Source organism: Acomys russatus, chromosome 1, assembly GCF_903995435.1.
Source record: "Acomys russatus chromosome 1, mAcoRus1.1, whole genome shotgun sequence".
Lineage (NCBI taxonomy): Eukaryota > Metazoa > Chordata > Mammalia > Rodentia > Muridae > Acomys > Acomys russatus.
The window spans coordinates 38334412-38622769 of NC_067137.1; the positions used below are offsets into that span (position 1 = coordinate 38334412).

Here is a 288358-nt window from a genome sequence, read left to right on the forward strand (position 1 = left end):
CATGTGGCACCAGTAATAAACATGGCATCGACTGCATCACCATCCATAACTCCTACAGTGATGACCATGAGTGATAGCAGCATTTTGCCCAGAATTGAAAATGTGACAACCCTTAAGTGAATTAAGTTATTTGAGTCAGACAACAAATCAGATCCCCATTTTAGTGATGAGATCATTGAAAGCAAAGGAATCAGTTTACACAAAATCAAACGTGTAAGCGGCTTCAGACCCAGGCAATCTGGTTCCAGTACTGAACCTTGTCACCTGGTGGGGCTTATATCATCATGTCCTCCAACATCTCAACACATTAGGGACGATATTTCATATGAAAACGTTTCTCTTTTGACATCTGTATTTACTTCTTATTTATTTCATAGCAACATGGGTTTACATGTCCTCAGGAACATTTGGCATTTCTTTCGTTTCTTAGGGGTGGTGTTTTGTGGTTTTAATACTGCCTTGTGATATAAGGGTTTAAGGCCTAGATTAGGATTCACACACAAAATACCAAACGGGAAGAAATATTTGCTTTCAGATGGAAAATAAATTAAAAGATAATTTGATGAAACTGAAACCCAGCCTTATCTGATTGTAAGGCATTCCTTAGCAGGCACCTCATGTACTGAAGGGCCACCTATCCTGGGGAGTAAGTCCTTGGCAAGGAAACTGGGTTAGATGTGTAACCATAGCCTTTACCAGTAGACATGGTTCTAGTTCCTAATTCTTCACTGGTGTTGGTGTAGTAAGCTATAGACCCAAACCCAGTGACAGTAATGAAAGCGTTGGAAATACCTATAGGAAGATGCACTGTCCAACAGATTCCCCTACAGAAAGGCTGATCTGCTCAGAGCAACAGCTTCTGTAGCTATTCTAGACATGACAAGTCTGGCACCAAAGAGAAGGTCAGTTAGTGGATCCCTCTCTTAGTGGACAGGCAGACTGTTTAGCACAGCAGTGATATGTCAATATATGTCGGCGGGGGTGGGGGGACTTCTTAAAATCCCAAATAAACAGAAATAACCAGGTGTATTAGGCAGAACTGAAAGAAGTGAGGCTTTCTTACCTCAGCGAATGCAGTAACTGTTGCAGTTGGTAATGGATGGTGATTATGATTCTGGTGCTTCGAGGTTGAGACATTTTATAATTTGGACGCAGATATCATTATGCAAACACATGGAAGCAGAGGGGAGCTGTTTCAGTACCTTAAGGTGAGGGACTACAGACTGCATCTTTATGTCAATAATCGCAAACAGGGTTTGATTGATTGATTTCATCTTTTTTTGAGACAGTGCTGGCTGTTGACTCTGTAGCTCAGGCTGCCCGCTAACTCCTAATAATCCCACTGCAGCCTCCCAAGTGCTGGGCTTAAGGTGTGAGGCACTGTGCCTAGATGGAGGTGGGGGAGGCATTAAAAGAGATTTAACAGCCCAGGAGCTAGACAGACGGGCCACTAGTGACTCTTCTAGCACCTGGGTTTAATTCCCAGTGCTCCTGCGGTGGCTCACCACTGTCTGCAAGTTCAGTTCAGAGGGATCCAACGCCCTCTTCTGGCCTCCACCGGCACTAGGCAAACAGCTGGTGAACAGATAGACAAGCAGGCAAAACTCCCATACACATCAAAAAAAAAAAAAAAAAAAAAAAAAAAAAAAGGCCAAACAAAAGGAAAAGAGATATTTTCACAGGTCACTGAAGGATACATATTTCAGAGAAAAAAGGTAGACTAGAGAAACAATACCTTAGAGAAACAATACCTTAGAAGTAGCTCTGAAACCCACAGAACTGCAACGCTTTGTCATTTCTTCGAGAAAAATAGTTTTGATTGTGTCTTTCAGCCAAATAAATCTAGGTTAAATATTAAATTCATGGAGACAGAGAAAGCCCAGAAATACTTGGGAATCATACAATTGCAGAGGGGGAAGGGACCTTCGGTGTGGAGGCCATGAAACTGAAGGTGAGTGTTGTGCCCGTTGTCAGCGGCCTCCTAAGCGGCAGTCTGGAGAGCCAGGACCTTTACTGCACTGGCGTCTCTTGTTCAGTCTCCCTTGTTATTTCATAATTGCAGCATACTAGGCCTTAGAGGTTAACCTTCCCAGGTTCAGCTTACGCTGTGAGTACTAGAAGGCGCCCTGCCTGCCAGTTCGCCGACCTTACTACGTATGTAGTTCAATGGCCTTCATCTCGGAAGTGACTCCAAGATAGAAAGGGTAGAAAATAGGCAAAATAATTGCCCAAGAGCTCTAATTTCATGACACATACCATTTTTACACAACAAAAGCAGCTTGGCAGATTATTCATTTCTTCTGAATGGTTTATTCAAAGTTAAAAATAAGTTGAGAAGGGAACGTTTTTATTGTAGCAATCTTTAATTATCATAGCCACTTTCTGAGGTGAGGGCGAGGGAGCCAGACAAGAGCACTGCTCCGCTGTCACTTGTCATCCATAAGCACTGCTCAGTACTTAGGCTTTGGCTGAAGTTAGTACGCTAGTTAACGATGTGATTTCTATTTTAAGACTTCTTGAGCAGGGCATGGTGGCGTATGACTTTAGTCCCAGCATCTGGGAGGCAGAGGCAGGTGGATCGCTGTGAGTTCCAGGCCAGCCAGGTCTGCAGAGAGAGTGCCAGGGCTGTTATACAGAGAAACTCTGACTTGAACAACAACAACCACAACCACAACCACCACAACAACCACAACAATACTTCTTTACCACGTGAAATTATTATTAGTGTTATAATAGTACTAATATATCTAAAATCCAATTTATTATTAATTCCAAGCTCACAGTCACTCTTTACTCCTGTAAAGTAGGACAGTAATCATTATTTACAGTTAACACTGGGAAACTTAGGGCATAAAAAGTTAAGTGGACTTCTAAAATTCACAGCTCTTTTGACTATCAGCCACACTTCCGTGTTTTCTAGAAAGAGTATTGTCTTTTTTAACATTAAAAACTGACCTTACCTGGTAGCTTGGGTAGCTTTACTGTCTTGTGTACACGGTGATTTTGTCTTTTGTTTATAAGAACCCTTTATTTATTATTTTATTATTTTATTTTATTTTACAGCATCCACACAGTTCCTTGAACCCAGTAACTATTCAATAAATGTTCTTTACGAGTTAGGGACATGGGGACTGTTGTCATAGGTTGGTTATCTAAGGCAGGACAATGAAGAATTACATATAATCCATTCAGTTCTTTCTCATTTAAAGGCTCCTAGTCATATGTGCAGATATTGGTGAGGAGGCCTGTGTCCAGTTTATACTCTCATTACTGAGTTGTTGACTCAAAATGTTAAGTCAAAAGTCTCAGTTTCCTTATAAGTAACATAAAGATGGAGTATTTGAAAATTTAAGGTGTAGTTAGTTGTCAGTCTATATTTACACTATGCCACGTGATGTCTTAATGCATGTATATACTGGAAATCAGTTAAATCCAGGTACAGTATTTTCACAAGACAGAAACATTTTCCATTTTTAGAATTACACTGCATTTCTCCAGCCTGGGTTACTGGAGGACTGGATAGACAGCAAAATAGTATTTCGGAATGTGTCTGTAGAACAATGTTTATAGAAGAGATTCGCTTTTGAATTGGTAGACTGTGTAAGGAAAACTGCCTTGTACTGGGTCTTTCTATGTATCCTGTTTGGTCTATTTTTCTGGAGAATTCTGACTAATGTAGTAGTTCCCAAACTTTACCATGTATCAAACAGTTTTAGGCTTTTCATACACATTTGGTGTTATTGCTTCTTTTCTCATATAAGGAAACAGGTTTAACAAGGTTCAGAAAATTAGCTAATAAATTGTGGAGACAGTAAAACCAAAATAAAACACCCCTAGATCTGTGGACTCCAAAATCTAAGCTATTATTAATTAGACCATGATATTTGGTCTATATACTAACACAACTAAAGTTTCTCAGATGACCCAAATCTTTCCCATTCTAGATATTAAAATAAATAATTTCATGAAGTAATAGCAGGTACCTAAAAAATAGTTCCTGTGGAGTCCTCACATGGGCTGACACAAGGAAACCAAAGGCAGAACAAAGCCTAGCGTCCCCACTTTCATTTTGTATCTGGGTCCTTGACTTTGGGTCAGAATCCTGCTTACGCTACAGATACTGGTCACTCAGAGAGTCTGTCAGAGCTGGCAACACCCACTCCATCTCCATTCAAGGCTGAAGGCACAGCGAACAGTCAGCTTTCACAACGTCTTCTTCCAGCCGTCCCCCAAAGTGCCCGGTTGTCTCCAGTCATTGTCCTCATCCTCCTGCAGGCATTGACTCCAGGATCACAGGGCCTACCAGACTGTCCACCCCATGACATCACCCTAAAGCCACCTGATTGTCCCACCAAGCACTATGGACTTACCTAGGGCCATTTTGTAAAACCGGACCACAGGAATGCTTCCTTATGGATGCCCCTTGTCCTTGCTCTACGTTTTCCTCCATCTAAAGTGAACATCACTACCCAAAGATGGGCTGAAATGCTTAACTTCCATCTTTCCAAAATGGCATTTTGAATAGAATCCTTTTCTGACTTGTCACCATTACTTTTGTCTGCTTTCCTTAGGGCCAGGAGCTGACAAGTTGGAACCCCGAGTCAGATTTCTATTAAAAAAGTCAAAACTCCCCGATAGAAACTGTGTTCTGTCTTGTTCTAAAAAAAAAAAAAAAAAAAAAAAAAAAATTCAGCCTCACATAATTCCTTTGGTAGACAGTATTTGTTCTAGGATTGTATCTTTATGCTGCCTACTTTAGGTTGCAATATGTTTCTAACACCCACTTTTTAAGGTTTTAAAATGTTATTTTAATTTTCCCTTCAGTTTGTATGTTCAGCCACCTGTACACTTCCTATGCTTCCCCAAAATGGGAAAGGGGGGGGGGGAGAAATCAGTCCTCCCTCCAAGGTTATATTAATAGAGAGGTCCAGATTTGGGGCTATTTTAGCAAGAAGATTATTGGATAGGTTTGCCTTGGACCTCATTTAGATTTCTTTTTTTGCTTTCTGTCCTCTGTCTACTGTGGACTAAAAATTTGCCTTACTTGGATTCAGTTGCCCACCCAGAGAACAGTGGGCAGGAAGGGGCTGTCCTGACTAATTCCATGAGCCCTTTTTCAGAGACAGCTGAGCCACAGCCTGGTTCACTGAAGCACTATTTGTGCTCTTACTACGAAGACTCTGTAGAGTGGTGCTTGAGGAAGCCATGTACCTAGGCTATTCTGGAGTGGATGTTAAGCCTGAGAGACTGAAGAGGGCCTTGTGTTTAAGAGGTCAGAACTGGGGGCTAAATTAGTTGGATTTGATTCACCACCACCCCCGATATTTAGCTCTTGGTTAAGTTATGTAATTTTTCTGAAATTCAATTTCCTCGCTAGATTGAGGGTGGCTATAATAATGGCTGTTGTGGGGACTCAAATAAGTCTGCCTTTAAAAGCATTGTTTACAGCACGTTTAAACCCTCCATTTAATATTAGTTATTTCTACCCTGCAATTCCAAATCACTAGATTTTGAGAGGACGATGCTGGCATTTTCCAGGTGTTCCCATGGCTTGCTTAAAGGGTAAGAATCACATTTGTAGGGACGGCACATAAACCGCCCTCCCGGAATCGAAGGTGTGGACACAGCAGAATCCACATCTGGGCAGAGATGCTCACCAGGCATGAAGGGATGCTTACCACCAGCAGCCTTTCCTTTGAGGAGGCGGGGCCTTTAAAGCTGGCCTGGACTACCCAGGCTTTCCCTCGGGCGGGTGCTGCCTAGGTCCGACCTGTTTCCCACTGGATGCGCGGTGCGGGCGTCGTCCCAGCGCGGCCGGTCAGGCCCAGGTGGGCGGCGGGTGAGGCAGGACCACCCTGGATTTCCGCAAGTTTGGGCAGCACGGGAGACAAAGGCACTTTTTGTTTATGGGTTCTTGTGGTGCGTCGCCCTGCAGCTCCCAGCCCCCCTAGCTTTGTTCAACTTCCCCCCGGCGTTGCATCCCTCCAAGTCCCCCCTCTTTGTCTGGCCGCCACTAGGAGCCCCTTTGTTGTCCACCGTCTCTGCCAGTGAGGGGTGGGGACGGCGCCCACCATTCCTGAGAAAGGAAGTGAGCAGAGGCGGAGGCAAAAACACCCTCACACGCCCCACTAGCGAGCACGACTCCTGGTCGCCCTCGGGCGACAGCCGCGATCGCGCCGCAGCCCCTCGCCGGGGCCCTCAGTCCGGAGGAGGGGCGCGGCGAGGCTAGCGTCCTCTGATTGGCTGCAGGAGTCGGGGCGCCGCGCCGCCATTGGGCCGCGGGGCTGTCTGGCGCGGGAGTGCGCGAGGTGGGGAGGGGGCGCTGGAAGCTGCTGGAAGTCGGGCGGCCGGGCGGCGTGAGGAGGCCTCACGGGTGGGTGGGCGGGGCGCCACGCCGTGGGCGTGGTCACGAGGCTCCGCCCACGGCCCCTCCCCGCGCGGCTGCTCCGACCGCGGGCGGCCGAGGGGCGGGCGCGCCTCTGCATCCCCATCCTCGGCGCAGCTCGGCACAGAGCGAGCGGCGACTGGCCGGAGCGGGAGGGCGCAGCGCCGAGGCCCGGCCATGGCCACCACCAGCACCACGGGCTCCACCCTGTTGCAGCCCCTCAGCAACGCCGTGCAGCTGCCCATTGATCAGGTACCGGCGTCCAGGGCTTCGCGCCCTGGCCGCCCCTGCCGGCCGCGGTGCCACCCAGGCGGGAGCAGGGTGGGGGCTGGGGCCGGGGCCGCTGTGCCCGGCGCCCGGCGGGGCGGGGGCACGCGGCTGGCCTTGTCCCTTCGCCTGTCTCTCTGGCTGGTGCCTCGGTGCCCACTCAGCCTATCATCGCCGCCCCGGGCGGGGGTGGGCGCGGGCGGAGGCTCGACAACAGCCCGCTGGGGAGGGCTACACAGACGTGCGCGTGTGCATGCTGTCGCTGCCGGGTCACCGGACGCCGGACCCGGGAGTCCCTGGGCCAGTGGACCCCGGACGGTTGCGGGTTATCGGCTCTGGGACGCTGAGGATGGTCTGGGTGCTGAATGCCCAGGACACGTCGTGGATGGATGAGGTTTAAGCGGTCCTGCACTTAAGGACAGTTTACATTGAAGTGTGGCTCGACAGACTGAGAGGCAACAGTTTGGGGGAAGACAGGTTACGAAGAGAAGTCAAAGTGAGTTCATGATGCCAGCAAGGTTTCTGGTGAAAAAGTTGCAGCTGTGGATAGGAGCAGCCTTCCTGTCCCCTCACCCTTCCCTCAGAGAAGCATTTGACATTAGGGAAGACTGGCATTTAAATGAGGCCAGTTGAATTTGATTGTTTAAAGGCCTCAGGATTACTGAGAAATAAACAGTATTGGGATGGAGAAAGCAGCGCCATTTTTATTGAGCAAAGGAACTTTGGAAGTATGTCCTGAGAGAGGTCTGGGAAAGTTGTTGGCGGAGTATGGTTAGCTAGTTGGTCTAGCCTGGGGGCTGAAGGTAATTGACTTTGGAAATCGTGCTTAACATTATTTCTGATCTGGAGGTGTTTGCACTTTCCAAGTGATATGGGCTCAGTGTCCTCAGCCTGACTGACTGCTATTAATGTCTTAAGGATTTCATTTAGAACAGAGAATTCCTGCTCCTCTGGACTTAGGTTGGAGGTGACATCTGAGCTCAACACCGTGCTCACCGCTCTATGCTTTACTGTTTAAAATACACTGAATTATGTCGAAGAAGAGTTACACAGTTCTGCCCAGTTTTGGGTCGGAATTCTTTCCTTCTTTTCACTCATAACTTTCGATTAGTAGTGAAATACCTGTTCTCCCCAGAGCTTAAACAGGGTGTGGTGTGTATCCTGCTAATAGATGATCAGAGTGCCCCAAGTGAAATGATTCTGTTAATTCACAGAATTAGCCTTTGTTTATTAAGCTGATGAGAACCAAATGCTTTGGATAGTCTCAGTCCTGTGGAGGAGTCTCATCGTATTCTAAATGGAATTGTGGCACATGACCTTTAGGTGTGTGCACCTCTGACTTAAGTAGGGGGCTGCCAGCCTACTAATAAATGCAGGGCGGGATTTGTTGAAAAGATTTTCTTGCTAATAAGAAACGAGAGAGAGAGAGAGAGAGAGAGAGAGAGAGAGAGAGAGAGAGAGGGAGGGAGGGAGAGGTACCTTTTCATTCTTTTGGGGAGACAGATCATCCTGTGCCCTCACTGCCACAGCTCTATCATGCTAATATTTTTAAGTTTATATAAAGGACCATACCTTTTAAACATAATCAAATATCAACAAGTTCCTTTAACAGTCTCAGCAAGCCAGAGAAAGTTCTATGTGGAACTGAAGTAAGCAGGAGGATCGAGGGAAGGTGACCTGAGTTAAGATCTTCATCTTCTGGGATACTCTTTTAAGTTTATAGAATCCCAAATTTATATGAGCATAATGCAATTGTTTGCTCTGTGGTAAGCAAGTCTGAAGAATATTGGGTTACTATCACAATCTGTACTTTTCATAGCAATAATTATTTCTGTGAAATACCAAATAATGGACTCTTCATAATGATGCTCTTGTGGTAATTAGCATTGTAAAGTTAGACAGACATTTAAAAAATGACCCAGTCAGAAATGTTTTTATTATGTGTGAACAGTTGAATCCATGTTGAAAGAAAGCCTAAGGCTCGGCTTTGGGGGAAAAAAATGTAACTCAGATCCCATGTGATGGTGCATGCCTTTAATCCCAGCATTCTGGGAGGCAGAGGCAGATGGATCTCTGTAAATTCAAGGCCAGCCTGGTCTACAAAGTGAGTCCAGGCCAGCCAAGGCTCCACAGAGAAACCCTGTCTTAACAACAACAACAACAACAATGTAATTCAATAGAAAAAAGGACAAGTCAGGCAGTGAAGAACTTGCTAGTGCCTTCATTTGTTGGGTGCCAATTAACAGTGTTAAAAAAAATCAGGAAATTATAAAAGTGGTTGTTTTAGGAAGTAATAAAATGTGAACTTTTTACTGTTATGCTGACTCGGCACTCTTAGAACCCAAGAATTCTGCTGCTGAGGTGGCGGCAAGTAGAATTGTGTTGTCAGGCAAAGGCAGAGGGACAGCAGATCTTGCTGTAGGCTCCAGAGTGACCCTGAGGTAGCCAAAGTGGCCTTAAAGCTAAATTAAAGCGTGAAACAATGCTACTTGGGAGGTCACAAGGTTCTTTAAACTGGAAGTACTGGCCCCCAGCATCTTGTTCCCTAGGCCCCAGTTTCCAGGTGACTTTATTTTTAGTGTAATTCTGGAGGTCTGGTTAAAGGAATGTGTGCAGGATGGGATTTGAGAACGGTACCATCTTGAGGAGTTGTGCCAAAGACAAGGAGCAACTGTGTGGGCCCCAGTGAGATCAGGTGTCTGCATATTATGGGCTTCTGGTCCTTGTACGGTGCTGATGTGGGCTTTTAGACTCCACAGCAAGTAATGTCCCGGATGATCACCTATGTATTTTTTCCCCAGCATCTTACGCTATCAATTACAATTGCTTTGCCTTGCTCTGAGTTATCATGAGATTGCTTTCCAGTTGTGGCCCTCTTTGCCCTCCCTTTCTTTCTCCCTCCTTACTTCCCATGTTGCAGTGGTTACTACTCTCAAATGGGGTTAAAAAAAAAAAAAAAAAGAAAGAAACAAAAAACAAAAAAAACCCCAGGGAAGTACTCCAGGCAGAAGACTGGGTAGAGATGAGCCCTGGAGCAGCCCTCTTGACGTGGGGTCATTGTTTTATAGATGACCTGTCAAACTCTTGGAACAGGGAGAAGACAAGAGGTGGGGGCTCATGGTATTTTGAAAGGCCTGAAGGAAGGAGAAAAAGATGAGTGAGGAAGAATGGTCAGGAGTTACCAGGATTGCAAGGTCCAGCAGAAGCTAAAATGCCCAACACTTGAGAGTGTGAGACTATCCCACATAGCCTACTTCATTCAACAGGGTCCTCACACCTCTGCAAGTCAGAATTCAAACCGAATTACTTAGTTCACATACATGCTTATTTGCCCATGTGTGTGCATGCCTTTGAGTCTTTGCATAAACCATCAGTGTATTTTGTAGTTTTAATGTGGGAGAAATACTTAGACTGTTTCAGTTTTAGAACTAAACCTTTTGGCAATGAAGGTGAGAATAGAAAAGAACTGTCCAGAGTTCCAAACACTGGGATGCTGGTGATCATTGGCTGGGATAGGGAACTCAGCGTGGTGTGTGTGTGTGTGTGTGTGTGTGTGTGTGTGTGTGTGTGTGTGTGTGTGTGTGTAACAGAGAAAGAAGTGGGAAGGCGTAAGAAATCTTTGCTCTTTTTTAGTCAGTATATTGATGGACTTTTTTTTTTTTCCTGATTGTCCTTTGCCCTCACGTGGACAACTGAGTGCTGACATTGTAGGGAAGAGTTAGGTGAAGACTGTCTTTTTTTTTTTTTTTTTTTTAAATATAGTGTGTGTGTTCCTGAATACCAGGGCCTGTGTGTACAGAACAGAAGCAGCTTTTTTTTTTTTTTTTAAGATTATTTATTTATTGTTTTGTATACAGTGTTCTGCTTGCATGTACAGCTGCAGGCCAGAAGAGGGCATCAGACCACATTACAGGTGGTTGCGAGCCACCATGTGGTTGCTGGGAATTGAACTCAGCACCTCCAGAAGTGCAGTCTATGTGCTTAACCTCTGAGCCATCTCTCCAGCCCCAAAGACTGTCTAAGTCCCCCATCTGGTGTGAACTCTGATGAATCATTTCAAAGATGAAGGAAATGAAAGGAAAGCCTTCTAGGGAAACACAGTAAGAGGAGGAGAACAAGGTTTGCATGTTCTAGGCTAGGCTCAGCAGATGCAGCTCATCTGTTTACGGGTGAGCTGATCACTTTTACACTTTACACAGAGTCTTGTGTGGAAGATCCCTTCCAGTCGGGAAGGCACACGGGTTTGGAACCACCTGTCCATCAATAGTTTTAGAAATGTCGCTTTATATAAATGTTACTTCCTGTGTAAAATGTGTGTCCACCTTAGTTTAAAATCCCATGACTTTGTATTTAGGAACTGAAAAAACAAACAAACAAACAAAAAACCAGCCAGCCAAACAAAAAAACCCAATCCTAAACTTGAAGGTTAGGGGAGGGGATTTGGATTAATAATTTTAGTGATAAGGAGTTGAAGCTGCCTAAAGCTTAACCTAAAGCTAAGGAGAAGGACCATGTCTGGGAGCTTGGTTAACTGTAGTGTCCCTGTGTCCTGCCCAACCTGTGGCAGTGGCTTGGAGTTCCCTGAGTCGGGTGGGGGCCTTGCTCTGCCCACTGCTTGCTTTTGTGCCTGCTTGTTCCTTTATTGTTCTGCCTTCCTGTGTGTCTGTCTGTCTCTTTTTTGAGACAGGGTCTCTCTGTAGTCCTGGCTGCCCTGAACTCAAAATCACAGAGGTGTACCTGCCTCTGCCTCCTGATGAAAGGTGTGTGCCACCACTCTGCGTTCTCCTGTGGCTTCTTAAGTCTGAGTTCCCTCCTCTGTAAAATCAGAGTTAATAAGCACTGTGTACTCATAGATTATTGTAAAACACAGAATTGGTGTAGCAGCCTGGCTCCTATAGATGTTTGAGGCACAGTTTCTCCTTGATTATGAGACACTTACATTTTATATTAACTAACTAACTAACTAACTAATTAACTAACTAACTAAAGACAGGGTTTCTCCATGTAGCCTTGGCTGTTCTAGACTTGCTTTGTAGACTAGGCTGGCCTTAAACTCAGAGATCCACCTGCCTCTCCCTCCCGAGTTCTGGGATTAAAGGCATGCATCACCACACCCAGTGCACTTTATATTTTTATTTTAAGTACTGTATTCTCCCCTCCCCCTGGCCCCCACCCAGGACTGTATTCTTAATCTTCAGTACTTCCTTAGGTAAGGGGGCTAGGAAGCTCTGGTCAAGTTTTGTATCCACACAGTGGTTAAAATAGGGTTAAAAATCTAGTTGTAAATTTCGAGTTAAAAGTGCTTTTGCTACCTCGGTACTGCTTCAGAGTTCTTTGTGGCTGGATGATGTTCCTTCCAACAGCCCTGCCTCTCTAGGTGCACACAACCCTAGTCTCTGTTTATTAGGTCGGGTGCGGCTGACTTGAAGTACTCAAAATAGCTCACACACAGCTTTCACTTGCAGTCCGGTTTAACAGGTGGAACTCTGCCAGGATCAAATTTTATAGTATTTCTTTCAAAACAAGACACATATATGAGCCTCAGAAGAGAGATGGCTTAATGCTGTTGCGAGTGAGATAGGGGTGGAGCGCAGCCCTCCTCCAGTCACTGTCTCGAATATGGAAAAGCTGATGTGTGAGGAGAGTTAGACTTGGGATTCAGGAGGTGCTAAATCGTAGGCATCAATGACATGTCCTTCTCACTTCTCAATGTCACCAACGACGACATGTCCTTCTCACTGCTTCCCAGCGCGTCCCAGCGCGCCTACACACAGGCCGCTTGCTGATCTCATCTAATGTGACCGTTGCCGTAGTTCAAGCCTGGAGCATTGGCAGACTTCTGACACGTGCTTTCTCCCTGCTGTCGCATGTAGCCCTTGGGCTCTGGTAGGAGACAGACTGAACTAGGTAACTAGGAAGACCCACGGGCTCAGAAAGATGTGGTGGGCGTGTGGAAAGCAACAGGGAACGACATGGTTCCCAAATCTTTTGCGCTGTGTGTGCAGGGGCAAGAGGAAGGAAGGGGCAGAGCCCCAGGAGGAGAGTGGTTGAGGAGCGGGGGTGCTTGGTAAGAGGGAAGGGTTTGAGCCCTGGCTGAAGGGCGCAACCTAGAGTGTGTCTGAGGGGTGGTGGCGTTTCTCCTTTTCCTTCCATTCTTGGATCTGCTGCTAGGGTCTCCTTCAGCGGAGGGGTGATACTCTGGGGGCACAAGACAAAGCCGAGAGTAGATCTAGGGGGACACTGGGTATTACCTCAGACTGTGATGGCTAGAGCTACTTCTCAGCCCTGAAGGACACAGGAGGAGGAGCTCCTGCCAGGCGCCTTCCACACACCTCCTTGTAGTCTCTTTCTCCCCAGACATTTGGAGAGAGTAATTGATTCTTCCCTTCTCATCTTCCTGCTTCCTACTCACTCTTAAGAGCCATTGTCCTCGGGCCCTGTCTCTGGCACTAATAGACAAATCCCCTGGCAAACTTGGAAAAGTGTAGTACTCATCTGCCGCTTCCCTGTTTAACTTGTCGCAGCGTCCATGTTGCCACTGCAGCGTGTTCCACAGTGTCTCTGAGACCGTTTGTGTCAAAAACCACTTGGGATTGCTAGAAAAAAAATAGGTGTTCCCTGTCGCTTCCCAGTCCTAGAAATGAGGGCCAGGGAACATGTATTTTGACAGCTCCCTTCCAGGGTTCCCCACCCCCATCAGAGGTAGAGATCTGGGTCAAATATTTCAGGTACTTTATATTAGTAAAAGGTTATAAAAATACTGGAGAGATGACTTAGTGGCTAAGAGCACATACTGTTCCAGAGGACCCGAGGTGCGTTTCCTGCACATACATCTGGTAACTTAAAGCCTCCGGTAACTCCAGCTCCAGGGGCTCCGACATCCTCTTCTGGACTCCGTAGGTACTGGTATACATGTGCATCTATACACATGACACATACATGTACACAGACACATATGATTAAAATTTAAGGAAAAAAAAGAAAAGAAAAGAAACAGAGTTTAGGGTATAGCTTAATGGTGAACTGCTTTCCTGGTGTGCAAAAGGCTGTGGGTTTGATCCCCAGCGCTGGAGTGGCGGGGTGGGAGGAAGGTGGAGGTATTTTTAAAGTATTTAACAAAGTACATAATTCCCAATATACAGTGCAGTTTAGTAGTTTGGTAATCACAGGAATATGAAAACAAAACAAAACAAAACGAGATTTATAGTAGACTCTAGGCCATATGACCCTGTCATGGGACAGTGTGTGTATCCTCTTTCGGTCAGCCCTGTCACATTATCTCGGGCATGTATGCACTACCTCATATGTAGAAAATGCTGGAAGTCTAGAGATCTGGTGTTCTTCCTGAATGTATGGCTTGGGCCTACTGGCCTTGCAGTGGCCGTGGGAGAGGACCTACTCCATCCATCCTCACTGTGTGTTCTGAGAAGCACTGGCCTAAGGTCAGGCCTATAGCCTGGGAAGGATGGCTATTGGACGCTTTGCCCTCCACAGCACCCATGTGCCCTCCAGCTGGCCCAGGAACATTCTCTGGATCCATGTGTGTGCAAGTGGTGAGCAAATTCAATCCCCACCCGATGTTGCACAATGTACTAGTGCAATCCTGTCAGTTTTCCTTAATGTGGTTTTATTTTTCTTTTAACTCTGCTTTAATGAAGCCCCAAATCCCCTGTACCCTCCTATGTCTGGCAAACCTTTTTAGTATTTGTTTAAGCCCTGTGTCTCCCTGAGGATACCTTTGTGTCCTCTGCTATCCTTTTAGACTTCTTGTGTGTGTACTATGTCTGTGTTGGTGACACATATATACTTTAAGTATGCATGATACTTCGTCAGCAGGCTCTGAACATTTCTGGTGGACTGCTAACGTGGACCCCTTTTAGACAACTGTCTCTCATGGTCCATGTAGTCCCTCCATAATGAGGCCCATGCTGCAGAAAGTGCCCAGAGAAGAAAGACAGCTGTCACCCTGTCTACCTCTCAGCTCTGGACCTCTAACCAGTCCTCTGTGTCCTCCAGGTCTGGGTGTGCCTTGCCAGGCTCCTGGTCCTTTGGCTCAGTTTCTTGTCAAAGATGGGCTTCCTTCTAGGGGTCTTCAGTGCCCTAGTTATCCAGGGCCTCTGTAACTGACCTTATGTCTGTCCCTTTAGAATCTGCTTTGGTGGCACCTGCATCATTTAACTTGGCTTATTCTGTATGGCACTATATGTTCCTGAAGGATAGGGCTTGCTGTCTCCTGCTCTGGACCCTCCTGTGTGCAGGGAGTATGGACCAAGTGGTACCAGTGTGATGGAGACCTTAGACTAGCTGACAGTCTGATTGTGCACTGGACAAGCTGCCTATCTTTGCAAGCTTCGGTGCCTCCCTTCCCTTCCCTTCCTTTCTTTCTAAGACAGAGTCTCACTATGTAGCCCTGACTGTCCTGGAGTATGTAAACCAGGTTGTCCTCAGATTCTTATAGATCTGACTCCTTCGACCTGAATGCTGGGATTGAAGATGTTCGCTACCATGCCTGGCTCAGTTTCATTGTCTGTAATATAGGGCCCTACCTAGCAAGAGTGGGTGGGCATTGAAGATAGAAGCAAGTAAAGGCCAGAGCATGGGTATGTGCATATTATTAACTTCCCAGACTCTCTTCCAAGGGGCTTGGGAGGCCAGCTCTTATATATGACTTCAGCATAGCCCTTAGATTCTTCAGAACCCTTTCGGCCAGCCTTTAGATAAGTGTATGCCAGGTGGCATGCTAGACACGGGGGAAGCCATCCCATGCAGTGCCTGTTACACTCAGAACACCGCAGCCCTGGGGAGTTGCTGTCCTACAGGTCCCCAACTGGGCATCAGATGGGCTGGGGACTCAGTGACTGTGTTCAGGGCATTCCTAGGAATCCCAGCAACCTTCTCTGCCCTCCCCAAGGGTAGCCACACTTCCTGGCTGGAAGCTCCCCTCTGTCTCTTTGAGCTGGTGTCTGGCCTGGCTAGTGAAGTCTCAGTGGTCAGGCTTCCTGAGGGGCAGTTCAGAAAATCTGTTAGCGGGCACGGGCCTTTGTGACTGACTTTTAAATTTCCTTCCAGTACTAATTGAGGCTGAAGACAGGCAAAACACTGAAGATGAGCGATTGCAAAGTGAGCTGAAAATAACTGTAACTCTGTCGGCATTGTCAGTTAAGGGATCGGAGAAGCATTATCAACATGTTAATCCAGGGAACGGGGCAAAAGAGGCCTTCAGATCTCACAGTTGCCTTCGTGAAGAACAGAAGGCTGCGGCCAATAGCAGTGTCCTGCGCCTGTATAGACAACCCTCTAAAAGTCCTCCCTCGGGGTAATGTCGAGGTCCCCTGCAACACTTGTTCTCACCACGCCATCTAGTCCAGAGCAAGCCTAGTGTGGTCAGCAGCCGGTTGGCAGATGCTTGCAGGTCAGCCCAAAGGAACAGACTAACTGGTGCCCTTGGGGTGTGAGAAAAGTTCTGTTCAGCCTTTAGAGAGCTGCCCACCGGATTTAACGCACCTTGACCGACCCTCCTTGTCCCTGACTTTAATTTCAGAGCTACGTGTCTGCTGGGGCTCAGTAGTGACAAAGTAGAACACACCTAACTTAATACTAAATTTCAGGTTAAATGTTTCCCTACGGTGAAGTTCTAGGAGCTAACCAGTGACCGAAGATTGCCCGAGGCCAGAACCACAGCAAACTCTCGGGGCCCTGGTTGGTGGTTGGTGTCCCTGTAAGCTGACCAGGTCAAGGGATTTAATGCAATTGCTCATCCCAGTACCCACTCCCGGTTCAAAGCAAAAGCGTATGGAAAGCTTCGCATGTAGCTGGGATGAGATGCCCATCTCCACTTTTATTAATGCTTGCCTCAAAGGAATGCTGGCTTAGTGCCAAGGCCAGCTTTTCAAAGGGAATCTGGGAGTTTGAATTTTCAGTGGAAGTATGATTTAAAAAAATTTTTTTTTTGGATAAAATTTCATGTTTTCTCATTTTAAGTCCCAACATCGTATCTAGATCAGATTTAGCTAAACGACTCGTTGGAATTATGAGTTTCTATTACAGTTTATGGTGTGCGTCCACTCTGACGTGCACCGCTGTGTTCTAAGGCTTAGGAATTTTGACAAAGTGGATTAAAACTAGAGCAGGGCAAGCAGGACCTCTGGTGACTCGCAGCAACATTCGGGACTCAGCCCTCATAGTTCACTGCTGAACCCTGAGCTGACCCCAGAAGGCTTTCAGTTAAATTGTATTTGGCTGAAATGGTCACATTTCGAAAGTTATTATCCTACTGAAATGGAGGGCTGAAATTTTATGCTATTGCTATTTTTATTCATTCTACAGATCTAGGATTATAATTATTAATTATTGTCAAGACTGTCTAATGGGATAAGGCATCTGAAAGAGTCTAACTAGAAAGGAGTCAAGTAATATTTGGAAAGGCCTTGCTTGTCTTACAAGCCCTTGTCAGTAGTTCCAGTTTTTCTTGAGTGTATATTGATTTAGGGCCAGAGTGTTTTTATCACGTGGTAACTATTCAGGCTTTGGAGTTTTAAGTTTAATCTGCAGACTGCTTCACTGTTGAGAGCTGGCGTGCCTTTTAAAATACTAAGTCTGACACAGCTGTTCACATTAGCTGCATCCCCAGAATAGAAGTGACAGAGATTTTTGGTGTGTGAGTAGAGGACAGGGTAGGGAGGGACCCTTAGCTAGCATTTGGTATCTCTGGAGATAGCCAAGGGCTCCTTAGTAGAAAATGGCAGTGCTGGGGGCTGCACTGTCCATGTCCATTCTGTAATGCCGGCTAGTTTCAGCTTCTCCTTTTGTTCGTGGGAAATACACCCGAGCGGCATAATAACTTGGTACCACAGCCCTGGGCTTCAGCGAGGGGCAATGGTGATGCAGAGAATGGGGTCCTGAGTATTGCTGAGCTGTGTGTCTGCTAAGATCCTTTTCATTAATTTATTTAATCGCTTTACAGCCTGATCACAGCCCTCTCCCTCCTCTCCTCCGAGCCCCACCTCCCCTCCCCCCATTTAGATTTTTGATGTACATTGTGGGGAGGAGTCATCTTTCAAGACTCAGTTTCCTTATAAGGTACAAGAAACATAGATTAGTGGAGAAATAGGAAATTCCACATAGGTATTTGACATAGATTCTGAGTTTTACCATGCAGATCTGTAAAATGGCGTATAATTTTTGTTATTATTAATTATTTTATTTACTTATTTTTAAGAGTATGACACTGGGTGGGAGACATTTGAGTCCAATCTTTAAAAAGCCCGACTTGGGCTATCAGAACTAAAAGGTGTCAGAGAGCATTTCAACAAAGAAGAAATAGCCTGGGACGGTTCCAGAAGGCCGCTCTTGGATTTTCTCTCCCCCCTTTTTTGTATTTTGTCGAGAGCGTGAACCTCTAGAAAATGATGAGCACATTAGAGGACTGTTTCTTGTTTTATCCCCGACTCCACATTTGATAAATGCTTGACAGAGTGGTGTTAGCATGTGAAATGAAGGAGAAGGGCAGTGCCAGGTCACTTTGCTCTGGATAGATGAGTGGCACGGGCCAGCACTAAACAACGGCACAAATTTCATAGTACAAGCAGTGTGTGGCAGGGCCAGGCGTGGAAAAAGAAAAGGGCCTTTTTTCGTGTGTCTTGCTGTTAATATATCAGGAAAGATAGACTGTGATATAAATCCAAGAGCCTTGGAACTTGAGCTCAAGTAGGCTGCCTGGGCCAGAGGCCAGAGGCCAGAGGCCAGACCTCTGACCAGAGCCACCGTCCTGGCCCGTGTACATTTGGCGAGTGTTGTCTGTGCCAATGGTGGTGATTGTAGCCTGATGGGTTTGGTATTGCTTTCGATGGTGAGAATCACCGTTGGTTAGTAACGACGGCGGCAGAGGATACATTTCTTGTTTATTGAGTACTGTAGGTCAGCTCTATAAACCTGGGGTTGTAGTAAGTCCTGGACAGATACAGAGAGCAGAGGCGTGCTTAGTGTGTGAGAAAGACCAACAGATATTCACGGCGTGTGAATCGGAGTCAGAAGACAGCTGTGTTAGCGTTTGGATAAGGCTGTCTCATCAGAGACCCTGAGGGGGTGTGAGTGTGTGTGTGAGTGTGAGTGTGTATGTGTGTGTGCGCGCGCGCGCGCGCACGTGCACAGAGCACTTGTGGCATAAACAGTGTACATTGATGGCATTTCTGCTCCACCTGCTTATATAAAGCCCCCTATGTCATCTCACAGGTGTTACCAGCCAGGTTGAGGCTGGCTCATGTTAGGTGGCTGGGTTCCTCTGAGAGTCCCCTGCAGCCCTTGTTAAACAGTGGTTTTTCTATAATGGTTGGGCTAATTTACATTTCCGCCCACAGTGTGCTAGGATTCCCTTCCCCCACATCCTCACCCTTACTTGAATCTCTTTATGATGATAGCACTCTTCTTGTTGGAGTGAGGTGGTGTCTCCTGGTGCCTTTGATTTGCATTTCTCTGATGAGTGATGTCGAACATTTGTAGTAAAAAAAATTTTTTTTAATGGAACTGCAGTATCATCTAGCAGTTGTACAACTGTGTATAAATGCAGAGGAAACGGAATCTGTATGTTGAAGAAACATCTGCACTCCCATGATTATTGCAGCATTAGTCACAATAGCCTAGGAATGGAAAAACCCCAGGTGTGTGTCAACCAATACATGTAGAGAGAAAGTGTTACATATACACATAGGAATACTGTCCACATATACACACAGGAGTACTGTCTACATATACACATAAATACTGTGTATATATACACACAGGAATACTATCTACATATACACACAGGAATACTGTCTACATATACACGCAGGAGTACTGTTAGCCATAAAGAGAGTGAAACCATGTCATGAGCAACAGGATGGATGGAACTTGAGGATGTTATTTTCTGTGAAATAAGCTGGGAGTCGAAAGAAAAGGAGTGCTGTGTGAACTCACCCAGATGTGGAGTATGAAAAAGTCCACCTCAGCAGCTGAGAGTGGATGACGGCTCCCAGGGCCTGGGGTGGGGTGGAAGTGAGAGGGGCAGATCAGGGATGATCGTGAACATATGAGGATGCAGTGCGCTGAGGCACAGGAGGTAACTGGAGGTAGTGGTAATGGGCTGCCAGAGGGAGAGAGCTTTGATGTTTGCACACACAAACATGCTGTTTGCGGAGGTGATATAAGTGTGACCTAATCGAAACTGTATCCAGCCACATGCATGTGCTGAGCTGTCACATGGTACTCTGTAAGTGTGTACATTGTGGGTTTTCATGTGTCAGTTAAAAATGAAGTAGGTGGCTGGGCTGTACCATCAGGGCTTCTGATCAGAGAGGCAGAGTTGGATGGAGATGGTTAGTTGTGTCTTAAGTTTACAGGTGATGCTGTGACTTCCCAGACATTCACTGGTGGGAAAGATAGGGGTCCCTGATGTCTTAGATCACCGCACAGGCATTCACTTCCGCTCCTGGTGCTTCGCAAGGCCTTTGTCACATGGAGATGGAGTGTAGTGAGCTGAGGGTGGTTAGGAGCCATAGCCAGCTGCAGCTCTGTTACAGTGGAGCCAGCCACACCGCAGACTTGCCATACCCTGGACTGTCCCTCTCTCTCTCTCTCTCTCTCTCTCTCTCTCTGTCTCTCTCTCTACCATGTGCACGCGCGCGTGTGTCCGTGTGTAAATGTGTATGTGTATGTATAGAAAATAGATGTTTTGTTAAGGCTGAAGGATACAATTTTTTCAGAGCAGAAGTACAACTTGCAGGAACAGTGTTTGTACAGTGACACAGGCTCACTCCTTCAGCAAATATTGGCCCTGTGCTAGGCTTTTGAGTTGCAGAGAGCAGAGAAGGTGTAGGCAGGGTCTGACGATAGAGCTAATTAAAGACCAAACGCTGGGGCTAGAGAGAGAGCTCAGCGGCTAGGAGCACTTACTTTGCTTGACCTAGGTTTGATTCCCAGCACCCTTAGGCAGCTCACAGCTGTCCGTGACTCCAGTTCAGTGAGGGATTCAACCCTGTCTTCTGGCCTCTGCAGGTTCCAGGCGTGGACAAGGTCCACAAACGGGCGTGCAGCAGAACACACCCGCACACATAAATAAAACCAAACCAAACCCATTGCACCTGCATTTGGGAGCCAGCCTGTGTTTGCCATGTGAAAAACATGGGACTGGTGCCTCACTTTCTCTGTGTGCATAGAGCTATATTCTAGCAAGTGCTATGTGAGAGTCGCTGCTGCTGTCAAGCAGCCTTTTATGCAGACTGTTTGGAGACCTTTCCTTTTATGCAGACTGTTAGGAGACCTTTGGTGGGTGGTGGGCTGGCTTCTCCCTGAATGCTTCCCTGTGGGCGCCAAGCTTGTTCCCATTATTAGGGCAGCCAGTTCCATTTCTAGGTAGTTGTAGTTGCTTGCGAACTTTCTGGATAACGCCACAAGAGTCCCAGGTGAGCCCTCTTCATATTTCCTTCTAGAGAGCTGGAGGCCTCTGATTCTCATCTGCTGTAGCTGGTGTCATGGTGACTGCACTTTTAGTGGGCTGATCGTCCCGTGAGTGGACGTTTCTATGTGTGGTGGGGTGCGGTCAGCCATCTGAAAGCTTAGCGTTTGAGCACTATGTCCTCACTTGAGAATGAATTAATCACTTTGCCTCCGTTTACTAAAATGTACTAAAGAGACCAAAACTGCTGCTTTAGCACTCACTGAACATGTTCTTAAAACTAATTCTGAGGAGACATGGCCCAAAAATCTTTCCTGTAGGCTTGCTGGGCTCATATTGGAGCTAGCTCATGTGAGCGGGATATGAGGAGAGCCTTGTCTAAGACTGTTAAAAAAGAGGGGCTTGGCGGATCCCACCGGGATCCAGTGTCTCCACGCTGGTGTAAAAATGGTGTTAAAGCATCATCCAGGCAGATTGCAAAGGGTTCTTTGTCCTGAACACGCTTGGCAGAGGCCTCTATTCCTGCAGGCATTTGCTGTCTTCCTCAGACAATGGCGAGGATTCCCAAGTGCTAGAGCTCTCTCTCAGTGTTGACTATAGGCTTACTTCCACCCATGCGTGTTAGGGTCCCTGCTTCCTTAAGCCTTTCCCTGTCTTCACATTTCTTACATGGTTTTTGTTACTCATGAACTTGAGTTTTTTTTCCTCTGTGAAATTGTGATGACAGAGCCATGGGTTTATTTTTAACTCATGGGATAAGAAGAATTGACCAACAGGTTTTTTTGTTTGTTTGTTTTTGATTTAAACGAAGGACCATTTTTAATGACAAAAGAAACCAAAAATCAAAGGCAGTTCTTGAATTTCATTCAGTGCTAGCATATGAGATGGCTTCACAGATGGGAGGCTTAGAGACGGAGTTTTACGTGAAAATAACCTTGTCTCAAAAGTTCAAGGCCTTTCCTGAGGTTGTTTATGTGAGTCCTTTCTCAGTCACTTGCTTAGTAACCACAGAATTTCACTCTTGTGGAGACAAGTGGATTTGTGTTTTAAACTGGCAGCATTTGAATGGAGCAGTCACAAAGGTGATTTGCATGCCAAATTACATAATAATGATTACATATATTTAAAGCTAATATTTGTATGCCAACAATAAACATGAATGGTATGCATCGTTTATATTACTATTTTCTGATCAGAAACGATGGCAGCTCAGACCGTATAGATGATCTCTGATCTGTTTGGAAGTGGGAGTGCCTCAAGTGACTAGGAAGCAAGTCACAGCCAGAAGCATAGTGGACCTGGGCCAAGGAACAGAGCAAGCCAGACTTCTGTTCACCTGGAACCTAGAAAGTTTCATGGACTTAGGTAGTTAATGTTTTGACTCCTCTCTGAGTGTCACGCATGCTCGTTTCTGTTTCATCTAATTAACCATTACCGCTCTAGTAGGGAACTGAATTTACTTTGTATTTTTTATCTGATACAGAAAGTCACGTCTCTAATAGCTAAATAAGAAAATTTCAAAATCATCCATTATTCTTTGTCCAGAGACAATGTCACTAACTTATTAAAGGATTGTGTGTGTGCACACACCTGTGCACATGTACCATGGCACACACATAGACATCAGAGGGCAAATTTCAGGAGTTGCTCTGCCTTCCACTTTGTTGTTTCCTCTGGGCCTCTTACTCCAGGCTAGCTGGCCCACGAGCTTCTGGGTGATCCTCCTGTCTCCATCTCCTGTCCCTAGGCAGGAGTGCTGTGATTACAAGGGATGCCGTTGTGTCCGGCTTTTTTATGTGGGTTCCAAATATCAAACTCAGGTCATCAGGCACGTGTGGCAAGAAGCCATCTTGCCAGTAACTGTTAACTTTTTTTTTTTTTTTTTTTTTAAGAGAGTATGGGTGTGATTAAAGTCAGGCTTGGTGGAATATGCAGTTTTAGTGAACTTGATTTTTAATTTAACATTTGAGAGTCAGTGCTTTCTAAAAAATGTGTAGCATCCCACCCTTCAGCCCCGTGGTGTTTATTCTTGTCTGTAGTTTCAGCTGTCCTGGTCTTACAGTGAATCTCTTAGACCTTTACTGCATGTGCCTGTTTACTTTCTCAGGAAGAGGGTTCTTGAACTTGAAGCAACATGGAAAATCACTAATTAAAAAAAACCAAAACAACAACAACAAAAACAAAACTTATCTTACATTTAACTTTTTAGTTTTAGTTTAGCATTTTCGATGTTTTCACTTCTGGGGTGTCCATGCTCCTGCCCTGTAGACAGTGTCCTGCTTTAGGACTGGACTGGCCAACTTGTGTGGCCAGAGGTGGTGCTTTCCCCGCTGCCTGGGACTTGGTGGCCGCTTGGGAAGACTGGGGACTTGCTTTATCATGCTGTGTCACACCTCTTCTTTCTGCCTTGGCTGAGAGGGAGCCTCAGGCTACACTCTCTCTTTCTGTCCCTGTTCACTTTCCGTAGTATGTTCCCGAGGAGTGAGCCATGAGTCTGCCTCTGCAGATATTTGACAGATGTCTGGATTAAGTGTAGTTTTATGATAATGATATTTTAAATTTTGCAAAAATGAGACTGAATGAATTTTAGGCCTCCAAACTATTGACAATTGTATGAGCATAAAAGCAAACAACCCGAAGCATGCTGTTACTTAGAGGCAGTTCTTACAGTTTCGTCATTACGCTCAAACCATTCACAGTGCCTGTTCCGAAGCTCATTCTGGGATCTCACTCCAGATTAATTCAGGTTTGAAGGAACTGCACTTACCACGAAGGAACAATGTGTTGTGACTGGCTGGTGCTCTTCAGGGATGCTGGGAGCTGCCACCTGCCGCCACTGCTGTTGGTGCTGTGTGCTTGCTTGGCCTAAGTTACTGTAACTAGGTACCATTAACTGCACAGACACTGACATCTGGCCTCTGTCTTCTTTTAGTAAGTCCCACGTCCTGTTGCTGAGGAACAGGAACAATTCTGCTCTTCTTTGATTTCTGAACTGTGCATGAGGGAGTGGCCTGTCACTTTGGGAATTGTGTTGTAAAGAAGTGAGGTTAAGGCTGGGCATAGTTTAGTCCTTGCCTTGCAGGTGTGAGGACCAGAGTTTGACCCCCCCCCCCCCGCCCCTAGAACTCATACAAGAACAGCTAATCACTGCAGGGTACACTTGGGAGGTAGAGACATTCTTGGGACTCATGGGCTAACATGCACACCCATTCTTACTGGCTATTACATAAACAGATACATGCTTACTGGCTCACACACAGACATATACACACACATGCTTACTGGCTCACACACACATGCTTATTGGCTCACACACATACATATATATGCACACACATGTGTATACACACGAATATACACACACATACATGTGCACACATGCTTACTGGCTAACACACATGTACATACATACACACATATACACATATATGCACTCACACACACATACACATAGACGCACATGCACAGCTGAAGATAAACATTTAGTGCAAATAATACTATGTTGTTGTTTTTTTTTTTCTTCCCCATAATGTAGCTTCTGTCTAGAGATCCTGCATTTACATAGAATCTTGTGTCTTGGCCTTATTTACATATTTTTCTACAGATAGGTCTGGTACATGGAACAGTTGTGGATTATGACCCTGGTGAGATGACTTACTTTAGGTTTTATTTCTTACAGCTAGCCAAATAGAAGTGAACAGCAAGTGTCTTGTTTTAGCATTAGCTTCCGTGTTAAGTGAATACATTATCAACATTGAGATCACATTTTTATCTTTGAGAGACAGTGGGTTCAAGTGTTATATAAATCAGAAGCTTGCAGCAAGCTACTTAATAGTGCTCAAAAGTGTAGAAGCCTCGGTTCTCGTGGTGTGACAGACATGGAGACGCTGCAAGGTTGGGGTTAGAGTTCTAGAAATATTGTCTTTTGACAGTTTCAGAGTTAAGTCAGAGAGACAGGCATGGTTCCCCCCTCCCCCCTGACGGAACGGTGTGCAGAGATTGTTGCCACAGAATGACCCTTGGCTCACCCACCACATGGCAGGTGGGGCACCTGTGGCCTTCCTCAGAGAAGGACCACAGCTTCTGTAGAAGGCTGAAGTAAGCACCGCATGTTGTGGAATACAGAGACAGCCCAGTCGGTGAAGCCACCCCTCGTGGGCAGTGAGGAGGCAGAAGCGCCCAGAGGCTCCAGAAGCAAGACATGGAAGAGAGATTTAAGTGAAACTTGGGGCATAGGGGACAGTGTATTCTTGCAAACAAGCAGAGCTCAGAGTAAGGGTTTAGGAAGATCCCTGGACAAAGGGTGTGGAATGGAGTGGGTGCGGGCCTATCTTAGCTGGGGTAATCATGCTGGCTCCTAGTGTAGGTCCCTACCCTTAGAGCATTAGACCAGACTGTAATATTACTTTATTACTCTTTACAGTGCAAGGAAATGGGCTGTTCATTACCTTGTGAACCCACAGCACTAGACTAGCTTGTATTGGCTTGATGGAAAATAATCGATAACAATAACCATTATTAGTAATAAAGGCTTTTAACAGTGACAGGTAAAATAGTTCTTGATGAATCAAAAAAAAAAAAAAAACAAAAAAAAACAACCTCAGTCAAACAAATCACATCCTGACTATTTCCTTTGCTCTGTGTTTTATTGTTTCTTTTTTTAAAGTCTTTTTTCAAGACTTATTTATTTATTATTTATACAGTGTTCTGTATGCACACCAGAAGAGGGCACCAGATCTCATTATAGATGGTTGTGAGCCACCATGTGGTTGCTGGGAATTGAACTCAGGACCTTTGGAAGAGCAGCCAGTGCTCTTATCCTCTGAGCCATCTCTCCAGCCCTGATATTGTGTTTCTTTTTATTAGCAAGTAGGGATAAAGAAGTTGGAGTGTGGCTGAGTGATGGGCACTTTTACACATTTTAATAGTCGAGGTCACTTTCTAACTATAAAGTAACAGCAACGTAGAGACCTTATTGTAGTAGTAGGCGTAGCGGAACTCTGCTTGGAGGGCTCATCCTATGAAGAGTGCGTAAGTGTTGGTGGGCAGTGACTCTACCTGTGTCCACATAGAACTGAGAAGTCTGCAGGGTCCCCGTGAGCCACAGCCTCCCTGACACACAGACACTGGCTCTTTGCCTGCCAGTGCTCTGCTAGGAATCCATGTGTGAACCTTGTCATCCGTAGCTTCGAATCAGTTCTGTAATTTGTGTAATTTGTGTCTTTGCTTAGTGACAGGTGAAGGTGGGCCTATGCCATTATGGATGATGTTGCCGCTTAGATCTTGATAGACAGGTGACAGTCACAGATTGGGTCCCCGGCCAATACAAGGTTGCTTCAGTCTTCTGATTCCAGAATAAGCAGTCATGTGAGGCTTTAAAAGAATTGTTTCTGACCCTATTATAAATGAATCACATTTATATAGTGCTTCAGTTATTTTTATGTTGCTGTGATAAAACTCCGCTACCAAGTCAACTTACAGAAGAAAGTTTATTTGGGTGTAGCGTTAGAGTCCGTGATCGGGGAGCCAAACCGCGGCAGCAGGGGCAGGAGGCAGAGGAACACTGGAACTGGTAGCGTCTTTAAAGCTCTCAAAGCCCACCTCCAGTACCGTATTTCCTTCAGCAACACCACACTCCCTAACCCCCCCCCCCAAACAGTACTGATAGTTGGGGATCAGCTACTCAAATACCTTAGACCTTCCTGTGTGTCCAACTTCCTAATGCTGCAACCCTTTAATACAGTTCCTTGGGTTGTGGTGACCCACCAATGATAAGATTTGGTTTTGCTACCCATAACTGTAATTGTGCTACTGTTAGGAATCATTATTAAATATTTTTGAAGATACAGGCTTGAGAAAGGGGTCGTGACCCACAGGTCGAGAATCCCTGCTAGAGACTATGCGTGACATGTAGCTCATCTGAGTGCCCTCTGTGGAAATGGGAATAAAGGGCGGAGCTGGATTGTTGGGTTCGGGCTTTATAAGCTACTTATTCTGGGCCTACATGCATGCAGGCTAAACACCGATATGCATAAAGTAAAAAATACACTATTAAAAAAACTGACAGAGCCTGAGGAGGTGGCTGAGTGGATAAAATGATTGCCATGCCAGTGTGGGGTATGGAGCCAGATCCTTAGCACTGGTGTAAATGAAAAGGCAGGGATGGCGGCTCGGGGTCCCTGAAGCAAACTGGCTAGCTAGACTAGTTGAATTGGTGTGCTCTGGTTCCAAGTGAGAGATGGCTTCAATGTGTAAGGTGAATAGTGATCTAGGAAGTCATTCACCATTGACCTCTGGTCTCCATATATTGGCATAATGAATGCCTGTACAAATGTGAAAACACACACACACACAGAATGCCTGTGCAAATGTGAAAACACACACACACACACGCGCGCGCGCGCACACTCACCCTGCTAAACAAAACCCCTGATCATTAGCTGGACATGGTGTCACATACTTGTAATCTCAGCACTTAGGAGGCTGAGGCAAGAATGTGGAGAGTTCGGTGCCGACTCGTACAGCATAGTAAGAGCCTGTACCCAGCCACACAGGAGCCTAAGCAGACCAACCATAGCTTCAGTATCTGCCCGGGCAATGTCCTGAGCCCATACTGCAAAGTTAAAAGCAAAAATCCTGGGAAGCTAGCTTGGCCAGTGTAATCTGGTGTCCATGAGACCCTGGATTGAATGATTGAATCCCTAATACAACTCCCCACACTGAGTTAGAGGTGGGGAGAGGAAGAGGAGACAATTAATATTGGCGACCATTAGAAAAAATGGACTGCCTTCAGAGCCTGGGGCCCGCAGAGCCTTCTGCCTCAGCTGGTATTAGCCATGTGCACCCCTATCCATGCCCAGTTTGGCATATATGATTTTAATGGTCATTGTTTCTTTCTTGAGAGAAATTCCCAAAGACCTAGTGTAGGCAGGAAAACAGATTTTAAAACTTTTTCCTGTATGTTTGTGCTTGAAATGTGTTGTTAAATTTTTGCTTAAAAAAAAAGTTTCATTACAAAAATTCACAATTCTTGCCCCTGGTAGAAGTTTGGAAAGTATGTTGCTAGCTTAAATTGTAATGTTTTAACCCTTAGGGGTAGCATTTCTTTTTTCAGAATTTACTTTTCCCACCCTGCGAGATTTGGGTCATTATTTTGGAAACTTCTGTCTGTGGTGAGGCATGGCCGCCTCCTGTGCCTCTACTCACCATGCTAACCAAGTTTATCATCTCTCTTTTTTAAAGGTGTATTTTTATTTTAAAGTATGTGTAGCTGTGCGTTTCTGTGCACAGGAGTTCAGGTGCCCGTGGAGGACAGGAGAGGCATGTGATCCCTGGGCAGCAGTAGTGCTGGGTGGTTGTGAGTGGCCTGATGTGGGTGCTGGGAGGTGAGCTGGGGTCCTCTATCAATGCGGCCCGTACACGTGACCCTTGAGCCATCTTTCCAGCTCCAAAGGTCAGCATTTCATGACTCCGGCACCATCCTTCTTGGTTAGACTTTTTCAAAAGGATTTACTTATTATTTTATGTGCATGAGTGTTTACATGTATGCATGATGTATCACATGCATGCCTGTTGCACCACCATCACCACCCCCGCCCCCCCCCCCAAAAAAAGCTGGAAGTGAGTATCAGATCCCTGGAGCTGGAGTTATAAGTGTTTGAGAACCACCACGTGTGTGCTGTGGTCCTCTGCAGCAAGCGTTCTTAACCACTGAGCCATCTCTCTTGGTCAAGCACATATCCAAATATCTTCTTAGGAGTAGGTATGAGGAAATTAAACTCTCAATCATTTCCAGGTTATTTGGAAATACTTTCATAGAATTTTGGGTTGAGAAGAATGTTCCCTTAAGACACAAGACTTCATGCTATTAGTTTACAGCATTGTGATGAGGACCATGATGCCAGTTTAGTTCTCTGTGTAGGTGATCCCTTCTCTTTCCCGAAGATTCCTTAGGTCTTCTCGTTGTCTGGTTCTCGTTACCCCACATTATTGTATCTGTGTGGTACTTGATAAATTCAGTCCAAGACTCACATTCTTCAGTGCTGGGCACTCCCTGCAGTTATTTCTTGGAGGGTGAGGAGGGCTCCTCTCCTGACCTCATCCCTCCCCAAACTTGTTCCTCTGGAATCTTCCTTAGGTACTGGACTTTGTGCTCAGTTTCTAGCTCTATTGTTCCTAAACTCTTTTTACCCAAGCCCTTGGGAGAGTTTCCCCAAATGTAGTTTACAACCTGATGTGGTTAGTAGATTTCCCCCCAAAATAGTGTTATCAGTTTCCTACTTGTATATACTCTTCTAGAACCTTCCTACTATGTCCTGTTGAGCTGGATTTTATTGACTTCCCATTTCCCTACCCCCATCCCGGTGGACAGCTTAATAACTGCCAAAAGTAGAAGAATATTACTAGAAGTGATGGTGTGTGATCTTATCAGCCTTCCTCTGTGTCTGTGTGGTATCTCTGTTTCTCTTTTTCTTAGAATGTCTGTTCTTGGAACCCAGACACCATATTGTGAGGAAGCCCAAGTCACATAGGGAGGCTTCCTGTAGCTGATTCCCCAGCTAAGGTCTGGGATGTCAGCTACCATTAACCATTATACATGTGAGTGAATGAGCCTTTAGACAAATTCCAGTTCGTGGCTGATGCCAGTTAGAGCACTGATGAGCTATCCCTGCTGAATTCTGTCCAAATGGAAGATTTAAGAGCAAAAGAAATGCTACTGTTTACCCACTAAGTTGTAGGATGATTTTTATGCCACCATAGTGACACACTTTAACACTATTTATTCAAGTTGAATTTATAGATGGCATATTACACAGAGCTTATATGCAATTTTGATCAATAAACATGGTAGAGCAGAGAGAGCCCAGTACAGAGCAATAGATGAGTTGAAAGAGATGGTCATAGTTTGCTTATAACCTAAATATCATAGGAAGACATTGTTGTTTTTTTAAACAATATATTTACTTTAGGATAATTAAAATTTATAGAAAGCTGAATTCTCATAGACCCATAACTTTTTTTTCAACACGTTACACCAAAGTAGCCCCTTATCAACACTTATAGCTTTTCTTTCTTTCTTTCTTTCTTTCTTTCTTTCTTTCTTTCTTTCTTTCTTTTTCCTTCCTTCCTTCCTTCTTCTTTCTTTTTTCCTTCTTTCTTCTTCTTCTTTCTCTTCTTCCTTCTTCCTTCCTTCCTTCCTTCCTTCCTTCCTTCCTCCCTTCCTTCCTTCATTCCTTTTCCTTCCTTTCTTTCTTTGGTTTGGTTTTTCCAGACTTGGTTTCTCTGTGTAGCCTTGGCTGTCCTAGACTCACTCTGTAGACCAGGCTGGCCTCGAATTCACAGAGACCCACCTGCCTCTGCCTCTGCCTCTGCCTCTGCGTCTGCCTCCCTGAGTGCCGGGATTACAAGTGTGTGCCACTACTGCTTAGCCACTGATGGCTTTTTAAACTAAAATCGGCAATTTGCTTGCATGTTATGAGGTGCCATGACATAACACCATATATCACACGGTTTGAATGCATATTCTTGTATTACCTGAAGTGGACGTCTGAGACTAGGTTACCAACATGGTTTGGTTCTGGTGAAGGATTTCTTCCTGACTTGCAGATAGTGCCTCCCACTTTTTTTTTTTTTTTTTTTTTTTACCTGCCCACTTGGCCTTTCCTAAGTGTGTTCTCACTGAGAGTGCACGTTTGCTGATCGATTCCCTCATCTTTTAGATGGGTTGCAGTATAACCCAAGCTGGTCTCAAGCTTACTGTGTTGCTGGAGATGATCTTGAACTTCTGAGCCCGCTGTTAGGGATGCACCAGAGTTTATAGTGGACGTTGACGCCCGGGCTTTGTACATGCTTTGCATGTCCTCTACTCTCTAGTCACACCCCAGGTTCTCTATATAAGGACGGATTACCTTCAGATACCATTACACTGGAAGCTGGAGCTTCAACCCATGACTTTCACTTGGCATGAGTCCTTTGCAGATCTCCATATTGCAGTCATGTTGCCTTATGCACCGTTAGTCCTACGACAGTTTCTCAGGCTCCTGCTGTTTCGATGGACTTGACAACATTTTGTAGACCGCCTCTCACGTGGTGTCTGTCTAATGCTTTTCTCATGATTAGTCTGGGCTCCTAGGTGACTGGGGAGAGGACCTCAGGGATAGAGTGTCACTTTGATCTGTCATGTGGATTTATTCTGTGCCATCACTCATGGCTGATGTTGGCTTTGATCACCTGGCTGAGGAAGTCTGTCAGATTTCCCCACCGGGAACTTTCTCTTTGTTCCCAGTTCTTATGAAGTTACTCTGAGCAGCCCATGGATAGGTTAGACCACTGAATGTCCACGCCCTCTGCCTTACTATTGTATTTTGAGTTATTTCATCTTTTGTTGGTTTATTTGCTTGTTTGAGACATGTCTCGTGTCCTTGAATTCTTGATCCTCCTGCCTCCAGCTTTTAAGTGTTAGTGTCTTTTTTTTTTTTTTTAAATAAAAATTGTGTTGGTGGAGGCTAGGGAGATGAATCAGAGGTTAAAAGCACCCATTGCCGAGGGACCTGGATTCAGTTGCCAGCTATCACATGGTGGCTCACAACCATCTGTAACTGTAGTTCTTGGAGATCCAACATCTCTGCTGGCCTCTATTGGCACTGCATGCATGTGGTGCACACACATATATGCAATCCAGTAAAACACTCATGCACATAACGATAACTAAAATAATTTGTTATTGTTGTTGGGGCTGGCCACATAGGTCAGTGGTTAAGAGCATTTACTGTTCTTGGCAGAGGACCCAAGTTCTGGTCCATTGGCAGCTTACAAGTACCTGAAACACCAGTTTCAGAAGATACAGTGCCCTATTCTGGCCCTTGCAGGCATTGGTACACATGCACACTCACACAACTTTACACACATATACACGAAAGAATATATATATATATATATATATATATATATATATATATATATATATAGAGAGAGAGAGAGAGAGAGAGAGAGAGAGTGTGTGAGTGTGCGTATGGTAAGAGTGCAATTGGGGAGAGCAGCTGGGGTGTGGCTGCAGTCATCTAGGCTACATGAGAAGTGACCTTACTAGAGATACACTTGAAGATCGAGCTGGTGTGACTTACCGATGGACTGGACATGGGAAAAGGCAGAATCAAGGGTGCCACTTGAGCGTCCGTTTCTCAGCCTGAGCGGCCCAGCTGCTGGCGGAACGGAGCTGAAGGGCTGAGTGGCTCTGGAGCGTGGGAAGGAGTCGATGTGAAAGCTTTCCCCTTTGGCTGTTTTTAAGTTTCAGATGCATGTTACCCTTTGAAGTAGAAATGCTGTGCCACCATTGAAGATGTGAGCCCAAGGTCAGGGTATATGGCAGGGCTCCAGATTAAATTTAGGGGTTACACATTTTATCTGTAAATAAATCCATTGAGCTTTCAGAGAAAGAATTCGTTTTCACAGAGTAAAGAATTTGTGCTAATTTGATCAGCATCACGAGAGAGACTAAAATCTAACAATTTTTTCCCCCTTATGAGAACAGTGCAAATAAAAATAAGAAAAAAATGTGGGTAATCTTTGGGTCAGCATTGGTGGCCTCCCTGACTACAAGTCCAGCTAGTAGGCTCAGCACAGCAGAGGGACATTTAGAATCTAATGAAGATGTCTTGAAGCTGTTGGGAAAAGAGATTTCACTTTTTATTTAAGGAAGTGTGCACACACATTTTTGAGCGTCAGAGATGGCTAGTGTCACAGGTCATCACGTTTTCTCTCTCCTAGAGGAAAGCAATAGGAGCGGGAAGCTTCTCAGCAAGCGCGTCACGCTGGGTAAAAGTGGCCCTTTGCTCCTCTTTCTGCTCTTCTGTGCTCCATTTCGCTCTTTCTTCTCTGACCTCCCCCCGCCCCCCCCACCCCGGGAACTGCTAGCTGTCTTTGATTTCCTGAGGCTTTCTTTGTGTAGCCCTAGCTGTCCTGGAACTCACTCTGTAGACCAGGCTGGCCTCAAATTCAGAGATCCGCCCGCCTCTGCCTCCTGAGTGCTAGGGTTAAAGACGTGCACACCCTGCTCCCCCCCCCCCCCCCCCCCCCCCCCCCCGCGCCCAGCTGGTATCTGTCTTGATACCTCACATCTTGATAACGAAAATGGGAGACTATAAGATTAATAGTGCTTGGCTTTGTAATAGAAATTAGGAAGACGCTTGGCTACTGTGCAAAAACTATAACCACTGATAACTTTAACTTGCCATAGAGGCTGACTTTTACTGTTTGGAAAATAGAATTTTAAGTTAGCATTAGAGGAAGTCGTGTCTTTCCTGTCCCCCTGCCCCAAACTCCTTATTTTTAGTGCTCCACGAATTGGTGCAACCTCCCCTTTCCGGGGGGTTGGTTTTAGAGTTCAGTTTTGCAGTAGAATAAACGCCACCACAATGTATTTTTAGAGGGTAATGGAAGCCAGTCCCACACTTAGGTTTAAGGTAAACCTTAGGCTTCTACCTAATCCTAGGGAGGAGTGGCTTTGCAAATAGTGGGATTGTCACGTCCTTGATTTCTTTTGTAGTCTTAGTCACAAACATGCACACAGCCCATGTAGAATTGAGAATCATATTCACGATTGTGCAGCAGGTTCCCAGAACCTTTCATCTGTTCCCAGGGCCTGGGATTCCCGCAGCTTTGTCTGTCCTTTGTCCTGAAGACCATAACTAGGCAAGCAAGAAACCACTTGAAAGACTGGTTTTATTTTATTTTTTTATTTTTTGGCTTTTTGACACAGGGCCACTATGTATTTTTGCCTGTCCTGAAACTAGCTATATAGATCAGGTTGGCCTTGAACTCACAGAGATCTAACCTGCCTTTGCCTTCTTAGTGCTGAGATTAAAGGCATTTGTCACCAGGCCCAGTTTGAAATGACTTGTTGGTATCTAATGTTGCAACACAGGGCAGGGTGGAGGCCGATGGGAGGATGGAAAGTGCGCACAGAGAGAAGCCTCCCAGAGACTATATTACCTGTTAGAAAGGGGTGTGGCTTCTGGTCTTCCATCAATCACAAGTTGTGTGAAGGTAAAACTGGCAGGTTCCCAAGGCATATTATAGCTGAAGCCAACATTCCTCAGAGCTAGTGCGAGCTGCCGGAGCAGCTGTGACTGGAGCAGAGCCCCCTGTAGCAGCAGTTGTGATGCAGAGGTTGTTGCACCTGGAGCAGGTTGTCCTCAGGTCTTCTGTGAAGTGTTCAGAGCAGCTGGGCTGCCATGACGGTCTGGCTAGTCAGTCAGTCACCAAGGAGCTTGTTTGACTGACAGCTCTTCTCAAGTCAGCTGAACACAAGGGAAGAGTGAGAGCTAGCTCGAAAATGTCAAAGAACTTATCTATGTCTTTGGTCACTTAAGCGGGGAAAAACCTCACAGGGTGTGGACAGTAAAGGCCCAGCATTCTCAGTAGTACTTAACAATGCTTAACCCCTGGCCAGATACTCTGGGAGGGGTGCCCATCTGCCTCAGCAAGAGGAGCTTCGGAATGAGGAATTCAACATGTTGTTCCCGCACATGTTCAGCACTTGTTGAAATAGTACCAGTTGTTCCACCAAGGTCCCGTAAGCATCAAGCTCTAGTTCCCATTTAGGGCTTGTTTTGATTTTCTTTACAGATTTCAGACTCCACAAGCATGGATAGTAGTTCCTGCTTACATATTATGAAACCACGATGGGGAAGATAGTATGGAGGCAGAGGTTGCTCCATGGAGAGCTGGAACAAGGATTTGTGCTTATGGCCCCATAGGTGTCCCAAGCAGCCTGCATGATGTAATGGATGGCGTCTGTGTGCGCGACTGTGTACCCTGTCATGTGTGGGTCCCAGCAGTAGCTCCTTTTAGAACCTATTCTCAACCTATGGATCATGACCCCTTTGGGGGTCAAGCAGCCCTTTCACAGGGGTCACAGATCAGAGGTCCAACATATCATAAATTTACATTATAATTCATAACAGTAACAAAATTACAACCGTGAATAGCGACAAGAGACTATTAAAGGGTCGCAGCGTTAGGGAGGATGAGAACCGCTGTCTTAAAAGGACTGCTTTTTTCTTCGAAACATGAGGCTGAAGGTTGTGTGTGGAGGATGATCTTCTCAAAGTAAAATCCTTGCAAACTTAATCATCTTAGCTTTCATTAGTACAAATTTCTCACAGCGCATCTCAAAACTGAGCTAGTTTTCTACGGCTGCTGACAGCCTTTGACTACTTAGTTCCGGTGCTCCGTACAGCCGTGCAGGATGATCTCGTGCTCGCCGTCATGTCGGTGAATCCTTGATGATTCGGGTCTGTAGTCTGTGATGCAGAGGGACTTCCATCTGTGGCTCTCACCCTAGTGCTGGAGCAGACAGCGCTGTTACAAGTCTGATGGGTACAGAGGTGTGGCAGCTCGATTTCCTTTTGCCTTCTCAGCGTACCTAACTTGGGAGGGTCTGTGTTGATCACCCCGGATGTGAGGCTATGTTGATTGCTTGCCACATGTTGCTGTATAATTTGGAAGTCAAATGCTTGTGATTTATAATAGCTGTTGAGCTTCTGCTTAATTTAGTTTCAAGCAATAGCAAGAAGAAAATTCATTTACATTCGCAGACACCCCCCCCCAACTTTGAAACAATGTGTTGCTCTGCATAAGAGAAATGAAAATGTGAGCTTGCAAGTGTTTACTAACACCTGTCTGCTCAGCTGATGCTGCGCCAAGAATAGGTGCTAGGGGATACAGTAAACAAAGGATTAAACATTTCCCCTCTAAGCCGGTGGATCTCTGTGAGTTCAAGGCCAGCCTGGTCTACATAATGAGTGCCAGGCCAGTCAAAGCTACACAGTGAGACCCTGTCTCAACAAAACAAAACAAACAAAACTCACCCTCATGAACTTGTATTAGCAAGAATTTTAATGGATTACTATAAAGGTATTAAAGGCAAACTAACCAGTTTTGACTTTAGGGGGCCAGTGTGTGCAGACTCTAAAATTAAAAAAGAAAAATAAATTAAAAATACTTACACAGGTCAATATGAATTGTTAAGATATATTATGTTTAGTGGCCAAGGATCCCAAAGGCAAAACTGTCTTGGGTTTGTGATCACCAATAAAAGCTAATAGGCCGGAGAGATGGCTCATTGGGTAAGAGAGTACACTACACTTGGAGAGGACCCAAGTCGGCTTCCCAGAATCCTCTTGGCACATCTCACAGCTACTTGCAACTCTAGCTCTAGCCAGGGAGGTTCTCAGCCTGTGGGATGTGACCCCATCGGGGGTCAAATGACCCTTTCACAAGGAGTTGAATATCCAATAGCCTGCATATCAGATATTTACATTATGATGTATAACAGTAGCAAATTACAGCTGTGAAGTAGCAATGAAAGTAATTTTATGGTTGGGGTAACCACGTGAGGATCTGTGTTAAAGGTCACAGCATGAAGGTGGTTAAGAGCCACTGTTCTAGGGCGTCCAACACCTTTGGCCTCTGCAGGCACCTGCACTCATGCCAACCTTCCCACACATAGACACAGACAATCACAAATAATACCAATAAATCTTTATTTAAAAGGCCAATAGGTTTTGTACTGGCATGATCTATTTTGAAGTATGTGTTATTTTGGTGAAAGTGTGATTTCAAATCAAAGAAGCAATGTTGATATTGTGAGTACAGTTCTTTTTGAATAAAAAAAAAAGCCTTACTTCTAAATTGTGTGTGTGAGAGAGATGGCGGGGGTTGGGGGGGAGGGACAGAGAGAAGGGGGAGGGAGAGAGAGGTAGTGTGTGTGATATGCATGCCACAGCATACATGTGAGAGTCAGAGCACAAATGAAGGGAGTTGATTTTTCTCCTTCTACCATGTGGAGCCTGAGGGGCCAACCTCAGATTACAGGGCTTGGCAGTTTGTGCCTTTACTCCTCAGACCATCTGACAGGCCCAAGGCTGGCTCTTTTATGGCAGAGTTAAGGGCTATGACAGACTATCTGGTTCCCAGACTATGGTAAATCTCAGGCCGATGGGCTCATTGACTCAGTTCCAGAGAGAGCAGTCTCCAAGAAACTGGAAGTGAGGGGATTTTTCACTGAAATGCTTCTAGCCTTTAGACCATGAAAACGATGAGTGGGGAGGAATGTAGACATTTAGGTGCACCCCCTCTCTGTTCATTCAGAAATTGCTTATCCGGAAAGAATGGAATGTAACTGACATGAAATGACTTTACCAAGCTAAACATGACTTTCAGTTGCACTCTGTGGTTTTTAGCTTAACACAAAGGATGATTAATTTGGATTTATTTAGTTTAAAAATATTTAAATAGTCTTACTGATATAGATGACACAAAATAGTCTATAAAGTAACAGTGTAAAAGCTGATCTTTGTCATAGATACCCACCCATCAAACTTATCACCACATTAAAAGTAATAAACATATCTTGGCGCATATGGGATTTGGATGGGCAATTGACATATAATAGGGAGATAGCAAATAGTCCTGAAAGGGATGCCGACAGACTCCTGTTCATTGTGTTCTAAAAATACCCATCCATCTACTAAAAGACTGACCAATTGTCATGGCCGATTTTGTTGTCTGTTTCCTTTCTGGCCATACAGTTTTGTGACGCAGGAACAACCTGCTGAGGCACTCATGTGTCTGCTGTGTCTGTATGGAGGAACTTGCTGCATGCTGACCAACCTGCTGATTCCCATGTTTCCCGGGTTTCTGATTCTGAAGCTTGTAATGGCAGCAGATAGAGTTTTTATCACACGAGAGAGCTGTGTACTGTTGTGTTAGTAGCGCGGTAAACCCTGCTGGATTGTGAGTCTCTTTCTGCGGCCTGACCCCTCCCACTTCTCTCAGTGAATTTAGTGTAGAGTGGGGAGGGAAGAGGAGAGGCTGGTGTGGTGGACTGGCGAGCTAGAGTGAGGTGCAGGTACAGCAGAGGATTCTGGGTGTGTCCAGTTTGAACTTTGTATAGGGTGGTTGTCTGTACAGTCTCTTCCGGCAGCGAATCGAGGCTTTCCTTGGGATGGTTAAGAGCACTTGTCCCTGCAGAGGACCTGGATTTGGTTCCAAAGTTGCCTTATTCTGACCTCTGCATGTACCGGGCATGCATGTGGTGCAGACATATATGCACGCATACTCTCATACACATAAAATAAAATGAGTAAATCTAAACAGAATTTTAATTTTATTGATTAGTGTTTCTATGTATATTGTGCGCATTTTGTGAGGACAGGCTGGGTGGGGGGTGGTCACGTGAAGCATGGGAGGGTGGCACATGTACGACAGTGTGCCCAGGGAAGTCAGACAGTGGCTTTGTGGAGTGAATTTGCTCCAACCCTGGGATTTTACTGCCATGCCTGGCTTTTTACGTGGGTACTGGGGCTCTTTATCATTTCAGCCTTTAAAAAAAAATGAACTTTACTGCCTGAAAGAAAAGTCCATTATATATTCCCTGGTAGCCTAATGTGACAATATTAATTTAAAATCAGTCTTTAATTTTTTTATAAGAGCATATTGACATTTATTGACTGGATTTAAATTTAATGATCAATATGGGAGAAATTACCACCTTCATGATACTAGTTCTCCCTATTTGGGAAGTGTGTGCCCTTTTACATATTCATGCATTAATGTCTTACTGGCCTGGAGAGATGGCTCAGGGCTTAAGAGCACTGGCTGTTCTCCAAAAGGACCTAGGTTCATTTCCCAGCACCTACATGGCAGCTCACAACTGTGTGTAACTCCAGTTCTAGGGGATCTGACATGTCCACACAGACATACATGTAGGAAAACACATTTAAAAATAGAAATAAGTTATATATAAAAAATTAAAAGTCTTCAAAGCATTTAAATTTTTAAGTAAGTTTGTATATTTTCAAGATTATGTTTACTTACTATTTCATGTTGCCATTATGCGTGGGATTTTGAGTTTTGATTGTATTTTCTCATTGGCTATTATTGTATGAAAGGTGTTGATTTGAGAGAGAGCGGTGACTTGTCTAAGAGCACACTGCTGATTAATAAGAGCTGCATGCCACACTACGGTGCCGCCTGTTCTGCCTTCTTCCCTGTGTTGTTCTGTAACTGATCTTCTGTATAACTCTATAAACACCCAAAGACAATTGCATGTTGACCAACAGGAGTTATTTTAATGTCATCGGGGTGATATTTAATAAAAGCTTCACTGAGTGATTAATTATTTTCTGTTACTTAGTGTTTCCTCAGCTCATTTGAAAATTGTAGGTGTTTGAAATTGATGAATGTGATACTTTGATTTTGAGTCTGTATAAACTTCCCCTGCCCCCTGTTTGTATTTAGCAATGTGGAAAGCTAGAAATGACAAAGCAAGTCTGACATTGATTTTTTTTTTACTATTATTTGCTAATTTCATAAATTTATATAATATATTTAGATCAAGACATTTGAAAGCCAGTCTGATGTGGAATTTTTTATTATTCCTTTGGAAATATTATTTTGTTTTTTCCTTTGTTATTCTACAGTTATAGGTGGTTGTGAGTCAGCTGACAGAGCTGCTAGGGTCTGATCTCAGGTCCTCTGGAAAAGCAGCAAGTACTCTTAACTGCTGAGCCATCTCTCCAAGCCCTGTTCTTTCTTCTCTTTTATATTTCCTTAGAACTTAAAAAAAAAACAACCCTTTTTAGAGACACTTAATGTTGATCTGCTGTCAAAGAAGTAATAAATTACTAAGCAACATTTTATATTTCTCAAAAACAGTAGAGAGTTCAATTATGACTTTTTAAATTTTATTTTATTATTATTAGATATTTTTTATTTTTACACACACACACACACACACACACACACACACACACACACATACACAGTAAGTTACCTACAGCAAGAAGAACCACGAAACACTTTTGGCTATTTGTATTTGGCAGCCTTGAAGAAAACATATTTTCTGTCTTGGTGCATCTAAAATTCTGAATGTAAATCAATAGCTATCATATCTCATCATTATCAGCTTAAAATATCTATCTAGACCTAAAAAAGATGTTTTTACGTCAATTGTGATGTTAAGAAAACTGTATAGTGGTATTTTACAAGTAATTGTGGGCCATGTGTGGTGACAAATGCCTTTGATTCCAGCACTTCAGAGGCAGAGGCAGGTGGATCTCTATGAGTTCAAGGCCAGCCTGGGTCTACAAGAAAGTTTCAGGACAGCTAAGACTATATAGAAAGACCTTGTCACCAACAAAACAACAAAACAAATGAAAAAATAAATAGTTATAACAAACCCCAGAAAAACCCACTCTCCTTAGTAGGCTGGTATCTACACGAACTTGACAAAGCCGAGGAGTGTGGAAATGGTGTTCTCCAAATGGCATTTGATAATTGTTCTGGCCTATGATCGTTTTCAGGCTTCTCAAAAATTCCCCTTTGAGAAGATGCTGAGGCTTAATTTGTATCCTTTTAGAAGATGACAGTGTCACAGCTTCAAAAAGAAAGTCTTAGAGTTTCATCAGCACCCGTGTGGCAATTGCTCATGCAGGAGTATGTTCCTTCTGTGCTGTGGAGCCACCAAGACGGGCCTTGCCTTGGCCAGGAGATGTCTCAGAAGTAACTCTGAAGCTGAGTATTAGGTCTCTGAAGGGAGCCTGGGAAATTCTGAGCATCTGTCACTCAGAGTGGCTGGGGCACTGACAATAAAACTCTCTGCTGTTGACAGTGCTATGGCCTCTGTAGCCTGAATGCATTCCACAGCTTGCCTTGGTGGAGTTCTTAGCTTGGTCTGTAAATATCAGCTACAAGGATCTGTGGCTCATCTTCAGTCCAGAGCTCTGTAGAAACAAATGATCATCTCCCATGCACTATGGTTCCCTTCAGATACCTGGATGCTACAGTAATGAGGTTCTGGATGGTGGGGCCAACAGAGCAGCTGGAGCCAGGCTCCATAAATCACAGCAAGGCAGAGCAGCCTCAGGCTGTTATGTGACCGTCTGTCTTGTGGCAGTGGTCACATATTTTTTATGTCTGTGTACTGTAGTGCCTACTGTAACCATGACTAATGCATAGTTAAAAATAAGACCAGTGTTCAGTGTATCTCTCCCTGTTCCCTGTTCCCTGTTCCCTGTTCCCTCCTGCCATAGATAAGCACTTAAGTGACCTCAGTGATAATCACCTTCATATTTGCTACAATATTATCACTTTATATGGTCATCCTCAGCCGGTATGCATTATTGCTTGCTTTTTGGAATCTTTAGTGGAATATGGTTATATGTATGTGTGTGTATGTATGTATGTATGTATGTATGTATGTATGTATGTATGTATTCTGAGTAGGTTCAAGAGCTGGGTGCCTGCTCTTGCACAGCAGTATGCTAAGTGCAGCGCACATTCTTGTTACATGCCTCCTGTCAGAGGCTATTCTGTTACCTCCATTACTCTGTCTAGTGTTTCATTGGATGAATACATCACAGTAAGCTTGGCCATTTTACCATTGAGGGCTTTTAAAAATGCGTTTGGCTATTATGAACATTGGGTTTGAACATCGTATTGTCTATATTCCATTCAGTGCCCATGTTGTACCCGTAAGTGTGGAGTGGTTGGCTGTAGGTAGACCGTCTTCAATTCCGTAAGAAAATGCCAAGCAGTTTTCTAAGGTTGATGTTGGCCTTGTGTGAGAATCCCATTACTCAGACACTGGCATCTACACTTGACACTACTAGACTTTAAAGTCTGGCATATGTGATGGTGTGTAATGGGGTCTTTTTTAGGACTTAACTAGTATAGACTCCTAAAGATTTAAAACATGTTTCTTCGTATCTGGGCCCTGTAATTTCTGCTTGAATTTGAGGTTGATTTGCAGCAGAATGTGTTGGCTGGAAAGAACATTGGTTTTACAGTTAGCTGCACATGAGTTTTACCTGGAGAAGTCATAAAAAAAATTCAGTCCCGTTTCAAACACAGAGGTAGCCAGAGTCTCCGTAACCTTTTAGAGGCTGATTGAGCACCAGCTGTACCAGATGGAGCTGAGCGCAGCATCCCTGACGCTGGAGGTGTTCTGTCTTGGGAGCCTGCGAGAACACCCTTGACTTTTGGCTCTTGGCTGTCTGCCTCACTCCCTTTCCGCCTCTTTCTCATCAGTGCAGCCTCACAAGTACTGTTCCTGTGGAGGGACTGAGGATGTGTGTTTTGTAAGACACCATAATGTTACAAAGTAGCCTTAGAACAGGGCATTCCATTGAAGTCAGTGGATGCTTGTGATCTCTTTAACAAGCAAGTTTGAAACATTATTTCAACATGCTCTGTATACTGTTACTACTGTTTTGTTGGGAAAGGATTTCATTATGTGGCCCAAGCTAGAGTTGAACTCCTGGGATTCAAGCAGTCCTGGAATCAAGCTGCTGGAATCTCACAAGTGCCAGAATTGTAGGCATATGGCACTATTCCTGGTTATATAATTATTATTAAGTACTTTGCTTTAAGAAATTATTCACAGTAAGCCTTTGAAGTCAGTGCATATTTGCACTTAAGACCCATCTCAGCTTAAAGAGTATCCACAGACAAGCACTCACGGCCACATGTGGCTCGTAGCTATCAAAGTGAACAGTGTAGGCATGCTAGGAAATCGCTGTGGTAAGCGCATTGTTTGCTATGAATTTTGAACACCTAGGGACCCTTCCACCTCTCTTAGTAAATAAAATTTAATTCAAAAAGAGCAAATGCAGCCTGTTGCTCAAACAGAAGGTGACTGTGTGCATCTAATGATCATTAGCTGCACACATAAGCCTGTGTGCACCCTCAGTGGATGACAGATTGGGGAAGGTCCATTTTGGGAGGCCAGAGGGAGACGCACATCCTGAATCTGTCATGTCTTGTCTTCTTTTAAAGTGGAGATGCTGCTGATTACCTGAGCATCGAGAAAAACACAGTTGTGAATGCATAAGACATCCTACTTGGAATGGGGCTGCTGGCTCCAGGAGCATTAAGATGGTTAAAACAGGAAACAGATAAACATTAATGTCCAAAGTGTTTTTTTTTTTTTTTCACTCAGAACCTTTATTTTCTGATTCATCAACTGTTTTCTGATTTTTCTTTTAAAAACAACCCAACACATGCACAGATGCACATCACATATTGAGGTCGTGCAGCGATGTGCGTGGGGTCGAAAGATCACGTGTCCCACAGAGGAAACTGCTGTTACAGAACAGCCATGGATACATATAAAAGGCCAGCCATAGACTGGGAGACGCTGTCTGCAAAACAGCGATTCAAATAGTCATGAGCAAAATTAAACCCACTAGAGAAACAGGAAAAGGATATCAAGTGGAAGCTTTATGTCCAACAGATCTATGAAAAAAATGACATTTCAAAAAAAAAAAAAACTAGTGAGATAAAATCTTCTGTTCTTTAACTCGGTGAAAATGCAAAGTCGGCAGTACCAAATGTTGCCAGGCATGTGGAGCGGTGGCACTCCTGCTGAGTGGGTGCCTGAGCAGGCCCAAGCTGCTTAGGAGAGAATTTAGCCATATGTATGTAGTTCAGTGGAAGACGCTTACCTGTGAGTCTGCACCCATGTAGTCGCACAACAGAGTACTGTGCAACAGGCCAGTGAGTGAAGTGCAGTGTGTCGTCCAGACGGCCACCACAAAGTGCTGAGAGTAACTGCGGGAGCTCAGTCTGGCTTCTACCATTTAGAAAGGTAAACATTCAGAGTGATACAATATAGAAAATGCACAGAGGTGTGAAAATGCATGGGGGAGTACCACAGCCATCCCCAGACTGGTGATGTCGTCTTGTGAGGATTGAAGGAGACGCCTGGGGATGGAATAGTTTGCATAGGAGGCTTTATTGTGCGTGTAAGCTTGCACACACTGGGGCATTTCAATTCTCTCCATTTCATCTAATGCCTTGATGTCTCGTTTTCTAGGCTGCAGCACATGGAAACAGAATAGCCTGTGGTTGGTGGCTCTAAGAGTGCCTGGTGCTTCCCCGGTGGTGGTCGTGCTACCTGCAGTTAGTGAAGTATGGTAGATGCTCACAGGTAGACTATGGTGATGAGTGTCTAGCACGGAGCACACAGCAGGTTGTGTCAGTAGAGACAGGTGCTTATTGGACACATGTCTGCACACGCGCCAGCTTGTCTTCTCACTCTGTTATTTGACTTTCTCACTTACAGTACATCTTGGTGATCATAGTCCATGCCAAAACAGACAAATCACATGAATCTTTTTACCACATTAAAAATGTTTAATTCTAGCTGGGTGGTGGTGGTGCACACCTTTCATCTCAGAACTAGGGAGGCAGAGGCAAGGGGGATCTCTGCGAGTTCAAGGACAACCAGGGCTACACAGAGAAACCCTGTCTTGAAAAAACAAAACAGCAACAAAAATTGATTAGATCTAATCTGTGATTTATTTTCATGACTTGTACACTAGGTTCTTTTGTATGACAACCCCCACCCCCACCCCGGACTATCTTTTAAGAATTCTTTGTAGACATTTGTACTATCTTTTAAGAGTTCTTTGTAGACATATCTTAGTTACTTTTGAGACAGTCTCACTATGAAGTCCAGGCTGCCCCGGCCTTGACCCTCCTCCAGGCTCACTGCCCTAGTTGCTGGCAGGAGTATATTTTAATATAGACTGATCCTTTGTCATGTGTCTCATAGAGATGCTTAGTCTTTTTTTTTCTACACTGTTACTTACACTGTGCAACTTTTGCTGCATAGAAGTCTCAAGTATTTATATAAGAAATCTGTTTTTATCTATAAATTATCATTGTTAAATTATTTGTGTTAGATAGGCTATATTCTCTTACTTTTTTATTTAGGATGTTTATTTATGGTGTTAATTTTCACATCTAGTTAGGATAAGCTAGGATTTGCTGTAGTAACAAGCCATGACTAATACGGTATAAAACATCATTTTTTTTTTTTTTTTTTAAATCCCTCCATCTCTGGTCATGGGCTGACACAGAAGCCTTTGCTCCTCATCATTCTTGAGATGTCTCAGACAAAAAGACAGAGCTGACCATGGTTGATCTGGCCCTGTTGTAGCACCGCTCTGCTACCAGTATCCCTCCATTAAAGAGTTGGAGTGCAGTACCTTGCTAATGGGTTAGTTTGTGCTCCTTACAATTAGGAGAGAAATTTTGACGGTTTTATTGGACATTGATATTTATAAATCGTCTATGCAATTTTGTCCAGTTTTCTTGTGTAGGTCATACTTTTCCCACAAGTGACTTCCTTTTCTGCAGTTTTGCAGTATTTTCCCTCACTTTTAACTTATTTTTTGCCTTCTTTCCCCTGTATATCGTCTTAAGATCTTTATATAGTTTTAGAAAAACCAACCTGTCAATCTTTTCTTTTATAACGTCTGTTGTTCTCTTCAAAAATCTTATAAAATTCCTAATTGCTTTTACAGATTTATTTGGGACGTTACTACTTTCTTTGAATGTCCTTTAGTTAGTGTTGTCTCTGTTACTTTGAAGTGGCACAAGGCACTGAGAGTTAAGTGGCATGTCCCTCACTGATGAGTAGAAAAAGCACTTTAAAGAGCAGCTTCTTTGATGCATCTCAAGCTGAGGCTTTTGTAAGTATTTTTACGTGCAGCCGATTACAAAGGCTTATGTATTAATGAGGAGCTTAGTGAGTCAGCCTTGAAGTAGTCAAAGTTCTCAGTTTTCTTTCCTCCCTTTCCCATTTCCCACTTCCAAATTACTGAGAGTGGGCAGTGATGGCGCATGCCTTTAATGTCAGCACTCGGGAGGCAGAAGCAGGTGGATCTCTGAGTTTCAGGCCAGCCTGGTCTACAAAGAGAGTTCCAGGACAGCCGAGGCTACATAGAGAAACCCTGTCTTGAAAACCCAAATTACTGAAAGCAGTTTATTCAAAGTCATCATTTTAAATATCAGGTAACCGGAACAGGATACAGCTCTTCTGTGCTGGGTGAGTTGGGCTCCAGAACCCTGCCAGAGAGGGTTTGTGGATGTTCAAGTCCTTTTCATAGAATATTCAGCACTTACCATGCAGTACACATTCTCTCGTTCATTTAAGTCATCCCTAGATGGCCCGGGACACCTGGAGCATTGTAAATGCTGTGTGAACAGCTGCTTCCCTGGACTGTAGGGGAATAACAAAGGAAAGTCTGGACATGCTCGATACAGATGCCTTATTTTCAGCCCATGGTTGGTTGACTCTAACAGTGTGCAACCTGCTGATACAACTGATTGTATTGTTAAAAGGATAGCTTTACGTGTGTGTGTGTGTGTGTGTGTGTATGTGTGTTGTGTATGTATGTGTGTGTGTGTGTGTGTGTATATATGAACTCACTCACACAGGCACAGAGGTCAGAAAAAAATTTGCATGCATCATTTTTCTCCTCCACCATGTGGGTCCAGATGTTAACTGAGGTTTTCAGGTGTGGTGGTGTGTGCCTTTACCTGTTGAGCCATCTCACTTACCCTTCTTACTTCTCTTAGAAGGACATGGGTCATATTGGATAAAAGAGAGAGACAGGGTCAAAGAGTGGCATGGAAGGCAAAAGAAAAGAGAGTAGTAGAAGAATATAGAATAAATACATTTTTAAAAACTCAAATAGCACATAAACTGAGACAGGTAATTCAATTCTATTTCACAGAGAAAAATAGATGCTAACTTTGGCTTTCCTAGTTCTAGAATATGTTTAAGGGCCATCAAGAGAGCCAGCTTCTTGTACATTGTCCTCTGGCTTCCAGTGCACGTTGTGGCACACGTATGCCACATTCATATACAACACACACACACACACACACACAGACACACACACACACGCACACACACACAGAGAGAGAGAGAGAGAGAGAGAGAGAGAGAGAGAGAGAGAGAGAGAGAGAGAATAAATATTTTAAAAGTAAAAAACCCAAATCCTTTTATTCTAAACTTTTCTTTTAGATGAAATCATGTATAAAAAGTTGACCTAGAACAAGCCAAATATACACCAACTTTCTTATTTTTTCTTTTTTTTAAGACAAGAGTTCATTGTGTGGCCGAGCTGGCCTTAGGCTCACAGCCCCGCTTACCTTAGTAGGAGTGCTGGTGTTACAGGTGTGTGTCCCCCCGTGCTAGGTGCGTGCCCCCCATACCAGGTGTGTGCCCCCCATACCAGGTGATACATCACATACCGTGAACCACGCCTGACATTTCCATAAAGCAGCCTCTCATCTGTGGAGTGAGATGGGATGACAGTGTCTGTCTCTTTTGGAATCCTGCCTGTGGCAGCTGAGTCTGGCCTTCAGAACACCCCAAAAGTAGAACCTGGCCCAGCAGAGTATCAACCAACTCTGACTGGGGTGTCACCCCATAGTTTGTGTGATCTCAACTTTAGAACATTAGCTGAGTACGACATGGGGAACAACTCCTTGTTGTGAGGACTTGGGGAGCTAACGTGATCAGAAGCGAGTGTGTGATGGGCAGTGTGTGTTCTTACTGGGTTTGGCCTTTCAATTGCACACGCTCTTTCCCACCCTCCCTTCCCAGGATGCTGCCTCTCCAACTTTCCTCATCTGTGGAAGGATAACTAAGGTGGTTTCTGTTTGGGAAAGCCTTACGTTTAGACCTTTAAAAAGAACGATGTGAGTGTTTGGATGTGTTTGTGTCATCCAGTCTTTTCTAACGGAGACACAGTATTTTGCACCCCTCCGCAGTCATATCCTGTGGTTTTCATGGGTGTTTCTGCCCTCTCTTCCAGGGTTCCCACACCCTAAGTGCCCATCTCGTGGGTCTGCCCGAAGGTCTCTCACCAGGAATGCCTGGGGTTCCTTTGTGCCCGGAAGGACCATCCCCTCCCCTGACTTTCAGTGTCCACTCAGATAGGCTCTGGGACTGTGCCTGGCCTGGCTCTTTTCTGCAGGGCTGCATCCCATGCATTTTCCTGGGCAACTAACAGAGATGAACGGTTTTACACTGTGGGTTCAGTGAAACCACCTCAATAGCAAGACAATTTCCTGATCTACAAAATGTGCCTGTGAGACTCTTTCAGCTATTCTTGCCACCTTCACCAGTAAAGCTGTGGTTACCCAATCACACGGCCAGTTTGGACTTCACTCCAGGAAGAGAGTGGGTGACTGGGAGACACTTCTCAGAGAGTAGTGGAGAGCTGCTAGGATTGGAACTACTGCCGGCCCCACCTGTACGGTGACAGTGGCCTCATGTCTTTGCACCTGTTCCAGGGTCTTTTATATATCTCAAGACTGTCACCTTCTCTGCTGCTGGGGTCCTTTAGCACTATAGGGCTCAGGGTCCTACCCAAAACCATCCCCTGTCTCTGTAGCTCTCTTCCAACTGTGTCCACAGCTCTCAGATTCACTTTTACCTCAAGCCTCTAGGACCATTCTGGAGGTCTAGACCCCTGTCTGGGAGTGCGCGTGACCCCTGAGCCCCAGTAAACCACACAAGCAGAAGGGCTAGTGTCTATTTTCCCACAGGCTGCTTGTCCATATTTCCTGGTCTTGACAAAAGTTGTCATCTTCTACCAATGGCTCTTGCCTTTTCTCGGGCTCTCGTGGCTTAGCCAGCCCTGACCCCTGTTGCTCTGATTGGCCCACATGCCCCAACTTCTACATTGTCTCTACATACACCTTGTTCTGTGCCTTCCAAGGCAGAGGAGGGGAGGCGCTGCAGTTCTCTATTCTACAGCCAGAGTGCCCATGCTGAGCTCCCCCCTCCCTCATCTCACGTACACCCATTTGCTCACCAAATGCACCCATTATATTATTGGTTCCTCGGGACGTCCTTTCCCTTATTGTCCAGCGCAGGGCTCTCATTCTTTAGGTTATAGGAATCTATATTGGATATTAAAAAATTATATATATAGTCTTGTGTGCAAAAATTGTGATTGTGCTGAGTGAGGCCTGGTCTCAGTGTCTGTGATGTGAAAGACCATGGCATTAAGGCTAGACGATTATAAGAGTCTGTAAAATCTCATCTTAGGACGTTTCTATCACAATCACAACTTCCTTTATGCTATATAAATATGTGAAGAGAGAAGAGGGTGAGCATTGGGGAGAAAGCAAGCTCCTCCAGGGGTCGGGGTGCAGTGCCAGCATTGGGAACTAGTGCTCTGGCCTACCTTTGTCGCCTGCTTTTGACATTCACCACTCAAGCGTGTTCTTAGAACATTTCTGTACAGCTTCTAAAAGGCTGGCTAATGTCTGCCGATGCTCCTGTCTATCTCCTTGCTTTTTCTGTTATATTCTGGTTGCCCTGGAATAGGGTTAAGGCTTTGTTTCCAGACTGCTTATGTTTTGTCTGTTGTAAATACTCTGCAAATTTGTTTAAATAAGAGCTATTTGGGAGAAAGGATTGAAGTACTTGAAAGTTTATAAAGTCTAAGGAGTGAATAGATATATAGCAGTAATTAGTGTCAAGAATAGTGATTTTTCTTACGTATTTACTTTTGGCAAATTTTTGGAAACTCAGTTAAAACTCTTCAGGAAAAGCAATTGCCAGAACCCACCAGAAAGATGTTTGCCTGGCATTGAACGTGTTTCAGAGAACAGTGGTCTCAGACACAGACAGTAGTGCCGGCTGCTCTTCTCACGACGCGAGGCAAGAATCTACTTGTCTATAGCTGTAGGAAGAGGCTGTTTTATATCCAGGCTTTAAGCAGTGTTTTCCTGCACACTTCATTAGACTGAGTCTCACAGGAGAGAAGGGCAGCTGTCCTTAAGCCTCTACATTCCACAAGAGACCCTTGATCTCAGGCCTGTGGGTGGGGAGAGAACACCCTCAGGCTTGCCTCTGCCTGTGAAGAGCTTGGCTCCAAGCACAGAGTGCTGTGGGGAGTTTAACAGTAGCCCTACCAGACTCAGGAAAGGTGTGGGATCCTTGCCCAACACACACCCAGGACTCTGTGTCTTACCTGTTGTCACTCACCCTCGCCATCCTCCCAGCCTCAGTAGTGATGCTTAGACCACAGCAGCTCCACTAAGCTCCCACCTCTGTGGACAGTCCTGTGTCCCCATTGCACTGACTCTGAAGGCCTGAGCTGTTTGTAGCCTCTGGGGACTCAGGGGAGCTGGGCCCTCCCCCTGAGCATTGTGGGGAACTTGGAGCTTTACTTTTCTACCAGTTGTGAAGAACTGAGTCATCTAAATGGTTTCTCTGTCCTTTTACCCATAGAATGCCCTGTGATTTTCATCCCTATGTCCCCATCGTTGTCCCTTTCTTCCAGGTATCCTGCCACACCCGTCCTCCCCTTTGCACACCTGTCTTCTACCAGGTGCAATACAGGAAATGTATATTGACTCATCTCCTAAGCTTGAAGCTCCTCCCTGGGGAATGCCGTGTTTATTGGTTTCGAGGGTTTTGGTTGTTGTTGTTGTTGTTCTTGTAAACTTCAGTTTTATATTAACTGGCATTTTTGTCCTTAGAATTTAAGTGTAAGATTGGAGGCTTCCCTTCTATTGCTAACACAAAATTTTAATTTTTCTTTACAGGTCAACTTTGTAGTGTGCCAACTCTTTGCCTTGTTAGCAGCCGTTTGGTTTCGAACGTATCTACATTCAAGCAAAACTAGTTCTTTTATCAGACACGTAGTTGCTACCCTTTTGGGCCTTTATCTTGCATTTTTTTGCTTTGGATGGTAAGTAATGATTTTGATCATGTTTAAATGGGTGCTGTTAGGTATATTTGGGAATTGAGTGTACAGAGGGTTACGTTATATAGAGTTTTGCTCTGAGATGTCCTTACAAAGTATTCTTTCAAGGCTAACTTCCAAAATCTTTACCCTTAATCTAGAAATGATGGCTTGGGCATGGGATCTCTTGATTTTTGTCTTAGAGAAGACTTATTTTTTTATAAGTTATGAAAGGCAGTCTGTTGTTAAGTAGTCCGTTTTACCCATCTTGCAAATATTTTATGCTGAGACAACCAGTAAATTATTGTTTTGTTTGTTCCTTTGGTTTTCTGTGTGCTGTTGGCTCTCATGAGTCTGGGAAAGCTCATTTGACTGACTCCTGTGCTATTGGCACAAGAGGCTTTTGTTTGTTCTTAGTAGAGAAAATTTGAGAGAGCCCAGTTTTTATTCAGGGTCCTGTGTGTGTCTGTGTCTGTGTGTGTGCTGGGGTGTGTGTGTGCGCGCACGCACACACACACCCCAGTCTTCCTCACTGGGCTAGCCTGAGAGTTTACACTTCGGGGCACTGCCTGTGCTGCTTCTTGGCACCCGTGGCGTGTCTGACCAAGGAAAGCAGGGCAGGAAGGTGCTCAGTCACTTTTGACAAGCCTCTGTGTGGAAGGCCTTCTTGATGACTTGCAACTTTCCCGCTTGGGTGAGCACTGGAAGGGGCCCACCCTTCCCAGATGGGGACCCTGGGCTTGCTCTTCTGCAGGCACCTGTCTGGGTTGAGACGCTGTGAGAGAGTGGGATGTGTCCTCGCTTGATCTGTGCTTGTGTGGTTGTCATGGTGGGCTGGATGGCTGGTGCCACTCTTAGGTAGTGCTTCCTTGTCTTCAGGTGTTTGTGTTTTCTCCTTTACAAGGGCCACGACACCTGCTATTTCTTAATCTGCCCTTTGCCTCAGCAATTACACATGTCTCCCAGGACCTCATGAACAATCAACTAAGAATAATTTATCCATGTCTATCACAAATCAATCAACTGAGCAAAATCTATTCCATCTTTACCGTATTGCCCTTGGCTGGCTGTCTAATAGGTCGCGGTGCTGCCCTGCTGTGGTAGGTGTATGCAGTGTTGTGATTTTGCCATTTTCTTAGGATTCAAGCATATGATCCTTTTCACTTCATGGTTGGTGTCAATCAAGTTTATATAATCACGGTTTTCTCTATTTTGACTGGAAGGAGGTAGTGTATGTTTTTAAACATCATAGAACTTTCCCAACATAGAATAATGTGATGGACTGTAATACACTCATTTCTCAGCTCCAACAGTTATTAACATCTGGCCCTTATTTTATCTTCCCCTACTTCCTTAAGCATCTTGGAGTGTGTCTCAGTGTGTACATCACTCCCCAATAGCTCAGTCTCTCGTATGTTTGTGTAGCATGTTTTCATGAAGGTTAGGGAACATTTCTAGCTCAGATTGGTCTGTGGTCTGTGGAAAAGCAGATGAGTATGTGGGCGGGGAGGGTTGAGTGGGGGCAGAGTGAGTGAGTCCCTCTCTTAGAAGTCCTTTGCTGAGGAGTCTCGCTGTGCTCAATCTTCATGGGTACCTTAGAACACGGCATCACACGTACCAGGCTTTAACTCAAGGTTAAGTTGTCAAGTTTCACATAATATATGGTGACAAGATATATATTTACTCAATTGGGTTCTATATTTTTAAAAGAGAGACCTTTAAAAAAATTCTTTTCTATAAATAACTTTGGAGGAATAAAGTGAAAATAAACTGAAAACACAAGGATTTGAAGAAAAAGAATTCTTTAGTTAAGAGGGGGAGAGCAAGTGAACTTTTGTTAGATGGAATTAGTTAATGGTAAATATTCTGGTTATTCTTTGGCTTTGCATTTGAGTGTGTGTGTGTGTGTGTGTGTGTGTGTGTGTGTGTGTGTGTGTGTGCTCGCGCACGCACCTGCTTTTTCCTCCTAAGAGGCAGTCCTACCACTGATTTTTACAACTTCTCCTTGGAGGAATTACTTGCTCTGTAAATGTAATCGCTCGCTTCACCTACTTCTGTTTAGCTACTCCTTCTTTTTTTTTTTTTTAGTGCCTACAAGCATCTTATAACAATTATTATTAATTTAAATACCTTTCATAAGACTATACAGTATTGATGGACCAGTGAGATGGCTCAGTGGGTAAAGGAGCTTGCCACCAAGCATGATAACCTGAGTTTGGTCCCTGGGAGCCACAGGGTGAAAGGACAGACCCTGTGTGCTGTCCTCTGTCTTCCACAGGACTGTTGGCACACACATGTGTGCACACAGTAACAGCAGACCTAGGAAAAACTTTCCAGGAGAGTGTAGGGTCATGAAAGCTTAGATTTTGAAGCCGGACAGAGCCGGATGGAATCTCAGTGCTCTGTGACTGGCAGCTGCTGACTTTGGGCACCCTAACTTCATCTCCTTAGCTTTACCTGTCTGTAAAATGGAGCCAGAGATTAATTGCCGAGGCCTGGAGCCCGAGACAGTACTGGTTAGCATGTACAGGGACTGATGTGTAACGGGGTGAGGGCCCCTTATCTGAAATTCTTGGGATTAGAAGTGTCTGACTTGGAATATTTGTATAGACTTCATTGGTTGAAGGTCTTTAATAAATAAACCTGCATTCTGGGGTGCTCCAAAATTGGAAACTTTTTGAGTGATTTGTGAATTAGGGAGGCTCCAACTTCATTTCCATTGTCCAGTTGGTCAAGATCCGGCTTTTCTCCGTTTATCCAGTCTCCTTGTTACAGTTTTTTTAGGTAGTGCTGAATTAGCTTCTTCTGTGCGGCTTTCTAGACCCAGGCAACTCTTCCATGTACTACTTTATAGTCCCCCACAGCCGAAGTGGCTAGAGTTCGCTTCCTGTGCCCATTTGCTAAGAGGAGAGCTCAGTGAGGGGCAGCGTGGGGAATGTCACTGCTTGTAGTGACTGAGTAGAGCAGAGGCCTGCTGCTAACTATGGAGTCCACAAAACAGGTGAATTCAGAACAGGTCGGTGTTGCTAAGCCTGACTTACTGCAGCAAAGATTAGCATGGTAGGTAGTTGCCTAAATGTTACTCTATACCAAAAGGCAGCTAAGCATTCTGGGAGCATGAACCTGAAGACCATCGAGCCATTAGGGCTATGTTTGAGGAGTAGAACTGTTGGCTTCAAAGTCTTTGTTTCCCATAGAAATTTACCTAGAAAGGAAAATGATTTCCGCAGGACTTGTCAGACATGCTCCTCCACCTTGTTGAAGAGATGTTTAAGTATTTAAAGTCCTTTAATGTACCCAGAAATCCCCATGAACATTCCCAAAGGTCTGTTAGTGAACGGTTGTTGTTAATAAATAGGTGGATATTTCAATTAATTGTTTTAAAGTTTCATTCTACTTTCATTTATACTTGTGTGTTTTCCTGTCTCCTCATAGCCCTCTGAGTATAGCAACACTCCAGGTCATAGCTGTTTTCTGGATGTGTGTATGTGGTGTGTGTGTATTTGTATGTGGGCAGAGTGTGTGTGTGTGTGTGTGTGTGTGTGTGTGTGTGTGTGTGTGTGTGTAGAGATGCAGACTGGCCTGGTCTATACTATCTTCTACAGGCCTGTCTTGGGGCCTACTCTTTATTTGTGTTATGTCTATAGAAAAATGTGTAAGCATTTTCCCACAGTCATATTATCGGATAGTTTATAATGAAGTTAAAAAGTAATTTTAATCATATGTTAAAATCCTTATTAATAATTTATATATAAAAATTGCAACAGTTTACTAAAAATCATGCCATCATAAAAGAAAATTGAAAGAGGGTGCGCGCGCATGTGTGTATGTGTGTGTGTGTACGTACGTACACAGGTACATGTGTGATGTGTGATCTCAGGGATGGTTTGGATTGATGTTAGTTCCAGAAGTCCATATCATATTTTGCCTGAAATTTGTGAAGTGAATGGATAAATTGGTTTTGTCATTAAATGGCGTGATTTCGATGTTGGTTTATTAGAAAGGGCTGTCATGCAGACTAGAGTGTTGTACAAACAAGTCGTAGTAAATCACTATGTATTTAAAGGAAGTTCACCTGACTTGAGCCACTGCAGTGAGAATAGATTTAGGTGGTTTTCAGTAACTTGTTTTGTGAATGACACCATTAAAAAGGTAAACACAAAGTAGAAGGCTAGACCTAGAGAAGTTTGGGGAAATAGCAGGCATTCTGTCAGGACTTTTCTGGAAGCCATATTTATTACTCCTTTTAAAAATTCTGTTCCTTGACTTATGAAGAAGGTGGCAATCCTGGATCTACATGGCCCCCACCCCGCTGCTTTCCTGCTGTTAGGTTATGCGGAGGCTGGGGACTGCTGGGTTGATAGGGGTTGGTTTTATTTATCCATCTCCTTTGGCCTGAGCTATGGAGCTCCTTGTCCAGGGTGTTTGAAGAATGTCATTTGGGTCTGGGAAGTTTCAGTCTTTTTTTGGGTGCAGGGTATGATAATTTTCTAGGTACAGTTGTACTTTTCCACCTGTAGCATTTGAACTTGATGTTTGTGGCTGCTCCTAATGCATTCTTACTTTTTCTAGGTATGCCTTACACTTTCTCGTACAAAGTGGGATTTCCTACTGCATCGTGATCGTAGCGGGAGTGGAGAACATGCACCAGTGAGTATTGACTGAGTTTGTATGGGAAAACACCTTCGCTTGAATAGTGTCTGGTCAGAGGTCACAGTAGAGTCATGCGTATGACACGACAATACGCCTGAAGCGCAGCGTTTTCTCAAGGAAGTGACAATATAAACTCCTGGTGTGCGTCCCTCTCCTGTCTGTGCAAGTCAGTTCCAGATCTCAGCACTGACATTTAAGGATGGGGGAGTTCTTTGATGTGAAGGACCTACACTGTGCGGTGTGTGGCAGCACCCCTGACTCCTACCCGTGAGACACTAGGCAAACCCTGAGCTGTGACAAATACCGGTGTTTCCAGGATACACCCCCAAGGGCAGGATTGTCACTGTTTAACAGCTCCTGGCCTAGTCTATAGGTGCTTAGCAATGGAGATCAGAACTGAAGTGAGTAGGTGCAGATGTGGAAGGTAAATTTAGGACTGAGTAACTAGTGGGAACTCTGGGAAAGAAACTGTCCCTCTTCCTGGCTTGCACACTGAAGTAGAAGCAGTTTTCCAAGGTAGGGACCCTGAAGGTAGAGACCTCACTGAGGGGTAATCAGACCCCTGGAACTGTGTTTGGTGTGCAGTAAACATGTAATGAGTATTTGCTGAGTCACTGTTGACTTAGGTGGCCGTGAGATGACAGCAGCAGTTGACTAGCTGGGTAGGCAGGGCTAGGGAGCTGGGCTAGAAACGTAAACGGCCATGATTGAAAACCCAAGGCCATAGCAGGGCGTGGTGGCACATACCTTTAATCATAGCACTCAGGAGGCAGAGGCAGCTGGATCACTGTGAGTTCAAGGCCAGCCTGGTCTACAAAGTGACTCCAGGAGAGCTAAGGCTAACACAGAGAGACCCTGCCTTGAAAAACCAACCAAACAAAAAAACAAAAAACAAACAAAACAAAAAAAACCCAAGGAGAGAGTCTGCCTGCAGACCCTGCTAGTGACATGTGACATACAGCATAGCATATGGCATATGTGCCAGATTTCTGGATTCCTAAAACACCTGGCTATAGTAGTTTTGCATAAGTAATCAGACCCTTATTGCTCGATTAGCTTGTCCCTAAACCTAATTTTATTTCATGTCTAACATGTTGGCCTCAGTTGGTCATCCCTTCTGCTGTACTATGCCGTTAGTCAGGCCTCTGTAGCACAGGAGCTGTAGTGTATAGTATCCAAGAGTATTTATTAGAGTGGCTTACACAGTCTGAGGCTGGATACTCCCTCAGTGGCCATCTGCACACCGAACAGCCAGAGCTAAGGTCAAGTAGAGGGAGGCCTCAGAGAGGCTGAAGGCCTGGAGAGCCGCTGGAGGGGACCTACACAACACTCAGGACTACAATGCCGGCAGGTGACGGCGTCAGCAACAGACCACCCACTCCGGAAGGTGTGACTCCAGTCTTCTTGGCTGGCTTCCTCTACATTTTCCTGTTGGCAAGCCTGCTGGATGGCGCCACCCTCTTTCAGCCAGGTCCCTTCTGATTTGCTGTCCCACACGCCAGGTTTTGGAAGTACTCTGACAGACATGCCTAGAAGTGTGCTCCGTGAATCTCCTTAGATGTCCCTCAGTGCAATCGTAGTGACAAGAGTAACCTTCACAGACGTGGTCTCCATTTTCTTACACAGCCCATGCTGGCTTTCCTCTCCCTTCTATGAACTAGCATGTAAAAGTAGATGTTTAGTTTTAATTTTGATAAGAGGAAAAAGAACATTTTGATAGTGTTTCTTTAGTGTATGCGCAAGTGCCTACTTGTCTGAATGTGTATCACTTGTATGCAGTGCCTACAGAGTCCAGAAGAGGGCGCCGGAACCTGTAGAACTGCAGCTATAGCCATACGGATGCTGGGAACCCAACCTAGCTCTATTTATAGGTAAAGCCTTATAGAGACAACAGCTTCCAGGGTGACACTTCATAACTGGTGAGAAAGAGTTGTATTTCTGACCTGGATGGTAGAGGGAAAGGCAGATTAAATTGCTGGAAACAGAAATCTAGGCTTCTACCACCTGAAGCAAGAATGGTAAGCTTTTGTATTGGAATGATAGCCATTTCGTATCTTTTTTTTTTTTTTAAATTATGCCTTCTCCTGAAAGGCAAGAATAGTCTGTAAAGTCAATGCATTAATACTTCAGACTCGCACTGTACAGGATGGTAGCTGCTAACCTCATGTGCCCTGTAAGTTTGTTTATTGGTTTTTTCAGACAGAATTTCCCTGTGTAGCCCTGGATGTCCTGGAACATGCTCTTTAGACCAGGCTGGCCTTGAACTCAGAGATCAGCTGCCTCTGGCTCCCGAGAGCTGGGATTAAAGGTATGTGTCACCACACCCAGCTCTCGTTCTGTTAGTTTTAATTCTTTAAGATTTAAAATGCAATTTCTTTATATTTTTAGCCCAATGTGGTATACATCTTTAATCCCAACGCTCAGCCTGTGGGTTTGGACTTGAGGTCATCTCGGACTACATAAGGATGTCATAAAAACAAAACCAATAAGCTAGAAACACTGAAGCACCCATGTAGCAACAGCAATAGTAATAACAATAAAAATAATAAATATGAGGGCTGGAGAGATAGCTCAGAGGTTAAGAGCACTGGCTGTTTTTCCAAAGTTCAGTTCCCAGCAACCACATGGTGGCTCACAACCATCTACAATGAGATCTGGTGCCCTCTTCTGACCTGCTGGCTCACATACAGACAGAATACTGTATACATAATAAATAAATAAATTTTTTTTAAAGTATGAATTCAATCTCAAGGTCAGTCCTAAATACATGTACATATGAGCAACACTAAATGAACTCAGTAAGATGTATGTATGTGTATTGTGTGCGTGTGCGTGTGTGCGCGCGTGCGCACGCGCGTGTGTGTGTGTGTGTGTGTGTGTGTGTGTGTGTATGTGTGTGTGTGTGCATAACAATAGTAATGATGGAAAAAAGAGGTCATGAATTTGAGATGGAGGAGTGGAAATGACGTAAACTCAGTATTCATATATGGGATTCTCAAAAAGTAACTGTAATAATGAAATGCAGTGCGTGGGTTGTAGTAGCTGCATTTCAGGTGCTTGGGAGCCACATGTCTGGCATGCGCAGTGGTGGTTTGGCCAGTGCAAACGGAGAGCATGTCTGTCGCCGCAGACAATTCTGGATGGCGCTGCGCGGCAATGCCCAGCTGTGTAACATGAGCAGTGCCGCCCTCTACAGTGACTTCTCAGGGAGGCTGTGCTGCCTGTCGATGTGCTCACGTGGGCACCGGCGTCAGGCGACACTGCCGATGGAGATGGGGGAGGCTGGGTCTTTTGAACTATTGGTGTTAAAAACAAATAGGTGAACAAACAATCAGAACAATGTGTGTTTTGGTCTCCTTTTTAGGTGGCTTCTAACTCAGTTCACGCGTACACAGGACTTTACCTTTTTTTCTTGCTTTCTTCTTGCTAACCTATATTTGTTCTTTTCAGTGTGCTTTTATGTGATGGGTATGTTTATTTGAAGGACTGGGGTCTAGAGCCTTAACAACGAAAGGATCTAAAAGCTCTTTACTTTTCTGAGTGCCTAGCAGGTCTGTGGTTTTTATGAGCTATTCATTATATAATTGTACCACTTTCTGTAACATTACCATGTGTTAAAATATTTTAATGTACTGTGGACTTGATTTCTATAGCTCCCCCTTTAAAACACTCATGTGCTACATCATTCAGATCCATATGTAGATAGTTTATCATTAGCGCTTAATCTAGGGGCTAGAGAGATGGATCAAAAACCATTGGTTAAGAGCGCTTGTTCCAGCTGGGTGTGCCAGCACTTGGGAGGCAGAAGCAGGTGGATCTTTGTGAGTTCGAGTCCTGCTTGGCATACACAGTGAGTTCCGGGTCAGCTCAAGAGACTGTCTCAAAAACAAAACAAGAAACCAAACCAAACCAAAACAAAAGAGCACTTGCTTTTGCAGAGGACTGGGGTTTCATCCCCAACACCCGCTTGGTGGTTTACAACCACCTGTAACTCCAGTCCCTGGAGACCCCATGTCCTTTTCTGACCTTGGGAACCAGACTTGCACAGGACACACAGACATACTTGCAAGCAAAACATTAGTACACATAAACAAGTCTAAAAAGCAAAACACAATTCAATCTATTCTGGAATTCAATGTTCTTTTTCTAGTTGGCATTTTCATGGAGGCTTTGGAATTGGGGGAGGGGCTAGGTGATAGGCATCAAGAAGAGTGTTTAGAAGCAGAGCAGCTTGCATGTCTTACCAGTAGGTCTGGGCTTCTATGACCAGTCAGAAACTGGTGACTGATAAAACAGCAGAAACTTATTTCTAAAAATTCTGGAAATTGCAGAGCCTAAGATCCATAGCCGACAGACTTGGTGATCTGACTGGAACTGCTGCCTGGTTCATACTCAGCCTTTTCCTCTGTGTGTGTCCTTGAGGTCAAAGGCGCAATGGTGTGTGCTCTTGTCCTCTCTGCGAGGTCTCCTGTGTATGACAGTCAACCCCGGAGCCCCACCTTCAGATATCCTCATGTGGGCATTAGGTATTAACATGGGCTTTGAGGGACACTAACATTTTTAAGCACTATGTATTAGAATGTTAACTCTCCTAATTAATGTACGGAGGGTTGGGCTTCTGCTCGATTCATCCAGCATTTTCCAAAGCAAGATTTGGCAAACTATCTCTATAATGGACCATATGGTGAACTTGAGGGGTTGCAAGTCATACCGCCTTTGTCACAACTAACATACACTCTGTTCTTAGGGTACAGAAGCAACAGGAATATGGCTGAGCTCCAGTAAAACTGGAGTTACAAAGGCAGCCAGCCTGTTTAATAAGGAAAACCTTGCCACGGGGTGTGGTGTAGCACATGGGAGATGGTGTGCTCTAAGTGTCCACGGAAGGAATGAATGCGTGGGTGAATGAATGAGTAGACGGTGGGCTAGTGTGTCGTCTGCCTGATAGCAGATCCTGTCCACGTGACCTCCTAGAGTTGCCATCCAGACACAGCCTCTGCCTCCTGTGGAGTCGCTGGGCTACATGGCAGTTCTGCCCCGCAGGATTCTTGCCATAGGCTCTGCTTGTCTCTGCGCCTCTCCCTCCCAGGAGCAGAGCAGCCTCCTTGATTGAACACCAGGAGCATCTGTTTCAGGGCTGCACATTTCTTTCTCTTTGCGGGGAAGAGAACAAGACTGGGGTTAAGGAAAGGGGTGCTGGGAGCCCCTTTACCTGGGTCATGAAAGAGGGAAGGACAGGATCAGGGCTTCAGCACAAACCACGTGGGTTTAGGAGGGCATTTTCCCTCCAGAAGGAAACACAGCATGGGCGGCTCCTGTGGTGTTATGATGTACTTTTCTAATATGTTAAAGAAGGCTTTGTGGATGAGTGTGGGAAATCAGGGTGCCCTTACTTAAAAAAAAAAATTTTGTGGTGAAAAATTCGTTTTGAGTTTCATAAAGACAATCTCAAAGCTTTGCAAAACAATACAAGAGGATAGCCGTCATCTTAAGATGAACTACACATATGTAGATTACAATGGGAATGTGGAAAGGGTGTTGAGAAGTTAAGCTAAAATAGTCTCCTTGTAACTTGGCAAGTGATTGTCCACAAAAAGCAATGACCCCAGAGACTAAAATGTGAGTGTTCAAAGTGATATCACAAGCATGTGGCATCTCTGTGCTGTGTGGGATACCTCCAAGAGATGTAAGAAAGGGGTTCTGGTTGCTCCTGTTGTGTTGCTGTGACCCCAGCATCTTACAGCAGCAGCTTAAGGGAGAATTTATTTTGGCTCACAGATTTGGAGGGTTTCAGATCATCATGGTGAGGCAGGTCCTGGTGGTGAGGAGCTGAGGGTTGAGCCTAGAAGCAGGGCTGTGACCTCAGAGTCCTGGCCTTCTGGCAGGTAGGCTCCACCCTCTAATGATTCCACAGCCTCACAAACAATGACAACACCTGAGGAATAAGTGTTAAAAGTGTGAGCCCATGGGAGACATTTGGATTTGAACCATAGAAGATTTTAAACCTCCTTTCATGAAGCCGGGGTGCCCACCAGTGTGGACCAGCCTTCATCATGTCCTGTGGTTTCCAGAATAATGACAGTGTCTCCTTACCTTTCCCTACTGGGTGATAAAATTAAGCAGCAGACTAAGACATGAGAGAAAAGATCAAATTCAAACTCTGACTCCCGGCAGGTGGCCTTAATGGTAGATTGTGTGGACATTGGTTTGGAGCCACACGTATGTGGCATTGAACTCAGACTCTGCTGAATTTTCAGCAGCTTTGGGATTAGACCTGTCAGGACCTTGGATGAAATCAGTGTCTCGGCTGAGGGGGTACCATGTCATGTTCTCCATACTGTGGGCATCTGGGTAGGCTTTAGTTAGGATAAAGGATGCGAACACCAGAAAGCAGCATTTAAACTTGCGGATGAGATGCTTTCAGAGGCCACCCTTAGCTACAGTCTCGCTGGGTCTTTCTCTGGTGTCCACTGGTGTCATGGCAGGACCTTCCCCAAGTTTCTTTCTGTCATCTTCACCACCACAAGCTACAGTTCACTTTGGGTTTCCCCAGAGTATGAAGTTTTTCGTAGAATAGTTTGCATTTCTCTTGTACTTGAGCATATAGATAAGAAAGCTTATTAAGGGAAAGGATCTGTTGTATTCTGTCCTACTGAGCAGACTTTTCTAGCTCTTGGTTTTGAATGTGGTTTTGTCTGGGTTGGGCTGGGTCTCCGTTTTCAGTGTTTCCCTATGAGGCATCTAGGCAGACTGTAGTCCCTCCTGCTAGTGGCCCCAAGTAACTTGCTTGGTGAGGACAGGTGCTTGCTGTGCAGTGGGGGCTTCTCTGCCCAGCTGCTTGCTTGACCTTTCTCTCTTTGGTTGCCCCTAAAGCAGGGATGGCAAGGAGGGGTGGGAGGAAGGGAGGGAGGGAGGATGGGAGGGAGGGAGGAAGAGGGGGGGCAGTTTAGCTGATAGGGCCCATATCACAACGGCAGGCAGTTCTAGGGTCCACTTTGACGTGCCATCTGCCATTACTATTGAGACTCTTAAGTGTGGGCTCCCAGATAAAGAATGTTATCTGAATTACACAAACTGTATTCGCAGTGAGTGGTGATCTCGGAGCTGCCATCTGGTAGGCAGAAGCCTCAAGCCATTTGAAAATGTGTCCTCGTGAAGCTAATTAGCAGTGGTTAGTGGCTCAGCAGTGACTCTGTGGGGAAAACATTAACTTCTCTGAGGGTAATCCTAGGATCCTGTGAGAGACAATACCATGTGGCAGGAAGGGAAGTGGACCTCACTTATGTTTTTCCTAGCGTGCCAGGGGACAGTATTCAAAAGTCTCTTCCTGTTCTACGGAAAGTGCAGGCTCTTTGGGGATCGCTGGTGCTGACTGACTGCTGTGCCTCAGTTAGGAAGTACAGGCCCCTCTCCAATTGCTGCTCATACTCCCCTCCTCGTAGGCCATGTTTCAGAGTTGCTGTGTATCAGGCATTGCGCCAAGCTCAGGAAGTCACCCACTCGTGACAGCCTTCATGTGGGGTGGCTTACCCAGTCCACTAAGAAACCTTTTTGGTCTGGGAAATAATAATCATATATTACTTTAAAATGAGATAGTTCTAGCAACTAGAATGAGACTATTGCTTGTTAGTGAAGTGTAAGGATTCATCTTTGGGTATATCCAGAAATTAATAGTTCATTTGCCCTGAGATTCTAATCCTTGTCTGTATATTGAAAAAAAAAAATAGTAAGAGCTCATGAAAGCATTGTAATGGACGATGATAATTAACCCTGTTATTTGTTTTGATGCCATGCAGTTTGCATAAAACTAGCTTTTTATGTCAGCTTCACACAAGCTGAGTCGTTGAGAGGAGAAAGGCTTAATTAAGAAAATGCCTCTAAATAAGATCCAGCTGTAGGACAGTTTCTTAATTTGTGATTGATGGGGGAGGGCCCAGCCCATTGTGGGCGGGGCCACCCTGGGTAGGTGGTCCTGAGTGCTCTAAGAAAGCAGGTTGAGTGAGCAGCACCCCTCCATGGCCTCTGCATCAGCTCCTGCCTCCAGGACCCTGCCCTGCTTGAGTTCCTGTCCTGACTGCTTTTGATAGTGAACAGAGCCGTGGAAGCGTAAATCAAACCCTTCCCTCCCCAGCTTGCTTTTGGTCATGATGTTTTATCACAGAGATCGAACTCTAAGACAACTGAGGTCTGTGTTAATAAGGTTTTCCGGGAAAGTAAGCATGGGTGCTCGGTTATTATTTTCTTTTGAATTTTAGGTAAGCAGTGCCATTGTTTGGGAGGCTGTGACTACTAGATGACTTATGGCCTCTATGGTGTGTGGTGCGTCTTGGCTGTACCAAGAGGTACAGATTAAGCAGGAAGATCCTCTGCACTGGGACTTCGTTTGTTTGTTTGTTTGTTTTTTAATTCAAATTTCAATTTATGTGCATTGGTGTGAGGGTGTCAGATCTTGGAGTTACAGACAGTTGTGAGATGCCATGTGGGTGCTGGAAATTGAACCCGGGTCCTTTGGAAGAGCAGGCAGTGCTCTTAACCACTGAGCCATCTCTCCAGCCCATGCACTGGGACTTTGAACTTGAGCGTCGTTTTATTGAGGACTTTGCTGGTTGTTTGTTGTTGTTTTGTTTTGTTTTGTTTTTGGAGACAGAGTTTCACTGTGTAGTGTTGACTGTCTTGGACTAGCTTTGTAGACCAGGCTGGCTTTGAATTCACAGTGTCTCTTCCTCCCAAGTGCTTGAATCAAAGGTGTGTGCCTCCGCGCCTAGCTTTTAAAAGATCTTTTTAAAAAATTTAAACAAAGGTTTCAACCTGGCATAAACTTCCAGATACATCTTTTGAAAGATTAGCAGATACCATTGGGATACTGTGTGCAACATTTTTGTTTCAAATTTGTGAAAATGTGGCATCTGGGGGTCTTCTGAGAAGGTTTAACTTTTAACTAAATGTTTGACTAGCAGGGATCTCCAGGTCTAGACTCCCTAGTTTATTCAAAACTTTCCAGGGTTTTTGAAATGTTTCACCCTCATTATTAAAATTGTAATAAATATAGGCTTTAAAGTAGTTCATTAAAGTTAGTGACCAAAAAGTATAATTTTAAAACAAATCTGTATAGGAGAAAAAGACAGTGACTTTCTATTATTGCCAGTTTATTCCACTATCCATCTTTAAACTCTTACGGAAGGAAGGGCAGAGGATAATAGGAAATATTTAATGACCTAAAAACTTGCCTGGCGTTTAGGTAAAAGGGTATTAGAAGGGTGAGCATCTATTTCCTACGATGAAAACCCAGCAGTTGTTTAAATGTAATAAAAGTGGGGAAGGAGCTGGGATTGCTTATCTTTTCCTGACCTTGAAATTGGCCCAAGGCATTGCTGAGCCTGAGCAGTTCCTGCTGCGGGAAGAGATAACGGAAGTCCAAACTGGAGCCGACTCTTCTGCCTTTCCAGTTCTTTGTACTCAGGTCCTCTATTCATACAGTGGGAACAGTTTCCTTTTGCAACACCAAAGATTAGAAGGTACTAGACTGGAGAGTATAAGGCTCCACCTGCCTCACGGCTCTCTGAGACACCAGAGCTTTAAAATGTGTAGAAACAGGGTTAAATTACAGCTTCTTTTTTGTAGCTACTTACATCATAAAGCACAGAATGTCAGTTCAGCAGAATTCTTGTGACCGAGGTACTCCCTTGTACGCGTAGGCGGTTTTGGCATTCTGGTTTTCCTTTGTAAATTGGAGGAGGGACCAGGATGATTGATTGAAAATACTATACAAAGACAGAAGCATGGTATATTTTTTTCTCTTCCTTTTAAAATTTCCAAGTGACCCAAGCGATTGTTTTAAAAACCAGTCTCTGGTGTCTGTGAACTTTAATTTTGACACCCTTGGTTCACATGACCATGTATACAGATGCAAACATCGACCAAAAAAAAAAAAAAAAAAAAAAAAAAAAAAAAAAAGAGATATTAAGGTTCAGTACAGATAATTACTGAGGAATAAAGATGTGAGGTAGAAAGAAGCAACAGAAGGGAAGAATAGCGGTGGGGCGTGGCCTCTGGCGGGAGTCTGCTCTTTGGAAACTTGCCTGGGTGGAGCAGGGTATCAGCACCAGGAGGCCCATGTTTGCTCTCTAACCCCTTCTGGTTAGTTCTCCTCCAAGACCCAAGTTAGGAAACAGTAATAAACTGTCCCTCCTTCGGCTTCACCGACCTGCCCTGGCCTCCTCACTTTCTGCTTGGGTTGTTTTGGGCACAGGGCGTCTCTAAAGCATTGAGTGAGTACCCAGCATGTGGTAGGGCTCCAGAAAATGGCAGTGATCATTGGCTCTTATTCTCTCCCTCCTGACACCTGGGGGGAGCCACCTGTTACTTTCCTCAGCTGGTCCCCAGCCCTGCCCTATCCTGCGCCCTGCTGCCCAGGTGATCTTTCTAAACTGCTATCTGATCACTCCCCTCTTTTGCATCAAACTCTGAACTGGCAGCTTTGCAGTTACCCCTCCTGCCCGTCCACTCTCAGGTCATAGCTTCTTAGCCGCAGCCAGACCGGCCATAATGAACCAATTGTAGCTGTGTACACACCCCTACTGTTCCACACACTCTGCTCCTTTGTGTTTGCTGGAAACCCCACCCCCACGTGAATCCTGCTGTTCTTTCCCAGCCCTGTCTGTCTCTGGTGAGCCCTCTCCCGGCTTCTCTAGTGGAGTGAGCCACTGCTACCTGCTCAGTGTCAAGCTGCACGCGTTAGCCTGCGTGAGCCTGCTTGTTCTCAGGTGGTATGGCACCACGGCTCAGTCATGTCTCTGCCAGCCTCCTTGGTTGATATGTCAAACTGTCCAGGTTACTTAGCTTCTTTAACCTTAGTTTCCTCATTGTAAAGTTAGGAGTAGTAGAGATAACATTTATAATATTGTACTGAGAACTTAATGAGACCCCTGAATTAGTCAGGGTTGCCTAGAGAAACAGAGCTGATAGAATCATTCTGTCTCTCTGTCTGTCTGTCTGTCTGTCTGTCTGTCATCTGTCTGTCTCTGGGATTTATGTGTTAGAGTGGCTTACAGGTTGTGGTCCAGCTAGCCCAACAGTGGCCGTCTAACAATGGAAAGTCTACGAATCTAGTAGGTGTTCAGTCCACAAGGCTGGATGTGTCAGCTGGCCTGCAGTATATGCCAGAATCCCGAAGAAGTATGCTCTAATGCCAGTGAAGGAATGGACTTACCACTGAGAGGGAGGGAGAGCAGGTGAAGAGCTGAACACTTCCTTTTCCCGTGTCTTTTATTTAGTCTGCCAGGAGAAAGTGTGGCCCTGATTAAAGGTGGTTCTTCCTATCTCAAAGATCCAGGTTAAAGCTTGGTCTTCCCATTTCAAAAGATTTAATTAGGAAGAATCTCTCATGGGTATATGCCTCCACTTGAGTTTTAGTTAATTCCAGTTGTGGTCAAGTTGACAACCAACAACAGCCATCACAAGTCCACCCCTTGTCAACTTGACACATAATTACGTTTCCTTATGTCATGCTTAATTTTCAAGTGAAAATAATAACCAAGTAATAATTTTGCTTAACATGATATAGCTATTTCATGTATCAACCCAAATGCATTATAAATTTTAGCATTGATGACAATATTCCTTGAGGGACATTCTTTTAGTATCTCAGAACTTAAATGTGATAACCTTTGATATTCTTTTAATTGACATGATAAAGAAATCAGAAAGAAAACACAAATATCTACCCAAACACATTCTTAACAAAATGTGACAGAAACACTCATGTCAATTATAATTCTCTTTTATGCAGCTGGTTACGTGGCCTTACCTAGTGTCTATAATTACTTTCCTCTGTTGTCCATTCTGTATTCCCTCCACCCTTAACAAACACCTTAACAGGCCTTGGCTCTTTTCCTGAAGGAATGGCCCATACCGTCATTCTTGAAGGGTCTGTGCCCTTTGTCATCTTGCCTGGATCAAGCTGTTGTAATTCCCATTGACTTTAATCACAGGACATGGTAGCACCAAGAGATGCACTAAAGGATCTCCTGCACTCCAGACATAGTCTTTCTGACTGCCATTATAAAGAAGCAATCCAGTTTTCCCTTGGTACCCTAGGTCAGTCCCCTTCTCACATTAGCCTGGTGGCTTAATGACATCAGGAGCTCAGAGTGGCCAGGAGGAAGTTTGAACTTCCAGTTCAATGAAATGTCTCCTTGCAGGATTGCTTCTGCACTCTGGAACCAAAACTTCTAGGCCAGTAGCACCTATGGTTGTGAGAACAGGAAGCCAAAGTTCTTCTAGTGGACCCCTAGGGGTGATGGTGATGGAACCATTCCCCTCTTCACCCCTGAGTCCTGGGCCCATGCATCCTGGCTAGCAAAGAATTGTACCACATATTGGATGCTGATTCGAAGCATATACCACCTTCTGGAGAACCCTGATGCAGCCCTGCAAGCTGCTGCTACCTACTTGGTGCTGTAAATGTGTCTTCAAAAGGCCATTGCATCACCCTGTCAGGCCAGCTGCTGCTTCAGGATGGTGTGAATTCCCTGAGGGTACCATTGGTCTTCAGACGTCTCATCATTTTAGGTACCACCAAAGAGGACCACATGCTGCTGTTGCGAAGGGTGTTCTTGATTTCTACAGATGTTGCAATGTCAAAGCAGCTGGCACGCACCTACAGCCCCAGTCATACAGAAGGCTGAGGCAAGAGGCTTAAAAGTCCAAGGCCTGTTTAGACCTACATAAGAAGTTAAGGCCAGCTAGAGAAATGGAGCAAGGATCCTGTCTCAAAATAAGAATGAGGGAAAGGCTGGAGGTGTAGCTTAGTGTTAGAATGCTTGCTTAGTATGTGTGAGGCCATGGGATCAGTCCCTGGTAGCACGCAGAGACACCTCAAAGGATCCACACTCCAGACAGAACCTTTCTGACCTCCATTGTGAAGAGGCAATCTGGTTTTCCCTTGGTATCCTGCATCAGTCACCCCTTCTCACACTGTGGGAGATAGTTTCTCTTGGAGCCCCAGCTATTATGTGCCTTGTACATGGCAGACTGTGTATTTGTCTCCTGCGCTCGACTCCAGTCCTCAGGTGACAAAGACCAGGGCTCCTTCCGTGTTGCACCCTCAGCGCCTCACTGGACACCTGTGAAGTGACTGCATGCCAGCTAACCATGTCCTCACACCTCAGGTCACAGCTTCTGAGAGACTCCAACCAGCTCAATCTGTGCTTAGCTGGAGGCGTCTTCTTCCACTTCCCATTTCTTGGGTCCAGTATTTACATTGTGAGCTGAAATAGAGATGCAAAGGCTGGAAGCTCATGTAGCCTTTCAAGCTGCCCTGGCCTGGCCTCTGAGCTTTATAGGACTGCTGGAGTTGCGTTTCTCCTGAGTGTCTACCTAGGATGTCCCTAAGGTGCGACCGTGTGGGTTGGCTGGAGGTGAAGGAGAAGGTGTCTCCCTTGAGGGTCAGGCAAAGTGGTTTTTGATGTTTCTGTATCTGGTCCCATACCAGGAGACGCTGAACTGGAGACTTTTAACTGGATGGTAACGGATCTTGATGTGAATTACATTGCTCTTCTTTACCATGTGAAAGATTAAAGCAGTCTGCTTAATGCCTACTGCCCACTGCATTTGCACACAGAAATTGGGAATTTTCTATAAAGAACAGAGTGACTTCGTTATGCTACTCCACCAAGGATGGCAATGGAAGTTGAATTTTGAAAGAAAAAAAAAAAGTTAAAAGCAACAACAAAACCTCTAGGCGACCTGGTTCATTTCTGCTGTCTGTAAACAGAAGGAGGAGGGAAAGCAACCACTGGCTGCGTGTCATTGTCACTGTCCTGGCACAGAAAGTCTGCTGAGCTCTATCATTTATTTCCACGGGTAGGGATCTGAAAAAGAACAAACAGAATCCCTCATGACTTTGGCTATAACTCCTTGAGATCTCTCTCTTCCCGCTGAGCCAGCACCTGGCCAGATAAGGAGGGCAGATGAGCAGCCAGCCTGACTCCCAGCAAGCGCAGAGGCCTTTAGGAGTATAAGATTATCCATTGAGCTCTAGAAGGACCAAGGCTGTCCTGTGAGTAGATCTGAGAGTGTTGGAGTCTAGCCATGTCTGCTGCTCAGGGAAGAAGGATCCTGTGTAGATTTTTCCTTTTCGTGCGCCTTGCCTTCGCTTTTTCAACTTCCTTGGCATGCTGTCTCTTCCTTCACCCTATGGATTCTGTTGACTTCCGTGGTAGGCTGTCCTTCACACTGTTGGCTTCCCTGCTGTTGTCTTCAGGCTTTGGTGTGCTGTGTCTCTGACACATGCATGTAGAAGCGTTTCTGTTTCCTGCAGTTCCATTTGTTTTTGCTTTTGTTCCCTGTGCTTTTGGAGTCTTAAAAAAAAGTGTGTGTAGAATTACCATGTGATCCATAATTCCACTACTAGGCACACACCCAAAGGAAACAAGATTCCTGTGTTCATTGAAGCATGGTTCACAAGAGCCAAAACATGAAGTCAACACGCATCCATCAACAGATGAATGGGCAAAGAAAACGCAGTGTGTATGCACAGAACAATACTTAGCTATAAGATGATAAAAATCGTGGCATTCGTACCAACACACACAAATCTGGAAGACATGTTAAGCAGCCATGCTCAGAAAGACAAACCCCTCTGCTCACAGACAGAGAAACAACAAATATTCTCAGGAACTGCAAGGGTTAAAAAAGGTTCCTGTGCAGCCAGGAAGTCAGGTAGAGATTGGCACAGTAACTGTTAGATAGCTGAAGTAGGTTATAATGTTCTGTTGTATGGGTGGGTGACTGCCCTGTATACTTCCACAAAGCTGGGGAAAAAGGTTTTCGAGTATTCTTACCACAAAGAAATGACAAAGATATGAGTTGATCCATATGTTAAATATTTTATTATTATTCAATGCATGCATGTATCAAAATACCACACTATACCATATAGTCATTATATGTTAATTTAAAACAATAAGCAAGCAGGAAAATAAAGTGGGGTCCTGCTGTGTATCATTACCCCTGGTTACTGTGATAAAACACTACAACCCAAAGTGACTTATAGAAGAGTTTATTCTGGTTCCAGAAGGGCAGTCCATAATGGCGGGAGGAGCATGGCAGAGGCAGCCAGAACAGGAAGCGGAGAGGTGATCACAGCTTCAAACACAGACATGAAGCAGAGAGACTATAAACTCTCAGTGCCTACTTCTCTGTGACGTACTTCCTCAAGCAAGGCTCCACGTGCTTAAAAAAAAAAGTTCTGTAACCTCCCGGCTCATCCAGACCCCCTGGGGGAGGGATTGCTGACTTTCCCTGCAGGGGGCGGCAGCATTTGCAAGTGCCTAGGAGGCAAAGGAAAGTGTCGCTGCCTTCACTGGGGATGCTAATGGAGTGGTTTTAGATTTTGGCCGTTAGTGCAGCTAAGACAGAGACACCTTGGCACGCCTGGAGCTGGGTTTACTCTCCAGTGAGGCCTGGCAGTGTTCTTACAGCTTGCCTTCCCTGGAGCCAGCAGCTTCCGACTTGTAGCTCTATGGTAGAAGCTTCGTTTGCTTCCCACAGAAACTGAGTTTCCATGGGCGTCTATAAAGCCACTTCAAATTAATAGATGGGCACCTATTTGAGTAGAAGTCAGTCTATTTCTTTTCCAACCCCCAAACAGCTATAAAGCAAACTGGGAATTTGTCAAAACCAATTTTTTTTTTTTTTCACTTTGGAATTTGACCAAAAGCAAACAACAATATGAGAAGCACTTATTTATAAGAAACTGCTGACTTTCACATTAGAACACTGGGAGTCTGTGGTGTTCTTGCTTAGTTTTGGCCTCGTCCCACCCCTTCAGTTCTACCAGGGCAAGCCTACCCATGCAAATAGCACCTTTGTTTCTGACTGCATCTGGAGTTGAGGGTAGAAAGCCCTTTGCAGAGGCTGGCAGGGGATGCCCACATCTGGCGTGGATCTGTATATTTCACAGGAGATTAGGGATACGAGAGTCCTCAGAGACCTGTCCCCACACATTCCTGGCTGAGGGGTGGCTGGAAGGGCAGAACTTGCCTGACTTAAGAGTACATGGAAGTTGGAGTGGTCTGCTGTGCACCATTAATGAGCAGTTGGGCAGTTCCGACACAGACTCAGTACTCACGGAAATGTCCAATCGGAGTCACTGTACTCACAAACCAGACATGTACAGATGAAGACAAGATGGACTCTGGCTTCCTAGTTCTGATGTAAAACATTAGTATAAATATGAGTCGTCTTCACTAAGACCATCACAGTAAAGCATTTTAAATGATAAGACCATCACAGTAAAGCATTTTAAATGATTTTATTTATTTTTATTTTATGTGCATTGCTGGTTCTGCCTGCATGTATGTCTGTGTGAGGGTGTTGGATCCCCTGGAATTGGAGTTACAGATGGTTCTGAGCCACCATTTGGGTGCTAGGAATTGAACCCGGATCCTCTGTAAAAGCAGCCAGTGCTCTGAACAGCTGAGCCATCTCTCCAGCTCCCAGTGGTGGAGTGTTTCAAAAGCACCAAGAGGAGTTCAAGGAATAAGGGTTCTTCAGAAAGAGTAGAAGGCTGGAGGAAGGCAATGATGTGTCTAAAACTGCACAGTTATCCATCAAAAAGAATGTCAAGAGAGAAGGAAATTCCAAAACAAAGATTTATCCTATAAGAAATCCTAAAGAAAGTCCCTAAGCTTGAAAGAGACTGTAGTGAGCCAGAGTCCACAGGAAGGGGTAAGGAGAACCAGGAGTGGCAAACAAATGCAAATGGTGAGTGTGAGAGACAGACAGTGTTTTGGTGAAGGACATAGGCTTTATTATTAGGACTGTCATGTCAATTTAGACGGCAATTATAGCACAAAGGATGGAAGTGGGGACCATGTTAGTTACAGACTTACTTTGTTTTTTCAGAATTCACTCGTTAATGTAAAAGACATTATGAAAAAAGAGCCATGCATTGTCCCTCCAGTCTCAGAAGAGGGAAGCCAAGTGCTGGAATTCTAGCACTGGGGAGACTGAGGCAAGACGATGGTTAGCTTGAGGCTAGCCTTAGCTACGTAGTAAATTTGAAGCCATCTTGGGCTATAGTGAGACCCTGTCTCACCAAATAAATACTTGTATGTATGCATGCATGCATGCATATGTACATCATACATAGAAAAGGCAACAAAGAAATTAAATTTAAAATATTGTAGTACCAAATGACAAAAGAAGGATTAAAGAGGAATGGAGACCTGGGATATAACTAAATTAGTGGCTAAATGTCAGTGATATCAGAGATTATAAGACCATATAAAAACAAATTAACCATATGCTCTATAAGAATCACAGTGTAAATTCAAAGAGACGGTGAGGTTGAAAGCGACAGTGTGGAATGGCATATGCCTTTTATGAGACACTTAGATTGCATAAATAAGATTGACAAGGCTATAGGAACTACAACCAGGCTACAAAATAATTCCTTTCTGTATACTACAAATTAAAGCCCCAAAATGAAACCATAAGAATGGTTCCATGCACATAGCATCTAAAATAATAAATAAAATTAGTTAAGAGTAAACGTAACAAAATACTCACTAGCAAACTACTAGCAAGCACCATTTAGAGCACTGGGCCTCAACCTCCCTACTGCTGTGACCCGCTAATACAGCTCCTCATGATGTGGTGACCCCCCAACCACAAAATTATTTCATTGCTGCTTCATAACTGCAATTTTGCTACTGTTATGAATTGTAATGTAAACACCTGTGTTTTTCTATGGTCTTTTGGGGATTGCAACCCACAGGTTGAGAACCACTCCTTTAGAGGATAAAGATTAAATAGTGTCCTCTGTATTCAAGGGTTGGGAGACTTTGCGCTGTTAAAACTGTGTATTGTGAAGCTGGCTGTTCTTCCCAGTTGATCCACTGATCTGTAGGTTCAGTTCAGTCCCCAGTGCAGTCACCAACAAAAACTGTGAAGAGCTTCTGGGTAGAAACTGATAAGTGGATCTGAAAATTTATGTGGTGATAGAAGAACTCAGCATCACTATTTGGAAAAGAGCACCAGGCCAGAGGGTCTGCACGTCTCAGTTTCTCAACATGCTCTACTGTAGGAGTCGGGGCACTGTGGTTCTTGTGAGAACAGACATGCACATCATTAGAACAGGTTGAAAGTATAAAGCTAAACCCTTGTATTGACGGGCCCGAGGCAATTTCAGTGGTAAAAAGATGGTCTTTGAAATCCGTGGTGTGGTGACAAGAGGCCCATATGCACAGCGGTGAGCCTGTCATTCCACGCCGTACATAAGATGATGTTTACCATGGGCCTGAGTGTAACGGCTCACACTGAAACCCCTCAGAGTGCTGGCCCTGGGCTTCTTAGATAAAGAATACTCAAAAATGTTTACTATACTTCAGTATTTAAAACAGTTTTCCAAAGAGAGCTTTAAGAATGAAGACAAACTATTGGGGAAAATCTTGGCAAAACAGACGCCTTTTAAAGAACCTTTACAGTTCGGGTGACTCAGTTTAAAGACGGACACAAGTACCAGTTAGAGATTTCATGGCCAATAGCCAAATAAAACAATACTGAGCGTCAATAATCATTGGGGAGCTGCAGCTTAATTCAAACCACAGTGAGCTATCGATGGACGTGCAGTAGGGCGGGTTATGGTGACAAGAGCTGGCGTTGGCGAGGAGACGGGGGAACCAGAGCCTTCCTACGTTGTATAGTCACATTGTAAAACATTTTCATAGTCTCTGAAAGTCACAGTGCTTCACCATATGTCCTGGGAATTCTTCTGCTGCGGTTTTCCTCAAGAGAGACAAAAGGATATATATCTACACGTGGTGATGTATTTGGAGCAGCCAGGAGCTGAAAATGACCCAAATGTTCATCACTTTATGCATGGATAAACACGGTGTGCTGTGTCCAGACAGTAGAGTACTGTCCCAGTTTAAAAAAGGAATAGATGTACATGTGGCCCCTGGAGCATAAACCAAAGAAACTAGACACAAAAGACTGAGTGCTGCACTGTTCTACTGAGCATAAATCTCTGGGGCAGACAACTCTAGAGTCGGAGAGTGATCGGTGGATGGCTGGGCTCGGCCGCTGACTGGTAGGGGCTGCGGGTAAGCACCGGGATCGGAGAGCTAGCTTCAAGGATGCTCTGAATCCTCACTACTCTACACATCTGATGGAAAGTATTGAATTGCATGCTTGGGAAGTGATTTGTATAACGTGTCGTCAGCTTTAGCTCAATAAAGCTGTTTAATAAAAAGCCTGTTGTATTTAGGCTTCTAAGAGCGTTTAGGCTTCCAGGCAGTGATCTGCATAGTTAATTATTCAGCCTCCTCACTGGCAGGATCCATAATTCAGTTTGCTCAAATGATCTTAGTTGGCGAGGGCATGTTCTGCTAAGAAGAAAAAAGAAATCCCAGCTGATTATTTGGAAAGAAGAGTAGCATTAGAAAATCAGTATTCTGTAACTGTTAATGGAATAATTTAACTCAAGCAAAGTAACCACACATGCCTTTGTTTGGATGCTTACTTAGACAAGCGACTTTGAGACAAGGAATCTGAATACAAATCAGGTGGCACCAATTGTGCTGATTGTCTTACCTGCAGTGACTACATGATGGTCCTTTCAGAACAGGAGTCTGATGACAGATGTGTTCAGCACATGTGTTATAGCAACAGTGGTACCAACATCTGGAATTTGATTTTAGATATTCCAGAAAGAGCAGATTAAAAATGGAAATAATTGTTTAGCTAGGGAGTAAGGACGTGGGAACCTGTGACCCCATTCTTAGTGCCTGGTTGTGTAGTATTACTTATATCTTGTCATTCCTGCCTCTTCACAAGAGTGTAGCGTGAGGCCATTAAAACTCCTGATGGGGAACAGGTACCGCCTAATGCTCAGTGAGACCATTGGAGCTCAGCTGCCCAAGGCCAGGGGGCGAGGCGCTGTGTAGGAAATGCTGGGTCTCTTGAGCAAGGTGCAGTCAGAGGGGAGGAGCAGGGGCTCAGTGGCCAGGCCCACAGCAGTCCATGCCTGCCTGCTCTAGCATCTACCGGCTGTAAAGCAGACTTGGCAGTTTGAATTTGAATGAAGTCTTAGGAAAAATGAAATTCTATAAACACGGGAAAGTAGAGATCATTAACTCAAAACAACAACAACAAAAAAAACCCCAGATATTATTTAATATCACAGGATCTGACTGTTGTTCCTTGTTGACGAGATGCTGCCTGGGAAACGAGTGGTTGGTCGTTCATTTTTATCGTTCTCAACTGAGGTTCCACACAAGTAGACAGTAAGGCCAGCTAGTCCTCGTGGCCTCTTGTTTTAATCAAGAAACACTGTAAAGGTAAGGTCAGTTGGGCTGCTGCCACGGCAGACTGTTGTGCACTAGCCTTTTAGAGAAGCGGACTCACGCTAACATAATAGTTAGGGAAGCAGAGGCAGGAGGCTGTCTGTGAGTTTGAAGCCAGCATGGTCTGTGTAGCAAATTCCAGGCTAGCCAGGGTTATACAGTTAGGCTCTGTCTAAAAAAAATATGAAAACAATACGCACTGGTATGATATGGCATAGACCTTTGTCTCTTTTCCTGTTGCTATGGTTGCTCTGACAAAAATAACATAGGGGCAAAAGGGTTTATTTTAGGCCACAGTTTAGAACACAGCTCATCATCGTGGGGAAGTTGAGGCAGCAGGCACTTGAAGCAGCTGGTCATGTGATGCCCACACTTAGGGACAGAGACACAGGTAGTGCTTAGAACCTTTCTCTCTTCTTTACAGTTCAGCATCCCCTAGACCAGGAAATGGTCTCTTCTGGGACTGGAGAGATGACTCAGCAGTTAACAGCCCTGGCTGCACTTCAGAGCACCCAGATTAAATTCCCAGCATCCACATGGCAGCTCACAGCCATCTATAGCTACACGTGCACGCATGCACAACAGTTCACCTCTTTCCCTGGAGAGGTAACTGGTAATCCTTAGGGTGCAGAGAAATTGTTCCCTTGGCTTCCTCTTCTGGCTTACGTGTGTTTGTCTAACTGTCCACAATGCTTCTGTGATCAAAGCTCATTGTTTCATATTTTAAGCTGTATGTTTCCTACATTTCCTTTGTCTAGTAAAACAAGGCATTTGATAAGTGTTTCTGTCCACCCCATAGGGAAAAAAAAAAAAGAAGAAGAAAAATTCCAGTAGAAATGCCTTCCTGTTGTGAGAAAAAAAGATAGAGGCCACTGAATATATATTAAATTATAAACCTATATGTTCAGTGAGTGAGGTAATATGGGTTAGGGTTCTCTAGAGGCACAGAACTTATAGAACAAATCTATATCAATCTATCTTTTCTGTCTATCCACCCCTCTGCCTATGCAGACAGGGGATTTTTTTTAGAATGGCTTACAGGCTGTCATCCAGCTAGTCCAGCAATGGCTATCTGCCAATGAAAAGTCCAAGAATCCAGGACTTGTTCTGTCCACAAGGCTGGATGTCTCAGCTGATTTTCAGGGTACACTGGAATCCTGAAGAAGTGGGCTCTGGTGCTAGTGGAGGAATGGATGTGCTGGGAATGGGGAGGAATGGAGAGCCAGAGCAAGTAGGCAAAGAGAGAGAGAGCTTCCTTCTTCCCTTCCGTGTCCTTTACACAGGCTGCCAGCAGGAAGTGAGGACCAGCTTAAAGGGGGATCTTCCCACTCAAAGACCCAGATTAGAAGTGAGTCTTCCTGCTTCGACTCAAAGGACTTAAGGAAAAAAAAAAAAAAAAAAAAAACCTCACAGGTGTGCCCAACCATTTGGATTTTAGTTAAGCCGAGGTTGAGTTCAGATGACAGCCAGGGATCGCCACCACAGGCAAGATAGTGAATGCCATTCTTTATGTTAGAGCAAGAGCTGATTAGAGTTTAGTGCAGAGGGCGAGATAGGAGTATCCCAGCTTGTTTCCTGTCACCACTGCTCTGTCGCTGAGTAGACGAAGCCGATGGAGACATTGTGTAAAGGAGCAGGCCTGGTGTGTCAAACCAAATTTGCAAGGAACCAGGAGAGCATTGGCCTCAGGGGGTGTATGCCAACTCCTGTAGTAAGGTGGTTTTGTTCGTCTTAAACACAACTCCTTTTTCTTTTTTCCTGAGCCTGGCGTATGGCTTAAGCATAGGTGTGCATTCGGTCGTCAGGCGACACAAAAGTTATTTGTTTCTCATTAGAGTTTGAGCCCTTGGCAGGCAAAAGTCTTATTGTTCTTTTGAATTTAGTTATTGGCACATAAAAATGTTCCCTGTTTCAAGCACATTACTTTCTCTGACTTGAAACAAGGAAGGTTAGCCTGTGACATTTTCCCCCCCAGCTTTCTTACATTTTTAACATAGGAATATACTTAAAGGCCTGGGTGTACTGTGTCTGCCTCTTGATTTTTGTGAGAAGAAGGAGAAGTCATTAAAACATGCATAATTAAAATAAATATTCTCCCATAGGAGTTGGGTCTCAGAAGGGTGAAAGGCTCAGCATTGGCTGTGAAAGCTGTTAGTGCAGACAGTGAGTGGAGTATGAGTAAAAGAGACTGTGGGAAAATACCCATTCAGTAAGCCGGTTAGTGGCCGCACTCCCTTGACTGGCCATCACTCAGGGTGTGTCCTTGTTTCTAGGAATTTTACCCTGAAGGCTTTGTATAGTCCAAACAGGCTATTCCATTCCAGCAGCCTCTTCCTGCTGTTTCCCCTGCCTTCTCACTGAGCTGTGGGAAGCACAGGGACCTGTGAGTACTCTCCTGCTTTTCCTGCCTCTTGACCTTCAGCCATCCCCCTAAGCCAGTGATCCTCTCCATCCCCGTCTCCTTGTTTACCAGTCTCCAGGCTCCGTCATGTTGATTAGCTTTCTTTCTCAGGATGAGCAGTTGCAAACACTCGTGAGTGTGCATCTGTGTATTCATTTAAGCCAGAAAGAACTTGCTCGGTATCCAGGCACCTCTCTTGGTGCTATAGTCAGACCTGGTTGTCGAGGGGAGTGGCATTTACTGTTGAAATGGAAAAGACAGACCCATGGGCTAGCAGATAACTAAGGAAGTCACTTCAGAGGGCAGGTTTGGTAAAGTCCCAGGAGGGGCTCTCTTTTAAATGGCTTGAGATCAGAGTGGTGAGATTGAGTCAGCTGTCCAAGGAACCATGGCAACGACACTGGTTGGGGGATGGGGTGGGGGCATGCAGAGAGTGCACTTGAGTCAGTGTTTTGTTCGGGGACCTGAGAAAGGGCAGGGGTGTGATGATCAAGGAGGGCAGTGGCATAAATTTTAAAAGGGGGCTGGGCCATGTGGTTCTCAGTTTATAGGGAACCTGCCAGGGAGTTTAAAGGAGAATAAACTTTGGCAAGCTGTTCTCACTGCTCTTTGTCCGTAGGCTTCCCAGTGTAAAGGTTACACTGGTGGCTGGGATGCCACTAGGTGAGTGCTGGGACAGTGTCAAGGAGAGGGGCTTGTTGATAGCTTTAAGGGGGAACGGGTGTGGAGTAAGGCGAGGTGGACAGGATCTGTTCTTAAAGGCAGGCTTACTATGATGGAAGAAGGGGTGTTGGGTGTGGAGAAAAGGGAGGAATCAGTGTTTGCAGTCTTAAGTACCAGGTGGATGTTGTTAACAATCCATGATATGGGAAACGGAGGGGAAACAGTGTTCCGGTGAAAAACCTGACTGGACCAGCCAAAGACTGAGAGGCTTTTAAGGCAGATAGATGCTTGAGTGCTAATGTTCAGTTGACTGACTGTTCTGCTATTCAGGATAAAGGCCTTAAAGAAAGGAAATGCTTAGAGAAGAGGGCTAGGGCTTACTATAAGAAATCAAGCCAGCAGCTAGCCAGTCTTTACTCCAGGTCCCACTAATTTGTTGGTGTCACTAGAATCCTGCTTGGGTCATCTCTTGGCTCCCTGCGTCTTGTGATTGCCATTAAAAGATGTCAGAGGAGATACCCAGAGTATAGGGTCAAAAGCAAGTGAACGTGTTACATAAACTCAAAGGTAAGAGTAGCCAGTGGCCAGAGGGACCATCGCAGAGGAAAATACTCTCAAGAAGTGAGAGTAGACACCGGAGGGACCAAGGAATATTTTTGTTTTTGCCAGAAAGCTAGATAGTCACCATGCTGTCTTTGGACGATGTCTGTCTCCACTGGGGCAAGAGTTTGCCTACTCTTCACTTTTTGACCAGAACTGAAGTCCTGCAGTCTCAGTTCCTGGGTTTTACAAGGTGCTGGCTGTGACCTTCAAGGTCCCCAGTGACCTTCAAGCCTGTTAGTTTCTGACATTAGCTTCACACTCTAGATTTGAAACCTTGCGTTGGCTTTCGTTTGGGGATTTTTTTTTTTTCAAGTTAGTCCTTGGAGACCCTTGGCAGTGGTCTTCTACTTGGCTGGATCCTCAGTTCTTCCTTGTGCTGCAGAGCTATTCTCACTTCAGTGTCTCTCACCATTCAGCGTACTGGGCAAGTATGTACGTGTTCGTTATTCTCCTAAAAACTGTTTCCCATAATACTCCTTCCACGATGACCTTTGCAAGTACTAACCTGCAAACACTTTCTCAGGAGCCCTGGATGCCATCGCACTAACTAAGCCTATTTCCTGTGTTGGTTCCAGTTTTCATGAAGTAACTGACATTATGAGAACATGATTCTTTGCCTCTTAGTTTGATGCCCTTAGCTTCCCTGGGCTACCTCTGTTCTGTCCCCTGTTGGAGCTGCCCGTGTTGTCATCCTGAAGGGAGTTTTTATCTACTTCTTGGATCTCCAGAGACTTCTTAGACTATCTGTTCTGCTTCTTACTGATCTCTTCATTCACTGTCATTTTTACATGTCTATTCAGACCGAACTTTCCAGAACACTTTCTGTGTTCCAGGTACTCAGGTTCTGAGACATCTGAGGTCTAGAAAGAGCTCAGCCAAGCAGAGGATGTGGACATAAAAGGAACACTGAGAACACAGATTGCAACATGTGATAAGGACATTTTTGATACAACACACTGTGGACATGGGGGCCAGGGTGGCCAGCTTTTAGACGTAGAGACCTATGGTGCCCACCACACTGTTTCAACAGTGGGTCTCCGGCTTGATTGCCAGCTACTGAAAAGGAAGTGGAGCCGTTTCTTCTGTGTGTCTTCCTCACCCCCATAAAAGATGAGTGTGTGTGTGTGTGTGTGTGTGTGTGTGTTGTGTTATAGTGACACTCAACAAACCAACTCTAAGGAAAAGATGAGGAATGCCAACTTATAATGTCTCTTAGAGCCAACTAACCAGGACCCAGAGGGGCCTGCTGAGACTGAAGCACTGTCCAAGGACCATGAATAGACTGGACCTAGGCCCCTACACAGGTGTAGCCGGCGGGCAGCTCAAGTCATGTGGATCCTCTAGTAAGGTGAGCAGGAACTGTCCGATATGGACTCTGTTAACATACTTTTTGATTACTTCTCCCTGGTGGGACTGCCTTACCAGGCCACGAGGGAAGAGGATACGCTCAGTTCTGATGCATCTTGATGAGCTGGGGTGGGTGGGTAGGGGGAGCGCCCCTTTTCTGAAGAAGAGGGGAGGGGGGAAGAGGGAGGAGGATATGTCTAGGAGGAGAGGAGAGAGGGGGCTGTGACCAGGATGTAAAGTGAATAAATAAATAAATAAATTAGTTAATTAATAAAAGAATGTCTGTTGTTCATCCACTTAAGTATGGATGAGGTGCAGAGAGACCACACGTCTGCATAGTTGGGTCACTATTGGTGGAATAAACAGTCCCTGAGTCCTGTAGAGGCACGGCATCTCTGAGTGCCACAGCACACTGCGTAAAACGTAAGACGTGTTCAGCCTCACACTCTTCACAGTCTCACTAGATATGTAAACGCGTTAGAATGGCATCTAAGAAATTGCCAGAAAAATTGTAAAAGTTTTATTCTATGATGGTGGTTTTAAGACCAGATTTCCAGGGAAATCTAGAAGATTAAACACAAATACCAGTGTTTTCTTCTAAAACCACTTGAAGGGTCTCAGGCTGGAGGTGTATACTCACGGGAGGGAGGCCTGGAGATGTCAGGAGAGCTGGCAGCAGCATCCCAGAGAGAGGCTGGTACTCCAGAGGAACTAGACAGTTTATTCTGGTGTACATGGTCTTGAACACTTGGTGAAATGGATTGTTGGCCTGCAAAGCAGAATTCCTGCTCAGACAATGTAGGCTAGCTGTAGGAGCAGACCTCATCTGTCACGATGGGCCAGGGCATGCGCTTTGACTTATAAACTCTGCATATATGATTTTTGTAAAAGCACGGAGGAAAATGCAGAAGAGACAGGCTCCCTTTGCAGTGTTGATTTTAGAGTCACAGCATTGTGCTCTGAGGCCACATTTTCAGATGCTACATGGAAAAATAATTCTTTACATCGCCTTGCACACCACCATTTAGTAAAATGGACAAACTTGATTAAACACAAATTCTTTAAGGAGAAAACATGGGTAATTTTAAACCAAACATCCTTCTAGATCTCTGGCTTTATTAGACTTCAGATCCTGTCTTAAAATGGATGCAGGCATGGAGTGTTCATGACTTGCTTTCTTCCTTTCGTCTTAGGTACCTGATGCATCGAATTGTCTTTTTCTAGGATAGGTTAGATTGAAACATTTTACAGAGTGCATATTTTGCATTTTGCTAAGTAGTTAGTTTAGTTGCTACTTATTCCTAATCATTGCTGTTAATGCTTATTAGCAAATCTTTTTAAAAGATTTATTTTATTTAATTTATTGTTTTGCTTGCATGTGTGTCTGTGCACCACACATGACCTTGGTGCCGGTGGAGGTCAGAAGAGGCCACTGGATCCCTGGAACTGGAGTTATGGGTCCTTGTGAACCACTGTGTAGGTGATGGGAATCAAACAGGGTCCTTTGCAAGAGCAAGTGCTCTTAACTGTGGAACCGCCCCTCCAGCCCACAAAGCCTGTCCTTTAAGATGCTGTCAATGGGCTGGAGAGATGACTCAGAAGTTAAGAGCACTGTCTGTTCTTCCAAGGTCCTGAGTTCAATTCTCAGCAACCACATGGTGGCTCACGACTATCTATCTATAATGTGATATGGGCTCTCTTCTGGCCTGCAGGCACACATTCGGGCAGAATACTGTATAAATAATAAATATATAAGTCTTTAAAGATGCTATCAATTACTGAGTACTTGATGAACCGTTTCACCATCTTTGGGGTTAAATATGGGTGTTTCCACATTACTTCTGCGCCCTTCTCTGCACCAGTGGACTGCTTTGTTCAACTGTAGCTTGGGAATAATGTTTGCTGCTATTCCAATGGCTAGGCAGTTCCAAGGCTGGGTGGGGGCATGTGTGTGTAGTTGCAGCTGCTTGGGAAACTGAGGCAGGAGAATCATTTGAGTCCAGGTGGCATTTGAGCAGCATAGCAAAACTGGTTCTCAGAAAACAAACAAATAACCTAAGTAGAAGAGCTTGCTGGGTTGAGTGAATTCTGGTTTTATTTACCTTGAAGTAGTGTGTCCTAAAAGCAGTTGTCTGTCATGTTGGAGCATGTGCTAAGAGGGGAGGGGTAGGCTCGGGAGATGCCGGGCTGAATAAACTTGACCTTTTGTCAGCCTCCAGCACATTAAGCTGAGTTTGCTTCCATCGCCTGCCCTGCTTCCACTGGGCAGCTCTCCTGAGTACAGGGACGGGGAACAGGCCAGAGTCAGCATGGCTCAGCAAGAAGCGATTCAACAAGACCACGCTGTGTTAAAGTGAAATGGAACAGATTAACACAGAAATTGCACTGACTGGCAACCGTGACCAACCGGACAGCAGCTTCCTGCTGATGCTGGGATTCAGCGTTCTGCCCGAGTGGCGATGTGTGGTAGAATATGCAGCTAGGCTTCTCTCACAGGTCTCATAAGCTTCCTGTCTGACATCTCATGATTCCTGTTTAGAATGGTGGCTCACACCTGTAAGCCCACCCAGTGCTTGGGAGCATGGCAGAAGGAACAATGTGACTTAAAGACCAGCCCGGGCTGCGTAGTGAATGTGTTCCAAGCCAACCTAAACTTTAGAGCGGGAACCCTGCCTCAAGAATAATAACAACCACGGCAGTCGTACTAACAGCGGCTCGGTATAGCCACCACAGAGACCTGACTGCCCACCATAACTGCCCCTGAGGCTGGTGCCAAGTCCCTTGTCTTCTCCAGCCTCAGCTTACTGGTTTTTTAGCTTTAGTGAATACAGAGGCAGGCAGTTCTGTGCCTGTCTTACGGCAGCCTAATGAGGAGACTTAACTGGAAAAGCATGTGGGCACATGACTTTCTTAAATTCAGGACTCCCCATATGTGTCTCCCTGGGAAAGTCTGAAGAATACCAATTCTATGTTCCTTTGTTGGAATAAAAAAATAAAAATCCACGTAAATGTTTAATATTCGTCTTTAAAAACAAGAGAAAGTGTTCAGAAAGAAAAAATAATAACTCCTGGGTCAGTCTTAAAGAAACTTCAGAGTTATAAAGTGCTAGGGAAAGCTGTTAGGTTAGGTTCCGAGCACCATCCAGAGCCATCAGCTTGTGATAGATCAGGCAGTGAGAGTGGGGGAGGAGAGACTGGCCGGGTCCTGTCACAGGTTGTGGCTGGAACGTGTACCAGGTTGGAAAGTACTCAGTTAAGTGTGTAGTTGGAAGGTAAATTTGTATCTGGATAGAAGAAGTGATGTGAGGTGCAGAGATTTTAAGCACAGACATGAAATGGTAGGTAGACACTAGTGACTTTAGGGGTTGGAGGTGGAGCTCAGTGGGAGGGTGTTTGCTTCTGTATCACCCACAAAGCCTGGGGTGTTACCCCCCACACCCTGAAACAATCTCTCTCTCCTCTCTCCTCTCTCTCTCTCTCTCTCTCTCTCTCTCTCTCTCTCTCTCTCTCTCTCCTCTCTCTCCCTCTCTCCTCTCTCTCTCCCTCTCTCTTCTCTTCTCTTCTCTTCTCTCTCTCTCTCTCTCTCTGAGAATTCTTTTTGGAAACAAGTGGACACAACTGGACCCTTGGGTCCAATGTGAAGCATTGTCTGTAGAGGAACCTAATAAAATTTGATTTTCCATGTCATTTTATTTTACTTATTTATTTTGTGTTTTTTTAATTTATTTACCCTTATTTTATGTGCATTGGTGTTTTGCCTGCATGTATATCTCTGTGAGAGTGTCAGATTTTTAGAGTCACAGACAGTTGTGAGCTGTCATGTGGCTGCTGGAATTTGAACCCAGGTCCTCTGGAAGAGCAGTCAGTGCCCTTAACTGCTGAGCCATCTCTCTAGCCCCTTCAAGTCATTTTAATTAGCTTTATTTAGGTACAATTTACCTAAAACAAGTTCCCTGTTCTAGGAGTATGGGTGTGCATGTATAGATCTGTTTAACTGCCACCTGCCGCTATATAAAGGACATTTCTCTTTTCCTGAAGAGTCCCACCATACCTCCATGTAGTCAGTCCACCTGTCCCTTGAAACCAGCAATCCGTTTTCTATAACTTAGAGCAGTTCTGCATATTCTAGAATGTCATATAAACATACACTGTGTGGTACATGAACAGGTGTCTACTTGTCCCAGACAGGCAGTCAATGGCAGATCTGCCCAAGTCTATTGTGATGAACCAATGAGTTTTATTGTGGTTACTTACAGGAATGTGAGTGAGGCATTACTTACAGGAGCAGAAGTGGCTCAAAGACAGCTCTGTCATCAAAACCCACCCAGCATTCTCTGAGCGTATCTCTAAGCAGTCCTCATTGCTTCTTTAGGGAATCTGATCAGTTTCAGGGACTTCCTGAGGTTATCGAGTTGTTTACTTTTAGAGCTTAATGAGCTTTCCCTGAAGGATGGAATGTTTCACCCCACTTAGACTATATGATAGAAAGAGAAAATCACTTCCGTAGTTGTCCTCTGAGCTGCATATATATGCTCTCACACATGCACACATAAATAAATTTAATAACTAAGAAAGAAGACGACGCCTTTCTGTTCTAGCTAGTGGTGTGTGGTGTGAACATGCCACACTTAGGCGTCATTTCACCTCCTAATGGACTCATAGCCTGTTTCAAAATTTGAGCTATTGGGATTCAAACTTCTTAAACATTCTTACACAAGTTTTTGTGGATGTATTTTTGTATTTTTTGTTTGTTTGAAACAAGGTTTCTCTCTGTGTAGCTCTGGATCTCACTCTGAGGACCAGGCTGGCCTCAAACTCATAGAAATCTGCCTCTGTCTCCCACGTACTGGGATTAAAGATGTGCACAACCATCACCCAGTGGGTTTTTGTGTTTTTATGTAAACACCCAGGAGAAGAGCTGCTAAGGCACAGGATTAAAATATTTTAATGGTGTAAGAAGTTACCAACGGTTTAAAAAGAGAGAGAGAGAGAAATTGCCACACTTCCCCAAAGTGGTTTTTCTATGTGTACCCCCATCACAGAGTTTGAGAGAACAACTTCCTTTATGTTTGCACTAATACCTTATTTGAGTTTTTTTGTTTTTTTTTTGGGTTTTTTTGTTTTTTTTTTAATTCTGATTACCATCAGTATTGCCCTGGCCAGTTTTATGTCAACCAGGCACAGGCTAGGTCATCTCAGTGGAGGGAACCTCAGCTGAGAAAATGCCTGGGTTCTATAAGAAAGCAGGCTGAGCCAGCCACGAGGAGCAAGCCAGTAAGAAGCAGCACCCCTTCATGGCCTCTGCATCAGCTCCTGCCTCCAGGTCGCTTCAGTTTGAGTTTCTGTCCTGTCTTCCTTCAATGATGGACTGCAATATAAAGGTGTAAGCCAAATAACCCCTTTCCTCCCCAGCCTGCTTTTGGTTATGGTGTTTCATCACAGCAATAGTCACCCTAGCAAAGACAAGGACATACTTATCGTACAAAATAATGAGTTTCATTATGACCTTTTTATACATGCCAATAATATGCTCTGGTGACAGATCCTCTCACCCTTCTCTGTCACATGGGTACTGCCGTTCCTTGTCCCCTTCTCTGGAAACGTTTCTCTTTCCAGAGAGTCCCTTTTCCACTTTCATAGAATAAAAGCCAAAGAGGCTTCGGAATGCTTTACTTCCCGTGCTGGGGATAGGCTCACAGGTGTTGAAAATGCTGTGTTCCCCCCACCCACCCATAAACTGTATGTACCCCATAGGTGATTATCCCCTCTTTTATGCTGGTGGTTATGCTGTGATACTTCACTGTAGCTTCAACTTAGATTTCTCTGATAAGTTCTGGTGCCAGCAGTGTTTTCTCCCGCTAATTGTCTAGTTATATAATTTTAGAATGGGATTCTCCCCAAATCTTTCCACTGTTGGTTGTTTTTGTTACCATTAGTTCCTTCTGTATTTTGTTTTCGAGCCCTTTTAGATACATTGTGAATATTTTTCTACACTCTCTGACTCACCTTTCAATTTCTTAGTGGTGACTCACAGGAAAGAACTTTAAATTTTTGATAAAGTCAGTTTTGTAAATCTTAAAATTTCATACCATGACCTGCCCTGTGTCTCTTTAAATGCTTCTGTAGGGAAAAAAGACAGAATTTACAATTTACCATATAGCCTATCAGCTTCTGTTACTATAGCAAATGCTTGAGAAAAGTCAACTCTGCACATTATGGGAGGTTTTAACCCATGATAATCCAGCCCCATGGCTTTGGAGCTTGTGGCAAGGCAAGAAGTGGAAGGAGGTGGGTACTGGAGAGATGGCTCAGAGGTTAAGAGCACTGGCTGCTCTTCCAAAGGTCCTGAGTTCAGTTCCCAGCAACCACATAGTGGCTCACAGCCATCTATGCGATCTGGTACCCTCTTCTGGTGTGCAGGCGTTCATTCAAGAGGAATACTGTATACATTTTTTTTTTAAGTGAGAGAGAATATTGTGGGTTCCCCATTCCCCCTGCCTGTTCCTTCTGCCAGGCTCCACCTTTTCACACTTCTACCACCTCCCAGTATGGAAGCTGAAGGACTCAAGGCTGGCACAGGGGCCTTTGAAGGACACTTCAGGTGCAAATGTAGTAGCATAGATAATACGGCTTCACTTCTAGGCCCCTTTTCTGTGTATTACCCTCCTTCACTAGTACCAAAGTCAGGGCTATGGAAGCAGGTGATAAGGGTTTCTGTGACCGCTCTGTCAGAGGACACATCAGCCACCGGAGCAAGAGCGCATAAACAAGCAGACCAAAGGGGACAGTGAACAGGGTACAGTGAGGTTAGGATACACCTGTTTATCATGCAGATGTATTGCAGTAACCAGGTCAGAGTAGCCAGAATCCTCAGGCATCTACCTTCTGTAAGGATGAAAGCCAAGTCTCCAAGGGGCGGCAGCGTTTTAAAGATCACATAGGTGAAATAAAAGGGGGCCTGTTCAGATCTATGTTTGAAAAACTCAGTGAGCAAGCCCTCTACTTTGATTTCACATGGTAACACGATAGTATGTTGAGTTTCTGTTTCTATTTCACCACAATTCTCAGCCTTGTGATGAGAGTAACCTGCTTTCCTCACTTGACAATTCTGTACCAGCCTCCTCAGCTTTTCCATAGTTCCTCAGCACCTTGCCCCAGCAACAGTTTCTACTTACAATGAACAGACAACATTCTGTTCTTGTATGCTTCATAAGCTACCGACCTATGGTGTATGTGGTTGGAGAGGAAATGTGCGTGCATGTGCCTTTGGAGGCCAGAGCTTGATGTTGGGTGCTGCAATGAATGCCATGACCAAAAATCAAGTTGGGGAGGAAAGGGCTTTTGGGGCTTACACTTCCATATCACTGTTTATCATAAGAAAAAATCCAGGACAGGAACTGAAACAAGGCAGGATCCTGAAGGCAGGAGGTGATGGCAGAGGCCGTGGAGGGGTGCTGCTTACTGCCTTGCTCCCCATGGCCTTGCTTAGCCTGCTTTCTTATAGAATCCAGGACCACCAGCCCAGGGGATGGCCCCACCCACAGTGGGCTGGGCCCTCCCTCATCAACTACTAGTTAGGTCTTACAGGGAGCCTTTTCTCAATTGAGGTTCCCTCCTTTCAGATAACTCTAGCTTGTGCCAAGTTGTCATAAAACCATTCTCCCCACTTTTATCTTTTTGAGGCATGGTTTCTCACTGAACCTGGAGAAGGCCAGTTCAGTTAGGCCAGCTGACTAGCAAGCTGCAGGATACAGCTCCGTCCCCCCCCAACCCCTCTCCCACCCTACCCCTACCCTATCCCTGCCCTACCCCCACCCCCAGTGCTGAAGTTACACGTGCACACCACCATGCCTGGCTTCTGAGCGTTTGTCAAGCTCATGTCACAGCAAGCATTGTATTGCCTGAGCCAGCTCCCCAGCCCCTTAACTTATTTTTGATGGTATTAATCCTGAGCCAGGATTGGCTGCAAAGAACAGAAACCCCGACTCAAGGGCATAGTGGTGTGAACAGAAGAGAAAGTATTGTCTCTCAAAGCTAGGAGTCATGTGGCAGGCTGTTCCTTTGGCTAATTCAGCGATGCTGTCTTTCAGGTATCTATTTAATCTCATGCCTCACTACCTCAGCGCGTTGACTGTGCCCAGGCTGACTCCTCTTATACGCAAGGGTTGGCTGCTGCACTTTCAGATATCCTAGCAGTGGTATCACACCTGAGGGATGAAGTGAAGTGGTCCAAATCCTCTGTCTTGTTTCACCAACACTTCTGAGTTTCATGTCTCCTCATAAGTCAATCAGTTGTAGGGGGACAAGAGCTCTGTGATGGAGTCAGAATAGGTAGAGTCCCTTAGGGACCGGAGTGGCTCGAGAAATCCACGTTTGAGAGATCACACGTGACAAGGCTGTGATTTGAATGGTGTGATTTTATTTGTGTCTATGTTCCTCTTTGAAGATAGCGGTGCTCATGCATTGGCCACTTAAAATATGACGGTGTGCATATTGGCTTACATGTCTGCTTTCTCTGCTGATGTGTGAACTTGAAAAGGCAAAGGCTTTCCCCAGCACTATGCCTACAGTCTTATCTCAAAAGGAAAGATGACACCAGACGTTTGATGAGGTAACTCAGTTGCCTGTAACAGAAAAGAAACTTAGCACCAAGATCGGTTTCTTAAGCTGGGGCTGCCCAGAGCCTATAGAGCAGCCCAGTGACATCAGGGAAGCTGGGAGCTCTTGCTCTGTTGTGGACCTTAGCTTGTGTGTCTCCCTATGCATGCAAGGCAGTGCCTGCAGCTCATCACACTCATGTGCAGGGCCAAAGAAAAGGCACATTGCCCGCCCAGCACTACTCCCTCTTTTCTCTAGGAAGACATAACACAGTACAGTGGTAGAAAGAAACCTGTGGATGTGATTTCAAACTTTCCGATAGTCATTTAAAAATTAAACCATAACCAACCTTAGGAATGCATTGCATAGACCCCTAATATATCCCACGATAACTTGTAAAAGTAGAACCAATAAAAAGGGGTAACAAGTTATTGACATTTTGTATTTTATTGTCACAGAAGACTTAGCCATTTTCTAAGAGCCCAGTAACTACTCGTGAGTCATCAGAAAGTACAAGTCTGTGTTTCACAATTAGCTAGTGTTTAGGGAAAGGGGTATATGTAACCGGCAGTCAGCCTTCCAGCAGCTTCCACATCTGTGGGTTCAACACTGTGGGCAGAAAATGTTAGAAAGCTATGGCTTCTGTGTTGAACACAGACAGATTATTCCCTAAACATGGTCAGTTAATACAGCATTTACCTTCTGTCAGTCACTGAAAGCAACCTGCTACAGGGATGGTTGAAGGGCACAGTGGGAGGAATGTAGCTTCTCTGTACCTACTGTGCCATTTGGTGTGCAGAACCTGACCACCTGTGGATCAGGAGCTGGAATCAACCAATCCCCTTTAGATAGTGACGGACAGTGCCGTACATACTTATTTTAAAATCTATGAGTTGCATGGCTATGTAATAACTAATTTACAATGAGCTGTCCAGTACAAGTCTTTGTAAATTCCATGTGCACAGTCTCCGTGGAATGCTGTCATTGACTAGTGCCACGATTTTCATAGCTAGCCCGTGGTTACAGGCCAGCTGCAGTTTGATAGCACTGACTACAGATAGATGCTTAATTACTATCCAGTTCAGTAGCATGGCTGCTCATGTTACTGCTGAGCTAATGCCACTCTGAGGTGAGTGTTGACTGATACACACGCTAATGAAATAGTAGTGATGATGTCACGCCTCGCATTGCTGACATCTTCACATTTTTTAATTAAAATCTAACTTGATTTATTAATATCTTCACCCACAATTTAATCCTAAATTAGAGTCAGCCAGCAAATGTTTTTTCTAACAGCATGAGATAGTAATTGCTTTAGGCTTCTATACTGCTGTAAGACACAAGCAACCATTGTAATACACAAATGGACAGGGTGTAGCCAAATAAAAGTATGTCTACAAAACCAGACATTGGATGATTTTTTTTCCTAAAAGCTAGAATTGATGATTTTTGTTTTAATGAATGGATTTATCTTACTTATCAACTTCTGTCACACAAGTTAGATGACAGAAGGTCCCTAGGTTTTATAGTCTTATATAATACCCCCCCCCCCCCAGTTAGGTAGGAATTGAAATCTCTGAATGTCGAGTTGGGTAGATTTGCATAGTATTGTACCATTGTGTAGTATTTCCACCATTATGCTGCAGACCTTTGCAGTACATATTCCACGACTTTGGCCTTAATGCATTATGTGAGATAAAAAGTAGAATGTCAGTCCAAAGAATATGTATATATAGTAACGTATGCTGCAAAAATACCTGCTGAAAAGACTTTAAAAATTACGTTCTTGGGGGCTGAGGAGATGACTCAGCAGTTAAGAGCACTCTCTGCTCTTCCAGAGGTCCTGAGTTCAATTACCAAGAACCACCTGGTGACTCACAACCATTTATAATGTGATCCGATGCCCTCTTCTGGAGTGCAGGCATACATGCAGGCAGAGCATTGTATACATAATAAATAAATAAATCTTTTTTCTAAAATTCCATTCTTCAGGCTGGAGTGTGGCTCACTTGGTAAGATCTCAGCTAGCATCTGCAACAGAGGAGAAACTGGGAATAGAGGTGCGTCCTAAAATCTTAGGACTTCCACAGTGGCATGCATGACTCTCACCCCCCCACACACACACACATAATAGACAGAGTGAATCACCAATAGATAAACAAATAGACAGACAAATAAATGCAAAAAAAACCCAAAACCCTAAAAGTGTGAGAGCTGAGTCCCCCAGGTAGCCTGAGTGTTAACCTACTTTAAAACTGTCGAACACACTGTTTCCACCCTGCTGTGAGTCTCCAAGTTATCACCATCAACTGCTTGACTGAGTCTCTTTATTTTTCTAAATAATCTGGTGGTTACATTTTTTCTTATATAATTTGCCCATTAACGTTCTTACCTGTTTTCCACTTGAATTATTTTTACCACTTGAATTCTTAATCTGTTTTTTCTTACTGCTTGGAAGTTCTCTGTTAGGGGCATTAACCTAGTATAGGTACTAAGTGATTTCTGTTACATTATCACGCAGTACTTTGTTACTTATCATACGGAACTATCGTGCCTGTAGGAAAATCTCCAAGGCATTTGTGAGCTTTGTGCTTATGAGATTGCTTATGAGAGTGTTCTCTTTTATCTTATTGTATGATGCGTCATGATACTGCCTTTTACGTTTAGATCTTTTCATGTTTTGACCAGTTGGTGTTCCATGTGTGTCCTGTGCCCTGGGGAACTGTCTCTGAAGAGACCATTGTTTCAGCTCACTTAACCTTATTCACCTCACCCCTGGTTTACTATGCCAGTGTTACTGTAAACTAACTCGCCAGTTGCACAGTGAGCCTTTTTAACTGTCTTTTATTTGGATAATCTTTTGATCTATTTTTGAAACAGTGCTGCATCCTAAATCCCCGTGGCATATTCTTTCATCTGTTAGAATGGGGCAAGGCCTCAGTGTCATGGGTTTATTTAGTTAGCTAGAAAAGCCCCTAAAGATCAGCTGGTTAGCCCCACCAAAGGCTTTGTTAGGATTTTGATTGGGATTATGTTGCTAAACTTAGAAATTAATTTAACAAGAGTGGAATTTATTATGATAGAGTCTTCAAATCTACAGGGAGGTTGATGCTGTGCAGCGCACACTCCTCTCCCACCCCACACTTCTTGTTTTCTTGCTTTTTCTTCCCTTATGAATTACTGCCATCTCAGAGCTGACAAGATGTGTGTGTATGTGTGTGTGTGTCTGTGTGTGTCTGTGTGTGTGTTGTATGTCCATATATGTGTGGACGCACATGTGTGTGCATGTGGAGGCCAGAGGTCAACATCGCATGTCTTGCTTCTTCACATTATTATTGTTGTTGTTATTATTTGTGCTTCTGAGAGAGAGTTTGGGGATGGGGAGTCATGCCATACTGCACCTGTGGAAATCAGAGGACACTGTTGTGAAATTGGCTTTTTTTACACCTTTATGTGTGATCTGGGAATAGGACTTAGGCTGTCATGTTTGCCTGTCAAATGTTTTTACCTTCTAAGCCATGCAGTTGGCCCCCAAAACGTAATTTTTTAAGGCAGTTTCTCACAGACAATTCAGCTAGCCTGGTTGGCCAGTGAGCTCCAAAGGTGTTCTTGCCTTTGCCTGGTGCTGGGGTTACAGGCTAGTGCCGCTGTGCCCAGCTCTTCTCATGAGTTCTGGGGACCAACGTCAGGTCTGTCTGCTTGTGTGGCAAGCAGTCTTCCCAGCCCACATGTAGACTTTTTAATGTTAAGGAAGTATCTCTTCTCCCCAGCTTACTAAGAAGACTTTTTGCTGAGCCCAGGACCTCATGCATGCTAAAAGCAAGTGATCTACCACTGAGCTGTGTCCCTCACTCTTTTTACCTTTTTCTTTTTTCCTTTTAGAAAAGGGATTTGCCATATCCCAGGCTGGCCTTGATCTTACTCTGTAGTATAGGCAGGCCTCTGACCTTGAAACCTTCCTGCCTCAGCCTCCTAGGTACTGCCACAAGCCTGGCTTAAGTTTTAGCAAATGTGTTTGTATCTATTTGACTCATCACTATGACGATTAATACTGCTAGCCCTCCTATATGGACTCCTACTTGAATATACAAAATAAACTAATGTTGGTTGAAATATCTCATATTAAATAAATGCTGGCTTTAGCATATTCTCTTTCCGTCTTCCTTCTTTCTTTCTTTCTTTCTTTCTTTCTTTCTTTCTTTCCTTCCTTCCTTCCTTCTTTCCTGTTTAACCCTGGCTGTTCTGGATGGAACTCGCTATGTAGACCAGCCTGAATTTGAACTCACAGAGACCCACTTGTCTCTGTTCCTAAGTGCTGGGATTAAATGCGCTCATCACTACATCCAGTTTTTCTGTTATTTTTCCATAGCTTTAAAGAACTCATTCATAAAGCCACCCAAGTCACCTACATGAGAAGCTTAGGATTTAGTTTAGCCAAATAGATAATTTTCCCCTTTGATTGCCTCTGTATTGAATGATCAGAAAACTCTCAAGTTTGAGAGCTACATTTGACTATTTGGCCACAATTCCCACTGTGTTTATATTTGACTATTTAATCCATCTAGAATTGTTTTCACGTGAGATGAAGGCTTAGCTTCCGCTCTACCACTGGTCTTGTTGGCTAATAACACATCTGTTCCCTGAGAATTTGTCTTTGTCTTGTGCATTATTACATTCTCTGGGATATGTTTGGGACTTTCTTCTGTTCTTTTTCGTCGATACATAAACTCATTTTCCATACTGTGTTCAGTTGTAATTCTATCTCAGAACCTTCAGTTTGTTAAAGTTACTGGCTGTTTGTGCGTGAGCGCTGCCTGATCTGCTCTAGAGGTCATGGTTTTAGACTATTGAGGGGACATTTTAAAAATCAAGTTAAATTGCTGGAAAGCATGAGACCAGAGGTCAGATTCCCCAGAATTCGTAAATACTGTGTGGCCGTGGTGATGACTTGCCTACAGTGTTAGCCACAGAAGGCAAGGAATTACAGACTAGGCTAGCTCACAAGACTAGCCATGCTGTGAGGTCTGGAGTCTATCGAGGGACCATGCTGCAATGAACAAAGTGGGAGGGTGACCAAGGATGATTCCCAACATGGACCTCAGGTCCCCATAAGCACACAAACACACATGCAGAAGCATGCATACACATAGGAAATAAGTGGGGAAAGCTTAGTTAAGAATTGTGCAATATATGCAGAAGCAGTAATTGGTAAAGGAAAGCTGTCACTAGTAATCACATTTTTTATGTTCATGGCTTTTATATGTGTAATTTTATGAGTGTCTGTCTTTCAGAACAAGGTTGAAAAGCAGCAGTGGTCAGTTTCATCTACCATTTACCACATACTAGGAAAGAGTTCTCATAATCTGTTAAATCAAGTTATTTGTAGGATAGACTTAATAATATTTCATTGTTGAGCCATATGAATTAGTGAATTTCTTTACAATGTACCTTTTAACAAAATGAACGTTTCCACTAATCCAGCTTATTTTTGTTTTGCAGATGTTGTTTTGTGTTTGCTTTGGGATACCTCTCAGTGTGTCAGATTACTAGAGTCTATATCTTTGATTATGGACAATATTCTGCTGATTTTTCAGGGTAAGATTAAAACTTGATTCGGTGACCTCTTTTATCTATTCTAACATAGTGGCTAAAAATATAGACTATAATTTCACTTAGTACTTCCAATGGAAAGCTGTTACACATTTGTGATACTGAGTAAGTCACAGAGGTAACCTGTGTTTTTACGTTGCTTTGTATAAACCCTCTAAATGTACAGCAGTTAGATTCTTAACATGGCATTCTGCTGTTGAAAGTAGTTTCTAATTCTAATAGAAATTTCTGCAACCATTTATAAGTATCGAAAATCAGCCCCTTGAAGCTACATTCTTGCTACTTGGCCCTCTCTTCTCCCCTTCTTTTCTGGCTCCCTCCCTCCCTTCCCTCCTTTCTCTTCCCTCCATTTTTCCCTCTCTCCTTTTTTTCTCCTCCCCCTTCCCTCCCTCCCTCCTTCCCTCGTAGAGTAGTGGAAACCCCTTCTGGCGTTTGTCCCTCAGAGGGGATGTATTTTCTTCTTGGCACCACACTGGTCTCCTTATCCTGTAAGGAAACTGAAGGTGTGTTAGAAGCTGAACACGGCAGCGGCCTTTCCGAGCCAACAGCTCCTGTCCTGCCTTGTGGGGCCCAGGTGGGCAGCCGAGCACGTCACACTCCACATCCTGCCACAGCTCTCCCCATTGAAGGAGACGGGTGTGCCTTCTTCAGTCTTGAGCCATCTGAGCAGTAGCAAAATGAATAAAACATAAGCAAGTTAGGGGGAAAAAGTCCTATCCCTGGGGAGAGAAATTGGCCAAATTATTTGAGAAAAATCCCCTGTAAGAAGGAAAAATTTAAAGGCTAAAGTATCTTTTTCTCCCCTATATGTGTTCCAAGATAACAAACAAAACCAAGTCTAAACACATGACATATACAAAAAAAGAAGGGAAGAAGGAAGGAAGGAGAGAGAGAGAGACTGAGACAGAGAGACAGGGAGAGGGAGAGACAGAGAGAGGGAGAGGAGAGAAAAATGCCAGGTCAGATCAGGAAGCAAGTCAAGTGGAAGTGGAGTTTAAACCCACACCTGGAGTGCAAGGGCGGAGAGCAGACCAGCAACCCATCTCTAAACGACGGGTGTCCTTAAAGAATCAGTACATGATGCGCTCACTGTGAACAGGAGGAAGTGGCCCAGGTCACATGCTGTCATCTCGGTGGGATGGAATTGGGGACCAGCTGTGAAATGATCAGAATCTCTAGAGAGCAGACCCAGGCTAAGAATAGACACCGAAAGCTAACCGCCTGAGACAGTGCATGTCGCCCTGAGCTATGGATCCCCAGGGCCCAGCATCTGTCAGCAGGTCCCGGGGTGTCAGGCGGGGAGAACTGTGGATTCTCCAGTCCTGGTTTACCCGGTGCATATGCTCTGGGTTTCTCTCGTGTATATTTATAGTCACTCCATATAAATTTTTTCTTTTTCTTTTACACACTAGTACTTCAGCATAACCAAATTGACTCAGTGACATAACCGTGTGGGTTGGTACCAGGACACATCTGTGGGACCCTCTTCCAGTTTGATCTTTGTCACTATCTTTTTTATCTCCCTCGTCTGCTACTCCAACCCATTGCTACTCTTTAGTCCCTTATGTAACGTCTTTTTCTACTAGCTCCTCATAGGCTGCTGTCAAAACAACTGTCATCACAGTGGATTAACATAAAGGTTTATTCTCACGTTATAGCCACTGAGGAGGGGGCCTCTGCTTCCCAGGGTTAGGGCAGGAGGCCCTTTCCTTCTGGCATCTCCTCCATGGTCTCTGGGATCTCTTGATTAAGCTTATTTGGTCGAGATGGGGAGTGATGGGCCACGTGCCTGCTTATATTCTATTAGCATAAACTATTACATGGACCCACAAACTAGAGAATACTTTATATTAAGGGCTTAATGATTTTTTTCAAAGTTATTTATGATGTCACTTTAGTAGTATTCTGTTAAAATTTATAATTTAAATAGTTTGATATAATTTTAAATGTTTATTGAAAAAAATAGCATTTTAACAATAGACTACCTGTTTATAATAATCCCAATTTAGAGAAACATTTTCAGCCATTGGGAGGACGCCATTGATAAAGATGAGATGCAGACTTGAGCTAACCGAAGCCCGCGACCCTGGCAGAACTAAGTCGAAGAACTTGCCCATTTTAAAGTGGGCATAAGAGAAAAGAGCCTCTTGTAGGCCAGTGCTTCCTGATGGGGGACTCAGGAGATGGGGATCCTCAGTGTGGGGCAGCAAGGGGCAGAGAAGGGCCATCCTGTGAAGCCGATTAGGACAAGTGTCATTGCTTTTTGAAGTGTTGATGTCTAGGGACAGCACAAGCAGGGAGCGCCAGGCTCTAGCTGAGGGATTTATGTGAAATCTCCTGAACTAGAGGGATTTATCTGCTTGAGGCATGGAAGAACTGAGATAGATGGGGTGTGTGTGTGTGTGTGTGTGTGTGTGTGTGTGTGTGTGTGTGTGTACACACGGGTAGTTAGATCAGGATTTCTTTTCATCAAAGACTGCCCTAGTTGCAGAAAAGGTAGAAGCCACTAAAGTTGTGAGGTCTCCCCTCAGCTTTAGAAAGAAAACACAAGGAAAGGATAAAATGATTCGTGTTCCTTTCTATCAGAATAACTTAAACTGTAACAGGAAAGAAGAACCTGTCTCAGAAGCAGCTGTGAAATGTCCAGGAATAAGTCTGAGAAGAAATGGGCGGGGCCCCGTGAAGACAGCTGTAAAATCTTGCTTAGGGATATGAACTTGAGAAACCACTTGCCTGTATTTAGGTGGCGTCAGGAGCAAGAAGGTAGGCGTGATGGTTGGTATAACAAAAGTTATATTGCAGCATGCTGAGGGCCATGACACGAAGGTGTCACTCTAAGCCGATCTCCCCAAGGCTGCTCAAACTTCAGCTGAAGGTCAGGTCCAGGCTCTAACAGTAGTTCCCGATTCGAGGGTCAGGATCCTGGGGGAGACTCCCCAGCCACAGGGCAGAGCAAGATGAGTCTCTCCAGATGTGCAAAGCAGAGCATTGCTCTTGGTCTCTGCGTATATACTGTCCAGTGGGCGTCATGGGGTTCTAAGACCGCGTCTAGTTATCTTCAGTGAGCAATGGTACTTGGGTTCTGGTTATCAGGTGCAGTCTTGGGAGTAGTGGGGTTCCTGTCTAAGCTATTTTTATGTGTCTAAAAGGCATTTTTTTTTACTATGCTCATTACAGATAATCAAATCCAATAATTCTTCTCAAATTAACCTGTCCCTTTAATCCAGTAATTTGCCTAGAGAAGCTGAGCATGGTGGACAAAGCTTGTAATCCCAATGACCTGGGAAACAGAGGCAGGAGGATGATGGTCACGGGTTGGAGGCCAGCATGGTCTACATAGCAAGTTCCAGGCCAGCTAGGATACAGTGAGACCTTGAAAAGCCAACTCACACTGAAGCAAGTGATTGAGAGCAGTGAATACGGTACACAAACAGCAAGGAGGCAAAACCAAGCAATCACGATGGAGACTAGACAGAGGCTAGCGAGGTGCTCAGCAGATAAAGGTGCTCACTGCCTGGCCTGGTGTCCTGTTCTGATTCTTAGGACCCACAGGGTGGAATGAGAGGCAGCTCCTGCCGAGTCACCCTCTAACACGGCTCACAGGCTCGCCACCCCAATAAGTACCTAAAGGGAACATGCAGAGCAGCAGTGGTGGGCTCATAACCCATGGGGGCAGTCTGGCTTATTTCTTTTAAAAACTGTATTGGGCACTTGTGATGTGAAGAGGAAAATAAGCCCTCGTCTCTCGTCTCTCGTGAACAAATAAATCGCAGGAGGTGAGAACAGTGTTCTCATTGGAATTGGATCTGTGTTGCCAAAAGGATCACTTGGCGTGTCCACCACAAAACAGACACACAAGAGGCGCATGTAGAATAGTCCCATTCAGATCAAGGCTGTGTCTTACAGCTAAGCATATACTACCAGCTGCTCAGTGGGTGTCGGCTTGGCAGCTGGTCTCCCGTGTCCCCTGGCTGAGGCCTACGGAGCATGTGTGATGCGTTTGGTAGGGGCTTTTGTAAGGGCCCATTCTTTCAAGCAGAAGCAGAGACAGATATGGCCTAGAAGCTGCAGGTGTCATTGTCGGTTTTTTGTCTCTCCATCTTGAGAAGCCTTATTCGAGTCCAGAGTCTAATTTTAGACATGTTTTTGTGTTTTGTGAAGTGAGTCATGAAGGCCGCTAGCTGTTCTTTAAAATCTTCCTCACACAGTGCCCAGTAACTGTGTGTAAATGGGGTGATATGAAATATTCCACCACCGGAGACTTTGCACCTTCCAGTTCCGGTGGTTCTTCCTGTAGGAGTGTCTCCCAGCCCTTGACCTACATTTCACTACAGGAAGCATCCCGTCTCGCTGCTAATGCAGTTCATGTCACCACAGGAATAAACAGTCTGGAGCTGTGGGGACTCGGTTGCCTGCCCCCTGCCCTGCCTGAGCTCTGCTGCTGAGTTTGAATGGGTTTCTCAGTGCAGGGTGGTAGAGCATGCCAGAAACACCTGCTTGACTCAGGTCTGCAGACCCTGCGTAGGCTGCTCCAGCCAGCGGCCAGCCCCCGTCTCCTCTGTCCCTTCTTCTTCCGCGCCTCCCTTCCTCCCTCCTCTGCTTGGAGCACCCTTTCAACCAGATCTGCTTGCTCACACCCCAGATGGGATGACTGGGTTACTTCCACCTCATCTCTCTGAAGTTTCTGTCACCTCTGTACACTTATCCAAATATCACTCATTAATGCAGCTGCAGCAGCCCACCTTTATCTTTATCCATGAGAGCCGTGTCCCAAGCCACAAGGGGTGCCGCAAACCACAGGCACTAGTCACCCCGGTTGTACTGTTTTGTTGCACACACATAGCCACAATAGACCTGCACGCTCACAGGAAGAAGCAGTCCCCCTGCGGCATAGCGGAGCCACTACATTTACACTTCAGGGCCCTTGTCAAGTGCTCCTCGGGCACAGACACTCTGGTGCTGCGACAGTTGATCTGCTGGCTGAGGTGGCTACTGGAGGGTGACAGCATCCTCCGCAGAGTGGGCTGGCGAAAGAGTGATTGGTGGCCGTGTCACGAGATGTCTGTCTCCCTGCTGCTCAAGAAGCATAAAATGTAAAATGGGAGTATCTCCAGAGTCTCCCGTTCTCTTTCTTCAGACTATGGTTGTCTGCAGATAATAGGAAAAGGAAAATGTGTGCACGCACACTGTGCGTGTGTCTGTGACTGCTGTGTGCGCACACCCGTGTATCTCTTAGTCCCGGCAGGAAGCAGCTTCAGAAACAGCACTTCCCGTTTGATTATTGTGTCCCCTCAATGCCTCGTGCTTGAAGCAGTTCCTGTGTTTGGTAGGTGACAGTGTGACTGCATGACTGTGGCAGTGGGTTAGCCTGTGGCAGAATGTGCTGGGCCTCAGGTGCTGACCGAGGTATTGGTGATGTTGTTATTTTATGTTTTCCACACAGTTGTCATTGTCCTCTCCACTTTATAGTCAGCTACTCTGTGAGAAATATTAAATAGTGTCCCCTCCACTATGGTAGATGGCAGTCAGGTTTTATGAGTTTAATTTTTTGATTACTTTTTGTTAATTGTGTGTGTGTGTGTGTGTGTGTGTGTGTGTGCGTGTGCATGTGCATGCATGTGTAAAAGAGTGCAGATTGTGGAAGTCCGTCCTCTACTTCTCCTCATTGAACCTGCAGATCCAACTCAGGTATTTAGGCTTAGTGGCAGGCACCTTTATCCACTGAGCCGTCTTGCTGGCCCGGTTTGCCAGCTGTCTTGTTCCCTGTGTCTAATCAGCACGCTGCATAAAACACATGCAACGTGGACTCCTGGATCTCTCATCTGTTGCTCCTGTGTCCCTTCTCAGGACAGCAGGACAGCAGCCCATCTTTAGTTAGTTACCCTTGTCAGAAACCTTGGTAGCATCAGGTCTCAAACCCTGTCTCAGCCACACCAATCGCCATCAAAACCCCACTGGCTTTAGAACCCACATGGAAATCACTGCAGTCTACCTATGCTGGTCCTGGTCTCTCCTGTCCACCTCACCTGCGTCCTTGCCCCCACTTCTGCACCTTACGTCTTTCCTCAGTCTTCTCAGAGTCAAAAGTGTTTCCGCTGCAACCCAGGTCAGCTCCCGACCCTAAATCCTCCAGTCCTTTCTTATCTCTTGGTTGAAGGCACATCCCCCTGAGAAGCTGCCATCTGCCCTGTCCTGGCCTCCTCATCCTGGCCTCCTTGCTGCTCTCCCAAGGCCAGTCACACTTCTGTCTTCAGGTGGTGACCTTGGCCTATTTCCTTCTCGAGTGCCCTTACCCCAGGCGTCCTGCACTGGATCTCCGTTCACATGTCACTTTGGGGGTGCTTGTTAGTTCTCATCTGTGCTCCCCACCCCTCTCTCTGCTCCATTTTCTTGGGCAGCATTTGGCAGATTACAGATCTACCTGACCATCTCTCTCCAGTAGTTCTGTGACAGCAAGGATGGGTCTGTGGCTCCTTGTGCCTCCAGTGAAGCCAAAGCTTGGCCCTGGAACAAAGCCTGGTGCTTTGTAGATGCTTATTAAGTGCTGTCTTCCTGAGTGAGAGAGTAAGTAAATCAGTGGGGTGCGCAGACCACAGCCTTGCCTGGGCTCACATCCCACATGCATTTGGTGCTCGGCAGGCGAGCCTTGTTTGGTTTCCATGGGTCTTGTAGATAAAGAGCGTTTATTTGCATAAAAAGTGATTTGAGTGTAGGGACATAGCAGCTTGCTTCTGTTGTTAGGTGACATGTCCTGGTGCTTATAGTCACTGGGACATTAATAGACCAGCATCATTTGAGTTCAGTCACAGCCATCTCCAAGAGACAATGAGACAGTGCCGAAGGTACCCATCTATTCTACACCTTCCTCCTCTAGTAGTGTCAACTACAGACGAGAACTTGGGAGAAAACCAAATGATTCTGTTCTCATTTATGTATACTTGTAACGGTCTCGTAAATTTTTATATCAGAAAGTCTAGGGTTTGTTTGTTTGTTTGTTTGTTTGTTTTTCTTTAATGCTTTGGTTCAGGGGATGGAGAGATGGCTCTAAGACTTGCTGCCTTGCAGAGTGACTCACAACCATCTGTAACTGTAACTGTAGTTCCAGGGACCTGACACCCTTTTCTGGTCTTTACAGACACTGCATGCATGAGGTGCACATACATACAAGATTTTTTTTAAAATCCCTTAGTTCACAGGAGCATCATTGTGTTAGCCCAAACTGATCTGTCAGTTACGTATTTACTTGAGCGGCGGCGGCAGTCTGCTTTCCTACATTCCTAGCTGTCTCTCTGTCACATAGAATATGGAGGGGTCCCATCCAGGCCCTGAGGCCTCCGTTGGAGTCCTGAGACTGTTTGCCTGCCTGCTCTAGGATGGGCAGGAGGCTCTTGGACATAGGAAGGGAGTAGGTATTGGGGAGTGCCCTTTGGTACAAAATCAACAGTTAAAAAATGTCAATAAAGGTTCAGTGAACACACTAGCTGCTCTGAGACAGATACAGAGTGTGTGCTGCCGAGGAAATGCCGCCTCTTCTCCCTGAGTGCTGTGTTGGCTTCTCTGATGGTGTTTTCTCTGTACAGCAGGCTCTGCCCCTAGGACGGTGCGAGTTTTGACACATTTCTTGTGCCCTCCCTATCCCATGCTCCCCCGCCCGTCTCTCCTCCAGTCTCCCAGCTGCGCTCAGCCTCTCTCTGTTGAGTTCATCCATTTCTGTTCCTCTCCAGCTTCTTGAATTCTGTTTAATCCCTTCATCCCTTCTGAAACTTGTTGCAGTCCTTCTTGTCCTCATTCACAGAGCACCCCTCTGCACTCGGTGCTGATGTCACCTTCCGTTGTCGTAGTCCTGTGTTTAGTGTGATCCCCGGAAGCAGGCTGATCCAGAGGCAGTGGACTGCCACCACTGAAAATGAAAGGCAACACGGGGTGGATCGTCACCAGTGTTGCTGTCTTTGCAGAGTGACTCCAGGAAGAACAGCTCAGATGGGGTGAGGATGGGTAGAATCCAGTCCTGGGATCTGCTCCCCACCTTCTTCCTGTCTTTGTTGGGCATTAGCTGTGCACCTAAGCACTGTTCAGCCTCCCTGACCAGGGTGTGGCCCTGTGAGGTTCAGCATCCTTTGCACTTCATGAATAGAAGTTACATGAAGAGTGCACATGCGCAATAGGTATTGTGAAGACATGCGCTCAATGCTGCATCTCTTGGACGTATTACATATGGTAGCCACGGCTGAATAAGCCAGTGTGTGGGTGTCACAAAAATTCAGCCATTATTTTATCAGTTTGTTTTAATCACATGTGCATGGGATTCAAAGTTTAGAACTGAATGGGATTTTGTAATTCATTATGAATAGACTCAGGCAGGGTGAGAACAATGAGTCTTTCCCCAGAGGAGACGGAAATCTCCGAGCATTTGTATAATCCTCAAGGACATGAAGGATGCCTTGCATGGCAGAAACGACAGGCGGCCTGTGTGCAGAGCAACCAGGGGGGATTAGACGAGCTGAGCAATGATTTCCTAGGTAACTGTAAGAACTGGCTTTTAAGGGAGCCAAGAGAAATCCTTTCCTCTTAAGTACAGGGAATTGGAGAACAGCCCTTATCTGACCTTGCCCCTTGGAGCGTGAGTTCTCAAGGGCACAGCTGTGAATCTGATTCCAGAGTGAGCTGAGGCAAGCAAGCCCTTGTGCTGCTGTGTGCACACTGTCATGCAGTGCCCCTGCTCTGAGCAATGTGGCTGATGGAAAATTAGTATTGGAATCTTGCCAGATGGAGCCTGCGCCTCTACCCCTCAGGACCAACTGGCCCTGGCCACCCAATGAGGGTGATTCCATGTGGCCCTCTTTGGGAGCCTTTGAGAGGATGGTGCAGTGATATCCCTAGCTCTCCCAACATGCAGAGCACATGCTCTGCCTGGTAGCAGACTTAACTTCTGATTTTATTGACGTTTCAGAAAGTTGAGCGGCCAGCTGAAAGCCAATGCTGTGAGGGTGAGGCATAATGTGGTGCAGTGTTCTTATTTGATAATTTGTCTCTCTTCCAAGTTAGCCATTCAGTTAGAATTCTTACAAGATGCAGGAGAAATGCTCCCGTTTCTTATAATACACATGAAAATTTCTCTTTTCTTTAATGGATGCCAGGCTTCTCTGTTCTGGGTGCCTGGCATTGGCGTGCCCTGCTTTCTGTAATCTGCCCTTTGCTTTTCTCTTGTTTCTCTCTTGCTGTTTGGCTTCACACCCCCTACACTTCTCACCCGAACTCCTTTAATTTTCTCTTTATCCCCCTTTCTCAGGCATCTTCTATTCTCTTTGATGTTCAGCCTTGGGCCAGTGGCCTGGGGGAACGTTGGAGGAGGCACTTAGTCACAAGCTAGCCATATCTGATGTCCCTACACTTCTGACCACATCTCAGGATGCATGAGTTGAAGGAGGCTGGCTCACAGAAGGCTGTTTCTAGGCACAGCGTCCTCTTTTTATTTGCTTTTTAAAACCACAGAGAAAGAAAGCCTTGATTTATTCTCTCTCATACTTCCTGAAGACAGAAAGACCCTGAGTTGTTAGCTTCTTAAAAATCCCCTGCAAGTTTTTGATATAGTAGAAACTTCAGGATTTTATTGTCATGTAATCAGAGTAGAGCCTTTTTCCTGTGTCGTACGTGTTGTTACAAAATTCTCCATTTAAAATATCTACTTTTGTCTCGTCACAGCCCAATGATGATCATTACGCAGAAGATCACTAGTTTGGCTTACGAAATTCACGACGGTAAGAATCTGGAAGTTAATTGTTCCTCACCGGAAAGAGCCGTGTTCAGAGCACTTTTGCCTTGAGATGGTACCCTAAGTCCTCTCTATAGTAAAAGGGAAGGAAGGGAGAAACAGGTAGCTTTGTTTAAGGTTATCAAAATGTGTTTCACCCTCAGCCCTGTGTTTATTCTTGATTTTTAATTCAGTTCAGTGATTAAAAAGCAAAATAGTCATAGGACCCATATAACAGATCTTTGGTCTAAGTCATGTTTTATTCCTGTTTTATTTGTCTTAAATTTATATTGCAATCTATATACTTCTCCTGCCCTACCCCTTTTGTGTTCACACCCATATATACACATGTGTGTTCATAGACATTTAGTGTAAATATCTACCTATTTTATATGTTTAATAAGTGAGTATAGGAAATGCCAGCAGTCAAGACTCCTTGGAGTGTTGGCTTGGGTTCCTCAGAGGTAGAAGGAACAAATCTGCTCAAAGAGTTGTCTGTCTGTCCCTGCATATGTGCACCCTGGAGTCCTGTGCCCACTCCCAGCCCAGGCCCAACATATGGGTGGGGCACAGCCTTGGCAGCTCTCCAGGACAAGGAGGAGTTGTCCTCCTCTTCCTTTTTGCTGCCAACAAGCAAAGTTGCCTGCTTCATTTTAAGGGGACATGGACAGTAGGAAAAAATTTTTTCCTTATACTTACTGGTCCATGTTTAATCCCTATGTGTTCAGCCAAAGCTTTCCTTTCTGCCCTCCAGGAAGTGGAGCCTGTGCTCCTAGAGGCAGGAGGGTGAGGTGTAGGGTGGCCTGAGGAGACCCACACTCCACATCTCCTCTCATCTCCATGCTTGTAGTCAGACCCACACTGGATGGTTTCTTTGTGCGTTGCAGATGGCTATGCCTTGTAGTTCTTGCGTTATGAACAGTGATGTGGGCAGAGGTTCTCAGACCCTGGTTCTGTAGTCACGACGCATATGCTGTGAATGTTGTAGATGAGACCATTTGTCTTTAGGTGCTGAGATTCACATGTCACACGACTGGTCCCACCTCGGGATCTGGGAGGTGAATATAGGAACATCATGGGTCAGGAATGTCATTCAAGCACCTTCTGGCAATATACATATATCGAACAGGGTTTTGTAGTCTGGTCTTTGAAATAGACTTTAGAGAGCAGGTGCTAATTAGCCTTGCCGTGTTTGCAGAGTTCGGGCCCTTTAGCTTTGCATGTGAAGACTCTTCCTGCAAATTGACACTTTCCATCCTCCCTGAGAGCAGCTACCCTCCACCTTATGCTCCAGGGCTGGGGGTGGGGTGGAGGTAGTGTCCCGACTCATAGAAGAGAGGACAGCCTTGTCTGCCTTGAGCACTCTAAGCCCGTCACTAGCTTGGTCTCCGCATGCAGTGTGTTCCTGGCTAAGCTTTATTCCAGTGAAGATTCTAAACAGTGAACCACAGACATACTTGTAGTGAGTGAGAGTCAGAAGCCAGGAGCAAGCTTTTCAGAGTCTCCTCCCAGTGGAGCCAGAGACAGCCCTGATCCCCAGCAGCGAGTACGGGAACACCTGTGATACGTCATCTTCCAGGAAGTTCATCAGAGCTGGGGAGCCCGTGTGCTTGCCAGGGGCTGGTCAAGCACATACCAGTGCCTACCAGGTGTCACAGCTGCAAATTCCTGGTGGGGAAGCAGGCGTTGAGAAGAAACCATGTTGGCACAAACAGTTGCAGCCTACAGAACACTTGTTTTGGTGCAGGGACTGTGTGCCTGCCAAGCAATGGATCATGCTTGCAGGCAGGCCCTGCCAAGGTTAGTGGCAGCAGACCATGGGGACTCTGGGCAGTGGACCTGGACCTCTCCTGTGGCTCGTTCTTAGCTGCCAGTCCAGTGGTGGTGTCCTTACTGGCAGCTGTGGGAAGCAGATGTTTTATCTTGGAAAACTTGAGACATCTTGCTCCCCTTACGGTATTGAGCCACCTTCCCTGCTGTTACGGTTTTAAGTTGTGTGCAAGAGATTGCTGAGGTCTCTGAACTGAAAGATGGCACAGCCTGCCAGTGTGTTTGGTCATGCTATCTGGCATGCCCCCTGGGGTGGCATGGGGTGGGGTTTTTTTGCTGCAGCTTCTTTGATTTCACTTCACTTAGGAATATATCAGCCTAGTTGGGTGCTTGTACCTGATAAGGGAATATGATAAGTCTGTTTCCTGTCTTAGACTGAACTGTATTAATTTATCTTAGCGCTACTCTTCTAGTTTAAAAAAATGCTATCTTAGGTTTTTTGGTTTGGTTGTTTTTTGTTTTTGTTTTTTGTTTGTTTGGTTTTTTGTTTTTTGTTTTTTTGGTTTTTTTTTTTTTTTTTTTTTTTGGTCATTCCGAGTACCCAAATTTTGAACTAAGGAGGGAACCTGGCTTGTAGACAAAATTATTCTATAAATATGCTTTCCCTTAAGTTATATGTTGGTTTTCCTTGGTTGGTTTGCAGTTTAAAATGATAATAGCCTTCTAGGTCAACTTAGCAGGGTACACTGGCCCAGAAGCCCCACACTACACCAAATACTCAGAAATGCTGCACAAGGGCTGGGGAGCTAGCTCAGCGAGTAAACACATGGAGGCGCGAGTTCAGATCCCCAGCATCCACTACAAGCTTGGCATGGGAGCATAAACCTGTAACTCCAGCAGTGGTGGAGGCTCCTTGGGCCTTGCTAGATAGCCAGTCTAGCCAAAATAATGGGCTATATGTAGGCTGACTTAGAAATTAAAAAAAAAAAAAAAATTCTATGGAGAAACAGTGGGAGAGGATGCTAGACATTGACCTCTGGCCTGTCAAGCATGATTGAGCATTCCCACACACAAAGAAATCCTGAATAAAACACCCTAAAACGTTTGTATGTAGGGCTGGAGAGATGGCTCAGCAGTTAAGAGCACGGTCTGTATTTCCAGAGGTCCTGAGTTCAATTCCCAGCAACCCCATGGTGACTCACAACCGTCTGTAATGAGATCTGATGCCCTTTTCTGGCCTGCAGGTGTACATGCAGGCAGAACATTGTATAATAAATAAACAAATCTTAAAAAAAGAAAAAGTCACAAATGACTGCAAACCTGCCCTTTTACTGGTAAAAGGAAGGAAAGGAGGGAGGGAGGGGAACGGTTTTCTAAAGAACACTGGGCCTCATGTCTTTAGGTAGCCCCAGATCATTTGGAAAGGGTCGGTCTGTCTAGTGTGGGGACATAGAGCTGTTGAGAGTGGCATTTCCTTTGAGGTCCCTCTTGTACTCTCCTTTTCAGTGTGGTTTCTGGGAGGCTGTTTTGTTTTCTCTGCATGATTTCCAAAAGTAGATGCATGCTCCTGGAAGGAAATTTGAAAACATAAAATAACTCTAAGGAAAAGGTAAAGAATCTGAGCTCGGGCAAAGTTCCGCCAAGAGTCAGAGCATCTCCCTAGTCATTTTGACCTCCATCTTTCTCATAGGCCTGGTTTTCTTTTTCTCATTTGTCAAGATAGATTTATTTTTATTTGTATGTGTGAGTGTTCTGCCTGTTTGTGTCTGTGTCTCGTGTGTACTGTGACTGTGGTGACCAAGTGAGGGCACCAGAACCCCTGGGGCTGGAGATATACACATAGTGAGCCACCAAGAGGGTGCTGGGACTTAAACCTGGCTCCCCTCAAGGGCCTCCAACCCCTAATCCAGCCCCTAGGTTTTCCTCAAAATAAATGCACAGTTATTTTCCGTTCCCTAACTATTGAATTATTGATTTTTTTTCTCTTAGGCTGGGGGAGGGGGAACGGTCTAGGCTGCGAGGAGAGAAATGTTTCCAGTCTGTGTTCTACCAGAAGCATAACGTGTCCTTCATATGCCTTTTCCCCACTAGACTGAAGCCCACAGAGGGAGTCTATGTCGCTTCTGCTGTTTTTCTAGAGCGAACCAGTTCTCAGAGTGTCTTAAGGACATTGTGACTCTCCAATGGTTGTCTGTGTCATCCATTCAAATATGTGTATGTTACATAATTGAGACCGTGCTGTGTAAATAAAAGCTTCTAAAAGTTCTGTGTACTTCTATGTAAAAATGGCCGCTTGTCCTTTTAACATTTTTAGTGTTTTTTTTTTTTTTTTACTGTAGTCCAGGCTGACTTTGAACTTGACATCATTCTGCTTTGGCTTCCCTGACATTTCTTAACTAATTATGTTTTCATAATTAATCATGACGCTAACAACTTATATGCTCATTGGTTGTCTGTATTTCTTTCATAGTTTGTTTTTCCTAGGTTTTGTCTCTGTCTGTTTCTCTCAGTGTTTTCTAATGGTTTGAAATATGCCTTTGGGCAGTGTTACCATTTGGTTTTATTTCCTACAGATGCTTCTAAGTGTAGTGTCTGCTTAATTTAGTCTCTCTTTGGTCTTTAAATTGGATCTAGTGTTTATTTACTTTTTTTTTTTAATGTGGATCTAGTAAGCTGATGCTTAGCTGTATCGATAGCTTCCTGATCCAGACAAGGGACAAGCTAGATTGGTAAAGATGATGTGTACGCTTCTGTTTATAACCGCTGGCATTGTGTGAGAGCCAGAGCACCGTCACTGTGCTGAGCAGCCAGTCCACGGCATTGAAGTTTGTCATTAAAATCCTTAAGGAGTTTTTGTGTTTTGTTTTTGGTTTTTGAAGACTGGGCTTCTCTGTATAACAGCCCTATCTGTCCTAGACTTGCTTTGTAGGCTGTTCAAGGCTGGCCTTGAACTCACAGAGATCCACCTGACCTGCCTCTGCCTCCTGAGTGCTGGGATTAAAGGTGTGTGCCACCACACCTGGCCCCTGTAAGGAGTTTTAATGTCTCTTTTTGAAAAGACATAGTGCTTTGTGTTAAGGATAACACATTTGTGAGTTAAAATGTATTAATTTGGGCAGTTTTTCTAATTGGATGATAATTTCCTTCAGACTAGTAACTTTCATTTTCCCATGTGTAATATTTAACACAGAGAGGGCAAGGTGGGTTGGATCACATGGAGTATAACAGGAATTTCAAATGAGACAAGTGCCATTCTTGAGAGAAAGCATAACTCACAAAAGTGCCTCTTTCTGATTCTCAGGGATGTTTCGAAAGGATGAAGAGCTGACTCCATCACAAAGGGGATTGGCTGTGAGGTACGTGTCTTTAGCTCTGCCATGGTCTGTGCCATTTCAGTGGCTCATGGAAACCAACCTTCTCCCCTCTGCACAGCTGCAGCCAGCAAGCTGTGCTATGTTCTGGCTGGCACTCTCTCCAGCCCCGCCCGCCCCCCAAGTCCATGCCTGTGCCACTGCACTGTGCGCCCCCTGTGAAACACAAGAGGTCCATCAAGTTTTTCCTCTGTGGGTCTCTCCAAGGTGGCTTGTCTGCAATTGTAGAGATCGCTGATAATAACAGTAGCTGCCACTCACGGCCAGTGACTTGATAGCAGTGAGCGGGCCGGTGTGTTAACACAGCGCAAAGGTGCAGCCCAGATGTTATTGAGTATGATTTGAGGCATTCATTCGGTCATCGTCTTCCTTTGTTCTGCTTCCGGAGAGTTGCCTAAGGGAGGCTTCGTTTCCTGCCTAAGTCTATTTCAGTCTAACACAATTAAAGATGAAATACTCCTCTGACCCTTAAAGAAAACAATTTCTTTGGAGTGATTGTTTCCAATCCCATGGCTGCCAGAAGAATGAGACGGTGTCCACAGTGGTGGCCAGAGTGTACCACTGTTCACCTTTCTGACCCCCACAACACTTCTGCATGACTTCTCCGGGGTCCCCTGTCTTCTCCATGGCCGGTCTTCATAGAGTAGCGGATGGCCATTAAATATACTGTCTAACAAGCAGTCTGTCTGAGGCAGGGTTTCATTGCTGTGAAGAGACACCATGACCAAGGCAATACTTATGAAGGAAAACATTTCATTGAGGCTGGCTTACAGTTTCAGAGGCTTAGTCCATTATCGTCATGGCGGGAAGCACGGCAGCATAGAGGTAGACGTGGTGCTGGAGGAGCCAAGAGTTCCACATCTTGACCCACAGGCAGCAGAAGGAGACTGTGTACCACAGTGGGCATAGCTTAAGCATAGGGGACCGCAAAGCCGGACTCCACAGTGACACACTTTATCCAACATGGCCACACCTCCTAATAGTGCCACTGTAGTACACTGTTAGACTCAAACACACATGAGTCTGTGGGGCCATACCTATTCAAACACACAGTCTGATTGGTTCTTCACTCTTCCCTGGCCTTGCACTACCCAGGCACTGACATTTATAGACATTGCTCTGAGTCTCCTTTCCTGCTCGGGCAGCCACCTGGCAAATGGCCACAGCCCCGGTTAACCCTAACTCACCACCTGCTGAACAGTAGCAAGAAGCCAAGCAGAAAGGCACTAACTCTTGGTTATTATCATTTTTAATTTCTTACTCTGCTTTTAAAATTGTGGTCTTTGGGGCTAGAGCAATGGCTTAGCAGTTGCTGTTCTTGCTAAGGACAAGGTTGGTCCCCAGCACCCACATAGTAGCTTGACCCCAGCTGTAACTCCCGTTCCAGGGGATATGACACCGTCTTCTGACTTATTTGGGCACCAGGTACATACATGATACATACACATGCATGTGGGTAAAACACTCATACATGGAAAATAAAATTAAATCCTTTTTTTAAAAAAATCATGGTCCTTCATGTTGACAACAAAGCAACTACATTTCCTTAGTTCTGTCTCTGAAAAGATTGTATATTCTCCTTTCTCCAGAATTCCAGAACTCTCTATCCCATACTCATGACGGAAAGCTAAATTTCTTTCTTCTTTTCTTCAGTAACAGAAAGTTGTTCCTTAAGACATCTTCCCCTTTCCCGTGCATACAACACATGGGTTACCGTGTGTAGCTTGACCGGGTTGACCTCATCCTGACCCCCAGAGCAGCCCAGGTGAACTATGGACCAGGGTGTCACACATGATAGCAGGGCAAATAAAATACTGACAAAAGCTGCACAGGCTGCCTGCTGGGAGTCACTTCCAAGGGCAGCTGCACGCTGCGCTCCTCGCTGGTTGTCATTCTATACCCATAAAACCCCTCCAAGCTCCCTGAAGCTGTAACACACTGCTCCCTTTTCTACTTCTGAGTTTTAACTGCCCATAATTCAGTATAGGGCTGCTGGCTTCTCATCTTTTTCCTCCTCTTGGTAGGGCCATCATCAGCTTCTCAGGAAGAGGGTAGTATTGTCACACATGCCCTTCTAGCCACCACCCCCCCATCACTTCTCTGCCATAGCTCTACTTCCCATGTCTGCATCCTCTTTGCTCCTCTGCCCTCCATGGTCTTATGCTTCTTTCTTGGTTGCCCTTAGCCTGCAGCCTTGTTGGCATGGTGATCAACTGCAGTGGCATCACTGGTCCAGCTCACCACTCCTCACTGGATTCCTGGACAGCCACATTCTTGCTTTTCTTCTTTTCTGCCTCCTCACTCAACCCTCTGTCCCTCTCCTGTTTGTCTGCCCTGTACCCCAGAACTTAGGCCTGAACTTCTTAGCTCTCCTCAGTTGCTTCCATGTGGTCTAATGGCTTAAGGCCACCAACTGCACGTTCCTACTCAGCCTCCTCATGTACCTCCAGCCTCTTGTCCCCACTATACTTCAGTGCCCTCCCTGGGACAGCAATAGTTCTGTTCAAAATGTAGCTCCTGTCTGTCCCCTGCCATGTGTTTCTCCTCCACTGCCAATTGCTTGATAGTAGCGTCATGTACTATCGGTGTTGTGGGGGGCGCAGACTAAATTTTCTTACTGCAAGTCCATTCCACTAGCAAGTCCAGGGACCTTTCAGTCATCCCCAGTCTGGTGATCTGGTCATCCTGGTCCTCTCCTAGGTCTAGGAGGCTGATTTCCAGAATGCACTTGGTTTTCTCCTGCCCTCTATAGCAGACTTTCTAGGTTGGGACCAGTGATCCTCTGTGCGTGTGTGTGTGTGTGTGTGTGTGTGTGTGTGTGTGTGTGTGTGTTGTGCACACGCACATGTGGAAACCAGAGCAGAATGTCAGTGTTAAGTGGGCATGGTTGGGAGGGGAGTTCCAGAAAAAGAATCAGTAGCAAAAAGAAAAAAGAAAAGAAAAGAAAAAAGTATACTTAAGTTCTGGCCAGCCTCTGAGAGAGGGGGGAGGGGGGAGGGGGGAAAGAAAAGCTGAACTTTTCTCAGAAAGCTACATAGACCCAGCTAAACCTAAGAGTGGCTTAGGGACAGGAATTCTAGGAAGGAAAGTATAGTGTCTAATAAAAGGGACAATCATTCTGCCTGTCCCTTTAGTGTGGCTTAAGGTGAGCCTACCTTCCTAGCATGGTCCCTTGTGAAGGCAATGGATGAGCCCAGCTGGTTAACTTTTATGGTTTTGATAGCTTGGAATGTTGAGTCTCTTCCCAGGCCAGAAATTTTATCCTTATGACCAGAAGGAACTAGTTTTCCCTTTATGGTCCTTTACTGCTGCCGTGTCATTGCCCCCTCTAAAGAGGTAACCTTAAAATCATTTGGGAGGTGGGCTAAAGTTGGGGAGCTGATGTAACCCATTTCACTATGGAAGTTGAGAGCTCCAGTTCCAATGCTGACTGCAGGGGTCCTGGCGTGCTACTCCCTACGGTTGTGTACAGCCCCAGGCAGGCTGCTGGCTTCTGAGGTGAGAAGCTAGGGTTTCCTTCCGCCATTCCTGACCAGAGACCCAAGAACATGTTTGGAACGTTTGCTTTTGGGATCTTGCCCTGAGCTGCCTGTCTTCTTTCTCATTGCACATGGACGTCATACGCATGTATGGCTGCGCCTGGCTCTGTGTGTGGCTGCTGTGGGTTTGAACTTAGATTCTCTTTCTTTACACAGCAAGTACAGTTACTACTGAGCCTTGCCCCCATCCCAGAGATCCTTTGAATAGGCTTTGGATTGCTTTTGTTTTATTTCTCTGCCCTGATAAAAATCTCCAATACTTTCCTGTGCAACATGAGTTTCTAAGTTCTGACCACAGTATCCTCCTCTGAAAGGACTCCAGAGCTCTTGCCTCAGTTTACCCACTCTTTATCTTGTTCTTGGATGAAAAAACAAGATTTCTTTTTTGTAAGTCAGGTCGACTTCAAACCTTCTTGACTTCAAACTGGCACGCCCCCCACCTCACCCCACCCCACACCCACACCCATCCCCCCTCCCTCCCCCACTCTCCCCAGCCCACCCCTGCCACTGCCCCAAGGACTAGGATGACAGGTGTGTGCCACCACACCCAGCCACTCCCTCTTTATATTGGTTCTCCATCTAACAGCCTCCCTCCTAGCCCTCTGCCCTGCTCTCTTCCTAGCCGCTGTCCTGGTTGTTCTCCTCAGCCCTCTCCCTACCCCAAGGGTACGGTCCTTCGTCTGCTTATCATTATGTTCCCATCGCCTAAGCAGCCAGTGACTATCGCCCCAGGAGACATTTCTGATTGTCGGAGCCCAAAGGGCAGATATATCTCTGCACAAAGAAATCCTGACAGTTGGTGAGGTGAGGCTAAGAATGCCTGGCTGACCTGAGGCAACACACAGCTGATGTCAGGGGATAGAGCAGTCAGCAAGTCTTTCAAGAGATGAGTGAGGATGTGGACTCAAGTATTATAATGACTTACTCTAGTGGTTCACACGCTTTATTTGACAGTTGAGCCAAAACTTTCTTCAGTAAATCTTGTGACTGAGAAGAACCTTGTCTCATGGGCATTTTGGTGCCCTCCGATGATCCTAGCACCTTGGCGCTGGAAGCATAAGGATCCCAAGGTCAAGGGCAGAGTCATTCCCAGCTACACAGGTGAGCTGGAGGTCAGCCCAGGCAACTTAGGTCCCTGTCATAATACAAAAACAAGAAATGAGACAGAGGCTGGCAAAGTATGTTAGTACCAGGCGAGCTTGGCTACATAATGAAGCCCTGGCTTGAAAATTAAAAAGGGAAAAAGAAGGTCAGGCATGGTGATTTATCCCTGTGATCCCAACTCCTAGGAGGCTGACGTCAACTGTTAGGAGTTCCAGGCCAACCTGAACCACAGAGTGAGACAATGGGCTATGGAGCAAGATTGATAAAAAACAAACAAACAAACAAAAAAACCAAAAAACAAAAAGGGGGCTGGAGAGATGGCTTAGGAGTTAAGAGCACTTACTGCTCTTGCAGAGGACCCAGGTTGAGTTCCCCGGAACTGCATGGTGGTTCACAATTGCCTAGAACTCCAGTTCTACAGTTCAGAGGAGCTGACACTCTCTTCTGGTCTCCTCTGGCTTGTGGTATACATTAATTCGTTGCAGGCACACACATGTACACAACAAACAAGCAAACAGACAAGTAAATAAGTAAATGTTTTCTAAAACCACATTATTTTTAAAAACCCACAAATGGGGCTGGGGACATGGCTCAGCTGTTAAGAGCATTGTCTGCTCCTCCAGAGGACACGGGTTCAATTCCCAGCACTCACATGGCAGCTCACAAGTGTCTGTAACTGCAATTCCAGAGTATCTGACACCCTCACACCAATACAAATAAATAAATAAAAGTGGAGGAAGGGAAAGAGAGAAATACTGGAAAAAGACAGATGGGGATGGGGAGTGCTGTATTGATCTATTGGTCCCTTCTAACAGCAATCTGTGGTATATAGGGGTGCTTGCTTCCAGTCTTTGCCCACAGAATCTTTTCCCAAGGAGACCGCTCATGGTGTACAGAGGGGGAAGAGCCCCCAGCCTGCCAGGCCCTGCTGACTGTGCTCAGGTGTAGACTCTTCACCTCCAGTAGATGAACTAGATGCCCCCTAAGCAGTCCACACTGTGAGCCACTCGGACAGGCCTTGAGGCAAAGGAATCAGAACTGTTTTGAGACATTCTTGTTTCCGGTTCCTCTTGGCTCCCACCACTAATCCATCAACTGACCCCACAGGTGCACTGTCAGAAGCCACACGACATGCTGCTCCCAGTGCCTCCAAGGTGTTGTCATCTGCTACAGTCCCCTGCTGGGCTTTGTGCCTCCACCGTGTCCACATGCTGGGCCAGAGTGGAACCTTTGAAACATAGCCTTTAAAACCTGACTAGCTTTTCATCTAGTTGAGAATGAGCTCACAGTTTCTTCTGTGGCTTGGAAGGCAGGCCCTGTTGTGATCTTACCTCTGCATCTTTTCTCCTGTCTGTGACCTCCGTATCCTGTTGTCAACCCTGCTGTCACTGAGTGTACTGTGCCCTCATCACTCCTGCTGCCTAGATTCCTCAAATGTCTGGTTAATCTCTGCGCAGATGTGCTTCACCAAAGAGGCTTCTCTGAATTAATGTAACAGGAGACCCCTTTCTCCGCAGCATCTCTGAAGATTACATATATTGTTATAAATGTGCACATATTTTACATATAGTCTGCTTTTTACAACTGGCCTATACGTTCCGTGCCTGCAGGAATCCATCTGCTGACTGCCCTGTCTGCAGACCCTAGACTTTGCTGTCCACATGATTGGCGTACAGCACGGATCTGCTGAGTGAGCAGGCACGTGAGAAGTGAGAGATGACGCCTTATGTCACATCACGGCGGTCATATTCCTCTCATTAGGAGAAACCTAAGTGAAAACCCTCTGCAGTTGCTTGTAATGATCTTGATGAAACCCCTACTGTTCTAGTTTCATTCCGTTGCTATATCTCAACCAAAAGCAGTTAGGGGAAAGAGGGGGTGCTTTGGTCCCACAATTCCAGATTGTTGTTTGTCTCAGTTAGAGCTTCTGTTACTGTGATAAAACACCATGACCAACTTGTGTCGGCTTACAACTTTGAGGTCACACTTCATCACTGAGGAAACCCAGACAGGAACACAAGTCCAGAACCTGGAGGCAGGCGCTGATGCAGAGGCCATGGAGGGGTGCTGCTTGCCGACTTGTTCCTCAGGGCTTGCTCAGCCTGCTTATGTATACCCCAGTGCCCAATGGTAGCACTGACCACAATGGGCTGGGTCCTCCCATTTCAATCCCTAACTAAGAAATGTCCACTGGATTGCCTACAGATCAATTTTATGAAAGAGTGTTCTCAACCATGGTTTCCTCCTCTCAGATAACTCTAGCTTGTGTCACATAGACAAAAGAAAAGCCAACCAGGACACAGATGCCATAGCCGAGAAGTCACAGTAGCAGGAGCTCAAAGCAGCTGTCATATCATCCCACAGTAAAGAGAGGAAGAAATAATGCAGATGCTCTCTCTCAGCTAGCTTCCTTCTGGGTGGTGCCCTTCAGGACCCCCCTCCTCGGGGACAGTGCTCCCCACAATGGGCTGGGTCTTCCTACATAAACTAAAGGTCAAGAAGATCCCTCACAGGCCAACCTGCTCTATAGAATTCTTCATGAAGACTCTGTTCCCAGGTGAATGTAGGCTGTGTCAAGTTGAAAGTTAAAACTAAGCAGCACACCTATCCAAAAATGCTGTTGAGAATGACTCTGCTGGGAGCTGGAGAGACGGCTCAGCAGTTAAGAGCACTGGCTGCTCTTCCAGAGGACCCAAGGTTCAATTCCCAGCCCCCACATGACAGCTCACAAACTGTCTGTAACTCTAGTTACAGAGATCTGACACCCTCACACAGACATACATGTGGGCCAAACACCAAATGTACCTAAAAATAAAAAGAGAGAGGGGTGTGTGTGTGGAAATTACGTTTGCCATTTCTGTGGGTTGCCCTGAAAACTTCTGGCACCCCTCACAAGTGTATCTTCTCATTGCAGGCGCATGCCAAGCCTCCTGGAGTATGTGAGTTATACCTGCAACTTCATGGGAATCCTGGCAGGCCCGCTCTGCTCTTACAAAGACTACATTGCTTTCATTGAAGGCAGGCCATCCCACCTGGCACCGTCAGGTGAGAGTGGAAAGGAAGAGCAGCAGCATGAAAGAGCAGATCCATCTCCAAACGTAAGTCAGGGCAAGCGGCTCACCAGCAGCTCTGCTTACCGCAAGGCACATCTGCCTGGCCGTCCAAAAAACTCCAATATTTGCACTTGTTTTACTTTCTCCACTGATTTCTTTATTTCCTCCCTCCCTGCCTCCCTCCCTTTCTCCTTTCCTCCCTCCCTTCTTGTATGTGTGTGCACTTGCTCACATATGTTTGTGTGTGTGTGTGTGTGTGTATTGTGTCTGTTGTTAGGTATTGAACCCAGAGCCTTGCCAGGGCCTAGTACTAATGTATTAAGGCAAATAATTCTACCACCGAGTGGCATCTCTAGCCTCCATTCCATTTTTTGCTTTTGTTGTTTTAAAAATATTTACGTGTCGGAGTGTGTGCCATATGTAGGGTACCCATGGGGGTCAGAAGAAGGTACATGGTCCCCTGGAGCTGACGTTACAGGCTGTTGTGAGCTGTGGTGGCTTCTGAGAACCAAACTGAGGTCCTCGGGGAGCGACCGAACCGAACTGCCCCACCCCTCGCCCAGCCTCTTGTCGTTGTTGAGCTTCTTACTGACTCATGAAGCTGACAGTGACCTCACACCGAAGCCTGGCCTTGAACTTGCGATTTTTTTTGTCTTGCCTTCCCCAAGTAGGCAAAATTAAATGTCTGTACTACCGCCTGGCTTGCCTCTATTTCTTTGTAAGAATCTTTCAGGACAAACAATTCTTCATACTCTGCCTAGTAGAGCTGTCAACGAGAGGCAAAGTCATGATGAAAGAACAAATATAAGTTACTTAGACAACTGAGTAAGGAGCTGGACAGATGGCTCTGTGGTTTAGAGCACTTGCTGCTCTTACAGAGGACCTGGGTTCGATGCCCAGCACCAACATGGTGGCTTACAATAATTGTAACTCCAGTTTCAAGGAATCTGATGCCCCCTTCTGACATTTATGAACACAGATAGTGCACATGCAGACATATAGGTGAAACATTCATACACATAAAATAAATAAATGTATTTTTTTAAAAGACAGTAACAATTCCTTAGTGAGAATATGCTATCAAATGGTGTGTCTTTTCTTTTCTTTCTTTCTTTCTTTCTTTTTTTTTCTTTCCTTTTCTTTTTGTTTGTTTGTTTTGTTTCTCTGTGCAGTCTTGGCTGTCCTGGACTTGCTTTGTAGACCAGGCTGGCCTTGAACTCACAGAGACCCACCTGCCTCTGCCTCCCAAGTGCTAGGATTAAAGGTGTGCACCACCACCACCCAGCCAAATGGTAGGTCTTATATGACAGACCCCCTCATGGACTTCTGTGCCCTCCTGATCCAGCCCATTGGAAACACTGGATTCGCCTTTCCTGGCTGTGTTCTCTTCCTAATTAGTTCTAGCCAAACTCTTGCTCATGGGGTTGGTGAGATGCTTAGTGGCTAAAGCACGTGTACATGTGTGAGGACTGTAATTTGGATCCCAAGAACCCATGCAGTGGTAGTGTCACAGCCTGCGAGGGTTCCATCCCTGGAAGGCAGACACAAGGTGGGGGTGGGGTGGGGTCCCCAGAGCAAGCTGGCCAGCAAGACTAGTCATATCAGTGAGTTCCAGGCTTGACTGAGAGACCCTACCTTGGTGAGTGAGGTTGAAAGTATTCCTGTGCAGGACTGTGAGGATCTGAAGTGTTCAGGACAAGGCAGCACTTGGTGTTTGGTCACAAGTGCTAGGGTTTGTTACTGCAGTTAGGATATGCCTGGTGACAGTGTGTGACGAGTGCACACAGTCCTGTGAGGCCTGTGACTCTTCCCTTCCAGGCAGCAGTTACGGAGAAGCTCCTCGTCTGTGGACTCTCCTTATTGTTTCACTTGACCATCTCCAACATGCTACCTGTGGAGTACAACATTGATGAGCATTTCCAAGCCACTGCATCATGGCCGGCCAAAGCCACCTATCTGTATGTGTCTCTTCTGGCCGCCAGACCGAAGTACTATTTCGCATGGACCTTAGGTGAGTAGCGTGTAGACTTATTTCCACACTGAAGTCTATCTTGTGGCTATCAAACAGTGTTCTGGGTGGGGTGTGTGTGTGTGTGTGTGTGTATATGTCGTGCATGGTGGTGTGTGTGTGTGTGTGTGTGTGTGTGTGTGTGTGTGTGTGTGTGTGTGTGTGTGTGTGTGTGTGTGTGTGTGTGTGTGTGTCTGCCTTATTGCACCTGCTGGCCTCAAACCGCCCAGGTCAAGCAGTCCACCTGCCTCAGCCTCGCCAGTAGCTGACAAGCATACCACTGCGTGCAGCTCAACAGTGCCCTCTTGAGGATATATGTAGTCAAGACCAAGTGGAACAATAAGAAGAAATAACCCTCCAAAGTTCATGCTCAAGGCCCATTTTATCATAAGATAAAAATCAATGCATAGTTGAGGTGATAACGGGCACTTATCTAATGCCTGTTGCGTGCTAGATTCCATGCTGGCTTGAATGAATGCTAACATATATGGCATAGCTCCTGTCTTCAGAGTACTTATAATTTAGGATGGTTTCATTACACCTGTCATTACAACACCATTAAATATGGTTTATTATGGCCCGAGCTTCACCGGCACATGTACAAAATCACATCAGTTCAGGAAGGGTCTGTGACACCCACCAGGTGGAACAAGTGTTAGAGAAAAGAGTGTTTAGTCGCACCTTTAAAGGCTGATGAGGTGTGGAAGTGCCTGGCCTGTGACTGAACAGGAAAGAGCCTGGGAAGGAGACAAGCCTTTCTCAGGCCCTTCCCTGCACTGCTGCATGGCCTCGGGAGCTTCAGGTAGGCTGATAGGAGGTGACCGTGGCCCATCGTGAACTTCATCTGCATGTTATCGCCACATGAATCTTCTTGAATTTAGCAACAAGCTTGTAGTTCTCCTGCCCACACCGTGGGGGTGGACTGACGTGGCTTGGAGCCTCTTTTTTGTGTGTCTTTTGCCCCATTCACTACATCATAACACTCTATTCTAAAGATTGTGTGATATTCGGTGGACATTTGAACACTACAAAGAGTGCATTTTTTTAAAAAATGTGAAGTGTGGTTTGGAACTAGAGTCCACATTTTCAGTCTTTCACACAGAAATGCGTCAGTAAAAGTGGCTTTAGCCTGGTAATATAATGGTACTTAAAAGATAATGTTGCCTTGTGAGAATTTGTTTTGAGACAGGGTCTCCCTGTGCATCCCAGGTTGACCTCAATTTCCAAGTCCTCCCTCAGTCTCTGGGGTACTAACCATGAGATGCTTGTGCTATCACGCCTGGTTTTGTGTGCGTGTAAACTAGTACTAATATTATTTTTTATTCTAGTCAAACTTAAACATTAATACTAAATGAGATTTTGTAAGCTCCTTGTATACCTGTTTAAATGCTGGCTTTAAACCAACTTGGTATTTTAATAGTTGGTATTGATATCAGCGAGATAGCTCATTGGGTAAAGGAACTTGTTACCTGCCTGACAGCCTGTGTTCAACCCCAGGGACACATATAGTGGAAGAGGAGAACCAACTCCTGGAAGGGACCTTTGACCTCCATGCATGCACTGTGCCATGTGAGCGCCTGTGCTCCTATACATATACATGCACCTATATATATGCATGCACGTGTGTCATGCACACACGCATAAATATAATAAACATTAAATTTGAATCATTGGATCTGTTAAGCCACTAGCTGCAGGGATACAGGTTTCTGCTTCCATTTGGATTTGACTGAGGGCAGTTGGCAGCCTTGTGTGGTGGGAGTGGGGCCCTTCTGTGTTGTTAGCAGATTTTCTTTAATCCTATTAAACCTGCTCATTACTATACTGATGGACTCACCATAGAGACTCATAATCATTTGGCCCTTCTTAAATCTGATAGAAGGGCAAATCTCACTTTGTTACCATCCACCCACACATTGTAATTTTTGTTCAATCAAATAAGTAATAGGGGACGAGACATTTAAGGGTAGGACCCATGTCCGTGATGTGTTTCAGCTAGTTTGGTCCTGACACAAATGGTATGAATTAGAAACACTTTCCAGGCAGGCTGTGGTGGCACATGCCTTTAATCCCAGCACTCGGGAGGCAGAGGCAGGCGGATCTCTATTAGTGTAGGCCAGCCTGGTCTACAAAGTGAATCATGGACAGCCAAGGCTACACAGAGAAACCCTGTCTTGGAAAACAAAACCAAAAAATAAATAATGAATAAATGAATAAACCATGAACTGTGGATATAGCTCAGGAGAAAAGGGCTTGCCTGGAAGGCTCACGGCCAAAGTCTCAGTCTCTAATGAAAAGTGTACTTCTATTGCTTAAGAGTAAAACATGAATACACCTCCTGTGTGTTAGTCGAAATAGTCGACTGAGGAGCTGGAGAAGGCCCAGCAGTTATTGTTGCTCTAGCAGAGGACTCAGGTTCAGGTCCCAGCACCAACATGGTGGTTCACAAACATCTGCAACTTCCCTTCTGGAGGATCTAACACTCTCTTCTGGCCTCTAAGGGCACCAGACATGTACCTGGTACACACAACATGTATGCATGCAAAACACCCAGACACATAAAAATAAAATCAATCCTAAAAAAACAAAACAAACCACACATGAATATGTGTGTGTGTGTGTGTGTGTGTGTGTATATATAAAATATACATTATATAATAACATTTCTTAATACTTTCCTTTGTGACAGCTGATGCCATTAACAATGCTGCAGGCTTTGGTTTCAGAGGATATGACAAGAATGGAGTGGCCCGTTGGGACTTAATTTCCAATTTGAGAATTCAGCAAATAGAGGTTAGTAAATGGTTAAGACATTAGTTAGGTGACGAGTTAAATGCCACGGTTTGCTTTCGTAGGGTGTGGCATAGTGTGCTGTCCTAAGGGTGCTGCTAACCAGTGTTGACCACAGTAGCATCCAGACTGGTCTTGTCTTGTTTCTAGAATGGAGAGTTTATTTGGACTTACAGAGGTTAGGACCCATCATACTGACTGAGTGAGGACATAGTGGTGGGAATAGGGCACTGAGAGCACAAAGCAGGGAGTGTGAGTCTTTAAACTGTTTGCCCTGCCTCCAGTGACACACTTCCTCCAACAAGACACAGCTCCTAAACCTCCCTAACAGCACCACCAATCTGGAACCCAATATTCACACACGTGAGTCTGGGGGGAGGGAGGGTGACGACACACATGTGGGTTGATGTTTATTTTTATACAAAGAATCAAAGCTCAGCTGGATTCCTGGCTGAACGAGGTGCTAAGAACCAGTTGAGTGCTTGGCGTTAAGCAGGATGCTCCATCACCCACCTTCAGGGCTCATAGCGGAGGGCTGGAGAGAAGGCAAATGATAGGAGGCGGGCCATGGCATAAAACCCTGACTTGCACCCCGCATTTACTGGTGCTGAACCCCTCGCCCCTCAAGGATGCAGTGAATGAGGGTGGCGACTTGCGGTCCTCAGGAGGCTTTAGAAAGTGCTGGAAAGCAGGTTCTGACCTGGAAGGTGCCGGCATACAGTGTCTGTAAATGTGGAGTCCATCTCAGCGTAAGCCACATAAGGAGGGGAAACCGAAGTGGGAGGTGACCAGGCCCCGAGGAAGGGCAAGCAGTTCTCGGGTGTGCTGGAGGTGAGGCAGGAGAAGCAGAAGCCACACCACGCCCAGCCTCAGAAGCCCCCAGCACCGACAGGGCCACTCAAAACGGTTTCTGACTCCAGTTCCTGGGATCTGGTGCCCTCTTCTGGCTTCTAGAGGCACTGCATGCACGTGGCACACAGGTGCAGGCAAAACCCTCATAAAGTAAAATTAAATAAGTAAAAACCGAGAAGGTGATGGGAAATTAACAGTTGCTTAAGTAAGGTGATGAATGTGTCGGTATTTAGGACTTTTGTCCCTGCAGCGCCTCTCTGAGGGGTTTTCCAACCCCCATGGAGAAACTTAGTTTGTTATACGTTTTTATACTTATACGTAAAAAGAGTAGGGTTTTTTTTTCCCCCACCTCATGAACCATGTGTTATCCTCCTGAGGCACTGCCTTCCTGAGAATAAGTGGAGTGAGAAAAGAAAAGCAGTAGACATAGTGACCACTGGTCGATGCTCCCAGATGTCAGCTGAGATGAGGGTTCAGGAGTACCTCCACTGCTTAGGACTTCATTAACAATTCTGCAGGGAGGGGGAGCACAAACAGTAGGTGACACAGGTCTGAGAGGCTGTAGCTGTGGAGGCCTGTAGTCAGAGAGGGGCCCGAGGACACTTTTGTTTCATTTTCTCTTAAAATGGAAAGATGAAGGGGGCTGGAGAGATAGCTCAGTGGTTAGGAGCACCCACTGCTCTGGTAGAGGAACTGTTGTTTGCAAAACAAATAAAAATCCCAATCATTCGATTTTACCAATAAAGACTCGGGAGCCAGATGTTGGGTGAAACCCTGTTATCTCAGAGAGGCAGAGAAAGCACCCAGCTGACCTTCCTACTCTACAGACATCCCAGAAGGGAAAAGCCAGAGCTAAAAGCCAACCGCTCCAAAGCCAAAAGCCTCTTTTTCTGCTCCACACTGCCCTAAATACCCTTCAGCTCAAAGCCCCTCCTTTCTCTTCACTCCCTGTAGCTGGTAACTTGCTCCATCTCCTGACCAGGGTTAACTTCATTTACTCCTGTTTACAGAAAGCTTTTAGATTAAAGGTGTGTGTGCTAGGGCTGAGCCACCCCACAACTAGAAACAGGTTTTTTCCGCCCACAGTCTTGGGCTTCACAACGGGGTCAAATCTCCTGCACCAGAGGACCTTAGTTTAGTTCCTAGCGCCAGTGTCAAGCAGTTCACAGCCACCTGTAACTTCAGGGGGTATGAAGCTCCCCTCAGGCCCCCGTTGGGCATCTGTATATATACCCATATGCACATGCGCGCGCGCACACACACACACACACACACACACTAAACAGAAGGATTAAACTTACTAACTAGAAGAGAGTTTGAAGATGGAGAGTGTGACATGGTGAAGGAGAGACTTGCTATACGAGGTCCCTGTGCACGTGGGAGAGAGATACAGGATAGAGGAGAGGTGGCCGCCGTAGGCCTGGAGAATGTCCTTCCTAAGCTGGAGGGAATCAGGGGTGCCGAGGAGCATGAGGTGGAGGAATGAGGATTAGAGAGTTGTGAGCTCCTTCTCGAGGTGCGAGCGTGGGCAGTGTCTGTAGACGGGGTCCAGGTCACCTCCTCTGAGAGAACCCTGAAGTATTTGGTGACCCATAGGAAAGTGCTGACGCTTACTTCTTTTTGATGTACCCCCTGCCCCCCAGTATTACATTGTAATAACTGCTTTCAAGATGGGGACAGTTACCATTGGGTAGACAGAGGGCCAGTTTCAGCTGAGAACCAGGTATACATGAGAGATCTACAAGTCACGGTCATCGTTGGATGCTACCAGTGGGGATGGTAGACAGCATGACAATCAGAGATTAGGGTTTTGATAGGTAGGCGGGTAGGAAGGAAAACTAGGCAAGACATCAAAGATCTCGACAAGATGAATAGACTTTGAATTCTACAATGCTAGAGAGGAGCCAGAGACATAGCTGGCCGCACTGAGGGACCATGTGCTTATTAGCATGTATGGGCCCCTTAGTTTGATCCCATCATCACCATAACTGAGTAAGAGGAGAGAAGACAATTACACTGGATGACAACAGACAAGAGATAGGTATATACCCCCAGCAGATGCTGCATTTAACAAGGTTAGCTTGGCCACAGAGGCTCCCCCAGCAAGCAGCCATGCTCTGAGCGGTTCCCAGCCCATTGCTCTTTGGAGGCAGTATGGAATTAGGGGCTCTTCAAGATCCAGAGCAGCCAAGGGGGTCTGAGAAGCAGTGCTGGGGGGGCCTGTGACTGAGGTCATCCTTCACCCAGCAGGAGGCAGAATGCTGGGGAGAAGAGGGTGAGGTGGCTACACCACCCAGGGTGAATGTCCTGGGCTCTGTGAGGACTCCTCTGTAGGTGTTGATGCCCTCCTGCCCACCCCACCCCCCATGTTCCTGGAGAGATAGAAACGTTCGTAGCTGGTGTTCCTGTATTAGAAGAGCGGGGTTGAGGAAGGAGCCAGTGCCGTGCCATAATTACCAAGTAATTTTTAGCTTCACTTTCTTAGCATACTTGAGCATTATTATACAGACTTAAAGCTTCATTGTTGTGTTGGCCTAAGGAAAAGGTTCCTTTGCTTTTCAGATGTCAACAAGTTTTAAGATGTTTCTCGATAACTGGAATATCCAGACAGCTCTTTGGCTCAAAAGGTATGTTCCTTCGAGAGTCACCCTTGGGCGTGCCTTGGCACTGAGGGCATGAGGTTGAGCTTGCCACCTTCACAGTCTCCATTAATTGTCAGCGTGTTGAATGACATATGGTCTTGGCTTTACCCAGAGTATGCCATTAGCTTCCACCAAAGCAAGGCGCTATTTGTGAAAGCAGAGCTTCTTGGAGTTGAGTCACAAGCATCCCTATGCTGGGTACCTCAACCTGGTTCAGGCTCTGATGATGTCTGGGCTAGTCTGTGTCCTCTGTAAGCTCCCACCCCCGTGTCCCGGAGTATGCAACAAGCCAGCCAGCCCCTGGGCTTTCCCTGGACTTCTGGAACTGAATCAATGGCTCTTTATATGTTGGACACAGGACATACGCATGTAGGACCAAAAGACTCCATACCCACTTCGTAGTCAGAGCTCACAATTCTGTAAAGGCACACCTGGAGGCTGCAGAGATGGATTAGCATAAGGACTTCTGCTGCTTGTGCAAATGCTGAGTTCAGCTCTCAGCACCCACAAGATGGCTCACACTGATCCGCCACTCCAGTTCCAGAGCATCTGATGCCCTTTTCTAACACTGACAGGCACCAGTATGCATGCGTGTTACATGCATGCAGGCAAGACATTTGTACACGCAAAATAGAATAATCTGAAAAACAGCAACAAAAATCTTATAGTGGTTCCCTGGAGTGCAGATTCTGAAAGTGCAAGAACAGCAAGGGCACAAAGGGCTGGAATCCAGGTGTGTCTCAGGATGTGTGAGGTTGGTGTAATGATGGCACACACACACGTGATGGGTATCTCTGGCAGAGTAGCACCTGAGGTCAGGGAGCACAGTGATACCCGCCCCCACCGCTGACTTTCACAGCCTAGGTTGTTGTCATTGCATCCCAGCCAGCCTTCCCAGCTGTCTTAGGCAGCCCATAGTAAATCCTATCCCCTGCCTTAGGGCGACTAGTCTAGGTTTTATAGACGCCCCTAAGCTAGAAGTGATACAGGAACAAGACTTAGGCTTGTAAGTCTGACACTTAATGACTGAGCTAGTGCTGTTTGCTTTCCTGTCTTCCCTAGCCCTGTCGGCTCAGAGAAGAGCTCTATGAGCTCAACCCACTCACTCCTCTTGGCTCTCCATGTTTTCTATGGTTTTTTAGGGTGTGTTACGAACGAGCGACCTTCAGTCCAACAATCCAGACATTCTTTCTCTCTGCCATTTGGCACGGGGTCTACCCAGGATACTATCTGACGTTTCTAACGGGAGTGCTAATGACGTTAGCAGCTCGGGCTGTAAGTACCAACGGTTTTGTTCTACAATTCAGCTAGTGAATCTCTCTGTGTCTTTGGCTGTAATTGGTAGCGTCTGCCTTATAGAAGTTAGGTGTGTGGTTGTGCTTGGCCTCATGCCAGGCTGCACACTAACTGTACCAGGAGAAGCCATGCGCCTGGCATGTGGGAAGTGCTTAAAACATGTTATGTGTCTTTACAACGTTTTCTGAATGAGAGAGAAAACAAAGATGATTAGAATGCATAGGTCTGGTCTTCTAAACTATCTGTTTCCTGCGGGGATGTAACCCTGGAGTCATCTCTTGGTTCAGAGAGTGCAGTATGACCCCTCCTAGAGAAGGGGGTGGACTGTTTCCCTGTGGGAGATGCTGTGGATGTGGGACCTTTCTGAAGAGTATTTGCTGGAGGGAACCTGGGACAGTTTAGGGGAACAACTTAGATAGCTTTATAATGTGGGAGAGAAAAGGAGGATAAGTTGGTGTAAGTATTTGAAAGTCAACCAGAGGGGAGTAATGTCTCAACAAGCGTGTTTTAACCAGCTTGTTATAGAGCCTCGCGGGTGAAATAGCTCCCTTTAACAAGCCAGCAGATAGGAATTTTGATGTGCCTTGGGAGTATATGAGGGAAATAGCAAGGAATGGTAACATGGGGCTGTGCCTTCTGGTAGTTTATAGTGTGCCAGGGGCATTGGCATGGGTGTGCGTGTGCTCTGTGTGCACCTGCATGTGCATCACAGGCCATAGGTGATAGGATCCATAGGCATCGTAGATAGCAGCTGTCATGAGAGTTCAAAGATGACAGCTCCCTTGGCTGGGTTTGTTAGAGATGAGCTCATCAGGACAGAGTTTGGCTCTGTGCTCTGAAAGACAGAGTGTGCTGGGTAAAGACCGTATCTTAGGCATGTGCATAACATGAGAAAAGTTCACAAGCCATAGTGTATTGGGAAATACCTGGTGAATACAGTTAAAGCAGAGGATCCCTGTGTGTGTGAATAGTGGGTAGTTCTGGATAGGAAAATGGCAGAAAGGAGGAAAGCAGTGGCAAGGAGCCCTGAGCACCAGTCTAAAGCACAGTCCTGTTCTGTCCAGTGCGTCAGGGAGCCGTGGAGAGTAGGACTTCTGTCCTATTTTCTTGGAGTGCTGAAGACTGTATTGCAGCCTTGCAATGCCCAGTAAGCACTCTAATACTGAGCTACATCCCCAGCCAGCTAGGATTTCTAAACGGGTGCACAGCTGTGCTGGCGGAAATGGTCCTGTTGGTATTAGATGGGATGGATGAGAGAGCGCTGGGCAAGAAGCCCTAGGTGCCAGGATTTGTTTGTAGCCACTGAGAATCCTAACCATCCACTACCGTGTCTCTGAGGAATCCACATGGTATCTTTGTAATCAGGGCCATGCTTCACCTGTGGAGATGTCAAGACATGCCAGACATAAAAGAGGAAATAAAATAGAAGAAATGGAAAATCTGGTTTGATTAAGTTTGTACATTTCAAAACTGCAACATTGAACTATTCTGAACTGTTTTTGTAAAAAGCTGGGAACATAGCTGAGTACACTTGCCTAGAGTGCACAAATCTCCAGCCACACAACAAACAGACAGACCTTTTTGGGCAGACCTTCCCAGCTTCCATCAGTAGGCGGGGTGTGTGGTCTCTGGTTCCATGCACACTATCTGATCAGATCTGAGTTCATAGGTCCTTCTGGTCTTCCACACACTTGGAGCCTGAGCTCCAATATGGCCGCCTCTTTCCCCACTGAGAGGAGAGCTAGAGATCCCTGAAGGCAGGCACAGTCTCTAATGTACCCCACACTGCTTAAAGAGCTCTCTTCAGTGTCCAGTGCTAACTCTCTTAGGAAACTTTTTCAACAACTTCAAACCACAAAAAAAGCTGGAGAGCGCTCCCCGGGGCCTCTGCACGGTCTGCCGTTTGCTTGCTCCTTCCCTAACAATACACACATTACTGTTGGAACCTGCTCATCCTGGTGGCAGTTCAAACTCAGGAGCAATGTGAGAGTGTTACTCTGCAGGCTAGAAGCAGTTGCTGTCGCCAGTATGTTTGATATATAATGTCAATCTAAAGATAATAGCAATATTTGTGTCTTTATTTCATTTCAGGTCAGAAGTAACTTTAGACATTATTTCATTGAACCCCCTCGACTTAAGTTATGTTATGACATCATAACGTGGGTGGCAACCCAACTAACAATAAGTTACACAGTTGTGCCATTTGTGCTTCTTTCTATAAAACCATCATTCAAGTTTTACAGGTAAGTGTTACTCCTTAGCTGTTGGAAGGAGTAGCTGCGTTGGCAAAGGAAGTTCTTTGCTAATTGGATAAAACAATAGAAATAGAAACATAACAATATTTCAGTCCCATTTATGCCACTAACTATATTATCAGCTCTTTTTTTTTAAAGGTTTATTTATTTATTATGTAGACAGTGTTCTATGTGTAACATGTTCTGTCTGTATGTAATGCCTGCACACCAGAAGAGGGCGCCAGATCTCATTATAGATGATTGTGAGCCATCATATGGTTGGTAGGAATTGAACTCATGACCTTTAGAGAAGCAGGCAGTACTCTTAACCTCTGAGCGATCTCTCCAGCCCCATCAATTACTTCTTTTTGTTTGTTTGGGGTTGCTTTTTGTTTTTGTTTGTTTTTTGAGACAGGGTTTCTCTGTGTAACATCCCTGGCTGTCTTGAACTCACTTTGTAGACCAGGCTGGCTTCGAAGTCACAGAGATCTGCCTGCTTCTGCCTCCCTAGTGCTGGGCTCAAAGGCATGCACCAACATGCTGGGTCATTAATTACTTCCTAATTCTAAACCAAGCAGTTTGAAGTTCCTTCATGGAGCCACTCATCCCATTCAGGTGGAAGTGTGGCTCCTTCCGTGCCCCAGCAGGAAGCGGTACCCCAACTCTCCAGAACATGGCTAGAAAAGGAAAGCAGGCCGAGCTTTACCAATTACTCATTAACCTGATTTCTAACCATAGAAAAAGAAGTGTTTGCACTGTCTCCTTCACTTCAGACGCTGCAGCCTTGAAGTCTGTGGTTTTTGTCCCTCTTTATCTCCTCTCTCTGCCCGGCCAGTGTTTGCTTCTCCCATCATAGTGATGTCTTTGAAAAGAGAAGCTTGATTCTCTCCAATTCTTTACTCCTGTGGGGTTTGGAGACTTAGCACGAAGATGTGTGGTCAAAGAATTAGACTCAGACATTAGCGTCAAGCTCGATATTCATACAAGAAGAACAAATGATTGGTTAAAGTGTCCATCATAACAAAGTTATTCACTTTAAAATGGGGTGTGCTGTTGACTGTGTTGTCTACCCAGTTTTTGTTTTTTGTTTATCTTCAGTCACTTGAACTTTCAACTTTGGAAGCAGTTTAGGCCCCATCAGTCTCAGAGTCCGTTTAGGAACTGATTTTCTGGAGATGTTAGGTATGCCCTGTATTTGTGGAAGTGACCACTGAACAGTGCCAATTGCCTGCTGTTCTTGTTTCAGTCTTGGTAACTGAGTGACTGTGGCTTTCAGAGGAGGCAGAGCAGTGACTCCGCTCTGTTCTTCATGGCTGGTGCTCTCCGGCGACCCCACATGTAATTTTGTTGCTAAGTTCAGATAGTTGCCTCTGTTTGTGTCCTGTGTAGCCTCACCCTTATAAAACAATGGGATGTATGTAGGCCTATATGGTGAGCTGGGTTTTTTTGGGGGGAGGGTGCTGCAGTTACCCACACCCCAACCTACACTGTAGAGAAAATGGAAGAATAATGTCGTGAATAACCCCGTCTTCAGGGCCCTGGGTTTTGGCAAGGGTGTGGTTGATAAAGCATCTTCCCTTTTCTTCTAGCTCCTGGTACTACTGCCTTCACATCTGCAGTATCTTAGTGTTGCTGTTGCTGCCAGCGAAGAAATCTCAGAAAAGAGCAAGCACACAGGAAAATGTTCAGCTCTCACGGGCCAAAAAGTTTGACGAAAGAGAAAATTCTCTGGGACAGAACAGTTTTTCCACGACAAATAATGTTTGCAATCAGAACCAAGACATTGACTCTAGACACTCGTCACTAACACAGTGACTGGGAGAGCACGTTTTGGCTGTTTCCTGTCTGTGAACAGAAACCAGTCTTCATGCCTTTCCAGAGCCTCTTCTTTAAGGAAAAGAGACTAACTAGGTGGAAATGGGACAGTCTCAGATAGGGGATTTCCTGTACACCAGATTGGAAATGGAATGAAATAACCCCTCCCATGCCATGTTCCTGTGGGTCACGCCTTACACAAAATCTTTCCATATTTCAACATGGCCTCGGCATATGCCCACATGGTCATATGTGTGCCCAGTTGCTGAATGTACACTGTGTATCCCAAGGCACTGAAGAAGTGGAAAAAATAATCATGTCAATCTGGATGATTGAAAGGTTAACTTTTTCCAAATGAATGTCTTGCCTTAAACCTTCTGTTTCCTAAAATGTTGTTCCTGGATGGTATTTTCAAGTGTAATATCGTGAGGAGACAGTTTCAATATTTGATATGGTGTGCTGTAGAGGGGGACTGAGGAGGAGCTTAAAACTGGCTATTTAAGATTGTGGGTACTTTTAAAATGCAATAAACATCTCAGTATTTGAAGGGCCTCTTAAGGTATCTCAGAGGGCTGTGCACATGGTGTAAACAGTTAGGACTAAATTATAGGTAGCTTATTTTGCTGGGAGCTTAATTACCTGGTGTCAGTCAGGCGGGGGGGCCCTTCCAGGAGGACTTTCTTAAACATAATTAAAGGTTGGCAATGTGATATTTTAGGCTTATTTTCTTAAGAAAAAAATAATAAGAGGGAAGATGAGGTAAGCAGGCCAGTGTAAAGTATGTGTGGCCTGGAGCCAGAGTCAGAGGGCTTTCCCTTCCACGTCCAAGATTAATGTGACTGTGTGGAACACAAAAGTTGATAGTACTGGGGAGGTTCTGAAGAAATTTCTTGAGCATAAATTACATAGAATTAGAAGGGGTTATAAGAGTAACAGTGGTAGATGATTTGAAGATTTTGAAAGAAATCTTTACTAATTAAGGTTATTGTACCGTTCATCAGTTTCTTGTCCCTGTCATTTTTGTTGATATTTGGGAAAGATTTAGGAGAAAGAAAACTTAGTTGATGAGTCTAAATGACATTTTTTTTAAAAAAATTAATAAATTAGTTTCTATACTCTTTAACTTCATGCATTAAAATTCTTCCGTTGAACTCGTTAGAATGGATGTTAGAGTGTGCCTCGAGACGGGTATGTGTTTTCCTCTTAGGGGCCACTCTTGCCTTGAGTGACTGGCCTGGCTATGCCTTTAATCCCACAGCAGTGTGGTTTAGGCTGCAGCAGCTATAAGTGAGGGGTGGGCTGAGGCCTTGGGGGTGAGCCTTGGACACTAGGTTCTGCCTTGTGAGAGACAAAGGCCTTTGGGCCTCACTGTTATTTGACCAATCTTTTTTTGTGTGAAATTTGTTTTGGCTTTGCCTTAAATTTTCAAATGAAATGCAGATTGTCAGTCTACAATGAATTGGGGTTTTTTGTTTGTTTGTTTGTTTGTTTGTTTGTTTTTGTTTTGTCCCTAATACATTTGTAAGTAAAGTTAAGGAGGAAGCAGTGATGGTGGTGTAAACTGTAAGACTTCAGTGGAAGAAGGAAGGTTCAGATGCCAGTGTTGTGTTCTAAGGCTTCAGAGCCAAGCATGGCATGTTTGCTTTTCTGAGGCGGGTCCTCCCCTCTGCCCTTCTCTGGGGTAAATGGCCAGTAAATACCTTTTCTTACTTTTCCCATGTGTTGAAATCAATCTAGCTGTAGAGTTCAAGAAGAAAGAAAAGAGTGTTTGCAGAGAGCACCTGTCCCTAAACGTTTCTGAGATTTCATGAACTTGGTAAGAGAATCCAGTCACTAGTAAAGAAAGCGATCAAGAAAGACAGCCCTGGACATTTCATAAGTGAAAGCCAGAAGAAACTGCTGAAGTCTTGCTCGGCCTAGCCAGCCACTTACAAATGCACCCCCCACCCCATTTATTTCTGTTACCTGAACACATTTTATTTCTAGGCCTTTACACTTGAGTCATTCTTGTCTGTTTCCTCTCCATGAGTTTATAGTCATAGTACTGTCATCCAAAGAGCAAGGCAGCCGATCACCGTTCCCGCTCCTAGCACATACACAGCATATTCAACTTGACTTCCTTTTTTCAGTTTTCTACAGCTACTAGTTTTATTCATGAGATCATTTTTGGATGACTGTCTTCTAATTTCAAGACATAATCAGGAATGCAATCTAAAATAAAATGAATCAAATTCTCAATTTTCTCAAAAAAATATGTTCTATGAAATGACCATCTAGTTTGGCCTCTGTAAAGATTATTTTGCTTCTGCTTAGAAGGATTCAAAACTAATGTTTGCACTACTGTCAACTGTGCAGGAGGTCGCAATACTACACGCTTACTGCTTTTAACTGGCAGAACAGGTTTCAGGGTGCAATTATATAGTTTTTCCATTTCCTGAGTGTCCTGAAGTCACTCTGGAGATGGTCAATCTACACCATATACTTCTGTTCGATTATATACTACTACTCAGGGAAAATAGAACAAAATATTCTTCCCTCAATCTCATTTTCATGAAACAATAATTGTTAATTTGATGTGTCTCAGCTCACTGTTTTGTTTTGTTTTTGTTTTTTTTTTTTAACACATTTTAGTTGGAGCTCAGAGTGACCGGGGAAGCTTTCTCATCTTCTAGGGTACCTAGAGATGGAGAGAAGGTTCTCTGTGTCTCAGAGGTGCCCAGTCACTGTGTCTTAGCATGATGGGACTTGCTGTGGATGAAACCCAAACAGAGCATCTCCACATATGCCACCTTTGAGGAAAACCGTTACAGTGGAGGTTTCTAGAAAGTTATGGTGACTTCCTGTAAGAACTCACTGGCCTGACTGGTCCTTCTGGCTCTTGCCAGGGCAGTCACCTCACCCAGTCCTGTAAGGGGGAAGGGCAAAGGCAAGGACAGGCTCACAAGGGAACTGGTCATTGTCAGCTGCTTTCTATTACCGGTGCTGACAGTTGATGAAATGGTTGCCTAGCAACAGGAGGAACTCCTTTTAATCATCAACTGAGAATGGGTAGCAACATGCCATTTCCCCTTTGCTCTCTCTTGTTTCTGTTTCTGCTGGGTAAAACTGGAGAGGATTTGTGCCACTAAATACTCCCCATAAAGGGTTGATTTTACTGGACAGGATTGACCACCATGTAACTCTATAGCAGTTATTTCATTCAGACAATTTAATCATTCTTTATCTTAATTTTCATAAAACAAATTGCCATCAAAATCATCATGAAGGTTTTACTTTAGAAGAGTAGATTAAATAGGACAAATGTGTTTCCTACTGAAAACCCATACCTCATCAATGTTCAGCGTGTGTATTCATGAACAAATCTGGACCACTGTACGTTCTGTTTCCTTACCAGCTGTTCCTAAGTATCTGCTCACTGACTCTCAGAGTTCTACACTATAGCTGGCACAAACACCCTTGAGAGAGTAGACTTGTTTAGAATAATTGCTTCTGCTGTGTCCACTGAGGATTGGCTCAAATGCATAGTTATAAACCTATATTTTGAAAGGTTTTATTCAGACATTAATAGTCTACTCTGGCTGAAATTGAACACATCCAGCCTAACCTAGGTGCGGAATTCTAGCTTACACTGTGACTGTAGCCTTAACCTTCCCCGAGAACCGTAGATACCAGTTACACTCCAGCAGCGGCATCTGAGGAATGGCTGACCGTTTCTACACTTGCCCCTGATGCTAACTGTCTGCTTCCCACTGCCCTTGGAAAAGTGAGTTTGTATCAGAGAGGCTTCTGAATGCTGAAGAAGTAGGAGATTTGTGGTTTAAACAAATCCACTCTGGATTTTCCAGTCTGGCGGATTAGAATGTAGCAGCTCTCTACCGTGATTTTTCTGTAACACCGTGTAGTCAAATCTATTTATAGTGATCCTCCTTATGGAAGAAAATTTAAGAGGACATTTTCCACATTGATATTTTGTAGGAATGCTCTTATAATCAATGACTAAGCTGCTTTTTAAGGCTCTTGTTGTACAGAGGATGCAGCCAATTACATTTTAATTAGTAGGCTGCTTAATAATGTTTTGTATGTTTTCAGATAATAATTTATTTTAATAGGTTTTTAACACAATGCAAACTCCAGTGATGAACTCATAAGAAGCTCCATAGGTTATTGATTGGGAAAATTTCGTCAAACAGAACCTAATAACACATTTATATGCCAGCTAAATTGTCTTGCCTTTAAGACTGGTGGTAACTCTTATGCCATTTTTATAAAGCAAGGGACAGCCTATCTGTTCTATAAAGAACACTTCAAAGATCCTATACAACCACCGTCTGAAACTGATCCAGTGACACATAGCCACCTCCAGCAGTGTTTCCTTACATTCCGCTACTGTAACCAGCAATGGGATAGAATATAAAGCCAAAAGCTACAGAGCGAGGGAAGTAAACGAACAACTGAGCCATCGCTAGGGATTGCGTCTGGAATCGAAGAGTAGCCTGTCGCCTACGGCAACCTCTTAAGTCACTGCTCCCAGCACAGGCCGTATGTTGGGTTAACTTCTTTGAGAGATTGATTTGATAATAATTTTCTCTGTCCTTCCGTGGGGGAAGGACACGTGTAGAGAGTATTCGTCAGACCTTTAAAGTATTTCTCTATCCCCATTCCCAATGTCACTGGTTCTGTATACCCCCACATCGATGAACTCCATTTACTGCTGGCTTAAGCCCCACACTGAAAGGATGCCTGTGTTGAATGCAAATACAATCTTGTCTGTCCTCTGTCACCTTTATGTTCCAGAAGGCGCCTCTGTACCAGAAGGGGTGTCACATGCGGCAATAGGAATGAAAGGGACGCAGATCCCTGCGATGTGAAAGTTCTGCCATGTTAAGATGAAAGTTTCTGGCTTCATACCTGCCTTCCCTCTGAGCCGAACGCTGGCGGCCTGGCTGGAGAGGGGCCTCAGCTCCCGCAGCCAGCACTTGCACTGGTTCCCTTGGCCTTCCCAGGTGAAGAACATCATGTGTTTCTCTGTGCTTTTTTTTTTTTTAATTCCATCATATTTTTTTAAAGAAATGTTATTTTTCGATGGATCCACAAATCAGTTCTCATTGTACAGTGAATTGAAGCCGTCACTGTGTCAGCTGAGCTGGGACGTGAAGATTCATAACCTCATTCCCTATTCCGTGTCCTCAGAGCTGCACGGTAGCTTATTGCTGGCTTTTAAAGGTGTTTTTAACTTACATGATTTTTTTCCTTCTTATTTGTGTGTGTTTAAAACCGATTAAACAGTAGTTTAAAAGAACTCATGTATGTGTTTGCTTATTTCAGTGGTTAAATCTGATCTATGGGTAGATGGGCCCTGTGCCTGCCCCTGGGAGCCAATGTTCTCTTTTTACCATTGATTTGTCAATTACTTAGACATTATTTCACTCTAGTTTTTATTATGAGGGAGGAGCTCATGCGCCATGGTGCTTATATGGCCTGAGGACCGAATAGCATCTGTTTTCTTTTTCTTCCTTTATGTAGGTTATGGCCATCCATCTCAGGTCACAAGGCTTGCACAGCAAGCACCTTTCCCTCACTGAGCCATCTCACTAGCCCCTAAATGTTAAGAACACAGCCACGTGTACTTGGGGAGTTAGCTAAAACCACTGTGTTGGTACATGGACCTGTAGACTACATGAGACTTAACGGTAAAGATGGCATCAGCTTTCCTAGCTCGGAAGGAAGCACTGACTTCATAGCCCTGTCGCTGGCTCTTTCCCAGCACTGTAGGCAGAATGTTATTGTGCGCTGTGTCAAGATTTAAATGCTGATTTCTGTGCCCCACCGCCTTCTCCTTGTTCTTATGATCTCCTGTCTAAACTTTGTTCCCCAGTTGTTCCCTGATCTGTCAGTAAAGCAGCTTAACAGCCAATTGCTGAGCAGGGGAGAGGCTAGGGCTGGACTTCCTGCCATCCAGGGGAGAAGAAGGGGGGAGGGGGAGGAGAAAGGAGAGGGAGAGGGAGGGGAAGTAGGAGTTTTAGCTATGGGCAGAGGTCCAGGATACATGAGGAAAGAGCACCTGGAGCAGAGAAAGACATAAATGCAAGAATCTCTAGCTGGGAGGAAGTCAGACTAGCTTAGAAGGTTAAGAATGGATTAATAGCTGGGCGGTGGTGGCGCACGCCTTTAATCCCAGCACTTGGGAGGCAGAGGCAGGTGGATTGCTGTGAGTTCAAGGCCAGCCTGATCTACAAAGCGAGTCCAGGACAGTCAAAATTACTATAAAACCCTATCTCAAACCGCCCCCCAAAGGATTAATACTGCTCAGTTTTTGTACTTTAAAGCTTATTAAACAAATGTAATTGTCCAGTCTCAATTATTTGGTACTAGCCAGGTTAAGAGAGAAGCTGCAACATACAATTTAAAAACAAACACTAACACACTGCTCATGTTCTGGTTTGATTTTTGCTTCTGAGCTGTGCTGACATCTCACTAACTATGCAGTTTCCCTATCACAGTGACCTATAGGGCTTTCAGCGTATTCTTGAGGTCTTGATTCCACTGTGAAGACCTGTTGTGTTTAATTTATAAGTAGGGCCTAGTATTTATTATTAGCCCTATAGTATGGCGGTATTTTCTAACCTGCTACCAATCAATAAAAAACAGACACCTGTTATATTTTAAAATAGCCTTAGTTAACCTGGGGCAGGGAGGATATTAATCCCCTAAACTACTTCCCATATTGGGGCAGGTATCCCATACCCTGCCTCCGTCCCATGCCCTCTACTTCTAATAATTTCTACCTCCCATCCACAATCCCAAATATTTACTAGTTACCATCATCTGGGCCAAGTCTCCATCCACGCCGGCCATGTGCTCCTTCCTCCTTCCTGCTCTCTCCGCCAGTCTCTCCCATCTCTTCCGGTCTCTCTCCCAAAAGCCCTTGAGCCTTCCTTAGCCATGCCTATCACATTTGCCCTGCCCAGGTGTGTTGGCTTTTTATTGGTCAAACAGGAACAAGGTTTTAGGAAAGATTACAAACATTTTGGGGTGCACAGAGAAACCCTGTCTCGAAAAACAAAACAAACAAATCTTATATAGCTGGGTGTGGTGGTGCACACTTGTAATCCCAACACTCAGAGGCAGAGGCAGGCAGATCTCTGAGTTCAAGGTCAGTTTGATCTACAAAGCAAGTCTAGGACAGCCAAGGCTACACAGAGAAGCCCTGTCTCAAAAGAAAAGAAAAAAAATATATATATGGTATTTTGCCTGCATGTATGTCTGCACCACTTGCATGTCTGGTGCCAGAGAGGCTAGAAAGTGGCATTCACTTCTATGCATCTATAGTTCCAGATAGGAGCGAGGCACCATGTGGGTGCTGGGAATGAAACCCAGATCTTCTTGGTTTTAATTGCTGAGCCATCTCTCCAGCCCTGTTATACTAACTTTTATTGTTAATTTGAGGTGCTGGGTTGACCATACAAAGAAATCTAGTTAGTCATTCTGCTTCATATGTGGAACAGCTGAGAGTAATACCTCTCCCCCCACCCGCCCTGACCCTTTTAGTTACCTTCCAAAGTACATATGGCGGCATCTTTAAGGGCCATGCTTCAGTTGGGTTAGGAGTAAAAGTTGTCTGTATACAGAATTGCTGCTCAAGTGCTAGGTACAGGAGAATGATTGATGCCCTTGGATGAGCTGTGATGTATAGCATTGTGAGTGCGACCTTAAAGGCTTCTCACCCCCATCCCCACCCCACTCCAGCACAATTGCCTGTGCAGTGAGGGAAGGATGTAGCCCTGGGGGAGTATGGGTACTTCCAAGAGGCCGTGGCTCTTCGCTGGGCTTGGATGCTGGGATAAGTGCCCAGCTGGAGAAAGAAAGAAAAGCTAGGTCAAGGATTCTACAGTGTGTTAGCCGTGGTAGAACAGGAACAGCAGGGGCTGAGGTTTATTCTTCCAGCAATATGCTGACCTATTTAACACTAGCCTTTCCCCCAGTTAGAAACAGGAATAGTGGGGAAATTGTTCAGCTCTTGTTCTAAATAAGTTCAAGCTTGTAGGTACAGAACATAGCCTTGTGCTGGCTGCTCAGTTTGAACAGATGTTCCTGCTTTAATGCAGGAGATTGCCCCGGCCCGCTGGGGTTCGACTAACGCTCAGGAGGAGAATTTTCCTGTATAGGGACAGAACACAAGACACGAAGAAGGAGGCAAGTCTGGATTTTGATCAAACCCCGTTTATTGAAAATTTTCACAGAGTTTATATAGGCACAGAGGCATGGGTATTTGTGTAAGCAAGGGTTGCTATGGATACCTAACTCTGGAATGCTACAGCAGGTAGGTATCTACCTTTACAGCTGCTATAATTGCAGGAGAGAAATTCCAGGAAAGTCATGAAGGATCTAGTTAGTCAGGAAAAAGCTCCCAGAACTGCTGCTCGCAGGCAGCTGGCCTTTAATCTGATCTTATCAGTAGTCTCACCGGAAAAGGAGTAGCTCAGGGGTCTAGAGTGACCAGCCCCCACAATAAACCATAACAGGTGTCTAACTGCTGACCTACGACAAGGTCAGCTAGTTTCTGGTGAATGGTAGACTTCTGGAGAAATAGGAACCTAGGTTCTGACAAGATGGCTGACCATTGGCCATGTAGCCCGTCCCCTACAGGAGATATGCGGTTTTGTCCAGGGTTAGGGATGGACTGCAGGGCATTATGCAGGGCTTGTGCATGCTAGGCTGGTGTCCCACCACTGCTCTGCATGCTAGCCTCACTGTATAAGAAGAGTATTACACAGAAGGCCTGCACACCTACCTGTGATTGATCGTTAGTCTGGTTTTGTCAGCCTGCCTGGACTTAACACTACCTAAGAGCACACCTCCAGCCGTGTCTGTGAGGAAGGTCCACTCTGATGTGGGCAGCACTAACCCATGGGCTGCTGTAGAGGAATTTTGATCCAGAACATGGCTGCTCTGGCAAGAGATCACAACCAAAGACCTTCTAGGTCTGTGTGATCCGGCTGGAATAGAAAGTTTGAGGTAAAGAAAAGCTTAGGTCCAGGGGTGGTGGTACACGCCTTTAATCCCAAACAGTGCAGGTAAAGATAGTTTGTAAAAGGAAGTACCCATGTTTGAAAGTGATGTCTAATTGAGTGGCAGAAAAAGTGGCGAATCAGAAAGAGTTGACAGAATAGGATACACCCAACTCTCATGAGAACAGAGAGGAAAGGGAAGCTACTTAAGGAGCAATGCAGGGGGGGGGGGGGTTGAGAGGGAGAGAGGGGGAGAGGGAGAGAGGAAGAGGAGCCAGTTTTACAGGAAGAATTTTTACAGAGAGAGGTTGAATGACAGAAGCAGCTAGACACAGGTGAAGACAGAATGAACCAGAGAATAAGAAGGAGCCAGAAGATTAGAACATATTGTCAAAGCTAGTATGAGGCAATTCTGAGAGAAAGGTCAGATAGAATCAGTCAGCTAGGCGAGGGCTTTGATCCAGAACAGCCATCCATCACTTATTAAGGAACCATCCTCAGACCACTCCTCTCTTACCTACTTTTCTTATTGCTGTGAGCAAAAACCTACAAAGGCCACATATAAGGCAGGAAGGACCTAAATCTGCTCACTGGCAGAGGGCATAGGTTAGTGTGGCAGGGAAGCTGGGGGCTTGGCGCACAGAGCCTTATCCGCCAGCATCCAGGAAGCCAGGGTGGGGGTGGGGTGGCGGTGGGTGGAGGAATGCCTGTGGGTGTTCAGGCCACTCAGCGTAGGACTCCAGCCCCGGAATTGTGCCACCCATGTCTAGGGTGAGGTTTGCCAACTCAGTCAGCACACAGTCTAGACGCTTCCTCATAGACAGCCTCAGGGATTTGTATCTTGGTGACTCTAGGCCCTGTTGGCAGTTAATGGTCACAATCATCACCACCACCGTTTAGAGTACGAGTTGTTTGTGCTTCGCGTCTCTGATGAAGAAGCCGGAGAATTCAGTGACAATCAAAGGGAAGTTGACACTTCAATTTTTTTTTTAATGCCAAATCCTTTGTAACGGATACATATTTATCTTACTTTTAAAAATACTTTACTTTTTTTTTTTTTTTTTTAACTCTACTGGCGTTGGGGGAGTGGATGTAGGTACCACAAGAGGGGAGGAGTCAAATACTCTGGAACTGGAATTTGTAGGCAGCCATTAGCCGGCCCCTGTGGCTGCTAGGAAGCAAACTCAGGTCCTCTGCAAGAGCAGCCAGTGCACTGAGCCGTCCCTCCAGCTGCACATGTTTCCTTTATTATCATAGAAGAAGAACACAGTAGCCGAGGCTGGCCTTGAACCGACAGCAGTCCTCCTGCCTCAGTCTCACCTAAGTAGTGGAATTTCTAGTATGAGCTATCATGCCAGCCAAGAAAGAACAATTTCAGAGCAACATGATATGCAAAACATGCTGCGATTTCTGTGGGAATTATGCGAGACAATGAAATTGAAGCCGCAAAGAAAGCCTGGAGTGATGAAGTATGCTGATGCTGTGGAAAAAAAAGACCCAAGGGTGCGCAAATGATAGCTTTGATGGAGAGAGTGGTGAGGAGTGGAAAGATAATGCCTATTTTTCCTTCTACATAAAAACACATGACCAGGAGGTAAGCCAGATTCCTGAAGTCTGATTCAATGTCTTGGGGTGTTGAGTGAGTGCAGAGCAAACCCCTTAGGGTGTGTTTCTCGGAAAAATCTAGGCAGGGTACATGAACCAGAGAAAGACCACAGAACGCGGGGAGAGGCATGTCTGTGAGGCAAAACTGATGAAGAAAATCTTGCTTAGTTCTGCAGTAGTTCCTTCCGTTGCTAGGCTGGATGTGAGGGTCTATATTGTGGAAGGAACTGGAAGCATGTGACAGGGGCTGGCAAATACTTGTTATCAAAATGGATCGATTTTCTGAGTCAGAGTAACCTTGCTCTGAGGCAGGAGGGAAGGGAGCTTGTAGATTAATCCTGCTTTGCCCGGGACTGCCCTGCAAATACTGCCTCTTGACCACTCTTTTAAAAATCACTTTTATCCAATGTTATCTAGTCTTTTGTTGTTGTTTTTGTTTTTGTTTTTTTTTAAGATAAGGTTTCTCTGTGTAGACTTGGCTGTCCTAGACTCACTTTGTAGACTAGGTTGGCCTCAAACTCACAGAGATCTGTCTGCCTCTGCCTCCCAAGTGCTGGGATTAAAGGAGTGTGCCACTACGCCCGGCTTTATCTAATCATCTTTAAATCATAAAAAATATTTTAAAAAATCATTTTATTAGCCTGGCATGGTGGGGCATGCCTGTAATCCCAACACTCAGGGAGGCAGAGGCAGGTAGATCACTGTGAATTCGAGGCCAGCCTGGTGTACAAAGCAAGTCCAGGACAGCCAAGACTACACAGAGAAACCATGTCTGGAAAAAAAAAAAAAAAATGGTTGTGAGTCTTATCCCAACTCTGGTTCAGCCCTGGCTGCCCCAGGGCTGGGCTGTTTCTGAGACTGCTGGAATATGTTCTCAGCTTTCCCTGCCTCTCCTCACTTAGCCCACCCTGCATCCTGGCACTTACAAGTGCTGTGGGGAACGGGCTCCACGGAAAAGGGGTGCTACTCAAGAGTTTAACTGAGAAATGCTTAGTGCCCTGAGGGGTGAGAAGGAGGTTAAGGAGAGGAGTTGGGAGAGCAGGCAGTCCCACCACGTAGAGCTTTGAAAGCTTTTAAATAGGTCTGAGCGATGAACATAGGTACAGTTAGGTGATGGGTTGGTCGTGACAGTATGGGGGGATTTGTGAGTTAATTTCCAACTTCCCGGTGGACCAGGAGGGAGCCAGGTCCCCTGATAGTAGCTGTAAAATCAGCCGCATTGGTTGGGGAGGGGATGAGGCTGATTGTGGGTAGAACTCTGGAACTCTGAAGTAATTAAGGTAGGTAGAACCTGGGAAGGGGCACCATGGGTGGGAAGATTAGGAAACTGGTGTCACAAGGCTCAAGGAAGGTAATGTTGTCCGGATGGGTTGCTAATGGTGTCCAGCCGAGGTGGTCAGGGATCATCAGTTCATGCCTTTGGTGACCTTCCAGAGACACCTTCTGCAGAGGTGGGACGAGCACAGTCAGGAGGGGTCCTCGGGGAGATGGTGAGTCTTCGAAGAGCTGGAAGGAGGAAGTGCAGAGGTGAGCGGAGGCAGTGAACTCTTGGGATGACGGAGAGTGTAAGCCATGGGCACCAGAAGGCAGACTTCTGGCTCCTGGGCCCCAGAAGTAGGCACTGAATTGCCTTCCTTTGTAAGAGTGGGCAATGATTCCAAAGTTGTAATTGTAGTTTATTTCTCCGAGTGGTTGCTTATAATGCCAGGTATGGGTTATAAATTAACGTTCACAAGAGTGAATGACAGGGAAAAATATTGCCTGGGGCACCGGTGAAAAATACTAATTTAGCTGGGTGTGGTGGCACAGTTTGTTTGGGAAGCAAAGGCAGGAGGATCAGGAGTGTCAAGTCATTATTGGTTGCGTAGTGAGTTTAAGGCCTGCCTGGGCAACCTGAGAGTCTTTAAAAACAAAACATATGAATTCAAAGCTAACAAAAGGCAACCTTTCCACCATGCAGCTGGGAAGCCCACCCAGGCCCATTCAGCACCTGCCACTCCCCATACAACGCCCTCCAGGGGCGTGACCACCAGAAGCCCCGCCCACATCACGACCACGTGACCTGTCAGTTCCTGAGTCTCAGGAAAATGGCCGCCGGGCGTGGTACGGGAACCGCGCTATTTTGATAGCTGCGCGCTCCTGGCGTTGGCGTGGTGTCCTCTGACAAGGTCTGTGGCGCAGCGAGCCGGTTCTGCCGAGCTGAGGGTGCTGTCCTCGGCCGGGCCGCGACACGGTTAGTGTGGAGGCGGCGTGGTTGGGCGAAGGAGGGCGGCGGAGGGTCGGAAGAGAGCCGGCGAGTCTGTGAAGGGCACCGAGGAGGGGGAGGGGGCCGGTGCGAGGCGTCTGGGCTTTAGAGGGCGAGGTCCGTGCGGTCCGAGGGCGGAACGCCAGAGCTCCCGTGCTGCGTTCCGGGGTGGACACTGGCGCAGGGCGGAGGGGGACCCCAGGCCCAGGCAGTTTGGTGCTGTCACACCCATCACCTGTGAGTCCTCTCAAGCAGGTGCTGCTGAGGCTTACCTCGGTTTGTTTGCTTTCCGGGGAGAGATGTTTTCTTCTGTGCTTTCGTCGCGGAACGTGGTACCCTACTGTCTTGTCAGGCTTTAAAAGGCCTTACAAAGTACTGAGGGAGCCCCTGGTTAGAACGCGTCCATGTTTGCTTTGTCAGCCAGCAGTGTAGGAATAAGTATCTCCCCGCCTCCTCCAGTCTCTCCCCCCCCCACCCCCCCACCCCCCGCCTCAGGCTGTCTTCACGTATGGAAAGGTTTAAGCCCGTTTAGAACATTTTCTTATTAATAACTGTTTGTGTGGAGCCCTTTGCTCCCTAGGAGTACTTGCTAAAAATGCAGTGGTTTTTTGGTTTTTTTTTTTTTTTTTTGCTTTTCAGAGCTTCTCATTTCTTTGGTGTGGGGTGTGGCTGAGAAAAACCTCTTGGAGGTAATTCCAATAGGTTAGTCCCTGTTCCTATTTTGACACCATGGGAAACAAGGCATCCACATTAAAAGGAAAAGATACATTTTTTTTAAAGGGCCCTTTGTTGTCTGGTGCAGAGCCAAGACTGAAAAGTGCTGTGGCAAGGTGTGTTCTTTGTTCTCATGCTTTACAAAGGCCGTCGGCTTTATCAGGCTCGTTTGGGGATCCTTGTTAAAAATCTGTTTCTGAGCTCCACCACGGGTCTGCCAAATGGGATTCTCTGGGTAAGGAGAAAGTGTACCGTATTCGCCATGCTTTACAGGTAATTGATATGCACACCAGTTTGAGAATCCGTTAAGCACTCTGAGAATGGTTTCCAAACTTCCCAGTGGGATCTCATTTCCAGAATTTCTGTTTTCTTTTTCCCCGCCTTCCTTTCTTTCCTTCTCTTCCTCCTCCTTCTTTTTTATTTTATTTTATTTTTTGGATAGGTCTTAATATATAGCCTGGCCTGCTGGGAACTAACAGAGATCAGCTTGCCTCTGCCTCCCAGGTGCAGGGCTTAAAGGTATATGCTGTGTGCCACCACATCAGAGCACCCTACAGCCCCAGTCGGTACCCAGGCTGGGTGGTGGGAAAGGGCCCGATCCATGCTCTATCCATGCTTTTCTACTTTCTCATCTTCTTTCCCTTCCCTCTCCCCTTTCTTCTTCTTCTCCTTCAAATAGAAAGCACAAGTGTTCTTTCAATGGTGTTCATGGCAACACTAACATTGTCATCTATTTTTCTTTCCAGTCACATGGTTTATTATTATTTTTTTCCATCTAGGATATCTCTGGATATTTTGTTCATCTAGAAATTCAAATATTGGGGATTTTATTTTGCTGAACTTAATGTCTCCCATTTCTTTTTCATTTTTAAATTTAATTAATTTATTCAGATTACAACTCAATTGTTATCCCATCACTTGTATCCTTCCGTTCCTCCCCCCCTCCTACTTTCACCCTATTCCCCTCCCCTAAGGTCTATGACCAAGGGGGAACCTCCTCCCCCACTTTATGGTCATAGACTATCAAGTCTCATCTTGGTAGCCTGCTTATTTTTTCTTTGAGTGCCATCAGGCCTCCACACCAAGGGGAGGTGGTCAAATATGGGGCACCAGAGTTCATGTCAGACTCAGTTCCTGCTCTCCACAGAACTGTGGACAATGTCCTGTCCATTGGGTAGATCAGAGCAGGGGTTTGATGTTTACTACTTGTGTTGTCCTTGGTTAGTGCAATAATTTGAGCAGAACCCTTCTTTTTCATTTTTATTGCCCGATTCCTTTCCTGTAGGCTATCTGCTGTGTTTGGTCCCTAATTCATGCCTACAGTTCTGATTCTTTGTTTTGTTGTTGTTTTGTTTTGTTTTTTCCTAGTCTGGGTTGTATATGGATACACTGGTAAAGTATTTTTCTATAATCGTTCATGATCGTGTCATCCCCTCTTTCAGCTTTTGCCAAGAAATGTTAGGTTTATTTATTTATTGAACTCCTGAATGTTTAAGGTGAAAGCAGAAACCGTAACCTCTCCAAGGGCCAGAAGAGACCAGGATATCAGGTAGCTTCATGACTTGTGTCTCAGGGACCACACTCAGCCCTTACTCAGGAAGAGGCTTTCTCTGTTCATGCTTATTCTCTGATGGCAGATTTTATACACCATCCATAGCCACCTGCACAGTTTAATTCCAATTCTGGACTGGCCTAGCTTATCTTTTAGGTGTCACATGTATGGAGTGTTGGCATAGCCCTGCCTGTAGCTGTGGTAGAAAACATGCTGGTGAGGGTGGCAGGGTGCCTGTCTGGACAAAGACCCCCAGAAAAGGCATCCCCCTTTTTTTTTTTTAAGTGTAACTCCCATTTTATTTGTCCAAAGTATTTTTTTCTTCTGTCCTGTCTTTACATGGGCTTTGGTGGAGGACCTGGTGCAGCACCAGCGGGTCTAAAGCGAGGTGGGGGTGTTCGGTCCTTCCGGGCCTCACGGGATCGGTTCCTGACCACCTTGCTGTGAATGGCACAGCTCACGCAGTAATGCAGCTTGACGTAGAGCTTGGGCAGCACATAAGCGTCAAAGATGCTGGCTTCGGAGATGTCCCTGATAGCAGCGGCCTCTACAATGTTCCGGATGACGAACTTCTTAATGGCCTTGTCCTTGGGCACGCACCGGGTGCAGTTGGTGCAGCAAATTGGCTGCACATGGCCGCGGCCCTTTTTAGCACGGCCGGTGTTTCTCCTTTTTTTGGTCATCTTGGAGCCAAGACCCGAAAGACAAGGCATCCTTTATGTACCCGTGTAGTTATTCAACTTGACCATTCTCTCATGAGAGTCTGCTTGCATGTTGGCCTGTAGTAGGTTCTGGAGACATAGCAGAGTGGAGACAGCCTTTAAGCTTTAAGAGAGATGTAGTGTGGACTTTGAAGGTACAGCTGTCACTTGTATGCAGGATGTGTTTTGGCTTACTGAGAGTATAAATGCTGGTGGTCCAGGTTGATGAACATGGGCAAACTCAGATTCTACCGACACTGGGCTGGTTCTACTGTATGCCAGGCATCCTTCCAACCACTAGAAACTGAGCAGTGCACAGAGCCCTTTGAACTCCTTGTTGGGGTAGGAAGAGCAGGCTAAATAAGTAAATGGTATGTTGAGTCATACTAAGTTCTATCCTGAAGAAAGCTGAGTTATGGAACGGTGCTAGTAGTGAGGGTGAGGACAGTTTTCTATTTAGTGGCTGTGGGGGTGGTGGGGGTTCTCTGATCAGGAACATTTGTATGGAGGCACAAGATGGCCTGAATAAAGTGAAATAGAGAATGGTGGGAGATGAATCTAGGGAGGAGGAGGAGAAAGAGAGGTTTAAGTGAGGGATTTGAGGTTGGAGTCAGGAGGACCATGCAAGAGTGTTCCCAGCACTGTTTATTCTAGCACTGAACAGTGTATATACTTTAAATAGTTGAGATGCTGCTTATGTAGTTCTGACCCCCCCCTTCATATAGCATAAGCATTTTTCAGTCAATACAGTTTATTGGAAACATTTGATGACAGTCTATCGATCCCCTGTATGAATTTGTCACAGTTGTATATCCCTAGGTTTAAAATGTGTATGCTTGAGCGTTTGCCTGAGTTTGTGTATACTATTTGCATGCAGGTGCTCTGGGAGGCAGGCTCCACTGCAACTAGAGTTATAAGCGATTGTGAGCAATAAGTACTCTTCCTCCTCTGATTTTTGTTCTTGTTAATAAAGTTAGAGGATATTAAAATCTTTGTTCATGTTTCTCCTGGTTTTAGAATTGCTTCCTAGGTGTGAAATTATTCGATTAGCTAACTGTTTTTTAAGTAAGGCATGTTGATATAATTAATTTACATGTTATAAAATGTAAGCTTTTGGGGCATGGTTTTGCATTTTGACAGGCCCATGTGATTATGTAACACTAGCACAATCAAAGTAGAGACTATCCATCCACTCTCCAATTCTCTTCCATCCCTCTGCAGTGTCATCTTTTGTCTTATACCCTAGCCATCCTGATGTACTCCTGTCTGGTCTGAGTGGTTCTTGTTCCAAAAGGTTATATTTGCATGGTCTTATATAGTGTAATAATAATTTCTGCTCAGTAGTCTCCAGGAAACTTAACTTTCTGCATATAAAACATGGACCCCAGCTCCTCACAGCATCAACTCCATTAAGTCCATTAGCTCACAGAGTTCTAGTACAATCTTCCAAGTCTAGCGTGACTGAGGGGCAGTGGTCCCTGCAGCCCAGTGCATCTGTGAGCCCGTGGGACTCACTCAGCCAGGCTGCAAGCACATGTCTGTAATCACATCCTTGAGACTTAGAGACAGGAGGATCCAGTTTTGAGGCCAGCCTAAAATATGTATTAAGAGCCTGTCTCAGAAACAGATACAAACAAACAAAAGCTAAACCAAAGCAACAAAACAACCAACCAAAGAAACAAGTTATCTGCTTCAGAGTAGGTTGGAGCAATTTAATTCTCTTAACAGAGGTAAAGTTGTTTTCTTGTTGTTTTGATTTTTGTTTTTTGTTTTGTTTGATGAACCTTTATCAGATTTCTCCTTTTTTATGTAGTGTGGCTTTAGTTTTATGTCAAAGCACTTTGCTTACTCAGGGGTTACGGAGACAGTCAGTGTGCTTTCTTGTGTTTTGTGCTTTAGGTGTTACATTAGGTTAGCTTTGAGTTAGAATCTGTAAAGTGGACAAAGGAAGGGCTGAACGTTTTACATTTAGATATCCCTTGAGTAGAATACAGTCTACTTTAAACAATTTAAAACATACTTATTTATTCTTTGACAGTGTGTCTTGATCACACCCACTCCACCGGTCCCCTTCCACTTCCTCCATACACCCTCCAAATTTCTATTTATCCCGATTTACATACTAGTTTTGATGATGAGCTCCAAGCAAAAATGTTTTTCTAGTGGTGGAGACCAGTGGAGAGCAAGGAAGTGGTCAAGGGGTGGGAGTGCAGAGTTACTGTTGGGCAACTGAGGATAATGTTTTCATACATTCCATGGTTGGCTGAAATTCCTCAGAGTATGACCTGCAAGAATGAGGGACCAACTATGGGCATGTCTGATGAGGAGAAATTTAGCAGACAAGCTGAGGGTAGCTGTAGATGCCTGGGTGGATGGTGCATGGTCATGGAGTGAAAGGACTGAGGGAGGAGTCCTTTACATCTATGAGGTCATCCATAGGCCTTTTGAGAAGCCATTGGAGGGCTGTGAGTGAAAGGATTTCATCCAACTTAGTAACTGTACATTTCAGTGACAGCATCAGTCACCTGCATGCTAGTCAAAGATGTAGATCAGGACTCCACCCAGACATACTGAGTCAGAGGCTCTGAGAGGAGGGCCCAAGGATTTGTGCTTTAAGTCCTCCCAATGATTCTGATACATGCGTACCTAAGGATTCTTTCTATTTTTGCTTGACAAATACTGCATACATTATGGAGTGATCAACTCAGGCTAATTAATTTGCTCATTACCTCACATCCTTATAATTTGTTTGTGATGGGAACATTTAAAATTAACTCACTTGGCTACTTGAAAAACATGATATGCTATTGATAGACTACAGAACCTTTTGCCCTGTTCCAACAAAACTTTGTACTCTTGGACTAGTACCCCTTCTAGTCCAGTCCCATAACTCCTTTAGTCTCTGCTAGCGCATTAGAAGCCCTCTGTGAATGCGTTATAGACAGAGAGGATCAGGGAGGCTGAGTGCGAGCAGGGAAACTAGTTAGGAAGCTATCAGATAAGTCAGGATGGCTTATACTGGGTTGGTAGTGATGGAAGCAGTGAGCAATAAATACGAATTACATTTTGTAGATAGAGCTGGAAGGGCTTGCTATCTTAGATTAGGTCATATATTGGATTCAGCATCATGTGAGAAGGAGGGATAAGTCATACGTAATTCTAAGTCCTGGGCCCTGGAAGGATGGGGCTGAAGCTGCCCTGATCTGAGGTGGGGTCAGTGATATGCACAGTGGAATAGCACCTCCCTTGCACTTGGGGCGATGGTGAATGAAGTTTGTGGTGCATCTGGCTTGGCTTTTGGGTGAAAGTTTGATACGTGCTGTGAGTCTGGGAAAGGACATCTTGTCAGTATTTTGACAGTTGGAGTGTGGGGATTTGTTTATATTTCTCATTGGAGATGCATCTGAACACATTTAAGGGTAACACTGAAGTATATTTAATAACAACTTAGTTTATTTCTAACCGGAAATGTATGTTTTTCTGACTTGTTTTTACAGGTGAAATAAAGTTGGCTATAGATTTCTCTGAAAATGTCTGTTCTGATATCACAGAGTGTGATAAATTATGTGGAAGAAGAAAATATTCCTGCTCTGAAAGCTCTTCTTGAGAAGTGCAAAGATGTGGATGAGAGAAATGAGGTGAGGCTGAGGCTCAGTTCTGTGTGTGCTGGCTGCTCCCTGTTCAAGGTGCTGTGCTATGAATGAGGGGGAGAAGCAGGAAGCTCTCTTGGCTTAGTGCATGTATTCATGATGTGATTCCCTGTTGAAAATAGTTCAGTCTATCTTTTGAAAGTACTTTTTAGCTTGCATAAATTGTTGGAATATTGAATTTAGGCTTATTGACTTTCCCCCTGATGAGATAGTATGTATTCAGGACATTTGGTTCTTGAAAATCAGAGTGCCTCTGGAAGATCTATAGAGTGTCTGGAGCCCCCTCTTTTTTCAGTTACACCAATCAGACAGAATTAGAATTAAATATTTTTTTTCACTGAAGCCTCAAATCTTCCTGAGTTGTTCTTTTCACACACCTTGGGATTTTAGATGCTGCACGATTCAGAGAGTATTATATAAATTATGTTACTGTTAAGTAACTAATTAGTAAAAATAACTAATTAGTAACTTTAGTTATTTCTGTTAAATGGTAAGAACAAAAACATTGCTCTTATTTCATCAGATGTAGTGTGATCGCTGAAAACTATTTGATATGGCATTGTAGAGAATAATAAATTTTTTAACTGTCAAAGTATGTGTTTACCTTTTTAAAAAAATCTTAAAATATTTACTTTATGTGTTTGGGTGTTTTACCTGCATGTATATATGTATGTGCACTATGTGCATGCTTAGTGCATGTGGAGGTCAGAAGAAGGCACTGGATCCCTGGGACTGGAGTTAATAGATGGTTGAGAGCCGCCAGGTGGGTGTTAGGAATTAGAACTGGGTCCTCTGTAAGAGCCACCAGTGCTCTTAACCTCTGAACCATCTCTCCAGCCCCTTCTTTCTTTTTTCAATGCTAGAGATTTAGCCCATACCCTCACACATACTAGGGAAAGCACTACTGCTGAGTTGTATCCACAGCACTAAAATTGATACTTCTAATTTTGATTTAAAAAATTTTTTTATTGATTCTTTGTGAATTTCATATCATGTACCCCAATTCTATTAATCTCCTTGTCCCTCCATACCCACCCTCTATCCTTGAAACCTTCCCACATAAGAAAACAAAACAAAACAACAAAAACATTAAATAAAAAAGAAACATTTCATTATGTCAGGGTATGTTGGTGTACACCATTAATCTCAACACTCAGGAGTCAGAGGCAGGCAGATCTTTGTAAGTTTAAGGACAAATTGGTTTACATAATGAGTTTCAGACTAGTTTGGCTACATAGTAATAGCCCCCAAAAGCAAACAAAAATTATCATCATCATTATTATTATTAATTTTTAAGCTGTAGAACTGGGAAGTATAGCAGGTTGGTAGAATGCTTCCCTGGCATGAGTGAGACCCTGTGTTCAACAAGACTAAGAATCATCTAGAGTTTCAGAAAGTTGTTAGACTTTCTCCCTCTTTCTTGTCTTTAGAGTGCTTAGGGTACTTTATCTTAGTGTGTTTAGCTTATCATTTTTATTATACTTAATGTGTGTGTGTGTGTGTGTGTGTGTGTGTGTGCATGCGCCTGCATGCATACACTGTGTTGCCCATGTGGGAATCCTAGGACAACTTGTAGATGTTGGTTCTCTCCTTCCACCATGTAGGTCCTGGAGTTCTGACTCAGGTCTCCAAAACCCTTGGTTATCATTCCTGAAAAGGATTCTTAAATATTACATCAGTGAAATAAAATAATATATATATGTGTTTAGCACATAATTGATCACAGTCAGTATGTCTGTGTTCTTTGCCTCTTTTGTTTTATTTATAAACTAGGTAAGTGTAAGCTAATGAATAGAATAGTCCAGGGCTGTCCAGGGCGTTGCTCTCTTCATTCTCGGAAAGAACAAGGTCACTCTTTCCTTGGTGTAGAGGAGGCTGGATGGTAGAACTGAGCCTGGACATTCTGACTAAGAAAATTAAGCAAGACTTTAAGAGATGGATTGTGTATGTGTTTATAAACACACTAAAGAAAACTTCAAGAAAGCATGTCAAAATGCTTTGGTTTTACTATAATTATTGGAAGAAGAATATAGTCATTAAGATGACTGCTTTAAGGGCATGATTACGTAGGTCTGATTCATATAAAAGCATAGAAATGAGATCCTGGGAATTAGAAGAAAAAGCAGTTGAGTAGACAGGTTTGCATTGTAGCCTTCTGGGGCTGTTGATGGGAGGACACCTCTTCAGGAGAAATTCAGCTGGTGTGTGGTGTTTTGTTTTGTTTTGTGTGTTTGGGCCTGAGATCATGGTAAGCATAGAGGAGAGGTGTCATAGTCAGCATGTATACATCTGTAATTGAATTTCATGTGCTGGGTAATGTCTTCTTAGAAGTAAAGAAGTCCAAGATAAAGGGCTAGCATTTGGTGAGAGCCTTCTTGCTGCATCACAACATGACAGAAGTCATCCTGTATGTGAGAGAGTATGTTAAACAGAAAATTAAAGAGAAAGGAAGGGAGCCAAACTATCCTTTTATTTGGATGTCATTACTACAGCAACTAACTCACTTGCACAGTGATGACATTGATCCATCCATGACCTCGTTGTGCTCCCATAACCTTGTTGCCTCCTCAAGTCCCTGCCACTCAATAACATTGTATTAAGTTTCCAACACATGACTTTTGAGGGATACATTCAAACAATAATGAAGGTTTTGTTTGTTTGTTTTGTTTTTTGAGACAGGGTTTCTGTGTGTAGCCCTGGCTATCCTGGATTCACTTTGTAGAGCAGGTAGGCCTTGAAGTCACAGAGATCCACGTGCTCTGCCTCCCTGAATGCTGAGATTACAGGTGTGCACCACTGTGCCCAGCTTGGTTAGTGGGTTCTTAATCTTCTTGATTTTAGAAAGCAGTAGGCTTGGGATTTGGTGGAGAATGTAAGACTAGATATGAAAGAGACTTTTAGTGACATATTTTCAAATGGAAGGATAAAGTTCTCATGATAGCAAATTTTTATCTCTATAGCTGTGGTTGCTGGATTGCTTGAGCAGGAAGTAGCAGAATCTATAAATAGGCTTTAAGATTCAGGTTACAAGGTAACTTTCTATCTTTAGGAATGTAAAACTCCATGGCAACCTTTCCCGAAACATCTAGTGTAGCTTACCGTACAAAGCAAAGTGAAACAAAAAGTCCTCAAAAATACCATTGAGTTAATTTTGTGTTGGACAACTACTCCTGGGCATGGGGCCTGCTCTGGAGTGTGGTCAGTAGACCCAGTGACGCTCCACTGGAGAACACTGGTTTTCCCTTTGCCAACTGGTAGCAACTGCTGGTGGCTTCTTGGTTAGAGGTGGGATCTGTGTATACTTTGCCCTTTTAGTTCTGGAACCCCATCTGGCTTGACTGCTACAGTTTCTGTAAGCTCAAATTGTACGTTGCTTTTTAGAATGGTTGATTAACAAATGTAATGTGGAAATGATAAACCTTTCCACTTGGAAAATCTGTTCATGCATGGTACCTCAGTCTCTTATGAGTGATATGACCACTGCATATCATTTAGTATCCATTATCATAAGAATGCCTTTGTTTGTGTGATTTACTTTCTGCTTCCTTTAAACCAGTATTTATGCTTAACTCTTTACATGCGCTATCCTTATAATAACATTTGTTAAATTGTGCCAATATAATTATTTCCTTGTTTGCTTGTTGTCTCTAATAGGTTTTTGTAATTATTTGAGACTTTGTCCATTCATTCATTAGGTCAACAAGTATTTCAGTACCTGGGTGGCACTGACCCTCATTTCATGTATAATACTAAATACAAGGGGTTGGAGAGATGACTCAGTGGTTAAGAGCACTGACTGTTCTTTTAGAGGACCTGGGTTCAATTCCCAGCACCCACATAGCTCACAACTTTCTGTAATTTCAAAATTTAACACCTTCACACAGACATACATGCAGGCAAAATATCAGTGCACATTAAAAAAAAAACAAAAAACAAAAACAAAAAACGGAACCACTTGAGATGGCTCACACCTGTAATCCCAGCACTCAGGAGGGAGAAGCAGGCGAATCTCAGTGAGTTCAAGGACAGCCTGGTCTGCAAAGTGAGTCCAGGACAGCCAAGACTACACAGAGAAACCCTGTCTTGAAAAAAAAATACTAAATACAAAAACATAGTAGACATGTGTTCTACCCTTACAGAGTTAGGAACTTTGGAGAGCACATATAAAAATCAGATGTGAGAGGCTGGAGAAGTAGTTAAGTGGTTAAGATCACTGGCTGCTTGTGCAGAGGACCCAGGTTTGATTCCTAGCACACACTTGATGGCTCATAACTTTGTGTCTTCTGCCTCAGAGGATCTGATGTCCACTTCTGGCAGAACTACATGTAGTGCTATACAGACATAAAAGTAGGCAAACACCCATACACGTGTAAGTAAAAAATATTTTTAGAATCAACTGCTAATCATACAAATAAAAAATACAAACAATACAGTAAATGAGGGTTAAATGTATAACGAAGGGAGAAAGTGCATGAGGTTGTGTGGGAATGTGCAGGTGATGGGGAGAGGTAGGCGTGCCCTGGATTCTCTGCCTTTAGGGTGTTGGTAGTAATTCATATTCTTGTCCCAGAGATTAGAGGGAAACACCCAGGGTTTAGAACATTAGCCCTGGAGAGATAAGTCAGTTTGATCCCCAGAACCCATGTAAAAATGCTAGAGGTGGCCTGGCAAGATGGCTCAGCAGGTAAAGGTGCCTGCCATCAAGCCTGAAGTTCAGTCCCAGGAACCCACATAGTAGAAGGAGAGAACCAACTCCCCAAATTTGTACTCTGATCACACACACCATGGCAGAACACACAATAGCTAAATAAAAGTTAACTTTGAAAAATGCAGAACATAGTGGCACATGCTTATAATCCCAGTGTTGGGAAGGCAGAGAAAGAAGGGCCATAGGATTCACTCACCAGTCAGTCTAGCCTGCTAGGTGAGCTCCAGACCAGTGAGAGACCTTGTCTCAAGGGAGGTGGCTGGTGCTCCTGAGAATGACACCTGAGATTGTCCTTTGGCTTCCATGCACATGTGTGCATGTCTGCGCGTGCACACACACACTAAAACTACATGGGCTAGAGAGATAGCTCAGCACTTAAGAGCACTGGTTGCTCTTTCAGAGCACTCAGGTTCAATTTCTAGTACCCACATGATGATGTAATCCCAGTCCCAGGGACCTGATGATCTCATGTCTTTTTCTGGCCTCCGTGGGCACTTGGCACACATGTAGTACATAAATATGCACATAGGCAAAGCATCCATATGCGTAAAAGAAATAAATTAGTTAAAAATCAAGTCACAGATATTTCCCCCTACATCAACACACAGTAAGTAGGTGCATAAATGTTTGTATAATTGAACTTTTTTTAAAAAAATGAACTTAATTTTTGTGTAATTTTTTTCCTTTGTTTACGGCTCTGCCTCTAGTACTACAGGTTTCCTGGCTATTTGTTTAACTTGGGGCTTCCTAGTCTGTTCCATGTCTTAACATGGAAAGTGGACATGCTTGCGCTGCACTTGCAGTAGAGGGGCCTTGCTGCTGCAGTTCTCCTGTCTTAGAACCACGAGCTGGGGCACAGCCCCCTCTTCTCTGCCCATGGAATCTAGCTAGCTATCTCTGCATTCACTTTTGGAAGGTGGGAAATCTGACTCACAAGTTAAGGTTATGAGGGAAGGCTTAAATAGCATGTGCATGTATAACATCTAGTTATCATCTCTGCCTCTGTCTGAGATAAAACATGTGTGATTAAAATGTCATTCTATAGCATATTCTGTCAGGAAAATTAGACCACCAAAGGTTTCATGTATGTTGTAATCATTTACCAGATCCTGGTATGTTTACTGATTCTGAATGAATTCATTGTCCCTAAAAGAGATTATTGATATTATGGGGGAAAGTCACATTTCTAATGGCTTTGATATTCATTTATTTTTCTGGAGATCGAACACAGGGCCTTGTACAACTGAAGCAAGTGTCCATTACTGTGCTGTATACCTTAACTAATTTATGACTTTTAAATCCTCAGTAAACCAGACCTATAGGTGTAGGGCTGTTGATAAGTTAAAGAGATACAGGGAACACATCAGTGCTTTGCATAACTTTGTGAGAAGGTGAGTGTGGTGCATAACAGTGTTGTAGTGAGGGCTTATCATGCTGCTAAGCTCATTGTCCTGTTTGCTCTCCAGTGTGGCCAGACTCCCCTGATGATTGCTGCTGAACAGGGCAATGTGGAAATAGTGAAAGAGCTGATTAAGAATGGAGCCAACTGCAACCTGGAAGATCTGGTATGCATAAAATAATTTACTTCTTTTTCTTTAGTTTGTTCATAAAATGTTATTAAAGAATGATGATTGAAAATTGTACTGTAAAGGTTGTTTCTGCCTTTGATCCTAATCTGAGCATTAAGAAGATAAAAGCAAGCAGGTTTCTGAATTCCAGGCCAGCCTGGTCTACATAGAGATTGTGGGCTAGCCAGGGCAACATAGTGAGCCACTGTCACAAAATAAATAAACAAGTAAATATTTTAAAAAGTACTTTGAGATATGTCTTACCTTTGCCTAATGTGCTGCATTGGTTTTTTTGTTATTGTTGTTTTTGTTTGTTTGCTTTTTTAATCTGGAGAGAATTATTTGCTTAAAACCAAGTATTTCAGCTCTTCATTAAAAAAAAAATTCTGTGTACATTGCATGCCTGAAGCACATATCTGTGCAATCAAGTGTCTCTAGAATATTTCTACATATGAGCTATACTGTTAAGTGACTCTCTGTAATTACAACTGTTAGATAGTGTTCCTTGACAACGGCCCCTTCTGACCCTGCTTCTGAGGGACAGAACGTCATCCACTTTCCTTGGAGGTTCCTGGTATTCTTAGAATTACTGTCAGGATCACAGAGCTACATTATTTTGCTTTAAGTGATCATTTGAATTTTTTGTTTTTAAAACAGGGTCTCATTATGTTGACCTCCCCCTCTGCCTCTCCAGGGCTGGGATAAAAGTGTGTGCCACCACCCCTGGTGTGATCATTGGAATTAATTCACTCTCTAAATAAAAGTTAGGTCAGCCCGGGCGGTGGTGTCACATGCTTTTAATCCCAGCACTTGGGAGGCAGAGGCAGGCGGATCACTGTGAGTTGGAGACCAACCTGGTCTACAAAGTGAGGCTAGGACAGCCAAGGCTACACAGAGAAACCCTATCTCGAAAAACCAAAAAAAAAAAAAAAAAAAAAAAAATAGAACAATTCTGTTCTAATAGTTCTTTGTCACAGAATTTCTAATTTCCCCACTTGCAGCAATTGTAGTTTAATATTGTATGAGTGTGTATGCATGTCAGATTTGTTTAATTTGTTTAACAGTTGCTAACTGCAGGATTGCCCTTGAGGTTTTGGTGGTCAGCTTCTCTCCTTTCTACAAAATGGTATGTGATGAAAGGTGTAGGGAGGAGCCTGGACCCGCATCTGTGACATTGTTCTCTGCACTGTTAGTCCTGACACGTAGGCAGGGGATAGTCTTGACGTAGGCAGATGACATCTTAACACAGCTTCTGCCTTACTGTATAGAGGTTAGCATGGCTCGTGTTAAGTCAGTTTAGATGATCATTTGGCCTGAAAGTTCAGGTGCATCCCTCACTTTGGAATGTTGGTTTTTATTTTCAAACATGCCATTTTGAATATTTTTCAAGGATAACTGGACAGCACTTATATCTGCATCTAAAGAGGGGCACATCCACATCGTAGAGGAGCTGCTTAAGTGTGGCGCCAATCTGGAGCACCGGGACATGGTACGTGCATTTTCTGCAGGGTGGCATTAGTTAGCTGAAAGTTACTAGCAGTGATGGAGACACAGAAAACCTTGTCTGTTATTTTATTTTTAAGAAGAGGTCTTTTAGTGTTTTATGACTTGGGGTTGAATGTTGCAATGACTCAAGAATGTTTGAAATGTTGGTGTTATAGTATCTCCTGGTTGGAATAGTCACCACTTCAGTTTATTCAGAATTGAAGGTTCTCAGCTCATTATTCCTTAATAGATCATAATGGTACTTTTAAGAAAACTTATTTCCTTTGTGTTGGATTTTAAGAGGTATGTCAGATGGTTTTAAATATTTTGGGTAAATTATAGTCTTTAGAATGTTAGTAGATTTGTTTATAAATGCAACCTGTCCAGGCTGCTGTCCATGAACGCTGCAGGTCTCATAGGATGTGGTCCATAGGTATCGCCTACCTCCTGTTTGATCATGATCTGGGTAAGGCATAAAAGTGAGAAAAAGGATCAGTTCTGTCTTATTAGGAAAGACATTTAACTTTTTAAAAAGTCAATTTTAACAGTCCAGGCAAGCAAGGAAGGAAATCATCTGCCTTGCATATACAGGGCACATCACTCAGCTGATGGGTTAACAGAGACTCAGAGTCTAAATTTGAAAGACGGTGCAGCTTCCTGTCTTTCTCCTCATAGTATTCTGTGCCACACAAGGGTTGTACTTCCATGGTCTTATATTCTCAAACCTAGGAAGGTACAACTGTACTTAGTTTTGATGTGAGATGCCCCAAATATTAGGCTCTTGCCTCTTCCCTGCTTCTTCTTGCTTCCTGGGTACTATGGCTACAAGAAGCCAGAATGACTCTTAGAAGCATGAACATCCCTAGTCCAATATTGGTGATGTTTACTATATAAACTTTGCAGTGATCACTTGTAGACTTAGCAGATTTTGTTCAGTTCATGTTCAATTGCATATTTATTTCTGAGGAGCTTGAGGATTTAATACTACTGTCGTCATAAAACAGTGCTGTTACAAAGATGTCCACAGAGGGAGCCTGATTAAAGGTGTTCCTTGCTTGAGGATGATACAGTTTTACACATCCCTTTTTGTGCTTTAGGGGGGATGGACAGCTCTCATGTGGGCATGCTACAAAGGCAGGACTGACGTTGTCGAATTGCTTCTTTCTTATGGTGCCAACCCAAGTGTCACTGGTTTGGTAAGCATTAATAAAAAAAGTGTGTTTTTAATGTGAATGGCAAAATTTCCTACAGAATGCTGCAGGCTTTTTATACTTCATAATGGATAGAGATTTTTTTTTTCAGATCATATTGAATATCATTTAGAATGGCATTTTAAGACCCAGAGAGAATTTTAAGACAGTGATAATTTTGTACACTGTCTTTTTTCTTAGTTCTTCTATTGAAAAAACAAGTCTTTGAATTCAAATGTTAACCATAATTGTGTAACATTTCAAAAGGAAATTGTGAATTCCTTAGTTACCTTACCTGTTGGTGCATCCTTGCTCTTGAGTTTCTTGAAAAGACATTTACCAAAAAGCCATACCTTTTTTACGTATTCTATTTTTTTTTTTTTTTTTATGTCTGAACATTTCTATACTGCTTTTAACTTCTTATTCAACTTAGCAATCTTGCCCATTGGCTAGATAATCACATTAAGTTAGTTAACTCTGCAAAAATAAATGTGTTGATAATAAATGTTTATTAAGGCTTAACACATCTTAGTTGTCAATTATGTATTATGAGTATTTGTGCTTTAAAATGGAGAATGGCCTCTAAGTTGATTTAAAAACCCATTACTTTGTGTTACTCCTGCTAATAGTTATTTAGTAAATGTGTGTTATAAATGTCCGTCTAAAAGACTCTTTTCTTCCTCCATCCTCATATGTCTCTGTGTATCCCAGCAGTACAGTGTTTACCCAATCATTTGGGCAGCGGGCAGAGGCCATGCAGACATAGTGCATCTTCTGCTGCAGAATGGTGCAAAGGTCAATTGCTCTGACAAGGTGAGTTGCAGAGTCTGTCCAGCTTCTGCTTTGTGTTACGGTCACTTAGAGTGTCCAGGTTATATTTTCATTTGAAACTTCCTTAATTTATCTTATTTTTTATATCAACATTTTTATGGATGCACAGCTTATAGATGGGTCCTCTATTTATGTTTTGGATTGTTGGTGTTTATTATGTTAAATTCATTATTCTCAAAAAAGATAGAGATAATGGACTCGTGTCTTCACTGTTTGAAGTTTTCTATTATAACTCTTCTTCCTACTTTCCATCTTGCCTGCTTTGTTTGTATGACAATGATTTTAGAATTCAGGTTCAGTTCGCTTGCTTGTGCTTAGAATTCTAAAGCTGGTGGTGTGGAGATTAGAACTAATGACTGCAAGGTACATCTGAAGTGTGGAAGGAAAGACAGTGATAGGCTCCTAAGAGGAAAGGCTGGTGGAAATTGGTTAGGCAAGGAAAGCCTACGTTGTCAGGACTTGCGCCAGAGACCTAATAGGAAGTAGGGAACAGGAAGAGAGAATGTGATAGCAGAGGTAATAGTCCTGATGAAACAGAGGAAGATAGGATCTGGAGTGTAGGTAAAGGGAGACTGGCAGGGTGACACAGACTGATATTCCTAGTCCTCAGGAGGATCACCAGTTAAAGGCCTGCCTGGACTGTGTGCTGGGGCTGTGGGAAGTATGTACATAATTCATTGAGGGGGAAAGACCAGAATTTGTACTTGAGAAAAAGAGAAGAGACATTTACTAAGATGGTTTAGCACTAACTGAAGAGCCATTGTGGAGTTGACAAGAAGCAAGGTAAGGAAGCAGAGTTCTTTGTGACGATGTAAGTGTTATTGTCTGCTCCTTAGGGTCAGGGTGAGCTGGCCAGTATGATGGAAAAGAGAAAGAACAGACATTCTAGCATGTACTTTTGCATATCAATCTCTCAGGAGGTAACAAATGCAGTGGGTGTTCAAGGGATGAGAGCTTGTGTCCAATTCATAAGTTGAGGCTGTCTTGATGAGTACTGAATGTGCATGTCTTTTATCTTTGAAGATAGCTAGGGTATTATTTTGCGGGGTTAGAGAAGGTGCTTCAGACAGACAACATGCTACCTACAAAGCAGGAGGCTGGGAACACTACAGATGTAGGAGTGAAATTGGGGAGTTTAGCCGGGATTCCTTACCCACGTCCCTGAGCCTGAGGTAGTGACCAGGAAAACTCTCCTTCACATGCTTCTCCCTGAGTTAGGCTTCTGTTCCCACTTGCTGTGTTCACATCCTTCAGCTATCAGGGGCACTGCTTGTGAGGGTGTCTGATGTCATCCATAGAGACTAGCCACTTATGGCTATTTTATTTAATTTAAAATTAAGTAAAAGTAAAAATTCAGTTTCTTAGTCCCTACTAGTCATATTTTCCTTACTTACAGTCAAACATACTTCTTACTGTATTGGGCAGTGTGGAATAATAGATAATTTTTTATCCCTACTGGACAGGCTGTCAGGGTGTATTAAATGTTTATAACCATAAAAGGGCACTGTGGGTATTCACGTGTCTGCTGATTGGCATTTCTTTTATGTGTGATTTATAGTTCTTGATGTTTTCTGATCATGTTTCATAAAAGGTGTTTTCGAACAGTTTCTGGGCTGAAGTTATCAAAGACTCATGTTGATTTGGGGTTATGGTTTAATGTGCAGATCATAGACTTTTAGTTTGGGGGTGTGTGTTTGTTTTTTCTTTTCAAGACAGGGTTTCTCTGTGTAGCCCTGGCTGTCCTGGAACTCACTCTGTAGACCAGGCTAGCCTTAGAGATCTGCTGCTGTCTCCCGAGTGCCAAGATTAAAGATGTGCACCGCCACCACCCGGCTTTTTCTGCCTTTTGATAGCTCTCTTACTTTGACCCTTTTGGGGCCTCAGTTTCTTGTATGAAAATGTGATACTGTGAATTGTACCCACTCTGTGCTAAGGACTGCATGTATTAACTCTGTGAAGTTGGTTGCTCATTTTTAGACTGTTAAACTTTACAGTAGATCATAAAATATGGGAAGCAGTGAATGCCTGTTAAAAATTAGGGAATGTATGACTATGTACAAAGATTATATGATTGTAAAAGTTAAAGTTGATCAAAAGACATTTCATGTAAACATGACTATTCAGGACAAATAAGATGAGGAAAATAGGTTTTTATCTAGGACTGAAATTTTGATTGGCATAAATACTTACCTAAGAATACTCAAAATATAACTTCATTACAAGCTACTTTCTTTTAGAACATGTCTGAAAGTAACTTTGAATTCATTACCTGTTTTAATAGTATGGAACAACCCCTTTGGTGTGGGCTGCCAGAAAGGGTCATTTGGAATGTGTGAAGCATTTGTTGGCCATGGGAGCTGACGTTGATCAAGAAGGAGCCGTAAGTACCTCTCCTCTCCTAGCCCTTCTAGCAGAGTGAAGTGTTCGTTTTATGGGACTATTTTAAGCTAGTACAAACCTAGAAAAAAATTCATGGAGTTCTTAAATAATTTTTTTTTTTTAATTTTGAGATAAGACTTCGCTGTAGTCCAGGATTTCATTGAATTCATTATCTTCCTGCCTTTGCCTCCCACGTGCTGGTGTTTCTTAGCTGGTGTTAACTTTGAAAGTAAGTATGTTGCAATGTGAAAAACATAATGACCAGTTGCCTTTGAGGATCTGTTGCTAATGTACATAAATCTTGGAAAACTAAAACTATGAAAAATAGTTTTCAGTAATCATATAATCTGAAAAATTCTTTAGATCAAGTAGTTTTTCTCCCTCCCTCCTTTTAATTAAGAAAAATTTTTAGTGATGGGGTAACAATTGAGATGTAATCTGAATAACTTAATAAAATTAAATTAAAAAAAATTTTTTTTGAGACAGGCTCTCACTATGTAGTCCTGGCTGCCCTGGAACTTGCTATGTAGAGCAGGTAGCCCTGGAACTCACAGAGATCCTCCTGCCTCTGCCTTCTGAGTGTTAGGACAAAAGGCGTGTGCCACCATGCCAAGCCAACTTTAAGTTGTAATTGTAGGCAAACATCAAGCTCCATTAAAATGCCTTTTCCTTAACAATGTACAGTGATGCTAGGCTTTGCAGTGTCGTTATTAGTTATTTTTCCTCTAATAAACAGATGGAGGAAGTCAGAAGTGAACTGTTAAGGTTAAAAATTAGTCAAATATAAATGACTACCACTTATTAGTTCATTATTGACCACCAGCTGTGTACCTCATACATGCCAAGAGTGCTGAAGCGCCTCGAGGGACCTCATAAGTAGCTTTTTCTTAGAAATTCCAGGAATATTTCAGGAACTAATATCTGTGTACAGCAAGCAGTTTTAAGGTACTGAGGACTACTACTTGTGGTAATTATTATAATAAGTGAGACAGCCCATGATGGAGTCCGAGAGAAGATACTACCATTAAATCTCTGGACATCTGAAGTAGAGTTAAACTATGTAGCTCAGACCTGACTTCCTAGAACAATGGCATCTAGTGTCTTTCTCTTCCAGGATGGCAGAAGTGGCTAGTCCTGGCCTTCAAGGCACCGTTTTCCCTGCTGGAGCCACAGCAGGGCCCCAGGACCACTGGCCTCTCCTGAGTTATCAAGTGGACGAGTGACTTGTTATTGTGATGGTTCGATGATGACTCTAGCTGAATGTGTGAGGAAGGTGTCAGTGTCCTAAAGGACTACTTAGAGTACGTTAGCGGGCTCTTAGGGTCTCCTAAAGAGCACTTATTAAACTCCTCTTGAGCTGTTTTAGTATAAAACGTTCTTAGTTTCAAGTTTAGTCTGTTTTACTTTGCATTACTTAAATTAGAAAGTATTGAATTTTGAGTCCTTCTTTCAACTTTGTTACATCGGTGAAAGGATTTGTTCCCTGTAAGTAGATCCAGTTGCAGGCGATCACTCAAAGAACTGCACCTCTAGGTAGTCTAGTGACTCTTCAGAGGTAATGTATTTTTGAAAATGAAAATATGGGATGGCTCAGTGGATAAAGTGCTTGCTGCCAACCTGGTGACCTGAGTTTTATCCTCAGAATCCACATGGTGCAAAGAGGAAATGTACTCCTATCACTGATCTTTTGACCTCTATGCCTGAACACATGCCTCCTGCCACTTTTGGCATATGTCTGGTTATTTATATTGGCATTTTTGTCAGAAATAAATTTAAAAATTTAATACATTAGTTTATTTATTTATTAGAAAGGGGCATGTATATGCCACTACACACATGGGGGATTCAAAGGACCACCTGAGCCTTCTTGCTGGCCCTATGAGAAATAATACTTAGGGACTAGAGGAGGATTAGAGTAGTTGAGCTCTTACCTAGCATGCTCAATGCCCTGCATTAGAGACGGGGACCACTGTTAAAACTTGATTTATATCATTAATTATATGTATGCGCCTGTCTTTGCCTATGTTTGTATACATGTGAGTGGGGGTGCCTGCAGAGGCTAGAAGAGGAGCTGTAGTTACTGGTGCCTGTGAGTCACCCAGTGTAGGTACTGGGAATCAAACTCTGGTCCTCTGTAAGAGCAGCAAATACTTTCAACCACTGAGCCATCTCTCTAGTCTTGCAACTGCAAATAGCTCACCTATTTGAAAATAGTTTTCTGATTATGGTAGTATAATATGTTTTCTAGAACATACTAATTACTTTTTTTTCTTTTTAAGAATTCGATGACTGCACTTATTGTGGCAGTGAAAGGGGGCTACACACAGTCAGTGAAAGAGATTTTGAAAAGGAACCCAAATGTAAATCTAACTGATAAAGATGGAAATACAGCTTTGATGATTGCATCGAAGGAGGGACATATAGAGATTGTACAGGACCTGCTGGATGCTGGAACATACGTGAACATACCTGACAGGGTAGGGAACCTACTTCAGATTTGTCTGCGGTGGTGACGCAGACAAGAAATTAGCTAACAACTCCTTACCATCAAGAGTCATTGCCTATGATATCAACCTGCTTTAAGAGAAGTTTTATTTTTACCTTTGAAACTAGTAAATTAAAATTTCCAGTCTTGTTAAAGACTGTCCTTGCTTATTTTTGTCAAATACTTAGTTTTGTTACTAGAAATGCCACACTCTGGTTAATTTGTAACTCTCTTTAATGAATGTCTCTATTAGTGTTTTCAACAACTGATGTTATTCATTGTCCCAGAACTTGAATACTACCTTCATACTTAGGATTTTTTTCTCTTGCATGACTTCTTTCCTGAGATTACATGTGCATGTTCATGCACTAAATGTATATTTAGTGAGCTTTTAAAAACATACAGCAGAATAAAATGGAAGTGGGATTGTTTATTTTTTTACTACCTCAAGCCATTTTCCTCTCGGTTTTCTCTGTCTCAGCAGATGATCTCAGTACCCATTGTGATGCTTTCTCTTTCCTTTACCCACCCCATGCAGTTCTGTTGACTTGATGTAAAACTTAACCCTTCATCTATCTGGCTTCATCATCACCATTGCCTCCTCAGCCTAAGCCACCCTCTCCTGGTGTTAAAAGGATCATGACAGATTCTCTATGGCCTCTGCTTTACTCTGCATGTTGTTGAATGCATGTATTTCTTTGTGGAAGCCACCCAAGTCTTTCTCTTACACTTTGGATATGTACTTCACTTTTAGTTTACAGACCATGTATGTAAGGGTCCTTACTTGAGTTCTTGACATCATCTTATGCCACACTCCCTGTTCAGAAGGTAGCAGCCCTATCAGGTCCCTTTTTTCTTGTGCATGTTGATCTTGTCCCGCTGTGGGGTAGGGCCATGTGACCAGCTGCTTTCAGTCTAGAATGCTGTCTACACATAGTGGCTCCTGTTCATTTTACCTCTACTTACCTCTACCTAGTCAGAATGGTCATCTTCGCTATCCAGTCCAAAGGGGCTACCCTTTGAATATGCTATTCTATTTGCATAGTGTTTGTTTTGGTTTGTTTAATTGTATGTTGTTTCTGTTTGTTAAACTGTAAGTCTGCTTACAGCTGGGACCTCGTTTATCTTGTTTCTCAGTGTCTAGAATGGTGCCTAGCACGTTGTAACAGGACAATGGTTTACTTGCCAGTTTACTGGTTCTCACTCACACTAATGGCTTACAATTTTAACTACAACTGCTCTGCCATGGGTTTATGTAAGCTGTTTGTGGGGAAGCTAATGTACTACACCACAGTGTTAGAGTTAGAACCATCAATGAACAGTTGACTTGCAGCATGTTGGAGCCTTCGAGAGGGAAGCAGGCAACAGCTCAGGAGCTTACTTGGCACAGAAGTCTACAACTGACCTGCAGTTTAGCAATAAAATGACAAGATACTTCTGTCCATGGCAGAGTTAGTATTTGAAGTACAGGGAAGCTGATTCAAAATGGCTGTTGCTGGTTGAATGTCATCTAAGGAGCTATGCTTCTGAGGTATTTAACTTGGTACAATTCTTGTACAGGAGAATGAAATAGCCTGTATGCTCTTAGCTTGTGGCTGCCCACTGCCTATTTCCACAAACATTGCTGTGGGAGTCAGTCCTTCTGTCCTTCAGAACCATAACATTATGCCAGCTCTATGCTCCTAATTTAGAACCTGTTGCTTTTATCATGTGGCGGTCTTTGAAGGAGATTTATTATGTAAATTGAAACTGTCAGCTAGTGTCCATAATGGAGAATCATCTTCAAAGAGACTGGATTCCATCTGAGTAATTTGTCTTTTTAAGTTTACATCATGAGATTTCATGAGTCCTTATTCTAAGGACTGATGTCCCTGGGTCTTACTCAGAAGGTTGCTACTATCAGATATTATCAGTTAATTAAAAATCTCATTTTAGTAATACTCTTTTTCAAAGAAATTTTTAGAACAAATCGATGTGTTAATAAACGAGTAACCTTAATTTCAGAACTGCTCATTTGTTTAGTTATTTGACCCTCTTTTTTTTCCTTTTAGAGTGGAGATACTGTGTTGATTGGCGCTGTTAGAGGTGGTCATGTTGAAATTGTTCGAGCACTTCTCCAAAAGTACGCTGATATAGACATTAGAGGTCAGGTATGTGCACTCAGATTGTGGTGACCATGAACACATGTGTCAAGTAGTCAGGATGTCGCTCCTCCTACTTTCTATGGAGATTTTAAAAAGTGTGGCCTAATGCATTGCTGTGTGTTATTGTTGTTGTGTTTTATTGACACTATTCTAAAGTTCCATAATTAATGTCCACTTAAATTCAGATACAAGTAAGAAAGTTCCATCCACATCATTCTAGGCTGTGTAGTGAAACTCTGTCTCAAAAATAAAACAAGGGGCCAGAGGTGGTTAACTGGCTAAGGGTGCTTGCTGTACTGGGAGCGGACACTGAGGTTCAGTTCCCAGCACCCATGCTGGGTGGCTCACAGCTTGCCTTAACTCCTGCTCCAAGGGATCTGACCCTCCATTTATGGTCTCTGAGCTTTTGCACAATGAGTGCAATTAAAAAAGAAAAAACACACGATTTTTTTTCAATTAACGTGAGCTTTAATGTAGAGAAAGAGGAAATAAAGGAAAGCCTTTAAAGCAGGTGGGACTAGAGCTACATTTAGTGATGGACTTAGTTTTAGCAGGTCAGAGAAAAGAAGTCTGAGGGTTTCAGGGAAGCACAGGTGAGTATAGAAGAAAACTTGAGCCTGGAGAGTGAAAGACTACTGTAGCTATGGAGAATCAGTCTGTCGCTGATGTTGGGATGAAAGACCAAGAAGGGAATAGAAAGAGAAGTAGTTCGGCCCACTAAGTGCCCTGAGTAGCTAGTGCACCTTTCTTAGGCTGGGAACTAACTCCCTTAGGGAAGTGTTGACATAACAAACCTAGTGTGGCAGCTACAGGAGTCATCTTCTCAGTTAAAACCATCTTTTCACTCACTAATGGCTGGTTTCTGAGCATCTTTTTTAGACTACTAATAACTCAGTCGGTCAGTCTTGTGAGTCTATTTTGAATCAGTTTTTAATTGATGTTTTGTAGCTCTGCTTTCAGGTCTATGTGAATCAAAGTTTGGGTTTTTGAGCCAGATAGGTTGCTGAAGTATAGGGTACATGGTGAATATAGGTTAAGAACGGTACAAATAATAATGCCATTGTTAGTCAGAAACAGTCCTACTCACTGTCATCACTGGATCAGCATACTTACTAATGACTTGTCCAAAATAGAAGAGTTCAGGTATTGGTGACTTCTAACCTGTTTTATATCCCTGAGATCTGACTGCATTACGAGGTCCTGGGCTCTACCCTGTACCACAGAGACGAAACAAGAACACAACTTATCAACTCTTTTTATTTAAGTAATACTAAGTTTTCTAGGATCTTTTCATAAAGAATTTCTCAAAAGTAAATCCTAGATATCATGTAGATTGATTGATGTTACCTTCCACCAGCCTAAATATTCATGATATTTTTCCTTTATAAATACCAGTTTTTAATACTGCATCTTACATGACTTTCTCCCATTATACAGGACAATAAGACTGCATTGTATTGGGCTGTTGAAAAGGGAAATGCGACAATGGTGAGAGATATCCTGCAGTGCAATCCTGATACTGAAATATGCACGAAGGTATAGATGGTGTTCTGCTCTTTCAGCTGAGTGCTTTTAGAGTTGCGGAGATGATGCCCTGGGTCAGGAAGCACACTGTCAGCCATTCACAAGTGTAAAGAGGTTGCCGTGCCTGTGTTCTTTATGTCCTGTTTGGAATGTAGAACACATTTGCTTTAGAGCCACAACATGAGCTGTGTGTGGTTCCCCATATCAGGCATTTTAGCTTCACTCAAATCATGTGAAACTGTACAAGACTTTGATGGTTGTAGTTAATGAAGTTAGCTGCGTATGCACCTGTTGTATGGGAAATATACTTGTAATTCTGATATAAAGGTTAAGGTGCCTTAGTAATATAAAGTACTTTCCATACAAATGACTGGTTAGGAAAGGAGAAGCCTTTCCTGGTCAGTTGGAAGTTACATTTTCTTTAGAGTGTAGGCTTGCTGAAGTAAAGGAGAGCTCTGTCCTTTAAACCTTGTCTGTGCCCACAGGATGGTGAGACACCACTAATAAAGGCCACCAAGATGAGAAATATAGAAGTAGTGGAGCTGCTGCTGGATAAGGGAGCTAAGGTGTCTGCTGTGGACAAGGTAAGAACAGAGCTGTGCACAGAGGCCTGGGGTGAGGTGCTGGTAGACTGACCTGCACATCTGGTGGAGCACAGAGTGCCTATGCTGAGATCCTGACCTGCACATCTGGTGGAGGTACTAGAGGTCTACCTTTATCATGTGTATGAAGAGATGGGCAATTGGGATTTTGATTTTGTTCCAACATCATATTGTAGAGTGAACAGGCTTAGTGTGATATCTGTTTTCTTTCCTTGACAACCCCATAAGGAGAATATCTCAGGGGCAGCTATCTCAGGAGAAAATACAAAGGGGCTGGGGTGGGGGGGTGCATTCTCCAAGTAGACTGTAGACTGCCACTGATGGTCTCTAACAGAGGACTGAAGTCCAGTTCCCAGCACAGTATGGAGTAGCTCACAACTGTGACTCCAGCTCCAGGAGATCTGATGCCTTCTTCCTGCATGTCCACACACAAACACATCAATAAAAGTTCAAAAAACTTAAATTAAGAAGGACATAGAGTTAAAACAAGACTTTTTGAAATTGAAAACTTCTGCTGGGTGCAGTGGTGCATGCCTTTAATCCCAGCATTCAGGAGGCAGAGGCAAGCTGATTTCTGTGAGTGTGAGGCCAGCCTGGTCTATAAAGACGATTCCAGGCTAGAGAAGGTTACGTAGTAAGACAATGCTTTCTCAAACCAAACCAAAAAGAAAAAAGGAAAAAAGAAAAATTGTTGTATTACCTATTTCTATGTCTTGTGTCATAGTTGACAGTGTCCCTCCACTTTGGAATAAGAAACACATTGACATCCCCTATATAGAAGCATCATGGAACATGCTTATAAGTGATTGTTTTGTGGTCATTGTGTGTTGCTGTGGGAGACAGAGTCAGTACATACTTGCTGGCAAATGCTCATGGTAAGGGAATTGATAGGATTCCCACTTGTGCTTGGACAAGAAGGAGGCTGTGAGAGTTCTTACCCGTGATGCTGGAGATAGAACTGGGGACTCTGTATCTGCAAAGCCAAGTGCTGTTCCACTGATGTGTGGCATGGTCCTTTAGTGTTTGAAGTGACACCTATATGAGCTTTTTTTTCCCCTCCTTTGGTCTTTCGAGACAGCATTTCTCTGTGTAACAGCCCTGGCTGTCCTGGACTCTCACTTTATAGACCAGACTGACCTTGAACTCAAAGAGATCTGCCTGCTTCTGCCTCCAGAGTGCTGGGATTAAAGGCATATGCCACCATGTCTGGCACCTGTGTGAGTGTTGAATCTGGCTTTACACAAAAATAAACTGTGAAATAAGATGTTTACTCTAGCCATTGTTGCTCTGTGTTTATTTTCAGCATTTTTGCAGGTATGCTTATATTTTCCAGAGATTTTGTGTGCTGAGGATATTTTGCTTTCTCACAGGTTTGAGAATGTGAAATGGAGTTGAGTAGTTCAGATATATTGACTTTGAGGACTGATACACAGTCAGGAAACTGTGATGAGAGACTTTGGGAAATGTGGGATGAGAATCTGGCAAGACACCCAGAGTAGGGATGGGACCTTGGGGGTTAGTGTAGGGTGTGTGAGTGCCTGGTAGTGATGAAGACGGAAGTGTAAAGAAAAGTAAAAGCAGTCAAAGGTCACCTATTAGAGTGTGTCATGTTGTTGGTTTTGTAATTAATCTTGGTTATCAAGTTTTTTCCTTTTATGTCATCAGCTATATAAATTCAGAACCATTTTATCTTTGTATCTCCCAGCACACAGAGTTCTTTCTTTACATTTGCTCAATTCAGTACTTATTGAACCATGTGCAAAACATAGGAAGAGAACTTAGAGAGGAAATAGACATGAGATAGAAGAACAGTTTGGATAAGGTTCTTTCTAGGATGATGGGAGAGACACACAGGCCTCTTCTATTTATTTCTCAGAGTAGCCAGGGCAGAAGAGCTGGGGATTCAATGTCTAAGTTTTATGTCATGGATTATCTTCAAGGGATGGTTTGCCAAGTAATGAATAGACTACTTGACTTGGCAGACTGGAAAGGGCTTTCACAAGTATGAAGTTTTCTTAGCGTGGGATGTGACTACTCATGTGATTGGTGAATCTCATAGCAGAAGAGGCTTTCAATGGCAGGGAGTGAAAGATGAAGAGACTGGAAGATACTTTAATGCTCAGAGAAGGGAGATAAGGCATAAAGGACTCTGGTGGAGAGTAGAGAGTCATGGATTTAAGGACTTCATAATGGCAAATATGTGACAAGAGGCTAAAGGACTGATGGGATTGATCACAATGGATGAGTACTGGCATGTAGGCTGGTAGAAGGAAGCCATGAACTAGAAGATAAGTTAGTTGAGGAAAGCAGCTGATGTCCTTGGACAGGGAATGTTCTGATGGAAGGAAAGGTGCTGAGGAGTGAGTCCTGCCTGGGAGGCATGCATGGCGGAGGCTGCTGCTCTTTAAATGAGTCGCAGGGAGTGAAGAAGCTGCATTCTAGAGGCCAGGGGGAAATATTTCTGAGAAACACTTACATAGAGCTAAGGAAATAAACTGTGAGGAACACAGAGATCCAAATTCATATTATGGTTATACCATTTATGAGAAATATAAGCCTCCAGATCATCTACTTTATAGAGGGATGAAAATTGTCACTTGGAGCTTTAGAGGCATGAGAAGTGTTGCTCAGAGCTACCCCTGAGAATAAGCAAGTTCAGCCTGTGCTGCCATTTTACAGAAAGGTGACACTCCTCTGCATGTTGCCATACGAGGGAGGAGCCGGAGACTGGCAGAGCTTCTTTTACGGAACCCCAAAGATGGGCGACTACTTTACAGGCCCAACAAAGCAGGCGAAACTCCCTACAACATTGACTGCAGCCACCAGAAAAGCATTTTAACTCAAATATTTGGAGCCAGTAAGTAATGAGTTTTGTCCCTGACTGAGCCTGCTCATGCACAATTGGGTGTGTGTATACATAATTGTGTGTATGTGTGTGTGTGCATTTATTTGTGTGTATCTATGTGCGTGTACATGCACGTTTTGCTGGAGTTTGAACCCAGAACCTTGCCAATACTAAGAAAGAGCTTACTGCCTGCTTGAGTTTGTTTGTTTGTTTGTTTGTTTGTTTCGAGACAGGGTTTCTCTGTGTAGCCTTGGCTGTCCTAGACTTGCTTTGTAGACCAGGCTAGCCTTGAATTCACAACACTCTGCCTGCCTCTGCCTCCCAAGTGCTGGGATTACAGGCATGCACCATCACGCCTGGCTTCTGCTTGAATTTTTTAAATAATGAATTTCCGGTAAAAACACATGAAAAATAAATGATTCACCATACCTGGCCCAAAAAAGACTTTAAAAGTTTTTATTATCTTTATACATTTTATTTTATTATGTGTAAGTGTTTGCCTACATGTATATATGTCTCTCTAATCTCTCCACCAACAAAAAAAATTTTTTTTGTGGGGAAGGTTTCAAGGCAGGGTTTCTATGTGTCTCTAGCCCTGGCTGTCTTGGAATCACTCTGTAGACCAGGCTGTCACTGAACTCATAAAGGTCTGCCTGCCTCTACCTCCTGAGTGTTGGAGGATTAAAGGCATGTGCCACCACCACCCAGCTAAAAAGATTTTTAAAAGATCATTTGTGGGCTAGAGATGTCTCAAAGGGCTGAGCTCTTGCTGTTTAAGCCTGGGGACCTGAGCCTGGTTCCTGAAACTTGAGATTAGGTGGGAGAACGAAACTGATGCTACTGAGTGACCTAGCCCCTTACCTCGTACATGCACTGCGGCCTTCTTCCATGGTTGTCATAGTAAATCAAATACTTAGCCGGTCTTACACTCTTAAAGCCATTCTTAAAGTTTTATTTATGTGTATGCTTCTATGTCTGAATGTATGCCGTGTGTGTGTGTGTGTGTGTGTGTGTACTCACACATATGTATAAGAGGATGTTGAATCCTCTGGAATTAGAGTTACAGGCCATTTTGAACTTCTCAGTATGGATGCTGGGAACCAGACTTGTGTCATCTGGAGGAGCAGGAAGCCCTATTAACCACTGAGCCATCTCTCCAGCTCGTCTTATATTTTGGCTTTTCATCTTTAAAAAATACTCTTGTGTTTTTTTTTTAATGGTAATTTTTAAAATTAATTTATTCTTGTTACATCTCAATGGTTATCCCATCCCTTGTATCCTCCCATTCTTCCCTCCCTCCCATTTTCCCCTTATTCCCCTCCCCTATGACTATTCCTGAGGGGGATTACCTCCCCCTGTATATGCTCATAGGGTATCAAGTCTCTTCTTGGGAACCTGCTGTCCTTCCTCTGAGTGCCACCAGGTCTCCCCCTCCAGGGGACATGGTCAAATGTGAGGTACCAGAGTATGTGAGAAAGTCATATCCCACTCAACTGTGGAGAATGTCCTGTCCATTGGCTAGATCTGGGTAGGAGTTAGAAGTTTACCTCCTGTATTGTCCTTCGCTGGTGCCTTAGTTTGAGTGGGACCCTGGGCCCAAATCTGCCTATCATAATGTTCTACTTGTAGGTTTCTAGGACCCTCTGGATCCTTCTACTTTGCTATTCTCCCATGCTTCTCTCATCTAGAGTCCCAATAGGATGTCCTCCCCTCTGTCCCAGTTTCCTGGTAAGTGAAGGCTTTCGTGGGACATGCCCCTTGGGCTAATATGCAGATATAAGTGAGTATATACCATTTGAGTCTTTCTGCTTCTGGGTTAACTCACTCATTATGATCATTTCTACTCAATCCATTTATCCACAAATTTCGGGAATTCCTTGTTTTTAATAGCTGAATAGTATTCCATAGTGTATATGTACCAGTTTCTTTATCCATTCTTCTACTGATGGACACTTAGGCTGTTTCCATGTTCTGGCTATTATGAATAAGGCTGCTATGAACATGGTTGAGCAAATTTTCTTGTTGTGTGCTGGAGCATCTTCTGGGTATATTCCAAGGAGTGGAATAGCTGGGTCTTGAGGAAGCCCTATTCCCAGTTTTCTGAGATAGCACCAGATAGATTTCCAAAGTGGCTGTACTAGTTTGCATTCCCACCAGCAATGAAGGAGTGTTCCTCTCTCCCCACATCCTCGCCAGCATGTGGTGTCGCTTGAATTTTTGATCTTAGCCATTCTGATGGGTGTAAGATGGAATCTCAGAGTTGTTTTGATTTGCATTTCCCTGATGACTAAGGAGGTTGAGCATTTCTTTAAGTGTTTCTCAGCCGTTTGATATTCCTCTGTTGAGAATTCTCTGTTTAGTTCCAAGTCCCATTTCTCAATTGGGTTATCTGGTTTGGTGGTGTTTAATTTCTTGAGTTCTTTATATATTTTGGATATTAGACCTTTGTCAGATGTAGGGTTTTGTGTTTTTTTTTTAATTGTCCTAGTTTAGGAGGAATTGGTACCTGAGTCATTAAACCTTCCTGCCAAGAATTATTTTGTCTTTGATTATTATATTCTTCAGTAACACTTTATAGTATATGTACTATTTAAAAAATTCTGGAATTGAAATGGTCTTGAACTTTTTTCCCATCCATGGTTCTAAGAATTGAACCCAAAGCTCATGTATGCCAGCAAGTGCTCTACTGCTGAGCTGTGTCCCCAGACCTGGAATATGTGATAAGCGGTAGAGAAGAAAGCATAATTTGCTAGCTCTTTTTTTGCTGCACTTCAATGTGATGTAGCTTATCATTAACTAATAGATAAGTTATAATAGATATATTATGTTCCTCGAAATACAGTGTTTGTAAATCTCTGAAGCTGTTTCTACATAGGCTTAAATGTTCCAGATGAGGTTGCCACCTCCCACCCCCCATATACAGTAGGTTAGAATTGGCGTTCCTCTGTAAGTGATACCACTGTTTAATGTAAGGATGTCATGTGCTTCTAATTACAGGACATTTGTCTCCTATGGAAACAGACGGTGACATGCTCGGTTATGATTTGTATAGCAGCGCTCTGGCAGATATTCTCAGTGAACCTACCATGCAGCCACCCATTTGTGTGGGGTTGTATGCACAGTGGGGAAGTGGGAAGTCTTTCTTACTCAAGAAACTAGAAGGTAAAGACATGTTTTATGAAGTCTTTAGATAGTATTTTTCTGTGCAGTAGAAGCTCTGTGGGTTGCCCTGCCACCATCTGCTGCAGTAGTTGGCATTTCTTTCCCTCTAGTTGATCCTCCCGTGAGTTTTCTTTTTAGAACATGTCCAGTTGTGGGCCAGCATTGGGTACAGCCCTTGGTAGTGCGTTTCACACACTCTTCACATACTTAGCAATTTGCAGGCCCTCCAGTGAGCTCTGTGCTGCAGGCAGCACCAAGTGCCCTTGTTAATGACAGACCTTTTCTCTCTGTTAGCGGCCATTCTTCCTCTTCAAGGACATGCTTCAGTATTGGAATAAAATGACTTCACGTTTTGTAGAAAGAGTGATGTGTGGCTCTCATCAGGCTTAATGTATTATACGTTTGAGAACCACAGTTGGGGGGTGAGGGGATCGGAGAGGAGTGGTGTTGATGTGTACTTTGGAGACAGAGCACTGTTTCTGTTTTTGCTTTCGGAGCCACATTTTACTTAGTATAAACCCTAAATGCCAGTATCAGTAAAACCTTGACAGATGAGAAAATAATACACAAAAGAATGTATGCATCTTCAGTATGAAGCAGGGCTGTGGGGGAGCAGGGGGAAGGTGTGCACTTCAGAGGGGCTCAGATTGATTAAGAGAAAATGTTGGTTTATTTAAGGTACTTGTTACCTGCCCAGTACAAGTTTATATTAACAATGGGAGTGTTAAAGAGTGAGTTAAGAGTTACATTTAAGCAAAACAAACAAACCTCACTTTAATTTTTCTTTCAGATGAAATGAAGACATTTGCAGGACAGCAGATTGAGCCCCTTTTCCAGTTCTCCTGGCTCATAGTGTTCCTCACCCTGCTGCTGTGTGGGGGGCTGGGCCTGGTGTTTGCTTTTACGGTTGATACAAATCTCGCCATCGCAATTTCACTGAGTTTCCTGGCTGTCTTATATATATTCTTTAGTAAGTCTTTGGTGTGTTTTTTTAAAAATATTTTTCAAAAATGGACAAAAACATCAAGGGCTTGTAACTTAAAACACCTGTCTCTTAAGAATCTACTCGATCTTTTTGCCAGGCATGGTGGCACACACCTTTAAATCCCAACACTCAGGAGGCCAAGGCAGAGGCAGAGGCAGGTGGATCTCTGTGAGTTCGAGGCCAGCCTGGTCTACAAAGTGAATCCAGGACAGCCAATGCTACACATAGACAACCTTTCTTGAAAAACAAGACAAAACAAAACAAAAATTGATTTTTATAATTGGCTGAGAAAATTGATGTATTTGCTACTTTATAACTACTGTACCAGTGTTCAAACCTGACTGGAGTAGCTTTAAGGTCCAGTACATCTACTTACTCACAGCACAGCTGGACTGACTCTAACTTACAGGGGTCTGGTACACAGTGTCAGTGATGACACCCGTTACCCTTCATTACACTGCAGTGCACCTTGCTGAAGAGAAGGCTCTGTGGCCATTGCTGGCTGGCTCTTGGACCTTTTGACCATTGCTACGGTTTTCAGTTTTTCTGAAAGCAAGCTAGGAAAGCAAAACAGGATCTCTGTTTCTTAGGGCATCTTCAGTTTTAAGAAAGGAAATAGATTCATTATTGAAGGAAGTCCTAACTTTAGCAGTTGCAAACATGACAAACCCAGCTCCTTTGTGACTGAACTGCCAACCTGACTCATAAGGCTTTGCTTTCATTTAAGATTCCAAGGCGGTTTTTTTAGTTTCCATTTTCACAAATCTTCTGTATGTTAAGAAGGTCACTTGAGGAGCATTTAAGAGTTAGTGTGGACCATGAACAGTTACATAGAGTTAGCACCTCTTTACCTGATAATTGACTATAGAGAAAAAAAGCTGCCTAACTATCTCACACTGTGAATTTCAGTCGTCATTTACTTCGGTGGACGACGGGAAGGGGAGAGTTGGAACTGGGCCTGGGCCCTCAGTACCAGACTGGCAAGACACATTGGGTATCTGGAGCTTCTCTTCAAACTGATGTTTGTGAACCCACCTGAACTGCCAGAACAAACTACTAAGGCTTTGCCTGTGAGGTGAGTCAGTCCCTTTGACAGAAGGAAGGAACCTTTAATAAGGGTAAACAAAAGGGTTTAAAAAATTTTATAAGACATCATATTCTAAAACATATTGGTATCTTAGTCTTAAAGCATGCACCAGTACCTTTGAGAAATGCTTGATAGTATATCTTCTTCCTGTGCATGAGGTCACGTTTCCACAGGGAGAAACCTGTTTATTTTTTATTGTATTTTATTTGTACAGGAGCCTCTCCCACTTCTTGGTACCTGTTACATACTTAGGTTTCTTCTGGGAGCAGTGCCTGGGTCTAAACCAGGGTTTCACTGAGGAACCCACCACAATGGGGCCACACTTCACCTGTTACCATCCTTTCTGACGCCTTGGAAGGAGTATTAAGCTTCAGGGTGGAGTGCTGGCTGCTCTTTCCTCATCTCTGGAAATAGACGTGTGTGTCCAAAGTCATTGTGCATCTCACACAGAAAATCATGAGAAAAATGTGGATTAAAGGGATAAAGAAAACGTATAATGTTCTAGATGAAAGAAAGTTTTTTGGTCTTGTGTTTAAGTTATAAAATTAAGAGCAAAAAACTTCCATAGGAGTTAGGAAAAGGAATTAAAAATCTGTTTAAAAAGGTTGAGAAGTTTTAAATTATAATAAAATTAAGTATGCATAATTAAGATTAATGTGAGTCATTCTAACCATTAAAACTGTGCTAAGAATATAGGTGAGAAAAATAAAGGTTATAATATTACAAGTACAGCTGGCCTTCTCTACATCTGAACCCTGCATTTGTAAATGCAACTAACTGTGAATTGTAAATTTTCTTTAAAAAATTGCCCCTGTATTATGATGTTTAGACTTTCATTATATTATATACTGTATTAGATATCATACATAATCCAAAGATGGCTTAAAGTAGATCAGAGTATGTGCGTTTTGTATTTTATATGAGAGACTTGGGCTTATCCTAGAACCAGCTGCCTATGAATACTGAGGAGCTTTGTAATTAGCATGTAAATTTAAGTATTAGAAAGATTGAAACTTTACCTCTTTTTAAAAAATATTTACCTCATTTTTGGTTTGTGTGTGTATATTTATGTACACGTGTGTGTGTATGTCTGTGGAGGCCAGAAGAGGGTTTCGGATCTCCTGATGCTGGGGGCTCAAGACTGAGAAGTCGTAAAGGCAAACGTTTGAGGTTGGAGAAATGGCTCCGTGGTTAAGAGTGCTTGCTGCTTTTGCAGAGGACCTCAGTTTGGTTCCAGTACCTACAATGGGTGTCTCACAACCACTTGTAACTCTAGCGCACGTGTGTGCGTGCACACACATACACATGTATGCACCCATGCACTATTAAAAATTAAGTAAATACATATATAATTTGTGTTTGTTTTTCGAGACAGAGTTTCTCTGTGTAGCCTTGGCTGTCCTGGAACTTACTCTGTAGACCAGGCTGGCCTCCAACTCAGAGATCTGCTGCCTCTGCCTCCCGACTGCTGGGATTAAAGGTGTGTGCCATCATACCTGGCCAAGTAAATATTTTTAAAAAGAGGTTTAAAGTTTAAAGAAAAGTATATAATACAGAATAACACAATTGGAGGAAATTTTTACAGAAAATTAAAACAATTTAAATTAACAGGATGGTAGTTTTAAAACAGAACAACTAAAATAGTGTCAGTTAAGATAACTATATAGGAACAGTGTCATTCCAGATTAAAATTTGAAGCATGTTTTATCTACTGGGTTGAAGTGAGAATTTCATTTAGAGATGCAATGAAAAGAGTGAATTAATGCATAAATAATTCAGAGACTCGGGATATCTGTAAATCAATTATTTTGAAGAGCAACTCTAAAAAGGATATTTTACAATTATTTCTAAATCCTTGGTATATGTTAAATCCATAAATAAGAAGTTAGAAAAGTTTATTTAATTTTATTATTTTTTAGGATTTATTTATCTTTATTTTAAGCGTATGGGTGCTTTGCCTCATGTATGTCTGTGTACCCTGAGCATGCAGTGAATGTGAGCTTCAGAAGAGGGCATCAGATCCCGGGACCTGGAGTTATGTCATGCGGGTGCTGGGAACTGAACCTGGGTCCTCTGGAAGAGTAGCCAGTGCAGTAAGCACCGAGCCATCCCTCCAGCAGAAACCTTGCTTCTGATTGATATTTCTGGGCTTGGAATTCCTGTGTGTAGTGCAGACATTCCTGCTCTGATCTCTTCAGCTGCTATTAGAGCGCTCCTCTTTGGCATACTTTCTGACAGGCAAGGCTCTGTTGTCATGCTCCCTTTTGCTGCTAGCCCATCATACACCTTTTCAAAGAGAGTCTCTAGCACCCTCAGAGTAGAAGGTACGTAGTTACAGGTTCTTCTCTATTCCCTCAGAACTTTAAAAGCAATGTGCCGAAAAGAACATCAAGAAAAGTATAGAATAAGTGGGGTCTGAAGAGATGGCGCAGTAGTTAAGAGCGCTAGCTGCTCTTCCAGAGGACCTGGGTTTGATTCCTGGCACTAACGTGGTGCCTCACAGCCATCTGTAAACCTAGTTTTAAAGGATCAGACTTCCTCTTCTGGCTTCCGTAGGCACCAGGCATACATGCAGTGTGTAGACATAAAATTAAAATTAAGGTAACTTTTAAAAGAAGAAACAGGCACTGTCTTTAAAAAAAGAAAGGAAATAAGTGATAGAGATGAGATTCATGTGTTAGAAGTTGCTGTATTAGAACTTGTTGCATTCGATAGCTAAGTAACATCTTGCTTGTTCTTCCCGCAAGGTTTTTGTTTACAGATTACAATAGACTCTCCAGTGTAGGTGGAGAAACTTCCTTGGCTGAAATGATCGCGACCCTCTCAGATGCTTGTGAGAGAGAGTTTGGGTTTTTGGCTACCCGGCTTTTTCGAGTATTCAAGACTGAAGATACCCAGGGTAGGATTCCTTTCCTCCCTCCTGTGTTTTTAGGGGTAAAGAAGGGAGTGAGTGTTTATTTATCTTCATGAGACTATGACTTGGACCTCAGAGTCATAATATGCTTTTGACCGTAAAGATTACAATGTCCTGCGTACATGATATGGTAATAATTGTTAATACTACTTGTTCTATTACAGGTAAAAAGAAATGGAAAAAAACATGCTGTCTCCCATCTTTTATCATCTTTCTTTTTATTGTTGGCTGCATTATTGCTGGAATTACTCTTTTGGCTATATTCAGAGTTGACCCAAAACATCTGACAGTGAATGCCATCCTCATATCAATTGCATCTATTGTGGGGCTGGCCTTTGTGCTGAACTGTCGTACATGGTGGCAAGTGCTGGACTCTCTCCTGAATTCTCAGAGAAAACGCCTCCACAGTGCTGCCTCCAAATTACATAAGTTGAAAAGTGAGGGATTCATGAAAGTAAGTACTCATCTTTCAGAAAACTGTAGTGGCGATATGCTGCTGTTGCCATGCTCACCTGGGCATGCTCTCAGAATGGTAAAGGGTTACGTTTAGGTTTTTAATTGTTGTTTTGTTTTTATTTGTTCAGTGGTAGGGATTGAATGCGCAAGCTTGTGCATACTAGGCAAGCACCCTGCCACTCAGCTACATGCCCAAATCTGTTGCATTTAGTTTAGTTTAATTAGTTTGTTAGGTTTATGGCACAGCCTCTGTTATCAATACCTATGACCAGAGTGCTAGATTTGTTCCAGTTGCTGGACCTGCATTGGTCCAGCATAGTCAGACTCAGTATCCACAGTTTACATTAGGTTCAGTCTTGTACATTCTTTGGGTTTGCACAAATGTGTGATAGCATACCCATGGTTATAGTATTGTGTTACTGTCATGAAAGCCCTACCTCCACCTGTTCAGCCCTCTGTCTCTCCTAGGCCCAGTAAATGCTAATGAGTTTACCATCTCAGTAGCTGTGTCTTTCCCAGGTTGTGTGTAGTTGAACCATACGTATTAGCTCTTTCATATTGGTTTCTTTTGTCCCTTTCATAGATTAAAATCTCATTGCTTTTTAGGCCTGCATTACATTGTTGCCTGGATGGACAGTGTATAGTTATTGGGCTACCTACATAAATATAACTTGTTGATTAACTTTTAACAGTTATGAATAAAATTGCTATAAATATCTGTGTTCAGGTTTTTGTGTAGATGTAAAAGCTAGATGCCACCAAAGAGCCAAGAGTAGTGCAACAATCAATAGGTCTTTTGGGTAGAATTAAAATTTTGTCATTTACAGTCTGCAATTTTGGCAAGTAAGTCTCTCAACCTCTTTTGTATGCTGTAAATTCCTATCGTAGTGTCTCCTGATGCCATCCTGAGAGCTAAGTGTTTTCAGTTCATAACTGAAACCCTTACTACAGGTTTAAGTGGAATTGCTTCTGGAAGCAAGAACTTTGGGTTTCTTTTCCTCCTGTTGAATGGCTTTCTGTGTACTTCTAAAGGAACTCATCTTACCGTCTTGTATCTTCTGTGCTTGTGCAGGTCCTGAAGTGTGAAGTGGAGCTGATGGCCAGGATGGCAAAGACCATTGACAGCTTCACTCAGAATCAGACAAGGCTGGTGGTTATCATCGATGGCCTGGATGCCTGTGAGCAGGATAAAGTCCTTCAGATGCTAGACACTGTACGTGTCACCTGTTTCCAGACTTGTCACTGTGGCCACACAGGATGCATGGCTTCACAAAATACCTCAACTGGGATGGAAGCTGTGCTACTTATTTAAGAAACAATGATTTCCCTTGTTAATTTCTCTTTCATAAAAAGAACTGTATTTTAAAATTCAGAAATACAACAAAAGTAAATGTTTAGTCAATAATGTTTAAATAATTTCAGCCTGATGGTAGTTTAGGAAAAAAGCGAAGTAAAAAAATCATATGGGCCATCTCTAAAGGACAAGTGTGGCTCAGCAGACAGTTGTGTTTATATTCTGAGATGACAGCGGAACCTGTAGAATTTATAGTTTTGTGTTAAAAATCAGAACACTGGCAATATAAGGTGTGCTGTAAACAATAGCAGTAAACTGCAGATCTGGGTATGCCCAGACCACATGTGCTCACAGAGGATTGCCTGATGTGTTGATCTTAGTTCTGTGTAGGCTGCAGGTATCTGAGAAGGAAACCACATTAACTGTTCTGTGTTGTTTTTGTCATTGGGAAATGATAGTGACCTGAGTTTGAGCCATCTACAAAAATTGTTTCTATAGGGAGCAAATTTTGATGAAAAATGAATGCTGTTAAAAAATATGGAATCAAAAGATAGTAGAGATTTTAAAAAGATATTATTTGGTATAATTTTAATATTGTTGTCATGTCCATATCTTTCTTCTACCACAGGTCCGAGTTCTGTTTTCAAAAGGCCCCTTTATTGCCATTTTTGCAAGTGATCCACATATTATCATAAAGGCCATCAACCAGAACCTGAATAGTGTACTTCGTGATTCAAATATAAATGGGCACGACTATATGCGAAATATAGTTCACTTACCAGTTTTCCTTAATAGTCGTGGATTTAGCAATGCAAGAAAATTTCTTGTAACTTCAGCAACAAATGGGGACATATCGTGCTCAGATACTACAGGTAAATATCAAACCCTAAAATACTTGGGCTTAAAGTAGTCTGTAAGGTTTTTATAGTCTTTGTTTACCTTGAAAAAAATGTTGCTGTTTTACATCTCTTTAATATCAAACAAAAACAACTTTGCACATATGACGCTTACATTAGTGACTTTTGTATTGCTGTGATGAAACACCACAAGGCAAGGCAACTTACAGAAGGAAGTGTTTATTTAGCTATGGCTTTAAAGGGACAAGAGTCTAGCACCATCATGGCAGGGAAGTGTGGCAGTGGGCAGCTATGGTGGAAGGCATAGCAGCTGGAGTAGCAAGCCAAGAATTTACATCTTAAACTACAAGCAGGAAACAGAGCAAATGCACAATGGCTTGTGTCTTTAAACTCTCAAAGCCCACCTCCAGTGACACACTTCCTTCGGCAATGCCCAACCCCTAAACCTCCCAAATAACACTATATCAACTGGGGGCAAGTGTTCAACCCCCCTAGGCTCTGTGGGACACTCATTTTAACCAGCACAGTGCTATCTCAATGCATTCTTCCAGGAGTCCAGGAGGACATTGACAGAAGAGTTTCACAAAACAGCCTTGGGGAGATGACAAAGCTTGGTAGCAAAACGGCTCTCAATAGAAGGGTAAGATGCTATCTGTGCCACTTGACGTCATTGTATGATTGATTTTTCCTTAGTGTTGGGGTTTGACCCCAAAGCCTTGTGCATGCTAGACAAATATTCTGCCACTTAAGCTATACCCTAACTCTGATTTTTATTTTATTTTTAGCACTCATTCAAATATACTTAAGTTAATGCAACCTAATGCCCATCTGTAAGCACATTATGATCTTGACATGTACATCAGTGTTGAGCTCCCTTCCAGCGTCTGCTGCCTCAGAGCTCCTGTACCTGGAGCAGTAAAGACCTTGATCTGGGAGGAGTCTTTGTGCTCTGCATCCTCTTCCCAGATCAGGTGCTGACTCTGGTCCTTGACTAGTGAGATTTCATAGCTCAGCAAATGGTTGCACCCTCCTCCTATTCAGGTGCCACCCCTACCTTTACCTCTCCTAGGTTCTTCCTCCTTGCTCAACATTTGCAAGTTTGTATTGTAGTCTCCACTCCCACGTGTGATTCTGGGCCCTTACCAGTCTCCTTGGGTTTCTGGTCTAGCGCTTCAGTTGTTTCTGTCCTCCCATCTTATTTGTAGAGCAAAACCAGATGTATTTATCTCAGTTTGTAAAGTGGGAAGATGGCCACTGGCCAGGAAGCATGGCTGACATTGTTGCTTAGGGATGGCTGGCATGGGCTTACACTGGCATTTTCTTTGGACATTACTTCCCCCCCCCCCAAGACAGGGTTTTTCTGTGTAGCCTTGGCTGTTCTGGACTTGCTTTGTAGACCAGACTGGCCTTGAACTCATGGAGATCCTCCTGCCTCTGTCTCCGAGTGCTGGGATTAAAGGCATGCAACACTGCACATGGCCTGGACATTACTTTTTAATCTTTGATGACGTTTTGTGTCTTTGGTTTTGTACCCACATGTTCTGTACGTTATGAATTCAAACTTCATGTGAATGACAATTGATATAGCCAAAGTCGGGGGACTGTGTAATTCAGCATTTTGATTTTCTCTCCTGGGAGTCGAGCTTCCTGGGTACCTGTGATTTCATCTACCTTTCTTGTGCTTTAGGATTCTGTGTGTTTGTTCTTTTCTTAGGAGATGGGATTCCTTATCTACTCTAGTCTGCAAAGTGCCTCTAAGTTTTTGAGTGGCTGTGCCTGGGAGAAAATTGTATAACACTTTAAAACAATCTAAAAATAGAGATGCTGAACCTCTAGCACTGTGCAGAAGCTTGTCCGCTTTATTGTTTTAGGGTTCCTGTAATACAGAGGCTTCATGGACCTTGGCCAAGATTCTCTATATTGAGTTCTGTGCACTTTCCCATCTGAGGGTAATACCTTTCCCTAGCTGTACTGCTGTTAGTGGGCATGCATCCCAGGCATTGCTGCCAACTCTACGTTGTCACTGCTCTGGAAAGTATCTCCCTCAGAAGGAACTGTACTTGATTAGCATATAACCTTCCTCTTTGGTTAATATTGTGAATTTTGCTTTTCCGTACACTGAGCTGGCTCTGCGTCTGTTTTGTTGTTCTTACCATAAGCTTACATTAACTCTCAAGAAAGCATCTCTCTCTAACTGGGGTGTTGTTTCAGGATACTTACCGCAGAAGACAGATGCAGAGGACCATCACTCGGCAGATGTCCTTTGATCTCACGAAGCTGCTGGTCACCGAGGATTGGTTCAGTGACATCAGTCCTCAGACAATGAGACGATTACTCAATATTGTTTCTGTGACAGGTGACTTATGTTTCTCATGTTCCATGACAGATCGTAAGCTTTACTCTGTTTATATTGTTTGAGGTAGTAGGCATTGAATTCAGAGCTTGTGTAAGCTTCGCAAATGTTCCTCTTATCGAGTCGCACCCCAGCGACCACTGTAAGCTTTAAAATATTGCAAGTATCAGCTTTGTTTGTGTTAAGCTGACAATCAGCTATCCCTTAGAAAGTTATTTTAAAATTTCATGATTTTAAATGTCTTTTGCTTTATATTTAGGGTAAATTTATATTAATTCAGTGATCATAATATTTGTGCTGAAAGTATTATTGTTTTAGTTTTTATATCAGATTTTGAATAAAATATTTGTAGTAAAATGGAGATTATTATCCAGACAGTGATGGCACACACCTTTAATCCCAGCATGCTGGAGGCAGAGGCAGTTCAAGGCCAGCCTGGTCTACAGAGTAAGTTCTAGGGCAGCCAGGGCTATACAGAGAAACCCTGTCTCAAAAGACAAAAACAAAACAAAAATGGAGATTATTGCTGTGACTGAATTCTGTGTGTGGATACTGCCCTTCTTTGTGTTAAAATTAATTAGCAGTAGGACAGCCATAGACACATAGACTTGCAATTTAAATTATAGAATGCTTTTCTTTCTTTGCATGGTATTGCTTGTTACCTTCTGATATTTTCTGCTGTTGACTGTCAAATGGAATTGCATTTTATACTAAGTTTAGGGCTCATGACATAAACTGTATTATAGAAGGGCGTCATACCTAATATAACATTTTTATTGTTAAATCCCTTTAAAATGAGACTTCAACTTTCCTGTGCTGGTTTGACAGTGGAATTGTTTCCTGATTGTATCAGCAACACTGACATACCCTGTCATCCTCTTTGTGTCAAGAGCTGGTCTGGACATTGTAAAAATTAAACAGTAAACGAGACCGTACCCCTCCCATTCACATTACCTTTCTTTCCCTGGAATTTCTCCTAGCTCTGCCTCTGCCTTGGCCCTTGCTCCTGCTCTCAGCAAAGCTCCTTGGTAGAGTTCACTGTCCTTTCTCACACTGTTCTCCCACCAATCCTTCTGAACGTCCCAAGGCCCTTCTTCTCAGGAGTTCAGCAAAACTGCACTTGAGGTTCCCAGTGGCTTCCCCGTGGAGCATGCAGGGCCAGGTCCCCATCCTTATCTGGACCCCACAGTAGCTGTGACAATGTGTTGATTACTGCTTCTTGAAGCACATTCTTCTTTTGGTGTCCAGAGTAATACACTTACTGGATTTTCCTCCTAACTGTTGCTAGTTAACATGTCATTTCCTCTCGCTCTTAACAATGGGCCACTCTTGACTACAGTTCTTCAAGTTCAATTTTCTATCTAGGCCCTTTTCACTCACTTGGCCTGTAATGATTCTTGGGCTATACGAGCAGTGGGTTTTCTCAAGTTTTAGCTTACAGGTCAGCTTTTCCATTAGACCTTCCGCTTCCTGCATCGCAAATGAAATGACACCTCTTCCTCCTTCCCCTCTGCATCCTACTATACAGAACAGCTGTCTTCTAACACATACTGTCACTAACTCTTCCTGTCTGCTGCTCTCTGGGATAGGAGAACCTCCTGCAAGGGTTTTGTCTGATTTGCTTAACTGCAGTACCCACTACAGCATCTGGAATTGATTGTGAGGGAATAAGAGACCTGAGTGAAATAGAACCCCGGTTTACATGCTTCTTGAGAGAAGCCTTCTGAGGAAAAGGAACAGCAAGTTCAAGGGCTGTGGGACTCCAAGAGCAGTTGCAGTGCAGTCCTGGGTGGAATTGGAGGAACAGAGTAGTGAAAAGCAATGCTAGAGAGTTGCAGTTCATTTGAGGTCCGTGGCTCCAAAATCCACAAGAAGGATTTAGATTGTCTAGACATCTTCAGGTACTTGAGAGAGGCCTGAGTTGATAGCTTTAAGTAATTGCTGCTAAAGCCAGGCCTGGTGGCACAGACCTAAAATCTTAGCTACTCACCAGGCTGAGGCATGAGGATCTCAAGTTCATGACCAGCCTGAACAACTTAGTAAGTTGGATGTGGAGGTGCACATCTATAATCCTAGCTGGCACTCTGCAAGTGAAGGCAGGAAGGTTAGGAAGTCACTGCCAGCCAAGTGACGTAAGACTCTATATTTAAAAAAATAAAAAACCCAACCTTCTACAACAAGCATATTGTCAGGGTTATTTTAGTGCTCAGCTTTTCATTTTTGTTGCCCTCCCAAAAGACCCATTTAGTTCAGTGTTCACCTAATTACTTCATAGGCTGTTGTTCGTTTACTGGATTTATCATCTGCTTCACCAAGTGACTGCTTCTCAGGAAGACTGTGACCTTATCATCTGTTTTGTTCTGGGTTTTACCCCAGTGTTGGTATTTATAATAACTCTAGGAAGTCCACAGCTGGCAAACACTTGTGACATAGCTCACTGGGATGGAAGAGTCATATCCTGTCACCCATCCAGCAAGGCAGACCCACCTTCTAGGAAACTCAGTGGTGAAAATGCAGATGAGGGTCTGAGACAGGGGAAGACTTGGATGAGGAGTCATCATCTATAAGATGATGGGAAGAGAGAATTCCCACTAGAGTCTGCCAGACAAGTAGATGTGAGTTCAGATACGGACTGAACTGATAATAGTGTTTTCAGTGAAGAACCAAGCCCCACTTTGTAGTCCCGTCAAGACAAGGTAAAGGTGATGCTACAGTGGAGAGAAGCTTGGTGATTGCAGTTGTCTACAAGTGAGCATGCTCTGAGGTAGAAATGCTGAGTCTGTCTTCAGAACATTCTACAAATGGGGTCATTGTATTCAGTGTGTAAATAACGAGTTTTAGATGCGTTGTGCCTGGGTTGGTAATTCCTAACATGATCTGTCTTGGTTAGAGGGGAAGTAAATGAAGTCATAACTCAAAGGTGGACCAGTATGTTTGGGTCCCATTAGGTCCAGAGAGAGGTGCTTAGCAGTCATGCTTCAGAACATCCAGAGCATTGAGGACTACCGTGGGTGTTTTATTTTGTTTGTTGGTTTATTTTTTGAGACAGGCTCTCACTATGTAGCTCAGGCTGGCCTCAGACTTGTCATATCCTACATCAGTCTCCTATGTTGTGTTAGGATTACTGATGTCTGCCACCATGCCCTCTGAATCTTTAAAATCTGGATTTTAGAAACCATATAAATACTAGATTTTATCTATATTATAACCAAATGGCAAAATTTTCACTTTTAAAGATGAATTATTTGTGACTACACTAAATGTTCTACTTAATATGTCTATTAATTTTTAAATGTGTATATATTCCTTAAAGGGCGGTTACTAAGAGCCAATCAGATTACTTTCAACTGGGACAGGCTAGCCAGCTGGATCAACCTTACCGAGCAGTGGCCATACCGGACTTCATGGCTCATACTATATCTGGAAGAGACTGAAGGTGTTCCTGATCAGATGACATTAAAGACCATCTACGAGAGGTATTTTGTTTGACTTCTTGGAGCTTAACTTTGCCCTGAGTTGTAAAACACACCAAGTCTCTACTTCTGAATTCAGTCCATCTTCCTAGGTCCTTGCTGTTCTGGAGCTGTCATCGCACAGCTTCTGTGCTGTGAGCTCGGAGCTCTGTTTGTACTTTCTCTTCTTTTTTCAGGGGTGTGCAATTGTAAGAGTTACTGGCTCTTACAAAATACAAAGCCAAGATGCTTTTGTTTGCTAAACAAGGTCCAGTTGCTATTCTAATAAACTGTTTCTTAAGGCCAGTGTGTGTGTGTGTGTGTGTGTGTGTGTGTGTGTGTGTGTGTGTGTGTGTGTGTGTGTCCTGCATGCCTTTAATCTCAGCAGGTGAATATCTGAGTTCAAGGCCAGCCTGGTCTACAGAACAAGTTCCAAGATGGCCAGGGCTACACAGAGAAACCCTTTCTTGAAAAACCAAAAGTAAATAAATAAACTGTTTTGTAGAAAAAGATAACTTGCAGAAACTATGTAAAGGTTTATAAAACTGAATGTAATTGAAACTTTTAGAATAAAACTAAAATATTAATATAGTTCATAGTTTATAATCTCTAAGAGTTCAGATAATTTTTATTTCCTTCGAGTATTGTTAGCATTTGATTTTTCCTAACTGGCTTTAGAATTTCAGAGGACTGTCGCAGTGTCTATCCATAGACCTGAGCTCTTCTAGGCTTGATGTTGAAGTTTCATCAGTGGCTTAACCCTGGTGAGGCTCCAGTGAGGCAGGTACCCGGATGGCCATGTGCCGTGGTAACTTGGTGGTCAGGCTCTTGGCTTGGATATGTTAGAAGTTGCCTTATCTTGAGATCATGAGTGGGCTTATCCTTAGTTATAAAACACTAAACTCTATTTCCTGAGCATTTTGAAAAATGTTTCTGTCCTAAATCAGGAGTTAGGTAATTGTGAATGTTTTCTAGATGAACAGTTATTACAGTTAAAATGGAACTTGTAGGAAGTTTTCTTGCATGTTATTAGCAAGCAATATTAAGGCTCTGAAAGTTAAATAACTTCCCAAGTCACACAATCTCATGCAGCAGAGCTGGCATTTTAACCTGGGTCACTCTGACTCCATATGCCACTCGCTGTAAGCACTCCATGGTGTGAGCTCTTCATTCTCACAGTTCTGAAATAGGTACTGTTGCCCTCACTTTGCACATTAGAAAACTGAAAACAGTGGAGACAAGTCACTTGCCAAAAGGCCAGTGTATGGTAGATTTAAAGTGAGGCTCCACATCCACACTCAAGTATGACCTGGAAGGATGTCTTTTGCTGTGTGTGTGGAAACTTTCCTAGGCTGGAGCCCAGTTGGAGACACACTGACGTTTGTCATGGAATCAAGGGCTGAAGTTTGTTGTGGAGCCAAGGGCTGCAATTCTGATGTTTTTGTGTTTTCTGTTTCTTTAGGAACATTGGGAGTTACTGTAGTTAGTATTTATGAGGTTTCCTGTGGTTTTAAATTAACTTTAGTAACAAATCCTCATATCAGATAATTACTATTTCTTTCTGTAAATTCTTTGCTTTCATAAAAACATGAGGTAACTGTTTAAAATTGTTGGTTAGTTTCTGTCTCTCCAGTTTCTCTGTCCCTGTCTCTGTCTCTGTCTGCCTGTCTGTCTTTGTCTGTGTCTGTGTCTGTGTGTGTCTGTCTCTGTCTTGTTAGTCTTCAGTTTGCCGTGAATGGGCTTCGCATTATTCCCCTTGCCGACTGTGACTGAGAACCCCGGAAGTGTACTGTATCTCAGGGTCAGAGACTGTGAACAGCAATTTGAGAAGTGCATGTGGAGTCCCAATAGGATAGGAAGAATGAAAAAAAGTCCCCAGGCAATAGAAGTGGGAGAAATATAAAAGAAAACAGATTTAAAAGACATTTTTTAAAAAGGTCTCTGATTCCAGTCAGTCCTGCAAGAGTTACGAAGTCTCTGTACCCCTGCTAGATGCTGCATTGTTCATATTTGGATCTATGTCTCCCTGAAACTGTGGCTCTTCTGTTGTTGTTGCTTTTCTTACTGTTGTAGTCCTAGGTGTAGAACCCAGAGCCTTATGCATGGTGGTCACACATTCTACTGCTAATCCTTACCAGCTCAACTTGTGTTCCTTAAAGAAGCCAAGATTAATGGGGATTTTTGTGCTTAGTTTCTTTCTTGGGTTTCTTTTGTTGGCCCTAGTTGTTTCTTCATTAACGTATACTTAGCGCGATGTCTACTGAGAGGCAGAGCTTATGCAGTTGTTCTCTATGCTGTTATGTGTTACAGGGGCTGTGGGCTGCAGAGAGGGGGAGATCAAAAGGCAGGCTGTGTCCTTGAAGGATATACATATGTTTAGTTGTCTTTTCTATTTGAAAATCCTTCAAACTTAAGCATTGCAAGAACAAGAACAGCACAAACGATGCCCACATCCCCACTCTTCTTCCAGACTCATCTGTTAATATTGCCTTCACTTGCTCCACTCTTTCATCCACGTCATCTTCTGAGTGCTTGTTTTCTCTTTATGTCTTGTGCATCTATACAAATGCAAACATAGCCATATAATTTGCCTCTAAATGCTTGAGCTTTGAGAACTTTGAAAGTAAAGCATACATATTTGAAATAAGTTGAGAGGAAGAAAAAAATGGCTTAAATAATTTGCCAGTTAAGTCATTTTCTGGGCGGTAAGAAACTTTTAAGTCTAAAATCACTGCTCTTTGCTGAGAGATAATTGTTTCATGTCTTATTTCTTATGTTTTTTTTAGGGAGGAAAGATTTATTTTGGTTCATGATTGTTGACTGTTGTGTTGTGAGAGCTCACGGGATGGTGGCCAGAGGTAGAGCACACCTACCTCTGCGGGCTTGCTTCCCTTCCCACCTTTTACTCTGCCCGGGCTTGCAGCCTGTGGGATGCTGCTGCCTATATTCTGTGAGGAACTGTGTTAACTTTACCATAACCTTCTACCTTAACCCCCCACAAAGGCCTGACTCATCAAGCAAAGTGCACTCAACCCATCTGTCCTCACAGCCTCAACACTTCAGTATTGTTCACTTGTTGAAGCTCAGTATCTCCTCCAAGACTCAAGATAAACTCTTAGCTCTTAGACCCTGTAATATCAAGACGAAAACGACATGTTTGCAAGTTGCAGTGGCACTGAGTAAAGATTACCCTCCCAAAGCAAGGAAAAGAGAGGCTAAGAAAATGGATAGGACAGAACCGAAACCCAGGTGGGCTAATTTAGATCCTGTAGCTCCGCGTCAGGCATCTGAGGCATGTGCTATCATGTTGAGATCCAACGGGCTCAGCGTTCTTGTCTTACAGCTTGCCGTTGGGAGCTCCATGGCCTTTCTTGGGATTGCCCTGCTCATTGCCTGCAGCTTTCCTCAGCAGATGTTCCATGTTCCTGGAATATCTAACTTCCTGAGTTGTTCTTGTGTCTTTGGCCCTCACCTTCATACTTTATGCACTGTTTTCTCCAGGGCTGCTGCAGTCACACCATCCCTGTCACACTTTGCCTGTCTTCCTAGGCTTTTCTGGAAAATTCATGCTTGATTTCCACAACCCTGTAGCATTTACATTCTGTATGTCTGCAAATCTAGTGTCAGATAGATGACATCAAAGTGTGCCGAGTACTCAGCTTCTTTGGTGTGTCCCCATCCCTTCAGCACCCTCACTTTCCTTGCCTTCAGAGCCTTACTTTTGCTGCTCTTTTGAAACTAAGGTTTTCAAATCCTTCTGTTCTGCTTTCAATTCTTCTTGTAAATAGGACTAAAACTAATGACATTTCATCTGTCAGATAACTTAGTCTATCACTTTAAAACTCAAGCCTCCCAAAAAGTCTTAGGGCATGGACAAAACAGACAGGAACTTGGGCCAGAGAGATGGCTCTTGCAGAGCACCTGGGCTCAGTCCCCAGTACTATGTTCTGACCTCTTAGGATACCAGGCACCCATGTACTACATACACATACTTGCAGGCAAAACATTCGTACACAAAAAATACATTAAAAAAATTTTTTACATAGACAGGATCTTTGCCAGAATGGAATATATGTGGCCTTCTAGTCCTGTTCCCAGCACAGTCTTCTTCTGTGCACGTAGCCAGATGAACAGTTTACTGTCCTTGTTCTCATTGACATCCTGGTTCCTTGAGCTCCTCCTGCAATAAATAGCCCATGAGCTCTACTTAGAGCATCCTGGAGCTTCCCTTGCCTATATCTCCAGCTTTTCCAGATTCTTCCTGCAAACAAGGTCAGAGGCTTCTCAGCAATGGCCACAGCAGTCACTCTGCTTGTCTGGTACTCATTTTCCGGGTTAGTTGTACTTTCAGTGCTATGACTACAGCTTAAGAGAGCATGGATGTATTTAGCTCATGGTTTCAAAGGTCTCTCTGTCTGTCTGGTGGGGAGAGCCTGGGCAAGCAGAGCTGCTCTCATTGTGGCAGCCAAGAAACAGAGAAATAATTGCTTGTGCTTTGCTTGAAATTTAAAATTTACATTGCAGATTCCACCATCTGAACCTCATAGGTAGTTCTAATTTTTTAAAATTTATTTATTTATTTATTTATTTATTTTCATATTTAAAAAATTTTTTTATTATTATTTTATTCTTGTTACATCTCAATGGTTATCCCATCCCTTATGTCCTCCCATTCTTCCCTCCCTCCCCTTTTCCCCTTATTCCCTTCCCCTATGACTGTTCCTGAGGGGGATTACCTCCCCCTGTATATGCTCATTAGGGACCAAGTCTCTTCTCGGTAACCTGCTGTCCTTCCTCTGAGTGTCACCAGGTCTCTTTTTAATGGAAATATGTCCTGTAGACAAAAAAGAATGCTTAAGCTGGGCCATGGTAGAATGTGCCTTTTAATCCTAGTCCTCTGGAGGCAGAGGCAGGCAGAGATCTCTGTGAGTTCAAGATCATCCTGGTCTACAGAGAAACCCTGTTTTGAAAAACAAACAAACAAACAAACAACACCAAAAAAGGAGGAATGCTTAGGATGTGGTCTAAAGGTAATAGCAGTTATTGTACCTTTATGAAAAATAGACTATAGCCGGGCGTGGTGGGGCAGGCCTTTATCCCAGCACTCAGAGAGGCAGAGGCAGGCAGATTGCTCTGAGTTTGAGGCTAGCTTGGTCTACAAAGTGAATCCAGGACAGCCAAGGATACACAGAGAAACCCTGTCTCGAAAAGAAAGAAAGAAAGGAAAGAAAGTAGAATATTGTGAAATAATTTTTTGGGAGAGGGAAGCACTTTTTAAAAATCATATAATGACTATAAGTTGGAATAAATTTCTCAAGGGGAATATTTTATTTTGATCATATCAATATAGAATAATATATTAGAGATAAAATTAGGTGATGCCAACATTCTTTTGTGATTTAACCAACCTATTACTTTAGACTCAACTCCTCATGGTCTTGTCATCTGAGAGTGGACTGGATTTAGGGTAACTCTGAGCTGCTTTTCTTTTTAAATACATCTTATAGGCCCATAACTGCTTACAGAGAGTATTTGTAGTTAGCCAACAAAGGAAAAAAGAAAGTGTAAAAAGCAGTCTGAAAATTCATAAGGAAATTTACTTAAAATAATTAAGTAAAATAATTTGCAGTGAACAACCATAGAAAGACAGTTTGCTCAACATATTGAAAATCCATCTATTGAAAGATGTTCTAGCAATTTAGATATCTGTTTCTACTTACCCATAGCTGAGTTCTTTGGTGCTTGTCATTTGAATAATAAAAAGTTTTATTTACAACTGACAAAAAGCAGCAGTATATAATTGATATTCATTTATTTTATTAAAGAAATCTGATTTGGTAAAAACAATCAGAAAATAGTATTTTTAACGCTAGTAGTAAAATGTATTTTTTAATCCATAAAAAGCTTCATTTATTTTTATAGCAATTTGATGATACATCTGCTTGCTTTATTCAGCTGAAAAGGAAAATGTTGGTTCTTGGTGTTTGGTAAAATTGCTTTGTTAAATTATTTTCTAAATTGTTCAACTTTTAACAAATGACATTTGATACTAGCGCTGGAAAGCAATTTCAGCTAATTAAGTAGATCCCTCTATAAACCATTGGAACATTAAGATGACATACTGTTCATTCAAGATTATTTTAATTGGTACAATTATTGTAATTTTCTTGCAATTATGTGTTGAGCTAAAAGCTTTTGTCTAGATCATTTGAGGGTTTTTTTTGTTAACATACATTTAGTAAGAAGAAAGAGAGTTAAATAAAAACTGTAGATAAAGATTTTCTGTCTACATTCTATTGCAGCATTTTAGACAATTATTGAAATATTTTAGTATAAAAGTTTATTTCTGGTATTTTAGACACTTAAGGCAATGATAGAGGCTTTTAAAAGATCAATTTGAGTAGTTTTCATGAAGATTATGTTTTAAATTTCTGTTTTGACACTGCTCAAGCAATCTTTTTCTCAAGAAGATGTGGTTGGCAGAACTCTATGTGAGAGGTAGCATCCTTTTTGATAATCTTGGATTTTAAAAATGAATCAATTTTGAGGGGGTTTAAGAATGATGACTACTTTCCATCTCATGGAAACAGCTGTTTGCTGAGTAACCTTGAACATTAATATATGCTCTTTATGGTTCTAACTGATATCTTCAAGTTATTCAGTCATATTTTAGTGAATATTGTATCCTGTATTCCTTTCTGATATTCAACCAAAGCTTTCAAAAGCTTACTTGGTTGCATCTTATCATCCCTAGTTAAAGCTTACCAATCCCCTGTCATGCCTCCTTTATTTCTGTTTTCACTTGTTATCACTTGGATGAATTATGCAAGCCTTTCTCTCTCATATGTCATTTTTCTTAAATTATGACTTCAAGTAGTATGATCCTCCTTGTACGAAATATGTCTTTTGAACTGATATTCATTTTCTGTCTTAAATTGAATATTCTAGGAATATCTATTCAAACCATTATTTCATGCATTTTGATACAGTAGTTTTTATGTGTAGTTTTGAATCTTACTAAGATTCTATATACTTGATATGGTTGGACTTCTAAGAGATTTTGATATTGCCATCATTCAAAATTTATTAAATTATTATCTTGTGTGTTATTATTTTCATAAGCATGTGCTGTGGATATTCCCAACACACATTTTGGAATGTAGAGGTTAAGTGTTTATTATGTCTTTGTGAAAGAGACTGACCTAGTTCTTTGCAAAAATTATCTGGTAATTTTTTTTTTTTATATAAGAGGGAAAACTAAATAGGTTTACACTGGAGTAGAGATTCTGTGACTATAATAGAAGTTATACTTTAGATAAAATAAATAATGGGGTGGGCAAGTTTAATATGAAAAGAGAAGCCAAGTGTGGTGGCGCACACCTTTAGTCCCAGCACTCAGGAGGCAGAGGCAGATGAATCTCTCAGTTTGAGACCACCCTGGTCTACAGAGTGAGTTCCAGGACAGCCAGGGCTACATAGAAAAACCCTGTCTCAAAAAAACAAAACAAAGTAAGACTGCAAACCGTATAATGAGGTGTGGACTATTGCCAGTTAGATATGAATTTCTGATTTTACATTGTTCATTTATATTTTTATTCTTCATAGAAATTAACTGGTAAATCCAGATTCTTTTTTGTTTGTTTGTTTGGTTTTTCAAGACAGGGTCTCTCTGTATAGCTCCTGTTGTCCTGGAACTCACTCTATAGACCAGGCTGCCTTTGAACTCAAGGATCCACCTGCCTCTGTCTCCTAATTACTGGGATTAAAGGTGTGTGTTATCACTCTGCATGGCTGTTAAATCCAGACTTTTAAAGACAAATAAAAGCAAAGGGCAGAATTTGTAAAACATTCATTTATTTTTATCTTATGTATTTGGATATTTTGCCTGCATGTGTTTGTCTGTGTCATATGCATGCAGTGCCCTCTTCAGAAGTCAGAATCCTCTGGAACTGGAATTATAGATGGTTGTGAGCCACTTTGTGTGTACTTGGAATCAAACTCAGGTCCTCGGGAAGAACAGCCAGTGCTCTTAACTGTTGAGCTCTCTTTCCAGCCTGGCAGAATTTTTAAAAGTTTATTTTTGATGCACTTGGGAAACACACCTGCTGCTGTTGTTTGGAGAAAATAATGCTGAAAGAGATTAACTAGGCAGGTTGGGACCATTCTTGATTTATCTGTCACTGTGTTTTGCTGATGATTTGTTCTGTTATTGCTACTGGATCTGTAGCCAATCCAAAGGTGTAAGAGAAATTACTTTGGGAAAAACAACTTAAAATTTATTGTTATTTAGGAAATTGTTCCTTTGTTTTGTTCTGACACAGGATCTCACTGGCTGGCCTGGAACTTACTGTGTAGACCAGACTGGCCTTGAACTCACAGAGTACTGACTGCTGGGAAATAGTTCTTGAGAGCCTATTATGGACAGACACTACTGTAAGATGCCCATGTACAAAGCTGGCAGAGGTCCCTGTCCCAGGGAGTTCTGCACATGAGCAAAATATAAACTATGTGATTAGCAACAAGCCCCGTGAAAAGAATGAAAAGAGAAGCATTAGGGAGGTGAGAAGTAGGGCTGGCTGTGCGTGAAATAAACCATAGTCCTCATTGAAAAGTGAACTGAGCATGAACATGAAAAGTGAACATGAAAGTGGTGACAGAGATAGCCAAAAAAGTATAGCAGGTAAGAGGATCTCTATATTACTGAAGACTGCTAGCAGTAATGTAGGTGGTTGGCGTAATGGGTTGCTTTTGGAGTAGTAGTGAATTTGATTTATGGGTAACCAAAACATGGACTTTTGGTGCTGGAGAGAGAGCTCGGCAAGAACACCTGCTACTCTCCCAGAGGACCTGTGTTCCCTTCACTTTGAAGGCTCACAACCATCTGAAGCTCCAGGCCCAGAAGATCCAGTGCCCTCTTCTGGCCTTTTCAAGTACCAGGCTTATAGACTACATATGTGTACAGACATACGAGGAGGCAAAACACCCATCTCCATTAAAAGCAAGTAAATAAATCAATTTACAAAATTAAGAAGTCATAGACTTTAACACAGTGAGCAATAAGGATAAGGGAAAATGATTGGTCAAAATTATCTGTGGGAATCAGGTTTGTACTGGAGTTCAAGCATTGCCAGCATGGCCTCCAGCCCCTTCTGCTTTCTCACTTTGGCCATACACTTTCCCACCTGCTCTTTTTCTGCTCCATCTGCCCTTGCCTTGTGCCTGACTCTTCTGGTCTCTTAAGTGCAGCTAGTACAGGAAGCCTGTTGTAATCTAACCCAGGCACCCCACTTCAGGTTCTTGCTTTCATAGGCTTCACCATGGGACTCACTCTCCAAGGCTTGCTTTGCTGTTTCTTTAGTCTTTGTTTCCTCCTTAGGATAGTAAACTCCAGAGATTATAACTTCCTTATACTTTGCAAGATACAGAGTACGACGAAGTGAGTGTTTCTGAAAAGAGTGAGGAAATCTAATGGTGCATTTGGGTTGAGAAAGGTGTGGGTTCCTAAAGGTGGCGGGTGGCAAGCCTTGCTTTATCTTAAGGATGGGATCCTCCAGATGCTCTGTTGCTTCTAAATGCAGGGAAAATGTTTCTTCGTTGTTGTGAAGTTGTGCTTATTGTAAGGCTGAAGCCCACCATGACTGGTGATTACATACTTCACCTAAAATTTTATGGCTCCTCTCCTTTGGCATCTGACAATAAAATCACAGCAGCATTTCTGTAGCCTGTAACCAAGTTTATTTTTCTAGATTCTCGTGTTTGTAAACCTTTGGTGAAGCAGTAGGTCACAGACTTTTTGCATACTGACACTTTGAGGCAGGTCGTTACCAATACAGCCTTACAGATGATCGCCAATGTCCTAATTAGAGTCAATGTAGCCAGATATTGCTGGCATATGCTCATAATCCCAGCACTCAGCAGGCAGAGGCAGGAGGATTGCTATGAATTCAAGGCCAGCCTAGACTATATTGCAAAACCTTGCGACAAGACACCAAAAGTTTATAAATAAACAAAGTAAAGGAAGGCTCTGCGTGATGTAGACAGCTCCACCTTGTTATGCTAATAGTTCTGATTCTGTTAGGTCATTGAACACCTGTTTCAGTTAGACCTGTGCTGGGTGCATGCTAAGGAAGGCACTGCTGACTGTAGTGCCTGAGCTGCCCTTGGTAAGCAGCATCCAGTGGACTGGGCACTTTGCCCAGCATCCCATGCTGTGCTCTGCATAACCAAGGGAAACCAAGAGCAGGAGTTACAATCTCTGAGCTGCATCTAGAGTTTCTTCAGCCTGTTGTAGACAGTCTTATGTAGTTGCAGAGGATAGCTGTGGGTCTGAGATGGAAAAACACTGTTTTCAGTGATATGCCTATGAATAGAATATGTATTAGTAAGAATGATACCCTGGTTCAAACTTTATAGAACATGAAATTTATCTTTTCTATTAAAAAATGCAGACTTTTACAGACTACATGAAACCCTACATAAATACTCAGTTCTGATTGTGTGTGGTAGCATCAGAAGATTGTGTTTTATGGTGCTTGACTTAAGCTTTTACACTGTTATGTTCATTAACTGGCTGCTTTCTAAGTATGTTTTTCTCTAGCTTTTTGTTTGCAGAGAGAGAGAGACAGAGACAGAGAGGTAGGACTGACTAGCATTAGACTTCTGGGGCCCATCATGTGCACTGTACTGCTGAGCTGTCCCTCCAGAGCTTGCTTTGCTTCTAATAGGATAAAGCTGGTTTTAAAAGTATTTTTCTCAGCATTTAAATTCATGGTATCATTGTCAACATTTTTGTTGGTAGAAACTAAGAAATAATCCTAAATGTTCCAGAGCCTTGTATTAATAACATCAACATGAAACTGAAGTTTGTTAACCAAGACTATAGGATACAAACAGGAAAGTCAGTTTTTCTGAAATATGCTTTAATATATAGAAATGCATTTAATATGCAGTGATTTATATCAGGTTCACAATTTATTTCGCCATGTAGGGAAATTATGTCATTATTTATTTTTAAACAACTCTAATTATTGAATGACCCATATTTACCAAAGGTCTTAAGACATAACTTTACAGATCAAATAAACTGTTAAAGTTTTTATACAAGAAAAAAAACAAAACCAGCATACAGTAACAGTGTCAGCTTATTTTGATTCTGAGGTGAGGCGCTAATGGAAAGCATGCTGCAATACTCATGAAGTCCACAAGATGGAGATGTCTCACTGGATACTGTACATGGCCAGGCATGAGATGAAGTCTAGTGCGGTTTGCTTTTCCCTTTCCATAGCAGAAAAGGTGTGTGGGGGGGGTGGGGGGGTGGGGGGGTGGGGGGGGGGTTGGGGAACAACAATGTAGTGGATGGTTGAATTTCCATTTATTCATTCATTTGTGTCTGGGAGTGGAAGTTAACCTTGGGTGTCATTCCTCAGAAACTGTCCACCTTGGTGGGTTTTTTGTTGTTGTTTTGTTTTGTTTTTTTATTTTATTAATTTATTCAGATTACAACTCAATTGTTATCCCATCACTTGTATCCTCCCGTTCCTCTCTCCATCCCTCTTTCAGCCTATTGCCCTCCCCTAGGTCTATGACCAAAGGGGACCTCCTCCCCCACTATATGGTCATAGGCTATCAAGTCTCACCTTGGTAGCCTATTTATTCTTTCTTTGAGTGCCATCAGGCCTCCCCACCAAGAGGAGGTGGTCAAATATGAGGCACCAGAGTTCATGTCAGAGTCAGTCCCCGCTCTCCACACATCTGTGGACAATGTCCTGTCCATTGGGTAGATCAGAGTAGGGGTTCGATGTTTACTACTTGTATTGTCCTTGGTTAGTGCAATAGTTTGAGCACACCCCCTGGGCCCTGATCCACCCATCATGATGTTCTTCTTGTAGGTTTCTAAGACCCTCTGGATCCTTCTATTTCCCCATCTCCTGTATTTGTCTTACCTAGAGTCCCAGTGGGATGTCCTCACATCTGTCCCAATCTCCTGGTAAGTGAAGACTTTCATGGGACATGCCTTTTGGGCTAGTGCCCAATTATAAGTGAGTATATACCATGTGAGTCTTTCTGCTTCTGGGTTAACTCACTCAATATGACCATTTCTAGTTCCATGCATTTGTCCACAAATTTCAGGATGTCTTTGTTTTTAATAGCTGAGTAGTGTTCCGTAGTGTAAATATACCACAGTTTCTTTATCCATTCTTCTACTGAGGGACATTTAGGCTGTTTCCAGGTTCTGACTATTATGAATAAGGCTCAGGTTCTGGCGATTATGAATAAGGCTGCTATGAACCTGGTTGAGCATATGTCCTTGTTGTGTGGTGGAGCATCTTCTGGGTATATTCCAAGGAGTGGAATAGCTGGGTCTTGAGGAAGCCCTATATCCAGTTTTCTGAGAAAGTGCCAGATAGATTTCCAAAGTGGTTGTACAAGTTTGCATTCCCACCAGCAATGAAGAAGTGTTCCTCTTTCTCCACATCCTCACCAGCATGTGGTATCACTTGAATTTTTGATCTTAGCCATTCCAATGGGTGTAAGATGGACTCTCTGAGTCATTTTGATTTGCATTTCTCTGATGACTAAAGACATTGAGCATTTCTTTAAGTGTTTCTCAGCCATTCAGTATTCCTCTGTTGAGAATTCTCTGTTTAGTTCTGAGCCCCATTTCTTAATTGGGTTATTTGGTTTGGTGGTGTTTAGTTTCTTGAGTTCTTTATATATTTTGCATATTAGACCTTTGTCAGATGTAGGGTTGGTGAAGATCTTTTCCCAGTCTGTAGGCTGTCGCTTTGTTCTGTTGACAGTGTCTCCTGCCTTACAGAAGCTTCTCACCTCATGAGGTCCCATTTATTAATTGTTGACCTTAAGGCCTGGGCTGTTGGTGTTCTGTTTAGGAAGTTGCCTCCTGTGCCAATGTGTTCCAGGCTCTTCCCCACTTCTTCTTCTAACTGATTTCACCTGGTGTTTTTTTACACTTTGGTGTATTTGGTTTACAGTAGCATGTAGCTCACCAAGAAGGCTAGGGTGGCTAGCCGATGAGCTGCAGAGATCTGCTTGTGTTTGCCTTCCCAGGGCTGAGATTACAGGTATGTGCTATCATGCCTGCACTTTATGAACAAGCCGCCTTCCCATCACAGGACATTTATCACTACTGAGAATCAACCCTAGGCATATAAATGCTTATGTAGTCATATGACATTGCATTTTAAGTTTTATAGTTACATTTTCTCAAAGAATTTTTGTGTGTATACACGTATACATGCACACATGTACTATATGGGTAGAAAGGTATTGTATATGCTAAGTAAGTGACCTACCACTGATCTACCAGCTCTCTCCTATAATTTTATTAAATTCATTCTTGAAAAAAAAACATAGATTAGATATAGAATTTTTGTCTGCTTACAGATTTAGGCTTTAAAAATATTAAATGTGCCAAGTGTGTTGACCCACACTTTTAATTCCTGCACTTGGGAGGCAGAGGCAGGCAGATCTCTGAGAGGCCAGCTTGGTCTACAGAGTAACTTCCAAGATAGCCAGGGCTACATAGAGAGACCCTGTCTCAAAAATGAGACAACTACCAACAACAAAAACCAATAAATAAGTAAGTAAATAATTTTAATGGTAAGCATTATTGAAGTTATTAAATCTTTAAGCTGTGACACTTGTGGACTAGCTTTGCATTCAGAGTGTCTATTTACTGTGCCTGACGTCTCTTTTATCAGTTGACAGTAACCTGTGGTGTTGTCAGTGCTGTCTCAAAAAATTAAAACTTTCTCTCATTTACTTTCATTTGAGCATTTTAAAATACAGACTTCTGATGGCAGAAATCAGGCTGAGCTCTTCAGGGGATAGTACTGTGCTCAGATTTAGTCTATTGTGAGCTATTTTGCTTCTTACCTCTGTATTGAAACCATCTCATTATCCTACATTAAAATTATCATGTGGTCATCTCTGTTGTCCCCTGCTCACTCCCATGCAGCATTGTGCTGTAATGTACTGATATCTGTACTGCAGAGCAGTTGCTAAATGAATCTTATGCAGGATTCTTAAATAAAATAGTTCATAAAAACAATTTATTCCAATTAAATATTTTAAGCATGTCAATTAGAAAACTGATCTGGTTTTGAAGAATTTATGAAAGTGAAGAGTGAAGTATGAAGATTGAAGTCTCAGGTTCATTTAAGCATCTCTAGTTTTATAGTGTACCAAGAAAATCCTTCATTGTAAATAGATGCAAATATTGCCAGTTTTTAAACTTCCTTTTTTATGACAATTCAGTTTAATCTTTTTTTTTTTTTCTAATGCTTTATTCTACTCCATGTGGGTGCTGGGAATTGAACCTGGGTCTTCTGGAAGAACAGCCAATGTTCTTAAAACTGCTGAGCCATCTCTCCAGCCCTGTGTTTAATTAATCTTATCAGAGACTTACAAGATTCATTGGGAATCTTTTTTCCTTAGGCAGCCACTAGCGTGTAGTATGTAATTATCGAACCTTTGCTCTGCTTCTCTAATGCAAACCTATTGCTCAGGCCACAAACAGCCTTCAACTTGATTGTTACACTCATGCTCGAACACAGGGTGTGGTAGAATGTGATTTCTTATATAAGTCTGTGAACAAGAAATGGCTTAGGTTTTAAGAAACAGTGAAAACATACTTGTGTGCATGAGGGAGAGGGAATGTTTTGTCCCAGAGTCTGAAACTGTTAGCTACTCTAAAGGTGGTTAAAGGGACTTGGGAGAATGGAGTTGAAAATTAGACAGACTAAAGTCTCATGCAATAGGCAACTTTATTCAGAGCACTAGACAATTTATACCACAAGAGTTAAGAAGAGTCACTTGAGTAAACCGTCCAATCACAAAAGCAAGCCGCATGTAGCAAAAACATGGTTTTCCATAGAGCCATACAGGCAAACAGCAATAGTCTGTTATAATGAATAATCTGAAATAAACTTACTCTTATCTGCAGTATCTGGGAGGAGCTTGAAAGCTTAATCCAAGAACAATTCTGTGGATTTTGTACTTTCGGTTTTTTTGTTTTGTTTTTGGTGGTTGTTGTTAGGTTTTGTTTTGCTTTTTGTTCCCCCGCTCCTAGGTTTCTCTGTGTAGCCTTGGCTGCACCTCTGTGATTTTTAAGAAACTGAGGTCACAAGACTTGTTGTGGTTTCTTCGAGTTTTCTCACAAGCACTCAGAATTCTCTTCACAGGACTCTATTCTTAGTCCATGTTCTGACAAAACTTGACACAGAGTCAGGATGACTTGTTAGCAGAGCCCTCTGTATTGGTGCTATTGTGCCAAAATCTAACACACAGCATTCTTTTACAGTATTTTTTTTTTCCATTTTAAAAACAGGTAAGTCAGCTGGGTGTGGTGGCGCACACCTTTAATCCCAGCACTCTGGAGGCAGAGGCAGGCTGATCTCTGTGAGTTCGAGGTCAGTTTGGACTACATATTTAGTTCCAGGCAGCCAGGGCTGCACAGAGAAACTGTCTTAAAAAAAAACCAAACAAACAAAAAAACAAAAAAACAAGCAAACAGCAAGCCCCAAACAAAAGTTCTGAAGCCGGCATTTGGGAGAGAAAGCTGTGCTGGAGATGCTTTGTTTCCACGTCCACTCAGAAAGGCAACAAAAGTACTGACTGAGGCTAGACTGTCATTTCAAGATCAGAGGCTGAGGTGGGATCTTAGAGGTGGCACCGTAACCTGGATTATACACTTAAAAGCCTAAAGAAGTGGCACTGGCCTTTGCTAGGTGACAAGATAGTCAGGTACTCACATGTCTCTGAGGAGCAGTCAGGTGTGCTTCACATTAGTAAATGTTAGGTTTTATGCTTGCTGGCTTATATAACTGCAGTGTTTATGGTAAGAGTGGCTGGCGAGGTGGCAAGATGGTTAAGAGCGCTTGTTGCTCTTGCAGAGGACACTGGTTCAGTTCCCAGAATGGTGGTTTACAACCATCCATAATTCCAATTCCAGGAGATCTGATGCCTCTTTTGATACCGTGCACCAAGCCTGTATGTAATGATCATACCTACCTGCAGGCAAAACATTCATATACAGAAATAAGTAAATAAACAAGTAAATAAAATTTTAAAATATAATTTTTGGATGGAACAGTAAGTCATCTCTATTGTACCAACTGGCACTCTAGCCATAGTGACAAGACAACAAAAATAGAAGGACTCAAAGTATATAGTAATTAGAGAACTATCTCTAATTACAGATACTATGATCCTATATAGAGAATGTCCCCCAAAATCTACAGAACTTATGGAACTGATCAGTCCAACAGTTTTCAGGATACACATCAACAGAATGATCAAAGATCATTGGTGTTCTGTGCTCATGCTGTGGATTATCTGAAAGGAAATTAAGTGTTTTATTTAGCCAAAACAGATAAAGACTTGTTCATTGAAAACCACAACATTGCTGAGAGAGTGGGAGACACTCAGTGAACACAGACAGGGAAATTAAATGACTTGGATATTGGGGTTGCCTAATGTTCCCTTCCCAGCCGATGTAAAAAAAGTCTTCGAAAATCCCAAAAGCCTTCATTTGCAGAAAGGACAGTGATTCTAAAGAACAGAATCTGAAGGCCCACACCTTTCCTACTTCAGAGCTCCCCATAGATCTGCAGTGTCAACAGTGTGGCAGTGACATCATGAACACACAGGGCAATAAAACTGAATAAACCCAGACAACAACTGTGGCTACGTAGAGTTTGGCAAGAGCGCCAGGTCTGTTCAGCAGAGAAAGTATGCCCTCAGCAGATGGTTCTTGGACACTGCACGCACGTTCCCTCGTGCGCAAAAAGAATGAAACTGGGCCCTTACCTAACACCACATACAAAGACTAGCTCATTGTGCTCTACCTAGTCCTCTTTTCAAGCACAAAATTTTGTCAGTATCAGAATGCATAAATATTTTGTTTGTTTGATTTTTGTTGTTGTTGTTTTTCTAGACGGGTTTTCTCTGTGTAGCCTTGGCTATCCTGGATCTCTGTAGACCAGGGTGGCCTGGAAGTCAGAAATCTGCCTGCCTCTGCCTCCCGAGTGCTGGGATTAAAGGCATACACCACCACACCTGGCTAGAATGGGTAAACTTTAAATTATTCTGAAAGGATAGAGTTCTTTAGGAAGAGCAAATATTTATTGAGCTATTGTGCTATGACAGTGTTATATGCTAGGGACTGGACATATACTAGTGATCAAAACCAAACTTGCTTTCAACTTTGATGGAAGTGACAACTTGGAAGGGGAGTGAGATGTTTAAGAAGACACTTCCTGCCGGGTGGTGGTGGCGCACGCCTTTAGTCCCAGCACTTGGGAGGCAGAGGCAGGTGGATCCCTGTGAGTTTGAGGCCAGCCTGGTCTACAGTATGAGTCCGGGACAGCCAAGGCTACACAGAGAACCCCTGTCTTGAAAAGCTAAAAAAGAAGGAGGAGGAGAAAAAGAAGAAGGCGACACTTCCACTAGTAGATGTACATGGGGCGTGCAGGAGAGCTTTGGGTCTGTCATAGAGGAATGTGAGCTGTCCTTGAGGTAGCCTTCTTGAAGTAGAGAATTGTGCTGCATGTGAAGGATGCCTGAGAATTAAATGGGTGGAGACAGGTGGGGAGAGTGTCTAGGGTTTGACTGTCTTTCACAGATAGTAGTGCTCATGAAGATGAATTTTACGGGGCTAGGAAGAAGGCTTAGAAGAGCACGTGCTGACCTTCCTGAGTGCGGTTCCCAGATGGCAGCTCCAGGGGACCCAGTGCCTCTGGCCTTCACGATTTTCTGCACTCATGTGTGCATACATGCACATCCAGGCATGCATAGCTATTACATAACTTAAAATTATTTTAAAAATTAGTTGTGTGTTATCTTTTGTTTCTGACTCTGGCAATACAGTTGGGTGGCTTTTGTTGTTTTTTCTTCATTGTTCGTGATTGAACCTGAGACCATCTAGATGCTAAGCAAGTACCCTTCCTCTAAACTACATGCCCAGCACTGACTTTTTTTTTTTTTTTTTAAGATTTATTATATATACAATATTCTGTTGCATGTGAGCCAGCAGTCCAGAAGAGGGCACCAGATCTCATTATAGATGATTATGAGCCACCATGTGGTTGCTGGCAATTGAATTCAGGACCTTTGGAAGAACAACCAGTACTCTTAACCTCTGAGCCATCTCTCCAGCCCCCCAGTACTGACTTTTGTCCATGTATTAATGTGAGTGTCTTCTGGAAGTTAAATTTGACTCAAGTGTAATATAGTTCCAAGGCAGATGAGAGTTTATAAAGATAATAGGTTTGCCTAGCATGCATGAAGCCCTGGGCTTGATCATCAGTGAGTGAAAATTGGGGTGGGGGTAGATCTTAATTTTAATCACTTATTAAATAATTATGTTATTAGATGATTAGATTTAAAAATATGATGTTTTCTTTGTAAGTTATACTTTATGGATCTGCTTATACTTTAAGATATAATATTTTCCATGTAATTTTGAGCCTTACTTTGAATGGAAGAGACATGAATGGCTTATGTAATTTTTGACAAGTAATTAATATGTATCATCTATAAAGCATTGTCATTTATAATCAAGTGCTTTAACTTACATGGATGTTGGCATTAACAAGTGCTGTTCGATTAATGGCATCAAAAGTAACTACACTTGAACTTCCTGGGAGTTCATTGATGCCTGAGATTGTAAAAATGCTTTCTATGGGCCATTTAACTGCTGGCAACTTTAGTTCACATGATTCATAGTGCTGAAATTTTAAATTCACTCTTAATTGAAAAGTGAAGTTATTTAAATTCTTTAAATGCTAACCTTTGGAAAAAATATCTGAAAAATAAAGGCCCATATGATTTTGATGGCCTACTGCCAAAAGATTATCATTTACATAAATGTCTCTTTTAACAGAAGGGCTTAATGCATTGAGCGCAAAAGGTTAAAATAGAGACTTCAATCTGGAAAGCAGCAGTAGACGTTTGGCTTGTGAACAGCAGCATTGTTCACCGTGCTGAGAACACTGTTCTCATTCAGGCTGAAAGCAACGCTGGCATGAGGGTTCGGTTAATTTGTTTCATGTGACTTGTCAGCTGTGTGTTTTTATCTAAATCTTCCTGGCCTCTTTCTTTTTCTGTATTAAACTCCTGAAATAAATGAACTACCTTTTTAACTGTTTCATTTCTAATATTTTTCCACCTTTGCAAATGATACATGTGATCATTTTTCAGGTGCCATTTTACTTTATTGTAAGGGATCGTATTTTAGAGAGCTTTCTGCTTTGTACATGTGTGAGTCTATAGTAGGACTTGGTGAAATCCACAAGACAAAATTGCTCGCCTTGTTTTCTCACCAGCACCCCATTCTTTCCTTGTTTGCTAATTTTGTTCTCTGGATTTTCCCTTGGATGACTTTTAATATCTGGCTACCAGCCAAGTACTGGGTCTCAGCAGTAAAGTGCTGATCCCAAAGAAAAGATGCAGCTGTTGCTAATCTTAGAGTAGGGTTCCATCTCCCTTGGGAAGAACAGGAAAATGTTCTGTCCCCTAAAATGGAGCCCTCGTGCAGCCTGAGAGCTCATGATCTTAATGGCAAGTGCTGTGAAGGTCAAGTGCCAGGGCTTTGGAAGAACTTGGAGAGGTGCAGTCAACACAAGTAAAGGGCTGTGTTGAGGCTGTACAGTGCCACCTTTGCTATTTGCATATATACCCACGAATTGACCTCACAGTCAGAAAGGTGAACATGCCCCTCATCTGGACAGCTTTCTTCCTGGTTCTCTGTAATCGTTTGCCACCCTCCTCCCACCTCCCTCTGCTTTATAGGACGGGTGATCTGCTTCCTGCACATTGGCTGGACTCTTAACATAATTTATTATGAGATTCGTCCCTGTCCGTGCAGTTCCTCCCCTTTTACTGCTGAGTTGTATTCTGTGATGTGGGCCTCCCTCCACTTCTGTACCCATCAGTTAGTGGACACTGGGGTTACTCCAGTTTTCTTATCTACCTGTTTGAACTTTTCCATTGTACATTTCACTACTTTATCTCTGGTGCATTCTCACATGCACCTCAGATCTGTTTACTACATGGTATTCAGTAGGGAGTATGGCAGAATTTGAACATTTTGACCATTTTCCTCCTCTCAAGAAAATTTCATATTGATCATTGTAAGAGTGTCTGTTAAGTGTGTTTAATGACTAAAAATTTATTTTACACTTAAGAATTTTGATTGACCCAAAATTGTTTATTGTAATTGTACTCAATTATGTGAAAAAAAATGAAGGGAAATACATAATAAAAGGGGACATTATATTAGCAGTTACTATATTTGATTGGTTAAATCTTATTCTTTCCAGGCTACCATGTTTGTGTGTGTGTTTTATCATATCTATTATACAGTAAGCATACGTTACTTTTAACAGTAGAAAACAGACTTTATAGAGAAGAGGAAAAAAAAACCTCTACAAAAGAAAGAACCTCGCTGCCACACTGAAAAAGCCCAGATCTCAGAAACAGCCTCTCACTCGCTGTGTGCTGTGGGCAGCTGCTAGTCTTACTGGGACCCACATTTCTTGCCTGGGCCTTCATAGCTTATCTCACCATCAGTGAGAGTGAGCAACTGGCTCTTCTTTGTCACCCTGGTCCACGCCTTGCTCCTGCCCAAAATCTGTGAAGTCATTGTCACCTTAGTCATGTTGGAACTGTTTTATTATTTTTTTCTCTTTTAGGTGTCTTAACAATTTTTCTAAATGAGAGCAAGGTGTGTAGTCATGTGCTCCTTGTGGACAGAAGCAACAGGCTTTAAGAACACAGTTTGATTCTGATAGCAGCATTGATGGATTTTTCATTTCTCTTTTTGAAGAATATCAAAGAATATTCCAACAACTAAAGATGTTGAGCCACTGCTTGAAATTGATGGAGATATAAGAAATTTTGAAGTATTTCTGTCTTCAAGGACCCCAGTTCTTGTGGCTCGAGATGTAAAGACCTTTTTGCCATGCACGGTAAACCTGGATCCCAAACTGCGGGAGATCATTGCAGGTGGGCATTGTGGTACAGCTTATTTTTCTTTCCCTTTCTTCTTGTTTGCTGGTTATGCTTTCATTTTTGAGGTGTCGCTGTGAAGCACTGTTTGGACCCAGAGTCACTGCAGTCTTCCTGCCTTGGCCTCTGAAATGCTGGGATTACAGGCAGCAGAATTTCCTTAGCTAGCTAACTTTATCTTGCTTTATGAAAAAATTAAAGCTGGGCGTGACACACCTTTGATCCCAGCACTCAGGAGGGAGAGGCAGGTGAATCCCTGTGAGTTCGAGGTCTGCACAGTGAGTCCAGGACAGCCAGGGCTACACAGAGAAACCCTGTCTTGAAAAAAAAAAAAACAAATTTTTTTTTTTTTTTTTTTTTTTTTTTTACGAAATTTGAACCAAGCATTCCACAGAGGAATTAATGAGAGTAAGGACTGAGTGTGTTTGACACTTTGGAGTGTGAAGATATTACCTGTTTACTCCACTGTGTTCTCTTCTTTACTCACCAACTTCTCCCTTTGGAGCACTGAACTTGCGTTCTTTTTCACATGCAGTCAGGATTTTCAGATGCCACACTTTGTAATTGTCCCAATGTCTGTCTTCTGTTCTTAATAAGGATCTCTGTTGAGCAGAAAACAAAAAGATCTTTACCTTCATTTTAGGTGTTTAACCTAATTTATAAACTGAGACTAAATAGTTATTATAATTTATTTTATGGCAGTCCTGGATATTGAACTCAGGGCCTTGGGCATGCTAGGCAAGCAGTCTGTCACTGAACACACATCTTCACCCCTTTTTACTTTTATTTTGAGACAGGATCTCTGTAAATTGCCCAAACTATTTTTTTTTTTTTCATTCTGGTTTTAGAGCTCATACTGCCAAATCCAGTTTACATTCTAGTTTTGGAGAGGCTATTGAGAGACTGGTATGTGCTGTGTTGGAACACAAGTGTTTCATGTGATGTTGCTCATCGGCCCATAATTAAGCTTTGTGGGAGTTACTAAGGGATCACCTTCAGTTAGTCGCTGTATGCCATGAAGTAGATCCACGAACAGGCACTACGTTCTCACCCATGTGTAGAATCTCAGGGAGAGTAGAGCAGGACGAGCTAGAGCCTGGGATGGGGAGGACAGGGCACAACGAGACAAGGCTAGTTAGTGGAGACAGAGGTACAGTTGGGTAGGGGGAGTAATTTCTGACTCTTCTTACACACAGTGACTACAGTTAACTGTGACTTAATAAGTCTTTCAAAATACCCAATAGAGGCCATTCAAATGGTCCCCTCCCAGAAAAATGAAGAGCATTTGAGGTGATGCATATTATGTTTATGTATATGAAGCATATTGTGCCATAAATATGTAGTTATTATGTGACAACCAAAAACAAACAAACAAACCCAAACTCCCCCCAAGTTCTTTTTCTCGGTACTTACTCTAAGACTGATGCTTTTGTGGCTGTGTTGAGAAGTCAGTGTGTCTCAGTTTGTAAGCTTTGTTTAGCTTACATTGTATTAGTGTTAGACAAATTTGAGTCTTTTGTTAACATGTCACAAACAGATCTTTAAAGAGTCAGAAATTATAGTGTTTAATAACTGAAGAAAGAATCCAAGTGTGGTAACTTTTTCAAATAGTGAAAAACCCCTTTCATGTCCAGCAATTGGGCTTTTTTTTCCCTCACTTAAAGTCTGTGGACTATTGAAGATCTCCAGTCAGCACCTTTAAGCCCAGCTGGAATCATAGCATGGATGAAAATATGTCTTGTTTACTAGCTGGTGACAGGACTCATCATTAGTGTCTTGTTCTCTTTTGCCTTTTGGGTTGTGGTGGAATTTTCAGATGTTCGAGCTGCAAGAGAGCAGATCAACATAGGAGGCCTTGCATATCCCCCGCTCCCTCTGCATGAAGGCCCTCCTCGCCCACCTTCTGGGTACAGTCAGCCTGCATCTGTCTGCTCCTCAGCATCCTTCAACGGGCCATTCCCAGCCGGAGCTGTGTCCCCACAGCCCCACAGCAGCTATTACAGTGGCATGTCTGGCCCCCAGCACCCCTTCTACAACAGGGTAAGGGCAGCACCATTGCTTTAGAGTATCTCTTGTAGTGTGCGCCAGGGTTTCTCTCCCTGTGGGTTCTGTTATTGGTTTGGAAGTATAAGTTGGCTTTAAAATAGGAAAGTGTAAGGCTTAAATGTACAAGTGTCTGATTTTTCTTAGAAACTGAGTCTTAGATATTAGCATGTTTCTAGAGCTCTAAAGAGTTCGAATATAAGACTACTGGTTTTTATTTATTTTCTTGATAAGAAAGGAAATACTGTGAGTGCAGCAATGGTTCCTTTGGTATATTTCATATAGCATATATTGGCATTTATAACAGTAATAAATTCCTAGAGTCATTCATGGTTCTTAAATGTATGTGAGATAATAATAGAAGCATACTGCTTGAAGGGTCAATGCTGTTGCCAGTTAATACTACCATAAGCCATTTTTATTTCAAATACCGGTAATGATATGTAATTCTTTGCTTAATACACAATTTCCTAACTAAAAGATAAAGCAGTTACCAGTGGTACCCAAACCATGTTGATGTAGTCGATCGGAGTTGTCTGTTCTCACCTTAACAACCCTAATCATGTAATGACACTAATATTTTCTGTAGGAAAACAGATCATGAATTGTAGCATACTTTGTGGAATCATACTCTCAAATCTATTGTGCGTTTTAATCCTTCTTTTCTCCCTGATTAGTCTAAATTCAGGAAAATACAGAGGCTAATATCCACAGAAGACAACTGCCTGCATGACTTTATTCACATGAACTGGGAGGAAAGAGTTTGGGGAAAATGCAGCAAAGATGGAATTGTAGAATTTACATTTTTATTTTTTTAAATGTCCATCATGGTAATAGGCTTGCTGTTTGTAGAGCCTTAGAAATGTGATTCCATTTTGTGCTTTTGTGTGTATGCTTTTGTGTGTGTGTGTGTGTGTGTATTGGACACAGGAGGAGCCAATGGCATTTATGAGAATGCTCCTTCTCTGTATAAATTAACAGTGTGGTAGGTGGTACAGAATACAGATCTGTAGTCACCAGTCTTTAAATCTGCTGCAATTTTACATAAGACAGCTCAATTAATACTAATTAAAGGTGTAAAAATAAGTTTGTTTGAAAAAAGTTATAAAACCATCTAGGCTGGCGTCTTACATTAACTTATTTTAAGAACAATAATGAAACCTGCTTTTAAAGTATTTAATTATTTTTAAAACACTAAAATTTCTCTTGTTTTTAGGTTTACTATTTCTGTTATTATTTAATGGTATTAGTCATGCCATAGTAATTGTCTGAAACTGTCAAGAGTAAAGAAGAGAGAAGCGGCCACCTCAGAGCAGTGAATCCTAACGAATTCTGACCTTTATGTTTCTAGTCCACATAATCGGATACGTGAAACTGGCTACAAGTAAACGCAGAAGTCTTGTGAAGACAGAAGTCTCCCCATCTTATAGCCTAGAGTGTAGTCCAGTGTGCTGTGAGGCAGCTAAGCTCCAGGCCCCCGTGAGGCTGTCCTTGGAAGCACGGCTGGTTGTTCCCATATGACCAAGGCATTTTGGGGTCTCATATAACTTAATGTTTTTTGTAAGGCAGAATTTTCTAATAACATTCTAGTCTGCTTTAAAAGAGAATTTGTAAGTTAGTATGTATAAACCATGTACAGCAAACAAGTCAACATGCTGAATATAAAGAAAGATGTTTGTGTTAAGCCACAAGATACAAAACTTCAATTGTGTTTTTAAGTGTATATCAAATGAATGAAATAGAATGTAAGTCATTGTCTTAACTCTGGGTTTGGATCTTACAGAGAGTGAAGGAGGCTTTTGTTTTGTCACTTGCTTTTCAATTTTGGAGTTGTGTTGGTTAGTTTCACTTGATAAATCTCATTACACTTTGATTTCTGTAATTGTTCATGCCCTTTTTTGTTACATGTTTTTCCATAGCCATTCTTTGCCCCATACCTTCACACGCCAAGGTGTTACCCTGGCGCTTCCCAACATCTCATCTCACGCTCATCAGTAAAAACGAGTTTGCCCAGAGATCAGAACAATGGCCTAGTAAGTATATAAAAGGGTAACTAAAATACTAATCTCATAAAAAACATGGATACCATTAAAAGCTGTTTTCTTCCTCTCTAGAGTAAAAGACTACAACTTTATAGTTTTGAGAAACAAGCTATTACTATTATAAAATGTATATTTTTATTTCTGGTAAATATCTATGAAAGAAACATGACTAGCCATCTCGTTGACTAAATGTTGAGATCTCTGGCTTATAATGCAGTGTTTGCTACCAAACTTTAAAAACTAGATCTTTATAACTAGTAATTTCTAGTAGCTTTTTAAAGGACCTTGTATATGGTATCTCTGTGTGTATATGCATTAACATTATGGTTTAGCTGATAGAGGATGCAGTAGAAGAAAAGCATTTCAGTCTGTGGCAGGCGTTCCACAGAACAAGACTGTTTAAACACACCACTGAATATAACTAATCCAAAACAAAATACGTCTGTGCCAGATATCGTAGGGGTTCCTGATGATAACCTGTAAGGAACTATAAAAAAGACAAGTTCCCTGAGAACATAATTTAAGTTACATTCTAAAGTGGTGGAGGGGGAATTCCAGTCATGCCAGTGTTATCTGTGTTGTTACCTTAGCATCACGTTCATTCATCTTCCATATGGCTCATCCTTCCCTGTTACCCACTCTCCTGTTTTATGTTGCTAGGAAGTTATCAAGGAGGATGCTGCTGAGGGGCTTCCTTCACCCACAGACTCCTCGAGGGTAATAGAGTAGTCTTGTGGTGTGGAACACTAGCATCTCTTTGCTTCTGCAGCAGTAATGACTGTCTTAATGCGATTGGCAGCAGTGCACTAACTCACTTATGGTGTGATGGGCAGTGTAGAGTAGCCAAGCACTAATAATTACAACTCATCAGTTCATTCCAAAGCTAATGCTTCCTCCTGCATTTCCCCTTTCTTGGTGATATGGGAGGGGCTTGCATTCTCCAGTAAGAAAGGGTTGTTTCCAGGAGCCACCACCATTATTTAGTTGGTGGATTTTTCCTTAGCGCTGAGCATTGTTTTCATTTCTAACTTTGTTTAAAGCCTGCACTTGGTATGATTTATGTAGGACAGCTTTGAAAGGATCACTTTTGACACTAGAGGAAGACATGAGCTAGATGGTGTAGACCAACACATCTTTGGAACCTCACTCTTGCTTCTTGGTGTCTCCATTGGTGAAGTGTTGCTTCTTCCTTCTTTATTAATGAAATTAAAATTTCTAGACAAACCTAGAGCTGGTTCAGCATCTAAAGGAGATTGTTTAAACCCTTTAATACATAAAGATACTGGTTTCTAGCCAGGCATGGTGGTGCACACCTGTAATGTTAGTACTCTAAAAGGCAGAGGCAGGTGGATCTCTGAAGCCAGCCTGGTCTACAAAGTAAGTCCAGGACAGCCAAGGCTACACAGAGAAACCCTGTCTCAAAACAAAACAAAGCAAACAAAAAGATACTGGTTTCTTAAAAAAAAAAAAAAAAAAAAAAACCTATAGAACAACAAACTATAGAAGCCACTAAAATAATAATTTTTCCAGACTTTATATTTAATAAGTAATGGCCTGTGATGAGGAGCCATGAAGCCTTACTTTAGTCATTCAGTCTGCAGTTCAGGAGTCCAGCTTGTGTTTTATGTTCAGAATATGCTATCTCATGAAAACATGGTCTCTCTAACACTATTTTAAAATGTTGTAAGCAGTGACAAGATATAGGCTGAAATATTATATCCTAAGTTTATCAAAGATGTTTAAGTTAAAATATGTATTTGAATAGGTAATATATTTTTAAGCCCTAATTTCCTTTGAATTAATCTAGTTAAGAGAAAAAAAGGGTCTCGATATAAGTAAGTATATACCATTTAACTCTTTTTGCTTCTGGGTGAACTCACTCATTATGATAATTTCTAGTTCAATCCATTTGTCCACAAATTTCGGGAATTCCTTGTTTTTAATAGCTGAGTAGTATTCCATAGTGTAAATGTACCACAAGGGGTACGTCCCCATGGAAAACTTTACCTATCAGGAAAGTGGGTCAGAGGGGAGGACATCCTATGGAGACTTTAGGTGTGAGAAGCCTGGGAGAATGAAGAAATAGAAGGATCCAGAGGGTCCTGGAAAACTACAGGCGGGTTCTGGGCACTAGGGTCCTCCTCAAACTATGACACCAGTCAAGGAAAATATAGGCAGTAAACTTCGAACCCCTACCCAGACTAGCTGATGGACAGGACATTCTCCACCGTTAAGTGGAGAAGGAGATCTGACTTTCACACAAACTCTGGTGCCCCATATTTGACCATGTCCCTTGGATGGGGACGCCTGGTGGCACTCAGAGGAAGGATAATAGGTCATCAAGGAGAGACTCGATACCCTATGAGCATATACAGGGGGAGGAGGTCTCCCTCAGTCACAGACATAGGGGAGGGGAATGGGGGGAAGTGGGAGTGAGGGAGGAATGGGAGAATACAAGGGATGGGCTAACAACTGAAATGTAATTTGAAGAAATTAATAATAAAAAAAGGAAAAGATAACCATTTTAAAAAAAGAGAGAGAAAAAGGGAACCATTTTGTTGTTTTCACTAAGGAGCTGATGATTCTTAAGTCATTAACATATTAGCTAAAATGACGGGGTAACTTGAGTTATTTGTAAGTGACAGGCTCACTGAGTCACAGCAATCCTATTTGTGTGCTTAGGGACTCTGGCCCATGGAGCATCACCACTGTATGCAAAACTGACTGAGTTTATTCAGAGGACCTTTGCCACAGGGATTCATGTGTACAATTCAGTTCTAGGGACTCAAATTATTCAGTGAAATTCTGATGAAAGTCAGATCCTGTGTAGGATTTCATGGCTTCAGTGTCACAGAAATGCTGAAACAGCAGCTCTTCCCATGTGCAGAAATGTAGGCAAACACTTGTAACTAAAAAGTGTCAGTAATTTATTTTTTCTGGGTCCATGAAGAGGAGCCTTTGACAAGGTTTGAAATACATTTTGGGGAAAGGGAATGATGCAGCTCCTGAGCCATGCTTAGAAGCTCAGTAACAGAATATGAAGGCGCCTCACATAGAACAATGTCTGCCAGTGAGTAACACACTGCCTGTTCTCAGCACTAAAAGTTAGCTTGTAGTTGGTAGAGTGGATAGTAGATGCTCACCATGCTTCTTGTGCTTCTAAGAAATTAACAGTGACAACAGTTTGTAAAATGTGTCTTGTAGAAGACTAGAAAAAGTAAGTCGACATTTGTTCAAAAACCGATGAAAGCAGTGGTGGAAACTGAAGAACCTGCCTGTCTTAGGGCTCCTATTGCTGTGAAGAGACACCATGACCGTGACAACTCTTATCAAGAAAACTTTTTAATTGAGTCTGGCTTATAGGTTCAGTCCATTGTCATCATGCAGGAAGCATAGTGGAGCACAGGCAGACATAGTGCTGGAGAAGGAGCCGAGCTTTCTACATCTGGATTGGCAGGCAGCATGAGGAAAGACTGGGCCTGGTTTGAGCATTTGAAACTTCAAAGCCTTGCCTCCAATAACACACTTCCTCTAACAAGGCCACACCTACTTCAACAAGGTCACACCTCCTAATAGTGCCACTACCTAGTGACCAAGCATTCAAATCTATGAACTTATGGAGTCATTCCTATTCAAACCCCCACACTGCTAACTGAACCAGCAGCCTACAGGAGAGTCGGTGGCCCTTTGTGCTGGAGGCTGCCCAGTCCTGACTGGGATGGCAGGGCTGGTTATTGGTGTTGTCTGTTTCGCTAGTGTCTGCTGCATAGACATGATGAGAACGGCCACTTACAGATAAGCTAGGAGCCACACTTTTTAGAACAAATTGTGGTATTATTGCTGACCTGGGATAACATGGAGGAAAAGTAAGGCCAAAAAGTTAACCAACTATGGTCTTTGCAAAATATAGGTGAACTCATCTGTTTTTACCACAAGAAATTCTGACAAACTTTTGGAAAGCAATTCCTTGTGAAAATGATAAGTTTTCTCACACTAACATTACAGAGATCGTAGCCTACGAAGTCTAGTCTAAGACTAGCAGGCAAATTATAGATAAATATTTGAGTGTTTCACAAAGTAGGGGCTTGAAATATAAGCCCCTGTGCTGGTTTTACTCCCTGTAATTTTATGGCTGAGAAAATATGCATGCTAGATCTTGTGAAAATGAAGATAATATCAGACCTGAGATTTGCTCTCAGACCATTAGAGTTGGAAAGGACTAGTGTGTCCTCATCCAAAGCAGAGAAATCTTTTTTCATAATTGAAGCTTTGATCTCTACTTCAGTTCAAAAAGGGAGGGAGAGCAGCCCCTGGGCCTGTCTCAAGCCTCCCTTTTCTTCTGAGGCTCCTCTAGGCACATCTGGTATATATATAGGCATTTGGTCCAGCCTCAATGGCACAAGTGAAATGTATGGGGCTTACACCAGGACACAGGAGCAGGGTGGCAGGGTAAGGAGCCAGAATGCAGCCATCCTCTGTGGCCTCTGCCTTGCCTGTTCCCCCTGAGTATGAGCAGGCTGTGGCCTTTGGAGTTAATATGTCCTGTGATGCACTCCTACCCTTGTACAAGCTACCCTGAACAGACAGGCCAGTTTCTTTGGTCTGATTTAGGTATTACTAAAGCTTAGCATATTCACGTACATTAATACTTAAAAAGACTACCCAGATCCTTAAAGACTGAAGACTAAGAACTCAAAATGCTTTAATTAGGTGATTGTTGGCTAGTAGTGGAAAGCAGTGCACACGTTTGTAGCCAGTTTAGACTAACACAGGTGTTCGTTTAGCAAGATAGGGGTTCTTAGGTGCTAGAGGCATGCATCGTTTTTAGACGAGTCTTGAGGTTTTGAAATTAGTTGTGCATCTCTTTAGGATAGGCATATGATCTGGGAACCACACCTTAGGCAGTCCTGTGAATAGGGAGTACACTCGCACAAACTAAGGCCATCACTAAATGGGACTGCCATTAACACACAGTCCGGCATTGACGGAAGTGCTGTGAAGTGCATGACTATATTAAAGAATTTGAAGCTTTTCTCGAAGATTATACTTGGTACCTTTACCTTCTTTCAGAGGAATTCTCACCAAGGTCCTCAACATAGATTTGCACTGTGTTACTCCACACACGTGTGAATTGCTTTAAGGAAAAAGATTTACATAATTCACAAAAACACCCTTACAGGCCACAGTCTAGAAATACTGAAAAAGGAAAATTGTGTTTGTCATAAATGCATAAAACATGTAATACTACCATAATATATAAAAATCAATTCTAACTAAAATATATCCACGTTTATAAACACAACGACCATGCATGGCACACTCACAGTAAGAGAATTGTAAATGCAGTTGAGGCACAGCATGGGTCCTAACGGACTGCTGTAGCCATCTCCTGCTGCTGTCATGAGCTCAAGTGTTGGCAGGAGTCAGCTTGAAATGCTGTGAGAGTGTGGGCAGTTTATCTCTCCAGGAAACTGCATACAATGGTGAAAGGAGACTTTTGTATAGTACATATAGCATGCAAAATAAGGGCTGACCCGCTCCTCAGGGAGCCTGGTGTTCAATAGCAAGCTACTAGCAAGAGTTTTAGGGAGCCAAAAGTTCTACCCAGATTTCTGACTTAAGGGAATTGGTCCCCTAACTCCATGATGAGACTTCTGATGCTCTCAGGGAAGGAAGGGCTCTTTATGGAGGGCCTTTCTTAAGGTTGGTCTCCTGAGTGACATTATGTTAGCAATCCAGACTCCTCCTCCTCCTCCTCCTCCTCTTCTTCCTCCTCTTCTTCCTCTTCCTCCTCTTCTCTTCTTCCTCCTCCTCTTCTTCCTCCTCCTTCTCTTCTTCTCTCCTCCTCTTCTTCCTTCTCCTCCTTCTCCTTGTCTTCCTTGCTGAGTTTTCACTGTGTACTCCTGGCTGATATTGAGTGAGCATTCATTGTTCTAGCATTTTATCGAGCGTGTGAAAGCCCTACCTGTGGGATAGAGCAGGAGAGAAAAATGGAAGGCATCCTACCCTCAAAGCCTGTAGGTTGGTTCCCAGGCCTCCAAGGGATCACCAGTGTCAGCCTTTCTTGGCCTCTGAGAGATCACTTCTATATATCATTGAAAAAACATGACAATACTTAGTATCAAGTTTAATTGCAAAAAATTGAGAATTGCATAGGCAACATTAAAATAATTTCCAGTTTGTTCTTACCATTATGTTTAGAGATTGAAGACAACTGTTGATTTAATAAAGGCAATGAAGGTTAGAGCTTTTGCTAAATAGGCTTCAATTCATGAAATACAGTGTAAAAACCTGGTGCCTCCTGAAGGGGCTTTATTTCCACCACTGCTTTAGAGCTTGCAAATTGTGTTCAAGGCAACATATGTCCGAACCAAGCTGTCTCATGTTTGCTCAGGAGAAGAGCTGGACGAGAAAGCTGCAGATGCGGGTAAGGAGTTGGGCACCATAGGCTTTCTTTAGACTGTGCTTGCCACATGTACCCTCATTCCAGAGACTGTGTGTGCCACAGGTGTCCCTTACCTTCAGATACTCTGCATACCACAGGTGCTCCTCATCTTTAGAGACTCCCCTGCAGTAGTATCAACCAGCTGGAACACTATGCACCCTTTTAATAGTTCTTAAGAAGTGGATTTTCAAGCTGGGCTTGGTGGCGCACGCCTTTAATCCTAGCACTTGGGAGGCAGAAGCAGGTGGATTGCTTTGAGTTCTAGGCCAGCCTGGTGCAGGGCGCTGGAGGTATAGTGCAGTGGTTGAAAGCACTGACTACTTCTCTGGAGGACCCAGGTTCAAGTTCCAGCCAGCACTACATGGCTGCTCACCACTTGTAACACCAGTCCCAGGGGATCCACTGTCCTTTTCTGGCCTCCATAGACACTGCACACATGTGATACACAGCCACATGCAGTCAAAACACCCATACACATAAATATAAATAAAATTTAAAACATTTTTTAAGGTTAAAAGCAGACAAACATGTTAATACTTGTTTTTTCTCCCCTTTAGTGTTCTTAAACTATAGTGGTAAGCCTTATTTGTCAGCTTTGACAGAATTATTTCTCCAGTAGTTTGAAGAGTAAGTAATATAGTGATCATAAAAACACAGGAGGAAGAAGAGCCAAGTTGTAACAGCTTCTGCCTCTTGTTTGGTGGCATTTGTAAACCATCATTTCACTGCACTTGTGTCTGACACTTGTGCACATCCCAATGAAGATGTATGCATATAGTCACCTTCTAGAAACTTACTATAGTAAGTTTGATGTTGGAAAGTAGAAGAGATTCCCACTGTGGACTCCAGATACTGGCCATGTTCACAGACAGACATGTGAGGTGAGGCTAGTGGACCCTGCCCTTTGTTCATGGCAACAGCATATTCAGTTGACTGTTTAAATTTGTAAGTCATCTGTAGACTGTTCTAAGCATTTAAAAATATTTGCCACTGTTTTTTAGTTACAGAAGAATAATTAATAATAGTGCTTGTTTGCTTTGAAGTAGAGTTCTTAAAATTTTACAGTATGTCAATCAAAGAATGTGGCTTTTTTTTCCTTCTCTTACATTTTTAATTGGGTGGGCATTTCTTTTGGACAGGCAACTGAGGCATCTGTCAGGATCAACATAGTCAACGAAGTAGCACACGTTTAAAGATGTATTTCTTAATACTAACCATCCTTTAAGGTAGTCTACATAATTAAGCCTTATAAATGTTTTGGCAATTTTAAGCTTATATGTTGGAACAATATTGGCTTTTTGTGGAAAAATATTGTTTATCCAGTTTTTAATTGAATGTATAATGCATGATTTATTCTTTTAATGAAAAAAAAGTAAGTTTTAAGAGTTCTATTTAAATTTTCTAAGTACCTACTAATGAAACAAAACTTTTCCATGCATGTATATTACTTGCTCCGTGCTGCTGATACCACGGTTTGTTCAGAGTTGAGGGGAAATGACAGGCTTAGCAAGGGCTCTGTCTATGTATATGACATGTGTTTTGATGATTTATTTCACATTCATGGCCTTCACTCTGTTTTATTCCTTCCTTAAAGCTGTGTGACTCTGGGCTTAACAAACAGAGACAGGTACAGAAATTCCTGGTGAAGTCTCACTCACCTTACTAGGTTTTTAGATGGTCATCGGCTACTTCATGCTGGGCTGTTTATAGATTTGTGCTCACTCTGTGTCGGGTTCATTTCCATAGTTGCTTTCAGCCTCTGCATGGCAGTCATTGCTGACTAATCAGTTTTCAGCTTATCTAATAAATTGAAGATGTGATTTTCAGAGTGTACTATTAATCTACTGACACCAGAAAGCAAATCCGCTACCTCAGGTAACTAGTGTTTTCATAGTTTTGCTTTGAACTGGAGAAATTCTGAGTAAGATGCATTTTGAAGCTTCTATTTAATGGTTTAAACAAACTAATTTCCCAAGTAAGAAAAATAAATACACTGTGATTTAGAAAATCTGTTCTGGATTACAGAGGTGGATTTCAAATGAGGATGCACCATAAATGTTGAAAGAGATTAGCATTTGGATTTTTTGTTTCCTCTCAAAACAATACACCTAGTTTCGGTTAAAAATATAGTGGCCAGGTATGGTGGCACATGCCTTTAATCTCAGTACTTGGGAGGCAGAGGCAGGCAGTCGCTGTGATTTCGAGGCCAGCCTGGTTTACATCAAATCCAACACAGCCAAGGCTACACAGAGAAACCCTGTCTCAAAAAACCAACCAACAAACAAAAACCAAGCAAACAAACAAACAAAAAGAATTTAGCAACTTAATAAATTTTTACATTCCTCTTTACTTTTATGTTATTTCCATTCAAAATTTATTATTTTGGTTATAAGATTCGTTTGAAATAAAAGTAATTTCACTATATTTTATTACTTTTGGAAAGACTTGGAAAGTGGTTAACATTTTTCTTTCATTCAAAGAACTATTGCAATGTATATGGTTTTCAAATTACTAATTTATCGCTTGACGAAGACCAACTTACAAAAAGAAGTCATACGTGATTTTAACTCCTTGGCTGAGGTGGCCTCTGCTAGGTGTCAGTACTTTACAGCTCCTTCCTTCCCTCCTTTCTTTCTTTCTTTCTTCCTTTCTTTTTTTAACTAATAAGTTCTTGGGATAGATATTTGAAACTCTGCGATGTCCTGTTCAACTTACGTGGCGTTTGCCCACTAATTGATGGCCATTGATGGCGTTTGTAATAAAGCTACTGTATTAAGCTGGGTGTGGTGGCACATGCCTTTTATCCCAGCACTCAGGAGGCAGAGGCAGGCAGATCTCCATGAGTTCAAGGCCAGTCTAGTCTACAAAGCCAGTCTAAGACAGCCAGGACTACAAGAGAGACCCTGTCCTGAAAACAAAACAAAACAAAACAAAAACAAAAACAAACTACTGTGCTAATGGTGATGCCTGGTGGAGATTTTCTGTTTCTCTCTGCCAAGTTTATTAATTGGAATTTTTTTTTCTAAAAGAGAAGTCATTTCTTCTTCCTAATTCATTTACTTAAGTACTTAATTTTAAGGCTGGGCATGGTGACACATACCTTTAGTCCCAGCACTTTAGTCAGAGGCTAGCTGATCTCTATGAGTTCAAGGCAGTATGGTCTACACAGTTAGTTCCAGGACAGCCAGAGCTACATAGAGAGAGCTTGTCTCCAAAACAAAACAAAATAGACTACCACCAACAGCAATAAAAAACAAAAATTTAGTTTTAACAGTATGAATTCATTAATTCCTTTTTCTGTGAACTATTACAATATCTTAATCTATATTTTGTTGATCAAATTCTTCTTTTGTGATTTTTCAAACAAAAGAGAAAGTAAGCCAATGTAAAATATATTGAGAGCAAGAACACAAGTTAAAGGATTAGATAACATTTAAAAGATTAGTAGTATTCAGCAGTAAAAGGAATCAAACTGTGACAAGATGAATGACCTTTAAAACAACACACTGAATGAGAGTCACACAAAGAGGGTCACACAATGTAAAGAGTGCCCACAACAGACACTTCAAGTAAAGAGGTAGAAACTAGCTCATGGGTAGTGTTGAAGGGATGGTAGTGACTGCTAATGGGAACAGGGGTTTCTTCTGAAGGCGATGGTTCACAAACTATGTAAATAAAGTTAAAGTCATCAAATTGTACATTTTAATGTGAGAGTTGCATGCCATGTGAAAAGTAAATCAGTATGATATTTAAAATTCACATAGTTGATAGTGCATAGTGAAAACACTGGTACTGGCTTCCACAGCACATATACTGAAACTGGAATGATACAGAGAAGATTAGCATGGCCCCTGCGGAAGGATGACACGCAAATTCATGAAGCGTCCCACATAAAAGAAAACACTGGCTGACTTACTAGGCAGAAAAAAGAGCCGTATGCATAGATAGGAAAACCAAAGTATGAAAAGACTAGTCTTTTGCTGTTAATATTTTAAAAGCAGCCCAACCCTAGATAATATAAGCTCTGACACATTTTATAGTTAAATAAAGACAAACTGTAAATAAGCATATTTGGTGCAGTTTGTTCCAGGTCATCTGTTCTCAAACTTTAATGCACCTGTGTTGCCCTTGTAAGCTTGGTAGAGTCCCTCACTCATGAGATCACTGCTCCTGCTATCTGAGTCATATGTTTTCATTTGTCACCCACAGATGTGAGCACATGCACACACATGTGCACAAGCACACACATGTGCACAAGCATACACATGCACACAAACACATGCATGCACACACACAAAATGCATGTGTATGTTTGTATTTCTCAGGTAGTACAGCTATTATATTTTCACATTGCAAATAAGGATTAACTGTGCCTCACAGGCATTTTTCAACTATGAGATAGTCTATTGTCTCCTGACACTGGTAAAAGAGTCAGTAAAACACATTTGAAACATTTATGCCATCCCTTCATGCCAACTGTCCCAGAATTTGTTATGTAGATTAGGCTGGCTTCAAACGAAGAGAGATTCACCTGCCTCTGCTTCCTGCATGCTAGGATGAAAGGTTTGAGCCAAATTTATATACTCTTAATGAGATGATAAATCTTATTTTTCATGTGAAGATTATATTGAAGGGCAGCAGGACATACCAGAATGCTGTTATCTTTATCCTGTATGCCAGTTGGCAATGCTTTATCGCGCCTATAGCTTTCATAACCTTTTTCAGATATACTTGGAGCAAAGAAAAGAGTTCATTTACATAAAACCTGATCAGTTGGTCTGAATCCACTACTCCTTAGATACTGTGGAAGCCCCAGGCCACACTCTCCAGACCTGCATGTGCACTTGTGGAATGAAGACAAGCACACAGAGCTGGCCATAGTGAAGGCTCTTCAGATGCCAGCACTGTGGAAGATGTTCTTCTAAATAAGTGCTTGATTTATTTTATGACTCCTTTTCTTTTTAAATGAAAACAGGCTTTTATAGATTAGATCATGCAACTGTTGTAGGGTCTAGAGAGGAAATTTTAGATCCCTTGCATAGTTCTAAAACCTTAGACTAACTACCAAGGCAGTGCATAGAATGTTTAAGGTTGCTTAATTGTTTGATATAGACACTTGAAATTATTCTTAGATATGTTTTTTGTATTCTATAATATAAGTGTCTGCAATTTTCTTTCTTTTTTTTTTTCTCTCTCTCTCTCTTAAGTTCTTATTCCCTTATTGAGGGCAATACCCTTATTTCTTAAAATTAAGTGTAATCATTTGAGGACTTGCGATAGGTCTGGTCCACAGGATGGCCATCTTAGAAAAGTGGTCTGGGTCAGGCTGTCTCTGCTGTAATAAACGCTACGTGTCATAATAGCTGAATCTACTGATTAAGAGCATTTTTCTTAAATTCTATATGCAGTGGGTGTGTTTTCTTTATTCTAGCAGTATAACTTAATGAATTTTTCTGTCACAGGACCTTATACACTCCATATTAATGCTACTTCTTTATGTATTTCCCTTGACTTCCTAGGCATCGGCCTCCAACACAGGCACAGCACTGTTACTGAGTTCAATGACTGTGGATATCGTGGCTGAGAAACTGAGACAAATAGAAGGATTGGACCAGACCATGCTGTCTCAGTATTGCACAACAATCAAAAAGGTGATGTGTGCTTGCATCTTACCTGCAGAGAGGACTGACAGTGCAGAGACAGGCAGGGTACTGAGCAGCACATCTTTACACTGAGCCACTGCAGTGCGACACCTCTAAATGAAATGGGTGCTTTCTTTATTTGAATCCCACACTTGTTCTTTTTATAAGTAGATTATAAAGTAATTTATATAAAGTATAAGTAATTACTTATAAGTAATTTTATAAGTAGATTAAAGAAAAAGTAGCTATATGACACTGCTACTTAACCAATGGTCTAATATAAGTAAAAATAAAATGACATGATGAAAAATACAACAGCTCATTCACTGTGGAACAGAGAACATTGTGAGGCTACTTGGGTGCAATCATTATCTTCAGCTGCACACAGTATTGGTCTCTGATCTGAAACCTCTGGAATAGGAAACATTTTGAGCACGGAGGCTAGTATAAGCCAGATATCAGAGCCTTTTGGACTTCGTGCTGGATGTTCAGTTGGTAAAATCGAAATGAATAGCCCTCCCTAAGTGGGAAGCACTGCACTTGGAAGCAGTTTTGCTCCCAAGTGTTTTGGGGAAGGATACTTGGCCTGTAGTATGTGTTTGTGTGGCTTCATAGTAATTATAGAGTGAGCTTCATTTCCCACAAATTGTCATTTTTATATCATGTAAGATTTATGATTATGTCATTTTTGAAGAACCACATAGGTTGGGCTTGCAAGGCTGGTACATCCATGAAAGTATTTTTCTTCTAAGCCTTATAGTTCCAGAGTTACCCCCAAAGATGAACAGTTATGCCTAGAGGTGCAAGGAAGACATTGCCGATGTGAAGTTAGCTGAGTCCAGATTTTTCTTCTACCCTAAGCTTTCACATCACAGTTATTGAAGTAGAACATTGATAGCAAGCTTCTGCTACTTAGTGCCCTTCAAAGAATTACATACATTTATGTGTACAGTTTTACTAATCTAAGCCTACATTTGGTCAGGAGTTTAGCACAAGTCCAATTTCCTACAGAGATAATTCATGCCTAGCCCTGTCTGTCTGAGTCAGTACCTCCTTACCACCCACAAACCCACTCCTCCAGGCTACTGGCTAGTGTCAGGAACGTCTGCCAGGGACAGGACAGGCTCTGAATGCTTGTGCCTTTGGAACTAACTTAGAAGTGGAACATTTTACCAATCCCCAACATAAATACTGCCTAATTTTGCCAGTTAGTAGTCAGACTTCTTTTCATAAAATCAGAAGACCACCTTGTAATTATGCTAGTATTTCTCATTTAAGTGCAGCTAGAATCATAGGGACCCAAAAAATTGAAAGCCTATTTTGTCATAAGTTTAATAGACTGGGAAGTTAGCAGCTGGACATTCTTTATCCGGTGTAAGTTGTGAATCACCTTGTTAGACACACTTCACTTAGACCTTGGTCGGCACTAGCACACCCAAAGTGTAGAAATCAGCTTTGCTTCCAACAGCCATGCTCATGTTAATATTTTCTCAGATTGGAACAGAAAAATTAATGGTTTTGTTGCTGCCCAGGACAAAGCAGGTGGAAACATTTGAGAGTCTGGTTAGTCCTGATGCACGCTGTTTCACTGGAAGCTTGGAACTTAGGAAAATGTCAAGTGGTCTGTGTGGCTGAGATGCGGTCATTGTATTTCAGAGTGATGGCCACTCTGAGAGCAGCCTCTCTGAAAACAGAACAGAAGAGACTTGTGATCACTAGTAACTCAGAACACTCTACATTTTGTTTCTGGTTTCACTCAGGCAAACATAAATGGCCGAGTATTGTCTCAGTGTAATGTTGATGAGCTGAAGAAAGAGATGAACATGAACTTTGGAGACTGGCATCTTTTCAGAAGCATGGTAAGGTTTTTACCACACCGTCGTACCACAGCCCTTTATCATACAGGGTAAAGGTGTCCGCAACATTGTACAAACACAGCACTAACAAGTGCATGTTTGCGCTTTGGGTGGGTTACTTGCTTTTATTAAGTTTCACACTTGAATTGAACCCAGTGTTATGGGGAGTAGTCACAGCAGCATGTGGATCTTGTCCTTCCTGAGGAAGAAGCAGCTCACCTGTTTCCCATGCTTTTATTTGACAACTCCAGTTCTAGGTGGGCTGCTCCAAGCCCTCCAGGCCTCAACCTTTAGTGTCTGTCCTTGTTCGTTGCTCTGTATTAGCAGTGATACACATGAGCCACTTTAGAAAAAGCCCCACCTTGAACATGAGGTCGCCCTGGTACTCCTTGTCCTTCGTCCACTCCCAGGTGAAGTCTGATCATCCTGGCTTGTCTTCAAGAATCGTGTCAAATTGCTTTACCCAGAATCCCTTGAAAACTAGTCTTCCCTACCACACACTCACCATCTTTGAGTGTCTACTTATTGTTGCTGGTTTTGGAGTAGCACTGGGGCCTAGGCATGGTGCTGCACGCCTTTAATACCAACACTTGGGAGGCAAAGGCACGTGGATCACTGTGAGCTCGAGGCCAGCCTGGTCTACAGAGTGAGTTATAGGACAGCCAAGGCTACATAGAGAGACCCTGTCTCAACTCCCCTCGCCCCCCCCCAAGAAGTTGTACACTAAAATGCTCATTCTTTTTTTTAGCATTATTAATAGGATTAAGGTAAGGCTTGGCATAAATTCACTTGGATGGTTATAGTGGGAAATGTGCTTTCTTGACTTCATTGTAATAACTTCATTTTCCTCTATCGTTAATGGTCTCTGAAGCCTCACTAACGTGGTTTGGCAATGTGGATGACTATTCATCTTCTTTTTAGGTCTTAGAAATGAGAAGTATGGAAAGCCAGGTGGTCCCCGAAGACACACGTTTTCTTAATGAAAACTCCAGCGCCCCAGTTCCTCATGGGGAGTCTGCTCGCCGATCTTCTCACAATGAACTACCTCACACAGAGCTTTCCAGCCAAACTCCCTACACCCTGAACTTCAGCTTTGAAGAACTGAACACGCTTGGCCTAGATGAGGGAGCCCCACGGCACAGTAATCTGAGTTGGCAGGTATTTATTTTGTATACTGTTTTCATATAATTGGAGAATATGCTGGCACATTAAAACACTCAGAGAGTAGTGATTTCAGAGCCCAGCTGGACAAGAGGGAGGCTGTCTACTCAGGGCTTATCTGGAGGGCAAGAATAAGTGAAGTACAGGGAAGTGAGGTTATTCAGAAATTGATAAGCAGGAGAGTGAGAATGGGGGCTGGGCGTGGTGGTCCATTCCCTTTAATCTCAGCACTCCAGAGGCAGAGGCAGGAGGACCTCTGTGAGTTCTAGGCCAGCCTGGTCTACATAGAGTGAGAATGGGGCTATAGTAAAGTGGTTGCAAATTTGCCATTCTTTTGGTGTTTTCCTGTGAGATTTGGTGAGTATTAGCCAAAGTACACCTGTATAGACAACTTGCGTCCTGCTATCCTATTGAAATCTTTAGTTTGGCTTCTTTTTGCACACAGGAACACATACTAACACTACACTTGTTCTTCTCATGTTGCTCAGGCTGACTTTTAGCCCCAGGGCTCAGGAGATGACCTGCCTCAGTATCCTGAGTGCCAGGGCCACAGGGCTGCACTGCTGTGTGGATTACCACACATGTTCTCTCTGGGGGTATTCTTAGACAGGTGCAAGCATCAGGAGCAGAAGCACAAGTGAGTAATGTGTGAGGAGTCAGGGAAAAGAAGAAGAAAATAAGCTGGGGAGAACCAGAGCAGGGTGCTGCCAGGAAGCTGCACACCAGGCAGTGTGGGAAGAGCAGTGCCTGGTGGGTGCTTCTGGTGAGGGCTTTTGTTTGGCAGTGAAAATAGGTTTCACTTTCTCCAGACTGTCTACCTTAAGTGAAGAAGCCATTGTATTATTAAATACTGACTAATGCAAGAACTGCTTTACAGTGAACTAAGTTCACACTTGGTCCTTTGGTCTCTTTGTTCTGACAAAGTACTTCCTTTCCTCTCCAGCTTTCTGAGGAGCCTCCTCCTCGCCCCCACTGCTCAGGAGCTTCCACCTGTTCTCACCTAGAACAGACCTGTTAGCACAGCCGTTCTTACCCTGCCCTGTGTTCTTAGCCTTTGTACTCTTAGACATACTCAGGGCCTGGGCGGGCGACACGGCTCAACAGTAATGATGCTCGCTACAGCCTAACGACTTGAGTTTGATCCCTGGGCCCACATGGTAGGAGAGAACCAGCTCCCCAAAGTTGTCCTCTCACCTCCACACACATCCCCAGACCCATGTACGTGTACACACACGCACACACACACACAGTAAAATATCAGGACCCAGAAAACTGCATATGTAAGTTACTATAAATAGTTAAATAGAACCTGAAAATGTTTCTAAATATGTTTAAGTATTTGTGTGTTTACATAAATACCATTTTTTTACCAAAAAAAAATACTATTTTTTAAACAAAAAAGTCCAGTGAGAATGGGACTGTTTTACACATATGTTTAATGTCTGGCTTCATAGAGGACAACTGGGTCCCCAGGCACTGCTGCCTCATGTCTCCTGTGACAATACACATTTAGCTCTGGGCACGCATGTGTGAATGAAAGAGCAAAGGCATAGAACACCATCTTGTCCTGCAGAGCACATAGGACCCATGAGTCCCTCGCACGGGGCCTCACTCAGCATTTGAGAGCAGCCACATTAGTGGGTGGAGGGAGGCACTGTGCATTCTGTTCTCCAGTCTGATGTCATCCTGTGCGATCTCCTTCCAAAGAGAAAGTCTTGCTGCTGCACTGTTGTTCTAGCCTTTCCTATGGTCCATTCGTAAGCTCTCTCTATGCTGTTTCTTTCATTCCTGCTTCTTTTTCCTAATCTGTACTTTTCATTGCTCATTTATTAGGTATCCTAGGCTCTAAGGCAGCTCTACCCTTATAACTCAGTATTAGAAAGGGAACTTGAGCATATTCTATTCTGCCTTCACTGGGGTCCAGGTGACCCAAAGCTCCCATTGTTGTTCACTGCAAACCTCTGTTATCATCCCCCCCCCACCCATTTTAAAAACATTTTCTCTCTCTGAATTAAAAGTTGACAGGAACTTCTTACCATATAATTTGAGTCGGGTTCTTTTATCATACCTTGAAGACTTTGCTTCGTTTTTGAGATCTGTCTTTATTTCTTCTTTATCTCTTTTAGAGGAATTCTTTTTAGAAGGTGCCTTTACCTTAAATAAAATTGCAAGTACTCAGATGACTTAAACAACCTGAAATTGTTCTTTTAAATATAAACAGTAAATTAATGTTGCTAAAAAAATTTATAAGCTAATAACAGAATTATTCATAAATTCATAGCTTTTGCTAAACTGTTAGGTCGATTTTTTTAAAGACCCTGGTATTTTGATAAATTTTATATTATTAGTATACATATGTGTTTCCTAAGCTGATGTTTATTATGTCTTTTCCCTTCTTATTTGAATTCTTAAATTTTTTTTTCTGTCTTCACAGTCACAAACTCGCAGAACCCCAAGTCTCTCGAGTCTCAATTCCCAGGATTCCAGTATTGAAATTTCAAAGCTTACTGATAAGGTGCAGGCCGAGTATAGAGATGCCTATAGAGAGTACATTGCTCAGATGTCCCAGTTAGAAGGGGGCACAGGGTCGTCAACAATAAGCGGCAGATCTTCTCCACACAGCGCATACTACATAGGTCAGAGCTCTTCTGGGGGCTCCATTCATTCCAGTCTAGAGCAAGAAAGGGGGAAGGAGAGTGAGCTAAAGCAGGATGACGGGCGGAAGTCCTTCCTAATGAAGAGGGGGGATGTCATGGATTACTCCTCCTCAGGGGTGTCCACCAACGAGGCCTCACCTCTGGACCCCATTACTGAAGAAGATGAGAAATCCGACCAGTCAGGTAGTAAGTTGCTCCCAGGCAAGAAATCCTCAGAACGGCCCAGTCTCTTCCAGACAGACCTGAAGCTAAAGGGAGGTGGTCTGCGCTACCAGAAACTTCCCAGTGATGAAGATGAGTCTGGGACAGAAGAGTCAGATAATACCCCACTGCTCAAAGATGATAAGGATAAAAAGGCTGAAGGCAAAGCAGAGAGAGTGTCCAAGTCTCCAGAGCACAGTGCCGAGCCAATCAGAACATTCATTAAAGCAAAAGAGTATCTGTCGGATGCCCTCCTTGACAAGAAAGATTCCTCAGATTCGGGAGTGAGATCCAACGAGAGCTCTCCCAGCCACTCTCTTCACAATGAAGTGGCAGACAGCTCCCAGCTGGGAAAGGCAAATCTCATAGAGCTTGAAGATGATGGCCACAGTGGGAAACGGGGGATGCCACACAGCCTGAGTGGCCTGCAAGATCCAGTTATCGCTCGGATGTCCATTTGCTCAGAAGACAAGAAAAGCCCTTCTGAGTGTAGCCTGATCGCTAGCAGTCCTGAAGAAAGCTGGCCTGCGTGCCAGAAGGCCTACAATCTGAACCGAACACCCAGCACCGTGACTCTGAACAACAACACTGTGCCCACTAACCGAGCCAATCAAAACTTTGACGAGATGGAGGGGATCAGGGAAACTTCTCAGGGCATTTTGAGGCCTGGGCCCAGTCCCAACCCAACTGCTGTTCAGAATGAAAATCTGAAGACACAAAAGCGAAGCCAGCGGTCCAGTTATACGAGGCTCTCAAAAGATGCATCTGAGCTGCATGCAGCCTCCTCAGATAGCACAGGCTTTGGAGAAGAAAGAGAAAGCATTCTCTGAGGAAAAGAAGTGATGTAGCACTGTCCTACCTAAGGAGAAGATTGTCATGAACTTTGAACTGGTCCATCGCCATTATTCGTCATGTTCATGCACCACAGATAGCTGCTAGGCGGCCAGGCAGATGCTGAGTCAGACATCCTCTGTAAAACAGAGGAAAGCCTGCGAGGATGGTCACCAGTCATCTCCATTGTCATCTTCATCGTGGGCAGTTTAAAATGTCACCATTACTGTTATGCCCTTAACTGGCACACAGCTATGTAGAGTGAATATAAAAATATAGGCTGAATATAAAAATAGGTCGCAAGTATATTTAAAGTTGAAAAGGCTTAACTCACAAGGGAAAAACTCCTTTATAAAATATTCATGAAACATTGGAGAGAAGATACAGTGTTAGATGAAGCAGAAACCAATTTTGCTGTTAGTGTTTAATCTCGGTACAGATTTATAGGCTTTAGAGTAGCCCAGAGACTTAGTGAACGCCCAGCAAGTGGATAACCAGTGCTCTGTGCAAGACTCATTGCTTTTTAAAGAGGCTTTAAAATTTAAGTAGAAAATATATACTGAAGAGGGTGATAAAAATTGATGAGAAAGTGAGTCAGCAGAACCTAAGCAGTGGCCTGGGCCGTGGTGAGTCGTTAGCAGAGGAGGTGGGGAGAGCAGTGTATCCCTGGGATGCGCTCTCCAGACCCAGGCCTGCCTCTCGACACCATCCACCTGTGCCCTCAAAACCACCTTAGTCTGTTCTGCAACTCATTTGTTACACACCTAGCTTAGTTTAACTCATGGTTAAGGGGAAAAAATACACACACAAACACACAAAACTTTTTTTGTTTGTTTGTTTTAGTGGTACTGGTGATTAAACCCAGGACCTCACAAATGCTAAGTCCTGTATCACCAAGCTACATCCCCAGCCAACCTCGAGTCCTTCCTCCAGAGACCCAGGAAGACATGAATATAAGAGGCACAGCAAACTCTTAATTAATATACCAGGAAATTGTTATGTTAAAGGAGGTAGTGACACTAGACAAATAACAAGGAACTACTTAGTTTACTAAAATTAAAATACTGCCTTCTATACTGCAACATATCTGTTCCTAAATCAGCATTTTAATTCTGGGGAGAAATTATAAAAACTGAGGCATGGTTTTAAAAAAAGAGTTTGAAAGCATACAGCAAAGAAGAGCAGAGATTGAGCTGGTGTGACCATGACACTCTACTTCCCATTATTCTTAGCAAAGCTGGGAGAACGACCACATACATTTAAGTCTCATGTAGAGGTGCCTGCCATCACATGCATTGAGGCTGTCTGTCATTTGATCATAGCTTGTGTATGTAGAATCGATTCTAGCATTATATCCTGAGCCACAGGGAAGATAGTAGATGGCGAAGTATCAGGGTTAGTGTGTGTTGAGATGTCCATCACTGACTGGACCTTGTGGTTTACTTGACGCTGTGCTGGTAGCTGCTCCATGTTTCACTGCCTTGCTTAGTGTAACTGAGCATTTTCATGAAGTGCATATGTTGCATGATCTCCTCTAACCAGTATCACAATGTTACTGATATTATGCGTTTTACTACTATAGTGCTTATTAGTATGCAGTATCATGTACTTGGTACTTCAGAGGCAGTTTGGTTTCTTTCCAGGTGAGTCACAGTCATGGGATCCCTTTATTACACTGTCTGTGAAGAAGTCAGTACTGGAGTGCCAAGTGTACACGTAGACTAGGAACAATAAAGAGTTGCATGCCATCCCGACTCATGGAGTTTTATTCACTATAGCAATGACAATTCACATTCTGATTAAAAATTAAAACATGGTTTGTGTGTCTGTTTTGTCCTATGACTGGAGTGTGTAAAGACTTACAGGTCATGAAGTTGGTAGAATGTTCCAGACAGTCTTTATTGTCTTTCCAAGAAAGGTTAGCTCTGAAGCCCTTATGCCTAACTGGTGCTTTCTTGAAGCATCAGCATCCCAGGACACCATAGCGCTGAGAATTCCATTTCTGTAGCTAGAGGCGGACGAGCCAGAGCCCTGCAGAACATCAGCTTATTACATGAACATTCTGGACAAACCTGATTTCTCCTACTGATAGAGAAATTGACAGGCCAGATGGAGTCCTGAGTCACTATTATCCCTTTGAGTCTGCATGTCAGTGTGTGTGTGTGTGTAATGCATAGCTCAGTCTGATTCACACACAGGCAAAACTCTGCAGTAAGCTCAATAAAATAATAGAAAAACGAGCCAGTCTCTTGGATTCTGTCACTCAGTCTTGTGTTGTATGAGCCACCTTTGCTCCCCTTCAGCCATAGATCGTGTATTGATGTAGCTTCCAAACACCATGGCCTTCTGGAGGGTTATTTCTGAATACATCTGGAACCTTGGTTGTCCTAGAACTCGCTCTATAGACCAGGCTGGCCTCAAACTCAGAGATCTGCCTGTCTCTGCCTCTCCAGGGCTGGAATTAATGGTGTGCACCACCATACCTGGCACCATTGATGTTTTTCAAGTGAGTCTACTTTTCCTCTGCTGGATGACCAAGCCATACTGAAGTTTAAGCTTTGCTGAGCATGGTGGCCCGCCTATTCAAGGTCAGGTGTTCAAGGTCAGCCTCCACTACTTAGGGATTCTGAGACCAGCCTGGCCTATGTGAGACCCTATCTCATCAAACTAAAATTGCAAAAAACTAGAAGCAGTATTTTCAGTAGGAGAATTTGTCTTGTGTGCTATTTTGTATAGGTTTTAAATATAGTCAAGATAATTCTAATTGCCTAACCAAGTAATTTTGGAGTTGTATTTGCTTAAGTTCTAATCAAGAGAACTCAAGCACATTTGCATGTTCTACTGCTATAATAAAATAATCTATGATCATGAATTTTTTTTCTTTACTAATCATTAAATTTTTTTGAATGAAATTATTTTTTTTCTTTTGCTCTGGCTTAAGTACTAAATTTAAAAGGTTTTAAGACCACGTAATTTTTGGTTATACCAGGAATTCTCAGCCTCTTTAGAAATATCCCGTAATTAAAAAAAAAAAAAAAAAAATCTATGAATTCCTGGCTAACTTCTGATTAGACCACTATACTTACCAGGAAAAGAGAGCCTAGGGCCTGCTTTTAATTCATGAGCGAATGACTTTGAAGGATTAGGTAGAAAGGAGGGTGCAATAAAATGAATATTTTTGGCAAATAGGTGCTATGGATCCCAGCCTGCCTTATACCCCATCTCCTTCCTAGGCTTAGCAGACACAGCAGAAGAGAAGAGCGGAGGGGGCAGGTGAACCTCCTGAAATGACTGCCCCTCCACACTCAAGCTCAAGCATAGGCCAGAGTTACACTAGTGAATTCATTGAAAAGTAGAAATTTACGGATAGCAGTGAGCTGGCTATCCATATCTGTATCCGTATCCAGCAGTGTTTAATTGGCTCGTTGCTTGGCAAAGGTTGAGAATCCCTGGTTGAGACTAATTAAGTAGAAAGAGCTTTAAAGTCTTACATAATGTTAAACCCTTTCCTGCCTAGGAAGAAAATGCCGCCCCTGTGCTAGACAGACAGCGGTTCAGAAGATCCAGTTTAAATTGAGGTAGGTAAAACACTAGTTTTCAAAATAAGAATCATCTGGGACAGTTGCTTGTTAGCCACTGTCACCCATATGGTTGAAGAGTTTTTTAAATAAATGATTAGCAAACCTTGTTTGCTGTAAGATCCTGTCTCCTAGGACTGTCAAACTACACCCATGAAGTCTCACCAACATGGCTGCCTCAACATGACCTGAGCAAGGACATAGGCTTGCCAAAGTGGATTGGGGGTCGGGGTAGGGCTCACGAAACCTCAACCATACTCAAAGACCTACAGGTAACTAAGGAATGCTGACAGTGGGAGGAACAGTCTTAACCAGGGAAGGGCATGCCAATTGTTCGTCCAATACCAAATGGACAGCCCTGAAAACAAATACAAAGTAATGTTATGCAGCCTGAGCAGGTTATATGTGTGTTTAGGAATATATATTATATGTAACAATAATTAATGAAAAACAGACCATGATTTAAAAAAAAAAAAAAAAAAAAAAGGATTGGGCATATGGGGGAATTTGGAGGGAGGAAAAGAAAGGGGGAAATGGCTATATTATTATCTCTATTTTTAAAAAGAAGCAAACCACAGTCCTGGCCTCAAGGTCCTCTGGCTGTTGGCCCAGGCAGGCAGGTGATGTGGGTAAAAGGTTTCCTAAGGATATTCTGGAACTCAAAGCTGCAGCCCCTTCTGAGAGGGGCTTCAGGGGCTGAAGATGGATGAGCATTTTTTCTGGTCTCCCAGGACATTTTGAAAAATAATGAGAGAGGTTGGTCAAGAAGGAAGGACATCTACTGGTATTTCTTCACTCAGGATGCCACCCTAATAGTATCAGAAATTTACAGACACTGTAGAATGCCAGAGGTTCTCCCTTGCTGGCAGCACTGCCAGGAGCCACAGCAAGGGCCAGCGCTTGAAATCTGAAGTATGCCATCTATTGGTGCCTATTGCTTTTGTGCCTCTGTAAAGCTAAAGTTTTCCTAGTGAAGGACCATCTGTGTTCCCAGAAACACTAGTGGAGTGGGTCTTCAAAAGTCTGGAATCTGAACTGTAGTGAAGACCAACATAAATTAGGGAAAAAGCAAAACACACAACACTAAACATTATATAGTGTTTAACACAGGCAGTGTTACTGTTTCAAAACACAAAATATTCTGAATCTGCCTGTGAGTGTGGCCTGTGGTCATTAACAGAGACTACTCCCCAGGCCTCACTCTGTAGTAAAGATGTCCTTTGTAGTGTTATTTATTCTAAAGATGTGTATTAGGAGTCATTTTACTGCAGTCTAGCAAAGCATGGACTGGCATATCAAGATGAATTACTAAACTGCCAAGACATGAGTAAAAACCATAGTCACACAACAGAAGATGTCCTTTATTCAAGTTAAGCTGAGGTCATTAAGGCCTTGATTATTCATGATCATTTTATAATTTTATCATATTTACACATATTTACCTCCTTCTCTTTCAAGGCAACAAGGTCTCTAGAACCTTAGTATCTGCCCATAGACCAAACAACGCTTCTTTCTCATTCTCCTGACAGTTCGGTTAATTTTCCCAGCTGGCTTCCTCACCATGTATAAGGGGGTGAAGAAGACACGGCCACCACTCTAGCCCTGCCATGTATTCGGCCAGAGAAGAAATTTGTCACGTTAACCAGATTTATTTGTTCTCTGTAAATGTAGGACTTAAGTTAGTTTTTAATAAAATGTTACTTTTGTAAGATTTTAGGCAAAAGCCCAATGTATAGCAAAAAGCCATGTAAATAATCTAGCTTCTTGTGTCATGTGCTGTAGCACGTTCTTGGTTAGTTAAATAATAAAACGTTAGATAGTTTCAAAATCAGCACAGTTCTGATGCAAGTTATGTTTCTTAGAACTTTTAGAAGGCATGCTGTTTTTACTTAATGCAAATTAAACTACTTTATTTTGTAAGAGATCATTTTCTTTTGGATTCTGTGTTTTCTCCATGTTTGCCCATGTTCTTTTTTTGTTTTGTTTTTTGTTTTGTTTTTTTTTTTTGTCTGTGTTTTCTTGGAGATTGCATTCTATGCATCCTATTCTACTATAAGACATCATTAGCAGTACCACAAGAAGAAACTTCAACATAGCTTTTTAGACAAACACAACTTCAGATAGCCTGGGGCAGTCAGCAGAAATGTCTGTGAGTGACTAGGGTACATCTATACTAGGCTAGTAAACTGGCCAGGGTCTATGTGAGTATTACACAGTGTGTTACAAATGGCATGCCACGCTGCACCTCACCACAGTTCCTCATACCCCCCAACACACACACACACACACACACACACACACACTGTTATACCTGTCTCTCCACCTCTCTAGCCTTGATAAGCTTCTCTGTTTATGATTCCAGTAATCTTTCAAGATGTAATACCATGCTTGGTTAAAAGTTCCCCGAGGATGGATACCCACAGCCCACCATGGTAAACCACATCCTTTCAAAGTGCTAGGCAATGTGTTTTAAAATCCTCTTGTGTACTTAATCCTCTTAAGCCCTTGGTATAGTGGAGATGCCCTTCTCATATATCAATGTAATTCTAGAGTCAGACTAAACTGATATTTCTGTACTTCACATTAGAATCTTGAAAACTATATTCAAGTGTGACTTACCTGTGGTAAACCCCCAATTCAGGTTTATAATATAGTTAGACTTTACAATCAGTGTGCCCAACTTACCTTAGCTAACTCAGAACTTCAGCCTCTCTTTCAGTGGGTTATTTTCAGTGGCAGCTTGCCATCTCAGACCATTCTGATTGCTTGGCCTATGAAGAGTGTGCTATACTAGGATTCCATAGTGAATTTGTTTGTTTGTTTGTTTGTGTGTTTGTTTGTTTATTGGTTTTTAGAGGGTTTTTCTGTGTAGCCTTGCCTGTCCTGGACTCACTTTGTAGACCAGGCTAGCCTCAAACTCACAGAGATCTGCCTACTTCTGCTTTCCTGGGTGCTGGGATTACAGGCACACTCACCATACCCGGCCATATTGAAATTTTTTTTATATGAATGGGTGATTATGCATTGTTTGAAGATCTCCTTACCATGTCGATGCCAGGCAAATCATTCTTAATAGCAATTCCCCAATCTCACTAGTCAAATGCATTTGAGCTTCAGTTTTTTAGTTAAGAGTTTTGAGTTCCATACAGTATGTCCATATTCACACACACCTAACTCTTCCCATATCTCCTTTCCCCTCTCCTATCAACTCTGTATCTTGTCTTCTTCTTCTTCTTCTTCTTCTTCTTCTTCTTCTTCTTCTTCTTCTTCTTCTTCTTCTTTCTTCTTCTTCTTTTTCTTCTTCTTCTTCTTTTTCTTCTTCTTCTTCTTCTTCTTCTTCTTCTTCTTCTTCTTCTTTTTCTTCTTCTTTTTCTTCTTCTTCCTCCTCCTCCTCCTCCTTTAAAACAAATTTATGCTGCCCAAAATAATCTTGGTTGTGTGGTCTTCTACTGGAATGTGCTCAGCTTACTGGGGGCTACACCTCAGAGCTAACTAGCCCTTTGTTTCCCAGAAGCCAATGGTTACCAGTTGCTCCAGTACTAGAAGTGGGATTGTGTGTCCAGTTCCCTGCTTCATGCTGGGATTTGGTCTGGCTTGGACTTTTACAGGTTTTGTACAGACTGTGGGCAAAACCACTGTGAGTTCTTATGTGCAGCTGCCCTGCTGTCTCCAGAAGATGTTTCCCTGTAGCCACCCATTACCTCTGTCTCTTACACCCTTTCCATCCCCTCTTCTGCAATGATCCCTGAGTCTTGGGAAGGGAGTGCAGTGGTGTGTGTGTGTGTGTGTGTGTGTGTGTGTGTGTGTGTGTGTGTGTGTGTGTTACGTTCCCTTTAGAGTTGAACATTCTCCAGTCTCTTATTCTCTGCACCTTGGTCAATTGTGTATCTCTGTGTTAATCACCACCTAGTGCAAATGAACACTTCTAGATGAAGGTCTAGAAGTACACTGATTCATGGATATGATGAAAAGTCATTAGGAGTTGTTTTAGTACTATGTCCATTTAGCAGCATAATAATAGTAGGTTCTCCCCTAGAGCTATGACCTGTCTAGCCATGTGTTATTGGTCCAGTAATGATACTAGGTATAGGTTTCATACTGTGGAACTGGCCTTAACTGCAATCAGAAAATAGTTGGTTACTCCCATGCTGTTCATGCCATTATTGCACCAGTGAGCATGCCCTGCCAAGCCAGTCATTGTTGCAGCTTGCACATGAAAACAGTAAGGATGAAGTTTCTAGGTCTGTACAAACTTGATTTCATCATGTTCTATGACTTAAGTATGTGCTGTCTTCAGCAGTAGGGTCTTACCATCATGAACTTTATTTCTTGTTCATGTAATATAATTCATAGTTCATTGATACCTAAGGTCACATAAAGACATAGCTCTTGTGGCTCCACTATCCTTAAGGAAGCAGAACCCTCTGGCCCACCTTGTAGATTTGATTAGTAATATGGCCAAGAGAGGTGAGGGGTCAACATGAAGTGTCAACTGTCCAGACTGCAGGGTTATGAATGGCACTTCTGTACCTTTGTGCACTTCGGCTTCTCAAGTCATGGGCTCCTGCTGAACTTCCAGGCAAGCTGGGATATTGGATGTGGTTCTGTGCCCTGGAGGAAGATAACAGTGAGGTGAGCACATAGTTATACCATGTATTATCCCTAGCCTATTAAAGATGGTGTCTTCTTGGATTAAACTACAGGAAATTATTCTTTATGCTGAGATCTTTTAAGTTTTATTTTGGTACAGTTTTTATCCTGATTAGGAGGTTAACTAAAATCCTAACCTCTGACATGGAGTTGTTTTAGGTTTTCAGTCAGCCAGTTCTTTCCCTGGTTTTTGAGACATGGGGAGCAGGGCAGGGAGATTCTAGGAGGACTGAGAATGGAGCAAAGAAAGCTTCCTAGCCCCTCTAGACCCCTGTTATTTACAGCACTTAGACATGAGACGGTGGGGTGCTGCTGGAGAGGTAGAAGTCTGGAGTGTCTGGGTAGCCAACTGAACTCTGTCTGTTACTATGGACTCCCTTTCTCAGCAGGGTTCTGTCTTTGCCTGATCTGGGGCCCCCCTAAGGAGCATGGCCTAGCCCTCAGGGAAGATTACAGGCCTGACCCTTTTCTGATAGAACCTGATCAGCAAGCATCTGGGGATTCCTGGAGATACTCTACCCCATCCTAAGGAGATCTTAGCCTTTAGCAAATTGCCTTTAATCATACCTGGAAGTTCTTCCCTGACCCATAGGATAACTAATGTTGTGTTCTATGTGTGTAGGATGTCCCCCTCCCCGTGTTACTGCATGTAAATGCGGTGCTGTACTGTTGCATATGAATCAAGTTGGTACCCCTAGCCCCAGCAAATCAGACACATTCACCCTTAAGCCCCTCCCCACTACCTAAGGTTTATAAATCCTGATTTATAAAAATAAAGGTTGGTTGGCTTGCCCTCTCATGTCATTCCTCCACCATAACCATCTGGGGAAGAATCGCTGCTGGATGCCCGGGGCTTGACTGCTGGTCAAAGCAGTCAAGGCAGCGATGGCAAAGCTACCTTGGTAGTCATGAAACCGGTTCCATTGCCTCCGTTAGCTTGATGCTGACCGCTGGTGAAGCACCCACCAGGCCTGCCTTCTGGCCAGTTTCAGGTGTCTGCCTGAATCCTTTGCCATGCCCTAGCATGGCAGCTTAACGGAGAGGTGTAACTTTTGGTATCTTGTGGAGCTCCTGAGTCTCCACTGCCTTCTGATACCAACAATTTCGTTCCCAAAGAGCTAAACTGTAACACTCCATAGAAAGCTCTTCCCATACCTTGGCCTAGTGCATGGGCCTCTCCATAAAGGCTCTAGCCATTCCTGAGAGAAATGGAACCTTTGATCTTGAGGTTCATCTTTTCTACTCCAGAAGCAAGTGGCACCTGGACTGGCCTGCCAAACATGGAAGCCAGGCCACCCACCGGACTCTGAATGACACTAGGCATACCCATAATGTGCTTGGTTTTTTATTGGTTGGTTGGTTGGTTGGTTTTTCCAAGACAGGGTTTCCATGTGTGTAGCTTTGGCTGTCCTGGACTCCCTTTGTAGACCAGGCTGACTTCAAACTCACAGAGATCCAACCTGCCTCTCCCTCCTGAGTGCTGGGGTTAAAGGTGTTCTCCACCATGCCCGGCTTTTGCTTGGTTTTTAAGAGTCAATTGCGAGCATGCAATTGCTCTCAGTTCTTGAACCCTCTTCCTAACAGCAGCAACAGTCACATGTGGGGCTTCTTACACCTGGAGATCTGTGGATTGTGCTTCTAGCTATCGAGGTGAGCAGGAAGCTTGTGGAAAGGAGTTGACCCAAGGGTAACCCTTCAGAATGAACCTTCCCAAGAGAGTGAGTCTCACAACAAGGGCAGATATGACCAAGCCCTGTGTTAGAGGAGCATGAGAAGAGAACTCTCAGAGGACACATGATGGGGCCTTGAGAAAAGAGCCTTTCCTTCAGATCCATAGGAGCTGAATGAGACACAGCCACCATGCATAGCACAATGGGCTTGCTTAGGAAAGGAGAGAGAATAAAAAATTTAACAGGTTTTCAAGAGGGGCAGGCAACTTTATACCATGTGATCTAGGTAGACAGAGAAAGAGAAGAGAGGGAGAGACAGAGAGGGGGCTAGAACAGACACACACACACACACACCGAGCGGAGAGAGAGAAAGAGAATGAAGGAGCGGAGAGAGGAGAGAGAGAGACGAGGAAGGAGAGGGAGGCGAGAGTAGAGAGAGAGATCTAACAGTAGCAGGCTCCCACCCTCTTTGCCTACCCTAGAACCTGGCTGGAGCAGGGCAGCTCAACCAGAAAGATGCTAAACTCCAGTGCCTGAGAGTTCCTGTCCTAGGAATTGAACTCTCACTTTTAGAAGCCAGTGGACAGTCAGGGCTGACAGCACTTTTGTTTGTAAACAAACCTTTTTACCATCTAACTGCAGTTACCACTTTCTAGGTATTTTGTTTTTGAATTTCTTTAATTCTGAGATGCCCCTTTCCCCACATTCTGGCTTTCATATTACAAAATGTCTCACAGCAAACACTATCAATGGCAGCATGGCAGCATTTTCTTTTTCCTCTTCCTCTTCCTCTACCTCTACTTCTTCCTCCTCCTCCTCTTTCTTCTTCTCCTTCTCCTTCTCCTTCTCCTTCTCCTTCTCCTTCTCCTTCTTCTTCTTCTTCTTCTTCTTCTTCTTCTTCTTCTTCTTCTTCTTCTTCTTCTTCTCCTTCTTCTTCTTTGTTTTTTCTAGGCAGTGTTTCTCTGTGTAGCCTTGGCCATCCTAGACTTGCTCTATAGACCTGGTTAGCCTTGAGCTCACAGAGATCAGCCTGATCAGGCTGCCTTTGCCTCCCAAGTGCTGGGATTAAAGGCCTGTGCCACTACTATCTGGCTCAGCATCTTCAAATCACAAAAGAGAAACAGACAGAGCTAGTGAGACACACAGCTCCTAAATGGTAGAACAAGAGGCTGGGGCCATGCATTGAGGCTGCATAGCACCCTTTACTACCATGCATGTCTCATTGCTCTTTGCCAGGTAGGGGCCAATTACGTCTCCATCTTTCCAACACACAGTTGAGTTAGCTTTACTTGTATGGCACCATCATGGGCTCTGCCTACTTGAGACTCTCAAAGACTTAGTTTAGAAAAGGAAGGCTCAAAACCCTGTCACCATGTGAATTTTATTGATTGAGAACAAGAATCTCAATCTTTTTAAGTCAAACATCTTTGTTACTAATTACTCTGCAATATTTCATTTGTATTGGCTCCATGTTCCTGTCTCTTGTCCTGATAGTCTTCATGAATTAGATCACTGCATTGTAGCTTGTGCATGTTATATTCATGGTGGGCTCATCTTACTGTCACTCCTGGTTACCCTGCTTGACAATACTTGTGCTACTGTATGCCCAACATCAGGATTATATGTTAGGCCACAATTCTAAATGCCACTATGCTCTGTGATGAAATATACTAATTCTTAATAAATATCAATAGATAAGTAGAGTGTATTTGTTTTGAAGTGGAGTTTTTGAGTTTTTTAATGACTATGATAGTTGTTTCCTAAGAAAGAGAAAACACAATCTCTAGGCCTTTTTCCCAGTCACCATGGCCAACAACTCAACAACACAGTCAGAGTGGACAGACAGAGCCACTTCAGCTTTGTATAAACATCTGCCTAATGACCCCAGTACTTTCCACAAAGCCAGACACAGCTATCAGCAGATGACATGGGTTAGCATACAAGCTCTCACTAAGTATGTAGAGTCAATCCCATGGCATCTGGGAGCAGCTTTATCCATTTACAAAGGGTACCTCCCTCCAAACTATTTTCTTTACATGTTAATTATCTTTCAAAGCAGCAGGTTTTCTTCTGGCCTCCCATCTTCTGACTGTCTCTTCTCTGACATTCAGCAGCCAGGGTTGGGACCTGAGACCACCCTGGCCTTGGGCTCACTCTCTACCTATAGATCTTTGGGTAGCTCGTCATGCTGAGACCCAAGAGTGAGATCTTGCCTGATAACAACAACAACAACACTAAAGTTGACATAAATAGGGCAGTGTGTACTGCGATGAGAGCATTTCAGCATACAAGAGACCATGGAATAGACCCACAAATAGAGTCAACTCATTGTAAATCTTTTGCTTACTATTGGGCTATTGGGGTGTGTGTGTGTGTGTGTGTGAGAGAGAGAGAGAGAGAGAGAGAGACAGAGAGAGAGAGAGAGAGAGAGAGAGAGAGAGAGAGAGAACTGGAGAGTCACCAACAAGTTCACTTCTGGCAAATCTAGACTTACTTCCATTCAGGAAGTTCCAAGAGATAGAGAAGTACTCTACAAGGCTGATAGACTGATTAGAACTCCCCTGGTAGTGAGGGTGGGGTGGAGGGCTGGGTGGTTGCAGGTCCAGAGACAAATTCTCTCGGGCTATCTTTAGCCATGCATCCCTCCCTTGGTGTGTGCCCTAACAGCCTTATGGCTATTAAGTACTTTTGGAATGCATGGACAGACCGTTAGGCTCCACTAAGCCCACCACCTGATAGCAGCCAAGTGGAGACTTCCCTGTCTTGCTGTAACCTGCCTCCCTGACTCCAACAGTGTCTTGAAGTCCCTTGATTGATGATTTTCTGTGTTCTATAAAAAAAAGTCATGAAGCTATTACCACATTGTGATATGGTATTTGAGGGTGATCTGAATCTGTGTTGCTGGGTCATGGACACTGATATTTGGCTTTGGAATAAACCTTGTGTTATACTCTTCGAGGTGAGTGCTGAGAGCTGTGTTGGGAAGGAAGATCCATAGTCTATTTTCCTGTAAACCAGGACAATGAACCCTTTCAGGGTCTTCCAGCAGAAGGCTCAGCTTAGCACGAGTTTCCCCCCAAGTGACTTTTGACACTTTTCATAAAGCGTGTCCACCACTGAGTGTATTAAAAGAAAAATCTTTGCTGTTCTTGTCTAAATCAATTGCAGAAGAGGCATACCACCCAAGGCCCCTCAGAATATAACATTTAATTCAGCAAATATGAGCACAAGTTATTATCTGTCCCCAAAGGATGGGGGCCTGATCTCTTGCTTCTCTCTTGACCTAGCCACTGACCCTCAAGGATTGGGGGCACAGATAAAATAGGTTACTTCACAGGAATCTTTCTGGAAGCTGTTGAAGGATATACTCAAGCAAAACAAGACTCTAAACCAAGAAACAACAACAACAACAACTATATATCTAGTTTGGAAACTGGATCTCACAGATGAGAGAATCAGGTATGTCAAGACTATAGAAAATTCATCCTTTTATATTGACAGTCCTGATCTAAGCTGAGGCAGGAAGACTCATGTGGGGGAAAAGGGAACTGATATGTTTTAAGTTTATGGAAAACAGATAAGGAAGAGACAGATGGTCAAAATCACAGTGAAACCTACTTCTTTGTAAACAAAGAGAAAAAAATTAAAACAGTGGAATTAAGTCACTATTCTAAGAAGAGGAGGCGGGGTAAGCAGGCCAGATATATTGGAAACTTTGGATAATTTATAAGACAGGAAGTATGAGAATCAGCTTTAGAAAAACTAAAAGCACAGGTAGTAGGAGGCACAGACTTGATTTTCTGCTTGGCCTGGTATAGTTTAAATAGTGGGGCTAGAGAAATGGCTCAGAGGTTAAGAGCATGGTCTGCTCTTCCAAAAATCCTAAGTTCAATTCCCAGCAACCACATGGTGCCTCACAACCATCTAGAATGAGATCTGCTGCCCTCTTCTGGCCTGCAGGTGCACATGCAGGCAGAACACTGTATACACAATAAATAAATAAATCTAACAAAACAAAACAAAGCCAGGCTTGGTGGTGCATGCCTTTAATCCCAGCACTCAGGAGGCAGAGGCAGGAGGATCTCTGTGAGTTCGAGGCCAGCCTGGTCTACAAATCAAGTCCAGCACAGTCAAAATAACATAGAGAAACTTTGTTTTGAAAAATTAAAAACAAAAAACAAAAAAGCCTTCTAAATAGTGTAAATACAGTTGGCTTAATTATAACTCTGCTTGGGGAGATGAACAAGAGAGGAGCTATGTGTGTGTGTGTGGCGGGGGAGGGGACTCTTGGTCCTCTGCTGCTGAAGGAAGTGAATACAAGTGTCCTGGACAGTTTTATGTCAACTTGACACAAGCTAGAGTCATCTGAGATGAGGGAGCCTCAATGAAGAAAATGCCTCCGTAAGATCAAGCTGTAGGCAAATTTGTAGGGCATTTTCTTACTTAGTGATTGATGTAGGAGGGCCCAGCCCACTGTGGGTGGTGCCATTCCTGGACAGGTGGTCCTGGGTTCTATAAGAAAGCAGGCTGAGCAATCCATGAGGAGTAAGGCAGTAAGCAGCGCCCCTCCATGGCCCTTGCATCAGCTCCTGCCACGAGGTTCCTGGCCTGTGTGAGTTCCTGTCCTGACTTCCTTTGATGATAAATGGTGGTATGGCAGTGTAAGCTGAGGAAACCCTTTCCTCCCCAAATCCCTACAGCTCGTGGTGTTTCATCGCAGTAATGGCAACCCTGACTAAGACCACACAGTTTCTGTCTTAGTTTGGGTTTCGTTGCTCTAAAGAGACACCATGACCACATCAACGCTTATAAAGGAGAGCGTTTAACTGGGGCTGGCTTACAGTTTTAGAGGCTTAGCCCATTGTCATCATGGTGGGAAGCATGGCGGCATGCAGGCAGACATGGCGCTGGAGAAGGAGCTGAGCGTTCTACACCGCGATCTGCAGGCAGCAGAGGGAGACTGGCACACTAGTCCTAGCTTGAGCAAAGGAGACGTCAATGCCCACCTCCACACTGACGCACTTCCTCCAAGAAGGTCTATTCCACATTCCTATTCCAACCAGCACACTTTCTAGGACTGGCCATCAGAGGACAGCGCGCTGCTGCCTGTCAGTCAGGTAAACCAGGGAGGTGCCTGGAGGTGCTGGCTTCTGGGGCAGCACTAGTAGGGTGGGCAAATGGACCCAGCACTGGCCTCCTTTTTCATTATAGTCTTAATAGTTTGGATTTCTAAAAATATTTCCTTGCTTCATAACCAAAGGGAAAACAGAAAGTGGCACATCTAAAGCCACCCAGGCCTCTCCTTCCTTCAGCTGCTTGCAGAGAGAACAGCAATTCTACCTTTCTGAGTTCTGTGGTCGGCAGATGCTAGGCTGACTGCCTCACCCTCTGCGGCGACCCTAAGCCGCTCGCCCTGCCTTCCGTTGTCCCTTGCTGGGTATTTGGTCACAGCAATAAGAAAAGTGACTACTACGGATCTCGGCAGGCACCACCTCAGGAGCAGGGGCCAAGGTCACCACTGAGTGGATGCTCTGTCCCTCCGGCCCATGGCAGGAGCTATCCCTTCTAAAAAGGCTAACTTCCCACTGCAGATGCCATGCTAGCTGCTCTGCAGAAACATTTGGTGGAAATGGCAGGGATAATTTTGGCCTTGCAGCTCCTCCAGGCTTGTCTTGCTGTGCCACTAAAGCTCCCAATCTAGTAGTGATGCTGGCATTTCTTCCAGCTGCCAAAATGTCTAGGTGTCTAAGGCTTCCATGTGTCTTTCTTAGAGTCAAGCTATCACACAGTTATTTCCCAGGCCACACTTAGCTTGGTTTTGAACTCAGGGAACTAGCTTGTTATGTAAACACACACTATGGAACACCATAACTCATTAGGCCACAGACATTTCCTCAAATATTACCCCCACACTTATAAAATACCTCCTGAGCTTTAGCTGAACTCTGAGTGGAAGGTAACAGTATGTCTCTTAGTTTTAAAGATTTTATTTACATTGGTGTTCTGCCTCCATACATGTCTGTACAAAGGTGTCAGATGGCCTGGGACTGGAATTATAGACAGTTGTGACCATGTGGGTGCTGGGATTTGAACCCAGGTTCCTTTGAAAGAGTAGCCTAGCTAGTGCTCTTAACCTCTGGCCATCTCTCTTGGCCTCTGATAATTTCTGTTTTTACAGTTGCGTGGATAATTTGACATATCTATAACACAGAATATGTATTATATTTAATAATATGAGTTATAGAATATATGTGTATGTACTAGATATGCCCAAATTATCTTTGCCATCATAGAGTTATATACATACAAAAGTAGACTCTATGTACATTAGAGTTTCCTTCTAAATGATTTCCTCATTTTTATTTACTATGCATGAGTGCTTTGCCCCTGTGTATGTACGTATACAGTACCCAAGGAGCCAGGAGAGGGTGTTTGAACCACTCAAACTGGAGTTGTAGATGGTTGTGTGCCACCATGTGGATGCTGGGAACTGAATCCGTGTCCTCTGAAAAAGCTCCTAACTGCTGAGCCATCTCCCCAGGCCCCATATATACGGTTTTTAGATGAAAAAGTCTTACTATTAGGTTTTGGGGGACTTGAGATGACCATTTTAAAAACAGATGTCCAAGCGAGCTTGACTCAGTTTCCAAGACATCAGCCAAGGAAACCACTCAGGAGCTCTTCCTCCCACCCGCCCACCAACAAGGGTGAAGAACACCATGGGAGAAGCTCTTTTGGAAACATTCAGCGTTGGAATTGATCTTCAGGCTCATTCTTTTTTTTTTTTTTTTAATTATTACTCTGTTTCTTAAAATATGTATGTGTGTTTTATTTGCATGTATGCCTATGTGCCGGGCTCATGCCTGATGCCTGAGGAGGTCAGAGGAGGCCTTTGGATCTCCTGGAACTGAAATTACAGGTCGCTGTGAGCTGCCATATGGGGGCTAGGAATCAAACTTGAGCCATCTGGAAGAGCAGCAAGTGCTCTTAACCATGGAGCCATCTCTACCCTCTTCAGGTGAATTTCCCCCCCCCCTACCCCCCGCAGGGTCTCTCTCTGTATAGCCCCAGCTGTCCTGCAACTTTATCTGTGGACCAGGCCTTGAACTCAGAGATCAGTCTGCCTCTGCCTCCTGAGTGCTGAGATTAAGGCGTGCGCCACAAGGTTTCAGTTCCATTCCTGGAGGTTGGTGGCCCTTTTTGTCCTAGTGACGAACTGAAAGAGACAAAAGGAAGGAAGTTCTGAAAAATCTGGGGTCACTTCCACAGGTAGGATGGAGGCAGAAACACCACCACTAGATAGGGGCGAGGGGGGGCGGCTTGAGTTTTATATCTGATGTTGATATTCCATCCCAAAATAGCATATATTAAAGATTTTTATACGCTTAACGTTTTCTCCCTAAGGCCTTTATATTCTTAGCTATAGGCAAGAGCCCAAGTTTATTGAGAACCTATGGCCAAACCGTAAGTGAAATGCAAGGGAGGAAAAGCCCAGCATTCTTTACTGGAAGCCATATGCAAGCGCGATACAGCGATAGCATCTCACCAGAAAGCCGCTTCTATTTTTTACATCTCTGTCGTTATGCTATGGGTGTGAATTTTAACTGACATTTTCCAACTAAGAGAAAAGCACTGGAGGAGGGGCAGTCAGATACCAGAAGAACACAAATGGCCTCCAGATTGAAGGATGGAGGCCAGTTGGTTCCAAAGGGCCTATTAGCCCCACGGGGACTATGGGAACACAAAGGATCTCAAAAAGTTGGAAAGCCAAAGAGGCTGCATCATGCTTGATTTGCCACCCAACAGGTGTGTATATGGGGTGTGTGTGTGTGTCTGTCCTGGCTGGGTTTCTGTCTCCCCAGAAGGTCAGAAGGAAGTCCTTTCAGCCCCATCAGGCAGTCTGCCCCTAGAAGACCAGTTTCCCAAATAGGCTGGGAGCACCCTTTGTGGAGCTTGGGGACTTTCATTTTCTCTGCATGGACAGATCAACTGTTAGGAGGGTATTTGTCCCTCTTCTCTCTGTAGTAATCTGTAGCCATTTGCATTTTCAAATACTGGCTGCAGAAGTAATTGCAGCTGTACACCACTTCCAGCAGACGAGGGGTGCTGCCCAAGCCCCCTTTCCCTTGAACCTGAGATAGACTTCATGCTCGCCTCACTGAGACTTTCAAGACGAGGTCATGAAAAATGACTGTATTTCATTGTTTCTCAAGACCTCTGTGCTGTGTATGTAGCTTTGTGAGGAAGCCCAGGCAGGGGGGGGGAAAAAAAAAAAACGGATATGTAGGAATTGCCGGTGACAGCCAGCATTGGCCATTAAAGGTGGCACACAAAGTAAGCACTAAGCCATCGAGAGCTATATAGTGAGACCTGTCTCAAAATTAGAATAAAAAGCGTGTATGAGAACAGCTTTGAGATACCCCAGCCACTATCTCACCATTGACCACAACTGTATGATGTGCCTTATGCAGGAAACAACTGGCTAGGGCTGGAGAAGTGGCTCGGTGAGCGACAGTGTTTGCTGCACAAGATGAGGACCTGAGTTAAGATCCTAGCAGCCATATAAAATCTTAACGCACCTGTAACCCCAGAACTGTGGATATGGAGACAGGAGGATCACTGGGGCTTGCTGGCTCCCAGCCTCACCCCAGATTCAAAGAGAGACCTTATCTCAAAAGAAAAAAAAAGCAGAGAGGAGAGGGATGGGGCAAACGGTATAAACACATACTGAACTATCACCTTCATCATCAATAAAATACAGTTAAAATAAAGCACCTGAGTGAGACAAGGTCCCTCCCACCAAAATCCCCTAGAATGCTAAGACAGAATACTGGCAACACAGTGTGTAATGGCTGTCTTACACCATCCCATCTGGGGTAGGCTCTAACGCGATAGCTGATGCCTCGAACACAGTCTGAAACAAAAAGAGACCAGCGTTTTAGAAGTATAATCTCTAAACATTTTTGTTCATGAAAACCCCTTAGCATCGTGTGAAAATACGTATATTCTCACACTTTTTTTCTTGCCATCTAAAATTTTTGTATCGGTTTAAATGTCTGCAAAATAGATCTTGAAGCAAAACATCACACTATTCTGTAAAAGCACCAAGGGGCTAGCTAACGGGGCCCTTTGATAGCTGTGATCACCAGAGTTAAAACATGGGCAGTGTGCCTTCTTTAGGAGTCAAAATGTCATTTTTAGCAGCCCCCCCCAACAAAATCTGTTGTCTCTCTCCCATTTTTCCTACTGGTATTTGTTATGATAATAACAGATGAGTGATGGTTCATCTCCATTGCCAATTGGATTTCTTTGGCATCACCTAGGAGATACCTCAGGATATGTTTGTGAAGGCATTTTCTGGAAGGTGTAACTGAGGAGGGTAAACCCACTTGAACTGTGGGTGATACCATCCCATAGGCTGGGCTCCTGGTCCAGAAAAAAAAAAAAAAAAAAAAAAAAAAAAAAGGAGGAGGGAAGCAAGCACATCCCCCAGCATCCCCTTCTCTCTGCTCCCTGACCTGTGGACAGGAGGCATAGTCATCAGTGAGGCAGCCCCCAGTTGTAGTGCAGGTGGCTAGTGACAAGGAACTGCACTGTAAGGGCTGAGCCTGGGAGCTGGGCTCCCTTTGTGTCCCAGAGACCTCCCGGTTCCCTGCTCCTCCCCGCTGAGTTGTCAGCAGATACCCTGCCATAAGCTGTCACTGCATCAGGTCCTCAAGTCACATGTCTCAGAGATCAGTGCCCTTCCTCCAAAGGAAGCCCCAAAGATGGCATTCTACAGAACCTTCTAGACTTAAGTGTCAGGCTAAGCTTTTATTTCTCCTCAAGACAAGGTCTCACTGTAGCCCAGGCTGCCCTTGAATTCATTTGGTAGCTCAGTTTGGCTTTTTTCTGTGTGTGTGTGTGTGTGTGTGTGTGTGTGTGTGTGTGTGTGTTTGTGTGTGTAGGCTTCGGGAGACACTTAGTGTCTTCTAATTCTTTCTGCCTTATTTTTTTGAGAAAGAGTCTGTGCCTGAAACTCTCTTGACCAGACTAGTTGGCCAGAGAGTCCTGGGATTCACCTGTCCCCACCCTACAATGCTGGGGTAAGAGGTACGCACAACCATGTGGGTGCTGGGTATTTGAACTCTGATCTTAACCACAGAACAGTCTCCCCATCCCAGCCCTACCTTTTGTAGCAAGATAATACTTTTAAAATTTACCCGCAAACCCTAAACGACTGGCTGATAAAATGACGTCAAAACAAATAACTGGATCCAGGGCTGACTCCTGGCCCTGAGTCTTCAGCCGATGCCTCTTGTGCCTCTTTGGAGTTTGTCTGGTCAGACAGTCATCAGAGAGTTAAAAACTGACCCTGGGGGTGAGGTGGGGGGAAGGGAGATGAAGCTGGAGATGTGTCTCAGTTGGTAGAGTTGGTAGAGTGCTTGCCTGGCATGCAGAAAGCCCTGGGCTCAATCCCTAACAGTGCATAAACCTGAAGTGCAGAAGACAAGATATGAGGGTAGGGACAGAGCCAGGTGGATGTGTATAGGGATGTGTGGGGGATGCTATGTGCACCCGAGTGCTGTGCCCTCAGAGGCCAGAAGATCTCCTAGAATTGCAGTTAAATAGTGAGCTGCCTAGTGTGGGTGCTGGGAACCGAACTCAGGTCCTCTGGAAGAGCAGGAAGAGTTCTTAGTCACTGTGCTGTCTCTCCAGCTCCTCATGTGCATTTTTTTTTTTTAGCAAAAATAGACTCATCAGAGGGTAGACTAAATCGGAGGATAAAAGGTTATGAGAAAAGATTATTGCAAGAAATTTTGCAACTGAAAATGTGTGTTTTGGTAAGGGTAGAGGTTTTGAGAACGATGCCTTCTTCTTGATTCCCAGGATAACAATAGAAATACATTGTAAATGAGGCATTCAACTTCAGCATTTGTTGCAATATAGTAATTACAGTTATGAAAATCCCGAGGGGAAACAATCCATATCAAATGTAGAAACAAATTAGCTTAATGTGCTGAGTTCTGCCAAACAAGATCTACCTCCAGGTTAATAACTGATCCATTTTGCAGACAGCCTGTCAGACCTGGTAGGTGACAGATTTTCCCGCTTGCCTGTCAATCACCCAAACACTTGCTTACTGAGCTTCTTGGGCAGCTCTTGAAATGAAGTGTCTTCATTTCACTTGGCTCGTGTGTGTGTGTGTGTGTGTGTGTGTGTGTGTGTGTGTTGGGTATGTATGCGTGTGTATATGTGTGTTCACATGTGTGTGGGTACACATGTACGAAGACCTGAAGTTGGCATCTGGTGCCTTCTTTGGCCTTTCCTCACTTTATTTATTGAGGTGAGGCCCCTCAGTTGGACCCAGAGCTCACTTGTGGACTAGTCTAAGTAGCCATATATGTTGGGAGTTTCTGTCTCTGCCTCCTGGGTACTGGGATTACAGACGACTCTGACACCTGCTTGGCCTTGACATAGATTCTGGAGATCCGAACTCTGGTCCTCGTATTTGCATGCTATGCGTATCCACTGAGCACTACCGTGTTTGATTCAGAGAGCATGAACGAAGTGAAGACAAAGTCAGATGTGGTTGCACATTCCTGTGATCCCAGCACTTGCGTGGCAGAGGCAGAAGGACTGTTTAATTTGAGGTCAGCTTTGGGCTGAAGGACCCTGTTTCAAACACCAAACCGCTGGGCATGGTAGGCTCATGGCTGTAGTTCTAGAACTAGAAAGTGTAGACAGGGCCTGGAGAGATGGCTCAGAGGTTAAGAGCACCGTCTGTTCTTCCAAAGGTCCTAAATTCAAGCCCCGGAAACCACATCATGGCTCACAATCATCTATAATGAGATCTGGTGCCCACTTCTGGCATGTGGGCAGAATACTGTATACAAAATGAATGAATAAATAAATAAATCTTAAAAAGAAAGAAAGTGTAAGCAGAAAAATCAGGAATTCAAGATCACCCTGGGTTACATAAGCAAGCAAATTCCCAGATAGCATAGGCCACACAAGACACTGCTCAAAACCTAGCCAACACACACACACACACACACACACACACGCACACAGATCTGCTCACACATGCACACTAATGCACACTGAGTAAGTAGTCACAGCAATGCTGTCAGGATAACTTGTCTGTCTGTGCTGCAAGTGACCCAGCTTTTCAGGGACACTTTGGGGACATGCTGTTTTGTTTACAACTTCGATTGTAATATTAACTTCAAGCATTGCAAAGCTGTCGAGGGATCAACATTTACGACACGAAGTTTGAGTGTTGCCACTGTGACAACTTTACCGTTTATTCTTTTTTTAAGCTGATGATACTAGCAGGCAGGTGCACTGTGGGTAAGAAACCTGAAAAGGCGTTTGCTCCTACAAGCTTGTTTCTGTTGCTTTTCTGCTGAACTCCCCAGGGGCCAGCCCTCAAGCAAGTCAGCAAGAATGGCAGCTAGCCAGCTTCTCTCTCTACTGGCTTCTCCAGCTCCTGAGGCGCTGGAACCTGCTCCTCGGCAGGGTGCAGCACCTCCTAGGCACTCTGCTGTCTCAGGGACTTTGCATTCCGTGAGCCCTCAACTGTCCTGCGCTTTGCTAGAGGGCACAATTTTCAGTTAAGCATCGCGTATTAACGAGCAAACAGAACAAGAAAAATGCTGCAGGAAACATCTCCAGCATTTGCTTTGGCTAGCAATGAAGGGAGAGTCCCCCAGGCTGGAGGAGGGACAGCCACTGGGCTGGCATTTCCGGTCTCGGGAAGGCGGCTCTGACCCCTAGAGTGGGTGTAGCATAGGCCCCATGAGAACGTGCGGGGTGGGGCTTCTGAGTGGGCGGAGCAGCGGCACCCACTGGGAGGTGCTTGGGAGCTGTTATCGCTCACCCCAACTGGCTGAGACCCTCATAGTTCAAGCACCTCAAGGTCCGGGATATGACCCTGTGTCTGGAGCATGGTGCTTAGTCTTGAGTTTGTGTCTCTTCCCGCTGTGTCCCTCATTTGTCCTCAGATCATGGCCGCTCCTCCCACTGCTGGAATGACACCTCACTGGACAGGGAGTCCTGCCCTGGTGCATGGGGGTGGTGGGTGCGGGGGGGGGGGGGCGGTGAGGACTATGCATAGACCGCTTCTGTCAGTAAGAGTTGCTATGTGTGGAGCAAAGAGCGCTCTACAGCACAGGGTGAGGAGCCAGGCTTGCTCAGCTGGGGATGACATTTTCTTCCTACAGATGACAGATTTCAATATAAATTAGTAGCATAAAGAGTTCTGCTGCCATCTGCCTCCTGCCTCGTTGTCCGCTGCGGATGCAGCTCAGGATCCTCAGTGGGTCCCAAAGACCTGGAGCGGAAGCCCTGGTGCGCCGCGTTTTCCTCTGGTGACACAGCGTGGTAAAGTCACTTCAGCGAGGCGCAGTGCTTAGCGTTTGACTAATAAGCCAGGCAATCATAACACCACGGCGCTAAAAGTTACTTGGCGCTATGAATTATTTCTGGAATTTTCCATTTAACATTTTCACACTACAGGTGACCTAGGGGGCCAACCATACAAAGCGGCACTCTGGATGAGTGGTGAATTTTTCATTTAGGCTTTTGTTTCTTCTCTCCATTGGTTTCTGTTTCTTTCTTTTTCTTTTGTTTAAAGATTTATTTATTTATTATTATGTACTCAGTGCTCTGCCTCCATGTACACCTGCAGGCCAGAAGAGGGCGTCCTTCTGCCTCTGCCTCCTGAGTGCTGGTTTTACAGGCATGCGCCATGAGCCCTGTTTCGGCCGATGTTTCTTTCTTGTTACATCTCAATGTTTATCCCATCCCTTGTATCCTCCCATTCCTCCCTCCCCATTTTCCCATTATTCCCCTCCCCTATGACTGTTCCTGAGGGGGATTACCTCCCCCTATATATTCTCATAGGGTATCAAGTCTCGATGTTTCTAATGTGTGCAAAATTTTTTTTTTTTTAACTGATGGGCTTCGGGAAGCTCTGATAAAGTCAGGGTGCTCTGAATGGCCTTCCCCGTGTGTGCCTGGCATTGCTTCCACAGGAGTTTTGAGACAGGGTTTGAATAGATGTTTGAGTTTTGATGAACTTTTCTCTAGAGCCATGAAGCCACTTAACGCCGACTTCGAAGCCTGCCTGTGCAGCAAACCAAAGGGGAAAGACAGCGGCTTTTCTCACATGCAAGATCAAGATAGATGCATGAGTGTGCGTGTGTGCGCGTGTGTGTGTGTGTGCGTGTGTGTGCGTGTGCGTGCGTGTGATGAGTATAGAAAGGAGACTATTAAAGGGGAGAGAAAGGCCTAAAAAATGGAGGGACATAAGAGTGATGGAATTCATGTGGCATCAAAACACGAGGAAGGTGCTCACGAGGGAAAGAGATCAGCAAGAGTGGGACAGTAGGGCGTGTGAATAAAATATTTTAAAATTACAATTTAGGGCAGGCGTGGTGGTGCAGGCCTTTAATCCCAGCACTCAGGAGGCAGAGGTATGCGGATCTCTGTGAGTTCGAGACCAGCTTGGTCTACAAAAAGAGTCCAGACCAACCAACGCAAACACAGAGAAACCCTGTATTGAAAAAAATTAAATTAAAAGTACAGTTTTTAAAAAGAAGAGTTTAAGACAGATGTGGTAGGACACCTTTAATCCCAGCACTTGGGGGGGGGGGGGCAGAAGCAGAGGCAGAGGCAGGTGTGAGTTCGAGGCCAGCCTGGTCTACAAAGTGAGTCCAGGACAGTCAGGGCTACAGAGGGAAACCCTGTCTTGAAAAAACAAAACCAACCAACCAATATATGCGCTCAAGCGCACACACGCACGTGCATGCACACACACACACACACACACACACACACGCACGCACGCGCACACACGCACACAGATTTTATTTGTGAAATAAAGTTTACAGTACTACCTCTAGTTGGAGAAATCTGGGTTCTTGACAGATGTACTCATATGCATTCTCCCCTGAAAATGGCAGTGGGGGAAGGGGAAGGAATTCTCCAGGTCTGGGGTCCCCTTCTTCTTTCAGGTCACAGCCTTGTTATTATTATTCTTATCCTTGCTATTGCTCACAATTCCTCACACTCTCCGGCTCACTGAGGTTGACTTCCTTTATTTTAACACACTGACTTCTGGTATCACAGGCATCACCGGTCTGGTCTGATCCTAACAGCTCACCTTGGGGGTTTGGGCTGAGGGATTATCTCCCTTAGCCACCCTGTTTTAGAATAAGTTGGGGGCCAGCAAGATGGCACGAAAGCCACGGAAGCCTGGAGACCTAAGTTCCATTCCCGGAACCCCTGTAAAGGTGGAAAAGAACTGACTCTACAAAACTGTCTCCTGACATGATGCACGCTAACCCCACGGGTGAGAATAAGACCACTACCACAACTTTGAAGTGTGCTTTACTAAGTACTGGCCAGGTCCATACCTAGGATTCCCAGGGTGTGGTACCATATTACATTAGACAGAGGCTCTGTCTGCCCCTCCCCCATAAATGTTTTAATTGGCTTAAATTTTTTCCTCCCCCTTATTTCCAAAAAATACGACTCTTTGTATTAAGAGCCTTACACAAAAGCTATCATGCTATGTGCTGCATATCCCCACCTGATGCTATCTTGGAAAATATGTAAAAAACTTATATATGATATATAATAAATTTATAAATAAATAAATTAATATAATATAATATATTTAACCAGTCCCAGTAGACATTTACTTTTTTGTCCCAAGAATTTACTAATAAAACTGATCCAAAATTGAGCACAGTGGCGCACACTTGTAATCTCAGGACTCAGAAGTCTGAGGCAGGAAGATGGGAAGGGAGGTTCAAAACCAGCCTGGGCTAAATAGCAAGTCTGGGCTAACCTGGGCCACACAGTGAGACCCTTTTTCAAAAAACAAGACAAGGCTAGATGTAGTGACCCATGCCTTTGATCCCACTTCTTGCAAGGCAAAGGCAGGCGGTTGGCTGTAAGTTTGATGCCAGCCTGGGCCACATAATGAGTTTCAGGCTAGCCAGAGCTACCTAGTGAAATGCCACATGTTCTCCCCTCCAAAATAATAATAAGTAAATAAGAGAAGAAAACAAACAAGAAAAGATGCTAAATCCATTAACCTGGCACAGTATTAATTCCTAGTTCAGCAAATGTAGCGACGGGGTAGGTGTCTAGGTTACGGTCGGCTGGGCTAAAAACAGATGTGGACGCAACTACACGAGACATGTGGCTTAGCTTTCATCAACTTGACATACACTAGGGTCCTCTGGGAAGAGGGGTGCCTCAATTGCGGCTTTGCCTCTATCACATTGGCCTGTGGACACGTCATCTGTGGAGCATTCTATTTACTAATAATAATTGGTGTGGAATATCTCAGCCCACTGTGGGCAGTGCTGTCCTAGGCAGGTGTTTCTGGGTTGTATAAGAAAGCAAGCTGAGGCTGCAGGTGATGCGTGTCTTTGATCCCAGTATTGCAGGAGTAGGGGCAGGGGCAGGGCCAGGGCCAGGGGCAGGGGCAGGGCTAGGGGCAGGGGCAGGGGCAGGGGCAGGGGCAGGGGCAGGGCCAGGGCCAGGGCCAGGGGCAGGGGCAGGGGCAGGGGCAGGGGCAGGGGCAGGGCCAGGGCCAGGGCCAGGGCCAGGGGCAGGGGCAGGGCTAGGGGCAGGGGCAGGGCCAGGGCCAGGGGCAGGGGCAGGGCTAGGGGCAGGGGCAGGGGCAGGGCTAGGGCTAGGGGCAGGGGCAGGGGCAGGGCCAGGGCTAGGGGCAGGGGCAGGGGCAGGGGCAGGGGCAGGGCCAGGGCCAGGGCCAGGGGCAGGGGCAGGGGCAGGGCCAGGGGCAGGGGCAGGGCTAGGGGCAGGGGCAGGGCCAGGGCTAGGGGCAGGGGCAGGGGCAGGGGCAGGGCCAGGGCCAGGGGCAGGGGCAGGGGCAGGGGCAGGGCCAGGGGCAGGGGCAGGGCTAGGGGCAGGGGCAGGGGCAATTGTATAAGTTTGAGGTCAGCCAATGATACTTAGCCAGTAAACAGCGTTCCTCTTCCGTCTCCTGAGTTCCTGGCTCCAGCTTCTGGCCTTGGCGTCTCTCAACGGTAGACTGTAAAAATCTAGAGTTGGACAGTGCTATGATGGACCTGACGATGCTCTTTTTGGGGAGGACTGTTGGAGGATTTTGGAGCATTTTTAGCTAGAAACAGCTGTTGCGCACTTTGAGTTTAAGGAGCTATTTGTTACAGGGGGTTTGGCAGATTAGGAATGCTGAGGGAGGTGCAGACCTGGAGGCCTGGATTGTGAAGTTTCCGAGGGAGGCAATAGCTTCATCAGGGCTGTTGGTGTTTTGGATTAAGAATCTTTGGAAGTGAGACTTTTGCTTTACTGGGACAACTGATCCTCAATAGCTGGAGCTGTGGTTAAAAAGAGACCAGCACCGCTGAGAGACTCTGGGAAGAACTCCCTAAGGGTCAGCACGCAGAGCCACGGCATTGCGAGCTGGCAGCCAAACTTGGTGATGTGTGGACTCTCTCGTGTGGTAGTTGTTTGGGCAGCATGGAAGAAAGCTAGGGGATCGAAGGGGCTATGGGGAGAGGCTGAAGCCTGCTACCTAGTCCCAGGATCAGGGTTCCTGGAGACAGGCGGGAAGTCCATCGGTGGAGATGCAGACTCGGCTGCAGGGGAAACCGCAGCACCCTGGAGATGCCAGGACTGTAAGTGCACCAAGGACAAGAGCAGGTATGGTGTGGAGCCTCCCTAGCCTACGAAATGAGCAGTGTTAGTTTTCTATGAGTAGCTTTAAATCGTGCAGTTGGATGTGTAGACCAGACACACCTAATGCTCGTTGTGCTGGCTGGGATGAATGCTTTGCATAGCAGCAGCCGTCAATCAGGCTGCCCTCAAGTGGCATCATCCCCTTGTGCCTCTTTCTCGCTCTCTCTCTCTCTCTCTCTCTGTTTTTTTTTTTTTCTGAGACAGGGTTTCTCTGTGTAGCCCTGGCTGTCCTGGACACACTTTTTGTAGACCAGGCTGGCCTCAGACTCACAGAGATCAGCCTGCCTCTGCCTCCTAAGTGCTGGAATTAAAGGCGTGTACCACCAGACCAGGCCACTTTTGGGCGTGGTGGCACACGCCTTTAATCCCAGCACTTTGTCTCTTTTGATGTTTTTTTTCTCTCTCTGTGCAAGTTCTTCAGGCCTACTTTCCAGTTTATCAATTCTTTCTTCAGTAGTTTTTAACCTGAATTTAAAATATACATACATACATTTATTTATTCATTTTACATCCGGATCATAGGCCCACCCTCTTGGTCCCACCCTCCCTACCACTTCCCCGTCCTCTTCCTCTACTGAGGAGTACAACCTATCCCAGGACATCAAGGCGCATCAAGACTGAGCGCATCTGCCTCTGTAGCCTCGACAGGGGGAAGTGATCAAAAAGCAGGCAACTGAGTCCATGTCAGAGACAGCCTTGCTCCCCTCGCTAGAGGACCCATATGAATCCCAAGCTACCCATCGGCTATATCTGTGAAGGGGGCCCTGGGTCCAGTCCATGCATGGTCCTTGGTTGGTGCTTCAGTCTCAGCAAAGCCCCTCTGGGCCCTGTCTAACCTAGATTTTAACTTGTGCAGAGTTTCGAATTTCAGTGTGTGAAGTCTCAAAGTCTGGGACAAAAGGCAGAGGTGCCTATTTACATATCAAAGCGGACCTCGAGGCTAGGTTCTCCCAGCACCCCAGGCCACTACTTGCTACAGGCTTTGGTTTGCATACCCTGCCCTCTACCCTAAAGGGCTCTGTCCCAGGGGCTGGGCCGCTCTCACTTTAGCTGCTTTTCCCTATATCAGCCAGCCATTTTGGTTACCTGTCCTTTTTGCACCTTTGACCGCTTGGCTTTTTGTACCTTTGACCTTTTGGCTGCTGTACCTGGCTCTCCCTTCTCCCCTCCCCTTCTCCCCACAGACTCCAGCCCAGTCCGTTCTGGACTCTCCCAAATGTTCCTGACTCTTGCCCCTCTCTCTGTGTGTCTCTCTCTCTGTCTCTCTCTCATCTCCAATAAACTTCTTCCTCCACCACACCTAGGAGCAGTCATGTCCTTCCTTTCTTTTTCATCCACAATGACTGTATTACTTCTATTTTACTCACTTTGAACTCTTACTGTTTTTATATAGCATTTTGTGTTTTGTTTCAACTTGTGTTTTTTTCTAATCACTTTGCTATTCATAACTTAGAACCTCTGTAGTCCTTCCAGTTTCGATCTTTCTCTTCACTGTACAGGCTGCTTATCCTACACAATAGATTGTTTCCAGTGTTAGTTGTATTTTTAAATTATAAGTGCCTTTCACCCAGCCGTTAAGTGTGAGAATTCTGTGAATTTCCTCTATTAAAAAAAAACAAAAAACAAAAAACAAAAAACTTCACTTTTGTCAGTCAGACATTCAGGGTGTCACCCAGCCAGAATCTTAATTTAATCTTAATTAACTCTTAACTTCTCAGCATTAACATTTCTATAGTGAGTGGGTGTGTAAATGCATCTCTACTCTAGATAGGGGCAATCTGTGCTTCTGAATTTGAAAAGCGCCTCTGCTTTCCCATGCTGAAATGGGTGGGGTTTGCCTTGACGGGAAGTCCAGGATCTTGGTGTCTAAAACACAGTGACCACATTCAAGTCTAAAGAATGGAAGTTGGCTGGAGTAGCTTAAGGGCTCTGGGTGCTTTATAGTTTTGTATTTTGCTTTGTTTTAAATGAATTTTGGTGGAGGGAGGAGCTGATCCTCATGGTCAGGAATGGGGTTGATTCTTACCCTGATTGACAGATGAGCTGTTACGTCACTGGGCAGATATCCCATAGTTTTAAGCATATGTAGGGCCCATTATGGTCACATCGGGAGATAATAAAGAGGGATTTCCCCCTGACAGGTCATTTCAAGGACAGTAACCGTCACAGAGCTTGTGCCCAGTGCTGATTTAAGTCAGCCTTGTTTATCTCTCCTTGCAGGAAGTGCCTCACTGAGCGTGTCCCACAGGGAGGGGCAGCTGCCCCAGGTAGCTGGCGTTTTACTGGCGCATCTTAGGTCAGCATTGGTGTTTTATGTTTTCATCAGTCTGCTTCCTCACACCTTGTCTTCACTTTCTGCTGGGCAAACTGGCCACAGCTTGTTTTCAGTTGTGTTGGCCAAAGCTCCAGTTTGTTTAGAGGGTCCCGTCACCTGGGGCTGCCCCAGGTATGTGCACACTGCTCACTGACAAGCTCTGTTCTTTCCTTGTTGTGTGTGCACCCTTAGAAAATCTCCTCACTCCTGCAGTCTTGGCCAGCATTCCTCATGGTGCCTAATGATCACCCCTAGGCTTCCTGTATCAGCTTGCTGCCATTGCTTAGAGGGTCTCTGCCATGTGCTGTGTGCCTCTTCCTGGGGAGAAGTAAGGAAGTGTCTATGTGTGTGGCTAGAGAGGGCACAGAGCAGAGGAAGGGTTCTGTAAGTGAGCCATCAGCTTGATTGCATTTATTTGCTCACAGGATTATGAGCAGTCACAGGCAGAGGGTATACCACTCAGAAGCCCTGGGTGACAGCAGGGAGGATTGACTGGACTCTCAGGCCAGGGTCTTCTGCCTCTCCTCTCCCATAGAGGACAATCTCGAACCTCACCATTGTTACCTTAGACCTAGCTAGCAGCTGGATTGCTCTGCTTATTGCAGACTTAAGGCCAAGACCCTCTATAGGTCATTACCGTTGTTCTGCTTTAAGACAGCTTGGCTTGGAATAGCTGTACTATGTTCCATCATAAAGTAGAAGGCTGGACGTGGTGGCGCATGCCTTTAATCCCAGCACTTGGGAGGCAGAGGCAGGCAGATTGCTGTGAGTTCCAGGCCAGCTTGGTCTACAAAGCTACTCCAGGACAGCCAAGGCTACTTAGAAAGACCCTGTCTCGAGGGCGTGGTGGTGGTGGGAGGGAGCAGTGGTGACGGCGGGGAGGAGGGGGGGGGACAGCTACAGTCCAGGTAGGCCTATGCCAGAGAGACACCAAAAGCCTGGAGCCCCCTTCTAACAGGAAGTGATCAGAGCCCCCAAAGGATGCATGAGACTCAGGCTAAGGAGGGTCTGAATAGTTCTAGGGACAAGGGATCATTGAGTTTAAGATTTTTTGTTTTGTTTTGTTTTGTTTCCTAAGATGGTTTCTCTGTGTAATAGCCCTGGCTGCCTAGACTCACTCTGTAGAGCAGGCTAGCCTCAAACTCGTGAAGACCCACCTGCCTCTGCCTCCAGAAGTGCTGGGATTTAAAGGCATGTGCCACTATGCCCAGCCGAGTTTAAGAATTTCTATAGCAGCCTTTTACTTGCAATAATACTAAAGTCATTTCTGTTAGATTCCAACCTGGAAGCCCATCTACCAAAGGGAAGCAACAGTAGACGGAATTGGTTTGTCCTCTGTCTGGCTGCGTGTGACATATCCATGACTAGTTTCTCCACCATGGGAGGGATACACGTCTGCCTGTCTCCTAAGGATTTTACCACAGCATTACATGCTAAGAACAACTGACTTACCCTTATTGTTTGAAGTTAGTGTGACTATTACTTCTACAAACCAAATGTAGGATAATACAAGGAGCGGGGGGTGGGGGTGGGTGGGGGGTGAGGTGGGGTGGGGTGGGGGGTGGGGGTGGCAGTGGGGAGTCCTTTATTTCTCAAAATTACAAATAAGCCACTGCATTAATGGTATCTGTAGTGGACATACCCACAAAACAAATGAACAACAAACTCAACATCATGCTGGAGTGAGAGTTATCTTAAAAACTGTAGCTTGTGAAAGAACAGAAAGATCTTCCTAAGAAAAGTAATGCTGAGGGCTGAGGACGTAGCTCAGTGGGAGGTAGGGTGCTGGCCTTGGGTTTGGTTCCCAGCGCTATAAAAGAAGTCGATGTAAGGAAATGTAAGACTGGCAGGATGAAAAATATCAACAAATTAAGCATTAAATTTGCTCCTGTGTTGTGATGTAAAGTTCTCAAAATTGCCCAAATTTAGAAGCTGAATGTTTCAAAAACTGACCAAATGTCCATAAACCATCTAGACCTACATCTTGTATAGTGGAGGGGAAATGGCGGTGAGATCTGGAGTAGGAAACAGTTGCTCACTCTCATCCTGTTCTGATAAGGCAATGGCTCACAGCCTGACCAATGCTGCCACACTTCAATACAGTTCCTCATGGTGTGGTGACCTCCAACCATAAAATTATATTCATTGTTACTTCATAACTGTAATGTTGCTACTACTGTGAATCCTAATATAAACATATAATATGCAGGATTTCTGACATGGGACTCCATAAAAGGGTCACTGGGCCCCCAAAGAGGTCTGCCCCACAGGATGAGAACCAGTGTGATGAGATTCTGGTTAAAAGGCATTAAACAATTCAGGAAAAATAAGGTCAAGTTAGAGACAGGAGGGGAAGCAGGCTGCCAAGCTTTCTGACCTAACAACTGTAGCCAAAGTCCAGGCACAATCTGGGAGGCCCAAGACACCATAGTGTAAGATGCTAATTTGCAAATGGTTTGTGATGGAGAAAGAGGTGGAGCTGTTTTATATATTCGAGCTTGAGGCAGAGTCTTTAGGATGACTTCCGTCATTTCTAGAAGGTTACATAGCCAAGGTTTGGTCAAGATAACGCCACCTGCTCCCAGCACCCACGCGGAGGTTGGGGGCGGGGGAGGCGGAACACAGCTGAACCGTAGGCCAGTAGCGACCTTTATGTTTGTCAGCAGGTGGCGCTCGGCCTCCACGGGACCAGCTGCAGTTAACCGCCCCCCCCCCCCCCCGCAAAGGTGCCACTTTTTCCTGGGCTGCCGCTTGTTAGGAATCATTCTAACAAGTTGTCCAGGGACCCCACAGGTGCTGCGAGGGGCCGTGCGGGTCAGAGAGCACGATTGTACTTCCTGGTCAAGGCCATCCGAGGAAAGGGTGAGATGCGGCAGTCACCAGGCTGAGGACAGGGGTCGAGCAGCAGCTTGGTCTCATACTTCTCTCAACCTTTTTGGGGGGTGGGGTGGAGTGGGGGGTAGGGACGCAGTGTATGCTGGCTTGGCCGGATGTACATGCATGGGCTATGGTAGGCAACAGGTGACTACTCCACCACACCCCACCACACCCCACCCCCAACAGTCTCTAGCCTAGGTGTAATGGCCAAAGCATGTGTCCAGGTTATAGTCATTAAGGACGAACCCCGCCCCGCAGGAAGGAGGCAGGGACCACCGGAACCGAAGCTGCCCCTCCTCCACTCACCGTGATGGATTCGATGTCAGGGGACAGGAAACACCTCAGCCAGGGCAGACTAGCAGGCGCCACACAAACACCTGCTTGGCCTAGAAAGTGGCACCAGGTGAGCCGGTTATCTAAGTGTCCCTGGTCCCATCGTTTCCCTAGGCTGTGGCTATGCTCCCTGGACACCTTCCAGGACCACCCCACCCCGTGCCACTCACTTCCAACGTCGGAACTGACTCTAAGCACCTATAGAATGCATATTTAAATTAGCTCGCCAGTGTCCTCAAGGCTCTAGCGCCAGGTGGTAATGTTGGTGATACCTTTTTTTGGTGAGTGGGCGGGGCTTTTCTCGAACCTTACCGCCTTTCCTTGCAGTTCAGAGCGCAGTCAAGGGTGAAGAGCACTTAATAGCCACTGGGACTGGGAAAGCAGCTGGTCCAGGCAGGCCTGGGTGAGCCACAGGTGGAGGAAGAGAGGGAGGAGGAGTGCTGGAGTTCCTGGCCAGGTTTAACAGCTTAATACCCAGGGGCAAACAGTGACAGCCAAAGCCCCTGTTCTCTTTCTAAATATGGACCTTGCTCCAAAGGTGTCTTTCCACACACCTAGGCACTCGTCTTTCTAGACTGTACACTTATGTCAATGACCTAACTCACGGCAGTCACCTCCCACAATCCCTGTTTGTGCACAGGCACAAAATCAAACTGCTAGGTGTGTAGAGTTCACAGTCCCGATCCCTAGCAGGAGCAATGTTTCCTCTGCTGGACTGTCAGGAAAACATGTGATAAAGGAGGTGGGGAAGGGGGGGAGGGGACAGAAGAAAGTGCCCCAAACGGGCACAGGGTATCTAAAAAATCATTCAGAATCCAGGTATTGACATCAGACACATTTTATTATAATCTTAATACAGTCTACATAAATTTGAACTGGTATTTATTTGGGTTCAGTTATAACATAGCATCATTTAAAAAAAATCAAAGCACTGGTTGTCTGAAATAAAGCAAGCAATCAACATTCAATAAACACACTTGATTTATTTTGTATAAAAGGGTTAAGTTTACAACTAAACTTTTATAAAAAGTTTAGCATAAGTACGTCATTACATTTTTATGCAGAAATAGGTATTTCTGCCACTATACAAGAAAACTCTAATTAAAGAGTCCACAAGGTTTCACTCAATATATATATATATATCTATATATAAATATATACACAGCATTCAGTAGGCTCACGTCAAAAAGGCCATTTCTGACCAAAGACTTCATTTAAGTAACCGAATACTGGGTCCTTCTGGTATTCACGCTCCACCTTTGAAAAAAGGCAAAGTCTGCTTAGATTGGGCAATTCCTTGTGATTTTTAACGTTTTTCGCTCCCCATGGTGGGAATAGTATATAAAGAAAGCCTTCCGACTGTAGAAAGGTCATTGAAAGTCTCTCATAAATAACGGTATCACAGGCCAGGTCGGAGAGCACCTGGGAAAGATGAGCGTTCTTAGTTTTCCTTCCGCTTCTCTTTCTAAAAAGGTCCATTCAACTTGTTTTCCTGGTGAAATATGGTTGAAAACGAAACAAAGAGAGTCTTAAAAGACCCTGTAGACTTCTTGTTGTGCAAAAGAAAAAGAGAAAGTAAAGAGAAAAGCAGTCCCCAAACGCCTGCAAAAGATTGGAAGAGAAAGGCAGTTTAGGAGAATGTAACCTAAGGGCAAAGGCGGGCAGCCTGGCGCCGAGGAAGCCACAGTTTGAACATTTAAGCAAACCCTGGCATCCAGATGCGGCACACATACCCCAGCCTCAACAGCACAAATTAAACATGAAAATAGCAGACACTCAAGGGGGAAACTTCCCAAACCCAGTCTCCTATTTGGACCTCTAGCAGCATGCTCACAGGCGCCAGTCTGCTCCTTGTAACAATTATTTGATTGAAAACAGCCCTTTAGTTAACAGATAGGGAAATCTGGACCCCAGAGCACAGGGGTAAGGCTCAGGGTAGCAGTCTTCAGCTAGCTAGAGAAATCTCAGAGGACTGCAGTTTTGGGGGGAAGGAGAATCACTATGGAATTTATGACGATTAAGATTAATTACAGCCGAGGTTAGTACCTCATACCCTCGCCATTGGGCTCACAAAAGCCAGTAACACTTTGGTCTGGCCACCTTCATAGTAAGTTACTGGCTTCTTTCTTTCTCTTTCTTTCTTAAAGGCAAATGATCGGTAATCCTGAGTAACAACAGCTACAAGCCCCTTCATGCCCATCTGGTAAGACAAGCGGCACCGGTAACACAGCGAAGTAAGCATGCATTTACCAAATCAAACATTTTACAGACACATGAGCACATTACCAAAAAACGCGCACACAAGAGGAGGCGCCGCAAACACTCACCATTTATTCAGCCACAGAGTACTTTGCTATCATTCGACATAAGCTCAGAAGGGAATTCAGATGCCTGGAGAGAAAGAGGATAAAAAGCAGGATATTAGACAATCTTAAAGGAAGGTAGACCCCCCCCCCCCACCTCCTTTTACGAAAGTGCCAACAAGTCCCATTAAACAGGCTCATGCTACAGTGCAGATCCAGACGCAACCCACACAGAACTTAAGTAGCGATTTCACATGACGCTCAGTACACAATTTTCTCAAAAATAAAGTTAATGAACCTGTCTTCACAATGGATTTGAGAGTGACAGCTCGGGCGACTGCAAGCATACCGGCAGCAAGGTACTGGCGAGCGAGTCTCACCTGCAAGGACAGGATGCTGATGTCCGTGTTCAGGGTGGTCAGCGGCGTCCTGGACGCCTGGTTCTGCCCAGGTCTCTGGTGGTGCAGGCTGACGATGGTGGGGTGCGAGTCCAGGGCGATCTGCAGGTCCAAGATGTAATCGATGACGTGCTGCAGGATTTCCATCTTGGTCACCTTCTTGTTCTGCGGGATGCTGGGCACCAGTTCCTTGAGCTTGGAGTAGCAGTCGTTCATGTTGTACAGCAGGCTCATCGGGTCGTCCACCGGCGTTTTGCTCCGGGAGATGCCCAAGCTGTGGTCCGACAGGCTGTTTTTCCTAACGGACCTCACCGGACTGAAGGCTTTCATGCTGCTAGTAGGAGGAGAAGCCTGGGAGGGAGCCGCCGCAGGGGGCTAGGCTGGCAGCGCGGCACCAGGCTCGGCTCAGAATGAAGCGCGAGGCGGGCGGGGCGCTTTTATGGGCACTCGCCCGGGCCGCTGGATAGGGCGTCCCTGAGCTGCCATTGGTGGAAGGGGTCCCGTCCATCATACTGTAAGAGTTCTCCCATTGGTGAATGAGAGAGCTAAGTTCTTCCGCGTTCGCAGCCAATGCCTGTAGGGTGGGAGGAGCGGGCGCGAGCCCAGCTGGCGTGGTAAATTGAGAACAGTACGCGCTGGGCGCCGAGGGGGCTCGGTTGTGCTAAAGTGGCCGCCTGGTTCCGATTCCCAGAGCTAGCAGGACCCCCATCCCGGGGGTGTGCCCGGAGCAAGCTATCCCCGCCCTAGGGCTGCGGGTAGCCCCACAGTCTCAGCAAGGCAGTAGGGGAGTCACAGGTCGCTAGAGTTAGGGGAAGACCCGGACCTTTGCAAAAAGGAAAGAAGCGCGGCTTTGGGAAGTTACGTTTGTAGAGTTCCTTCTTTTAAGATAAAGAAAGGCTACTTAAGGGCGGGGGCCCGAGGACACGACTTACCCTTATACACATTCAGGGCAGGCTTAGCGTGGGGTTTTGCAACTTGGAGCAACGCGGGAGGCCTTCTCGGAAACTCAGTGACACGAGTTATAGCGGACACTGTGAGGTCTCCCTCAGACCGCAGAGGAGTCCCGAGGGACCAGGCACGTTTGGGACACCCCCACCCTTCTCCTCGCAAGAATGAGGCAGGGTTAGAATAAATAACCCCATTAATCGAAGGTCATTAGTGAGGCTTGCACAGTGGAACTACATTTACATCCACTGCCCTTGGTCTGTGCCCTTCAGTGGAGGTGGCAAAGTGATGCGATTAATTATGCACAAATCGTGATTTCTGGTGTCACATTCCAGCACTTACAGCTCTTGGGAAACTCTTTGTCAGGTAGGTGGTCCTAGCTATTGGCTGACAGCTTATCGCAATTTTTAAGAAAAATTCTATTACGTATGAGGTTTGGAATCTTTCAGCACCCTAGGATTCCTAGACGCAGCTACGTTTAAAAAAGTTTGGAGCTCTTGACTCCAATATTCACATAATTCACACCGAATTCTCGTTCTGAAGACTTCCAAATATTAGTCGTGTATTAGAGGAAAAATATTTCCCCTAAAAACCCCAGAAAGGGTAAACTGGTAGTATCAGGTTGACTTTTTTTTTTTTCCTCAACCCCTCACATCCTCTGTAATAAAGAGGAAGAAGACAGAATCCGGGCACAGCTCCGTGGTAGGGAAACAGTATTTTCCCTTCAATTAATGATTAATTTCTCAGCTGGTGGGCCAGGCAGTCTCTGACCTCCACGTGACAGCCATGTGCCCCAAGGCTTCTCTCTGAGCAGGCAGAGTCCGGTGGCATAGAGGTGGTAAAATCCAGCCACCTCAGTTTGGAGGCTGCAGAAGGACGCTGCCCTGCAGGGAAATTTGCGCAAACCCTGCAGTGCCGCCTGCAACTCAGTGACAGTGTTCGATTGACGACTCGCCTCTGTTATTAAGCCTGGGAGTGATTTGCTATCCGAGTCCCCCACAGTTCGAGCCTCTTGATGTACTTTGTGTGCATGTGTTTCTGTCACATACGTGCCACAGCGGAACAGATTTTGTTTTGACACTTTTGGTTCATGATGTTATACTCTCAGTATTTTACAATAATAGCCAATGTAAACAAACATCTCCGGGATTCTCAAATTATTACTTATGATTCTTGGACATTGCATCTCTGCGGTACTGACGCATTCTTAGCTTTTTCCAAGGACACCGTATGTTAGCACCCGTGCCAGCCTCATTATCCCAACAGAAAGGCCCTGGGCTGGATGATAATGAGCGCAGTGCAGCTTCGCTCGACACACTGGCAGCGACGACGCATGAGCGCCTTCTCCCAAGACCATTCTTGTACCCTGATATAGTAAAATTGCTAAATATGGTGAAAGTTCTCTGGCGTTTCTTTCTCTGACTGCCATGCCAGAGTCCAGTCTGCCCGGCTGCGTTGAATCCGATTCTGTGGGCACATTACTCAGGTTTTGCATTCATTTAAAGATCATTTTAAGGGGATCGTGAAACCGTTTAAGTTAATGACCGAGAAAAGGCCGGAGTTACTAGTAAGTCTGTCACGGCAAGCCCGGGCTGACAATTCTTGAAATTATATTTTGGGGCCCGGGATATGGTGGGAGCCTTTTTTGCGGAGGCTTATAATGACACATAAAAATCTGTCAATTGGTGTGGATGTGGATTTTCATGAGAGCCCTGAAGTTCAAATGATCCCAGCTGCAGGACGCGCCCAGCTGCAGTAAGGGCGGGATCCGTGGGTGGTGGGAAGGTGTGAAAGGCTTCCGGCGGGGGGTGGGGTGGGGTGGAGATATTGGCCGCCCCAGCTACCCACTGGGGACGCCCCCCACTTAAAGCAACAGACCCGCTCTGGAGTTGCCCAAGCCCTGCTACTAGGCCTCCGGATCCCCCACTGTGTCCAGGCCACGCGCGGTAATCAGAAGCAGGTTCTGGCCCAGCCACCTTGGCTACTATCCCCGCGTGATGCCACGGGGGCGGGAGGAGCCGGCGCGGCGGGGGCGAGTCTCAAGGTCCTCTTTGCACATCTGGCGCAATTGGGAGCTCTCTCCTTTCTTCCCCTCGGTTTTGTTCTCACAGCTGTGTCCATTCCGCCCGTGACCCCCCGAGTGATCCCTGACAGGTGATGAATTGGCAGCAGCGGCGGCGGCGGCGGCGCGCGGGCCAGGCCGCGGCGGGGCCGGAGCCGGAGCCCCGGAGCAGACTCTCTGGCGCCAGGCGCGTGACGCCGCCCATTCACGCCGCCCTGCAGCCTTGTCCTCGCGGCGCCGCTCAGGCGGCTGCCATGGCAACCGCGCCGTCACTCAGCGCGCGCGCCCAGCTGATCAATGCCTGCAAGGCCCGGCGGTCCCAGGCTCGCCCTGACCGGGCCGTCAGCCTGCGCGCACCTGCAGCCTCTGCACGTTTTAAGTTTCGAGTGATTTTGGGGAAAAAGAAGGAGGGCCGAGAAGAAGAAAAGAACAAGAGAGAGAGAGAGACAGACAGAGGAGGAAAAAAAAGAAGCTGGGAGAGGGGGTGAGAGCGAGAGAGGGGGGAAAAAAAAGCCAGGAGAGAAAGAAGAAAGAAATCTTCCTTTGCAAAAGGGGGCGTAATGTGGCTTAGACGTTGCCAAAGCAAAAGGGTTTGCTTTATTTCATTTGTTTTTGCAACAGAGGTGTGGAGCTGGCGGGAGGGTAGAAGTGGATGCAAAGGAGGTCACTGTCTCATCGCAGGGCAAGATTTATTTATTTTTCTGGATCTTCTTGGTCCTTGCCTGGATGGCTTTGACTCCAAAAGAAGAAAAGATTCTTTGAAGGACCCTTATGCTCGAAGCCCCCACCCCCACCCCACTGCGCTCTACTGACGTTCTCTTAGGAATCCTTAGTGGTTATGCAAAAAAGCATTAGATTTTTCCAGAACAGCCCCACCCCCACCCCTATCCTGAGAGGTGGTAGGATGCAGGGCTGCGGTCTTTTGGCTACTGAGCCTCAGCGGGCAGCTCTCCGCATCTGCGTGCTCATTTCCGCTACGCGCGCGCGCGTTGAGGGGGGGGGGGAGCAGGCCGAGACCCTCATAGTGCTGAGTTTCCGCTTGACATCACCAAGAGTCCAGAAACTTGTAAGTTGGCCTAGAGACGCAGACACCTCTGTTCGGGTTCATCTCCAGGAAGAGCTCCCTTTTAGGAACCAGGTGCCAACATTTCCGGATAGTTTATGGCACGCGGATCCCTCAAGGGTACTCATCCACGGCTGAGAGTGTTAGCGGCAGTTATTCATCGCCGGTCCTGCGGGAGGGGATTCCAAATACACCAAATACAACGGTGCTTTGCTGGCCCTAAAACCCAAGGATGAGGGTGGGAGTGTTGGGCATTTGGGGAGGGGGATTGTGGCGCACCACCGGCCGGAGCTGTTATCTGGCTTATCCGGGTTTGTTGTGGTTTTCGAGGAAACAGCATCTGGGTTGTATAAGGATTCGAGTTTTTGCGTTATGTGTTTATTTAATACCTTGGCAAAAAGGAGCCCTTATCCTGAAACCAGATAAACAGATTTTGGGTTTAAAAAGGCCTTAGATGAGAGGAGCCAGGACTGAAGGAAAAAGAGCAAAGCCACGAAAAGCAAACAAAAGGATGTTTATTTTTCTCTTCGGGGTATTTTTTTTTTTAAGACTTGCCTAACCCCTTACACTTCGTGTCACACACAGCTAATAAATGGCATTAGCGAAGCGCCGCAGCTACTACAATGGCTTAGCTTTAAAAACCGGCCCGCCCTTGCCTGGACACAATTCCGGCCATATCTCCTTCTAGGATTCCCGTACCGTCCTGTTTACCTGCAGATCTGGAGCACCAGGTTAAAAAAATAAAAAAAGCCGTGCCAAATGCAATTGCTTGCCACCGTCTGATTCCTTTTTAGAGGGATCACTTTCCAGCCTGGTTCAAAGAAAGCCAAGTTTGGGAACTTTGGCGGAAGGGTCCGATTTAACTACGAGCGCCGCGAATATTTTGTTACCAATACTGTGAGGTGCTCCGATTTGCGGTCGCATTTGGCATTCACAAAGGATTTTCCTGCGACTTTTATTCCGGTCACCAAATTTAAAAAAGAAAACTAACTGGACTGAGCGATATGGTCTTGGAAAACAATCTCAGGCCGCCTGCGAACTGGCGGGAGCAGGGGGCTGGCGTCACCGAGATCTACACCACCGGGAGGCGCGCCGCGGGTCGGGCCACCACGGGAGCCGAGGTCACCACGGGGACCCCAGGCCACAGCCATCTGGGCGCCCCCGCCCCCAGCCCTCTTCCCCGAGCAAGCGCAGCACCCAGGCCACCCGCGTCTGCCCACTGGCGTCCGTGGGAACCCGCAAGCAGCCTACAACAAGGGCGGGCTTGTCCAGAATCAAACTGCTTCTTAATATTATAATGCCCCACCAAAAGCAAAACCTGGCCGGGCCTGGGAGTCCCTAACAAGAAACACATTGTGTGTGTGCGCGCTGCCCCCGCTTCGGTTGGCTCCAGCCTCATTTGCGCTCTGGCCTCGCTGCAGTCAGCCAAGTCCATGACTGCAGTCTACCCAAGCCCAAAGCCCGCACCACTCGCGCCTGGGACACCCCTGCCGCACCCCCCGCCCCTTGGCGGGGTGGGGCACCTAAAACTCCATGGGTGCATCTGCAGCTCTGGGTGCATCTGCAGCTCTGGGCTCTTGGCTTTTGCTGGCTTCGCTGGCCACTGGGTTCATTTATCATTTCTCTATTCATTGCTGGCTCTAATCCAGATGGGAAAATTTGTTTTTAAAAAATAGTTTGATGCCCCCCTACTTAACACAATTTTTTAGGTCATTCTTTCCCAGGCACTTACACCCCCTCCCCCAAGGGTATTTCACAGACTTCTCTTCAGCTAAAGGAAAAGCACTCTTGAGGGTCTTGCAGCCCCTCCCCCACCACTTACGGGCCATTGCTGCCCCCTAGGCAGCATCTCCGTTGCCTCCTTCTGTTCTGTGGGAAATGGCGGGACCTGGGCCATATCCTTAGAGGTGACTGCAGTTGATTGAAAAAACCAGGACCCCTTAGGGCTTGTGTCAGATTGTTGGAGTCCCTATGTCATCCTGTCATCTTCTTGGCACTATGGCACTGGGCATGGCCTGCTGAGATTCAGACATTGCCTTTCGGCAAGAGCCTGGAGGAAAGGCGAGAGAATAAGACCATACATTTGCTTTTATTGTATTTTAGTTTTTCGAGACCAAGTTTCTCTATGTAACAGAGCCTTGGCTATTATGGACTTGCCTTATAGACCAGGCTGACCTCGAACTCACAGGCCTGCCCCTGCCTCCTGAGTTCTAGGATTAAAGGTATGTGCCATCACACCTGGCTTTGAGAGCTTCTCCCCCACCCCCCGCCCCAGAGAGGCTTTCTCTGTGTAGCCCTGGCTGTCCTAGACTTGCTTTGTAGACCAGGCTGGCCTCGAACTCAGGTGTACACCACCTTTTGGAACTTCTTAAACGAGCACTGCATCGGCGTTATTCGCAGCCCACCCTCCCTGTTCAAACTCAGTGTTCCTTTCCCAAATACATGCTCTCTCCTTTAATTAGTCTTGCTCCATGCATGTAACACACAAACATGGCCTACTGAGTCTATGTAGCTCTGCTCGCATGTGTGTGCATCCAGGGCTTCCACCTGGGACTGGATACGCTTATGTGAGAGCTTGTCCCCAGAGGAACTAATTTGTTTTCTCAGCGGCCATTGACTGCCCTGTAGCATGTGGCATTTCTTCTGTCCACATGGCATGTGGTGGTGTCTCCATGCCAGTCTTGATTAAAAAAAAAAAAAAAACCAAAACAGCCATATTGTTGAGATTTCATGCGTGCATTTTCCATGTCATGCCTAGGGGACAGTGTTTAGCAACAGGCATCCTGGGCCTCTGGCTGTTGAAATCTTTCTACCCGCCTCTTCCATTTTTAGGAGCCTTGGATATAGGGGTTGCATTGCAGAAATATAAATGGGTTTAGGCATTTCACAGTCATTTATTGTCTGCATTTGGACCAGTTATAGATCCCAATAACAGTCCCCATCTGTTGAAAAAAAAAAAGCTTTCTTTTTTTTTTTTTTTTAATGAAGTAAGAACTACACTTACCTGTAAGCATAATGATAAATGTTTAGTTACAAAGCATATTGTATTTAGGAAAATAGGTTTTCCTCTAGGGTCTATGACCTCTCCAGCCCTGAGTACTTGGTTAGGTTTTTAGTACTAGGTATGAATTTCCTCCTATTAAATAGTTTAATTAGCTAGCTGTTGGTTACCCCATGATAAATGGGCCACTATTTCACTGTTGGGGATACGTTGCTGGTCCAGGCATGGTTGTAGTTGCTAAGCTTTAAGGCAGGCTAGGACTACCCATTACTTTACTCCTCTCCCTTGGCAGCTTACATAGCACTTTCCAATACAGAAGAGCCAGTGCTCATGGAAGAAGCTCTCAGGGCAGTCCCCACTCAATCCCTCCAAGTCTTGTGTCCAAACTGTGTGTTGTCTGCAGCAATAGTCTGACTCCGGAGGAAGCTGAGGGAAATGGCAATAGCCCATGTTGCTTTAGGAGACTTAACCTTTGACTAGGAACAATTCACGCTGGGCACTGGGGTTTTGTTAGCACCTGGCTCTTGTGGGGTGGGCGCCATCTGACTCAAGAGCCTTGAGGTTTTCAGAGGTTGGGTGAGCGGGGATTTAGCTGAGGCTGCACCCACCCCCTCCTCTGTACATGCCTCCCCCTTTCCTTTCCTTTTCCTCTCTTCTTTCCTTCTCCCCTTTCTTCCTCCTTCCTTCCCTTGAGGTTCCAGGGCTGACATGACCCCCTCCCACAACCTCCTGCATCGCTTGGACTGTGGTATGTCGGTTGTTCTTCCTTTAGCCCTTCACTCCTTTCCTCAGATTGCACTCATATGGCTACCCCACCCCAACACATACACCATTGCAGTGTATACTCAGGTGAGTCACCCTGGACCCCCCCCCCCACCAGTTCTTTATAAAGGCTGCTCCGATTCTTCCTCCACTGAGCTCTCCTGCTCATAAGCCTAGGTATGGCCGAGAGCCAGTGCCCAGGTCTCTCCCATCCCAGGAAGTCCAGACTGGAGGGCAGAACCCCAATCCCAGGAGCCCAGCTCAGGCCTGACTTCAAAGAATGTGAACCAAGCCTTTTTTCCTGAGTGGCCCAACACTTCCTGGAAATGCTCTACATCTATGTAATTCTTTGGGAGAAATTCTAGCTTTAACTAAGGGAATATTTACCACAGATGCTTTATGGTCCTTAAAGATGCCACGTTTTGAAATAGAACATGGTTAACATTGCCGTGTGTTTAGGAGCCCTCCAATGCTGTCCTGGTGATTGACCTTGGCCAGTGTTTCTCTACCTGTGGGTCATGACCCCTTTGGGGGAGGTTTGAATGGCCCTGTCCCAGGGGTTGCTGCATATCAGATATCCTGCATAATTACAATTATGAAGTAGCAACAAAAATGATCTTATGGTTGAGGTCACTATAGAACATGAGGAACTGTATTAAAGGGTCACCATACTAGGAAGGTTGAGAACCACTGCTCTCAGGGGAGGAAAGGCCAAGCTCTTTGTGGGATTTAGAGGGAAGATAATCCTGCTGTGCTGTGGACCCTGGCCACAGAGAGAGGAGCCCAGGAGCAGTCTGGCCAGCGTTGCACTGCAGCAGGTGGATGTGGCTCTGGGGAAGAGCCCAACTCTGACTGTTTCACATTTCCTTTGTCCCATTTGAGAAGTAGCAGAAGACTGTTACACCTCTCTGTGACTTTATTCTGAGCATTCCATGTAGCGTTTACGCAGCGCCTGACAGAGCACATTGCTCACTAGCGGCTTAGGTTTTAGATGGCTGGAGACTAGTTGTTTTTAGTGAGTTTACCACGTTTACCTGTGAAGTCTATTGAGCTTCTCAGTGATTGATCGCGGGGAAACAAAGTGTTCTCACAGGGCTGGGAGGGATGGCTCAGCCCTGAAGACTGCTCTCCACTCTTCAGTGTGCCCTCCTAGCTTCTGTGGGCAGCATGTACACATGTATGCACTCCCCTCTCCCTCTCTCTCCCTACCACCCTCCCTCCCCTTCCTCTCCCTACCCCCTTCTGCTTCTTCCCCCCTCCCCTTTAAAAAGAAGTTCTTGTGAGAGACCTTGTCTCTGCAAGAGAAGGCACCTCTATCTCTGCTTTCAGAATGCTGAGGAAAGAAATTCTACTTTGGAGTCCTCTAAGACCAAAAAGGTCAGGGATGAACTCCCAGGAAACTTAATGTAAAGGTCCCAAATTCACTAGTCCTTCATAGACTACCCACGGAGCACTCCCATCCCTTTGCCTAAACTGGCTGTCTGTATCAATCATAAGCTGGTTTCCAGATGCTCCCCAGTAGAGATCCCTCTTGCATTTGGAACAGGGGACTGCAGATGCATCCCAGATAGTGTCTGAGGATGTGTGTGGCTGACTCAGGCATTGCTGAACCTACAAAAAAAAAAAAAAAAAAAAGCTGTAGAACATGAGTGAAATAGTTGCACAGTGGTGGTGCAGCCTTTAATCCCAGGACTCTGGAGGCAGAGGCAGGTGGATCTCTATGAGTTCAAGGCCAGCCTGGTCTACAAATCAAGTTCCAGGACAGCCAGGTCTGTTACACAGAAAAACCGCATCTTGAAAAAAACAACAACAATAACAAAAAGTGAATGAAATTATCAGTGACTGAGTTAGCTAAGGCAGTGCCAGCTGCTGTACTGGGCCAACCCAGAGGTCCCCACATACCAGAAAGTCTCCCTAAGGTGGGTGTTACTGAATGACATGTAGCCATATTGGAGCGATGACGTAGGGGCAGTTACATTGCTTTATAATGTGTCTACCATATTCTTGATAGGGCTGCTAAGGTGTTTGCATCTGATTCTGTCAGGCCTGAAGAGAGAATAGGCCCTGGTGACCCACACTGGGGAAGTGAGACGGACCAGTTACTATCTGGTTATTGAGAAGAAGGCTCCTGATCCTAAACACTGTTAGCCTTGAGCTGGTTAGTTTTTCACTGTGCCTTCTGCACTGTCAAGTGGATGTCCCCTCGCTAGGTTCCAAAAGAACGTTCCCTTCTTCCAGTGTGATGATCAGAGATGCCTCCTCATGTGACTAGGAGCTCAATCTAATGGTCACACTTTACTGTAAAGGAGGCTGGGAGATCTTGGCTCCAGTATCTAGGAAGAGAGAACAACTGCCTTAGGGGTTCCGGGTCAGTCTCTTCCACAGTGACCTTCGGCTTGCTGATCCTTCTGCTGCTGTTGGGATACAGATGCCTGCTTCAGAGCCATTTCTTGAGGTGTGTGTGTGTGTGTGGTGGTAGGACAGGGAGGAGGCAGTAAGAATTTGAGTGATGGGATGTTAGATCTCTGTACAGTACCAAGGGGCAGAGAAACCACAGTCCTGTGCTGTAGTGTTCATGAGTAGATTAAACAGTTGAGATGGTCACACAGCCAAGGAGGAGACAGCCATGTTTAGAATTCACTTTTGAATGAACAACGCTTACCAAAGGTAAGGCTGTTCTTGTATCAGCGAGGACGGGAGAGGGTAAGGTTGGTGGTAGTGTGTGAAGGGAGAGAGTTTGATGTCTTCGTCCTTCCTGAGGACTCTTGAATCATGCAGAGTGCTGAATGGAGCTGCAGAAAGTGGGGAAGGTAAACATGTGGTGTGTGGGTGTGTTCCCAGAGAGGAGCTGTCACTTGGAAGCACAATAAAAGGATTGCCCTGTTGGCAACGATGACGGCTTATTGGGTGCTCATGTAATTAGTCCCGAGTGAAAGCAGGAGGAAACAAGTCAGAAGCTGTTTTCATAGCCCTTTTATGAACGTTTACATGAGTTAATGAATACGCAAACAGAACTGTCGAAAAACACATCAGTAGTAAAACAACAAAGTCCAGCACAAAGAGGGAAGTCAGCGGGCTTAAGAGGAATCAGATCCCACCTCAGGGTGAGAAGAGGACAGGGTTCCTTTTGAACACAGAAAGTGTAGCTAGAGTGACAGATAGCGCTAGGGAAATGGAGCTCAAAGACCCACTCACCCACTCATCTATCCGTATTTACCCATATTCATCTACCCACTCACCCATCCATCCATCATCTGTTCCTCACTCCCATGTTCTTTCACTTCCTCTCTCAGCCTTACCATCCATCCATCCATCCATCTATCCATCCATCTATCCATCCATCCATCTATCCATCCATCTATGCATCCATCCATCCATCCATCTATCTGTCCATCCATCTATCCATCCATCCATCCATCCATCCATCCATCTATCCATCCATCCATCTATCCATTCATCCATCCATCTATCCATCCATCCATCCATCTATCCATTCATCCATCCATCTATCCATTCATCCATCCATCCATCCATCCATCCATTCCTTCTTCCTTTCATCCATTAACTTCTTGATCTATCTACCCACCCACCACCCATGTATCTGGTAAGTACCAAATGCCTACTGTGTGTCAGGAAAATCTCCTGGCTTATAAAATATTGTTGAGCAGAACTGACAAAAGTCTGTCACCCTCAGGATCTTCCATTCCTGGGAGGTGAGAGAAAGCAAGCACACTGGAGAATAAGTGAATAGTTTACTGTAATATGGATGGAGCTATGACAACAAGGCACGGGCTGGGAAGAAGAAGTGTCGGAAGCAATTTGGAATGAAGTGGCCCTGGGAGACTACATTGAGAAGGTGGCAATTGAAGAGAGGTCTGAAGAAAACAAGGTGATATCCACGACATGATCTGGGGAATAGCCTTCTAGACGAGAGCACAGCCAGCAGAGAAGGTCCATGGTATATGTGTGCAGGCATTCTTGGCACATGGAGGTGGCCAGTGTGGCTGGGGTATACAGTTAGTCTCAGTATAATTTATTATAAGCACTGGATTAAACATAACTCTCAAAGTACAGAGGGATGGAAATAGAATTTGTGATCCTCCTGCCTCAGCTTCCTGTGTGCTGAGGAAGCAGGTATGTAACGTAGAGGGGCAGCCTAGGCTCTGTGTTTACCATCTCACCACAGCAACGCCTCCAAATTTATACACCCATGTCCAGCTTCACCTTAACTGTTTTAAGCCATGTATTTCAATGACATTACATCGAGTCACATCCCTGTGTTACCATCAACACAAACACCTCTCAAAGCTTTCTGCCTTTTCCAAGTGAAACCCTGGACCCAGTAGAAAAGCATCCCGTTTTTCCTGCGCTGGCCTTGGTGGCCACGGCCCTTCTTGGTCTCTGGGGTACCATCTATGTACTTCATATAGAGAGTCCTGCCATTTTTTTTTCCTTTTGTGTTAGCTCTGGGGTTTCTCCCAAGCTGAGGATGTGAGTGTGGGCAGGATCCAGATCTTGAGTCATACGAGTCCTTGACTTCCTGGAGCCACAAGAGGGTAGTTGGGCTCACACTCCAGAATTCATAGGTCTTGCCATGGTGAGAAGGCAAACGCAGAGCCTAAGTGGCAACGCTACAAGATACACCTGGTTCTCTGAAGCTCCCTCCCCCCTCTCTTTCCCACGAGACAGGGTTTCTCTGTGTATTCCTGGCTGTCCTGGACTCACTTTGTAGAGCAGGCTGGCCTGAACTCATAGATATCCGCCTGCTTCTGCCTCCCGAGTGCTGGGATTACAGGCGTGCACTACCAGGCCTGGCTTCCAGTAGCCTCCTTAGCACCGTGTTCAGGCTCTGTGGCAACCAGAATGCTTGTCACCCTCTGTGGCATATCATGTAACCTCCCAGTTAAGAAATGTAGGTGGTCAGGTATGGCCGGGCACGCCTGTAATCCCAGCACTCAGGAGGCAGAGGCAGGCAGATCGCTGTGAGTTTGAGGACAGCCTGATCTACAGAGTCCTGGACAGCCAAGGGAAACCCTGTCTCAACAAAGCAAAGCAAAGCAAAACATAGTGATGTCTCTGAACCCTTATGCAGTTAGCAGGTATGGGACAACAGTGCTTAAAGTGCCTGGATTTGGCCAGGCGCCACACTAGACCAGTTTTGGGTTCTTTCCCTGTCAGCCTTTCAGGTCTGTGACTGCAGTTTCACTGGAGGGAGAAGCACACATCTATTTTTCTGGGCTGTTGGAGTCCACACCTGTCAAGGGCTGGCCTCAGTGATATGCACAGTTAAGGTGGTGCTTACTCTGAGCCTGGAGTGTGTGTGTGTAGTCCCCCCACCCCACCCTGCCACCCACCCTGCCTCCAAAGTTCTGCTGTTTGGAGGAGGATTGCTTGTTTTCTCTGCTCACAGCACTTGAACTTGGCTGTGGTGGAGAGAGGGTTAGACAAGAAAGGGAAGCAGCTAGGCCTTGGGGGCTGCTCCATCTCAAAGGTGAGTAAAGAGCTCAGAGGTTGCTTGGCTCAGAGACTAGGGAGCAAAGGCTCTATAGCCCATCCTGTCTTCTTTGCCCTATCCCTTTATTTCCTTTTTCTTTAGCCAAATATGGGTAACTGGTGAAGGTTGCTCTGGAGTGGGGCAAAGTAGTGCCACCCACAGGTGACACTCCTGTGTCTGCTCTCCAGGTAACAAGTGGTCAGAAAGACTTTTAAGCTTCAAGAAGTGTGTAGACTGTACAGTTCAGTCCTACCCCCAGCCCTGGTGACTGGCGTCACCTGAGCAGCAGTGGAAGGAATTCATACTTTTAAAGGAGACTCCTGGACACCCCTGGTTCATGCACAAGTGAACTGTGACGTTGGAGCTGTGCTTCTGTGAGTCCCCAGCTGGCCCTGTGCATGCCTTTCTTGGAGCCTGGGCCCACTGGCTAGTGTGGGCAGTTGCTCAGCTTTGCCTGGAGTTTTATGCTTATTGCTGGTCATGGTCAGTGGAGCTGGAAATGGCCACTTGAGGGTTCTGTGGGAACTTCGAAGAGACTATAACAATTAATGTCATACCACTAAAAATATTACCACTCATCAGTGAGATTAATTAATTCATTTTGTTTGTTTGGTTTTTAGAGGCAGGGTTTCTCTGTGTGGCCTTGGCTGTCCTGGAACTTGCTTTATAGACCAGGCTGTCCTGGAACTCAGAGATCCACTTGCCTCTGCCTCCTGAGTGCTGGGATTAAAGGCGTGTGCCACCATGCCCAACTTTTTCTTTGATTGTTTCTTTCTTCTCATCTTCCTCCTCTATCTCTTCCTCTTCCTCTTCTTCCTCCTTTTCCTCCTCCTCCTTCTTTGTTTTTGTTTTTCGAGACAGGGTTTCTCTGTGTAGCCTTGGCTGTCCTGGCCTCACTTTGTAGACCAGGCTGACCTCAAACTCACAGTGATCTGCCTGCCTCTGCCTCCCAAGTGCTGGGATTACAGGCATTCTCCATGGTGCCCAGTTCCCCTGTTTAGATTTTTAAATAAAACTAACTTGGGCCAGGTCTGCTGGCACTTTCCTATAATCCAATACTGGGGAGGTAGAGGAAGGGTGATTGAAGTTCAAGGCCAGCCTGGCCATGTAAGACCTCCCACAAGCAAACACCAATGAGTTCTAACTAGGAGTTCTAACTAGGAAGCCCAGACTCTTTGCAAGAGTTCACTTTTGTTATTGTAGGTAACAGTTCTCCTGTAAGTCCCTCCATCCAGGCCACTGGCTCCATCTCTGTGCACTCTCTTGGCAGCACGGTTCAAGGAGCTCAGTCAGCACCACTTCCAGGCCTGTGAGAGAGACCTGTTCTGCCTGGCCCTTGCACACCCTTTTTTGGACCGATTCCAAGCTCTGCCTTCATTGGCACAAAAGTCAGAGAGGACACTGCCAACCCCAGCTTGCCCCAACCTGCAGGTGACCTCCCCAGAGCTCTGGAAGCCCAGTGAGTCAGCATGGCTTGACAACCTGGCTTTCCATGGGAGCCGAGATAATTTGCCACATAGCCAGTACAGGGCAAAAGTCAACACTGTTTGGAAGAACAATTCTAAGATTATTATGAGAGAAAAAAAAGAAAGCCAGATGCCTTCCCACTCTAGTGCCTGGGGTTTGCTACTTTTGTCCCATCTGGGGCTCACTTCTTTGGTCTGGTCTGTGGCTTGCTATTGTGGGTTTTTTTTCTTTTTTCGTTGTCACAAGAGATAAGGTTTATTCTAATCTCTAAGCTGATGTGCCATGATGACCTTTTTTCTATAAGCTGCGTGGAGAGGTGGCTGCTAGACAAGGTTGTACAAACACTGGCACTTGGCCAGCTCTGAAGTTGGGGTTTTCATGCCATGACTATGGATGTGGTTGGGGCAAGGGCCTTTTGACACCTGCCTCTTGGGACTAGCTAGTCCAAACACCCGTCTTTCCCAGTTTTCAGGTCTTTCTGCTCGGCCTGTCTCAAGGAACAGCTGGAGCTGGTCTCCTGTCATCCAGGGATCTTGTTTTGTGGAGGTCATGTGCCTATTCAAACCCTTTTGCTGGATTCCTTCCTTTCAAAGCTGCCTGTTTCCTTCAGTGGGACTTATAATGTTTTAGGAAGAACAGGCTGCTTAGGTCAGCCAATGGGGAGGAGAGGGTGGAAAGGTTTTCTTGTTACTTTGTTTTTTATTTCTTTATAATCTAGGGACGGAACCCAGGGCCCCACACAGGCTAGGCAAGCACTCTCTACCCCTAAGCTACACCCTTAGCATTTGTATTTCACTGTTAACTGTTTTGGAGTCCTGTTTAACACGTTAAGGGCAGGGAGTCAAGGCTGAACAGTCTGGATTTGGAGCCTGTTTAAGGATTCTAACTTTGGGTTCAGGGTCTGACACCAATGCAGGTGGCTTCATTGGGTCTTGCCCCAGCTTTGGCTTTCCCTGCCATAGAGGATGTGGGGAAATGAGTGGTGAATGGTGACGATGTACTTGGAAGCTCTCTCCCTACTACATTACCTGCTGAGTCCATGGACTCTTTTTGTATTTAAGATAAGATATGTGGTGGCCCCAAATCAGCATACATGATGGACTGAGCATTCCTCTGTGTTACCACCACATGGTCATGCAAGGAACCCCAAATCTAAGAAGCTGAAGGACGTGGGTGGGGTCCACGTGGGAGTAGTAGACATCAGAGTCAGACGTGCACAACTGAGTCCCAAGCCATGACCTACAGGGTCAACAGAGAATTAGCCACTGAGGTTGCTTTGCTCTGTTTTGCAGTACTGAGAATTGAAGCCAGATCCTTGTGTATGTCAGGCAAGCGATCTGCCACTGAGCTCAGCCCAGAAAGGCACAGGGGCACAGTTTCTTTTAATTTAGTTTTTCCCTGGCTTTGAGAATAAAGACATAAAGGTCATCTCAGATCCCAACCTTTACAACCATACTCTCCCTTCTCCCCTGGAGTCGCCACTTTTGTTCTGACAGATGTCAGCCCTGTCAGTTTTTACCGCTGATGGTGGACACCCAAGACTCTTGGCTCTGTCATGTCCCTGATGTCCACACATGCCTGGTTGGCTGAAGGTCTGAGAATCTTTCTCTCTGTGTCATTAATGCTGTTATTACCCAAGAAACTGTGGTGGTTCGAATGAGGATGGTCCCCAAAGGCTCATATATTTGAATGCTTAGTCACCAGGAACTAACATTATTTCAAAAGATTAAAAGGATAAGAGGGGTGTGGCCTTGTTGGAGGAAGTGTGTCACTGCCTAGAATCTCTCTCTCTCTCCCTCTCTCTCTCTCTCTCTCTCTCTCTCTCTCTCTCTCTCTCTCTCTCTCTCTCCCTCCCTCTCTCTCTCTCTCTCTCTCTCTCTCTGCCTATAGATCAGGATGCAAGTTCTCAGCTACTGCTCCAGCACCCACCTGCATGCCCAGTGTTCCCCACCAGGATGATAATGGACTAAACCTCTGAAACTGTAAGCCAGACTCAATGAAATGCTTTCCTTTTATAATAGTTGCCTTGATGATGGTCTCTTCATGGCAATAGAATAGTAATTAAGATGGGAACCTACACTGAGTATCTATGAAGACCCTTCCATATCCTTCCTTTGGTCACCCTTCATGCTCGACTTCCTCACCTGGTTGACCGTTTCTCATCTTTCAGGTCTCATGGGCCAGTTCCTTTGACTGTGGACTTCTGTGATGGGTATGCTCCCTTCTTCCTCCTGCAGAGCCAGCCTAGGCTGTGCTTGCTATGTTATTTAGAGCATTATTTGAATTCCTTCTACAGGGACACATGTGGCCGAGGTCAGTGGCCTTCTGTCATATATGTAGCAGGTGGAGCAGGATATGGGGCCAACCAGTTCTCTGTACTCCTGTGGGTGCAAGTGGGCAGCAGTTCTTTGTGGCCTAGCACCTCAGTGTCACCTGTTCTCAGGCCTGGTCTGGCTGCTGAGACACTGCCACAGGGCTGGTCTAATGGGACCCAGTGGCACCAAACGGTAGCTGCAGGGCCCTGTGGGGGTAGGAATGGAGGAAAAGCCATATCTTTCTACTCCCCTGACAGCCTTCTGCTTCACATTTACCCTGGATTCTGGGTACGTCAAAGCCAGCAAAGGTGACCTTGTGTCCAAATGCACACTCAGAGGAAAGAAATGTTGTCAGTGTAGTTTAAAACCATGTGAACCAACCTAGCAAGGACAAGGCTTGGGCCGGGTTGCAGGAGCGGGATCCTCCAGCCAGAGGTCTGGAGTTGGCACCTGGTGAGATTAGGAGCCCTCAGGACACTCTATTGGCACTTGGAGGGCCATGCAGAAGTTCAGAGCCCCAGTGACTGAGGTAACTCATAATTTGGAGGCAGCATTCATTTTTATCAGACCAGAGTGTTTGTTATGTTCATAAACATCAAATATTGACCAAAAAGATCCCTAAGGTCAGTTTGTGTTCCTTCTAAAGTCAGTTGAGAAACCATGGTCTGGAATGATGAAAAGCTGGATGGAGGTCACACAGTGCTGGTGATGGTGACATTCTGCCTGGGGGTGGCTCCAGGCTTGGAGAAAGTGCCTGCCAATTCATTATCTCTGCTCTTTTCCTGTGCCTCAGACACTCTGGTCCTGAGGAGAGATGTGGAAGGAGTGAGGGACCCTCCCAACCCCCTTCTCCCCAGTCCTCTCAGCCCCCCCCCCCACTACATGCCACGATGGACTCTCCCCTTTCTCTCTCCTCTTCTAATTTCCTCTCTCTCTCCCACTCATCCCTGCTGCTCCTTCTGAGTGCCTGGGAGGTGGAGCAGGGAAGGACCTGGGCTTGGAGAGAGCCTCTTTACTCCAGCTTTTTATAGATTTTTCTAGACTTGGCATGCGCACTCCTTTTTCGGTCTTTCACTTTTGTCCACACAGATCAAGGCCATGTAGGCAGACATGTAATTACCACTCCCTCCCCTCACAACACAGATGCAACATTTCCAGGTGATAGTATGAGAGTCACTGAAACTAGGTTATTCTCCAAGGCAGGGCATCAGGGTCTTATTGTTTTCTTGGTCTGTGGCAGTTTGCATGAGAATAGCTCTCCTAGACTCCAATGTGTGAATGCTTGGTCTCTAGTTACTGGAACTGTTTGGGAAGGATTTGGAGGTGTGGCCTTATCGGAGGAGGCACTGTCACTTGGGGCAGACTTTGAGGTTTCAAAACCCCAAGCTGTTCCCAGGTTCCCAGTTATTTTTTTCTCTGCCTTGTGTTTATGGATCAAGATGTGAGCTCTCAGCTACTGCGCCAGTGCATGTCTACCTACCTGCTGCCATAGTCCCTGCCATGATGGTCATGAACTCACCCTCTGGAATTGTAAGTCCCAATAAACTTGTTCTTCTATAAATTGCTTTGGTCATGGTGTCTCTTCCCAGCAATAGAAAAATAACTAAGTCATGGTCCAAGTCTCTTGGTGGCTCCCACAGCAGACAAGAAGATGTCAGGACTTGAGGAAACATCTAGCCTGCCTTCCCCTGAGACTGAGACCCCCAGTGCCCCATTTTTGGTCTTGCAGTATGTTCCTATTACTTCCTAGAACACTAGATTTCCTCAATGTCTTCATCCTGGATGCCCTCAGGTGCAGCTCATCCTGGCTTTCTTCCATTGTTCCATGTCATGTTGCCAGGTTCTTGCCTTCCTGTCTAGACTACCTATGATGACTGCTTTGCTGAGCCTTTGTGCCCAAGTCTTCTGAGTGGTAGAGTTGAAGATGTAGGAATAGCAGTGAATTGATGTTTTTTTCCTTTCTTCTTCTTTGCTAGTTCCCTTAGGAATAACTCCAAGAGCAGACTGCTTCATGATTTAGCCTGACCTCCCAGCATGAACCTTGAAATGGTTCTCCATAGACACAGGCCCACAGCCCTCTGGCTTGGAAGTTTTGTTTTGTTTTTTTTCACTCTATAGGCCATTATCACAAACTCATGGCAGTTGCACTGCCTCAGCCTGTGGGGTGCTTGGACTACAGGCAGGCACCACCCTATCAATCTAACCCCAGAGCCTTCTGTGGGTCAGCCCTTTGGTTAGAAAAGGCCAGTTTCTCCTTTATGACTGGGTGACCTTCTCTTGGGAGGATTTTCAGAAAGGTATTTGAGTATCTGGTGCTCATTTGCTGATGATTTCTGCTTCTTCTCTACACGTTAAATTCCTTAGGGGCCTGCCCATGCTGTCTCTCCTTCACTATCAACTCCCAGCATCCAGCACTGGGACAAGTGCATAGAAATTCCAAATAATGGCTGGGTGTGGTGGTGCACGCCTTTAATCCCAGCACTCGGGAGGTAGAGGCAGGTGGATAGCTGTGAGTTTGAGGCCAGCCTAGTTTACAAAGTGAGTCCAGGACAGCCAAGGCTACACAGAAAAACCCTGTCTTGAAAAACTAAAAAAAAAAA

General features: G+C 44.2%; 4 protein-coding genes and 1 non-coding gene across 12 annotated transcripts; 3 read left to right on the plus strand and 2 right to left on the minus strand.

Moving 5' to 3' along the window:
* Positions 1-6463: 6463 nt before the first annotated feature.
* Positions 6464-132269, plus strand: Mboat2 (membrane bound O-acyltransferase domain containing 2). Of its 2 annotated transcripts, XM_051144098.1 has the most exons (13): positions 6465-6637; positions 50511-50656; positions 55223-55300; positions 94766-94861; positions 104579-104634; positions 109699-109753; positions 117326-117509; positions 119283-119475; positions 122162-122265; positions 125677-125741; positions 126899-127031; positions 129144-129295; positions 130876-132269. In XM_051144098.1, the coding sequence occupies exons 1-13, from the start codon at positions 6563-6565 to the stop codon at positions 131099-131101; spliced, it is 1563 nt and encodes a 520-aa protein (XP_051000055.1). In that variant the 5' UTR covers positions 6465-6562; the 3' UTR covers positions 131102-132269. The 2 variants fall into 2 exon arrangements, with proteins under 2 accessions (XP_051000064.1, XP_051000055.1); XM_051144107.1 differs by lacking the exon at positions 94766-94861 and having other exon boundaries at positions 6464-6637.
* Positions 132270-143860: 11591 nt separating this feature from the next.
* Kidins220 (kinase D interacting substrate 220) lies at positions 143861-237939 on the plus strand. Of its 6 annotated transcripts, XM_051144071.1 has the most exons (32): positions 143861-143947; positions 150424-150564; positions 156751-156849; positions 158243-158341; positions 159435-159533; positions 160242-160340; positions 162640-162738; positions 165017-165214; positions 167274-167372; positions 168804-168902; positions 169376-169474; positions 172172-172349; positions 175335-175499; positions 176290-176469; positions 177394-177559; positions 180319-180470; positions 180650-180939; positions 182014-182154; positions 182864-183107; positions 183644-183732; positions 185304-185448; positions 188759-188921; positions 209746-209924; positions 211744-211967; positions 213890-214003; positions 214673-214729; positions 220407-220439; positions 222052-222084; positions 225977-226108; positions 227860-227958; positions 228877-229113; positions 231551-232904. In XM_051144071.1, the coding sequence occupies exons 2-32, from the start codon at positions 150457-150459 to the stop codon at positions 232802-232804; spliced, it is 5373 nt and encodes a 1790-aa protein (XP_051000028.1). In that variant the 5' UTR covers positions 143861-143947; positions 150424-150456; the 3' UTR covers positions 232805-232904. The 6 variants fall into 6 exon arrangements, with proteins under 6 accessions (XP_051000028.1, XP_051000009.1, XP_051000017.1 ...); XM_051144052.1 differs by lacking the exons at positions 213890-214003; positions 214673-214729; positions 220407-220439; positions 222052-222084; positions 231551-232904 and adding exons at positions 236323-236383; positions 237842-237939 and having other exon boundaries at positions 160239-160340; XM_051144060.1 differs by lacking the exons at positions 213890-214003; positions 214673-214729; positions 220407-220439; positions 222052-222084; positions 231551-232904 and adding exons at positions 236323-236383; positions 237913-237939 and having other exon boundaries at positions 160239-160340.
* On the minus strand, positions 146507-146924 carry LOC127187868 (40S ribosomal protein S26-like). Its single transcript, XM_051144085.1, has one exon. The coding sequence runs from the start codon at positions 146906-146908 to the stop codon at positions 146561-146563; it is 348 nt and encodes a 115-aa protein (XP_051000042.1). The 5' UTR covers positions 146909-146924; the 3' UTR covers positions 146507-146560.
* LOC127196867 (U6 spliceosomal RNA) lies at positions 224247-224353 on the plus strand. The gene has a single exon (XR_007831562.1). It is a non-coding gene; the product is annotated as a U6 spliceosomal RNA (small nuclear RNA).
* A 28831-nt stretch (positions 237940-266770) lies between the features above and the next one.
* Id2 (inhibitor of DNA binding 2) lies at positions 266771-269071 on the minus strand. Of its 2 annotated transcripts, none has more exons than XM_051144129.1 (3): positions 268632-269071; positions 268276-268339; positions 266771-267440 (listed from the first exon to the last, which is right to left on the minus strand). In XM_051144129.1, exons 1-2 carry the CDS (start codon positions 268977-268979, stop codon positions 268283-268285), a joined length of 405 nt encoding a protein of 134 aa, XP_051000086.1. In that variant the 5' UTR covers positions 268980-269071; the 3' UTR covers positions 266771-267440; positions 268276-268282. The 2 variants fall into 2 exon arrangements, with proteins under 2 accessions (XP_051000086.1, XP_051000077.1); XM_051144120.1 differs by having other exon boundaries at positions 267435-267550; positions 268632-269070.
* Between the last annotated feature and the right edge of the window lie 19287 nt (positions 269072-288358).

Excerpts from the sequence above, each read along its gene's own strand:
- Mboat2 (XM_051144098.1), top strand. The coding sequence starts at position 6,563 with ATGGCCACCACCAGCACCACGGGCTCCACCCTGTTGCAGCCCCTCAGC. Across the intron at positions 6,638-50,510 it reads TGCAGCTGCCCATTGATCAG|GTCAACTTTGTAGTGTGCCA; the intron begins GTACCGGCGTCC and ends TTTTCTTTACAG. Across the intron at positions 119,476-122,161 it reads CTATTTCGCATGGACCTTAG|CTGATGCCATTAACAATGCT; the intron begins GTGAGTAGCGTG and ends CCTTTGTGACAG.
- LOC127187868 (XM_051144085.1), bottom strand. The coding sequence starts at position 146,908 with ATGACCAAAAAAAGGAGAAACACCGGCCGTGCTAAAAAGGGCCGCGGC.
- Kidins220 (XM_051144071.1), top strand. The coding sequence starts at position 150,457 with ATGTCTGTTCTGATATCACAGAGTGTGATAAATTATGTGGAAGAAGAA. Across the intron at positions 177,560-180,318 it reads ACTAAGGCTTTGCCTGTGAG|GTTTTTGTTTACAGATTACA; the intron begins GTGAGTCAGTCC and ends TCTTCCCGCAAG. Across the intron at positions 220,440-222,051 it reads CGAGAAAGCTGCAGATGCGG|CTGTGTGACTCTGGGCTTAA; the intron begins GTAAGGAGTTGG and ends CCTTCCTTAAAG.
- Id2 (XM_051144129.1), bottom strand. The coding sequence starts at position 268,979 with ATGAAAGCCTTCAGTCCGGTGAGGTCCGTTAGGAAAAACAGCCTGTCG. Across the intron at positions 268,340-268,631 it reads TCAGCATCCTGTCCTTGCAG|GCATCTGAATTCCCTTCTGA; the intron begins GTGAGACTCGCT and ends CTTTCTCTCCAG.